At 48.3% G+C, this 288,358-nt stretch overlaps 3 protein-coding genes across 10 annotated transcripts; all 3 read right to left on the bottom strand.

Annotated features, from left to right (window-relative positions):
• Positions 1-116,305: 116,305 nt before the first annotated feature.
• GP1BB (glycoprotein Ib platelet subunit beta) lies at positions 116,306-118,619 on the bottom strand. 3 transcript variants are annotated; one of them, XM_048514691.1, is made up of 2 exons: positions 118,548-118,619; positions 116,306-117,350 (listed from the first exon to the last, which is right to left on the bottom strand). In XM_048514691.1, the coding sequence occupies exons 1-2, from the start codon at positions 118,585-118,587 to the stop codon at positions 116,752-116,754; spliced, it is 639 nt and encodes a 212-aa protein (XP_048370648.1). In that variant the 5' UTR covers positions 118,588-118,619; the 3' UTR covers positions 116,306-116,751. The 3 variants fall into 3 exon arrangements, with proteins under 3 accessions (XP_048370648.1, XP_048370649.1, XP_048370650.1); XM_048514692.1 differs by having other exon boundaries at positions 116,306-117,345; positions 118,548-118,604; XM_048514693.1 differs by having other exon boundaries at positions 116,306-117,366; positions 118,548-118,561.
• Positions 118,620-128,784: 10,165 nt separating this feature from the next.
• On the bottom strand, positions 128,785-214,136 carry SEPTIN5 (septin 5). Of its 4 annotated transcripts, XM_048513743.1 has the most exons (13): positions 213,868-214,136; positions 213,714-213,724; positions 146,203-146,299; positions 143,423-143,509; positions 142,209-142,332; positions 141,198-141,332; positions 140,315-140,432; positions 139,308-139,409; positions 138,806-138,902; positions 136,094-136,229; positions 134,549-134,569; positions 131,290-131,392; positions 128,785-130,972 (listed from the first exon to the last, which is right to left on the bottom strand). In XM_048513743.1, the coding sequence occupies exons 1-13, from the start codon at positions 213,911-213,913 to the stop codon at positions 130,916-130,918; spliced, it is 1,134 nt and encodes a 377-aa protein (XP_048369700.1). In that variant the 5' UTR covers positions 213,914-214,136; the 3' UTR covers positions 128,785-130,915. The 4 variants fall into 4 exon arrangements, with proteins under 4 accessions (XP_048369700.1, XP_048369698.1, XP_048369701.1 ...); XM_048513741.1 differs by lacking the exons at positions 213,714-213,724; positions 213,868-214,136 and adding an exon at positions 155,959-156,224; XM_048513744.1 differs by lacking the exons at positions 213,714-213,724; positions 213,868-214,136 and adding an exon at positions 155,428-155,487.
• An 11,374-nt stretch (positions 214,137-225,510) lies between these two features.
• Positions 225,511-285,040, bottom strand: LOC125442803 (septin-2). Of its 3 annotated transcripts, none has more exons than XM_048514516.1 (13): positions 284,908-285,040; positions 277,502-277,553; positions 276,227-276,326; positions 272,122-272,208; positions 269,068-269,191; positions 261,115-261,249; positions 260,539-260,656; positions 257,407-257,508; positions 256,369-256,514; positions 254,937-255,020; positions 252,555-252,612; positions 246,704-246,794; positions 225,511-226,438 (listed from the first exon to the last, which is right to left on the bottom strand). In XM_048514516.1, exons 2-12 carry the CDS (start codon positions 277,526-277,528, stop codon positions 246,726-246,728), a joined length of 1,050 nt encoding a protein of 349 aa, XP_048370473.1. In that variant the 5' UTR covers positions 277,529-277,553; positions 284,908-285,040; the 3' UTR covers positions 225,511-226,438; positions 246,704-246,725. The 3 variants fall into 3 exon arrangements, with proteins under 3 accessions (XP_048370473.1, XP_048370472.1, XP_048370475.1); XM_048514515.1 differs by having other exon boundaries at positions 225,511-226,426; XM_048514518.1 differs by lacking the exon at positions 284,908-285,040 and adding an exon at positions 284,784-284,848 and having other exon boundaries at positions 225,511-226,426.
• Between the last annotated feature and the right edge of the window lie 3,318 nt (positions 285,041-288,358).

The raw sequence follows: 288,358 nt of genomic DNA, 5'->3' as shown, positions 1-288,358 counted from the left end.
AGGACATCTTCATGTCAGTAGTTTAAATACAGTTTTGTAGCACAGTAACTGTGAGGTCTGCAAGCTTTAATAAGTTAATCAGAGATCAAATTTGGTCCCCAGTTAAATCAGAGCTTTGCAAGAGTTGTACTGCACAGTTCACATAAATTCACCAGCATTTGAAACCTTCCTTTCCTTTCCTGCACCAAACAGAAATGAATGTGTATCTATATCTAGCAGGTATCTAGCTGTGTGAGTACGTTTGATTTCATTTTCTCAAAAGCTGCGTTTGCAAACTTCTCAAGACAGACACCCTGGACATTTATTTATTTTATTATTTATACAAATTTATACCCCGCCTCCTACTAGAATCTCTAGGCAGCTTACATAAGTTAAAAACAATTAAAAGCCACCGCCTCCTACTAGAATCTCTAGGCAGCTTACATGTTAAAAACCCACAATAAAAAAAAAGCCACAATAAAAACACCAATAATAAAATATATCAATTAAAACTACATTAAAATAGCCTTAAAATAACCCCTTTTTGCATCCACACTGTGTTCATCATGTTGGCATGTGCCCAGACAGCGTTGCAAGAACAGGCAAAATGCTAAACTTTGACAGGCAGGCAGGCAAAATGACTGAGGGTGAACTACTAGAGAAACATGTAGTTATTGCTCTCCATCCCCAAATACATCACAACAGGACAACAGGATCAAGGACATCAGCTTTTTTGAAACTCTCCCCTCCTTTGAGTAGTTGGGCAGATGGAAAGTGTGGGGGGCTAGCAAAGGAAACACTGGGAGAACACACCTATTTCCAGTCCAACCCAGTCTCTTGAGAGCCAGCGTGGTGAAGTGGTTAAGAGCAGGTGCCCTCTAATCTGGAGAACTGGGTTTGATTCCATGCTCGGCCACTGGTGAACCAGATTAGCTTGTGCACTCCAACACATGGCAGATGGGTGACCTTGGGGTAGTCACAGTTCTTCAGAGCTCTCTCAGCCCCCCCCCCCACCTCACAGGGTGTTTGTTGTGGGGGGGAGGGGGAGGGAAAGGAGATTGTAAGCCCCTTTTGAGTCTCCTTACAGGAGAGAAATGGGGATATACATCCAAAACTCTTCTTCTTCTCCTTTGAGTAGGTTGGGTAGATGGAAGGTGTGGGGAGTTAGCAACACTGGGAGAACACACCTATTTACAGTCTAGCCCAGTCTCTTGTTCAGATGTGGCACCATTGCCTAGATGGGAGGTAAACAGATGTTCTGCCACTCTGTGTTTGAACCAACACAACTAAAACTTATGACATTCCTTCAATTTACTGTCCTGAACTGATGGCATGAAGATGGTTCCAAACCCGTTCAGCTTGTTTCTCTTCTTCCTTGCCTGGTGAAAAGTCGAAGGCATCCTCACCAAAAACGGCTTCTGTGGCTCGTGCCCCATAAACATACAGCTCCCTGACCATGAAAGGCAATGCCATCCATTTTGACCCCATGTTTAGAAATAGTTTTGAGAAGAAAGCGCGAAGAAGAGAAGAGCAGTAAGAACATAATTTCTACAAGCTCTTTGGCTCTCATCCACGGCATTTTCACAGAGCTTAGATGGAAACATAAAAATGGATATAACATTTTCATCTCTCTCAAGTGCTTCTCTCTATGAGCCATGGAATGTTTGACTCCGAGAGTGAAGAAGGATCGAAATGCAAAATGATAATGATAATACTGAGAAACGGGAAACAAAGCAGAAGCTGCACTCCAAGCAAAGAGTTTAAGAAGAAACAATCCCCCACCCGCCCCTAAGGCCATGTTGAGCCAACAGTTGAAATATCAGTCCCCGTACATGGAACAGTTAAGAGTTACAAGACAGTGGCTGATTTACGAGCTAGGCCCATCAATTACCAGTGACAGCAAAACAAGTTGTTTCTAGGAATGGTGTTGATTCCTTGCATACACTGGTCAATTTTTGCCTTTAGCAAAACTGGGGAGAGCGTTCTAGGTGGGAATACAAAGAGCAGTAATACCAGCTGTTTTTCTACAAACAACTGATGCACTATAGGTGCCTTTTGCTTGAAAATCAAGGTTGGGGCGTCTTCTCAGGTGGCGCACCTGACATCAAACTGGTTTCTGGTTTCTGTCCTGGTAATGGGTTTTCTCTACTGTCAGTTTCCTGCTGCCTTTGTACATTGTAACCTGTAGTCATGTAGATTGCGCCCTTCCTATGGCCTTGGGAACTACTGTTCTGTAATGCTTTGCTTTGATATTTGTGGGGTATGAAGGGAAGGGGGGCATCTTGGTGGGCATAAAAAAGGTGCTTGAGAAGCCATTCTTTAGAACTGGCTTCTTCAGAGGCCATGCTGTCGTCTGTCAATAAAGGCTTTTAATCAAAATCATGGAGTCCAACATTGTTACATATCCGGGGCTTGACACGTCTCCCACAAGAAGCTTCTACCATGAATTTCAAATTCCACCAAGGAAACCTGGCACAGCAAAGGGGGCACAGCCACAACGTGGCGGCCACAAAATATCTGCAGCAGCAGCTTATATTCAGTCTCACCATGAAAATCCTTGTTATGGTGTCAGCAGCCTCCAAAACAACATGGGGGGGGGGGGGAATTGCATAGCTGAGTCCTGCAGGACTTGTCGAGTTTCCGCAGGGCCTGTAAAATGGACTTGTTCCGCCAGGCATTTGGCCAGCCGGGTTGAGAGTGATTCCAACATCCAGGCCTCCGGTGGGCTTGGGGTGGTGGTGTTGGGGGGGTCATCGCCATCTGAATTATTTGGTTTTAAACTCTAAAATTAATATTGTTATGGTTTTTAATAATGTTTTATTATATTTGATTATTATATTTTATGTTGTTTACTGCCCTGAGCCCTTCGGAGGAGGGCGGCCTATACATTTAAAGAACAAATAAATAGCTGATAAAATCTCCATTGGTCAATAGCCCCACCCAGCTCTGCCCACTTTCTAAAAAGACTTGGTCGGCACTAGGAGAAGTGATGGCGGGCATTGTGGTGCCCACGGGCATCATGGTACAGACCCCTGTGCTTTAGGAAAGCAGCCTAAAACTAAATGGGTTGAGGGGGCCTCCAGGTAGAGGCCTGTGCTTTGGTGTTGAACGGCTCTGTCTCCAGCTGGTAGGAAGAACAGGGAAGTCTATTTTCTTTCCCTGGCTGGCCAGACTGCCCCAAGGCAAGCGGCTCTCTGCAGGTCTCATCAGTCTCCTCCGAGTCTGCTGTCAGCAGTTCAGTAAGTCTCTCCCGGCGTTCAGCACTCTGACACCTTCCCTCATGCCCGGTTTTCTCACACCCACTCCACGGAGAGATGATTCTCGGCAAAATATTTAAACAGCTCCTTTTCAGAACACCAGGAAGTGAATATTCAGCACATTTGGGGTGCAGCCAAGACAGCTGGCTGGGGACAGGTACGTCTAGTACCCCTCTAATAAGGCTGTTCTTCAGGGTCCTAGGAGGGAGTGCTCATCACGTCTGTCTGCTTTAAGGCACGACGGGTTCCATATGTCAGCACTGCTGAGTAGCTCTGTTGACGTATTTCTGATAGAAACTCTTCCATCAGCCCAATACAGACTTCCTTTCTTTGCCTCTAGGGCCCAAGGGCCCCATGCTCTTCCTGGTTCTTCACCAGATTCTGAGGTCAAGCAACAAATAAAAAATCAAAAATGGTTATTGTGGGTTTTCTAGGCTCTGTGTGGCCATGATCTGGTAGTTTTTGCTGCTAATGTTTCGCCTGCATCTGTGACTGGCACCTTCAGAGGTTCTCTAGCTTAGAATGCTTAAACAAGATTTTGTGCATGCTCCATAAGCATTCAGGGAACCAGATGGCTGAAGTAACTGTCCTTTTGACAGGGGTGGAGCGAGGGGGAACTGTGCCCGGGGGATGCATGTGCCCGCCCCTGCCCCTCCCCATTTGCCTCTGCCCTGGAACTCCCCCTCCATGCCCTTACCACGCCCCTGTAGGGACGTTCACCAAGTGCGTCGCGCACTCCCCCATCTCCTTGGTGCTACGCCAATGCCTTTTGATGGAATTCTCATTAGTTGCCATTTGTTAGTATCTTGTCCAGGTAAGTCCATCCTCCTAGGAGGACTTAGAAGAAGACGAAGACGAAGACGAAGACGAAGACGAAGAAGAAGAAGAAGAAGAAGAAGAAGAAGAAGAAGAAGAAGAAGAAGAAGAAGAAGAAGAAGAAGAAGAAGAAGAAGAAGAAGAAGAAGAAGAAGAAGAAGACTTGAGGAGGAGGAGGAGGAGGAGGTTTGGATTTAAACACCGCTTTTCTCAGCTATACGGAGTCTCAAAGCGGCTTACAAACTCCTTCCCTTCCTCTCCCCACAACAGACACTTGGTGGGGTAAATGGGACTAAAAGAGTTTTGTATGAACTGTGACTAGCCCAAGGTCCCCCAGCAGGAATGTAGAAGTGGGAAAACAAATCTGGTTCACCAGAGAAGAGTCTGATACTCATATGGAGGAGTGGGATTTGGCATTTCCTTTCCCAGTCATCTACTCTTTACACCCAGCAAGCTAAGTACTCATTTTACCAACCTCAGAAGGCTGGAAAGCTGAGTCAACCTTGAGTCAGCTATCTGGAACCAACTCCTGTGAGGATTGAACACAGGTCATGAGCAGAGCTTCAACTGCGGCACTGCAGCTTACCACTCTGCCCCACGGGTCTCCTTTAATTGTGCAAAGTTTCTGCATATCTTCCAACCATAGTGTAGTGGTTAGAGCAGCGATTCTCAACCAGGGGTACCGCGACAATGCTACCGGCTTCCCTCACTTTTGTGGTGTCTCCTGCCGAGGATATGGAGCTGGCCCAGGGACAGGGCCTGCTGCAAGGTCAGCAGCCACTTCCCACCCACCCCCAGCCCCGAGCTTCCCTATACCCTGGGAGGGGAAGGTGGGGGGGGGTGGCAAGCAGGGGAACTGGGAGGGGAAGGTGGGGGGAGGATGGCAGGGGTACTGTGAGATATGAAGAGTGAAGTCAAGGGTCCCGTGACGTTGAAAAGGTTGGAAAACACTGGGTTAGAGTGTTAGACTAGGAAGTGGAAGAAACAGGTTCAAATCCCCCACAGCATCATGGGAGCTCATTGGATGACCTTAGCCTACTCAGTCTCTCACAGTTTAACCTACCTCACAGGACTGCCATCATGAGGATAAAATGGAAGAAGGAGAGTAATGTTGCAAGCTGCTTTGGGTCCCCATTGAGGACAGAAGAAGGATATAGGCCCCTTCCGCATGTGCAGAATAATGCACTTTCAATCCACTTTCACAATTGTTTGCAAGTGGATTTTGCTATTCCGCACAGTATAATCCAGCTGCAAAGTGGCTTGAAAGTGCATTATACTGCATATGCGGAAGGGGCCATAAATAAAAGAATAAAATCTTGGTGAGAGCTCTTGAAAAAAAGAGTCTCTCAACACCTGCCTGTTTGAATGTCAGAAGCAGAGCTGCTGCTGCTTTGATACTGCAGGCATTTGGAGGGGGGGGGGGGCTGTATACATTTTACCCTGTCTTTTCCTCTTTATTACACTATCACTGTTTACACTGTGTGTTCCAGATGTTTTCGTTCCCCTGAAAATTCAGGCAGCGTAACAGGGAGTCAACCTTGCTATAATTAAGACACCACACTGTTCCCATTAGAGTCACCAACAGCTGAAGCTGGGACTAAGGTTTCGTATTAGATTTTACGACTTCTCCCGTTTGTAAAGGGATCTGCTTTAAATGCTCCTCGGACTTGGCTGGCTGGAGTCGGTGTCACTGAAAACCTGCTGACAAGGATGGCGAAGGTGGCCATTCCCTTGGGAGCAGATCCACAGACGCCGCTGGCACATGAAGCTGGCATGAGAGCCTAGCCTGCCAGCACCCGGAGAGAATTAATGAATTAAAGGAGCAGCAGTGGAGTAGGAGGTTAAGAGCTCGTGTATCTAATCTGGAGGAACCGGGTTTGATTCCCCGCTCTGCCACTTATGCTGCGGAGGCTTATCTGGGGAATTCAGATTAGCCTGTACACTCCCACACACGCCAGCTGGGTGACCTTGGGCTAGTCACAGCTTCTCGGAGCTCTGTCAGCCCCACCTACCTCACAGGGTGTTTGTTGTGAGGGGGGAAGGGCAAGGAGATTGTAAGCCCCTTTGAGTCTCCTACAGGAGAGAAAGGGGGGATATAAATCCAAACTCTTCTTCTTCTCTTCTTCTTGTAAACAATACACTTCTGGGGGGTGGGGGGTGGGTAATCTTATAATCTACAATGTCTTACCAATGTTTTACCAGTTTGGAAAATTCCAGAAAGGCAAGAAAGGGGAGTAGGAGAAGCCAGTGCCAAGCTAGGCAATATGGCACCTGAAACATTAGGAATTATTTATTTATTTATTTATTTATTTATAATGAGATTTATAAGCCGCCTCACCCCCGAAGGGCTCGAGGCGGCTCACAGAATGGCTGCACATTCAATAACAATCAATAAAACCTATCAAGTACAAGAGTGCAGCTTAATTCATCTGGTTCATTAATTCATTATCAGGGTTTCCATCCCATGTCTTCCATTTAAGTTATCCAATGCCTCTAGTGAAGAAGTCACAGGGTTTGTTCTGTGGACATAGTCCACTGAAGTGGAGTACTTATGGGCATCAGACACTTGGTATCCTTTGCATCTATACCATTAGTGAATCTCTTTGAAAGTGATACCTTTATTATAGAGGCTTGATATCTTAGTATTGTCTTTTGGTCCCCTGTTGTGTATTATTTATTGTTTTGTTGTTGTTATCTATAATATGTATACTTTGCTATTGATTAAGAGTTGTTGGTCTGTTATATGAATGATTTAATTATTTTAATTAAAAATAGAATTTTTAATGTCGCACTAGAGCCAGACAGGTTCTTCTCCTTTCTGTACGTTTGATATAGTCCACCTTCCCCATAATGAGTTCAAAACCACGCTGGGAAAGGAAAAAGAAGGGCAGGATTATGGTGACTCTCCCCTGCCTCAGACAGGGTGTTCTCATGGCAGCTATAAAGATGCTGTCACCTCTAGTATGGTCCTTAGCTATTAGTTCAGTAGAGATATGCATTCAGTCTTCATATAAAGGCCTGTGAGCTTGTGTATCTGCAAGCAGAAGAGAAAGTGTATATGTGTGATAGATGTAGGTAGCTGCAGTTTTTAGACATGCTTCTTAAGTTTGGAACAAATCTCACTGTGAAGGTACAAAGGAAGCTTGTAGTTATGGTAGCCTTTTCCCTTTAATCCACAGGGTCTGGGTCAGAGATGTAAACCCGCTGCTTGAAAACTTCATATTTGAACAAATGAGACATTGCAAATCATGCAACACAGCCAGAACTTCGGTTATCACCCTCACATCATCCCAAGGGAATCATTTCATCATCCATAGGTCTGTAAGTCATACAAGCTGCACAACATATAGCTGAAATCTAGTTACAAATCAGACACAGAGTTCATATGCTAAACAATGCTAAACAATGCTAAACAATGCTAGTAGCCAGTATGGTATAGTGGTTAGAGCGTTGGTCTAGAACCTGGGTTCAAATCAGAACAGCTATGAAGTTGCTGGGTCACTCTCTCCTAATGTAAACTGTCTCTCCATTAGTCCATTTTACCATCACTGATTTTACTCCCTCTTCCTCAGCATCCCATTTTAATAACATCTTCTCCATTTTAGTAATCAGTTTATCGTCATTTATACATAGATTACTTTCAAATTCTGTCATCTCATCTGTGTAGCAATATCTGTGTATTTTTGTTGTTGGCTTTGAATATTTCAAGTAACTGATAATAATGAAACCAATTTTTAACTATATCTTTTAATTTAACCAGCGGTTTTGGCTAAATCCCAGCACGCTGCTGCATTTTGGTGACATAAATAATGGGCTCTTAGTGATGCTGTGCTATTGAGCAATTCCAATTTGAAGTCTGCACTCCAATTGCTCCTACTGCAGCTCTTAGTTGGGCTAAGTAGAGTCTGGGTTTCCCCAACCTGACTTTGGCTATGAGAATCATACATCAGGAACGGGGGAGCTTGTATTTCAAGTGCATGGATTCCTGATTTGGAACAGCACCACGGTATATAGGTAGAATGGGCTTCAGTCTTGCCCACATGCCATTTTCTTGACCTGTAATGGCCCCAAGAGCACTATTTACCCTTTAGGGGGGCTGCACATGTCATCCCATCAGTATAAAATGTACTGTGCAGTTGAGGCCTAATATTTAGCAGCAGCTCCTTGAAGTTTAAGCTGTCATAATGGCTCCCTAAACAACTGAACAATCTTAAACCTAAACCATCTGGGAAATGTGGATGCCATGTATCAGATTATTAGATGGTTTTATTGTATTATAATTTGTTTGTATTACTGTTTTATTGTATTTTAAATGGTGTACATCGCTCTGTGCCGGGATGGCAGGGGAGAGCAGTCTAAACATCCAATAAACTAAACCGAATCAAACTAAACTAAACTGAATATTCGGCCTCCACCCTCACATGAACTTTTCACATCCAAAATGTGGAGGCTGGAGAGCATATTCTCCCAGATCAGAGATGGGCTTTTTTGGTGAGATATTGTCAGAAGCAGCTAAGTCGTCCCTATTTTCCATCATTAGGAATGGCTTCGAAACTGACAGTAAGGTAATTATGAGAGCAATCAGCACAAGGGCGTTTGCGGGACTTAATTAGGGTTTGCAGAGGGCGTTGATATTCCGAGCATGAAAGCTGCTACATATGTATCATGAGGTTGTTATTACTGCTGGGCAATGATCAAAGGGGCAAAACAGTTAGTTTAAATAAGCAGCCTAGAGCTGTTTCTCTAAGAATCAGCTGAACCTTCTGGGTCTAGACGTTCAGGCGGAGAGTCCCCAGAGAAGAAAATAAGCCACCTTGAGTTACAAAATTTCAGACCCCTCTGAAAGGAGTGTTTCATGTGGCACCAACGGAAAGGAAGTTGCCCTCTTACCATTTTAAGCTGTGCATAAGGCCATGTATCCTGGTGATTCAGGAACAACAAAGGCCTTAGGTACTATAGAGCCAACATAAACCTGGATGTGTGTGTGTGTGTGTTAACTGCAATCAAGTTGCATCTGACCCATGGCGACCCTATGAATCAATGTCCTCCAAAACTTTCTTATGAGAGCCAACTCTGTGTATATGCTTTTATTATAATATGCTTCCAATAGCCATCAACCTCGCGATGAAAACAATACTTTATAAGCGAATAGACACAAATGTATTATGACAAAACCAAGAATGTGAAGTCCGTAATTGTTTGATTGATGAGCCCCCTGGTTTTTGTCCTTCTCTACCACATCACTTCTGATCTGAATGGAGCAACTCCAAGTCGGGTCAAGCACCCATCACCCAACTAGAGTTAACCATATCATGTGTTTTGGCTCATAGTAAACCTGGTTTGAGAAAGAGCATTCCAAGGATGGGCAACAGGGGTCTGCAACCCACGGCTCTGGAGCTGCATGCGGCTTTTTCAGCCTTATACTGCGGCTCCACATGGCCTGGAGGTCGGAGGGTAGCATGGGCGTGTCCCTCCAGCCCTCCAGAGCAGCGCTGGAAGGAAAGGTGAGTGGAGGGGCCAAACTGGAGGTGGCTCCGTGTGGAGCTGCCTCTTCGGCTCAGTAGATCTTCGGGGCCATGGAAAACGGGTCCAAATGGCTCTTTGGGTGGTAAAGGTTGCTTACCCCTGGTCTAGAAAGTGGATGATTAGAGGCAGATGTGTAGGTACCAGTTAGGAAGCAAAGAAGAAGCAGAGTTTGGATTTATGCCCCATTTTTCTCTATCTTTAAAGAATCTCAAAGTGGCTTACAAACTCCTTCCCTTCCTCTCCCCATCTTGTGAGGCAGGTGGGGCTGAGAGAGTTCCGAGAGAACTGGGACTAGCCCAAGGTCACCCAGCAGGCTTCATGTGGAAGAGTGGGGGGAAACATCCTTTGAATGGCTTTGACATTTTAGGACAGAAAGCACTTTTTAAAAATCTAGAAATCAAAAAGAATCGATCCTTGCTGAGACATTTTGCTCCATTCTGGGGAACGAGGAACCCCGGCAGAAGAATCCCCGCCGCAGCCGTTCTGTTTCACTGCTTTTATACCCAAAGCTTGTTTCGTTTAGCGAGCAGCCATCAGGAAGCTAAGGCAGGAAGCCGCCACTTGGCCCGATGAGCCTGGCCCCTTCAGGGTTATCTGCAACCCGCCTCCTTGCTTTGTCCTTGGGCCCCACAAATCTTTCTCCCCTCCTCATAAAAGTGTCGTTCTGTCTCTTCAGCCCATTCAAACTATTTGTTTAAGCAGCCTATCTTGGCAAGAATTCTCTCTTAAGCATTTTGACTTAAGCTGGCCTTGTCAAGGCCTCCAGCTTTATCTCCCAGGGGGCTCCTAGTTGTTCCACAAAAAAGGGGCCGAGAGTTGGACGCACGAGGAACAGGATGATGAATGGTCAGATAAGAAACGCTTTGAGAGAATGCTTGAAGGAGGAAGAAAACTGCCACATTCTCTCCCCGCCCCCTTCCTTCATTTTGGATTTCCTAGTTTCAAATCCAGTTTTTCAAATATTTATTGTAATTTTTTCTCTCTGCAGTCACTGGCTTTTCCCAGGCTACAGCAAAGGCATCCTTTGGGCCTTTGTTTTCTGCACCCAAGTTTTCTGCCCAAGTTTTCTGCACCAAAGGCACTTTGTTGACAAACATGGGAAAATACCATTTCCCCAGAGAAATAGACTTCTGCCTGTTCTTTAGGCATGAGGAATCATGCCAGCCTGCTCAGCTAAATACAGAACATTTCTTCAGGTCGAGGAGCTTTCCTAGAGTAAAGGCTATTGCCCTGCTTGCAGAGGCTGCTGCAGCAAGAGAATTCAGGCTCTGAGCCCAGATGGGGAAAAGTGGGCACGCATAGACCTTTAAGATGATGTATATTTAAAGACTTGAGATTCTAAAATGGTCCACAAAAAGCATGGTTTGGCATTCGCATGAAATTCAGATGTTTGAAATGGGTTCTTTTAATTTCTCACTGCATCTTTTTCTCTGGCACAAAAAGCACAGAAGCCCTGTCTGGTCAGCATAGTGGCAGAGGCTTATCTGGTGAACCAGATGCGTTTCCGCACTCCTACATTTCTGCTGGGTGACCTTGGGCTAGTCACAGTTCTCTCAGAACTCTCTCAGCCCCACCTACCTCACAAGGTGCCTGTTGTGGGGAGAGGAAGGGAACGGAGTTTGTAAGTCACACTGAGTCTCCTTACAGAAAAGTGGGATATAAATCCAAACTCCTACTCCTCCTTCTAATAGTCCTGAGTCTCCTTACAGAAAAGTTGGATATAAATCCAAACTCCTCCTCCTCCTTCTTCTAATAGTCCTAATATTCTTCTAATAGTCCTAATATTCTTAATAGTCCTAATATTATGAGTCTCCTTACAGAAAAGTGGGATATAAATCCAAACTCATCCTCCTCCTTCTAATAGTCCTATTATGAGTCCTAATAGTCCTGAGTCTCCTTACAGAAAAGTGGGATATAAATCCAAACTCCTCCTCCTCCTTCTAATAGTCCTGAGTCTCCTTACAGAAAAGTGGGATATAAATCCAAACTCCTCCTCCTCCTTCTAATAGTCCTGAGTCTCCTTACAGAAAAGTGGGATATAAATCCAAACTCCTCCTCCTCCTTCTTCTAATAGTCCTGAGTCTCCTTACAGAAAAGTGTGATATAAATCCAAACTCCTACTCCTCCTTCTAATAGTCCTGAGCCTCCTTACAGAAAAGTGGGATATAAATCCAAACTCCTCCTCCTCCTCCTTCTAATAGTCCTAATATTCTTCTAATAGTCCTAATATTCTTAATAGTCCTATTATGAGTCTCCTTACAGAAAAGTGGGATATAAATCCAAACTCCTCCTCCTTCTTCTAATAGTCCTGAGTCTCCTTACAGAAAAGTGGGATATAAATCCAAACTCCTCCTCCTCCTTCTTCTAATAGTCCTAATATTCTTCTAATAGTCCTAATATTATGAGTCTCCTTACAGAAAAGTGGGATATAAATCCAAACTCCTCCTCCTCCTCCTTCTAATAGTCCTATTATGAGTCCTAATAATACTGAGTCTCCTTACAGAAAAGTGGGATATAAATCCAAACTCCTCCTCCTTCTTCCAATAGTCCTGAGTCTCCTTACAGAAAAGTGGGATATAAATCCAAACTCCTCCTCCTTCTTCCAATAGTCCTGAGTCTCCTTACAGAAAAGTGGGATATAAATCCAAACTCCTCCTCCTCCTTCTAATAGTCCTGAGTCTCCTTACAGAAAAGTGGGATATAAATCCAAACTCCTCCTCCTCCTTCTTCTAATAGTCCTGAGTCTCCTTACAGAAAAGTGTGATATAAATCCAAACTCCTACTCCTCCTTCTAATAGTCCTGAGCCTCCTTACAGAAAAGTGGGATATAAATCCAAACTCCTCCTCCTCCTCCTTCTAATAGTCCTAATATTCTTCTAATAGTCCTAATATTCTTAATAGTCCTATTATGAGTCTCCTTACAGAAAAGTGGGATATAAATCCAAACTCCTCCTCCTTCTTCTAATAGTCCTGAGTCTCCTTACAGAAAAGTGGGATATAAATCCAAACTCCTCCTCCTCCTTCTTCTAATAGTCCTAATATTCTTCTAATAGTCCTAATATTATGAGTCTCCTTACAGAAAAGTGGGATATAAATCCAAACTCCTCCTCCTCCTCCTTCTAATAGTCCTATTATGAGTCCTAATAATACTGAGTCTCCTTACAGAAAAGTGGGATATAAATCCAAACTCCTCCTCCTTCTTCCAATAGTCCTGAGTCTCCTTACAGAAAAGTGGGATATAAATCCAAACTCCTCCTCCTTCTTCCAATAGTCCTGAGTCTCCTTACAGAAAAGTGGGATATAAATCCAAACTCCTCCTCCTCCTTCTTCTAATAGTCCTAATATTCTTCTAATAGTCCTAATATTCTTAATAGTCCTAATATTATGAGTCTCCTTACAGAAAAGTGGGATATAAATCCAAACTACTCCTCCTCCTCCTTCTTCTAATAGTCCTAATATTATGAGAGGCAGAAAACTGGTGAAACTCCAGGGCTGCTAGCTCCTGCCAGCAGATGTTGCGTTCGGAAAAGATATGTGCGCTCATTTATTCCTTAGCAACACAAATCTCCTTGTATTTTCCCATCTTTGGAGCTTATGCGCCAGATCAACGGGCAGTGACATTCTGCCAGCATGGATGATTAAGGAATTCGCATCTTTAAAAATTGCTGGATCTCATTTCTCCCTTGAAATACTGCCATCTAGAAAAGTTATAAAAGATAATCCAATGAGGCATGGAGACTTCAGTCACTGATCCCTTGTTATGTACCCCAGAAGCTGGGCTAGAGATATTTTGCTGTCATGGTTTTCGAACAAGTCTGTGGAAGGTGTTTTTCAAGCCAACATTGCAAGATATCTGTTTGTGAGAAGGTTGATTTCTTTTAGGTCTGCTTTAATATGTTGGGTGGCCAAACTGATTTACGCCTGGATTCAAAGATTGATTAAGCCTTCAAGTAGATGAGCAGTCAACTAGCATTGTAAATCATTCATGGGATATTACATCCTCTTCATTTTGAAATAAAACCTTTACAATCAGATACAAGTTCTTCTTAATGTTTGGGTTACCAAGCTAGAGTTTTAGGAGCTGAATGTTAAGGGCAATTTTCGCAAAAGATTTTTTTTTTTTTAATCTGGTCTTCCACAATAAGAAACGAGAATATTCCATAATGGAATTTCGTTTGTATAAAATCCAGGACATTGGCTTTCCATTGCCTGCTTTCTTGTCATGCTTTCTATCATTTATAATTTAGTACATTTGTATGCTACAGCTTCTCAAACCTGCTCATGTTAGCCTAGCACTCTAAAGACAAGTAAAAATAGCAAATCAGCAAAAAAAAAAGGTGCAAATCTAATAAGCAGTAAAATTCATCCATCTTGTCCAGAAAGAAATCCCTTACTGGCCAACAGGCAAGTAGATTTAAAAAAACATTCAGGCCCCTTCTGCACACGCAAAATAATGCGTTTTCAAACCACTTTCAAAACTGTTTGCAAGTGGATTTTGCCATTCCGCACAGCTTCAAAGAGCACTGAAAGCAGTTTGAAAGTGCATTATTCTGCATGTGCGGAATGAGCCTCAGATTATGTTTCAGTTTTCATTGCCCAGTGCTTGGCACCTACCTACATGTAATAGTGTGCCACAAAAGCAATATCAGAATGAAGCAAGAACAAAGTAGCACACTCGGGCTGAAACGCTATCAATCACCATATAACAAATATATAAAGTGTATATGTCTTTTTAACTCATTATCAAAAGTGTAATAGCATTCACATACATCTTATCCATTTGAATTACAACCTGTAAAATCTATCCACATATACACATTACAAAGGATATAGATACCATATAAGGACATAGGTGTGTTGCAAACATATCCTACAATAAATACATCATGCCAGTAAAATGCAAATCCAATTGCTGTGGAGTGGGAAAAAAAACCTGTGGGGTCACCTCTGATGTAATACACAATATCTTATTATAATATTCATAGGTTTTGTGTCCATTTCACAATGCGTCAATTTCTGGCCCCATAAAGTTCAACGTGCCTGATGGAAAAAATAGTAGAGGGGCTCTATATCAAAGTCCAAACCTATAAATGACCATAGATATGTTGCATGCCACAGTTTATGCATATATCGCCCACATCGCAATGGAAATTGAACAGACCAATGTCCTCTTCGAACAATAGTTTTTCCAAGCAGGGATTGATAAGAAGAAGAGTTTGGATTTATATCCCCCCTTTCTCTCCTCAAAGGGGACTCAAAGGGGCTGACAATCTCCTTGCCCTTCCCCCCTCACAACAAACACCCTGTGAGGTGGGTGGGGCTGAGAGAGCTACGTAGAGTTGTGACTAGCCTAGGGTCACCCAGCTGGCGTGTGTGGGAGTGCACAGGCTAATCTAGTTCCCCAGATAAGCCTCCACAACTCAAGCGGCAGAGCTGGGAATCAAACCCGGTTCCTCCAGATCAGAATGCACCTGCTCTTAGCCACTGCTCTTAGCCACTACGCCACTGCTGCTCGAGCCTCCTGCCGCCACCCTCTCTGCCTGCCTCCCAGGGCACCTGCTCCCCCATCACCCCTGAGATCCAGCCCTGTATACACCAGGACTTTTTTCTAACTTGAACACAGAAAGGGAAGGTAGAAAGGAAAGTGGCAGAGAAAGAAAGGCAAGAGGAAGAAAAGACGACAGTGGAAGGAAGGAAGGAAGGAAGGAAGGAAGGAAGGAAGGAAGGAAGGAAGGAAGGAAGGAAGGAAGGAAGGAAGGAAGGAAGGAAGGAAGGAAGGAAGGAAGGAAGAGGAAAGAAAGGAAGGAAGGAAGGAAGGAAGGAAGGAAGGAAGGAAGGAAGGAAGGAAGGAAGGAAGGAAGGAAAACGTCAAAGAGAGTATGTACCTGTATTTTCAAAGGCTTTCACGGCCGGAATCACTTCGGAATCACTAGGGTGCTGTGTGGTTTCCGGGCTGTATGGCCGTGTTCTAGCAGCATTCTCTCCTGACGTTTCACCTGCATCTGTGGCTGGCATCTTCAGAGGATCTGCCTTATGTGATTGATGATCCTCTGAAGATGCCAGCCACAGATGCAGGCGAAACGTCAGGAGAGAATGCTGCTAGAACACGGCCATACAGCCCGGAAACCACACAGCACCCAAGAGTATGTACCTTTTTATTTTTATCTTCTCTTTCCTGGTATGTTTATTTTTAACAAACAGCAGGCTCCCCATTATGCCCCATAGACCCAAAACTTGCACAGTTCCACTGCCACCCACCCCCGTCCCCCACCCCCAGTGCTCAACATATGTCCAATTGCATGTGAGATTTAATTCTGCTGCTTGGCTGTCAGTGGGAAAAAAAATATACAGGCACAGTACATAACATATAAAAGCTGCCATCAGACTGCTAGTCTATCCAGCATGGCCCTGCTCTCTCCTGCGGCTCCCCAGAGTCTTGGGCAGGGACCTTTCCCCACAGCTGCTACCTGAGATGTTTTTCACTGGAGATGCTACAGAGAGAACCCGGGACCTCCTGCATGCAAAGCATGTGCTCTGCCATTGAACTGTGGCCCCAGCACAAATATCCAGCGCAAGACTTCTTGGCCCGACTCTTTGCAAGCTTAGGAAAATATGCCGTGTGCCCCGCTCAGCTGGCAGATGGAATCCAGTAACCCCAGCAGGATCCAACTTAACGGAAATATACATCCCCACCGATCTCTCTGAATCAACAAGAGTTCTATTTGCAGTAGTGTGCAATAATATTGACTCGAGATTTGCATGGAAAGGTAATTCCTATTTTGAACCACAAGATAATTCCCCAATAGGGTTTTTTCCTTCTTCTTTTTTTTTGTCCTCCTAATGATGCAAAAGCACATTGGCTTTAAGGGTAACATAAATAAAGTCCTTTTGTCCTGTCTTTTTGATCAGATAAACTGCAACTCCTGACAGAGAGGATTAAGTCAGGTTGACTTTATTTCTTATGATGGAGCATGGAGCAAAGGCCCTTGGGCCAAAACAGTTCAAAACATGAGGGAGTTAACAAATGTGAAATTAAATACTTGTCCAGGTGAACATGTTGGATGCTGCAAGGTGACTATTAGCTCGAAACCGTGGGAGTGGGGCACGGGAGCAGCCTAGTTCAAAAGAATAAACCTATCAGTGGTAAAAACAAAATGGCAACATGTTGAAAGAGCCCAGTCAACTAAAGGCAGCAGTAAAATGTGGTAAAATACAAGAACGTCCTAATCACGTAGGAAAATGTAGTTAAGGCAGCATCTCCTGAACCCCTTTGAGATGGACTGGTCCTTAAATTATGATCAAAAACCAAAGTACAGGGCCAGCTTTATGGATGTACAAAGGTCCGCAATTTTGCAAAAGTACGTACTCTACTATTGAGACATATCTCTTTTAAGTGTATCTTAGGCTCATTCCGCACATGCAGAATAAGGCATTTTCAAACTGCTTTCAGTGCTCTTTGAAGTTGTGCGGAATGGCAAAATCCACTTGCAAACAGTTGTGAAAGTGGTTTGAAAATGCATTATTTTGCGTGTGTGGAAGGGGCCTTAGTCTGGCCCCCTGAGATCTTTTAACTGGAAATGCCAGGGACTGGATCTGAGAGGGCTCTTCTGTGCATGTTTTGACACCAAACTGTACCCAAAGCTACTGCAAATTCCCACAGAACGTCTCAAGAGCTACAACCGAGTTATAACCAAAGTGACAGGAAATTCCCACTAAAGGTCTCAAGAACTACAAGCAAGCTGTAACTGAAGCTACAGCAAAATCCCACTGAGGGTTTCAAGACCCACAACCAAGCTATAACCAAAGCTACATCAAATTCACACCGAGGGACTCAAGACTAATAACAGAGCTATAATCAAAGGTAGACCAAATTCCCACAGAGACTCTCAAGAACTACAACCAAACTGTTCCCAAAGAGCTATACAAAATTCACACCAGGGGTCTCAAGAGCTACAACTTATCCATAACCAAGACTCTACCAAATTCCTACTGAGGGTCTAAAGTACTACAACCAAATTATTGTTGGAAGTGAAGGACTTTACACTGTTACGCTGTTTCCTGCCTCAACCTACAGAGGGGGTTTTACTAGAGAGCTAGCAGCTAGATAGGGACCTAGGGATTTGACACCTTTACTCTATCATGCTGGTTCTATCCCTTTGATGTTAGACTGATACTCTCAGGGAGTTCCTTCCTTCCGGCTTCTTCCTCAACCCCTTCTCCATTCTTATTCCTACCATGCCTAGAGAGAGGATGGATGCCCGCGCATCCATCCCCATCCAGCTAGATTAGGATAGCATAGTGACTCTATCTATCTGCCTTTCTATCCAGAATGGAGTTCACTAATAAATACTCTTTTTATTAGATTAGAAACTACAACTGACTCCGACTTTCTTTTGCGTAAGCTTGCCGCCCATTGGGATCCATCACACGCACGCACGCACACGAGGTAAGGCTTCTGCTGTGTTCTAGCCACCCGTGCCGCTCCACTAACTACGAATAGAGATAATCTCCAACTACCAGGAGCACTTATCCCAACAATTATAACCAGAGCTACACCAAGTTTCCACCAAGGATCTTAAGACCTACAAACAAGCTATAACTGAAACTACACTAAATTCCTACTGAGGGTCTCAAGACCTACAACCAAGCTATAACCAAAGCTACACAAAATTCCTACAGAGGGTCTCAAGAACTACAACCAAACTGTTCCCAAAGCTACACTAAATTTCTGATGAAGGTCTCAAGAACTTCAAGCAAGCTTTGTCAAGCTACAGCAAATTCCCTCTGAGGGTCTCAAAACATGCAACAGAGCTAAAGTCAAAGGTACACCAAATTCCCACTGAGGGTATCAGAGAGAGGGAGGACCCCAAACCACTGCTTGTCTGCTAACGTGTCAGCACTTCCAAGCATCATTTCTCTGACCTTCTGCAGGTGTCACTCACTCTCTCCAGAACCCTGACCCACAGTTGGAGTGCCCAAAGCTTAAACCATGGTTTACTTTCCTTCTTATCGGAAACGTTAGACCACAAAAGAGGTAAGCGTTAATAACAATAACATAGTACCAGTGCTCCAGTCAGATAGCAGAGCAAGATAGGGGCCCTTATCTTATCAGCTTGTTTAAACTGGCTCACTGGGTGGCTGCTATAATTTGCTGATAGCGATATAAACACCGTTATTGTCCGAAAACTGTTTGCTGCTTTTCACCAGCCTCTTGACTTAATAAGGTTGGCTTTACTTTCATCTGTCAAGTGGATTTTCCAACCTGTGGGCCCTTTCGAAAGTTTTGCTGTTTCTTTGTCTCCCCTCTTGTTTTTACTCTGCTGTTCACAATTATGTTTGATTAGCAATGACAGGCCCTTACCCATAACTTCTATTTTCCTGTGAGAAGAGTTACTTTGTTTTAACGGCTCGTGGTTTGGAATCTAAGCCTCCTAAAACAGACCTGATAACTGGGCCAGTGGGCTAAGCAGATACGGGTTTTAGATATCATTTTGATGTAGTGGGTGGAGTAAAGTAACAAGGATTTGCCACTAGTCAGATAGGACTATGTGATTCATTGAAGGGGAGCAGCAAAGACAATTGAGAATGAGGATATTATCCATATGTTAAAGACAGTTGAGAGTGAGGACATCAATCACATAAGAATCCCACATAGTGAAAACTACTATACTGTTCACGGCTTGCAACCTAACAGTGCCATCCTAAGTAGAGTCACAACTTTAAAGTTTATTGACTTCAATGTACTTAGAAGAGTATAAGTTTGCTTGGGATGGCACTGCAAGCCTCCGAAAACAGATCTTAAAATTCGGCCAAAATAGAAAATGGAGTCAATTTTTCAGAACATTTTCAGTAGCATTGAACAGTCCCCCTTTTTGTGACTTATTATTATTATTGTTGTTGTTGTTGTTATTGTTGTTGTTGTTGTTGTTGTTAATTCAATTTAATAGACCGCCCTATCCCCGAAGGGCTCAGGGCGGTTCACAAAACAATCAAACATTTAAATACATCAAATCGTTTCAGTTAAAACAATAAATAAATTAAACATTAAAACACTAGCGGCAGAAGCTTAGCAGACAGAAAGATAATTCGTCTAACCAGAAATTGGCTTGATGTGTTCTTAGTGATATCATCACATAGGTCAGGGGTCTGCATCATCATGATGTTATAACATCATCACATCATCATGATGTTATAACAATATCATGATGTTATAACATCATAATGACGTTATAACATCATCACGGGCCGAGGAGACTGGTGGAGCCGGCTTGGTCAGGGCCAATTGCAAGGAACGGTAGAAGTGACAGCAGATATGTAGTTGCCGCTACTGAGCCATCTGTTATAAAAGGTGTCCCTTTTGCACCGCCTTTTTCGCGCATCTGTAGCACTTCATGGATTTCATAAGCAACACACTACAATTGGTTATACAAAGTGTAAAGGTAAAAAAGCAATATATACAGTGTTATCTTAATTTTAAATGTCAAAAAGTATTTGTAGCTCCAACTATTTTCTTTTCCGTGGAAAACAGGTCCAAATGGCTCTTTGGGTGTTAAAGGTTGCTGAACCCTGACATAGGCAAATCTTATTGGTTATGTAGCTTTAAGAGTTCAACCCATTCACCATGTGATCACTGATTGGTTTGGATTTCCTGTTAGACTGATCCAGAAAGCAGTGCCCTCCTTCTTAATTAGCTTTTGCTGCAGTGTCTCACACTGGCCATATATGACTGGCTACAAAGCACTGCGATGTCATCCCATTCACCAGATAATAGGTTGATTTCATCCATGTGATCACATGGTCTCAGGGAGAAGATGAGGGAGTAATTTAAAGCAAACAAAATGGCGATGAAAATAGAGGCGGGAGAAACAAAGAGTGTGCCAAGGAATTCCTTTCTGAAGAGTGAACATTGGAGCAACTTAACTTCTCGCATGAAAATTAAGACCAACTTGGTGAAGTCCTTCTTGAGACAATGCAAGGTTACATGCTCATCCTGTGTAGGACTGAGAACAAGCATACCGCACTGCAACCAGCAGGCTCTGTAAACCAGTCATTCAACGGTTACTGGCTACCAGTGTGAGGGGTAGTAATGCTTAAACAAACCTGTTTTATACCCTGGTATCCCCTAATTTCAAGGGGATTACCGTTATTCAGCAGTTGACAACTATTGCGCCCTGTTTTACAGCCACACCAGCTGTGTGGTAATGTAACAGAGCTGCCAGATAAAGCCACCCAAAGGGCCCAATTCGCTGTTCAAATTGGTGCAAGTCATTGAACACACAGACCTAAAAAGAGCTTGTCTGGCAGTGAGGAGAAGAATAACTTGCAATTGTTACCTCAGTGTTAAATGCCCAAGAAAAATGCAATGCCAGGGCTTATCTTCTCCTTTGTTTCCTATTTGATGTCCACAGTCCATGTCTGCCTCTTAAGACTGCCACGGAGATTCTCATATCATGTCATCATGGCTTCAAAGACACCTCTCTCAAAACAAAACAAAAAGGGAAAACAACACATGCGCCAAATTGGCAGTGCAAACTGACTTTATTCGTGTACCTTCCGGATGGAAATTGCAGGCGGACGAGCTGCCAGCCGAAGAAACCTCTGTGGGAATCTTCTGCAAACGGCAGGCAGTACGGAGAATCTCGAAGTGGAAGAAAATGGTGTTTGGGCGCTGCGGAGAAAATGAAAGTAAGAGCTCTAACGAGTGGGGAGGGGGGCAGGTAAAAGAACTGTTTTGGGGTGAAACACCTTGTTTTCCCGTGCTGTGCGGGAGAAAAAAGTGAAAAAGTCTCCAAGACATTTTATATGTGTTGTGCGGAATGGGCAACTCACTTTTAACAGATGGGGCTTCAGACGTGAGAAGCTCCTGCCTGCTTTTTTGCTTGTTTGTTTTAAACATTTCCAGTGCTCTCGTTATTTAATCCTTCTGTCCAACTTCTGTCTACATGCAAAGATGCTTGTAATCGCTTAATTATGGGAACCACAAAGCATCAACTGAGTGACACCGAAAATTACTTTTTTGCATCCAGTCATTTATACCTTTGGGGTGCTGTGTGGTTTCCGGGCTGTATGGCCATGTTCTAGCAGCATTCTCTCCTGACGTTTCGCCTGCATCTGTGGGGCATCTTCAGAGGATCTTCAGAGGATGCCAGCCACAGATGCAGGTGAAACGTCAGGAGAGAATGCTGCTAGAACACGGCCATACAGCCCGGAAACCACACAGCACCCCAGTGATTCCGGCCGTGAAAGCCTTCGACAATACATTTATACCTTTGCCTATGCAGTATTAAATGCCGCTGGAGTGGTATAACAAAACACATTTTCTTCAGATTCATGCATATCAGGATTGATAGGAAAGTTACTCAACATCCACTTGCTCAGCTGAAGTTGTGAGTAATGGAAAGAACCCAGAACCCACCCTGCGGAAGCAATGCCAGGGTATTTTCTGAAACTTTAGTTTCTAAAAAATAAACCTTTGGATGTATAAAAACACCTCCTGTGGCAGAGCACACAATTAACCCAATAGTTTTTAGGAGGAATGAACCATTGTGGCGTTTTCTCTCTTCCATGCTGGGCAGAGAGCTGATAGAGGGGAATCTTTAGTTTGCTCCGACATATTTGGAGCAAACTACATTGGGTGCAATTATACGACCCTATCTTAAGAGGAAAGAAGTCTTGGGGTGTGTTTTGGAGAGAAGCAGTGAGGGAGAGGAAATATTTAACTCTTTCCCTGGCCACAGCTTGTTCGCCAGAACTCTTCTAGTAGTTTTTCTTCCCATGGGGTTCAAAATATGTTTTTCTTGAGGGAAAGGGCAGACAGAGTCTCATGTAGAAGAGAAGCAACCGGTGGATTGCTTCAAATAGAAAAGCAACATGGTGGAATGGCTGAAAAAGCATCCTACATCTGCCTCCCTAGTTCCTTTTTTTTTTAAGGACGTCTCTTTGATGCCTTACATGCAACTTGAGAGCATAGTCTAGTGATCCACTGAGATCCAAACTACTCAATGCCAGCTTGGATGCCAAACCAGACCAAAACCTTTGAGTGGACCAAAGAGACCAGTATAAAACCCTACAGTCTAAAAGGTAGACAGATTGCTATTTACCTCGATAGGAGAAAGAAGAGCAAAGTATGAAGATCCTTCATATTAAGTGATGAGTCCACATGATATATTGCCCCCTCTCCCCCAACAATAAGAGGAAGGCAATTGCATTAAAAGACTCTGAAGATAAAACTATGGTTAACAGACATGAGAAATAAACTATATTCCCAAGCACAGAAAGGTGCCTTCTTTTCCTACTGCCCCCCCTCCCAGTAGCACTGTGCGTTTGCACCAACCATCTTGCAAAATGCATCTAATGGAGCTGGTTCTTGCCTGAAGCCATTTTGGATTATAGAGGACTATTTGGGATGATATTGCTGTGAACCTGCCCCATGACCTGGCTTCTCCATCCTCGTAATGCCTGTTTAGCCAGCACATTTGTTAAGAAAACAGATAGTTATGAAGCACCAGAACCGGCTCACTAAATGTTCTTCTGAACTTCTCACACATTATGGAAGGAGTATGAAGCAACGACAAGGTGTCCGTTGTGATTCATGACAATGCCCACTCCTATTAATACAATAATTACCAGTCTACCCGTTCACATGGAATACACACAGGGATGAAAGCCATGAAACTGAATGAGGTCACCCAGGGATGGCTTATAGCAAGAGACACAAGCAGAACCTTGAAGAGCCTGGAGAGATGGGAAAAACAGGTGGAGCTCATTCCCCTGGAAACCACTGAATGAACCATTCAACAGGTCTGAAAGGAGCCAGCTGAGTACGGACTCATGAAGGCATGGAGGGAATCACAGAGAAATGAACGATCTAATCAGCTCTCCCAGGATGCCTTTTGGGTGAACCCTTCCTGGGTGGTTTGTTTGTACATCCTTGGCAGATACGTCTGAGTCATGAGATAGCAATTTGGCCACATCAAAAAGCCACATTCCAAACACAGAAGGAGTACCCAAACCAGAACAGAGGGCACGCCTTGCACTATTGCTCCCTGGGGTTTCACCACCTGGAAGATGGGAACATACCCGTAGGCAAGTACTAACACTGGTCTTATAACTATGTGAAGATGCTGAACTTTTCACAAAGGATCCTTCAAGGCAGCAGAAACCAAGCAGAATTATTTTATTTCTATTTCTATTTATATATTGGATTTTAAACCGCCCACCCCCGAAGGGCACTTAGCAAAATTAGCAAAATAATTAACATTGGGCTGAGATTTATGCATGCCATTAGAAGAAGAAGACGAAGAAGAAGAAGAAGAAGAAGAAGAAGAAGAAGAAGAGGAGGAGGAGGAGGAGGAGCAGGAGGAGGAGGAGCAGGAGGAGGAGGAGCAGGAGGAGGAGGAGGAGGAGTTTGGATTTATATCCCCCCTTTCTCTCCTGTAGGAGACTCAAAGGGGCTTACAATCTCCTTGCTCTTCCCCCCTCACAACAAACACCCTGTGAGGTAGGTGCATTAGGAATGTGCGTGTGCATTTCTCTTCTCAGTTTCCCTACCCCCCCACAACCTACAGCTGTTTCACCCAGAGGTCTGTTCACACAGCCATACTTGTCTTTATCAGGTCTTAATAATTTCCCCCAGTTCAACTTGCAACATGGAGTTCTGCAGGAACTATTTATTTGTTTACTTATTCCCCATCTTTCTTCCCAACGGGGACCCAAAGCATCTTAGTATATCCCCCCTTTATCCATTTTATCCTCACAGCAACCCCATGAGACAGGTCAGGCCAAGAATGTGTGACTGCTCCAAGGTCAGCCAGCAAGCTTCCATGGAAGAGTGGGGATTGGAACTTGGCTTTTCTTGATTTTAATCCAATACCCTAATCCTGTGGTGGCGAACCTTTGGCATTCCAGATGTTATGGACTACAATTCCCATCAGCCCCTTCCAACATGGCCAATTGGCCATGCTGGAAAGGGCTGATGGGAATTGTAGTCCATAACATCTGGAGTGCCAAAGGTTCGTCACCACTGCAATACCCTAACCACTACACTATGCTGGATTTGTACCTAGGGACTTCCGCAGACCAACTTTGGAAATGAGTCTTAAGAAAGCAAAAAATGAAGTTCACCAACACTTTTTGGACTTGGAGTTGCAGAATGCCTGCTTCTGAGTCTATATGGACCATTAATGTCATGTGTGGGACTTGATAGTGCCCGATATTTAACTTCTATTAGCTTTTCCGAATCTCGATGGGCATGGATTCAGGTGAATGCATATGACTTGATTCCTGGTTTGAAAGGCAAACTACCCTACCCAGTTTGGATATAATGACAGAAATGTTTTGTCTGCGAGCAGAAATGTTTTATTTGTGGGCCGCGCACCATCACTTCCTGATCCACCAATTCCAGATCCTGCCATCAATGCAGGGACAATTTCCCCTCCACCAGCCTACTGACTGACAGGAGGGGCTGAGGAGCTGCTGGTGGGAGATTTAGTGGGAGACTTGGCAACCCTACGGGATGGACCTGTAAACAGAGTAATGTGAAGTTGGCCCTCTAAAGTGACATGGGCCCGAAACCTGACAGCAAAAAGTCCGCCCACGGCTTTCTCTTTCCTCTTGTCCCTTCTCCCTCCAAATAGACAGAACAGAGGAAATGCAAGGCAGTCCAAAGAGTACAAAAATAAGGGCAGACAGGCACAGATGGTGATTCAAACAGAAATCGTGCTTATGAGGATAGCGAGACCACTGTATTAAACTGATGGCTCGGTGATGAATGAGCTACAGGTGGAACCGTCTGGTGAAAAGACTCAGGATGGTACAAATAACCCTCCATAATTTTTTAGTTGCAGCATAATGTATTCAACAGTGGGCCAAAGATAAAGCTTGCGGACCATTTATTTTAAGGCTTAAAATATCACATTCCTTATTAACAACCAACTTCCCAAAAACCAGTCCCGGCAATTATAAGGGTCAAGTCAAGAACGATCTTGCATTTGGAGGGGAATTAATTTTAACCACCATCTCCAGCCTCTATAAAAAGCATTCTGCCAGCAAAGGCAACTTTACGATCAGATCCAGGACAACTGGGGCAAAACTCGGATATAATTTCATAGTCCTCAGTAAAAGAGGCACTCGAGACAAGAGGATCTAAGAGAAAGATTCTGTTTTCCCTTGCATTTGTAGACGACCAAGAACTCTAGAGGCGTGCAAAAGATTTATCGGTAGTTTTAGGAGAAACAAAACGGGATATGGAACCACAAAGTCTTATTAAGGTAATAGTATGAGGAACTTTCCAGTAGCTGAGACTGTTTAAAATTATGAATCTAAACTTGAGAGCAGCAGTGGCATAGTGGTTTAGAGCAGGTGCACTCTAATCTGGAGAACCAGGTTTGATTCCCTGCTCTGCCACTTGAGCTATGGAGGCTTATCTGGGGAACTAGATTAGCCTGTGCACTCAAACACATGCCAGCTGGGTGACCTTGGGCTAGTCACAGCTCTACGGAGCTCTCTCAGCCCCACCCACCTCACAGGGTGTTTCTTGTGGGGGGGGAAGGGAAAGGAGGTTGTAAGCCCCTTTGAGTCTCTCTCCTACAGGAGAGAAAGGGGGGTATGAATCCAAACTCCTCCTCTTCTTCTTCTAAAAGATAGCAATCTCCTAATTCTATAACTGATTCAGATAGAATTAACTGATTTTGGAATTATAAGGAAGACAATAGAACCTCTACCTTTTCAGCTACATGCCTGAAAATAATATCATGCTCTAGAAAAGAGGTTTTCAGCCTTCCATATCTTGCATCCCATCAATCACCCATCAAAGCACTTGGATCCCACCATGATAAAAATACGTGTGCGCGTGTCTATGTGCCATCAAGTCACTTCTGACTTATGGTAACAGTATGAATTAATGACCTCCAAAATATCCTGTTATTAACAGCCCTGTTCAAGTCTTGCTAACTGATGATAGAAACATAAAGCCCACTTTTCCTAGAAGAGCATTTATGTGTTTACAGACATTCCGTTATTACGTTTATCCGATACTATAAATTTCAGGACATAGAAAGGTTACTATCAGCGTGCCAGAAGGTCACAGATGGATAATCCATAACAAATCCTTGACTGAGGGATTGAGAGAGAGTGAAAGATAGTAATTGCTATGAAAAACCTTGCTGTCGCACAGTGGTATGCATCCCACTGGTTGAAAACCACTGCACTATTATCCTCCCTGCCTGCAAGCAGAACTGGATGAGGTTCTCTCCCATGCAAAAATCCTTGGCCTGTAGAAAACTAGTTAAGATGAAACAAACTTTCTCACCACACCCTACTGGGGGTTTCAAGGCAAGAGATGGACAGAGGTAGTTTGCCATTGCCTGCCTCTGCGTAGTAACCCTGTACTTCCTTGATAATCTCCCATCCAAGTACTTGCTAGGGCTACCCTGCTTTGCTTCCATGAGATCAAACTAGCACAGGCCATCCAGATGATATCAGAACCACAGTGGATGGGGTAAAGGATGTAACACCACCATGCTAATTTCCCAGACTGAAATGGTCTTGGGGAGCTTCTGTTTGCCTCATTTAAGAAGCTTACATGAAGCACGTTGGCATAACAGCATTGACCCCTCCAAATAACTTCCTGCAAAGCACTAACACCATGAACTCTTGAGCCCATAATTACTTCTTGGGTGGTTTTATTCCCAGAGGTGTGTCTTATCATTTTCTGGCATCCTTGGACACCCAAGATTCTAATGCTTGGAGTAAGAGATACTGCTCTGATTATAAAACCCCAAGGAAATTAAAATATCAGTTAATTGAAGTCAAGAGAGCTTAATTTTGAAGCTGAATCATGTGAGAGGCTTCGTATCCAAAATTTAGTCTAGTGCCTGATTAATGAACTTATAAGAGAAACAAAAAATAATGGTCCTGTTTGATCTTCTGCTTGCTTGTAGGACATCAAAGAGGGGAACGCCATAAGAAGTCCCCTGCTGGATCAGACCAAAAGTTCATGTAGTTTAGAATTCTGTCCTCCATAATGGACTTTACGCTGTTTCCTTTACTGTATCATGCTGGCTCTATCCCTTTGATGTTAGACTGATACTCTTAGGGTTTCCTTCCTTCTGGTCTCTCACTCTCTCTCGCACTCTCCATCTTGCTCTCAGCTATTCACAACACCATGTGAGTAGGGAGCATGGGTGCTCCGTGCAACCATCTCCATCCAGCTAGTTTAGAATAGAATAGTGAATCTATCTATCTACCTTTCTTTCCAGAATGGAGTTCACTAATACATACTCTTTTTATTAGAATAGAAACTACAAACGACTCCGACTTTTCTTTGTGCCAAAGCTTACACGCAAGGCTCACACAAGTGTTCAGGTAACTGCACCGCTGTGCTTAGCCTCCGCGCACTCTGCTCGTAGTGCAACAGAAAAACCTCTACGAGGAGTTTTTCCAACAGTTGACACATCCAGATGCCTCCAGGAAGCCTATAAACTGGCATACATTTTCCACCTTCTGCTCCTTCTCTCAATCTACTTCAGAGAGATGATACCTCCATACTTGAAGGTTTTATCTGCTGTCACATCCAATAGCTGATAAAAGTCAACGAATTCCTCAAATTCCTTTTGAAAGCACCCTAAGCAGTAGCCTTCATTGTGGCCAAAAAATTCATATATTAATTATGTAATAGTTGAAAGCAATTGATTTTCTCTGCCCTAAATCCAAAACTGTTGCAATTAATTTTACTGAGCATCCAAAGTTCTAGTAATATTAAGGGGGAAGTACAAAACTATTTCTATTTGCTCCACACTGTACATAATTTTATAAATTGTTACCATGTCCTTCCGTCATACCTTGATCATCTTTTTTTTCATACTAAAAAACCCAAAATACTTTCACCCTCCCTAGTGCAAAATGGAATTTCCCCCCACCCCTTGGGGAATTTCAATGGAGAAGATTTGCTTTGAATTTTAGGGGGTGGAGAAATTGTGCCTTTAAAAGGGCTGAGGACGTTTTCTGTATGTATTTAATTTTAGTTACTTCAGCCTGTTGTGTCTTGCTTAAGACTTTTGAGAATGTCACATTATTCTATAAACTGGATGTGTTCAGAGTTGGAAAAATCCTGGACGCTTAGCAAAAAAAATGCAGCGCTAATGCTTAGCAATGTAAAATGTGTTTCAGCTCCATGAATGTTTGGAACCGAAATGTTTTATGCTGGTTCCTAAAACAAAATTTAAACTTATTCTGTGGTGACTCAAAAGCTGAAACTTTAACATTCCAATTCAAACCCAGAATCCCACCAAGTGCCATTGATTGCTCCCAATGCAACTCTCACATTTGCTAGAATCTGCAAATACAGAGTCAGATGTGGCTGAAAGGAAAGCCACGAACTGGACTTTGAACCAGAGCTCACAAAGAAAGGTATCTGTTGGTCTGACACTTGAAAGAGGACCATGTGACTTGCTTAAGCATTTCCCTGGTTTTTTCTCATTGAAAGAGCTTCCTTGCAGAAGCTCCCTTCATCAGGTACGAGTCAGAATGGCAGTCTCTGAGTCCTTCTATCCCAGTCATTTTGCAAAGAAGGAACTCAAAATGCAGAGGTAGAGGTATGACGTGCATCTGGCAGAGGAAGCTTTTGACTCTTGAAAGCGTATACTCTGAAAATCTCGTTGGCCTCTAAAATGTTATTGACTTGGATCTTGCTGAAAGACTGTAGACTTCGTTGGGTTGCTTTTTTCATGCTTTTCTGCTGGTGGTTCTAATTGTGTGTGTGTGTGTGTGCGTCCGCGCGTGCGTGCGTGCGTGCGTTTTTAATTATGTTATCTCGTACTGATTTAACTGTTACCCTGTCCAACTGCAGAGCGTGATGGGTCATGCCATAGAATCACTTCTCCAATTGAAACCGACATTTCTATGGGCCTTTCCCCACTTACCGTTTGCTGCGCGCTACTGTCCCCAAATAGCGCGTGGTCCAGTGGTGCTCCCCACGAGTCCGGGCGGCGACAACGCAGCCGCCCCGACTCTGCGCTCTCACGTCCCTTCAGCGCGCGTCATTTCTGACCCTGAAGAAACGGCACCTTCTGACTGCCCCGCGCTCTGGGGAACACAACCCCGCGGTGGAAATCGCTCGCGCTGGGAGCAGCGCGCCGCAAATCGTAAGTGGGGAAAGGCCCTATGTTTGATATTCCTGGTAGAGGATAAGGCTGAACATGGCTTCTGCATTTAGCAATGGCTGGCATTAGCACATATGAAATGATGAAATTCAATGTGTCCTTTTGACCGCGCACACAGTGCAGGAGCAGGGGAAAAAGAGATTAATATCTGTACTTGTAATCAGATCTGGAAGCATTCACCATTCCATTGGCATGACGACTGATATTAATAAGATGCAGGGGTAAATATTTCAATTTTAATCAGAGCTATTTTTATGCCGGTCACAGTTCAGAGAAAACCAAAGGGAGTTTTCCCTGCGGTTGAAACGAGCTGTTAATTTCTTTAAATGTCCTAAAGGGGATTCCCTCTATTGAGATGCAACGGTACTCATGTAATTAGTTAATTATTTTCAGCCTGATATTTTTAATGTTGTGTTAAAATACTTGCTTGGAGCATTTACATCCTACACTCCTTGTGCGATGAATTCCCTGTGACTATCAGGCCAAAGTTTAAAAAGAGTTCAAAATCAGTACTTACCAAGTTCTTTGCAAGCCTTTTTTTAAAGCCCCACCATACGGCACAGTCAAGTATGGCAGAAGTGGTGACAGATAAACATTAGCACAGTGCTTTTATGCTTTTTATCAGCTTCACGTTACTAGCAAGATGAATGTTGGTAGTGCTCACTGTATTGTAAAAACAACATGCGCAACCTCTGACTCTTCTGTGCTCAACCAGGGATGACCCAGGCCAGAAATAAGCCTAGGAAATTCATGGAGATGTGGGGGAGAGTAGGGCTTCGAACCTCAGAATGGTATAGGAGCAACAGTGGCGTAGTGCTTAAGAGCAGGTGGATTCTAATCTGGAGAATCGGGTTTGATTCAACACTCCTCCACCTGAGATGTGTTTCCATACTCCTACATTCCTGCTGGGTGATCTTGGGCTAGTCACAGTTCTTTGGAACTTTCTCAGCCCACCTACCTCATAAGGTGTCTGTTGTGGGGAGAGGAAGGCAAAGGAGCTTGTAAGCCATCTTGAGTCTCCTTACAGGAGAGAAAAGTGGGGTATAAATCCAAACTACTACTACTTTTCCTCCTCCTCCTCCTCCTCCTCCTCCTCCTCCTCCTCCTCCTCCTCCTCCTCCTCCTCTTCTTCTTCTTCTTCTTCAATTAATCTAATCCAGTGAATTCTGTCTGACCTGATTCTGCTGGGTGTTCACAGGCAGGAGGTGAGTAATCAAAGCCATCAGGTAAATATGGCCAACCCAAGCCATTCTCAGGTGCAAAGACCTCACCATGGCAAGTGGTTATGAGCACATTGTAATAAATTTTAGCCAGGGAATAAAAATTGTTATTTTGAAGGCCTGGATAATCCATATTCTTTATTTGAGGGGTGTACCCCAATAAAGGGAGGGAAAGCAGCATGGTATAGCAGGGTCGGTACCCTGTTTCCCCGAATATAAGACATCCCCTAAAAATAAGACATAGTAGAGGTTTTGCTGATGTGCGAAATATAAGGCATCCCCTGAAAGTAAGACATAGCAAAGTTTTTGTTTGGAAGCATGCCCGACAAACAGAACACATAAAAATAAGACATCCCCTGAAAATAAGACATAGTACATCTTTGGGAGCAAAAATTAATATAAGACACTGTCTTATATTAATTTTTGTTCCCAAAGATGTACTATGTCTTATTTTCAGGGGATGTCTTATATTCGGGGAAACACGGTACTTGGAAGAAAGACCCTCCAAGAAATACTTTGTAGAGGAAGGCAAACAACTTCTGCTTCTCACTAGCCACAAAAGCCTCTTGTTGGAGTCGCCATAAATCGGCTTCAACTTGATGGCACTTTATGAACAATTGCCACAGTAATGCTCAGAAGCTTTTTGAGTTAATAGCTGTAGCTTTTTATGGATGCAATGTCCTTTTGCTACATTTCTGAGCAGCTCTCCTTTTCATTTTGCATCTTCAAGGCTGGTTTCCATCTCTGTCCTTTCTGTTCTGTCCTCCCCCAACAGCCCACATCAATTGAACTCTGTTCGTAACCCCTTCAACCCTTCCCGCCCTCTGCACTCACAACATGCCTCTCAGTTTTCATGGACCATCTTTGAAATTAGTATAAATGAGTCTGGAATCCAAGAAGCTGGTTTTTCTATTGACATCTATATGTTTTACAATTGGTAGATGTGGCCCTGGAACATCTGGTGCTACCTAATCCTACCTCTTGTGAAGCCTCTGGCTTGTTTTAAAAGATGTCCAAAGTCTCTACTGCTGGGATCTGACATACAGCAATCAGGCATACCTGGCGGGGGGGGGGTGTTCAGCTGGAGGCTGGGTGCAGGGGGAGCACCCTTTTATATAGGTATGCTACTGGCTTCGTGTGTTCCAATCCATAGACACAGGAGAGGCTGTTCTAAAATTCCAAAAAAAGTAAACATAGGCCCCTTCTACACATGCAGAATAATGCACTTTCAATCCACTTTCACAATTGTTTGCAAATGGATTTTGCTATTCCGCCCAGTAAAATCCAGCTGCAAAGTGCATTGAAAGCGGACTGAAAATGCATTATTCTGCATGTGTGGAAGGGGCCATACAAGGCAAATTAACTCTGTAGCATGTGCAAATTCAGTCTTGCATCTAAACCATTAGCTCCTGGAATACACTATCCTTCAACTGGTTGGGACCAAACCCCCCCCCCCCTTATAATAGGCTGATTCTGCACAGGCAACACAGGTTCATGTAACCCGTTTTAGTTGCCTGTGCCGCCATTTGAACGGTGGGTACAGGGGCCAGCTGGGATCACTGAGATCCCAGCGGCAGGAGGTGGCACAGGTCGCTGTGTTTCCGTGCGAACCAGGCAGCCGAGAATCCTCCTACCCAAGAATCCACCTAAGAATCCATACCCCCCCCCAAAAAAAATCCCCCCGCTCTTACTGACACAATGGTTGCATATTAGAGAATCCACGCTAATGGTGGCTGCCTGGGGAATCCACTATAATGGTGGACGGAAAGGGGTGGAAATTGAACACTTCCTGCTTGCCGTAGTTCGCACAGGCAAGCAGGAAGTGTTTGGCCGCTTCCGCACGGCCCATATACGACGGCCTGGGGGCGGTAAAAACGCCGCCCCCAGGCCGCCGTTCGCACAGGCGCCGCTGCTGCAATGCAGCAGCGGTGACCTGAATGCTCTTCCCTCCCCCCAGGGCGGCGTCAGGCCGCCCTAAACAACAACCCTTTAAAGGGTTGTTGTTGGGGAGGAAGCGTCTTCCCGGCGGCGCGGTGCGAACCGCGCCGCCGGGAAGACGCTGTCTCCCTTCTCCGCCCCACTCACGGTGTCCTCGTCGTCGCCTGCTGGGCGTCGCAGCCCCGCCCACACTGTCCTCTGACCTCCAGGGGTCGGAGGGCAGCGTGGGCGGGGCTGCGACGCCCAGCAGGCGACGACGAGGACACCGTGAGTGGGGCGGCGAAGGGGGAAGAGGCGGCTCCGTGCGGAGCCGCCTGCCGTCTGCCGGCCTCCGCTTTGCCCGTTCGCATGCTTGCATGTGAACGGGCTTGCGCCCCCACGCCGCCCGCACTCTTGGCAGTGTGGGGGCGGAAGGAGGCCGTGCGGAAACGGCCTTTGAAACTCGGGTTAAAGAAAAAAAGTTGCTACTTCAGTGACTTTCATTTAAACCTGAGTTCAGGCAAATAGAATGGATCAGAAGTGTTTGGGGGCAAGTTCTGTGGGAACTCCCCCCTCCAAATGCTTTAAAAATGACCTGAACTTGTTCTATTTTGCCTGTGCAGAATCACCCATAGTGGCTTAAGCTTTGAGGTGATCCTCCCTAGGGAACACAGACAGCTGCCAGGGAGTTGTGCGGATTCCTTTACCTATCTACAGCTATATGCACATAAGCATAGATATAATGCATATGTCCTGGGAGCAAAACCCCTGGCAACTACTGCAACTACTGCTGCTATCTCTATGCACTGGGTAAATTGATAGTGCCAAGAATTATCATCAACTACCATGTTTTCCCGAATATAAGATATTAATTTTTGCTCCCAAAGATGCGCTATGTCTTATTTTCAGGGGATGTCTTATTTTTCTGTGTTCTGTTCGTCGAGCATGCTTCCAAACAAAAACTTTGCTACGTCTTACTTTCGAAGGATGCCTTATATTTCGCACTTCAGCAAAACCTCTATTCTGTCTTATTTTTAGGGGATGTCTTATCTTCGGGGAAACAGGGTACTATTAGATTGCTCTGGGAGAATAAATATGCTATATCCAGTATTTAAATATATGAATAGAATAGTCTGTCAGGAATGTTTCTCATAAGTCAGTTGCACCATCTGAGGCTTGCAAGAAAGTGCAGGGTTAGCAGTAAATATATTGAATCCAGTGCAGATAAAATCTTCCCACCAGTACCCCATTCCTACTTCTGCCACACAATAGATAATATCCACAATTCATACTTAAACCACTATGGGAATTCTTACCAGGCATTTCAGTTCATTTCCAGTTTTCCTATCAGGCTCAAGATCTTCTCAGAGTTCACAGAGTGGATCCATGATTGGCTGTTGCAGGGAGAATAAACAAGAATATTCTGGCACCCCAAAAACTATCAGGTGTTTATTCTAGCACAACCTTTTGTGAACCACTTATTAGCCTTTGTGGTGCGACAAGATTCAGACTTTATAGGTTTTGGGAATTATGTTCTTTGGAGCCTTCTCCTACATCAGAACAAAATGCTACAATTTACATATGAGTGCCAAGGGGACTTGCAGCCATATGGTGGCTGTGAATTCTCCTTGGAAATTTTAGAAGCTCATTGGGGGTCTGTTTTGGATCAAGACCATGGCATGTGGAGAGAAGGGGCTGCCTTTCCTCCCAAACCATTTTCCTAATCTGAAACAGCCCCAGGAGGAATTATTTGCATAATCAGATGGCTGTACATGCATTCAATGCGTGTACATGGAGACCTCAATGGGGCAAACATTAGCCCCCAGGATGTTTTGAGTTGGGAAAATGACAAGGGAGATGGCAGGAGCCAGCATGATGTAATGGTTAAGAGCGGGTGGGTTCTAATCTGGAGAATCGGATTTGATTCAACACTCCTCCACCTGAGTGTCAGAGGCCTAAATGGTGTACCAGATGTGTTTCCGCACTCCTACATTCCTACAGGGTGAGTCAAAGTTCTTCGGAACTCTCTCTGCCCCACCTACCTCACAAGGTGTCTATTGTGGGGGGAGGAGGGGAAAGGAGCTTGTAAGCCACCTTGAGTCTCCTTACAGGAGAGAAAGGTGGGGTATAAATCCAAACTCTTCATCTTCATCATCTTCTTCCCCCATACCACAGTCTCAACTAGACTTGGAGATTATCTTAGAACACTCTCAATTCACCCCCTCCCACTGCCCCCAGAAGCAAAGTTCACCAAGACTGGATGCTATTACCAGGAGGGCCTCCTGGAGCCACCTTGAAAGTCTGGTGCCTCTATCTTCAAAAATGTGCAGCCTGCTTACACACTCAGAAATTCCCCATTGGCTACAATGGAGGCAAGGCACTGCAGAGCAGAGAATTTTGGGCAATTTCCTGGGGTTCCTGTCAGGGGTTCACTTTTAAAGCTAGTGTCACCAACATTTCAGAGTATCATCCGGATACTGTTGTGATGAGACCACCCAAGGTTGGTGAAGTTTGGTTCAGGGGGGGCAAAGTTATGGTCCCTCAAAGGGGTAGCCCCCATCTCCTGAGCTCCCATTGGAAACAATGGGGATGGGGCACCTCCTTTGGTGGTCCATAACTTTGCCCCCCCTGAACCAAATTTTACCAAACTTGGGTGGTAGCATCTGGATAGTCTGCAGATCATACCCTGAATTTTTGGTGCCACTAGCTCTAAAAATACAAAAAAAATCAGACGGACCTGAATTTTCAGATATACCCGAATATTCAATTATATCCGAATATATTATTTGTCTTATTTGGGCATACATATAATTTTATGCCCAAATAAATATGAATCCGAATTTTACCAAATTTCTAGGGTATTGTCCTAGCCTAGTCTCAACCAGAATAAGACCTCTGTGGTGCTTTTAAAATGAGTTATTTCAAGGAACTTCAAATTCCATTAGGGAATATGTGTAGTTTGGCCCTGGGATTCCATAAAGCCTGAACATGGCAACTTATCTCATCATAAGAGTGGGAACAACCAGTATGCTTTCAATTGCAATAAGACATTTTTTTAAAAAAAACTGTTAATTGGGTCAAAGCAGATGTGAACAAAGAATGGCCTGTTGCTCAGGCCCCTTCCCCACATGCAAAACAATGCACTTTCAATCCACTTTCAATGTACTTTGCAGCTGGATTTTTCTGTGCGAAATAGCAAAACACACTTGCTAACAGTTGTGAAAGTAGATTGAAAGTGCATTATTCCGCATGTGCAGAAGAGGCCTCAGAGGTGGCAGGAAAGTCCCAGATTAAAGGTCCCAAGTTAAAGGCCCTCCAGTCACAGGACCCCAAAGCAATGAGCAAGACCTTTCTTTGCCTGAGACGCTAGGTAGCTGACAATACTTCACTAGACAGACTGATGCGTAACTCTGGTTTCGGTTCAGATTGTATAAATTTTCACCTTTTACTAATGATTTGTAAGCATAAATCAGGTTCAGGGTGGGGCTGGGGCTGTTTTGCATGCAGAAAATCCCAGGCTGAGTCTCTGGAGTTTTTGGGAAAGGCCTTGAGATGCATTGCAGGTCAGAGGAGATAATACCGAGTCAGATGTATTAACAGTTTGGTATAAGCAGCTTCATGGGAATAATCTAAACCCAGCAGAAGGTTTCAGGAGAATGGCAGGACGGGGTGAACAGCAATACGGGGTTTGTCTTTAGCTTCTCTTTGCGAATTCTTGCACATGGCTTATGGATCCAACAAATGGCATCCCAATAGGATTCAGCTTACTTCTTTTAATCCAGCATTACAAAAAAGAAAACAATACCCCTCAACCCCTCGATCCCTGGAGAGGGGGATTCCCCTGTTTTTATAAGAGGGGAATTGGCCCAGCATTTTCCTCTGCTAAATGCATTCAAATCTGGTAACAGGTGGGACCCCCTTCTCTATTTCACTTTGTCTGAAAACTGACTGATCCTTGACATGTAATATTTTTGGTTGGGGTGGGCAGTATCTCGCAAGACTCTGATCTTCGTTTGTTTGATGTATCTGCTTGTCTGCGGTCCAAATACCACAATTAGTCTACGCAATAGTCAAGCCAGACATCACTGATGCTGCAGAAGCATTCCCTGAAGAGCCTTGCACGATTTCAGCTTTCTCCTTTTTTTTCCTGGTAGCTCTTTACATGCCACATTCAGATGAACTGCAGCACCCACTATTCAGAAGGGTGTACCTTATACTTCCATACTCTTCCATACTATCAATGTACACAAATTCATCCTTCACCGGAAGGTAATAGTATGTAATATGGGAAGCCAATTTAAAGATCTCAGAGCCCTCTTCTTATGTCTGGTGTGGTCCACACATTGTACTATTGATGGAAAATCAAGGAGGCAAAGTTAAAGCCCTGGCCCTAGTAGAGGCCAGCCAGATGTGTTTTGGGCCAGGGACCTCCAATAGGTTCTCCTGTTCTGTTCTTGAGCAAGGCAATTCAAAAGGAAGTGGCTTTCATGGTCAAAGTGGATTGTTTGGTGCCCTTCCAATCTTCCAACTTCCCCCAGATATTCCCTTCCTCCATTCCCTTCCTCTTGCAGTCTTTTTGAAATCGCCCATGAAATATTTCCCACTCCTTTCATAACAAAGGATTCGCTAATCAAAATGACCTTTTTTCCCATGCGATAAAATCTTCCAACTGCTTAGCCTTTTGGTACATCTGGCTCAGCTGCCCGATAATCCTTTGAGATTATGGCTTAGACTGCTCAAAGCAAAGAGTAATCAAGATTCCATAATGAATTAAACTGATACAGATGCCCAGTAGTAGAACTACATCACATATGCAATTCCCCAATTCTGTTGCCTTTAAAATGTACGCAGTGCAGCCTCAGGGGTTGCAATTTACTGGCAGAGCCCAGGCATAGAGGAGGAGGAGGCGGCACTGGGGGGCAGGCGAAAGGCAGGAGGAGGAGGAGGAGGAGGAGGAGGAGGAGGAGGAGGAGGAGGAGGAGGAGGAGAAGGAGAAGGAGAAGGAGAAGGAGAAGGAGAAGGAGAAGAAGAAGAAGAAGAAGAAGAAGAAGAAGAAGAAGAAGAAGAAGAAGAAGAAGAAGAAGAAGAAGAAGAAGAAGAAGAAGAAGAAGAAGAAGACGACGACGACGACGACGACGACGACGACGACGACAATGAGGAGTTTGGATTTATACCCCACCATTCTTTCCTGTAAGGAGACTCAAGGTGGCTTACAAGCTCCTTTCCCTTCCTCTCCCCACAACAGACACCCCTTATGAGGTAGGTGGGGCTGAGACAGTTCCGAAGAACTGTGACTGGTCACCCAGAAAAAGTGTAGGAGTGCAGAAACACATCTGTTTCACCAGATAAGCCTCTGCCACTCAGGTGGAAGAGTCGGGAATCAAACCCGGTTCTCCAGATTAGAATCCACCTGTTCTTAACCACTATACCACGCTGACTACTTAATCCTTCTTTACCCTGCATTCCTGCTGAAAACTGTCACTCTGGCCGTTTCCGCACGGGCATTTAATGGCGGCCTGGAGACGGCAAAAACACCGTCTCCAGGCCGCCATTCGCACAGGGGGCGCAGGTGCATCGCAGCCGCGCCGCCCTCGCGCCGCCCGACCGCAGCGAAGCCAGCGTTTCCCCAGAGCGCTCGGAAGCGCTCTTGTTGGGGAAAAGCCGCCTCGAAGCCACTGCCGAGCGAACGGCAGCAGCTTCGAGACGCCTCCCCCACCCGGCACTTACCTTGTCCCCGGGCCTCCGGCGTGTCGTCGAGGCCTGGGGACACGCCCCCCTGCCCTGCGCCACTGGAGCAGGTGCGCAGGGCCAGGGGGCGTGTCCCCAGGCCTCGGCGCCGCGCCGCCGCCTGCCCGGCTCTTTCCAGGACTGTCCGCACGGGTCAGCGTCGTCGGAAACGCCGCCCCGGCTGCTTCCGCATTCGTGCGGAAACGGCCTCTGTGTTTATGTGTGTGTGTTTGGCCCTATAGCAAAATTTACAGGTGTGCTTCTGAGTTATGGTGATCCTGTGAATTAATGACCTCTAAAAAGTCCTATCACTAACACTCTTCCTCTGGTCTTGCAAACTGAGGCATTCAAACAACCAAACACGAACCTTATAGGAAATGCAACAATATTTACTAGAATAAGTGAAAGAACACAATATTTGCTAGACTAAGCTGAAATATCAATACGCATAAAGCATCAGCTCTATAGCACAACACATAGCAATTCCATACACACGCAGGAAAACAGCATGGTATGCTACATCCCGTATTGCATACAAAAGATAGTTGTTGGAATTGTAGTGTCCAACTTAAGAAAAGGGGCCAAATGCTACTACCAGCATTTCGTGGGATGCTGAACCCACTTTGCCAACTCGCCCTGCCACAGCACAAGTTAGCTCGAAGGAGACATAAGAACACAGAACAGGATAAAAATCTCCAGAAACAATCCAGGCAACTTACAAAGAAAACAGGATTGACTCTATAAAGGAAACTACAACCCTCAGTTTCCAAGGCCTGAACAATAGGACGTTTGGGAGAACAGCGATTCATAGGGTCACCATGAGTTGGAAGCAACTTGAGATCACTTCACACAGACCCCTTCAGCACAGGCAGAATAATGCACTTTCAATCCACTTGCAATGCCCCTTGCAGCTGGATTTTACTGTGCGGAATAGCAAAATTCACTTTCAAACAATTGTGAAAGTGGATTAAATGTACATTATTCTGCATGTGTAGAAGGGGTATATGACCTGCACAACTACACTTCTGTACACCCACAACATTTGTAATACATTCAAGAAAGCTTTTAAATCTGAACTTTAAGGACACGGTGTACAGCTAACACGTTCCGACACGTCCCCCAGGGCTGCTCAGTTGCATTCACTGGAACAGAAAATGGTTGGGTGGGGGGGAGAAGAATTCTTCCTAATTTCATAGCCTGAGCAAGCATTTGGGGCTGCTCGCTGGTTCAGCTTATTCAATTTTTTTGTCAATGTTTAATAAAGACTTAATACCTTAATTAAGGCATGGAGGACTTAATTATGGACTTAGCCAATATTTAATACTTTAATGGAAATAGAATGCTTAAAAGAATTATTTAAGTCAAAATGTATACACATGTATACACAGACAGTCAATTACAAAAGAATTTGGACGTATCAAATTCTAAACCAAACATACCATGAGCAGTAGCGATGGAATGGGTTTTCCTACATTTCTTCTCCCCCTTTCTGTGGAATATGGTGTCATGCTTAAACACCTAACGGGCCACTTTCGCGTATTCTTCTTTGCAAACAGAATCCTGTAACTGAATTTGGAAACCTGAGACGCTTGGTTTAAAAAAAACAAAATCTTCCCTTTGTGCCTTTGAAATTGGTTTGTTCAAAGCTTACGTGCAATCTCAGAAACTTGAATGAAACATGAAGCTGTCTTATACCGAATCAGAACATTGGTGAGTATCGTCTGCTCGGACTGAGAGGGTCTCCAGCAGAGGTATTTTGGATCAGAAGGACCCAGGATAGAAAAGCTTCTACAGTCTAAAAACCCAGTCCCCTCATCCAATTCACTGTCACCTTATCGGCTTTGGAAACCCAAACCTTAACCCTGTCAGTCAGATCAGAAAGCCGGAGTCTCGTCCCTTGATCAGCTGCGGCTTAAAAACAAAACAAAAAAGGCTCTTGCTAAACCACACTGTCATTAACAAATGAGGCTACAGGATTGATTAATTCTACAGGTTTCTTCCATTAGAAGCCACTACATCATTGGTGCCTAAGAGCCTTCCTCTCGTTCCCCTCAGAGCTGACCTCCTTCCCCACCGGTCGGCCATTTCCCTTGGCTGTGGAAGTTATTATAGGCTAGTTATTTGAAAGACCTGGAAACCGGGGCAGCCTCTGCTTCCTTTCATCTTGAGCTCTGCTGCTCCTCATTCCTTGGCAGTTTGGAAAGATGGTGGAAGTAATTAATGGCCAAGGAAGGGAGGAGGCAGTTCTCCCAAGAGTCGAAAATTCCTCTTGATAATGACCACATGTCCGAGGTTCGGCTGCTAGTTCACCTGACAACTAATAAGGCCTAATGGTGATTCGTCACCACAACAGACAAACTTCCTGAATTTTTTTAGGGTCCCTCTTTCTCCCTCCTCTTACACCAGGCTGAAAATCACAGTGGCGTTACCTGTTCATTTTGAGACTTATCTTGGGACTTCTGAAGAGATCCTTTTGCGTTTTTTCGTACTGTTCTACCTCACTGTAGTGAGCAGTATAGCCAAATATAGATGAAAAGTACCAGAGATAGGCTGCTCTATGAACCAAAACTCAAATTACAATTTCAAACTTCCAGGTGGGTCCAGAGCTCCCAAAATTACAACCTGATCTCCAGGGGACTTGAGTTTTGGGGAAGTTCTGGCAGGGTTATGCAGCTATTGTATACCCCAACTGAAGAACAGGATACTCCTATCTAACACCAAGTCCATAACTTAAGAAAGGACTATGGTTGCCAAGCAATTAATGGGAACTTTGGAGGTGGGGACATGGAGGCATGGCATTGTATGTGCCATGACATCACTTCCAAGCAAAGCCTGGAAGTAACATTGGACAGCTCTGGGAATCACCAGAAACTCTATGGTAAAACCGTTTTAATGCATGTAAGACCAATATGTTTTTCTTATTGCATTATATGTAATTTTATGTACTTTTAAATTTTATACTAACTGCTGTTTTTAAAGGGGATTTAGTAATTTATTTGTACTGAAATTTAATTGTTTAGTTTTTTTTGTGTTTAGTTGTATTATGATTTAATTTTGTTGTACACTGCCCAGAGCCCTTCAGGGGTAGGGCAGTATATAAAACTAAACAATAAATGAATGAATGAATGAATGAATGAATGAATGAATGAATGAATGAATGAATGAATGAATGAATGAATGAATGAATGAATGAATGAATGAATGAATGAATGAATGAATGAATGAATTTTGGTTTTTGGGGTATTTTTAGTAAGATGCTTTGAGATGTCATCAGAGCTAAAGACAGGAGAAAAATATACTAAATAAATAAGGAATTAAAAGGGTAAATATTAAAGGTGCAGCACAAGTCCAAGAGGCAATAGCCATCCCCTCCCACACTGCTTATGCACAGGCGCAAAGTGATGATCTGTTAGGCATCAACACTGTACCACAGTAAGCAGTTGCATGGGTGCCTTGACCAGAAAACTGGCCTTGGGTTTTATTCATGCGCACAAGCACATGGGTAATATCTAGCAGAGCTAAAAGATGGACATGAACCAAAAGAGTAAAACTGCAGCAAATTGCACAATAAATGGAAGACAACCAAGGAAATCTGCTCATCTCCATTGAAAAAAAATAACCACAACCTTCCCCCGGCCATAATGCAGCTCTGTTTTTCTTTCCAAAGGGTGGGGGTGGGGGACTCTATCTTGAGGGAAACGAGGACAAGCTTGATTGACAGTTAGTGGCCATGCAGAAGTTAAACCAGATGAGCTGTGTCAGCTGGTGGAAGGGAAATGCTTGGTAGCTCTTCGGAAGGCCTCTGTCCTCTCCCTCCAGACTTGTCACTGACTGAATTGTTATCTGTAAAGAGGGCAGAATGTAATCAGAAACACATTTTTAAGTGAAGGACTGACCTTTGAGGAATTGGGAAGAATCCGTTGAAGATGACCAGCTGTGCAAATGCCCGGCTCTCCCCGTCTAGCCATCAGGAGCGGTGCTCATTTGGATGGCCTCGTTCCGAACTTTCGGCAAATTTTGTCATTGGAGCATCTTTGCAGGCAATTCACGAATGCTGCATTCGTCTCCGAGCTCCACTCATGGCTGCACACCGATATGCATGATAGCGAATAAATACATTCAGCATTATTTGCATTGGCATCCACATGGAGTTCTTCGGGGCTCTTTCCTCTGTTGGCCTCCATTTTCCCTGAATATTTTGCTCGCTGCGCCACCAGACGGCTTTTCGAGGGTTTTTTTTCTTTTTTAAGTTGCTAGCATTATAGCACTATCACCCACCACAATGGAAACTGTATTCTCCCTGGAGGTGAAAATAATCAAACTGAGACTATTTCACATTGGCCACATCATGAGAAAACAAGATCCAAGATTGAAAAGACAAGACCAAGGAAAAGCTGAAGGCAGTAGGAAAAATCCAACATGAGATGTGTAGACTCAATAAAAGGAGGTCGTGGTCATTTGTTTGTAAGGCCGGAATAGGGCTATTAATGTTAGGAATTTTTGGAGGTCACTGATTCACAGGGTTGCCATAAGTCAGAAGCAACTTGACAGCACATAATAGACACCCATAGGCCCCTTCCGCACATGCAGAATAATGCACTTTCAATCCATTTTGCAGCTGTATTTTACTGTGCGGAATAGCAAAATGCACTTGCAAACAATTGTGAAAGTAGACTGAAAGTGTATTATTCTGCATGTGTGGAAGGGGCCTTTTGTATGCCATGGATTATCAGTGACATCCCACAAATGGCCCCAATTCAGACTAAGGCTGAATGAGGGGGAAAGGCTTCAGCTTTCTACCAAGCTTTTCTTTTTTTGCTTCTCAAACCCCACCCCTTCGACTGCTACTAATCATCAAAGAAGAAAAAAGAGAAAACATTGCTATCTGTCTCCCCCTTATTCCCCCGTTTTTCCAAGGATAACAGGAGCCAGGATAGGGACAGTTTTGATTCAGGGAAGGACTGATCTCCCTCCAGAGGCATAGCAAGGGGAGAAAGCGCCTGGTGTATTGGTGCGTCATCTGCCCCCATCCTGCCCCAGAATGCCCCCGTCCCAGAACGCCCCTGCCACGTCCCAGAACACCCCTGGAACGCCCCTGGAATGCCCTCACCACACCCCCACAGGGGCATGCACCTGGTGCATCGTCCCCCTGTCCCCTTGTTGATACGCCTTTGTCTCCCATTCTCCTATACAGTCAGCTAAATTTGGTCTCTGCGCCCTGGAAATGTACTTTTGAGAGATGCTGATGGAGCCACAATCCCCTTCATTTCCAGACTATTGTTCTGAGAAGAACCCTTAGATCTGATTAAAATTTACACAGATCTCTAGGAGGAGGACATTTGAGGCAAAACCACCCACACCCACCTGCTCAGATAACAAAAAACAGCAGTAAACTCAGTGCTTTAACTCTTTTCTATTGGAACCAGTCCAAATCCCATCTATTCCCCACATGCTGATCAGCATAACCCTGCTTAAAATCCTGTGTGTATATACATAAACGTATGTGTGAAAAAAACCCCACCAAATTATGCCTGCGAGCATCCCATAAAAGAAATTCCTAGTAACAATAAATCAGATGCAGAAACAATCGTTGCCAACTCTAGGAATATATATTATTAGGTGCTCAGTTGTGAAATGTTTCTTTGGCTTATCATGTCTATACAAGAGTCGAAGCTGGATTTTAACCTGGTAAAGTTCAGATTCCGATTTCTTACGGAGGTGTCAGCACAGTATTTACAAAGCCCACTCCCACCCCATAGTTACAGCTCCACAGTTGGACTAACTGGAACAGCCCTAACTGGAGCCACTTCTCAAAGCTCTCTGCTACCAATACGTCTTGTCGCAGGCTTGACAGACAAACAGGACCTGTGGCTTCCTGCATTCTCGTGAGGGTAATTAGGTTCATTAGCAGGCGATTAATTCCTTTACTTACCTGCCAAGTTTGGTTGTTCCTGAGGGCTCGGTTTTTAAGACAAATCCCCCAAAGGGGCGGGGGGGGGGGGGATGCTCTCAAGAACATGGAAAAATAAAGATTGATGTGCAACATGACAGGAACTTAGCGACCACATTTAATACGTGAGGAAAATAATACCTATAAATGCCATGAAAGGCCATCCAATAGGAAAGGGACATGCATTAACCCCTCTGTTGAGGAACTGATGGTTGTATTTAAGCACTGAGGCCCAGGGTAGTTTAACAAATTCCATTTGGAAGATTTCTCCCCATTTTACTGACTTTTATCCAGTTTTTATTTAACTCTTCCCCCAGCCACCGGGGCATCAGATAAAATTGTCAATCTCCAGGTGGGTTCTGAAGATCTCCTAGAGCCATTGTGGCGAACTTTCGGCACTCCAGATGTTATAGACTACAATTCCCATCAGCCCCTGCCAGCATGGCTAATTGGCCATGCTGGCAGGGGCTGATGGGAATTGTAGTCCATAACATCTGGAATGCCAAAGGTTCGCCACCACTATCCTAGAGCAATCAGTTCCCTTGGAAAAGCTGCTTAGAAGGGCAGACTCTATGGTCAACAATGGTGGATTCTGGACAGGGCAAATATAATGGGAGTAGGGTGGAATACAAACTGTTTGGAGGGGGGCACTTCACACAGGTCCTGTCCATAAAACGCGTTTGCCTCGTTTTGTTTCCTTCAACCCAGGATTTTCAAAAATCCTTCAACCTAGGATTTTTTTTTTTTTGGTCTCATTTTGTTTCCTTCAGCCCAGGATTTTCAAAACGAAACCAGTGATTCTTTTGCAAAATCCCAGTTTGGAGCCACTCCCGTGGGAACGGTCAGGAAGGAGACGTTTTATTTCCCTCCCTTCCATCCATTCACGTTAAGTTCCATGTCGTCCACCGTCAGGGAGGATCCGCCCGCCTGCCATTCTGTGCAGGTCAGCCAGCAGGTTGTTGTCGTGGGCTCAGAATCAGCCAGCCAGGAGTCCTCTGATGAAGAGCACTGGCAAGGGGACCCCACTGGGCTGGAACCCCAGTCAACTCAAGCACAACCAGAAGCCTCACAGGGTGCAGACAGAGCTGGCCCAAGTCAAGAGTCGGAAGCCAGAGTGTTTGCAGAACCACCCCCAGCTACTGAGGGCCAGTCTAGCAGTCCACCCAGCTCTCCTGAGTCTGTAAGGCAGCTGAGGATTCACACCCGGCAGGAACTGCACTCTAAAAGGTGAACTGGGAAAAGGAAAGTGAGTTCCTTTATAATGACTGCAAACCGTTATACATTTGCTATGAGAATCCTCCAATGTTGAATGAAGGAGGCAAGGATGCCAACCTCTAGGTGGGGCCTGGAGATCTCCGGGAACTAGAAGAAGAAGAAGAAAGAGAGAAGAGAAGAAGGAAAGAAAGAAAGAGAAAGAAGAAGAAGCTAGCAAGGAGGAGGAGGAGGGAGGAGGGAGGGAGGTGAGAGGAGGGAGGGAGGAGGGAGGGAGGGAGGGAGGAGGAGAGAGGGAGGGAGGAGGGAGGAGTTTGGATTTATATCCCCCCTTTTCTCTCCTGCAGGAGACTCAAAGGGGCTGACACGACGAGAGGCATCTCCCTTGCCCTTCCCCCCCTCACAACAAACACCTACTATGAGGGAGTGGAGTTGGGCTGAGAGAGCTCAGAAGAGCTGTGACTAGCCCAAGGTCACCCAGCTGGCATGTGTGGGAGTGCATAGGCTAATCTGAATTCCCCAGATAAGCCTCCACAGCTCAGGCGGCAGAGCTGGGAATCAAACCCGGTTCCTCCAGATTAGATAATCTTAACCTCCTACAGACCTACACCACTGCTGCTCCTTCTACAGCTCTACAGACTACAGAGATCCCTTGGAGAATATGAATGCTTTGGAGGGTGGACTTTATGACCTTGTATCCCACTGAAGTCCTTGTCCTACCAAAGCTCCATCCCCAAAGCTCCAGGAGTTTTTCAAACTAGATCAGGCAACCTTACCCCTCCAATCCCACCAGCGGCCAGGGGGCACCTGACAACCCTAGGAGGAGATGGAGCTTGCAAATTGATCCTTGTTGTCAGCATTCGGCTATTTCAAGTATTTATGTCTTCATCTGTGAAATTCTGGCGAGTCTGTGAAATTCTGGCAAGTCTACAGGACTGCAAAATTGTCCTGTGGCACGCTGGGATAGTTTTAAGGCCGAGCTGAGTTAAATCAGCTCACAGTGTAAGCTGATGCACTCCACAACGCAGGGGTGAGAGAAAGTTTGCAAAAAGGCATAATCTGCACGTGCAGAGTCAAGGCGATTCATTTTATTTTTCATAAACATGCACTCTACATTCCTGGCAACAACCTATATAACCCTGGAATCCAATTAACTCATAGTACACGAAGTTAAAATTCCAAACCTTCCCCACCCTTCTTTGAGAAGTGCAAAATCACAGGCTATTTAATCTGATCGTGTTGGTAATTTACTCGCTGTTTGTACAGCACTTTGAATGTGCAGTGCTACACGGCTTAAGCCCTCTGTGGTTTTAACAACAAATCCCTCTTTGGGCAAAGAGAATAATTAATCACCATAATCTCATTCTGAAAGGGCTCCACCTCCCCAAACCCCCAAGTACAGAAGGCATCAGAGGAGGCACTTAATAATGCAGGAAGGCCTGAGTTGAAGCATTTCAGCTCTGAACTTCCCCAGAGGGGTCAAGGCAGTTGGGTTTTCTGTGTTCACTACCTTGTTGGAATCAACTTGAGCAGGGGTGTACAACTCTAGCCCTCCAGATGTCCCTGGACTACGATTCCCATCTGGAGGGCCAAAGTTGCACACCCCTGATCTAGAGGGATCTATTCATAGACACCTTTGGGCTCCCTTCTGTTTGTTTGATTGCAGTTTCTGCAGGCCTGCATTCCATGGGGGTGTCAAACAGAGGGGAGGGAGGTGGAAGGTGAAGAGCCTTGTCGTTTTTAGTGATGCGTGTGTAACCTCAGCTTGTGGGTTCTGTGGGGCAGAACTTGGAATGAGTTTGCAACAACAAATTTTAAAAACAAAATGGTTTACTTTCTTAACATATAACATATAACATCAACATTTAACATCACACTTCAAGGTCCTGTTCAGGTTGCATTTTCAAGTCCTTATATTTACAGTCTACTGATACTGCCAAGTCCAATTCTTCTTTGCAAGTGGGTTGGCTCCTGAAGACTCCAAGGGCTTGGTGAACAGGATTCAACATGATGAAGGTTTCCAGGAGAACTCTCACCCATTACAACATAAAAAACCCTTAACAAGGTGTTAAGGGCTTATACAACCAAGGTCCGAGTCTGGTAGCCTTGTCTCCTCCAACTGCATGAGCTCTGCAGCCTTCTCCTGCTTTGGGTCTCCACCCCTTTCTGGGTCAACCCATTCTGAGCATGGGGGTTACACGTGCTCCCTCAAAGTTCAGTTCAAAGGACCAATTTGCCATATTTGCCAACATCTCACCGATGAAAGCAGAACGGTTGGGGTTATAAAATTATGTGTGCTGTGGATAGAAAGAATTACCCCTCCCTGTTTCTGTAGCTGTAGAACTCCACAGGAAAGGGGTATACAACTAAGTTGACGGGGTGTAGCTTCACCACAGGCAAAAGTACTTATATAATGAGCAGTTAATGAGTGGAACTCACTGCCACAGGGCTGGATGCTGATTTAGATGGTTTCAAAAGGGGATTAGACAAATTCAAGGAGGCCATCAATGGTGACGAGTATATGTGCTAAATGCCACCAAGTCGCTTCTGAATTATGGTCCTTCTGCTAGTGACCTCCAAAATAGCCTCCATTAACAGCCTCGCTCTGGTGTTGCAAACTGAAGGCCGTGGCTTCCTTTGTTGAGTTAATCAGTAAGAAATCTGATTAATTTCTGTGCTGTAAAAAAAACTGTGTGCAGAAGGCAGGTCTACCCAGTACTTCTCAATGGGAGGTAAAGCGGTCTTCCAAGTGGCTAAGGTTCTCTTATGCATGTCTGCGCAGCTACGAGGATAGCTCCTCAAAAAAAAATTTAAAATAGGAAAACTATATATTGCCGGAATCAGCAGGACAAGCTGAGCACTTTTCAAACACCCAGGAGCCTGCAGAGCAGATGTCCTGGGGCAACCTTCAGCAAATGGCGGCCAGGGGAATCCCTTCAGCAGCACACAAAATGTTAGGCGCAAGCAGAAAGTGAAGCTGACCAGAGAGTGAAACAGGTGGGGAAACGGACTCTTTTCTCCTCTGATGCCTTTGGTGTCTGGAACCAAACCAGCAGCTGCCTCCTTCCATCTCATTTTGGGTGTGGGGAGTGAAAAGAAGCAGTCGCCTCTTTTTAAAACGTCCCACAGAAGTCTTATTTGTGCTAGGTGGAACGGACCAGAACTGTACTTTCTACTCTGATCTGGATGGTGCACACGAGCCTGATCTCATCAGATTTTGGAAGCTAAGCTGGGTTGGCCATACACAGCATTTGGATGCGAGGCCTCCAAGGAAGTCCAGTAGAGCAGGCAATGGCAATCCTCTCTCAGCACATCTCTTGCCCTGAAAAAATCACATGTCAGCTCTGATTTGATTGCCCTTTCCACCAGCATTCCATCAATGTAATGTAGAGGTTAAGAGCAGGTGGATTCTAATCTGGAGAACCGGGTTTGATTCCCCACTCCTCCACCTGAGCGGCAGAGGCTTATCTGGTGAACCAGATGTGTTTCCGCACTCCTACATTCCTGCTGCATGACCTTGGGCTAGTCACAGTTCTCTCGGAACTCTCTCAGCCTCACCTACCTCACAAGGTGTTTGTTGCGGGGAGAGGAAGGGAAAGGAGCTTGTAAGCCTCCTTGAGTCTCCTTACAGAGAAAGGCGGGGTATAAATCCAAACTCTTCTTCTTCTTGTCCAGTGAGTCTTGAGCCCTGATGACTAAATTGATTGTACTGACTCATGATTGTACTGACTCACTATGTGTAATCCACCTTGGGTCCCATGAGTAAGGTGGGCTATAAAGTAAATTAATTTTTAACATAAAAATGGATGCTCATCACAGTCCTGAGGCTAGAACCAGATTGTAAAAACATAAGAGCCAACCCGTTAGTCAAATGTCTGGGTGTGGCGGCTGACATTCACAACAGTTGTCTTCCTGTGTTGATTGTACTGACTCACTGTGTTGATTGCACTGACTCACTATGTGTAATCCGCCTTGGGTCCCATGAGCAAGGTGGGCTATAAAGTAAATTAATTTTTAAAATAAAAATTGATGCTCATCACAGTCCTGAGGCTAGAACTAGATTGTAAAATCATAAGAGCCAACCCCTTAGTCAAATGTCTGGGTGTGGTGGCTGACATTCACAATAGTTGTCTTTCTTTATGGACAAATCTGTTCAGCTGATAACACTGGACTGCCTCACAAATCAAATGTCATTTTCCTCCAATGTTCTTTTCTGGTTCTAAACTTTATGCAAGATTCTGCATATGTGCTAAGAAACCTGTGTTGCAGAATACACATACAAGATCTCTGATAATGACTTCTTACTTTCACTGATACATTCATGAATTGCTGAAAACTACATGGTTGGCCCTCATCTGACCAAACTAGGGTTGCCAACTGTAGGGCTGGGATATTCCTGAAGATCTGGGTGTGAAGCTTGGGAGGGTCGGGTTTGCAGAGGAACCTCTGCAGGCTATAATGCCATAGGACCCACCATGCAACGCAAGCATTTTATCCAGAGTAACAGATCTCTGTAGTCATAGAATCATAGAATAGAATCATGGACTCATAGAGTTGGAAGAGACCACAAGGGCCATCAAGTCCAACCCCCTGCCATGCAGGAACACACAATCAAAGCGCTCCCGACATATGCTGATCCAGCCTTTGTTTAAAAACCTCCAAAGAAGGAGACTCCACCATTCTGAAGAACAATTATAACACAGGGGTGGGCACTCCTAATCCCATCTGTCTTTTGTCTGACAACTGGTTGGGCTGCTTGGGTTGGACTGGGTTAAATCCATATTTCTCAGAATATTACCCCCCCCCAAAAAAAATAGTCCCCCACACACAACTAGCTGTTTTTCATGGATGTGTGCATTTGGAGGTGGGGGGGTGGATTTCCAGGAGGTTCTGTGCTCAAGGTGTTACAGGATAGATGGAGGGTGAAGCAAACCAATTACAATTCCCAGAAGGCAACAGGAGTGTATGCTTAATCATTGGTATACATCAGGGGTCTTCAAACTATGGCCCCCCAGATGTTCATGAACTACAATTCCCATCAGCCCTGCCACTTGGCTATGCTGGCAGGGGCTGATGGGAATTGTAGTCCACGAACATCTGGAGGGCCATAGTTTGAAGATCCCTGGTATACGTGCACCCCAATTTTGAACCTGGAGAGAACTTGTCGAGAACAAGCAAACTTTCCCCCAAAATCGCTCCTGAGAAAGCACCAACCCCAGAGTGAGTTAAGCAGGGCTCAGCCCCAGTTCCTTAAAAGCAGGGTTTCACATCTTTGATCTAGCCTAAAGGCCCCCAGAGAAGGAACCACCCTTGGCTGTCTGGCTAAAGAATTAATGTTCGCACCACCATGCTAATTCTAGAAAAGAAAACTATATAATGTTCACAGTCTCCTTTCCTGAAGAAGCTCTAATAGGGCGCATAAGTGCAGAGAGCAGAGCTGTGAGCTTTTTGAAAACAAAAGTATTGTATTAGAAACAAACTTATAAGTCTACCTGTTTCCCCCTCAAATCCTGTAAAGGAAAAAAAAAGTAAACTGTGATTTAAAGTCAAGAAATGTGAGAGATTTAGAACAATAGCCCTAGTACTTAGTGGAATAGTTTTCTGACATCCAGATGGGCTTAAATAATCCTCCATCCCTATGTATCATTAAGGTACGGGACAAGCAAAGAAAATAAAGATGGAACTCTCTAGTCTGACAGGTTAAATCCTACTGAGACATTAAACAAATACGTTAGAAGCAAAACGTTGTAACAATAGCTGCTGGGATCGATGCACATACTGACCTTTGCTTCGCACCGAAAGCCCTTTGCACAGGTAACATCAGCTACTCAAGAATATTTCTCACCACAGTGGTGAATTCATCTGGACTACAGGTGTAGCCTTATAGGCTCTTCCATGAGAACATAAATTCCCTACACAGACTAGCTGGTTAGCGAGAATGTTTGGCTACAATCTTTCTTTGCAATAGGCTGATTTTCTTTGGTCATGGAAAACTCTTCCATAGAAGAACATTGGAGTTAAGGGCCAACTATGTGTTGTGGTATCCATGGGTCCAACCCGCGGACACTGTCAACCTCTTAATGTGATTTTCAAATGTTACAAAGGCTCTGTAAAGTGTGTATTTGTGTGTACAGCTCTTTTGGCCCATGAAAAGGCACTGAGGGAAGAAGGGCTCCTCACCCTGCTATACTGTGGACCTGATCAGAATGGGACTCACTCTGCGTTTTTAAATCCCTTTAAAATGGTGGCCGTGTCCACAAACCAGGCAAGTAAGGAAGCCTAATAACAGAACATATCTTAGTTGGATCATGATTTCTGAGTGTGGATTACACACCGTAGAGTTACAATGCACTCTGATCTTGCTTACTGGGATATTTGGACCAGGTATAACAGCAATCTGAAAAATCATTCTTGTTGGCCCAATAATTCCAATGATGAAGCGGGGTTATTTAGTTAATAAACTGGTGCTACTTTGTGGGGTGTATTTTGAAGCTTGGTCAGAAATGCTACATTTTGTATTTTGAATCATTTTATAAGGCATGTCTTTTAACCATTTGTACCAATGAGGAAGGCCCGTTTTACTGTTTGTAATGTATTAAAGTTTTGTTAATTTATTGTCTGTAACCCACTAGTAATCATTCTGTTATTAGGCTTGTGTCAACCTTCCCAGTTAACCAGTTTTTTTCTGGGCTGAAGATTTTTTTTCCTTTCCCTTTCTGTTTTGGTTTTCATGAGTCAGACATGCGGACATCACTGTATCTAGCTTGGACCTCAGTCACATTTTTATCCCACTACCTCTAACACAGCTCAGGCTGGCCATACATAGCTTTTCTCTCTTCCATTTTATCCCCACAACATCCCTGCAAGGCCTGTTAGGCTGAGACTATTTTATATATTTAGTTAATTAGTTTTGTATGCCGCCCTTCCCAGGTGGCTTCCTACAGTCTAATAAATACATAAAACAACAATCGTCATCTGGACATGGCCCACCCACCCTAGTAGAGGGACGGGGAAGGGTGCCATGCAAGGGAAGGGGAGGGAGGGAGAGAGAGATGGCATGCAAGGGAGGGAAGGGGAGGGGAACATTTAAAACTCCAACTACAATGCAGATGCCCTCACTAATTGATTATGGTTATTCACATGGTAAATGTGAGTTACTTCATGGTTACTCACATGGTAAATGGGTGGATCCTACCCAACACATGTAAATCAAGCTTGCTAATTGCACCCTTTACACTTGTTAACAGGCAGAGCCGTAGCGAGGGGGAATTGCACCCAGAGCACGTGTGTGCCCTTTGCCCCTGCCACACCCCCACCCGCCCACCACAGAACGCCCCGGAACGCCCCTGCACTGCCCCTTCAACGACGCCCCCATTCCCAACCCTCTGGGCGCCATGCCACTGTTGACAGGCAAATGGTTCTTTGTCCCACCCTGGACATTCCACAGGTGTATATACTCCACTTGCTTTACTACCACCAGATCCTCTGAAGATGCCAGTCACAGATGCAGGCAAAACGTCAGGTGAAAATGCTACTAGAACACAGCCATACAGCCTGGAAACCCCACAACACCCCAGTGATTCTGCCCATGAAAGCTTTCGACAATACATTTAAAACTCCATTAAAAACCCCATCTATACCCAATAGCAACAGTATAACAATAAGTGTATATATTTTACGATGACCAGACGTCCCGCTTTTGGCGGGACAGTCCCGCCTTAAGACAATTTGTCCCGCATCCCGTGGGTTTTTTGAAGTGTCCCAGTTTTTGGAAGGCTGCCGCACTGCCTGCTGAAGCGCGCCCTAGGGCGGGAAACGGGAGCGCCCCAGAAGGCAGTGTGCTCCTGCGGCCGCATGCGCAGGAGGCTGTCGCACTGCCTTCTGGGGTGCAAGGCAGTGCGGCAGCCTCCCGCGCATGCAGCCGCAGGAGCACTGCCTTCTGGGGCACACCCATTTCCTGCCCGCCTACCCGCCTGTCCCGGTTTACAAAGGTGACCATCTGGTCACCTAAATATATTTATATATTTCTAAATTTTTGTATTGTTTTTAAACTATTATATTATTTTTATTTTTTTTCAAGCCACCTCGAGCCCTTTGGGGGATTGACATGATAAAAATGGGAGAATGAATGAATGAATGAAATAAGACAGAGATGGAGAGGGAAACGTGGGAGGGGGAGATCTGGAAGAGTTGTTACTGCCTCAACCATATGCTCAGTGAAACAGCTCTGTCTAACGGGGCCGGCAGAATATATATTCAAATCATAATTTGGATATTTCAATTGCAGTCATTCCTTGCCATGCCAAAGATGTGTCGGAAGCCTATCTACTTAGAGGAGGTGGTTTTCATTTCCATCAGTGAATTAGAGGACATCAAATACCAAACCTATGGAGACATCCAAACCACTCAACCACACCACCAAGTATGGGAAAAGATTCGTGCCTCATGGATCACGGAAATTCAGGGGAACCGAAGCCAGCCGTGAAAATGATGCTGTGGGTGGAGTAAAGCAAGCCCCAATCCAGAATGTAACACAATCTTCTTTGATGTCCATCTCAGTTAAAGCAGCACCCCCCTCCCCATATTAAAACATGTGCTGTTCATTCGATAGGCCTTGGAATTCTCCCGAAGACTTGGAAAGTTTACATTTCAATCAGCTCATCTTTTTTTTTTCCATTCACCCAGCTCTGTAGCTTTTCACTTCCTTTGCTTGCTCCCGCTCAGCTGAGATGCCAGTCTAAAAATTGTTCCTCACCAATATACACACCTCAGCAATGTGGGTTGTTTCAGAGCACCTACAGAACACTGGAAGCAGAAGGCCTTGCCCACTAAAGTCTGTATTTTGTTCTTCCCCTTAAAATAAAATGGCTGCAAATTCGTGTATCTTTATACAGATGTATTGCTGCTCATGATTGCTTGACTGTTCAGTTACAGGTCTTTGGTAGGGGGGCTGAATGACTCATATTTAACTCTGGACCAACATCTATTGTTGAAGGTTTTCACAGCCAGAATGACTAGAATTTTGAGGGTTTTCCGGGTTCTATGGCCGTTTTCCAGTAGTATTTTCTCCTGACGTTAGGAGAAAATACTGTTGGAACATGGCCATACAACCCGGAAAACCCACAACATCCTAATGCCCGGGATGCCTTCTGAGAAACAGAGCAGTTGCCATCCTTTAGGTGGGGCTGGAGATTTTCCCAGAATTGCAATTAATTTCCAGATGACCATTCAGGTTCCCTGGAGAAAATGGCTGTTTCGTAGTGCGCAGTAGAGAGGACTCCATTACATTATACCTTGTTGAGATTGCTCCCTAGCTCAGACCACACTCACTCTAGGCTCCACACCCATGGTACTTACCAAGCAGGAGAGGGCAACTTTCGGAACAAAGTTACATTTGAACAAGACCCTTCCCCCACCACCCCACCACCCCAATGTAACCTCTATCCAAATACCAGAAACCTCTGCAGACTTTGATCTGTGGGCCAAACAGAAGGTTTACAGAAGGATTACGAGGCTCACCAAACTGACTTCTGAATGAAGCCTCCAGATGTCTTGCTTAGACAAAGATGAGCTCAGTCCAGTGGTGGGATCCAAAAATGTTAGTAACAGGTTCCCATGGTGGTGGGATTCAAACTGTGGCGTAGCACCAATGGGGCTGGGCAGGGCGTGACGGGGGCGTGGCCGGGCATTCCAGGGTCGGGGCATTCCTGGGCGGGGCTGTGGCAAGGATGCAGCCACTGCGCCGGTCCTTGGGTGGGAAACGAATGCACGCAGGCGCAGGCTGCCACACATGCCGGTGCACCTCCTGCTAGACTGCTTCAAGTTCTGCGCGCTACTGCCGAGAGGAGGGGCATAACTAAGGCAAAAATCACGTGGCAAAATCACTAATTAGTAACCCCCTCTCGGCACACACAAATAATTAGTAACCTACTCTCAGGAAACTGTGAGAACCTGCTGGATCCCACCTCTGGCTCAGTCTGAGCGTATTTCCTTGTCAGGGAACAATCTAAGGATAGGGCACAAGCCCAAACTACACCTTTCAGGAGAGAAACAAAACATGACCCCAGTCAACAGATTTCCGGAAGAAAAATAATCATTTAGGTGCAACACCTAAGGTGTGTTGTTTTCCTGTTTGCCCTGTCTCCAAGGTAGACATGTGGGTGTGACCAGAGGTGTGAGCCCTTGGGTGTAAGCCAAAGGGCAAGATCCAAAAGGTTCATGCCCTTTACAGCCAAACTACACATTACACCAGACACAGGTTCATGAACCTTTTCAAACGCTTAAACAGCTGTGCCGGGGTTGTTTTGACATTTTAAAAGGCACAGGAGATGGCACAAGATTGCTTGTTACTATTGTACCTTATCAGGCCCTTGTGGCAGTATTTAAACAGCTAATTATTCCTATAAAATGACATTGGTGGCCACAGGTTGAACCCGTGACCACTGTAATTTGTAGTTTGGCTCTTAACCTATGGTTTATGCCTCTGAACAAGGTGGAGCAATTAAGACAAATTCAAGGTATAGTTGGTTACTTGGTTTCTTTTATTTAAATTATATGTTTTACCCTGTTGTGCTTATGAATGCTGTAAGCTCTTTTGGGTTCCTTTGGGGAGAACAACGGTTAATAAATAAGACATTATTAACAAAAATTATATAAGTGAATAAGAAATTTCCTTTCAGTTCTAGGTTCATTTCCTAATACTTCCAGTCATTCCAGTTTCTGGCCCTGGATGATTCTAAGAAAAATTTCACCTACAGCTACACTGAATCCTACGCAACCAAATGCATTAAAGCTTTCATTCAAGATATCACAAAAGTAGGGTGTGAACAGCTGGTGTGAAAAAAATAGAGCAATTCTTCCAGATCTGATTTGACAAGAACAATTTTGATTTTGAAATGGATTTTCCTCCCTTTTTTCAGAATTAAAAAAAAAGCCCAATTTACAATACTTCAAATTTGAGGGTCATACTAGACATGACAGTGAACATGTTTGCATTTGGCAACTCTATTAAATGCTAGGTGACTTTTGGATAATCAAACTCTGTCAGCCTAACCTAGTTCACAGGGTTGTTGGGAAAGTAAAATGAGGAAGGGAAAACCATTTGTGCCACCCTGAGCTCCTGAGAAGAATGGTGGGATAATAAAACATGAATTAAATAGAAGTGCACACTTACTTTTTATTGTTGTTGGAGATTTTGCCCAATGCGGACTAGATATGGATTTTTCCCCATGTCATCTTGTTAAGCTATATAAATCTCAAAATATTATCCTTCCTATGGGCCTTTCCCCACTTACGGTTTGCGGCGCGCTACTCTCAGCGCGAGCTATTTCCGCCGCGGGGTCGTGTTCCCCACTGCCCCACGCTCTGCGCGGGGCAGTCAGAAGGTGCCGTTTCTTCAGCGCCAGAAATGACGCACACTGAGGGGATGTGAGAGCACAGAGTCAAGGCGGCTGCGTTGTCACTGCCCGGACTCATGGGGAGCGCCGCTGGACCACGCGCTATTTGGGGAGAGTAACACGCAGCAAACGGTAAGTGGGGAAAGGGCCTATGATAACAGCAGCTGGAATTACCTTCATGAGATATTGAAAGTCAGATAATATTCTGCCAACGGCAGAACTGATCACGAAATGTGAAGAAACTCTTTTGGTAATGAAGCTGACAATCTTAAAAAGAGTGAAGGACATATCCCAATTGAATATCATTTGACAAACTTCTTTTCCGTGAGTCGTTCAGTTGATTTAATCCAGTGGAATGCAAAGAGTTCCATGGAATGTTGTCTCAGATCTGTCTGGTGATTTATTATATTTCTGTTAATTTACTACATAATTTTAAACAAGTTAAAGTTTTAAAAAGAAGTGGATCCTTAGTAAACATCACATGCCCAACCGTACAAGAGCTCAGTTCCGCCTGCACATTTTTTCCCCGCTGCACAAAATATGTCCAGTTGCAGATTAAACTTTGGTTGTAGCTGCTAGCAAATGGGAGCGTTCCTGACTGAGCCAAGTCAATGCGTGTGCAGCTTGCTTTTTTCTTTCTCTACACTGTCGCTCAGGGGGCCTCCTAAATCATGAAGGCAGTTACATTTTTCCCCTCCTCAGCGCTTGTGACTGGTAGTGTGAATTTATGTTTGGTTTTCCCCTTTCCCTTCCTCTGATAATTGGCAGGGCAGCCTGTCCTAGCACATTTCCATGTGAAATTACAAAGGGATTTCTGCGCTACCAAATAGTATTTCTAGAAAAGCTGAAAAAATTGTGTCTTCCATATCCTTTTGCCTAAAATAACTGAGCGGGACGGGCGTGGGGACGCTGTTTCTTACATCTTAAGATACTCCTTCAGTATACCAAGAACTAAGCTCTGGCTGATGAAGATTTTCACAACAGGATTACATCTGGATTCCTGTACCTACTACTGCAAACAAGTTGTCTTCCCACTGTAAACATTGTTGTTAACGTTTTGGCTAATGATTATTTGGGCCATATTTTGTCATTCTTGCAGACCTCTTTGGTGTGGTAAATAATGTGGTTCACAGTGTATTGTGTTTCTGGTTTGTATTTCACACTGCAATCCCTCATTTTTTTTTCTGGGATCCCTATTGGTCAGAATAGCTGGGTAGAAATACCTAAATAAATAAATGGCACTAAAAGGAAAAAAAAACCTGTAAACATTTATCAAATCAAACCCAAGGGGGTATGAAAATAGTCTCCCCAACCATGCCACAAAAATTAAAAGACCTCAGCAGAGGGGGATAGATCCTTAAGTGTTGTCAATGGGAAAAATCTCATCGCTTCGAGAAATCTTGCTCTAATGTGATGTGTGTACAAGACACACACACACACACACACACAGAGAGAGAGAGAGAGAGAGAGAGAGAGAGAGGTTTCTCTACCCATGCAAGACTTTTGCTTTCTCTGTAACAGATACTATATCACACAATATTTCTTCAGTAGGCATGGGGAGGACAGGGGGGGTGGGGGGAGGATAGGAATAACGCAAGGGCTTGGTAGCTGAAAGATGATGTATTAGGGCCTTTCCATAACACCTGTTCTAGAGCTCAAATGAGCAGGGGGGGGGTGGGAAGGGAGCGCCAACCTCACGCCAAGGAGATCTCAGGCGTTCAAAATCCTCCATTCCTTTTACCTCCCAGTGGTTTTCCCCCCCTGCTTTTCTTTTCTGCGCTGCACTCTGAGCGCAATTACATGCTAAATATCTGTCTGTCAATAGACTGGATCCCCTCAATTTGTATGACACGCTTTAACGCAGGCCCAGCCAAGCCTAATGGAATGGCAGCTATGCCCCTAAACCATAGACCGGGGGCTCCGGGGAGACTTCTCACCGGACTGCTTTGGAAGGGGAAAAAACAAGGGAGGGAGGGATGTTCTGATGAGATAAGGAAGAAAAATAAATATATCGCCAGTGGGGGGCACTCTAGGTAGCCAGAGAGAAAGGGGGACACTGGAAGGGCATGCTCATTTTGTTAAGAGGTTCTGTCCTCTCACCGAGACATTAATAAAAAGACACAGCACGTTTCTGAAGTAAGACCTAGTTCAAATGAGAGCACGTGCCCATAGGGTTGCCAACGTCCAGGTGCAGCCTGGCGATCTCCCAGAATTATAATTCATCTCCAGAGAACAAACACCGGTTCCCCTGGACAAAATGGCTGCTTTGGAGGGTAGGTATGCAGCTGAGGTCCCTCCCCTTCTCAAACCAGAGGTGGGATCCAGCAGGTTCTCACAGGTTCCCGAGAGTAGGTTACTAATTATTTGTGTGTGCCGAGAGGGGGCTACTAATTGGTGATTTTGCCACGTGATTTTTGCCTTAGTTACGCCCCTCCTCTCAGCAGTAGCGCGCAGAACTCGAAGCAGTCTAGCAGGAGGTGCACCGGAATGCCTGCGTGCATTCGTTTCCCGCCCAAGGACTGGCACAGCGGCTGCGTCCTTGCCCAGCAATGCCCCATCCCCGGAATGCCCGGCCACGCCCCCGTCATGCCCCGCCCATCCCCATTGGCGCTACGCCACAGTTTGAATCCCACCACTATGGGAACCTGTTACTAAAATTGTTGGATCCCACCACTGTCTAAAACCCCATCCTTTCACATCAATGCCTCCTGTATTCTCGTGAAGCCCGGGAAAGTTTTGATCAGTTTGTTGTTTAATAGATAGTGCCTGATTTCAGATGCCAAAGGCAAGGGTTTGCTCCCTATGTGGTGGGCAGAAGTTTGTGGTTTTATTCAGCTTCCTTCAAGAAACAGCTGCTTCGGTGGCTGTGAGGGAAGATGTGTTGTGAGACAGACTGGGAAGGAGGAGAGTGTCCCTCTTGACTCTCTGTTAATACCCTGGATGGTGGTATACCTCTGTGCCAAGATGGTAATTGGAGGCATCGTCCTCTGGTGGTTCCAGTCCTATCTGGCTGATGGGTCCCAGAAGTAGAGCTTGCGGACCCTTGCTTGAGTCTGCAGAGAATGTCTCTTCATTGAGAAGGGCAGACCCCTGAGGAAAGAGCTCCAAGGGGTCAAAAGGGGGTTCTCTAGGGAAGAGAAACGATACCTCTGGGGCCAAAATCCTCACACTGAGGGCTTGAGAATGGGGTGAAATGTAGGGCGAGGATCTGTTAGGCAGGTCCCAAAGCGTGGAGAAAGGAAGGGGGGAAAGGTAATACACTGGCAGGCACCATGGCATTTCTAGGTGCCATGCTGGGATCTCCAACTTAGGGACTAACATTGTAGTTACTGCATAGTGGTGTGCTCTCTCAGGATGATGGGAATGTTGCAGTTTCCCAGTAATGCTTACCCCTGGTACCAACCCTTAGCCTTAATTCTGACTATTTCCATAACTTTCATGCCAGTTTATAAGACTGGGTAGCGTAGCTTCATAGGCAATGCAGGAAGAGTTGGCGGGGGTGGGAGTTGGGATAGCTACTACATGGAAAGATCTAAACTTCCCCGTCAAATACCAATATTCTAAGTTATGTCTCTCAATCCATTTTATCTTCAGGTTGGAAACAGATGGGATCCTTTTCAAACATCAAAATCTAACATTGCCGGTGAAGAAATCGTTTTTTAAAAAAAGAAAGACAGGGCTGCTTAATAAGCGGAAAGGACTCCATTTATTTTTAAAGGCGTTGTGGGAGGAAAAACCAGAGGAAGGGGAGGGTGGAAGAGTAAGATATCCCAACTGCTCATTGTCATAAAGAGAACAAAACCCAAGCAGGACGGAGCATTAAAAGTAATGATTTTTCAGCCAACAGTCAGACAGCCGTCTAATCCCACGTGAATAAAGACCTCAAAATGAATAGCACCCGTCACTAGGATCCCTCATCGAGATCCCAGCTGGACAAGACCTCAGACAAGCTGGTAAACATATTCAGGCAAATTCTTGTGTTTCAACTTTGTGTGTGTGTGTGTTTTACAGGAGGCATTGATTTCTTCTCCACTCCAGCCCAAGTTGACTGATAGTTGACTCCCTTGAAATCTAAGATCCCGTAAAAAATGTATGAAAATAGCTTCGCAGGGTTTTTCTTTTCTTTTTTAAGTATCCATCAGTAACCAGTCATTGGTCTCATATGCCCTAGCTCTCCTTATTCTTCAGGGTCTCTGGTCCTGGGAAATCATTCTCCCATGATTTGCTATGGGGGAATTCCATGTTAAAATGTTGTTAGTATCCATTGTAAGCCCAGTTATTCCTCAGGATTCTGATCCACCTGTAGAGGTTAAATTCATCTATTAACTCCTATGAAGGGAGTTAATATAGCTTAAACACTACATTAAGGGCACCACATAGTGAACAGTCTGCCAGCTCATGGTTCCACCCCAAATCTCCAGGTATTTTCTAACCCACAGTTGGCAACCCTAGTACACATCCTGACTGACCATAACTCTACCAGATTACCTGCAGATCACAACAATGCAGTCTGTCTCAGTTTTGCAGGTATGCCAGCTTTAGAGTGATACATGAAGTCCTTGCATCCTTAAAAGTCTGAGTAATCACACTATGCTACCACATGGACCCAATATTAATGGCAGAGACAATAGTGCAGTCCTATGCAAAGTTAATCCAGTCTAAACCCATTGATTTCAATAGATTTAAGCCATTTACACACTTGTGGTCTCTCACATTGAACCTACATTCCCTTCAGGTTTGATTCTTTGTAACTCACATGTTTCCTGCTCTTTGGCAGTCACCCTGCCTTCCGATCAGAGAATCCCAAAAGTTTCCAAAAGCTCTGACAGTGAGACTTTTCCTCTTCCTTTGCAGGGAAAGTGAAGGAGATCTGCATGTGTTTAGCTTTCTTTAGGTTTTCTTGCTCCTCCCACTTCCCCTGCACTCATCACTGCGTCCCTCCCACTCTTCAGGCTACCATTTCAGAAGGGCTTTCTTTTTTAACACTGAAGGAAGCAATACAGCCAGTGAAATTGACAAGTTATTGACATGGTCTAGCAAAGTAACACTGACTAGACCAAACACAACGAAGGGAAAAAAGCACATTGCATGGAAACAGTTAAAAAATGGGGGGTAGGCAAAATGGTGGCTAGGGACACATTGCAGGGGGAGTATTCCTCAGTAAACAAGGAAAACACCACTGCAAAGCAAGCAGCTGCGGGGTAAGTAGTGCATGCATCCACAGCCTTAGACTGCAATAACACTGCACTGGATTGCACTATAAATCAGCAGAAGCAGATGTTTCCATTTAAAAAAAACTTCTACATAGAATAACCAGACACAGCAGGCTTCTTTCCAAAAGTAATTTTAAAACAACATGCTCCCTTCAAAAATATCAGCTAATGAAATCCTCAACAAAGTATTACTTAGTCTTTCACAGAGCAATCAAACAGAGTTACACCCTTTTAAGTCAGTGGAAGTCTATGGAATTAGAAACATGCAATTCAGATAGATAGACGGACGGACGGACGGACGGACGGACGGACTTTTTGATTTGAAATCTTCAGGACAACTTTTAAAAGTCACAAACCAGAGAAGTCTATTTTTAAAAGTTCAAGACCAGGATGGACTTCATGACTAAGAATAGGAGATAGCAAGACAGGAGAAAATTATCTTCTTGCACTTTCTGTTCACATACTGTCCAGTCCACTGGTTAATATTTGCCTCTCAAGCCCTTTACTCTGTGCCCCTGCATTCAGAGATGAGGTGGGTAGCAATTAGAGACAGGGCATTTTCTGTGGTGGCACCTCCTCTTCAGAGTGTCCTCACCTTTGAGGCTTGTCTGGTACCTATTTTACTGTCTCTTAGGTGCTAAGAGAACACATACTTTCAAAAACACAGGCTAGCATAATGTAGTGGTTAAGAGCAGATGGACTCTAATCTGGGGGACCAGGTTTGATTCCCCAGTCCTCCACATGAGTGGCAGATTCTCACCTGGTAAACTGGTTTTTCCCCCACTCTTTTACCAGACGCATCCTGACAAAGGCACCAAATAATGCTGCCAGTGATCTTGCTTATCATAGTATCTCCAAAACTGCATGAGATGGGTCCATTCTGCATCTTGAATTAGGGACAAGCAAATGTTCCCCATTTTAGTTCTTTTCACATTTTTTATGATCTTATCCACTGTTTTGTTTCCTAGATTTTTGCTGTTTACTTTGGAGGTCGGGTTGGGTTTACATAATGTGCAGTTTATCAGCTTAAGCACAGTTTATGCACAGTATATCAGATAGATTGCTCACCAGGCCTATCCACCCGTTCTCTTCTGTCATTCTTTTCTACCAGCAGGTAAAGACTCCTTTTTGTTTTGCCTAGCATTCCCTCAATGATTCCAATTATTTTCCTACCCTGTGTTTAATTGCTGTCTTCTATGCTTTCACATATGTTCACAAGTTTTGTTTAACTGATTTTATTGTGTGTTTTCATAATGCTTCATTTTTAATTTCTCACCACCATGGCGGCCCAATTGGGCAGAAAGGCAAGATATAAACAATGGTAAGTAATTAAACAGATAGATAGATATACAATACATGTATTTTTATATATAATGTATGTACAGTATGTTAATTTACTGACATGCAAATAACATTGAAAAATGCATGCTGCTGTGTATAATCAGTGCGAGGGAATAAAATGGTGCAACAATAAAGAATCGCATGTTCAATTCACACAAGGGAAAAGAAAATCCAATTTTTTTGTTTAAACAACAGGCATAAGAAATTCCAAGTCATACCCTAGATACTCCCAACAGGTTTAAGAATTAAGAACATAAGAACGTAAGAAGAACATAAGAATTCATTATCTAAAAGGCTAAGTGGAATAAGGAAGGATCTTCCATTTCAAATAGCTTGACTAACCCAAGGAAGCAATGAAGATGGAAGCAATGAAGTCTCAATAACCAGCATTGGAAAACACCTTGATATCACTTCTGGTTTTGGAATGCTCTTGGAATTTCTCTAATCTCAATGGGAATCACACAACACTTATTTTCTCCCCCATTTTGCTCCATTGTGGGCTACCGGGCAGCCCAAATTTCAAATATTGTAAGGAAGCATATACTCCCTAAGGCCCACCTCATCCATTGGCACATATCCTCCATTTTGTAAACCTCTTCTCCATCACGGATGCAATAAAATAGGAGGGCTTGTGTCTGGTGTTCTACTTCTTTCCTCTCTGTTGGTCGTTTAACCAACCAGCAACCCTCCATTTATTTGTTCTTACTTTCCTGTAAGCTGAACCAAGGAGGGGAAAGAAGGACTGGGCAAGGGGGGGTGGAATGAGAAATGATAACAATCCAATGAAAACAAAAACCCCATGACATTATTTCAAATAAATGTTGCCAGTGTGAAACATTTCCACTAAAGGGAGGTAAAACTTGGAAGGCTCCCATCTTTTGGCTTGGTTGAATGAGCGTGAATCGTGGCACATTCCAGATCTTCAGCACTGCAGCTACAGGCTGTGCATAATTTACATCATATTGCCGCCCTCAGAAGCATATTTGCAGACCCAGACTTTTGCCCACTGCATTGTACAGACAGTGAAAAGGGTTGGCGTCTCTCGCCCTCAATGCCAGGCTCCTCGCCTTCCCCCACTCTCTTGCCATTTAGACCATGTGTTTTTCTGTCTACCTTTCATCGCAAAAGATGGCGACACAGGAATATTTTGAAGTATGCTGATACATGATGAAGCTATTCTGAATGGGCACTTTTTCATTTTCTTGGCATAATAAACCACACATATGGCTACATGCTAAACGGTAAAAAAGCTTCCAAATTTCTCATCATCTAAGGCCCTTTCCCCACTTACCTTAAGCCCTGCGCTACTCTCCTCAAGTAGCACAGGGTCCCCCAGCACTCCCCACTACAGGGGCGGCAAGCGCCTTAACCGCTAGCAGCTGCCGCTCAGCCCCCCCTCAGCATGCGAGAATCCCTGAATTGCTCCTCAAAGCGAGAGCATTTTGATGACCCCATAGGCGGCTGCGTTAAGAAAGATATAGGTCATTTATTAGGGGCCGAAGACTGCCAGCGCCAGAGATGGCCTTAAGCTGAGTAAGCAGCAAGGGCAGCAAAAGGTAAGTGGAAGCCGCCCTAAATTGCTCCCATTGTTTTGGGCTTCTGGATTAGTGATCTTGTTTGCAAAATACAAATGACCTATTAGGCATCTTCCCATGTTTAATTCTTTTATATCCCAGAATAAAACACTACCCATATATGGTTGTTACAGCTTTTCAGTTGCTTCCCGTCTTTTTCGTCCTCTGCACTGATAATGAAAACATTTACGCTGATAAGCAATTTACACTGAGGGAGCAAGCTCCAGAGACCAGGACCAGGAGTAATGGGTTCAAGGGAAAGGAAAAACATCAGGAAAAACTTCCTGACAGTAAGGGCTGCTTGACACTTTGGAATGTGGTGGAGTCTCCTTCTTTGGAGGTTTTTCAAGAGGGGCTGGATCCATCTCTCAGGAGTGCTTTGATTGTGTGTTCCTGCATGGCAGGGGGTTGGACTTGATAGCCCTGGCGGTCTCTTCCAACTCTATGATTCTGTGTTAAAACTTGGCGAAAACAAAATCACTGTATGTACAGATGCATTGCGTTTTACTTAGGTGCAGGAGTGCATGTGCACCAGTAAAATATTGCACAAACACTGCAAAAAGGAAACCCTGGATGCTTCCACACCAGGATGATTTTCCCTGGGAGTCTGGTTGCTGATATCACCCTGCAACTGCAGTTCTGGACAGCCCAGGATAATCCACTTTCTCCCCATTTTTAGATGGTGCTTTCCCTTTTACACCTGATGGGCCCTGAAGCCTCCCTGGCTATGCAATCACAAGAGCCTAAGAATTCACCACCCAACCTGTATTAATTTTTTTAGGAGCATTGATAAGGCAAATAGAATAGAAATAATGCAATGGCTTTTTGTAAAAAAAAAAACACCCTCCATGTATTTGTAAACACCTCTGACATTTATTATTATTTTAACAGGGGTTATCTCTTTTTCTCCTTGTAAGGCTGCTGAATCTGGAAGGTGGGGCTTAACAGGGGTTAACAGAGTTCATCAGCTTTAGTTCAGTCTCTGGAACCAGCGGCGCGCACCTAACGGCGCGCGCAAATTTTAATTTAATTTTTTTGTTTTTTAAATTAATAAGGACATATTTGACAGATAGTACGTGCAGATAGCTCCAGGGGGGCAGTGACTAAAAGCTTAATATTTAAATATTGGGGGGGGGGTGGGGGGGGGGGGGGGTGGGGGGGGGGGGGGGTGGGGGGGGGGGGGGGTGGGGGGGGGGGGGGGTGGGGGGGGGGGGGGGTGGGGGGGGGGGGGGGTGGGGGGGGGGGGGGGTGGGGGGGGGGGGGGGTGGGGGGGGGGGGGGGTGGGGGGGGGGGGGGGTGGGGGGGGGGGGGGGTGGGGGGGGGGGGGGGTGGGGGGGGGGGGGGGTGGGGGGGGGGGGGGGTGGGGGGGGGGGGGGGTGGGGGGGGGGGGGGGTGGGGGGGGGGGGGGGTGGGGGGGGGGGGGGGTGGGGGGGGGGGGGGGTGGGGGGGGGGGGGGGTGGGGGGGGGGGGGGGTGGGGGGGGGGGGGGGTGGGGGGGGGGGGGGGTGGGGGGGGGGGGGGGTGGGGGGGGGGGGGGGTGGGGGGGGGGGGGGGTGGGGGGGGGGGGGGGTGGGGGGGGGGGGGGGTGGGGGGGGGGGGGGGTGGGGGGGGGGGGGGGTGGGGGGGGGGGGGGGTGGGGGGGGGGGGGGGTGGGGGGGGGGGGGGGTGGGGGGGGGGGGGGGTGGGGGGGGGGGGGGGTGGGGGGGGGGGGGGGTGGGGGGGGGGGGGGGTGGGGGGGGGGGGGGGTGGGGGGGGGGGGGGGTGGGGGGGGGGGGGGGTGGGGGGGGGGGGGGGTGGGGGGGGGGGGGGGTGGGGGGGGGGGGGGGTGGGGGGGGGGGGGGGTGGGGGGGGGGGGGGGTGGGGGGGGGGGGGGGTGGGGGGGGGGGGGGGTGGGGGGGGGGGGGGGTGGGGGGGGGGGGGGGTGGGGGGGGGGGGGGGTGGGGGGGGGGGGGGGTGGGGGGGGGGGGGGGTGGGGGGGGGGGGGGGTGGGGGGGGGGGGGGGTGGGGGGGGGGGGGGGTGGGGGGGGGGGGGGGTGGGGGGGGGGGGGGGTGGGGGGGGGGGGGGGTGGGGGGGGGGGGGGGTGGGGGGGGGGGGGGGTGGGGGGGGGGGGGGGTGGGGGGGGGGGGGGGTGGGGGGGGGGGGGGGTGGGGGGGGGGGGGGGTGGGGGGGGGGGGGGGTGGGGGGGGGGGGGGGTGGGGGGGGGGGGGGGTGGGGGGGGGGGGGGGTGGGGGGGGGGGGGGGTGGGGGGGGGGGGGGGTGGGGGGGGGGGGGGGTGGGGGGGGGGGGGGGTGGGGGGGGGGGGGGGTGGGGGGGGGGGGGGGTGGGGGGGGGGGGGGGTGGGGGGGGGGGGGGGTGGGGGGGGGGGGGGGTGGGGGGGGGGGGGGGTGGGGGGGGGGGGGGGTGGGGGGGGGGGGGGGTGGGGGGGGGGGGGGGTGGGGGGGGGGGGGGGTGGGGGGGGGGGGGGGTGGGGGGGGGGGGGGGTGGGGGGGGGGGGGGGTGGGGGGGGGGGGGGGTGGGGGGGGGGGGGGGTGGGGGGGGGGGGGGGTGGGGGGGGGGGGGGGTGGGGGGGGGGGGGGGTGGGGGGGGGGGGGGGTGGGGGGGGGGGGGGGTGGGGGGGGGGGGGGGTGGGGGGGGGGGGGGGTGGGGGGGGGGGGGGGTGGGGGGGGGGGGGGGTGGGGGGGGGGGGGGGTGGGGGGGGGGGGGGGTGGGGGGGGGGGGGGGTGGGGGGGGGGGGGGGTGGGGGGGGGGGGGGGTGGGGGGGGGGGGGGGTGGGGGGGGGGGGGGGTGGGGGGGGGGGGGGGTGGGGGGGGGGGGGGGTGGGGGGGGGGGGGGGTGGGGGGGGGGGGGGGTGGGGGGGGGGGGGGGTGGGGGGGGGGGGGGGTGGGGGGGGGGGGGGGTGGGGGGGGGGGGGGGTGGGGGGGGGGGGGGGTGGGGGGGGGGGGGGGTGGGGGGGGGGGGGGGTGGGGGGGGGGGGGGGTGGGGGGGGGGGGGGGTGGGGGGGGGGGGGGGTGGGGGGGGGGGGGGGTGGGGGGGGGGGGGGGTGGGGGGGGGGGGGGGTGGGGGGGGGGGGGGGTGGGGGGGGGGGGGGGTGGGGGGGGGGGGGGGTGGGGGGGGGGGGGGGTGGGGGGGGGGGGGGGTGGGGGGGGGGGGGGGTGGGGGGGGGGGGGGGTGGGGGGGGGGGGGGGTGGGGGGGGGGGGGGGTGGGGGGGGGGGGGGGTGGGGGGGGGGGGGGGTGGGGGGGGGGGGGGGTGGGGGGGGGGGGGGGTGGGGGGGGGGGGGGGTGGGGGGGGGGGGGGGTGGGGGGGGGGGGGGGTGGGGGGGGGGGGGGGTGGGGGGGGGGGGGGGTGGGGGGGGGGGGGGGTGGGGGGGGGGGGGGGTGGGGGGGGGGGGGGGTGGGGGGGGGGGGGGGTGGGGGGGGGGGGGGGTGGGGGGGGGGGGGGGTGGGGGGGGGGGGGGGTGGGGGGGGGGGGGGGTGGGGGGGGGGGGGGGTGGGGGGGGGGGGGGGTGGGGGGGGGGGGGGGTGGGGGGGGGGGGGGGTGGGGGGGGGGGGGGGTGGGGGGGGGGGGGGGTGGGGGGGGGGGGGGGTGGGGGGGGGGGGGGGTGGGGGGGGGGGGGGGTGGGGGGGGGGGGGGGTGGGGGGGGGGGGGGGTGGGGGGGGGGGGGGGTGGGGGGGGGGGGGGGTGGGGGGGGGGGGGGGTGGGGGGGGGGGGGGGTGGGGGGGGGGGGGGGTGGGGGGGGGGGGGGGTGGGGGGGGGGGGGGGTGGGGGGGGGGGGGGGTGGGGGGGGGGGGGGGTGGGGGGGGGGGGGGGTGGGGGGGGGGGGGGGTGGGGGGGGGGGGGGGTGGGGGGGGGGGGGGGTGGGGGGGGGGGGGGGTGGGGGGGGGGGGGGGTGGGGGGGGGGGGGGGTGGGGGGGGGGGGGGGTGGGGGGGGGGGGGGGTGGGGGGGGGGGGGGGTGGGGGGGGGGGGGGGTGGGGGGGGGGGGGGGTGGGGGGGGGGGGGGGTGGGGGGGGGGGGGGGTGGGGGGGGGGGGGGGTGGGGGGGGGGGGGGGTGGGGGGGGGGGGGGGTGGGGGGGGGGGGGGGTGGGGGGGGGGGGGGGTGGGGGGGGGGGGGGGTGGGGGGGGGGGGGGGTGGGGGGGGGGGGGGGTGGGGGGGGGGGGGGGTGGGGGGGGGGGGGGGTGGGGGGGGGGGGGGGTGGGGGGGGGGGGGGGTGGGGGGGGGGGGGGGTGGGGGGGGGGGGGGGTGGGGGGGGGGGGGGGTGGGGGGGGGGGGGGGTGGGGGGGGGGGGGGGTGGGGGGGGGGGGGGGTGGGGGGGGGGGGGGGTGGGGGGGGGGGGGGGTGGGGGGGGGGGGGGGTGGGGGGGGGGGGGGGTGGGGGGGGGGGGGGGTGGGGGGGGGGGGGGGTGGGGGGGGGGGGGGGTGGGGGGGGGGGGGGGTGGGGGGGGGGGGGGGTGGGGGGGGGGGGGGGTGGGGGGGGGGGGGGGTGGGGGGGGGGGGGGGTGGGGGGGGGGGGGGGTGGGGGGGGGGGGGGGTGGGGGGGGGGGGGGGTGGGGGGGGGGGGGGGTGGGGGGGGGGGGGGGTGGGGGGGGGGGGGGGTGGGGGGGGGGGGGGGTGGGGGGGGGGGGGGGTGGGGGGGGGGGGGGGTGGGGGGGGGGGGGGGTGGGGGGGGGGGGGGGTGGGGGGGGGGGGGGGTGGGGGGGGGGGGGGGTGGGGGGGGGGGGGGGTGGGGGGGGGGGGGGGTGGGGGGGGGGGGGGGTGGGGGGGGGGGGGGGTGGGGGGGGGGGGGGGTGGGGGGGGGGGGGGGTGGGGGGGGGGGGGGGTGGGGGGGGGGGGGGGTGGGGGGGGGGGGGGGTGGGGGGGGGGGGGGGTGGGGGGGGGGGGGGGTGGGGGGGGGGGGGGGTGGGGGGGGGGGGGGGTGGGGGGGGGGGGGGGTGGGGGGGGGGGGGGGTGGGGGGGGGGGGGGGTGGGGGGGGGGGGGGGTGGGGGGGGGGGGGGGTGGGGGGGGGGGGGGGTGGGGGGGGGGGGGGGTGGGGGGGGGGGGGGGTGGGGGGGGGGGGGGGTGGGGGGGGGGGGGGGTGGGGGGGGGGGGGGGTGGGGGGGGGGGGGGGTGGGGGGGGGGGGGGGTGGGGGGGGGGGGGGGTGGGGGGGGGGGGGGGTGGGGGGGGGGGGGGGTGGGGGGGGGGGGGGGTGGGGGGGGGGGGGGGTGGGGGGGGGGGGGGGTGGGGGGGGGGGGGGGTGGGGGGGGGGGGGGGTGGGGGGGGGGGGGGGTGGGGGGGGGGGGGGGTGGGGGGGGGGGGGGGTGGGGGGGGGGGGGGGTGGGGGGGGGGGGGGGTGGGGGGGGGGGGGGGTGGGGGGGGGGGGGGGTGGGGGGGGGGGGGGGTGGGGGGGGGGGGGGGTGGGGGGGGGGGGGGGTGGGGGGGGGGGGGGGTGGGGGGGGGGGGGGGTGGGGGGGGGGGGGGGTGGGGGGGGGGGGGGGTGGGGGGGGGGGGGGGTGGGGGGGGGGGGGGGTGGGGGGGGGGGGGGGTGGGGGGGGGGGGGGGTGGGGGGGGGGGGGGGTGGGGGGGGGGGGGGGTGGGGGGGGGGGGGGGTGGGGGGGGGGGGGGGTGGGGGGGGGGGGGGGTGGGGGGGGGGGGGGGTGGGGGGGGGGGGGGGTGGGGGGGGGGGGGGGTGGGGGGGGGGGGGGGTGGGGGGGGGGGGGGGTGGGGGGGGGGGGGGGTGGGGGGGGGGGGGGGTGGGGGGGGGGGGGGGTGGGGGGGGGGGGGGGTGGGGGGGGGGGGGGGTGGGGGGGGGGGGGGGTGGGGGGGGGGGGGGGTGGGGGGGGGGGGGGGTGGGGGGGGGGGGGGGTGGGGGGGGGGGGGGGTGGGGGGGGGGGGGGGTGGGGGGGGGGGGGGGTGGGGGGGGGGGGGGGTGGGGGGGGGGGGGGGTGGGGGGGGGGGGGGGTGGGGGGGGGGGGGGGTGGGGGGGGGGGGGGGTGGGGGGGGGGGGGGGTGGGGGGGGGGGGGGGTGGGGGGGGGGGGGGGTGGGGGGGGGGGGGGGTGGGGGGGGGGGGGGGTGGGGGGGGGGGGGGGTGGGGGGGGGGGGGGGTGGGGGGGGGGGGGGGTGGGGGGGGGGGGGGGTGGGGGGGGGGGGGGGTGGGGGGGGGGGGGGGTGGGGGGGGGGGGGGGTGGGGGGGGGGGGGGGTGGGGGGGGGGGGGGGTGGGGGGGGGGGGGGGTGGGGGGGGGGGGGGGTGGGGGGGGGGGGGGGTGGGGGGGGGGGGGGGTGGGGGGGGGGGGGGGTGGGGGGGGGGGGGGGTGGGGGGGGGGGGGGGTGGGGGGGGGGGGGGGTGGGGGGGGGGGGGGGTGGGGGGGGGGGGGGGTGGGGGGGGGGGGGGGTGGGGGGGGGGGGGGGTGGGGGGGGGGGGGGGTGGGGGGGGGGGGGGGTGGGGGGGGGGGGGGGTGGGGGGGGGGGGGGGTGGGGGGGGGGGGGGGTGGGGGGGGGGGGGGGTGGGGGGGGGGGGGGGTGGGGGGGGGGGGGGGTGGGGGGGGGGGGGGGTGGGGGGGGGGGGGGGTGGGGGGGGGGGGGGGTGGGGGGGGGGGGGGGTGGGGGGGGGGGGGGGTGGGGGGGGGGGGGGGTGGGGGGGGGGGGGGGTGGGGGGGGGGGGGGGTGGGGGGGGGGGGGGGTGGGGGGGGGGGGGGGTGGGGGGGGGGGGGGGTGGGGGGGGGGGGGGGTGGGGGGGGGGGGGGGTGGGGGGGGGGGGGGGTGGGGGGGGGGGGGGGTGGGGGGGGGGGGGGGTGGGGGGGGGGGGGGGTGGGGGGGGGGGGGGGTGGGGGGGGGGGGGGGTGGGGGGGGGGGGGGGTGGGGGGGGGGGGGGGTGGGGGGGGGGGGGGGTGGGGGGGGGGGGGGGTGGGGGGGGGGGGGGGTGGGGGGGGGGGGGGGTGGGGGGGGGGGGGGGTGGGGGGGGGGGGGGGTGGGGGGGGGGGGGGGTGGGGGGGGGGGGGGGTGGGGGGGGGGGGGGGTGGGGGGGGGGGGGGGTGGGGGGGGGGGGGGGTGGGGGGGGGGGGGGGTGGGGGGGGGGGGGGGTGGGGGGGGGGGGGGGTGGGGGGGGGGGGGGGTGGGGGGGGGGGGGGGTGGGGGGGGGGGGGGGTGGGGGGGGGGGGGGGTGGGGGGGGGGGGGGGTGGGGGGGGGGGGGGGTGGGGGGGGGGGGGGGTGGGGGGGGGGGGGGGTGGGGGGGGGGGGGGGTGGGGGGGGGGGGGGGTGGGGGGGGGGGGGGGTGGGGGGGGGGGGGGGTGGGGGGGGGGGGGGGTGGGGGGGGGGGGGGGTGGGGGGGGGGGGGGGTGGGGGGGGGGGGGGGTGGGGGGGGGGGGGGGTGGGGGGGGGGGGGGGTGGGGGGGGGGGGGGGTGGGGGGGGGGGGGGGTGGGGGGGGGGGGGGGTGGGGGGGGGGGGGGGTGGGGGGGGGGGGGGGTGGGGGGGGGGGGGGGTGGGGGGGGGGGGGGGTGGGGGGGGGGGGGGGTGGGGGGGGGGGGGGGTGGGGGGGGGGGGGGGTGGGGGGGGGGGGGGGTGGGGGGGGGGGGGGGTGGGGGGGGGGGGGGGTGGGGGGGGGGGGGGGTGGGGGGGGGGGGGGGTGGGGGGGGGGGGGGGTGGGGGGGGGGGGGGGTGGGGGGGGGGGGGGGTGGGGGGGGGGGGGGGTGGGGGGGGGGGGGGGTGGGGGGGGGGGGGGGTGGGGGGGGGGGGGGGTGGGGGGGGGGGGGGGTGGGGGGGGGGGGGGGTGGGGGGGGGGGGGGGTGGGGGGGGGGGGGGGTGGGGGGGGGGGGGGGTGGGGGGGGGGGGGGGTGGGGGGGGGGGGGGGTGGGGGGGGGGGGGGGTGGGGGGGGGGGGGGGTGGGGGGGGGGGGGGGTGGGGGGGGGGGGGGGTGGGGGGGGGGGGGGGTGGGGGGGGGGGGGGGTGGGGGGGGGGGGGGGTGGGGGGGGGGGGGGGTGGGGGGGGGGGGGGGTGGGGGGGGGGGGGGGTGGGGGGGGGGGGGGGTGGGGGGGGGGGGGGGTGGGGGGGGGGGGGGGTGGGGGGGGGGGGGGGTGGGGGGGGGGGGGGGTGGGGGGGGGGGGGGGTGGGGGGGGGGGGGGGTGGGGGGGGGGGGGGGTGGGGGGGGGGGGGGGTGGGGGGGGGGGGGGGTGGGGGGGGGGGGGGGTGGGGGGGGGGGGGGGTGGGGGGGGGGGGGGGTGGGGGGGGGGGGGGGTGGGGGGGGGGGGGGGTGGGGGGGGGGGGGGGTGGGGGGGGGGGGGGGTGGGGGGGGGGGGGGGTGGGGGGGGGGGGGGGTGGGGGGGGGGGGGGGTGGGGGGGGGGGGGGGTGGGGGGGGGGGGGGGTGGGGGGGGGGGGGGGTGGGGGGGGGGGGGGGTGGGGGGGGGGGGGGGTGGGGGGGGGGGGGGGTGGGGGGGGGGGGGGGTGGGGGGGGGGGGGGGTGGGGGGGGGGGGGGGTGGGGGGGGGGGGGGGTGGGGGGGGGGGGGGGTGGGGGGGGGGGGGGGTGGGGGGGGGGGGGGGTGGGGGGGGGGGGGGGTGGGGGGGGGGGGGGGTGGGGGGGGGGGGGGGTGGGGGGGGGGGGGGGTGGGGGGGGGGGGGGGTGGGGGGGGGGGGGGGTGGGGGGGGGGGGGGGTGGGGGGGGGGGGGGGTGGGGGGGGGGGGGGGTGGGGGGGGGGGGGGGTGGGGGGGGGGGGGGGTGGGGGGGGGGGGGGGTGGGGGGGGGGGGGGGTGGGGGGGGGGGGGGGTGGGGGGGGGGGGGGGTGGGGGGGGGGGGGGGTGGGGGGGGGGGGGGGTGGGGGGGGGGGGGGGTGGGGGGGGGGGGGGGTGGGGGGGGGGGGGGGTGGGGGGGGGGGGGGGTGGGGGGGGGGGGGGGTGGGGGGGGGGGGGGGTGGGGGGGGGGGGGGGTGGGGGGGGGGGGGGGTGGGGGGGGGGGGGGGTGGGGGGGGGGGGGGGTGGGGGGGGGGGGGGGTGGGGGGGGGGGGGGGTGGGGGGGGGGGGGGGTGGGGGGGGGGGGGGGTGGGGGGGGGGGGGGGTGGGGGGGGGGGGGGGTGGGGGGGGGGGGGGGTGGGGGGGGGGGGGGGTGGGGGGGGGGGGGGGTGGGGGGGGGGGGGGGTGGGGGGGGGGGGGGGTGGGGGGGGGGGGGGGTGGGGGGGGGGGGGGGTGGGGGGGGGGGGGGGTGGGGGGGGGGGGGGGTGGGGGGGGGGGGGGGTGGGGGGGGGGGGGGGTGGGGGGGGGGGGGGGTGGGGGGGGGGGGGGGTGGGGGGGGGGGGGGGTGGGGGGGGGGGGGGGTGGGGGGGGGGGGGGGTGGGGGGGGGGGGGGGTGGGGGGGGGGGGGGGTGGGGGGGGGGGGGGGTGGGGGGGGGGGGGGGTGGGGGGGGGGGGGGGTGGGGGGGGGGGGGGGTGGGGGGGGGGGGGGGTGGGGGGGGGGGGGGGTGGGGGGGGGGGGGGGTGGGGGGGGGGGGGGGTGGGGGGGGGGGGGGGTGGGGGGGGGGGGGGGTGGGGGGGGGGGGGGGTGGGGGGGGGGGGGGGTGGGGGGGGGGGGGGGTGGGGGGGGGGGGGGGTGGGGGGGGGGGGGGGTGGGGGGGGGGGGGGGTGGGGGGGGGGGGGGGTGGGGGGGGGGGGGGGTGGGGGGGGGGGGGGGTGGGGGGGGGGGGGGGTGGGGGGGGGGGGGGGTGGGGGGGGGGGGGGGTGGGGGGGGGGGGGGGTGGGGGGGGGGGGGGGTGGGGGGGGGGGGGGGTGGGGGGGGGGGGGGGTGGGGGGGGGGGGGGGTGGGGGGGGGGGGGGGTGGGGGGGGGGGGGGGTGGGGGGGGGGGGGGGTGGGGGGGGGGGGGGGTGGGGGGGGGGGGGGGTGGGGGGGGGGGGGGGTGGGGGGGGGGGGGGGTGGGGGGGGGGGGGGGTGGGGGGGGGGGGGGGTGGGGGGGGGGGGGGGTGGGGGGGGGGGGGGGTGGGGGGGGGGGGGGGTGGGGGGGGGGGGGGGTGGGGGGGGGGGGGGGTGGGGGGGGGGGGGGGTGGGGGGGGGGGGGGGTGGGGGGGGGGGGGGGTGGGGGGGGGGGGGGGTGGGGGGGGGGGGGGGTGGGGGGGGGGGGGGGTGGGGGGGGGGGGGGGTGGGGGGGGGGGGGGGTGGGGGGGGGGGGGGGTGGGGGGGGGGGGGGGTGGGGGGGGGGGGGGGTGGGGGGGGGGGGGGGTGGGGGGGGGGGGGGGTGGGGGGGGGGGGGGGTGGGGGGGGGGGGGGGTGGGGGGGGGGGGGGGTGGGGGGGGGGGGGGGTGGGGGGGGGGGGGGGTGGGGGGGGGGGGGGGTGGGGGGGGGGGGGGGTGGGGGGGGGGGGGGGTGGGGGGGGGGGGGGGTGGGGGGGGGGGGGGGTGGGGGGGGGGGGGGGTGGGGGGGGGGGGGGGTGGGGGGGGGGGGGGGTGGGGGGGGGGGGGGGTGGGGGGGGGGGGGGGTGGGGGGGGGGGGGGGTGGGGGGGGGGGGGGGTGGGGGGGGGGGGGGGTGGGGGGGGGGGGGGGTGGGGGGGGGGGGGGGTGGGGGGGGGGGGGGGTGGGGGGGGGGGGGGGTGGGGGGGGGGGGGGGTGGGGGGGGGGGGGGGTGGGGGGGGGGGGGGGTGGGGGGGGGGGGGGGTGGGGGGGGGGGGGGGTGGGGGGGGGGGGGGGTGGGGGGGGGGGGGGGTGGGGGGGGGGGGGGGTGGGGGGGGGGGGGGGTGGGGGGGGGGGGGGGTGGGGGGGGGGGGGGGTGGGGGGGGGGGGGGGTGGGGGGGGGGGGGGGTGGGGGGGGGGGGGGGTGGGGGGGGGGGGGGGTGGGGGGGGGGGGGGGTGGGGGGGGGGGGGGGTGGGGGGGGGGGGGGGTGGGGGGGGGGGGGGGTGGGGGGGGGGGGGGGTGGGGGGGGGGGGGGGTGGGGGGGGGGGGGGGTGGGGGGGGGGGGGGGTGGGGGGGGGGGGGGGTGGGGGGGGGGGGGGGTGGGGGGGGGGGGGGGTGGGGGGGGGGGGGGGTGGGGGGGGGGGGGGGTGGGGGGGGGGGGGGGTGGGGGGGGGGGGGGGTGGGGGGGGGGGGGGGTGGGGGGGGGGGGGGGTGGGGGGGGGGGGGGGTGGGGGGGGGGGGGGGTGGGGGGGGGGGGGGGTGGGGGGGGGGGGGGGTGGGGGGGGGGGGGGGTGGGGGGGGGGGGGGGTGGGGGGGGGGGGGGGTGGGGGGGGGGGGGGGTGGGGGGGGGGGGGGGTGGGGGGGGGGGGGGGTGGGGGGGGGGGGGGGTGGGGGGGGGGGGGGGTGGGGGGGGGGGGGGGTGGGGGGGGGGGGGGGTGGGGGGGGGGGGGGGTGGGGGGGGGGGGGGGTGGGGGGGGGGGGGGGTGGGGGGGGGGGGGGGTGGGGGGGGGGGGGGGTGGGGGGGGGGGGGGGTGGGGGGGGGGGGGGGTGGGGGGGGGGGGGGGTGGGGGGGGGGGGGGGTGGGGGGGGGGGGGGGTGGGGGGGGGGGGGGGTGGGGGGGGGGGGGGGTGGGGGGGGGGGGGGGTGGGGGGGGGGGGGGGTGGGGGGGGGGGGGGGTGGGGGGGGGGGGGGGTGGGGGGGGGGGGGGGTGGGGGGGGGGGGGGGTGGGGGGGGGGGGGGGTGGGGGGGGGGGGGGGTGGGGGGGGGGGGGGGTGGGGGGGGGGGGGGGTGGGGGGGGGGGGGGGTGGGGGGGGGGGGGGGTGGGGGGGGGGGGGGGTGGGGGGGGGGGGGGGTGGGGGGGGGGGGGGGTGGGGGGGGGGGGGGGTGGGGGGGGGGGGGGGTGGGGGGGGGGGGGGGTGGGGGGGGGGGGGGGTGGGGGGGGGGGGGGGTGGGGGGGGGGGGGGGTGGGGGGGGGGGGGGGTGGGGGGGGGGGGGGGTGGGGGGGGGGGGGGGTGGGGGGGGGGGGGGGTGGGGGGGGGGGGGGGTGGGGGGGGGGGGGGGTGGGGGGGGGGGGGGGTGGGGGGGGGGGGGGGTGGGGGGGGGGGGGGGTGGGGGGGGGGGGGGGTGGGGGGGGGGGGGGGTGGGGGGGGGGGGGGGTGGGGGGGGGGGGGGGTGGGGGGGGGGGGGGGTGGGGGGGGGGGGGGGTGGGGGGGGGGGGGGGTGGGGGGGGGGGGGGGTGGGGGGGGGGGGGGGTGGGGGGGGGGGGGGGTGGGGGGGGGGGGGGGTGGGGGGGGGGGGGGGTGGGGGGGGGGGGGGGTGGGGGGGGGGGGGGGTGGGGGGGGGGGGGGGTGGGGGGGGGGGGGGGTGGGGGGGGGGGGGGGTGGGGGGGGGGGGGGGTGGGGGGGGGGGGGGGTGGGGGGGGGGGGGGGTGGGGGGGGGGGGGGGTGGGGGGGGGGGGGGGTGGGGGGGGGGGGGGGTGGGGGGGGGGGGGGGTGGGGGGGGGGGGGGGTGGGGGGGGGGGGGGGTGGGGGGGGGGGGGGGTGGGGGGGGGGGGGGGTGGGGGGGGGGGGGGGTGGGGGGGGGGGGGGGTGGGGGGGGGGGGGGGTGGGGGGGGGGGGGGGTGGGGGGGGGGGGGGGTGGGGGGGGGGGGGGGTGGGGGGGGGGGGGGGTGGGGGGGGGGGGGGGTGGGGGGGGGGGGGGGTGGGGGGGGGGGGGGGTGGGGGGGGGGGGGGGTGGGGGGGGGGGGGGGTGGGGGGGGGGGGGGGTGGGGGGGGGGGGGGGTGGGGGGGGGGGGGGGTGGGGGGGGGGGGGGGTGGGGGGGGGGGGGGGTGGGGGGGGGGGGGGGTGGGGGGGGGGGGGGGTGGGGGGGGGGGGGGGTGGGGGGGGGGGGGGGTGGGGGGGGGGGGGGGTGGGGGGGGGGGGGGGTGGGGGGGGGGGGGGGTGGGGGGGGGGGGGGGTGGGGGGGGGGGGGGGTGGGGGGGGGGGGGGGTGGGGGGGGGGGGGGGTGGGGGGGGGGGGGGGTGGGGGGGGGGGGGGGTGGGGGGGGGGGGGGGTGGGGGGGGGGGGGGGTGGGGGGGGGGGGGGGTGGGGGGGGGGGGGGGTGGGGGGGGGGGGGGGTGGGGGGGGGGGGGGGTGGGGGGGGGGGGGGGTGGGGGGGGGGGGGGGTGGGGGGGGGGGGGGGTGGGGGGGGGGGGGGGTGGGGGGGGGGGGGGGTGGGGGGGGGGGGGGGTGGGGGGGGGGGGGGGTGGGGGGGGGGGGGGGTGGGGGGGGGGGGGGGTGGGGGGGGGGGGGGGTGGGGGGGGGGGGGGGTGGGGGGGGGGGGGGGTGGGGGGGGGGGGGGGTGGGGGGGGGGGGGGGTGGGGGGGGGGGGGGGTGGGGGGGGGGGGGGGTGGGGGGGGGGGGGGGTGGGGGGGGGGGGGGGTGGGGGGGGGGGGGGGTGGGGGGGGGGGGGGGTGGGGGGGGGGGGGGGTGGGGGGGGGGGGGGGTGGGGGGGGGGGGGGGTGGGGGGGGGGGGGGGTGGGGGGGGGGGGGGGTGGGGGGGGGGGGGGGTGGGGGGGGGGGGGGGTGGGGGGGGGGGGGGGTGGGGGGGGGGGGGGGTGGGGGGGGGGGGGGGTGGGGGGGGGGGGGGGTGGGGGGGGGGGGGGGTGGGGGGGGGGGGGGGTGGGGGGGGGGGGGGGTGGGGGGGGGGGGGGGTGGGGGGGGGGGGGGGTGGGGGGGGGGGGGGGTGGGGGGGGGGGGGGGTGGGGGGGGGGGGGGGTGGGGGGGGGGGGGGGTGGGGGGGGGGGGGGGTGGGGGGGGGGGGGGGTGGGGGGGGGGGGGGGTGGGGGGGGGGGGGGGTGGGGGGGGGGGGGGGTGGGGGGGGGGGGGGGTGGGGGGGGGGGGGGGTGGGGGGGGGGGGGGGTGGGGGGGGGGGGGGGTGGGGGGGGGGGGGGGTGGGGGGGGGGGGGGGTGGGGGGGGGGGGGGGTGGGGGGGGGGGGGGGTGGGGGGGGGGGGGGGTGGGGGGGGGGGGGGGTGGGGGGGGGGGGGGGTGGGGGGGGGGGGGGGTGGGGGGGGGGGGGGGTGGGGGGGGGGGGGGGTGGGGGGGGGGGGGGGTGGGGGGGGGGGGGGGTGGGGGGGGGGGGGGGTGGGGGGGGGGGGGGGTGGGGGGGGGGGGGGGTGGGGGGGGGGGGGGGTGGGGGGGGGGGGGGGTGGGGGGGGGGGGGGGTGGGGGGGGGGGGGGGTGGGGGGGGGGGGGGGTGGGGGGGGGGGGGGGTGGGGGGGGGGGGGGGTGGGGGGGGGGGGGGGTGGGGGGGGGGGGGGGTGGGGGGGGGGGGGGGTGGGGGGGGGGGGGGGTGGGGGGGGGGGGGGGTGGGGGGGGGGGGGGGTGGGGGGGGGGGGGGGTGGGGGGGGGGGGGGGTGGGGGGGGGGGGGGGTGGGGGGGGGGGGGGGTGGGGGGGGGGGGGGGTGGGGGGGGGGGGGGGTGGGGGGGGGGGGGGGTGGGGGGGGGGGGGGGTGGGGGGGGGGGGGGGTGGGGGGGGGGGGGGGTGGGGGGGGGGGGGGGTGGGGGGGGGGGGGGGTGGGGGGGGGGGGGGGTGGGGGGGGGGGGGGGTGGGGGGGGGGGGGGGTGGGGGGGGGGGGGGGTGGGGGGGGGGGGGGGTGGGGGGGGGGGGGGGTGGGGGGGGGGGGGGGTGGGGGGGGGGGGGGGTGGGGGGGGGGGGGGGTGGGGGGGGGGGGGGGTGGGGGGGGGGGGGGGTGGGGGGGGGGGGGGGTGGGGGGGGGGGGGGGTGGGGGGGGGGGGGGGTGGGGGGGGGGGGGGGTGGGGGGGGGGGGGGGTGGGGGGGGGGGGGGGTGGGGGGGGGGGGGGGTGGGGGGGGGGGGGGGTGGGGGGGGGGGGGGGTGGGGGGGGGGGGGGGTGGGGGGGGGGGGGGGTGGGGGGGGGGGGGGGTGGGGGGGGGGGGGGGTGGGGGGGGGGGGGGGTGGGGGGGGGGGGGGGTGGGGGGGGGGGGGGGTGGGGGGGGGGGGGGGTGGGGGGGGGGGGGGGTGGGGGGGGGGGGGGGTGGGGGGGGGGGGGGGTGGGGGGGGGGGGGGGTGGGGGGGGGGGGGGGTGGGGGGGGGGGGGGGTGGGGGGGGGGGGGGGTGGGGGGGGGGGGGGGTGGGGGGGGGGGGGGGTGGGGGGGGGGGGGGGTGGGGGGGGGGGGGGGTGGGGGGGGGGGGGGGTGGGGGGGGGGGGGGGTGGGGGGGGGGGGGGGTGGGGGGGGGGGGGGGTGGGGGGGGGGGGGGGTGGGGGGGGGGGGGGGTGGGGGGGGGGGGGGGTGGGGGGGGGGGGGGGTGGGGGGGGGGGGGGGTGGGGGGGGGGGGGGGTGGGGGGGGGGGGGGGTGGGGGGGGGGGGGGGTGGGGGGGGGGGGGGGTGGGGGGGGGGGGGGGTGGGGGGGGGGGGGGGTGGGGGGGGGGGGGGGTGGGGGGGGGGGGGGGTGGGGGGGGGGGGGGGTGGGGGGGGGGGGGGGTGGGGGGGGGGGGGGGTGGGGGGGGGGGGGGGTGGGGGGGGGGGGGGGTGGGGGGGGGGGGGGGTGGGGGGGGGGGGGGGTGGGGGGGGGGGGGGGTGGGGGGGGGGGGGGGTGGGGGGGGGGGGGGGTGGGGGGGGGGGGGGGTGGGGGGGGGGGGGGGTGGGGGGGGGGGGGGGTGGGGGGGGGGGGGGGTGGGGGGGGGGGGGGGTGGGGGGGGGGGGGGGTGGGGGGGGGGGGGGGTGGGGGGGGGGGGGGGTGGGGGGGGGGGGGGGTGGGGGGGGGGGGGGGTGGGGGGGGGGGGGGGTGGGGGGGGGGGGGGGTGGGGGGGGGGGGGGGTGGGGGGGGGGGGGGGTGGGGGGGGGGGGGGGTGGGGGGGGGGGGGGGTGGGGGGGGGGGGGGGTGGGGGGGGGGGGGGGTGGGGGGGGGGGGGGGTGGGGGGGGGGGGGGGTGGGGGGGGGGGGGGGTGGGGGGGGGGGGGGGTGGGGGGGGGGGGGGGTGGGGGGGGGGGGGGTTGGGGGGGGGGGGAGGTTGGGGGGGGGGGGGGTGGGGGGGGGGTGGGGGGTGGGTGGGTGGGGAGGGTGGGGGTGGGGGGGGGGGGGGGGGGGTGTGGGGGGTGGTGGGGGGGGGGGGGAGGGGGGGGGGGGGGGGGGGGGGGGGGGGGTGGGGGGGGGGGGGGGGGGGGGGGGGGGGGGGGGGGGGGGGGGGGGGGTGGGGGGGGGGGGGGGGGGGGGGGGGGGGGGTGGGGGGGGGGGGGGGGGGGGGGGGGGGGGGGGGGGGGGGGGGGGGGGTGGGGGGGGGGGGAGTCCATAAACATTTGGAGAGCCACAGGTTGCAGACCCCTGGGCTAGGCAATTAGATGAGCTAAAGGGGAAGCACGCACACACCAGTAAAGTCGTGCAAAAATGCGCATGTGTGACATGGACTTACACACCAGATGGAAAGTCTTTTTTTGAAAAAAATTCTTCACAATTGCTGGATGATTCACTGTTCATTCGCTCACTGTTTGCTCAGACTATCGGGTGCCTAGCAGCATCCAGTGAGAACAGGTCTGTAGGGGAGAGAGGAAAGTCAGACTCCCATCAGACCATGTGAGAATGCACTTGCAGAAAACATTGCTGACTACATTGTACTGTATGGCTGGAATATGTGAACAGTACCAGTTTGAACTGTTCACACCCAGTCAAACTGAGTGATGAAAAAAAAGCAGTTCCCTGTTCATGGTTGGCAGCCAGATCATGAATTGAACCGGTGCATCTTCCAGCCTTCCCAGTTGACCATTAGGTCTAAATGGTACCTCCATGTTTAGTCTACCTCTGCCAATTTCTGATGGACAATGATTGGGTAGGGAATTGAGCTTCATCCTGTGCTTATGAACTTCTCAGAGGCATCTGGTTGGCCACTGAGGAAAAAATGAGGACCCTGAATGAGATGCATTTTTTAAAAAAATTTCTATATAAGATGGGCAAGTTGCCATTTAACAAAACCAGTTCAGATTCAGCCTAGTTCCTTTGGACTTCCCTAGGCATTTTGCCACTCAGTTCAGCAGCGAGACGCAGCAGACTCATTCAGGAATGGAAATCAATACCTGGTTCGTGTCATTGATACAGACCCACACAGAATGGGCTGTTTACATTCCCTTCCAGAGTTTCACATAAGCAAGAATGCTGCTGAATCTGTCCCTTATGATAGCTTATCTCTAAGCCACCAGTGTTTTCCCATTCATTAATCATACGGCACATCATAGCAAAAGGCTGCTTTCTTAAAAGGGTTCTTTTCTTCTTCCTTCCTTCATCTCCACCAGCCGAGATTTGGGGGAAAGGAGCCTTCATATCCAATCACAAGTACAAGCTTGTAAAAAAGCCCAGGGCATTAGTGGTGTTTGTGTAAAACTGGCCAGACAAAAAGAACTTTCCCCCCCATCCTGGAAACATAAATGAGCTGCTCTATTTATTGTATATAAATAACAAACACACACCCTGCCGTAAAGCTCAGGGTGACTTACAATAGAACCAGAAATAAGAGCAAGGTTGCACACAATAGCCTTCAAAAGAAATGCAAGCAACTTCATTTGATTTCAACTAGAAAAACAAGTATAGTTATCAGCCAAACCATTGTAGGATGTTAACGCATAAATTGTCAGGCATATACAGTAGCAGCCACATGCAGCATGCTCTATGCACAACATGGGGTGTATGAGCATGTACTTAAAACAAGATATCCCCCCCTATTTTTTTTCTCATGGAGAGGGCACCTGGCTAGTCCCCCACCCCACTTCCTCATCACCTTGAACAGACATGTCAGTTTGAGGTGAAGAGGTTTCTTAGTTTTGCTCCTTCATCACGCAGCAATTTTGCTCTGCCTAACATTCCATGGGCCTTTCCCCACTTCTCCTGCTGCAGCCGGTTAAGCTGCTTGTACAGCCTGCTCCTGGCCCAGCATGGCATCCCTGGCGTCGTCTGGGCGTCCCCCGACCCCACGCTCTGCGCGAGGGTCATCAAAACGCGCCGTTTTTTGCCGAAGCGCCAAGGGATGCTGTGGCAGGCTGGCTGGCGCCTAAAGAGCGAGCAGCGTCGAAGAGCGGTAACTACTTCCTGTTGCCCCTGACATCAGTGGGGAGTGCAGTGGGACCCCGTGCTACTTGCGGAGAGTAGCGCGGGGCTTAAGGTAAGTGGGGAAAGGGCCCCAGTCACCCTGACATCCAGCTTAACTTGGAAGACTTCTAAAATAAATTGTGGAACTGGAACACGTGCATTTTGCACTTCTTAAAGTTCATTTGAATCTTTTCATTCAGTTCTCTTTTTAGAGTAAAAGCTGCTTCAAGTGCTGGGTTTTTTTTAATATAGAGAAAGGGAGGAAGACCCTAAATAAATAAATGATATGCATACACAAAAATGAATGCCCAGAACCACTCAGATTTCAAGTTATTGCAGTCTCTGGAATATGGCACCGTATGGAGGAGGTGGGGGCTCTTTTGCTACTGAACAGATCTTGGTCTGCTCAGTGTCTGAATGGAGCACTAGGAACCTTAAGTATGTTGTCTTGAATTCCAAAAAGTAAATATTTTTGACCTGTCATAGGACATTTATGCTCTGACCTGGATGGTCCAGGCTAGCCCAATCTCACCAGGTCTTGGAAGCTAAGCAAGGTCAGCCCTGGTTAGTACATAGATGGGAGACCACCAGGAATTCCAGGCAATGCCTCTGATACCCAGAGGCAGGCAATGGCGCAACGCCTCTCAACATCTCTTGCCATCAAAACTCTATGGCAGTGGTGGCAAACCTTTTCAAGACCGAGTGCCCAAACTGCAACCCAAAACCCACTTATTTATCGCAAAGGGCCAACACAGCAATTTAACCTGAATACTGAGGTTTTAGTTTAGAAAAAACGGTTGACTCCAAGGCGCACATTACTCGGGAGTAAGCTTGGTGGTAGTCGGTGGCTTTGCTTTGAAGCAACCGTGCAATGCTTCGAATGGGTGAACCACAACCCTAGGAGGGTTTAGAAGCAAGCCCTATTGCCAGCAACTGAGCTTATTCCCATGTAAAGGATTGTGCTTTAGTTCTTCCCATGAAAATCAGTGGGGTTTAACAGCACTTAACAGGGTTGCCTATCGCCTCCCCACATTATGAACCCTGTGTGCGCATGCCCACAGAGAGGGCTATGAGTGCCACCTCTGGCACCCGTGCCATAGGTTCGCCACCACTGCTCTATGGGCTGTCATAAGTCGTCTGTGACTTGATGGACTTTACAGACACACAGGGGACAATTGTGCTTGTCTAGTTTATCTTTCACCAAAAGAATCACCACCATATTGGTTTGTCAATCAAAGGAGAACAGGCTGTGGAATCATAACTGACTAATAGCTCAATCCAGAGATGTCGGGTGGGCAGCGACAGCACCATTTGAGCTCCACTTTGACCACTCCCAAGGGCTTTCCTGTAGAGCAGGAAGCCCAAAATGATAAACAACCAAAATCCTACCTGACACTCTCCCATAGGGGTTTTGTAATATAACTCCGCCGGCAACACCACCAGCATACAGGGGCTGAGAATGCTTTGGAGGCCAACTAAGGTTGCTCCCGCTCCACCGGGATGCACCTAGGAGGCCAACAACCCAGGTGTACTGGTGGGAAGCTGGGCACCGCGGCTGGGCATCCCAGGCCCCCACTGTGGCCAGGTGCCAGCAGTTTGCCTCTCTGCCGGGATGTATGATTTTAGGCTTTTTTATTTATTTATTTATTTATTTATTTATTTATTTATTTATATTTTAGATTTATAGGCCGCCTCTTCCCCGAAGGGCTCGAGGCGGCTCAACAACATGGCTGTTATTAACAGCAACTCAACAACATAACGTAAACATTAAAACTCCGGCAGCAATTACATATAATTAAAACAATCCAAGCCATTCAACCCGTATAAAACAGTTCAAACAGGCGCCCGTTCCTAAGGCTAAAAACAAGGGAAAAGAGGAAAGAAGAAAGGGAGGGAACAGGTGGGCCCAGATGGAGTCACAGCAGGCCCAACCGAGATGACAAAGATGGAAATTCGGCAGAGTTTCAGTGGGGGGCAGTAGAACAGCGGCCATAGTAAGCCAACCTGAGCCCTTTGGGGGTGGGGTATAAATATAAAAATAAATAAAATAAATAAATGCCCCAGAGAGGGTAAATCTGCCAGTATAAGCCTGCACTTGGACAGGTTTATGGAGGAGAAGTCGATCTCTGGCTACCAATCTTGATCCTTCTTGATCTGAGGTTGCAAATGCCTTAGCAGACCAGGTGCTCGTGAGCAGCAGCAGCAGCAGAAGGCCATTGCTTTCACATCCTGCATGTGAGCTCCCAAAGACACCTGGTGGGCCACTGTGAGTAGCAGAGTGCTGGACTAGATGGACTCTGGTCTGATCCAGCAGGTTCTTTTGTATGTTCTTATGTTCTTATGCACTACCTCCAGTGGGGAATTCACTTCTCCCCCCCGCCCCCAGATTGCACTGCCAATCCTTCAACAGCAAAGCAGAGCCTTAATCAAAGGGTAGTATTTTCATGGTGAGGCGACACTCTAACAGCCATCTAGTTGTGACAAGAGAAGAAGAAGAAGAAGAGTTTGGATTTATATCCCCCCTTTCTCTCCTGCAGGAGACTCAAAGGGGCTTACAATCTCCTTCCCCCCTCACAACAAACACCCTGTGAGGTGGGTGGGGCTGAGAGAGCTCCGAGAAGCTGTGACTAGCCCAAGGTCACCCAGCTGGCGTGTGTGGGGGTGTTCAGGTTAATCTGAATTCCCCAGATAAGCCTCCACAGCTCAGGCGGCAGAGCTGGGAATCAAACCCGGTTCCTCCAGATTAGATACACGAGCTCTTAACCTCCTACGCCACTGCTGCTCCTTCTTGCACAGTTTCTTGCACAGTTTTATTTTCTCTTGGTTAAGCTTAAGGTGCCGAGTGGTCAGCTGCAGTGCTGCACTCCGAGCTCTGCCCACATCCTGACTTACAAAGCTGCTGCCTCGGACTTCCCCTGCTCAGTGTGATCACAGTCGGGGGTGGGGGAGAGAAATTAGAGAAGAGGAAAGGTCAAGCCAAAAACTGGGAAGTATTTTAGGAAAATAGTGCCTGCTGCCTCCTCTCTGTTCACCTCCTTCACCTTTGAGATGATTCGAGATCATTTCGGGTGATATCAGAGAGCCCCTTCCAATCTCACCTCAATTGACAAACTCATTATGAGAGAGATATAAATTAGCAGGGAAGTCACAACAGAAGGGGGGGGGTTCTTTCGGATCTTGTGCATATTCCTCCATCTCAGTCTTTCCTGCTCCCCTCTCTTTCCCCTTCAGCTTGGTCAATATATTCAGCCATCCACCCAGTGGTGGGATCCAAAAATTTTAGTAACAGGTTCCCATGGTGGTGGGATTCAAACTGTGGCGTAACGCCAATGGGGCTGGGCGGGGCACGATGGGGCATGGCCAGGCATTCCGGGGCGGGGCATTCCTGGGCGGGGCTGTGGCAAGGATGCAGCCGCTGCGCCGGTCCTTGGGCAGGAAACGAATGCACGCAGGCACAGGCTGCCACGCACGCTGGTGCACCTCCTGCTAGACTGCTTCAAGTTCTGCACGCTACTGCTGAGAGGAGGGGCGTCACTAAGGCAAAAATCACATGGCAAAATCACCCATTAGTAACCCCCTCTTGGCACACACAAATAATTGGTAACCTACTCTCGGGAACCTGTGAGAACCTGCTGGATCCCACCTCTGCCCCTCCCCCCATAAAGAAGAGGCAAACTAGAGCATAAGATGCTCATTTTGTGGATTTTGAAAGAGCCATTTGACCAAGGAACATCTGGACATTGCTCCTTCTAAATACACCCCGTTCAAAAAGTGTGCCCTGCTTGTTTTTACACATACTTTGCTCTGAAAAAATGTCCACAAAGTCACACCTCCCCGGGCGTTATTCTTCCTCCCCAAGCACTGGTTTTCTCCCCACAGCGGATGATCTTAGAGCCGCTCATCTGACTTGAAATAGAAAACAGATGAATGCATAAATCATACCCAGCCATCCCCATGCATCTTCTGGGCTTTTCATGACTTGCTGGCTGTGAACTTTCCACAACAATAATAAAGTAAAATTAACAACTCGGCATGCTTCAGTCAGACAGACCTGACAGTTGAAGGTCATGCTTCAAAATTAGCAGGGGAAGCAAACAGATTTCCCTTTTTAACCATGAAGCAGGTTGGATCCTGCATTTCCCGGAAACTTATGAAGCTACTTTAGGTAGAATTGGAACACTGGTCTATCAGCATTGTCTAGTCAGAATGGCACCACTTCTGGGGACTTCAGGCAAAGAGTGGTCCTTCTCCAGCACCTGCTGTTGGAGACCCTGGAAGTGGATACAATGGGAATCAAACCTGGGACCTTCTGTTTGTGAAATATATGCTCTCCCCTTGAGCCCCAGCCTCTCTTAGCTGCTCTGTCATGATTTTCCAGGTGGCAATCGTGTACTGTAAAATGAAAAATTGCTAATATTGCTAAGCCCCAAAGGGCTGTATCCTCCTTCAGAGAGCCAGTGTGGTGTAGTGGTTAAGAGCAGGTGCATTCTAATCTGGAGAACTGGGTTTGATTCCCGGTCTGCCACTTGAGCTGTGGAGGCTTGTCTGGTAAACCAACACATACCAGCTGGGTGACCTTGGGCTAGTCACAGTTCTTTGGAGTTCTCTCAGCCCCACCTACCTCACAGGGTGTTTGTTGTGGGGAAAGGAGATTGTAAGCCCCTTTGAGTCTCCTTACAGTAGAGAGAGGGTGGATAGAAATCCAACTCTTCTTCTTCTTCTTCTTCTTCTTCTTCTTCTTCTTCTTCTTCTTCTTCTTCTTCTTCTTCTTCTTCTTCTTCTTCTTCTTCCTTAAAATGCCAATCTTCCCCAGCTCATCAGCCAACCCTAAAGAGAGATGGACGACGGAGTTCTAAAAAGCACAAGTCACAATATTGCCTCCTGCGGATAGTTTTCTGCCTCAGGGGCTAATATCTCTGTTTATAGACTGTGGCCCACCTCCTTAGCTCCTGATGGGAAAACAAAGCAGCAGAACATAAATTATATCAAGAGCCTCCTTTTCTGGAGCTAGAAATTTGGGGCGCTGGGAGCTGCGGCAAGCGAAAAGAGACAGGGCGGCTTCCTAAATACCTCCTTACTAACTGCAAGGACCAACAGAAAGAAGAGGAGAGTTTGTATCTGTTTTCTGAGAGTGCGAAACCAAGGCCAGCTCACAGCACTCAAGAGACCTGAAGTTACATTGAAGGCCACCCATCTGGAAACCAGCTGATCGTTATGAACTGCTCTTCACAGGCCTGTCTTGCTTCCCTCCCGTGGTACCCTGTCAGGGTAAGAATGAGAGTTTGTGAAAAGCGAACAGCAAGCCTCGTACAGCCCATAACTTCATGGGTCAACAAACATGGCTATAAATTAGCAGAAAGAAAGGACCCCGAGGGGATCGTCTCCGAGCTGGCCTGCAGTACCGCATAAGTCAGCAATTTTTAAACATCATAATCTAACGTTTCAGAATCAATTGTGTCTGGAAACGTGAGCCCTTGGAGGCAGGGGCAGAGAAGCCAAACTGAAGGGCTGGAATGATAGGATCGAAGTCACAAACAAGTAAAATTTACGGTCAACAAGACTACAAGGTTTTACACCACATTATTATTATTTCCAACCCGGCTGGCCTCCCTTTCTCCTTCCCCACGCTTTCTCGTCTTTTTCTTTTGTCTTGTTCTTTGGCCTTGTGTTGAGTTTATCTCTGTTTAATTGATTCCTCCCTTGGTGGATTTATTATGCAGAAATTCAGGTGCCGTGATATGGCACTCATATTGCTGATTTCCTGTCTCAAAATGTCTTATTTGGTTTGTGCGGAAAGGGCCTTGGTCTGAGGCAGCTTGACTGACTATTATTATGGATGCTTTGAGAGACTGTGACTCAGCGGCAAAGCATCCGCTTTGTGTGCACAAGGCCCCACATTAGGGTTGCCAACTCCGGGTTGGGAAATCCATAGAGCCATGGTGGCGAACCTTTGGCACTCCAGATGTTATAGACTACAATTCCCATCAGCCCCTGCCAGCATGGCCAATTGGCGAACAGCAAGCCTTGGCCATGCTGGCAGGGGCTGATGGGAATTATAGTCTATAACATCTGGAGTGCCAAAGGTTCGCCACCACTGCCCTAGAGGTTTGGGAGTGGAATCTGGGAAAGTCTGATGCCATTGAGTCCATTCTCCAAAGCAGCCATTTTCTCCAGAGGAACTGGTCTCTGTAACTTGGAGACCAGTTGTAACTCCAGGAAGTCTCCAGGTCCCACCTGGAGGTTGGCAGCCCTACCCCCCTAAGAACCCTTAGCCCTACCCCCCTAAGAACCCTTAGCATCTCATCTTAACTATGCTAGTTGGGCCACTGGTCTGGCTCAGTATAAACCAGGGGTCTGCAACCTGTGGCTCTCCAGATGTTCATGGACTGCAATTCCCATCAGCCCTTGCCAGCATGGCCAATTGGCCATGCTGGCAGGGGCTGATGGGAATTGCAGTCCATGAACATCTGGAGAGCCACAGGTTGCAGACCCCTGGTATAAACCAACTGCTTCATATGTTTTAAGTCTCACTTCTGCACAGCTTTCCTAGCTGAGCCCTTGGACTTCTGCCTTTGCAAGAACGGCAATGACCTTGGCACAGAAGATAAATGAGTTTCAACTGGGGGAGTTCATCATGTTTAATGCAGAGAGAGAGGTTATTTGATAGCGAGAAGATACAGCTCATCCCCATTTGTTTCCGCTATTCATAAGAAAAACAATCATCACCCTCTCTAAACAAAGACAGGCTCCTAAGCTTTTCGTTTCCACCGCATGCTCGGGCCAAGGGAATGGGGAATATTTGACTGGCATCTCCTCTGCAAAGAGAAGCATCTAAGTAAAATGCATGCTTAGCAGGACCATGCAACTGTGGGAATGCCGCAGTATTTTAAAATCTGAACGAGTTGGCAGCTGCTCATCTTTACAAGATAAATGGGACCATCGCAGCGTTCATCTGGGTGAAAGCAAGGATGAGATGTCCTCTTAGGAGCAGATGTGGGGACGAGGAGACTCAAACCTGATCAGCATGTGACAAGACCAGTTCATCGGGACTCCTGTGTGTCTAGTCAATTTCCTGGTGTTCAGGGGCCCCATTTGGATTAGGACCATGGCCAAGGGAGAAAAGAGACAGGCTTAAAACTGGGCCATTTGCTGATCTAAAAGAGTTCCAGGGAGCAGGCATTGGCCCTGCTGGGAAAATTTACACGTAACCATCAGTATGTTTCTCCATTAGGTCAAGGAGTGGCTTCCTGGGATTATTTTTGGTTGAGAAAATGGTATGGGGCAGGCTTGCCATTTGCACACCCATGGTGGGTAAATCCAAATTAAGGGGCTGGAGGAAAAAAAAGTAATTTCCTCCATAGTGACTCTGTAGGAATTTCCCCATGTCTCGACACTCTTTATCACAGAGTTTAGGGGAAACTCTTTAAGCATCACCTGGGCCCCCTTCCGCACACGCAGAATAATGCACTTTTAATGCACTTTCAATCCACTTTGCATCTGGATTTGACTGTGTGGAATAGCAAAATCCCCTTGCAAACAATTGTGAAAGCCTTCCAATCCAAAAAGCAGAATTAGTTTCAGTTATGCGATTTAGGAGGAAAACTAAATAAGGTATAACAGTTACAGAATAAAAAACAAAGCCAAAGGATGCTTAAACGCAGTCACAGTTTTGTTCTGAATTGCTAAGCCGTCTCCACCAGCTTGTGTAACTACCCTACCACATCTCAAAGTACCTTGAATGCTTCCTTCCTGTTTCACTGCCTTGTCAATTGTCATCCCTTCAACACAGCATGGACTGATGTTATTGACACACCAGCCCTGTTGAAAGGACATGTCCATCTGGAAAGGTCCCCATTGTTGGCGAATTGCTTTTAGTGCTAACAACTGTTCTTCCGATAATTTGCAATGGCTAAAGCAGATATGGTGGCAGCGACTCTTTGATTCTACAAGGAGGGTGTTCCATTAGTTGCCTTAATTTCCCGCATCTGTTGACTTCTTAAATAAGTGGGACTCCTCCTTGAGATTAATGATGTTGAATCAAGCCCAAATCTTCATTTTACTGTGTTGTTGAAGGCTTTCACGGCCAGAATCACTAGGGCCGTTTCCACACGGCCTCCTTCCGCCCCCACGCCGCCAAAGAGATGCGGTAGTAGAAGCGGAAGCCGTTAGCATCTGAAAAAGCATCTGCGAGCGAGTAGCAGGCGGAAACCCGGCAGGCGGCAGGCGGCTCCGCCATGGAGACGCCTCTCTCCAGCAACCCCACTCACGGTGTCCTCCGCAAAATTAAGCCTGCGAGGCGTCACAGCCGCCCAGCTGCCCTCCGACCCCTGGAGGTCGGAGGACAGTGTCGAGAGGGCTTCTGACGCGAAGCGTGGCTGGTGAAGGCGGCGGCGAAAACAGCGTCTTCAGCGGCCTTGATTCGCACCAGCGCCCGCGAAGGCGCTCCTCAAGCAACAACCCTTTAAAGGGTTGTTGTTTAGAAGCGGCAAGCGCCCACAGAGGAAGAAGAGAGTCAGGTAAGCGCTGCTGCGTTGCAGCAGCGGCGTATAATGTGGCTTGGCAGCCTGGGAGCGCCTTTTTTGGCGCCCAGGCCGTCATAAATGGCCGATCTTGACGGCCCTGGGATACCTGTGGGTTTTCCTGGTTGTATGGTGTATGTTGTATGGCTGTGTTCCAGTAGTATTTTGGTTGTATGGTTGTATGGCCATGTTCCAATAGTATTTTGGTTGTATGGCTGTGTTCCAGTAGCATTTTGGTTGTATGGCTGTATGGCTGTGTTCCAGTAGTATTTTGGTTGTATGGTTGTATGGCCGTGTTCTAGTAGTATTTTGGTTGTATGGTTGTATGGCTATGTTCCAATAGTATTTTGGTTGTATGGTTGTATGGCCGTGTTCTAGTAGTATTTTGGTTGTATGGCTGTATGGCTGTGTTCCAGTAGTATTTTGGTTGTATGGTTGTATGGCCATGTTCCAGTAGTATTTTGGTTGTATGGTTGTATGGCCGTGTTCTAGTAGTATTTTGGTTGTATGGTTGTATGGCCGTGTTCCAGTAGTATTTTCTCCTGACATTTCACCTGCATCTGTGGCTGGCATCTTCAGAGGATCCTCTGGCATCATCAGGAGAACATACTACTGAAACATGGCCATACAACCCAGAAAACCCACAATATCCTTTTCATCTTACTCTTGTTATTGCACACAAGTCCCTGAAAATGTTTTGCAAATGTTTCCAAAATGTTTTCGAAATCCTCTGTTTGTCCATAGTTACCCCTCTCAAAAATGCTTCCTGGCCGCGATTGTTGTTTTTTGGGGAGGTTACTTCTTAGATTTCTAGCTATGGAGCTTCAAAGCCTTGTGCTGCAATTCTCTAGGGGTCATGTCTACATAGCTATGTAGACACAACCCCCCAATATACAAAAAAAACCCTGACAAAAATACAGTGCGAGATGACTCGCGTGAGCTCAGAAAATGGCACCGAGGGACTGTGGAGAGGCGTGGGAAACATTTTAAAGAAATCAGACAGCAAGTGAAAATATTTTCAAAAAAGAATCGCCAGGGAACAGCATGCAAATAAAACATTTTCAGGCAGGAAATAAAACGTTTTGGCTAAAAACCATTTGGAACTCCATGGAGGAAACATGTCATTTCCTGTGCACAGTGGATGCAAAGTAATACATGCATTGAGACTAGTCGTGCATTAAGACCAGTCTCTGCCCCAAAGAGCTTACTATCGTAAATCTGACATAAAAGGAGAAGGAGGTGTAACCCCCATGCTCAGAATGGGTTGACCCAGAAAGGGGTGGAGACCCAAAGCAGGAGAAGGCTGCAGAGCTCATGTAGTTGGAGGAGACAAGGCTACCAGACTCGGACCTTGGTTGTATAAGCCCTTAACACCTTGTTAAGGGTTTCTTTTTATGTTTGTAATGGGTGAGAGTTCTCCTGGAAACCTTCATCATGTTGAATCCTGTTCATCAAGCCCTTGGAGTCTTCAGGAGCCAACCCACTTGCAAAGAAGAATTGGACTTGGCAGTATTAGTGGACTGTAAATATAAGGACTTGAAAATGCAACCTGAACAGGACCTTGAAATGTGATGTTAAATGTTGATGTTATATGTTATTTGTTAAGAAAGTAAACCATTTTGTTTTTAAAAATTATTGTTGCAAACTCATTCCAAGTTCTGCCCCACAGAACCCACAAGCTGAGGTTACAGAGGCAGGGATGAACAAGGGAAGGATGTGAATTCATTTAGCTACACATGTGCACGAATGAAGCACACATAGAGCTGTCTTACACTAAATTAGACCAATGGCCCGAGAAGCTCTGTATTGCCTGCTTTGACTGGCAGGAGCATTCCAGAATCTCCAGGATCTTTTACATCACCTTCTACCAGATGGTTTTAACTGGAGATGCCGGGGATTGAGTCTGGTACTTTCGGTGGGCCAAGCAGATGTTCTAACCACTGAAGCACAGCACCCACCCACATTTGTTTCACTATCTTGGCAAGCCCATGGGCAATTTTCTGTCCTCCTTGCTGCCACTAATATAAAGGATTTGTCAAGCCACTCTAATCTGAGGATGAAGAAAGTAAAAGCTGACAGATGAAGGACACAGATGGAAGATGGACAGCAGTTTAAGGATAAAGGTGGGGAAACGTATTAGTTGGATGTCCTGTCTTCCTTCCCCAGCTAAATCTTGCCCAGCTCTTTCTGCCTTTTGGGGGCCGTCCTTGTTTAGATTACTTTGAAATGCAACCTCCCCTGTGTCTACCCCTCTTTGTTTTCAAAAGGGCTGCACAGGATGGAAGAGCCATCCTGAAACCGCCCAGCCGAACACACAAGCTGCCTCCATCGGCCTACCTTGGGCTTAATTAGCTGTGTGTCTAATTAGCAACAGGCTCCCCTTTGGTTAGCCTGAAACTGTAGCTGCCGCACATCGGCTGGAGGCCATCAAGAGACTTGTCAGGACTCCGAATATATTCCAGCTGCTTTCTGCTGCCCACTCCTTCCCCTCGCTCCTCTGGGAAGCCCTGGAGACAGCCACATTGCCGTAAGACTTTGCGGGTCCTTTCACAGTTGCCTCCAGCAAACTTCCTCTTAGCATGAGAGGCGATCTTCTGTTCTCATGTGCAGTTCCTAGTGTGGATTGGGTTGAGTGCCCATTGATTAAGGATGTTCTTTGATCCCCTGCCCTTGACCCAATAAATTAGCATGCCACAAAAATTTCACTGTGGATGCTTAGCTTGAGGAGACACATGGGGGATGAGAGAGAATGCCATGATCACCAGCATAGCTCCCATGGGTGCCATGGAGTCTCTTCTATGTCTATCTTGGTACCCACTTGCTGCTTCCTCAAAACAGAGCCACTCTATTGCCCTTTCTGCTCAAATCCCCTACACATTTCTAAAACGTTTCCAATCCCACACTTTACAGTTGCCCCCTCAAAACAATCCTTGGCCACCGTTTTGTGATTTTCCTCTTTTTAATTTTTTTTTTACTTCTGCGTTGATTCACTGCCATGTTTCCAGTTCCTGATAGATCGTGGGAAATGACCAGGATCATCTGAAGTATAAAGGATGCTGGAGTCTGCAACACTTCCATTCTCAAGGAGCACCAGTGACCACCAACCAATCTTCAAGGAGCACCAGTGACCACCAACCAATCCTCTCCCCTCAATTCTCTAAACAAGCTCTCATTCTATGTATTGTTGAAGGCTTTCACGGCCGGAATCACTGGGGTGCTGTGTGGTTTCCTGGCTGTATGGCCGTGTTCTAGCAGCATTCTCTCCTGACGTTTCGCCTGCATCTGTGGCTGGCATCTTCAGAGGATCTGATAGTAGGAAAGCAAAGCAAGTGGAGTATATATACCTGTGAGTAAAGGTCAATAGGTGAAGGCATCTGAATAGACCTTTATTGACCTTTACTCACAGGTATATATACTCCACTTGCTACTCCTACTATCGAATCCTCTGAAAAAATACCAACCACAGATCTGGCAAACACATCAGGCATCTGCATGCTGACTCCATACAGCCAGGAAACCACACAGCACCCAAGCTCTCATTCATTTGATGAAAATACCACAAACTAAAAAACCTTTTCGAAATTGTTTGGGAGAATGAGTGTTCCACAACTCTGGCCCCATATGGGCCACAATCCTGTCACAGAGGGACAGAAAACATACGGGGAGTAACAAGAAGTCTACAAGACCACTTCAACACCCACCCACCCCAAACACCATACAACTTAAACACTGTTAAAGATCTCTAAGTCATCCTCTCCTGCCTTCAGACTGCGAGGCTGTGTATGGTGGGGGCAGAGCAAAGGGGACTGAAGGAAATCAAGCTTTCCTCTTCCCCAGTTCTCAGGTACTCTAGCAGAGGGGTTGTCAAGGCAGAGGACAAGACCAAGCTGTCAAGAAACTGCCATTCTCAGTTTCACTGGGAAACCAAATCCTTCCATGCTCTAATGAGGGAAGACACCAGCTGTGGTTCAGCAGTGGGGGGTCCCTCCAGTTGTTTATTCCCCTGCCAACCCCCCAAAGACAACAACACATAAACGTTCCAGCCTTCAGCAGCAGGTCCCTCAAGAGAAAGGAGTTTGTTTAGTTCTGTCCCGGAGCCTGATCCTGTCGGTGCTGAGATGACAGATAGGCGGGGCCCTTTGAAGGACAGGAGGATGTTCTTCCCAGGGCTGCTGCTTCCTTCCTGGATAGCTTTACCCTCATCTTTCCACATCCCCCTCTTCAGTCAAGCTCTTCCAGTAAAGTTCACAGAGGACACCTGGAGTCCTCAGGCATGATAGGAAGGGCGGGTATACGTGCTCCCCAAAACTGCTCTGTCCAAAGGCTGAAAATGGCCTCCTTTTGTAAAACCACTGAAAGGGTATGGCAAGAAGCAACACACTTATACATCACTCATCTCTAGTGCAACGTCATCTTGCAGGGATCGTGGCTCAGTGGTAGAGAACATGCCTTGCATGCAGGCGGTCCCAGGTTCAATCCCTGGAACTGCCAGTTGAAGGACTCCAGGAAGTAGGTGCTGAGAAAGAAGAAGAAGAGGAAGAAGAGGAGGAGGAGGAGTTTGGATTTATATCCCCCCTTTCTCTCCTGTAGGAGACTCAAAGGGGCTGACAATCTCCTTGCCCTTCCCCCCTCACAACAAACACCCTGTGAGGTAGGTGGGGCTGAGAGAGCTCCGAGAAGCTGTGACTAGCCCAAGGTCACCCAGCTGGCGTGTGTGGGAGTGTACAGGCTAATCTGAATTCCCCAGATAAGCCTCCACAGCTCAGGCGGCAGAGCGGAGAATCAAACCCGGTTCCTCCAGATTAGATACATGAGCTCTTAACCTCCTATGCCACTGCTGCTCCTTTGCTTAAGGTTCTGACAAGCTACTACCAGAGAGACAACACTGAACTAGGCCGGGGTCCCAACATGAAGCTTGTGGTTGCTATGGCACCCACCAACACCTTTCCTGCCACAGCCCAAGTGATTTTAGAAAGTGGGTGGGGCCAGCTGGGACTTTATCCCAGCAAAGGCTTTTGATTGGTGATTGAAGATTTGATTGGCAGCAGCTGCCACCACAACACAAGGAGAGAAAGGTGGGGTATAAATCCAAACTTTTCTCCCCTTCTTCTTCTCTTCCTTCATTGGATGCTGAAGCAAGATGTCCTTTCCCTTGGCGTATAGTACGATAAGTTACTAATTTCTGCAGAATCAGACAATAATGACACATGTTCCTGGGAAGGGGAAGTTTAGAAGATGCAAACAACTATATAATATATCTCCTTTCTCTTTTAACACCGTGGCACATCCACACGGTTCTTCCTATTTCTGCTCTCTACTTTGGTATTGCCTTGGCTAAATCTCCACTTTTACTCCTCAATCACAGCAAAGTCAAAGACATGCCGCTGCAGTTGTTCATTTGTGCCTAACCTTTGTTCCCAACTCTTCTGCTCTTTCCTACTGCCAACCTTTTAAACTGGAACCTGAAAAATACCAGAAAAAAATGGTGCACAACCCTAACAGGAACCCTTTTCTTGATAAGTCGTGTGAAGCTAGCCAATGTTATGATAAGAACAGGTGTGGTGTTGCATGCAAACTGTGTTGGTCACAATTATATACCACTGTGCTGGTCCAACTTTTCTTTTTTTATATAAAAAAAAGAGCACAACATTTTCCTGATCAGAAGTACCCTGCACCCCAAGATATCTGAAACCCCTGTAAGAAAAAGGGACAATATGCCATTTTCCTATATCATGGCTTCTAGAAAGTGGAGACAAGTGGTCAGAGAAATAGTGTATGGGAAGAGTTAAACCCCCTTTGCCAATACCATGGCTCTAGTCCATGAAGGTTTTGCAAGAATTTTGTGGGGCCAAATTAACAGTGCCAAAAACTCTTAGGAGGTGGAGGCCAGAATCCCTCAGGAAGCAGCAAAGAGTAAATACCTCCCCCCCACACACACACACACAGCCATAGATTGCACTGCCATGTTTATTTATTTATTATTTTATTTATTATTTAAATTTATAGACCGCCCAATCCCCAAGGGGCTCTGGGCAGTACACAACACTATCTATATACAATATATAACAAGGGTCACAATAGTGACCATATACACTAAAATCCATTGAAACCATTAAAACCATTTAAACAGCGGTCAAAAACAATAACAATAGTAATGGCGTCCCGTAACCCAATTCCTTTAAAACCACCCCAAAAAGAAGGGAGCGGCCGGACTCCTCCCTGAAAATAACAATAAATATGCAAAAATAAATTATAAAAGATAGGGAGCAAAAGGGCCAAGGAGCAAAGCAAGGAAGGGGAGGGGGACTTAATCGCAGGACTCTAGTTTTACATGCACTTGTTCTCCACTTCCAGTTACAGGGTCTTTGCCATCCATACACTTACGTACTCAGCTATGGAAAGGTATGCGGGCCCAAACACCCCACCCAAGTACCCAGGACACCCTGAGCCATGATTTGAGATGTTTTTCCCTTGACATTCCAGGGTGCTCAGCAAATTAGACCAATAAAAAAGCCCTCTCTGTTTGCGCAACTGTAATGAAATCACCATAACCTTTGGCATTTATAAATGACGCAGGCCAAGTCAGAGTGCCCTTTGACCTACCCAGATGACCTTGAGTCGGTCTGCGATTCCACAGAAGGTAAAGATATTTTGCCGAGTGCAGCAGATGAAGGTAGAGAGGTTTTAGTGACAGGTCGGCTGATTCCTCTGGGCTACTGCAGGAGATTTCAAGGGCTGTTGTCTTTGATCTGCTACGCCTCTATTTAGGAATGTCTTCCCAAACTATTTAGATCTCCCGTAGCTAGTAGGATGCCCCCCCGCTCCAAAAATCTGAATTTAAGATAATCATAACTTTCAAAAAAAGAGGGGGGGGGGGCTATCAACTTTTAAAAGAAAAAAAATAAAGTTGGGAATTGAGAAGAAGTTGAAGATAGATGGTTGAAGTTGAAGATAACACTACAGGGAGCTGCCATGTTTTTAAGCCTGAACAAGTCTTCAGGTGGCCCAGGGGAAAATGGCGGTCATGGGAGCTGAGGCAAGGAAAGTATATGAAAAATTAGTGTGTAGCTTCTCCGTTGCTACTGCCTCTGTGTTCATAGCTACAATGAAAAATGCATTGCAGGGAATCACCGCTCTGTGGAAGCTATCAGATTGCATGCTAGGAAGAAACAGCAAAGATGGAAGTCATTCCACTTGAAAATATAACTGCTCTCATTAGCGGATCAAAAGTCTCTCAGATGCCAAATGGAAAACTCCAGCCCCCTCAGTAAGAATATTCTGCACTGGTTCTTCTCACGGGTCTAGCGGCAGAGACATGTTCCCAGCCAGGCCGTTCATCCCACCTGCCAGCAGAGAGGACAAGAAAGCTGCATTGTTTGGGTCAATGAAAAAGGGACTAAACAGTTGCTGATGGTATGCACAAAGTATATTCCATACAAAAATGGATCGGCTGCACAACATTGTAATTACCATTTCAGACTGGATACCACTGTCACATCGCCAGAGTTGGGTCATATTTTACAGCAACCGCCCTCCTCTCATTTTCTACACTGAGCCGCATCTTGCTGATTTGACTCACTCAAGTGGTCCCATTAAGGCCAATTACATCTCGCATTGGGAGGTCTTCAATATCTGGACCGGCGCGTAGGCAGTGATGAGTTTAGGAGAGAAGGCACTTGAGAAGTAGGAAAGGAGGTGATGGCAGCCATTTTCCGGATGCCAGGAGAGAGGGGGGCAGGACAGATACCACAAAAGCTGATGGGAAACCCAAATAAATTAAGCACAACAGGTTCTGGTGTGTTTTCCGGGCTGTGTGGCCGTGGTCTGGTGGATCTTGTTCCTAACGTTTCGCCTGCATCTGTGGCTGGCATCTTCAGAGGTGTATCACAGAGTTACACAGTTCTGCTTTTTGAAACAGAAAAAAAACTGGAATTTGATGTTGGATAAAGAATTCTGCCTTAGGAAATGGATAATTTCCATCCACAACTGTTTTGCTAATCACTTTGGACTTGTTGGCAGTGACTGGTCTTTTTTTCCATTGAAAAGGGCCACAGGCACCTGGAACAATCCTAGGTCAGAGCTACCGGTCTATTTCTGAACACAATTCAAAGCACCCTAATTGAACCCTAAATCAGGAGGTTCCTCAACCTTGTTGAACCTGTGGAGATTTTTGGAATGTTGAGAACAAGTAAGGTGCACCAAAACAAAATGGCTGCCACAGCCAAGCGTCTTCCTGTAATCGAGGTTGCCATATTCAAATGAGTGCTCCCTGCAAAGTGAACATGTAATGAATCCCGGGCAATAGTCCCTCTAATCTTTCCCCATCACTGAGCAGAACTGGGCTGTCTGGGAGAGCTACCCCTGCCGGACAGCCCCTCACACACATCCAAGATCGGCAGCTCAATGAGCGGCGACATTTTTATCGGTGCAGCACCAATATAGTGGCTGCACAGCTGCAGACTTGCACTGCTTACAGGGAACATTGCTCCTGCATTATTCTAGAGCACATCTATTCTATTATTCTAGAGAGCCAGTGTGATGTAGTGGTTAAAAGCAGATGGATTCTAATCTAGGGAACTGGTTTGATTCCCCACTCCTCCACCTGAGTGGCAGAGGCTTATCTGGTGAACCGGATGTGTTTCCGCACTCCTGCATTCCTGCTGGGTGACCTTTGGCTAGTTGCAGTTCTTCAAAATTCTCTCAGCCTCACCTACCTCACAAGGTGTCTGTTCTGGGGAGAAGAAGGGAAAGGAGCTTGTACGCCACCTTGCGTCTCCTTACAGGAGAGAAAGGTGAGGTATAAATCCCATTTTCAAGTTGAATGCCACAGATGTTAATTCAAACAGCAACATTTCTATCATTTCATTAGGATGGGCTGGGAGATGGGAATAATCAAGCAAGCAAGCAAGCCTGTATTGGCATAGTAAACAATAAAATAAATACAGCAAGATAAAACTGCTAAAAACATGGATGGGAATAGAAACTGGCCATACTTGAACTGTCAGATAGAACCTGTACATTTGTAAATTCTGGTTACATCCCTACACAGTGTTCAGTGTCTGAACCCTGCAGTATTCATGTGTGTAAACAGTCCAATGGTACCAGATGGAGCTCCCGCTCATTAACTAGAGGGCTCTATCCAACATTCTTTTTAAGGCAATGGTGCCCCCTGCTGGCCTGAATCAGCATAGATTTTTTAAAATGTAAGGCTCACCTTTGGAAGTCCTGAGCAACATTTCTCTGAAAAAGTTTTCCTGTTGACAGCAAGCCCACACAACTCAGAAGAACTGCTTTGCTAGATCAAGCCCAGCTCAATAGTTTGGTCTTCTGAATTGTGCATTGGCCAGCAAGGTACATGGAACATACGAAGCTACTTTCTACCAAGTCACACCATTGCTCAATTAAGATCAGTCTTAATTGTCTACGCTGATTAAGTCTACGCTGATAGCAACTCCAGGGCCCCAGATAGAAGTTTTTCACCTCACCTACTACCTCATTCTTTTAACTGGTCATGCTGGGGATTGAACCTGGCACCTTCTGCATGCCAAGCAGATGTTCTTATCACTGAGCCACTCCCCGGTAGTGCTTACCATCTCTTGCCATTTCCAGCAGTTGGTGGAGAGATGATATGGAACGTCCTACTCAGCTGCTGAGTGGTGACCTGAGGGGGGAGAAGACACACACTCCCTCAAAAGTGGGCATTGCAGTGCTATAAAGACAGGAGGCAGCTGGATCAGCATTGTGGAGACCTGTAGTTCCCAGTGGTTAGCAGTGCCCTAAAGGGCTAGTGGAAGCCACTAACAACTCCTACTGGTCTCCACTGACCAAGGTCATGTACCTACAAAAGTGGAGGAAGCATCACAGGAGAAAGACTCCACGAGCAAGCACAGTGAAGTGGTTACGGGCAGTGGACTCTACTCTGGGAAACCAGTTTGATTACCCACTCCTCCACACGGAGCCTGTTGGGTGACCTTGGGCCAGTCACAGTTCTCTCAGAACTCTCTCAGCCCCACCTCCTTTGCAAGGTGCCTGTTGTCTCGGGGCGGGGGGGGGAGGGAAGGCAATTGCTAGCTGCTTTGAGACTTCTTATGATAGAGAAAAAGCAGATTACAAAAACCAACTTTTCTTCTTCAAAGAGAAGTAACTGGGAAGTAACTCAAATCTGTGTTATAAGGATGGATGAAAGATACCTGCTACTTTGACAGCAAGAGCTTTGGCGTTCAGAAGAGTGCCATTTGCAGGTTTCCCAGCCATTCTATCTGGCTGGAGACAAGCATGTCTTGGTTTTCTTCTTTGGAGATTCAGCCAACACCTCTGCTGAAAGGCAAGTTGTTTTTAGAGCAATGGGATTGTCGTTTGTGTGGGCCTACCTCTGAAGGAGTGATGACAGTCATGGATATACAGAGGCTCGGTTACACTCAGGAAAGGCTAGAGATACCCTCCACTACCGTCCGACAACGGACAATCACCTTCCTTCTGATCTCCAGCAGAATACAGCCAGGAATGTTCACATGTTATTAGTGTGGGGTGCAAAGGCCATTAAAATATGCAGCTGGGTCTACTTTGTTAAGTGATATGATGCTGTTCAAACATTCTGCCTCCAAAAACTAGTGCTATATCATACAAGACGCTTTCAGTAACGTACAAGAGAATCCCTTCTGAAGATGCACTAGAAGAGACAGCCCTCCCTCTGGCCCCATCCTGGCTACCTACAAATCTGCACCCTTGAACAGCCCCCGCTGGGCAATATGCAATATATATCCCCCTTTAGGATTGACTAGGCTTCAAAAGGATAAGAGTAATTTAAAGCTGGCTTACCCAGGGGCGTTCCTAGGCAAACTGGAGCCCGGGGACAAAACCTGAGTTTGGCGCCCCCTGGCCCCGGCGAATGGGCAGCCACCCTCCCCCACCATGAACAAACAATGATTTTTTGCACCAGCTCACAAAACACATCCCATTTCCAGCAAAACATACATGGCTCTCTCCCCACCAACCCTTTTCCTAATTTCCTACTCACAACAACCCTATGAGGTAGGTTGTTAGCCTGAGAAACAACTCCAAGCCAGTGCAAGTGGGTATTAAGCAAGTAAATCTCTCACAAATCACCCCCAGCAAAACAGTTACCAAACAAATCTCAGCATCATCTCTCACAAAACACCTCCAGTGGAATCTACCCCCAAACACCATCACTTTCAATGGTGCTTAAACTAGGGAGCTCAGATTCTTCTTTTAAATTCACCTGAAAGGGAGAATCTGGGGTCCCCGGTTAAAACAAAATTGAAAGTGATGCTGTTTGGGGGTGGATTCTCCCCCACCCTGAAACAGCATCACTTTTGAGGGTTGGAGATTCAGATGAAACAAATAGCAGATTCAGCCACCCCTGCCCTTCCAAGTTATAAATGAAGCAAATAAATGTACTGTCAAAGGCTTTCACGGCCGGATTCAACTGGTTGTTGTGGGTTTTCCGGGCTGCATCTGTGGCTGGCATCTTCTGTGATACTCCTCTGAAGATGCCAGCCACAGATGCAGGCGAAACGTTAGGAACAAGATCTACCAGACCATGGCCACACAGCCCGGAAAACCCACCAGAACCAGAAGTGAATAAACTTCAGCTCTAAACCTTCAGGAATTCCCCAACCCACAAACAAAACGTTAAGTATTTGGTGAGAAGAAACTTCATCGAAAGCCACATGGAGAAAAGAGCTTTCTCCTTTATCTACCTTAATGGCTGCACCTCACCTTCCCAAGTGGGAAATCAAACAGCCAGGTAAAAGCATCATAAACTCTCTTTAAGGGATTTGTCTGGTACCTCATGAACAAACCCTTTTTCCTGGAAATAGTCACTAAATTGTACCCATCGGTTTAAGGGAATTCTAAAGTGTCTCTGTAAATAAACAGAAATACAACACCATTCTTCTGACCCTTCAAGTGTAGGACAGTGCAGGAGGGCTACACATATGACCCTTTATTAAAGGATGCTTTATGGGTCATCCTTCCTTTCCCCCCTTACCGATCGTTGCCGACACAGGTGCACTAAAAAAAAGGACCTTCAATTAGTTCCTGGCCTCTGGCTACAAATTGTCAATAACAAGACCTGGAAAATAAACATCAATGGATCTCCCTTTCCCATTCAGATTTAGTGAAGTGGTAAGAGGCTTCTTCTCTGCTGAGCTTAAGGGTCTTGCGCTTCCTGGGCTTCCACAAGGAAATTTGCGAGGCCTGGGGTACTAATATTGCTGACCAGGTCATAGGGGAACATGTCCTCAGAGTCTGGGTTGGAACCAAGAGGTCATTCCAAGGCCATTCTCCTGGGATTTTCCTACAGCAGGGCCCAGCGACATAATTTATAGCGCAGAGAGAAGACTCAGGAAACTGGCCCAAATTAGAGCCACAAATAGAATGTTAAGCTACAAGGGTTAAGCAAACAGAATTTTTTTTTATTACAAGGCTATGGCCTACCGCAGATGTCAGGAGGTATAAATTTCACCTTAGCTGTACCGTATAACTTTGTGGGTTTTAGCTTAAGAACGATGGAAAGTAGACCCTGGCTAAATGAAATGTGTTCCTTCATATCTGAACATGGCAGGAATGTGGGTTTGTACCAAGCGATTCGGACTCCACATTAAGCCCAAGGGGGTCAACTTCCAGATGAAAATGGTTGCTTGGAAATAATGATTTACTAATGGTAGAAATAACAGAAGATAAAAGGGTGAATAGAAGTTTGGGACCAATGTATAAAATTATGATTAGAGCTGCACATGCCGTGATTGCATTGGGTTGGAAAGATAATAAGAAATGGACAATCTCAAAATGGTTGAAATACATATGGGAACAGATACAGTTAGAAATTTTTGAGATGATGTCAAAAATTTGCTATGGCAAGAAAAATTAAGAGACATTATGAAGATATGGACAACGTTTGAGAACTGGGCAGTGGTGGGATCCAAAAATTTTAGTAACAGGTTCCCATGGTGGTGGGATTCAAACTGTGGCGTAGCGCCAATGGGGCTGGGTGGGGCACAACGGGGGCGTGGCCTGGCATTCCGGGGGCGGGGCATTCCTGGGCGGGGCTGTGGAAAGGATGCAGCCGCTGCGCCGGTCCTTGGGTGGGAAACGAATGCACGCAGATGCAGACTGCCACGCACGCTGGTGCACCTCCTGCTAGACTGCTTCAAGTTCTGCATGCTACTGCTGAGAGGAGGGACGTAACTAAGGCAAAAATCATGTGGCAAAATCACCAATTAGTAACCCCCTCTCGGCACACACAAATAATTAGTAACCTACTCTCGGGAACCTGTGAGAACCTGCTGGATCCCACCTCTGGAACTGGATAAGAGAAGCCGGATTTAACGAAGACATTTGGGAGAGGAGAATACGGAGAGTGATCTTTCTGCTGCTTGCTTGAATAACGAAGAAAAAAGAAGGGGGGGAGAGAGGGGGAAAGGGGGGAAAATGTATAGTTTGAATAAATATACTGTATGGAACTAATACATATATATTCTATACAATAAAAAAAATTAATGGCTGCTTGGAAGAATGGACTCGGGCAGCCCAATGCAGATGGGGGGGGCGAATGGACTGTGGGAACGCAACGATGTGTTTGCCCCCTATGCCAGCACAAGAGGGGACATCTGCCAGTGTGGAAGGCTATGGCGCTGGCGGCTGAATTTCCCACAGCTCCATGGTGGTGAAACCCAAGAATGGACATCTCTGCGGAAGGTGGCATGGGGCATTTCCAGGGGTGGTGCTGACTGTAGTTGGCTTCCACCAGCATAAGCCTGTTTGGGCTATGGGGCAATTCAGGGGGCAGGAGTTTCAAATTACTCTCATGAAACTTCTGTGGAAGCAGAACAGCGCCGCATTTGTCCTGCTGTTCCAATTGCCGCAAGCCCCCCCCCCCCTCACCGGCATCTGGGACTGTACTGTAAAGCATTATGACCTTCTGAGGTCCCACTTTTTCCCAAACCCCACCTTCCGAAGACTCCGCCCTCCAAATCTCAAGTGGTTTCCCAACCCAGAGCTGGCAGCCCTAGCTAGGACAACTAAGCAAAAGCTGCCAGAGAATGATTGCACGCCCTGGAAAGAATTGTGGCAGTTGATATTCTTTAGCCTTGATACATGAACGGAAGCCACACAATCACCTTCTGCCTCAGATGTACTGAATTTCTGAAGAATGGCCAGCAATTTGATAATGGTGCCCAGCCCATGATACAACCAGTTAAGAGCCAATTGGTATAACTGTTAAAACATCATAAACACAAAGAACTGATTGAGAGTTTTCGCCCTCCCTTGCAGGGTGTGGGGCACTGCCTGTCCTGCTGGCAGAATGGCTCAAGCACTTGCTGAGTTCCCCTATCCTTGTTTGTGATCAATGCAATTTCCCAGCTGAAAAAGCTCCATTATTGTGGCCTCCGGAGGAAGTATTTTGGATGCCTTTTTCATCCAAACCATAGAATCCACCATTCCCACTGGCAGTAGCATCACTATATCAATATATTAGTGCATCAGTATATTAATGTTACATTCCTTTGAAATATAAGCTTTGTATCTTTCCAAGCAGGCTTTAGGTAAGGATAAGGTGAGGTTGGATGAAGGTGTGGTTGGATGAAGGGGGAAGAAAGGTGCCACAGGACACTGATCCACGCAGGCGCAATACAACTTCCTCATATTAATTGCCCACACAAATTTTGTAGATGTGGAAGTGTCCACAGGTAGATGCGGAAGTATCCACATCGTGGCAACAGTACAAATCCAGGGCAGGAGAACGCCATTTGCAAGGAAATGCATTACTCCTGCACCGATACAGAAAAAAAATTGAAAAGGCAGGGACAAGAGCAGAGGTGGGATCCAGCAGGTTCTCACAGGTTCCCGAGAGTAGGTTACTAATTATTTGTGTGTGCCAAGAGGGGGTTACTAATTGGTGATTCTGCCACGTGATTTTTGCTTTAGTTACACCCCTCCTTTCAGCAGTAGCGCGCAGAACTTGAAGCAGTCTAGCAGGAGGTGCACCGGCGTGCATGGCAGCCTGCGCCTGCGTGCATTCGTTTCCCGCCCAAGGACCGGCACAGTGGCTGCATCCTTGCCATAGCCCCACCCGTGTCGCGCCCCGCCCAGCCCCATTGGCGCTACACCACAGTTTGAATCCCACCACCATGGGAACCTGTCACTAAAAATTTTGGATCCCACCACTGGACAAGAGGATGCAATAGAGGATGCAATAGACGAAGGGAAGATGGATTTACTGCTAGCAAAGGGCAGAATAAGATTTGAGTATATAATTGGCCTGCGGAGTCTTTCTCTAATGTTGAGATTTCTGACTTCACATCCCAGGGTAAGGTTCTGAGGCTCTAACAACATGTGAAGTGGAATTCCAGCCTTGGTGGAGCTTCTGGGGGGTTTAGTGTAGTGTAGTGGTTAAGAGCAGGTGGACTATGATCTGAAAGCTGGGTTTGATTCCCCCCCCCACCTCCACATGAAGCCTGCTGAGTGACCTTGGGCTAGTCTGCCCCACCAACTTCACAAGGTGTCTATTGTGAGAGAGGAAGGGGGAAAGTTTGTAAGCCCCTCTGAGTCTCCTTACAGGAGAGAAAGGGAGTATAAATCCAAACTCTTCTTCTTTTTTAACCCCAAGCAACCTTGGCCATGCTATATTTGAGAACAGAGAAATGCATAGGAAGCGACAACATGACCAAGCTTAGTTTTTCACCTCAAAATCACACCCCACATACTGGGAGGGTTTTTTAGCTGCAGAGGAAAATAAATGAAATCCTGCTGTTTGTTTTCTGTAGACATTTATACCCCGCTTTTATCCTTGGGTTGTCAAATTCCAGTTGGTGTCTGGAGATCTCCTGCTATTATAACTGATCTCCAGGCAACAGAAATCAGAAGAAAATGGCTGCTTTTGACGTTTAACTCAATGAAATCATATCCCATTGAAGTCCCTCCCCTTCCCCTTTGTCAGGCTCCACCCCCAAATCCTCTATTTTATCCCCAGTGAGGACCCGATGCCACTGACAACAGTCTTCTCCCCTTCTTCATTTTATGTTCACAACATTAACCTTGTGAGGAAAGTTAGGCTAAGAAAGAATGACCGGCCCAGTCTCCCACAGCAAATTTCTATGGCCCAGAGAGTAAGGATTCGAACACGGGTTCTCCCGGATCCTAGACTGACCCTCTAATTTCTCTACCACACTGGTTTTTTCACTGGCACCTCTTCGTGAACTTCCTTTCCTATTGACTGCAGCTTTTGCCAGTCAGTGTTTGCCTTAGAAGCTAAAATGGGAGAGCTTAAGAACAAGAGGACTAAAATAATGGAGGGGAAAAGGAAGGCAGGGAAGAGGGGGAAAGACGGTGTTGTCTGAGGTGCCTTTTGTGTTTCCTGCAGGGCCCAGAGACCCTGAAAATGTGCCCGTGGTTTGCTTGGTTAGTTCCAAAAGGACACAAGGCCCAACTGACGCTGATGGATAGCTGATTTACAAGATAGGGGGGGGGGGGCAATCGCCAATGGATTGTAATTACAAGGGGTCTTCCACAAGGCCCACCGAGTCAATTGTTTGGCTAAGGAAAGACTCTTTATCTGTGCCTTCCCCTCACAGATAAGAAGAGAATGCCCAATAGCCATTGGTAAACAGGAGAGCTCTTCCTCGAACCTCTCGGGACGGCAGGCGGTTGCTGCCTTGACCCAGCCCTGGAGATTCCTGTGCGGAGAAAACACAATAGGGTGGATGCATCGTCCACTCCTCCGACCATCACCTTTCTAAAGGGGCTGAATAGCCAATGGAGAGATAAAGATCGCCCAGGCAAGGGCCACCGGCCCTACGGACAATGCCTGGACTCAGGCCACAAAGCCATCCGTCATGCAGGGACAAAGCAGTTGTCAGCACAGACGGCTGCATCCTCCAGGCATATCAGCCATCAGCTGCGTTGGATGACAAGCCGGTCAGGGCCTCAGAGGCCCGCCAAAGCTTCGAGGAAGGTTTCGTGGCGGGTTTTCAACTCAGTCCAGCTAGAGAGATGCAGGTGCAACCGAGGTGTTCTTGACACAAATGCCACTGTTGGGCCACCTCATAATATTGCTCCCTGAAAAGCCAGTTTTAGAGGGCCGCCATGTTGCTTTGCAGTAGAACGGGACACTCTCAAAAGCTTATGCCATCAAAATCGTGTTGTTCTCTGGTTTGCCAACCTCCAGGGGGAGACTAGAGATCTCCCAGAAGTACAACTGATCTCCAGACTACAGGAATCCATTTCCCCTGGAGAAAATGGCGGCTTTGGAGGCTGGACTGTACAGTATCTTACCCTACTGCCGTGGTGGCGAACCTTTGGCACTCCAGATGTTATGGACTACAATTCCCATCAACCCCTGCCAGCATGGCCAATTGGCCATGCTGGCAGGGGCTGATGGGAAATGTAGTCCATAACATCTGGAGTGCCAAAGGTTCGCCACCACTGCCGTACTGAGACCCTGCCCTTCCCAATCTCCATCCTCCACAGGTTTTGCTCCCAAAATCCCCAGCTATTTCCCAATCTGAAGTTGGCAACTTTACTCTAAGGCAGTGGTGGGATCCAAAAATTTTAGTAACAGGTTCCCACGGTGGTGGTATTCAAACAGTGGCGTAGCACCAATGGGGCTGGGCGGGGCATTCCGGGGGCATGGCTGGGCATTCCGGGGGTGGGGCATTAATAATTTCTCTGTTACTGTAAAAAACTCTTACTGTAAAAAAAAGGTTCCTAATTTCCAGCTGGTATCTTTCTGTCCATAATTTAAACTCATTATAGCAAGTCCTATCGTCTATTGCCAACAGAAACAACTACTTCTCCACTAATTGACTGCATGTCAAATACTTAATACTTTCAAATACTTAATTTTGTTTCTAGAAATCAAAAGAAGGATACTTTCCTTAAACAAGGAACTTTACCATATTTCTAAAACATGTTTTTAAAACAGCCCAACAGGGAGAATCATCCCGTTTTCTACCTTCGCTAACCAGCCACATAGGAAACAACAGGACTTTATGATTTTTGGACCTAATGGAATTTCTAACGGAAAAGCAGACCCAATTAGCAACCCCCTCTCGGCACACACAAATAATTAGTAACCCACTCTCGGGAACTGGTGAGAACCTGCTGGATCCCACCTCTGCCCTAAGGTGCTACTGAGCTCAAATTTGACTGTACAGCCAGTGAACATCTTTCAGTTCAGGTGAGGAGACGTGTCCTTCTCAGAGTCACTAGACGGAGAAGCTGACACACGACTAAAGCTGGATCGGGGCCTGTTTATGCGGACATGTTTATGTGAACTACTCCCTTCACAGTTGTGACTGCTCCCAGAACATGTAATTTATTTTATTCCAGAATGAGGTTGTGGGCCCATCCCCAAGTTATGGATTCCAGCCTTCCCCCCCCCCCCCCCCCGCTTCTTTCCACTGGCTACAGACTGGGAGACTTTTCTTTTCTGTGTCACATTTCGTGACTTTTGCTTATTTTTCTGCAATCGGGAGAGATGTCATGAAGCAGGAGCTGGGCCCTTTCACCCATTAATCAAAAGCAGTGAGGAGCCCGCTGTTGGGAGACACAAAACCTCTGTGTGTTTTTCTCCCATATTTCTGAGGCAAGGTCAGCAGGAGGCCGGGGGCGGGGGGCAGCGGCCTGGCCCAAAGAACCCCCAGTTAGATTAACATTTTATTCCAAAGCCTATTCATCAAAGTCAAGGGTGGCACCAGGAGAGAAAAATGGCTGGACAACCAACCAAGACTCATTCCCTCATCTTCCCCCCGCACCCCTCAGTGCATTCACTCCAGTTTGCAAACTTTCAGTCACACTGCACAATTGGTTGTGTTGGTTGCGACCTTCAGAGATTGACAGCTCAAAATACAACACAAAACAGACGTGGTAGGCCAACAGAAGTGCAAAAAGTCAAAATCCAGAACAGTGTCTCTCCTTGTAGGTTACTTTTCTTCGAACAACCCTGTATTTCTGATTTACAATCAGTGGCAGGAAGTTTTTTGCCATATTAAGAGGAGCTTCGTTTTCCTTTGTCTGCCCCACTTCACGGAAAGGTACACACCAGATTCTGGAGTAGAGCCATACAATATTGTCAATGCTGTGACTCACGTGAGTAACAAGAAAACTGTTGTTTGAAGGTCAGAGATTGGGTTGCTCTATGTGGCTATATCCTGCTAAGGTCTATTTCCTCCCCAAACTCCACCCTTCGTAAGGCTCCACCCCCAAATCTCCAGGTATTTCCCAACCAGGAGTTGGCAACCATAGAGATCAAATCACCACCAATGGGCCAAACTGCTGAGTCGCACATCATCTTTTTAATGGCCACTGGAGTTGATTTTGAAATCCTTCTTCCAAATTTCTCCCTGGATTTTGGAGTTCTACATCACTTGTTCCCCTGTCCCGTATTGACATTTTAGCCATAATCCCCTATTGCTCTGTTTTTGGTTTCCAGATATTGTAGTCTGCATTGTGTCTTTCCTGCGACTCTTGGTTTCTCTGGTAATTAGCATTTCCTCCCCATCCAGGATTAAATGATGCACATTTGAGACCAAAACCTTGTTGGTCTCTATAGTGCTACTAGACTCTAATCTAGTCAAAAATATTGTTGCACTAACATCTGTTATCATATGAAGCACCCCTCGGCAGCCACAATAGATGAATGACAAGACAGGGGAAGTTCCCAGGTGCCTATTGGACCTGTATATATCTGATATCAGAGTTTCTAGGGGCAGAGTTGAGTCCTTAAACATGATACCTTAAAGACCTTCCACAAAAAACTGTCAAAATTTCCCCAAAGACAAAAAACAAGAATAGCAATTTACCCTTTAAGGGGAATCGATAAACCAGAAACCAGGACGGTCCCTGCCCAAAAGAGGCAGTCGAAACATGTAAACTGGTCCCATTCACACACTACTACAAAACATTGTTGGCTCATGATGGGCAGAAATACAGTTAGCTTCCTAGGCTGACAGGCTCCCTCCATCTCTCCTTCCTGTCATGTACAAGGCACAGTTGAAAGCTCGATAATAGCTAAAGACAATAGATGAGTTCTAGGAAAGTTTGAATTGTGCTGTCTGCCTTTTGGGGGGAAAGGAACTTTGATCATTAGAATATGAAGACTGTCACTTTGGAGGCCTGTCAGAATTTTGTTAGAGGCTGTCTTTGTTAGAGGTCCTTAACCATCTCAGGACTCAGAAGCAAGAAGGAGGGTTACGTCGTCCCTTGAGGGCCTTTGATTTCTCCTTTGCGGAGAAGTAGGAACAGGTTTTTTTTAAAAAAAAATCAGAATATAGGTTGCTCTTTCCAAACAGGTCAGGCTCAGAGCGGCTTACATCATACAATCACAGATTAAAACATATTACACAATTAAAACCATACAAAAATCATCATTGGCAACATAAAATAGGGAGGGTCTTGGCACACATCGCAAACGTTGGAGCGTTGAATATTTATTTATTTATACTTTGGGCTTCTAGACCGCCCCATCCCCGAGGTCGCTCATTGGTCGCTCATTGGAAGTCAGAAAAGTCAAACATCCATGAAAGTTCTTTGATTTAGTAATTAGGGTTACCAACCTCCAGATGAGGCCTGGAAATCTCTTGGAATCATAACTGATCTCCAGAGAGCAGTTCCTTGAGAGAAAATAGCTTCTTTGGATGTGAACACTATAGCATTATACAGAGGTGGGATCCAGCAGGTTCTCACAGGTTCCCGAGAGTAGGTTACTAATTGGTGATTTTGCCACGTGATTTTTGCCTTAGTTACGCCCCTCCTCTCAGCAGTAGCGCGCAGAACTTGGAGCAGTCTAGCAGGAGGTGCACCGGCGTGCGTGGCAGCCTGTGCCTGCATGCATTCGTTTCCCGCCCAAGGACCGGCGCAGTGGCTGCGTCCTTGCCACAGCCCCGCCCAGGAATGCCCCGCCCCCAGAATGCCCGGCCACAGCCCCGTCGTGCCCCGCCCTGCCCCATTGGCGCTACGCCACAGTTTGAATCCCACCACCATGGGAAACTGTTACTAAAATTTTTGGATCCCACCACTGGCATTATACCACATGAAGATCCCCCACCTTTCCCAAACTCCACTCCCAAATCTCCAAGAATTTTTCAGGCTAGAGCTGGTAACCCCAATTTGTATTGCAGATACAGCTGTGGTGTGCAAGGAAATAGTGGCACCCATGGGTGAAGGATACAGGAATGGTATACAGACCTTCAGTTATGGACGGCATGGGTGGGAATCGGTTCACTCTGCCAAAATATAACTTTCTCTGCCATTGAACTATTGGGAACCCCCCCCCCCCCCCCACCGACAAAAAAGCCTATTATAAAATAACCATCCAGTGCAAAGGGAAGTACATTTATCCCCTAGCCGCGGCATGCAAAGGTTTTGTAATTCATCCCCCTCGTCTACAGGAATCCAGACGGCTGATAATCAAATATAAAAATTGTCATGTGAAAAGGTACAAAACAAGCCAAGGTAAGTGGCTTCATTTCGCCAGCCGGGCTTTCCACAAAAGGATCATGGCGCTGCATATAAGGAGGCCATTGTCCTGGAAATAAAATCTCCATTTCACCTTTCTTCTCTGGCCATGATCAATAGGAGGAAATTAAAGTCTCCTTGTGGGGGGAAAAATTAGTCTGCTAACATGGTGATGAAAGATCAGGTAGACCAGGAGAGAAGAGAAAGCTCGGATTAGGTTGGAGTGTCATCTCTTGGACGCAGAGAGGAAGTGCAGGCAAGGAGCCTACGCAGATTCATGACAGAAGTCTGAAAACCAGCAAACTGATGACCAAACCAGACAAGATTATTTTTGATGGGTTGAGCCTGAGCTCTGTGCACATAACCCCCCCCCCCAGGCCATCATGATTCAGGTAAATGGCGAGTGGAGAGGTGGATGGCCCTTTCCCCATGCCATGGGGCCTTTCCCCATTTACCTTAAGCCCCGTGCTACTCTCCTCAAGTAGCGCGCGGTCCCCCGACACTCCCCACGACAGGGGCGGCGACAGCGCAGCCGCCCCAACGCTGCCGCTGTCGCGCCCCCTCAGCATGCAGCATCCCTGGCGCTCTTGTAAAGGGCGCCTTTTGATGACCCCACGCTCTGTGGGGATGCCCGGGCGCACGCCAGGGATGCCGCGCGCTGAGAGCAGTGTGCGGCATAGGGGGGATCCTAGAGAGTGGGGAAAGGCCCATGGTCAAGATACAAATCAGGGACCTGATTTGTTCCCAGCTGCATTGTATCACACCAACAGTATGCAAGGCAGGTCCGAAAAACTCAGTTCCCAGCTGTGAAAAATCATCTCATCTCATTCGGCCCAGAGACATTGCCTGGCAAATGTACCTTCATCAGCCTCCCCTATTATATGGGAGAGGAACCCCTGATTGAATCGCCTGATAAGTTTTTGTCAACATTTAGCTTGAAGACAATGCTGAGAAGCTTGGTATCTGTGCAATAGCTGCTTGTTAGAGTTGCAGCTGCCGTTTGGGAAAAATCTGGAGAATATCTGGAGATTTGGGGGTGGAGCTTGAGGAGGTGGGAGCTTGTGGGAAAAGGGGTATGGGGAAGAAGAAGAAGAAGAAGAAGAAGAAGAAGAAGAAGAAGAAGAAGAAGAAGAAGAAGAAGAAGAAGAAGAAGAAGAAGAAGAAGAAGAAGAAGAAGAAGAAGAAGAAGAAGAAGAAGAAGAAGAAGCAGCAGCAGCAGCAGCAGCAGCAGGAGTTTGGATTTATATCCCACCTTTCTCACCTGCAAGGAGACTCAAGGTGGCTTACAAGCTCCTTTCCCCTCCTCCCCCCACAATAGACACCTTGTGAGGTAGGTGGGGCAGAGAGAGTTCCGAAGAACTTTGACTAGCCCAAGGTCACCCAGCAGGAATGTAGGAGTGCAGAAACACATCTGCCTTCATAGCTCAAGTGGCAGAGCGGGGGAATCAAACCCGGTTCTCCAGATTAGAATCCACCTGCTCTTAACCACTACACCACACTGGCTGTCACTGGGGTACGATACCATACAGTCCACCCTCCAAAGCATCCATTTTCTCTAAGGAAAGTGTTCTCTATAGTTTGGAGATGAGGCGTATCTCTGGGAGTTGCCCGGGTCCCACCTGCAATCTGGTATCCCTTGTACAAAAGTTGGAATATTCACTAGATGGGAGTCTGCACTTTGCCCAAGCTGATGGAACAAGCAAATGAAAAATGCTGGGAATTTTAGAAATCACTGAATCTCCTTTTTGAGACTCCCTCCTTCTTAGGTCATGGTAAAACGAAGGATAAATCACACCTACCTGAATAAGGACTTTTCACATCAGCGCCCCTTCCTGCCCACCCCACAGGCAAATGACCATGACAGACGTGAGGCTGTGTTCGCACTGTAGCCTAGAGATGAGTGGAGAAGTGCAGGCTGTAGATTTATGGACCGGCTGCCTCCTGGGGCTTACAAATCATTCTAGGCCCTGGTGTGATTCATTATCGTGTCGTTGGAGCTGTTTGTACTCGGTGGGAGGTGAAAAGGGTGCCCGGAGGACTTTTAACCTTGAATGTGCCAAGCTGTAACGGTGCCAGTGGAAAGAGAGAATTTTTTTCTGGGTGGAAGGTTGCCAGGACAGTAGGTTCTCATAAGCTCCCGCTGTCCTGATCTATCAAGGGCAGCTTCAGTTGCTACCCGTGTTAAATTATCAGCTGCATTTTGTTCCCTTTTTTCTCATTTCAGGAATTAGGAGGGAGTGGATTTCTTCAGTTCTCTGTCTTTCTCAGAGATGAAGGAATCTACTCCTTTCTCATTCCTGAAATGCAAAGTGTTGGAAAGTGAAGGACTTTACACTGTTACGCTGTTTCCTGCCTCAACCTACAGAGGGGGCTTTACTAGAGAGCTAGTGGCTAGATAGGGACCTAGGGATTTGATACCTTTACTCTATCATGCTGGCTCTATCCCTTTGATGTTAGACTGATACCCTCAGGGACTTCCTTCCTTCCAGCTTCTTCCTCGACCCCTTCTCCTACCATGCCTAGAGAGAGGATGGATGCTCCACGCATCCATCTCCATCCAGCTAGATTAGAATAGCATAGTGACTCTATCTACCTACCTTTCTATCCAGAATGGAGTTCACTAATAAATACTCTTTTTATTAGACTAGAAACTACAACTGACTCCGACTTTCTTTTGTGTAAGCTTGCCGCACATTGGGATCCATCACGCACGCACGCACGCGAGGTAAGGCTTCTGCTGTGTTCTAGCCACCTGTGCCGCTCTGCTAACTACGAATAGGGATAATCTCCAACTACCAGGAGCACTTATCCCAACACAAAGAAGGGGGATCAAACTACAGCTAAAATTTAATGGCCAAACCGAGGCTATCACACTTTGGTCACATTTTGAGAAGACAAGACTCACTGGAAAAGACAATAATGCCCATAAAAGTTGACGGCAGCAGGAAAAGACACCGCATGGCGTGGATTGACTCAATCAAAAAAGGCAAGGCCCTCAGTTTGCAAGACCAAGGCCATTAACAATGGGATGTCTTGGAGGTCATTAATTCATAAGCCGTACAGAAGTTGGAAGCGACCTGATGGCACTTGTGATGGAAAGAGAGTCTATGTATACTTTTAAACTACTGTTTATTAAGGTTATTTTTATGCCATCTTTCCATACAAAACTTATTCACAAAAAATAATATCCCAGATACAGGGCCAACTCCTGGAGTAAAGGGAACACAGCTTATGGTGTACCTTCAACAGGCAAGGTCAGTCATTCATTAGCCACAATTTTTCCTTTTTGTGAAGAAAGGCTAATTGATCCTTTGAGTCAGCCGCAGAACCAAATGCCAACTGTCCTGTGAAACTGCTAGTTTTTGCCATTCTGCAACTCTTCTCAGGAAAATCTGTCCATTTAAAAAACAGATCTGCCAAATCCTGTGTAGAACAGCAACATCCTACATAAAGCTAGGGAGATAGCTGCCAAAATAAATGATTTCTTTGGGCTGAGAGGTTTGATGGTAAAGCAGCTATGCTACAGAATGTTGAGTTCCTAGGCTCAATCAATGGTGATGGGAAATTGGCCATTGACTGACATCCTCATACAACTCAGTGTTTGCTCTCCAGGCAACTTTTGCCAGCCTTCGGAACCTCCTCAGGTAACAGATGATAGAGAAAAGCAAAATGGCTTGCACAAGGATGAAGATGAAAAGGCAGATCTGGGTGATGAATGCCATGCTGCAGTACCAAGACTGGCACGTGGCGATGATCTCATCTTCTGATAAATAACTGATGATCCTGCCTTGTAGGTGGGGTGGGGAGGAGCACATCACATTCCGGTAGAGGGTGCGGTTCTGTTGCCATTGGAGCCAAGTGCGCAAATAGAGAATGTCACAGTCACATTCCCAGGGATTTCCCCACAGGTAGACCATCTGGAGGTCCTTCAGGTTGTCAAAGACCCCGTTGGGGATGGAGGTGAGATAGTTGTTGGTGAGGTACAGCTGGACGGTTGAAGAACTGAAAGAGGTGGGAATGGTCTCTTCTGTGAGATCCTTCGAGCTGCAGTCAATGATGTTAGCAGCGCAACGGCAGGGTGGAGGGCAGGTGGGGGCCACGAGAGGCAGAAACCCAAGGAAGAACCAGAGGAACGTCATCTTCTGCACTGAAACACACAAAGCCTTAGACAGAGCCAGTAATGCTTGGAAAGACGCAAGAGGGTGTAGAAGCGACAGAGAACTGCTCTTGAAAATTAACTGGACCGTGTCCCCTTGGGAGCAAAGGCAGGGTATAAATGAAGTCAAAAATAAACATATACTATCACTGATTCATTTGTTTCTCGTTCTATAGGACCAATGTAAGAGCAGTTGGATTTATTACAAAAGAAAGCATCAGCCTAGCGGAGACCTTAATTGTATTTTGTCATATGGACATCCTACCCTAGGCTGAATCTGATTGGCGCGCTGGTCTTATCTCCTCTTAAAAGGTCCGCTGGTGAAAGATCTTGCCTGAGAGACCCCAGAGAGCTACTGCTCATCAAGGAGGCAGTCCTGACCTTGAGAGACCAATGGCCTAATTGAGTATAAGCCAGCATAAGTTGTTCATTTTGCAAAGTGTACATTTTTAGGGACGTTTGCACAACCACCCCAAATACACACTGACTGTTGTTTGCAATTGTTGCGTGATTCTTAATTTCTAACTCCATGTTCCAGCCAGCTAAAGCTAGAAACTTTCAGTTCTCATTCTATGCCCTTGCTGACTCTGTTCTACATACTGACACATGCACAAAATCCCCCCTTTTTTCCCACTGGAGTTATGCTATGTTCTCCCAAGTTCTACTGATCTCTAATTTCAAGAGATACATCCAACTCCCAGGGTTGCCCCATCAACTAGCAGCCTTGGACTATTACCTCCCTATTATCCTACTACAACCTCTTCAACAAAGGAACAGATGAGCAGCAGCCATAACGCTGCATTAATAACTACTGCGCTGTGACCGCTGCGTCCCTTGCAACGTCCCACCATTTTGGAAGGCAGCTTAGTCTTGGATCAAACAGAAATACAATGCATGAGCCTTGGTGTTTCCAGTTAAAGTCCCTGGCATGTCCAATTAGCTGGGCTGGAGAAGATTTCGGAGAGACAACATGGCCATTCAGATCAGACAGAACATGGCTAGATGGACCAATGGTCTGACCCAACAGGAAGCCATTTCCTCCATGATCCTGGAGTGCCCTTTTTGGATTTCACAGTATAGTCCTTTGGAGTTGCTGCCAGAACATGGATTTGAATGGAACTTCCTAACAATGCCACCCATCCAGTGCCACCCATCTATCCCAACAAAGAAAAAGGACCCCAGACTTACCGCTGTCAATTCGTTTCTCTCTGAAACAAGAAGCAAACATTGCAGGCAGGCAATGCGAGAAGCAGCTCTCCAACAGCTGAGCAATCCTGATAATGTCCCAGCATGGGCCGGAAAGATAAGGGGACGCCTCTTCCTACTGAATCATCCTTTGGCGGCTACACAGTGTTGTCATGCTAGCTGGGTTTTATTTATTCATATTTTAAACCCAACCTTGGGAGTGGGCACATCATTCTCTTTTCCTTCATTTTATCCTCACAAGAACTCTGTAAGGTGAGGCTGAGAGAGCAAACCTGGTTCCCCGTGAGGATTCACAGACCTAGAGAATGGGACCAGGTTCAGGTGGGGTTTCCTTTGCAGACGTGGGAGATTCCCTCCAGGTTTTCAGAAAAATGTGGGGAGAACACCCCCCCCCCTGGATTGCGGGGTTAACTCTCTTCAAACAGAAGAACTCTGCCTGTGCAATTTTGGTCTTCCAGTTTGTAGTCTGACATCCTAGGACTTAGCAACGTGGGCAACCAGGTTACCAAGTGCTTCTTACCTACTGGCTGCAGTTAACTTTCCAATGGAGGACAGGGCTGCATGCAATGCACAACTAAACGTTGTGGCACGGTTTGTTGGCAGCAGTCTCCAAAGTTTGCTGATCACACCTCTCACTTTAGCACCTTTTCTGGGTCAAAGAAAGCACCTGTAAGGGTCCACATTGTACAAGCCCACGCTATAAAACCATGCACTGCAGTGCACCGTCTATTGCTCTGCAGAGATGCATTGATGCACCGCCTTCACCAGAGCTGCCATGAGCAACATATAGCAAAGGGATACAATGAGCACCCTCCTCTCAAAGTGGGGCCATTGTGAAGCCAGACTGGCCACTGTGTTATGGCCTTAACAGGGGAAGGGGATTTGGGATAGGATTCTCCACCAGCTGCTAAAAAGTGTAACAGCACACATATAGTTTTTAAAAGTAGCAAGGGGGAATGAACTCACATTGGCAGATCAGGAGAGGGGCCAAGAGGAGATCTTTTAGACTTTATGATACGGGGAAGGAATTCTGGCAATGAATATTCCACAGAGAAGCAAGAGTCCAAATTGAATTTAAATGTTTTATATAAATTTGTTTAAAAATACACACACTCAGTAAGACACAAAGGCACATACATTCAAGTTTCCTAGGATATAAACAGGTTTGAAAGATAGATTGGATGATAGAAATGGAGGGGGGTTTTTCAGGGTAATACGTTACCTAAATTCAGCTTGAAGAAGATCTTGTAGGAAGGCAAAGGATTTCAAATGACCAGCATCTGAATCCAGGCGAAGGACGATATCGTGTCTCAACCCAACCAGTCCAAGAGAGGCACAGGCCAGAATTGAGCACATGTGTTGGGGTGAACTGAACTTTTATACCCTTTTGCCCAGGAAGGGGCTGGAATAAAGTGAGTTTTAAGTTTTATTTTCTAAATCCCTCTGGAATTTCCCATGCTGGACTTTGGGGGTGCTGAGGTCATTGAAGTCATCTCATCTACTGCTAAACCCGTGACAATGGGGCCATTTGCTCTTAATAGCTTTATGCAAAGTAACTCTTACAGTCTCTGCCTTCAGCATTCAGATTCTGAATGAGGCTGATTGATTCAGGATGGGATAAGTGGTTTTAGGAGAGTCATCACAAAGGGAAGGAAATGCAGAGAAGTAACTTATTTGTTGTTGACCTGAGTTCCCAGAAGAGATAGGGAAATGACAGTATCTGATAGCAAGTTGGCTTTAACAGTTTCTATAGCAAGGTGTGGTAATCAAGCATTCTAGTGACTCAAATGAGGCCTCCAAGTTATGCTGGAGTAACTCATTATCTTAGCTTTTGTTAAAGTAGTTTTGACCTTTTGACATACTGCTACCTACACCCATAGGAGTGCTTTTGGCAACTGGCTTTTGCCAATATGATTTTAAAGCAGAAATATATATAAATAATATTCTGGGGGTCCTTTGGGTCGTTACAACTGGTACTGGATCGCAGTCGCACGCTCATTATCCCCTGCACCATTCCCATGTGGGAAATGAGCTTCCACGGTATTGCACAGACGATTCCTGTCTTCCTCTGATAAACTGGCAACCACAAGCACATGCTGCCCTTAATAAAAAGGAAGGTTTTACCACATCTCGTGCAAGAAGGAAGCGTGCTAGGGAAGAGATTCGCAGAGCCATGCGTCTCTAGGTTTGGCAGGGATCCTGGGCAAAATGATCTTCTGGGGACTCCTTCACACATGCACACACCTCAGATATGTGTTGGGAGAACCACACCTGGTGCGTGTGTTTCCCTTGAAAAGTAGCAGAGCGGCACAGAGGCTGAACACAGGGAAGCTTACCTGGGCACACACGCGTGGCTGAGCTTGCTAGAGAGAACTTCAGACACAAAAGAAAGTCAGAGTCATGTGTAGTTTCTAATCTAATGAAAAGAGTATTTATTAGTAAACTCCATTCTGGATAGAAAGGTGGAGAGTTAGGTTCACTATCTAGTCTAATCTAGCTGGACGGAGGCGGATGCGTAGGAGACACATCCTCTCCCTAGGCATGGTGAAGGTAAGATGGAGAGGGTCGAGAAGAAGGCGGAAGCAAGGGAGGAAGTCGCTAAGAGTACACCTACATCAAAGGGATAGAGTCAGCATGATAGAGTAAAGGTGACAAATTCCTAAGTCCCTATCTAGCCACTAACTTGCTAGTAAAAAACCCCTCTGTAGGATGAGGCAGGAAACAGCGTAAAGTCCCTTTCTTCCAGCAATATGCACACACATACTTGCCTTTTCTTGCTGGAGAATGAAGTGGAGTATCGCTGTAGAGTTCCCTCAAGATAAGTCAGGATTGAGGATTCTTCAGGGTGGTTGAGAGACCAATTGGCCATGCCAGCAGGGGCTGATGGGAATTGTAGTCCATGAACCTCAGGAGAGGCAGAGTTGGACACCCCCGCCCTAGAGAAAATGGGTGGTTTGAAGGGCGGACTCCATGACATTGTGCTCCAGTGAGGTTCCTGTCATCCTCAGGCTCCACCCCCAAATTTCCAGGAGTTTCCCAACCTGGATCTAGAAACCCAATCCCCATCCCTAGACTACCCAAATCTTGTCATATCTCAGAAGCTAATCAGGGTTGGCCCGGTTAGTCCTTTCATGAGAGACTGTGCAGCAGTAGCAACCATCGGTGTCATTTGGCACTACAGTGAGGTCATGACTCCATAGTAGAACATCTCATTTGCATGCATGTCACAATCTGCACTTATCCCATTTCTGTATAACAATCTAACTGATGCTCTTAAGATACCTATGCTTTTGAACAACATGGATCCCACAGTGTGTGAGAATGTAGCAAAATTTCTGCTAACAATAATAGACGTAAGTCTAGATGAATACCAACCAATGTCTATGTATTATGACCACATATAGCCAGCAGTAATTTTGCTAGCTTCTGTCAGTATCCGATGTCGTTTAAGTGAGTTAACTTAGCTGAAGGAATGTCCTATAGTCACAGAAGGACCATGTATATATTTTAGTATTTAGTATTTTAGTACCAGTGTCTATAATTGTGAGCAATAATGGGCAAATTTTGTATGCTGATTTTGTATGTTTATTTTATGCCAATAAAGGCTTGTGACTGGCATGCAGATGGTCCCGGGTTCAATTCCTGGCTTCCCCACTCAGAATGACCAGAAAGCACATGATGCGGAAGACCTCTGCCTGAGACACTGGGCAGCCAATGTCAGTGAGAGGAGGCAACACCGACCTGCAACCAGAAGGGTATTTTGGCAATCCCACCAGGTAAAAAGACTGAACAAGGAGACCCTGCAATTTTATTTTATTTTTGTACTTCTTTGTAACCTGGAAGGTAGGCCTCTGTAATGTGGAGCCTGTGGCTGCTCTGGAACAGAATACAACAACATGCTTCTATTAAAGTGGTACACTATTAATAGCATCTTATAACACCATTTCTATACGCAGACTAGCTCTATATTTTCCACCAGAGATGCTGCTGATAACAATTTGTGACTTTTGAAACATTGCCTCACTTCATAAGGAGACTTCTAAGATAGATACTTGATAGTTGTCAGGCCCCTGATAGTCCTGCCATGTGTTGCTGTCCTCATCCTCATTGTTTCTCTCGTCGGGAGACTGGGTACCGATCTAGCTTTATGTATAATCAAACATTCTTGCTTCCCACTAGTTCTTCCCACATTTATCACCACCCAGGACCTCTGAGTGAGAAGCTGCATTCCACGCTAGAGACAAGTGGACTCCTCTGCTCTGGGAACTGAGTTCCGTAATTATGTAAGCAACCAATGATGTTCAATGTATTGTCGAAGGCTTTCACAGCCGGAATCACTGGGGTGCTGTGTGGTTTCCAGGCTGTATGGCCGTGTTCTAGCACTTTAGTATGGTAAGCCATGTCTTTCTCCATTTTACTGTAGGTGAAGTTGTCAATTTTATCCCAGTCTCGGGCACTCATCTTTTGGCTGGTGTTAATATGGAGGAATAATAGCTCCTTGTCTAAGTTTGCAAGTTCTTTGCGGGTCGTGCGGATTCTCTCACGTAAAAGCATATGTTCTAGGCGGTTATAGATACGGTGAGCCTGTGGAGTTTTGAAAGTCCTTTTGGCTGCAAGATCCTCTGAAAATCCTCTGAAGATGCCAGCCACAGATGCAGGCGAAACATCAGGAGAGAATGCTGCTAGAACACGGCCATACAGCCCGGAAACCACACAGCACCCCAACCAATGATGTTATTCTGTCTATTCTAAATGCTTATACCTGGCTTGGGAAGAGGGGGGCTACTTAACATATACCAATGCATAAGCCTGCAATGCCTTTCAGATCTGTCTATGGATCCCTATCAGTGGTGGGATTCAGCCGGTTCGCACCGGTACCTAATTTTTTGTTGAGTTTGGCAAACCGGTTGTTAAAAGCAGCTTCCAGAGTTCCGGAGCAGCTGGGTGCCTGGCTGCTCTGAGGCACTAAAAGCCCCGCCGCTCCCTCTCCCAGGGGAGGGGGAGCAAGGGGGCTTTCAGAGCAGCGGCAGCAAGGTCCCATTGCCCCACCCCCACAAGAAGTTCCTCCAGAGCAAGTAAGTGGGCAATGGGGGGCACACAGTGGAGGGGGGAGGGCAAACTAGTTGTTAAATTATTAGAATCCCACCGCTGATCCCTATGTGTTAACACCCCTGCTATAGAGCTCCAGTAAAGACTATCATTGCTAACTCTGAATTCTTCCATTGAGCCTATGGACACGGGACATGACAACTTGAGACTGCAAAGCACCAAACCCGGAGGGAGAGAAGTTCTACCACGGATATCAGTTTAATAGAATGATAAACAACAAGGATACATCTTTTAGTTGTTTTGTTTTTAATTTACTTCATCGATCAGTTCAGGTAGTAAACGTTATTCATAATAATAATAATAATAATTTTAATAAAATGGATATGTTTAAAAGATTCTGTCCTCTTCCACCACAATGACAAAATGTTCAACAGAAAATTTACAAAAAAAAGAGAGGGAGAGAGAGAGAGCGCAGTACAGAACAGCACGAGCAAGGTGTGGCGAGTGTCACAGAAGCACTAGCAAGCCGCAGGTACGACATGGCTGCAAAGACCGAGACGAGGAAGGCTGAGAAAGGCAGGTGCCGGCACACAGCACGGAGAACAAAACTCCAACATACGCACACACACGTATCACCCCCAGGAGAAAACAAATGCATGCGGAGCAATTAGCGAGAACGAGCACAAAGCAAGTACCGTTATGTGGCCGTCCACAGATCACAGGCGCAGTTGGCAGGTGGGCACCAAAGACCGTCTCAAGCCGTCTCCTCTCTCGTCAGGCCCAGTGAACCTGGGACCATTCCTGCCCCACATCCTGGTCGTGGAAGCTCTGGGTTTGGCTCCCCAGAGAGATTCCCCAACCGCAACAAACATGGGCCTTGGAGCATGTGTGTGCGTGACAGTGTAGAAGAGAACAGGAGTGTAAGGGGAAAGGAAAGGGGTGAGCCAATTTGCGTTCTTTTACCGTGGTGGCAAACCTTTGGCACTCCAGATGTTATGGACTACAATTCGCATCAGCCCCTGTCAGCATGGCCAATTGGCCATGCTGGCAGGGGCTGATGGGAATTGTAGTCCATAACATCTGGAGTGCCAAAGGTTCGCCACCACTGCTTTAGGATCCTCAAAAGGCAGGGCTGGCCAAGCCAGGCACTGAAGCCTACAAAACCTGACCTTTCCCCACAGAAAGCCCAAAGGAGGTGGCAGAAAGCGAACATGACGAGATCTTCTGTACTTCAAGGGCTGATGTGATTTTCCTCCATCAGATGGCGTCGGCCACAGGCATCCACAAAGCCCACTGTCTCTGATGCATTTCAGCGTTATCGGGAAGTAAAGCAGCATCCTTAAGGCAGTCTGCCAGTCCCCATCCCCGCAATCCAGCACTATTCTTGCAGGCGGTTGCCCAAAGATCCTCGCTAACAGCCCTGCAAGTTAAACCTGCTACTTCATGTGAAGGCCAAGAACAACTTCACTTTGGCCAGAGAGTTTCTTTTCTTTCTTTCTTTTTTCTCACAGTGATTCAGCTATACATCCCACCCAGAACGCTCCATGTTCATTTGGCTTGCAGACCTCTGTGATTCCCCCTCTCTTCCATTATCCCTTCAACAGAACAGCAATTACATCAGTAGTAAAGGTTTTTCTTTTTTGCTTTCCCCTAGCCTACAGATCCCACGTATTCTCAAAGCAGAACTCAGCCAGTGTGGGTTTGAGTTAGCTACTCCTCATTCTACATGCATCAAAGACCAGAAAGCGGCTCTGCTTTCTGCTGGTGTCTTGACTTTCTATAAAAATGCTGGGGTGAAGTCCAAGAAGAACCCCACGGCTATTTGGCTCAGCTGTGAACCCAGATCACCACTGAAATCATTGAATTAAAAAGTTGGAAGGGACCTAAAGATCATCCAGTCCACCGCTGCTCCATGCAGGACAACCAAAACATCCCTGATAAATAACCATTCAAGCTCTGCTTAAACACCTTCAAGGAGGGAGAACTTATCAAAAAGGTGCTGTTAATACAATGCTTGTATTCTTGTCCATTCTGATCTAAAAGGTTTGTGATGATTTGTGAATTTACAGGGAAAGATCGCCAGAATATCTTTTTCAGCCATTTCGCTACTCTTTTTTGTTTTTTTGTGGCGACCCCAATAGGATTTTCAAGGTAAGTGACATCCGAAGGTGGTTTGTCCTTACCTGTCTCTCTGGCTCATTCCCCACATGCAGAATAATGCACTTTCAAACTGCTTTCAGTGCTCTTTGAAGCTGTGCAGAATGGCAAAATCCACTTGCAAACAGTTGTGAAAGTGGTTTGAAAACGCATTATTTTGTGTGTGCGGAAGGGGCCTCTGTTATACACCTGAACTTCCTTGGAGGTCCCTCATCCAAATGCTTGGCAGGGTCAAGGCTGAGAGTGTGTGACTGGCCCAAGGTCACCCAGCTAGTTCACATGACATGAATAGGGATTCGAGTCTGGCTTTCTCAGATCCTAGTTCGATCCTTTAACCACTACACTCCTCCTCCTTTACGCAGCTGATGTTTTACCAGCATTTAAAAAACAAGTGTTGTCTCACAGACAACAGGGATCCCAAACAATCAAGGATCGGATAGCCCAGTCACTGCCAGGATAAGACACTCTGGCTAATGGACATGTTGGCCCTTGGGTTTGAGCCTCAGGATTTCTAATCCCCTTCTTAACTTCTTGACTCAGGCAAACCATCATTTACTATCACAACAAGAGCTGTAGCTCCAAGGGGGCGGGGGGCGCGCGATGCACCGGGGGGCGCCCCTGTGGGGGTGTGGTGAGGGTGTGGTGTGGTGTGGCGATCTGGGGTGGGACGGGGGCGTTCCAGGGCGGGACGGGGACGGAGGACGCACTGGGCGCTTTCCCCCCCTTGCTACGCCTCTGATCACAACTGAACTAACAAATCGGACTTTAAATTGCCCTCCGAACCAGGGCTGCAAATCCGCTTCAAGCTGTGGTTTCCAATTTTGGTGTACAGGCTAAGCACAGACTACAGTGCACCTATCTGACCACAGCAGTTCAATTCAGGGATCACCGTTTCATTCAGCTATGGTTAGTATGCCTGCATGAAGGTGGGCAGTAGCGTTAGCTGCGGTTAGTTAGGACATGGCAAAGCTAAGGTCTGAAGCCATGACTTGAAGCTGGTTCATTAACCACAGTCAATGGCTGAATCCTCACTTGGTTCTTGAACACAATGCAGGCTGGGTGACCCATCTGGGGTCTCTGCAGGGCAGGCAGAGGAACTAGCATTGCTTGAGATAAATTAGACGTTGAACGATGGCCTCCAACCAGTGGTGGGATCCAAAAAGTTTAAGTAACAGGTTCCCATGGTGGTGGGATTCAAACAGTGGCGTAGCGCCAATGGGGCTGGGCAGGGCATGACGGGGGCGTGGCCGGGCATTCTGGGGGCGGGGTATTGGTTGGTGGGGCTGTGGCAAGGATGCAGCCGCTGCACCGATCCTTGGGCGGGAAATGAATGCACGCAGGCGCAGGCTGCCACGCACGGCGGTGCACCTCCTGCTAGACTGCTTCAAGACCTGCACGCTACTGCTGAGAGGAGCGGCGTAACTAAGGCAAAAATCATGTGGCAAAATCACCAATTAGTAACCCCCTCTCGGCACACACAAATAATTAGTAACCTGTTCTCGGGAACCTGTGAGAACCTGCTGGATCCCACCTCTGCCTCCAACCTATAATTAAAAGTCTGTCAGATGACCAAGAGACAGCAGAGACAGCCCAACGTGGGACTGTGTTTTCAGTTCCCTCAGCCACCCCCAAGCACTGCAGTGAGGTTACAGAGGTTCCCTAGTCTCCCTTAAGAGTGTACTGTGTTATCAAGGATGGCCATATAATTGGCAACATTCTTCATTGGCTGCAAGGTTTAAAAAGCGCATAATCGGGGGGGGGGGGGGGGGGGGCACTGCCGCAAAAGGAACAATCCTTATCTCTATTCAGCAGTTCTCTCTGCTTTGTAGACAAAAGAGTCCGGAAGATGATAGACAGGAGGAAGGCCCAAAAGCTAGGGTGGAGGCTGGTGGAACTGTGAATGCCACGTAGCTATTGGTGAAGAGCAAAAAATAATTTTGCAAGGCCCAAGCAATGGTGTCGTCAAAATGGCAACGCATCGAGAACAGCCAGCCATGCATCCCAGGGGAAGCCAATCCATTTCCAGTCAGCTACCCTGCCCAGGTTAACTGCATGTTACATGTGGATGTTTTCCTGTGCACAGAAGCACATACACATCTTTTTTAAAAAAAAACAGTGTGGGGGGGAGTGGAATCTTGGAGCAAAGAGGTGTCAGAATGAGGGTTTGCTTAACCCTAATTTCTCCACTTCTTTGTTCTAAAACACCCAGCTCCACTCCACGCTCCGTGTTTTTGCAAATGCCCATTGAGACCCCTGCACAGCGGAGGAAGGGGAAGGTGGGTGGGAGATTTGGAATGTGGAAATGGAGGCAGGAAAAGCATTGTGCTCCTTTCCCCCCATTCCTTCTTGACTTTTCCCATCCACAAAGCTGCTTTCCTCTTTATGAAACACACACAAAAAGGGAGCAAGGAGTCTGTTGCAGACTGAGGGGCGTGACATGAGTGCTTTGGCTAAGATTCTCAAAGTGTGGGGCAGGCTCTCCAAATGAAGAGGCAGTCAGGATTCCTTTTAACTGCTGTTGATTCAACAGGTGCAGCTTTGCTTGTTCCGGCTGGAAGTCCTGCACTTGCCAAAATTTCAGTTTAAGTACATAAAAGGTCAGGAAGTTGTTTAAAAGACCACTAAATATGAAATTGCTAAACATAAAATTGCTAAAACACAAAATTACAAATTAAAATAATCTACACTTGAAAAAGGCCCATATGCACACAATATCATAATTACAATTATCAATGTTTTTGATATTTAGCAGTTTTATATTTACTGGCCCCTTAAACAATTTCCTGACCTTTTAGATTTGTAGGGTTCTAGATTTGTAGGGTTACGTTTGTTTGTTAAAATTTCTACACAACCCGTAAAGGAGAAAAAGAGAGAAGAGTTTGGATTCATATCCCACCTTTCTCTCCTGTAAGAAGACTCAAGGTGGCTTACAAGCTCCTTTCCCTTCCTCCCCACAACAGACACCTTGTGAGGTAGGTGCGGGTTGAGAGAGTTCCGAAGAACTGTCACTAGTCCAAGGTCACCCAGCAGGAATGTCACACCAGATAAGCCCCGCCACTCAGGTGGAGGAGTGGGGAATCAAACCCAGTTCTCCAGATTAGAATCCACCTGCTCTTAACCACTGCACCATGCTGGAGCAGGCATGGAATTTGTAATGCAGGATGCGGTTAGGCCGTCAGATGCTGTCTGGTTCTCCTCAATCCTTTCAGGCTGCATCCCAACAGAAGTACCGGATAAGCCTGGACAAAAGAACTTGGAACCCTGAGATCCTTTGCTTCAAGTCAAGAAAAGGAAACAACGTATTACAAGCCCTGGAGCAAAGCTGGCTTGAAACTATGTGGGCACAATCTATAAAATCCAGTCTATCCAAGGAAGCGACTGCTATGCCCTGTAGACTCCTCCCTCTCTGATGGCCATTAATCATTTTCCACTTGTCTCTCATTCCCTATATCTCACTTAACAACCCTACAGCATTTCTTCTAGAAATGCCCAAGTTCTGTTTTAAAACACCCTTAGAATAAGGCCATATATGGAGCTGTCGATATAAAACAGGAACATGCGCACAAGTTGCAACTGAACTGCACACAGCAATTTGAGTTTTCTGTGTGTAAAATGTTATGCAAGATAGAAACGGTCCCTGGCAACAGGAGGACAGGGGGCATGCCCAGAAAGAATTGCCCCTTACAAATATTTTCAAAATCTCTTCCCTGCCAGTTTTCAACAGCTTTTGCTTGTATAGCAATACTTCCAATATCTACAATTGCACACTTCAGTTGCGGTCCCTGGGTGTTTTCTGCAGGTGTATTTTGCTTCCCACCTCACTGCTATGTTGTGGACTGTGTGATCGTCTGCATGAAGAAATGTGATTCTCGCATGTTGTTTTGCCCAGAGTCGAACTGCATCATGGATTTTGTAGTTGGTAAAGCTAACACATGTGCACACAACCTTAAACTACAAAATCCATGACACAGCCTGACTCAGAGCCAAGAGCAACAAAAAAACCCACACCAAACATTCCCACAATAAATGTTTGCACCAGTGGGCTTGACTGAAGCAATGCAATTTTCTTCAACCCACTTACAAAGTGCAACCTGAGGCTAGCAGAACTACTCAACTTGCTGCTGTGGGTACTCCGGGTGGAATTCAGTGACAGCCCTAAAGAAGATCCAAAACTGTTCCTTTGAAAAGTGCACCAGGGATATTCACTCAGCAGCAAATCCATTCATAATTTCCCCCGGGAATCCAATCTATGCTGTGTTTGGCAAGAGAGTGAACACAGACCAGCACGATGGAATGGCACAAATTCTGAGCTATTCCTTCCTTACTAATAGTAACACGCCATTCTGTGGTAGCCAATTCCACCTAGAACAGGGACAGCAGGAGTTGTTTCGTGGTAACAGCTGCCTGCTTCCTGCCCCCAAGTGCAAAAGAGCCTTGAGTTTCTTAGTAGGAAAAAAAACCCAGTTTGGAATGTTTCTGAGAATCTTTGGAAACCTCCTTCCAAATCCAACCAGCATTTACTTGAGGATCTACACACCTTTCTGCTTGTCCACTCCAAAGAGGTAGGAAAACTACAGAGTCTCCCAGGTGACAGGTGACACCGGAACTGTCTTGTGAACACTGGGTTCCAAGCCATCGTTGGCCTTGCATCCACTTAGAGAGGTGGTGGATAAATGGGGAGCTGGGGTGGGGGGAAGGGCAGGAGGAGGAGGAATACAGCACCTTGGTTAAGAGTAAACAAGTACGTGAATTTACAGAGTCCTCAACTTCATTAGCCATAGAAACCGTGACTTTAAAATACCAAGGAGTTCCCTAAACAAGACTTAGAGTACATCTGGGGAGAGAGTGAGAAATGGATGGGTTTTTTTTCTTTTTTAGAAAAGGAGAGAGAAATAGAATAGCCGGGTGCCTTTGAGGTTGTATCCTGAATGTGGGATGGGGCTTTCGGTGGCCTGACCTCTTTTCCCGTCCACCTCTCGGGCAACCCGCTGGCAGAGGGTGCTGCTATTGAATGAGAGAGGTTGCCGCTCCTGCGCACAAGTCCTTGCGCACAGGGGAAAGTCCTTCCTAGGGCGTCCACGATTTCCGCTGACCTGCTGGGGGTGGCGAGCCGGATTCCCTTTGCCCTCCCAGCCTGCTTCCTCTCATTGGTCTTGCATCTGTTGCTGCATTTTCTGCAGCATCTCCTGCATTCTTCGCAACTGCAACGAGACAAGAGGCAGCAGTGAGGCTGGCAAATATTAATAGCAGCAGTATTTATGAATGGCTCAGAAGGGACAGAGGTCCCTTCCACACATGCAGAATTATGCACTTTCAATCCACTTTCACAATTGTTTGAAAATGGATTTTGCTATTCCGCACAGTAAAATCCAGGTGCAAAGTACATTGAAAGTGAATTGAAAGTGCATTATTCTGCATGTGCGGAAGGGACCAGAACCACGCTGAACAGTTCCTGGGTTGACAAAGGGAGCTTTAACTCTCAAAACCTCCTGCCCCAAAAACCTTGCCGGTCCCTTACCTCTTCGTCCTTCATTTTGATCAACTTCTCTGTTTCAGCGTCTGGTGTAGGTAGAGGCAGAATCGGAATGGGGCTCTCTATCCTGTTGTCCTGAGTCAGCTTGCTAAAAGAATGACAAAAAGAAAGGGGGCAACTTTAGACCAAGCCGAACCACATCAGGGATCACGTTCAGTATGGAGGAGCGCAGACACGTGCGCACGCAAGGCAGCCAGACAGTCAAGAAAGCTGCCCCTGACCATTCTTACAGGAACCCTGGAACTTACATTTGAAGGCACCACAAGTCTGAGGCCTCTTCCGCACGTGCAGAATAATGCACTTTCAATCCACTTTCATAATTGTTTGCAAGTGGATTTTGCTATTCCACGCAGTAAAATCCAGCTGCAAAGTGCATTGAAAGTGCATTATTCTGCATGTGCAGAAGGAGCCTTAGTGATTCTTAGGATTTGTTTAAGGTTCTTCTGAGGTTCTGCTCTTGAGTCTGCCTAGCATTCTCCCCTTTCCCTTGAAAGCTTGTGCTGTATTGAGAAACACGCAATTTTGATCTCAAATATCTTAGTGACAGAAATAACTTCTCAGGTTGAGTGTCCATTTAGCATCAGTGGGTAAAACACTAGATTTCATCGGCAGAGTCTCACAAACCTAATGCAAGGCTTGCGATACAGAAGCACCCTTTCTGGGGGCTCCTTTCTGGTGCATGTTAGTTAAAGAATATTAGTGGAAATGGGCATGTTGAAGGCGTACTTTCAGGAACAGTCCAAGATCAGACAGTATACCAGTGTGAAAGCATCTTCCCTGTACACATTTTGATATTTTTATTTTAATTATTGCATTTAATTTCCTTTTATTATTAGGGCCATATGCTTTGTCAATGCAATTTATCTCTACAGCAAGGCAAATTCATATGCGAGGATTATAAATCTGCATTTAGGCATACCTTGAATAAGTGAATAAAAACACATATTTTTCACCTATACTTACAGACTCTTTTTAGATTAATTTTTTAAAGTAGAAATGGAACTAAAATCAAGAAATTGATCTGTGTATTGTCAACAGGTTGAAAAAAAAAGATTCCGCTGAGGATAAGCCTGAAAATGTTAGTTGCAGTTTTTTCATGAATAGCATTTGTTTTGCAAGCAGACAGTTTAGCAGACAGACACGAGCAGAGCCCGGCAGTCTCCCAAATCCGGTCCCGTAGGCAGTTGTCTAGGTGTGATGAGTCATCCAGCAGCTGTCCAGCTGTATAGGTGTGATGAATTACCTTCTCCTATTTGAGCCTGCCCATTTATTAAGATCAAGACCTGCTCCAGGTGCTACATTTGCTGCGGAGGTTGATGGAAACTGGGGGCAGGGCCTTTTCTGTGTTGGCACCCCTCTTATGGAATTCCCTCTTCTGCCTTCTAAGTGCCAACTGTTGCATTTTCACAGATCTGGGGCAAGTCTCTGTTCTCTGGATGCAAATTGTTTCCTTCTAACCTGCTTTGGAGACCTTGCAAAGACAAAAGCCTCAGTATAAATGTTGAAAACAACTAAAGACGAAACCCAGGGACTTTGGCCTTGGCAAGAAGAAGAGAAAGAGTTTGGATTTATATCCCCCCTTTCTCTCCTGTAAGGTGACTCAAAGGGGCTTACAATCTCCTTTCCCTTCCCCCCTCCCCACCACAACAAACACACTGTGAGGTGGGTGGGGCTGAGGGAGCTCTGAAGAACTGTGACTAGCCCATGGTCACCCAGCTGGCATGTGTCGGAGTGCACAAGCTAATCTGGTTCCCCAGATTAGCCTCCACAGCTCAAGTGGCAGAGCAGGGAATCAAACGCAGTTCTCCAGATTAGAGTGCACCTGCTCTTAACCACTTGTTGTTCTTGAAAGTGTAAAAATTGCTGTTCTGGGGCAGTATCCTCTTGAGAATTAGCACCGCTCACCACTAGGTGTCAGTCTAACAATTCATTACATTTCTTTCTTTTAAATTCCTCTTTCGACTTTGGGTATGTTAATTTTTTTTAGGGTTAAAGTCTTGTGGTTTAGTTTCAAAACACAAAACAGCATGCAACAGAAACCACTAGAAGATGCCATTTAAATCCAAATGCCATAAGCACCATGAACATGGACGGACCAAGCAAAGATGTTTTTTAAAAGATGTGATCCATTTGACGCTGAAGATAACTGACTGATATTAACATGCTGGTCATTCTTCCTCTTAGCTATCTCATACATTACTTATCATACCCTTCCTTCAAGAAGTTCAGGGTAGAGCACACAGTTCTCCTTTCTTCACTTTATCCACACAACAAACTTGTGAAGTAGGCTAGGCTGAGAGAGAATAACTGACCCCTCATAACAGAGTGGAAATGAACACCCATGTCTCTCAGATCCTAGTCCTGCACTCTGATCATCAAACGACACTATCACAACTACCGGTATGCTGATTTCCTGACTGCCTCTATCTTGCCTAAAAAGACAGGCAAACTGGAAACCCTAAAACCCGCTGTGGACAGCAGATAGTTGGAATTTTATTCTGCAGCTTGAACATTCTCATAAGCTCTTGACAGTTTCGAAAAAATTTAAGAGCGCCAAAAAGAAAAATGTTCAGACAAAACTTAAATCTAAAAGAAATCATATGTGCCAAAAATTTTAACTTGTTAAGAAATAAAATAAGAAGAAGTAAAACCCAAAAGCTTTCTGCAGGGCTGAGGCAAATGTTTGCTAGCAGGCTTTTTCAATTGAAAAAGGCTGGGAGAGGTGTGGAATGCCCTTTTCACATATTTTCACCTGCCTCACAGTCTGAGGTATCTTTCATTGCCGTTTAACAAGAGATGTTAGAATTTGACCATGGAGGATTATGCACACAATACTCATACAGCTAGACTTGTGTCTGGAGTATCTACAGACCACCTGCACCTATATGAATGTTCCTAGTCTCAAGTTTCTTGCTCCAGAAGCCCCACCTTCCAGTTTTAAATATATTATGAGCTTCTCAGGGCCTTCTCCGGAGTGGCACCACAGTCACAGAATATCCTTCCCAGATAGGCTTTGTTTGCTACCTTCCTTGATATCTTTTAGGCCCCCCAGTGAAGATCACTTTGTATCTTTTATTTCCTTGTCTTTTTCAACTATCGATTTGTTGGTTCCTGTTGCTGCCGTTCCATTGTGATTTCGTTAGTAATTTAATTTTGTTATTTTATTTTCTGTTAGTCACCTTGGAAGATTTTAAATGGAAAGTTGGGATACAAATATTTTAAAATAAGTAAACAAATACTCTACCATTGATCTACTTCTCCAGGGCTAGAAAAAGAAGATATAAAAAAGGTTTCAGAAGAAGCTTGCGAAAGCACAATAGAAACAGAACAAAGATCGTCTTCAGATGAAATCGTAACTCTGAGGGAGAAAGCTAGGGTGGTTCCTGTGTATATGTTCATCATTCATTCACTGTAGAGCACCGTACATCTAACACCATAGTCATAATTTCTGCATCACTCAGTGCCAAAGAAAACACAGTACTTTTCAGTGAAGACAGATCAACGGACACATTTCATGCTATTAACTGAGCACAGTGAAAGGCTGAGTAATTAGACTCTGCTTTCGATATGCAAGTATGTTGTTAGATTTCTAGATCACACACACTCAGCACATAAATTACCAGCAGATACACTTGAGAAAGAACTCCAATGGACAAAACTCCAGAGCCCCTAGAGGATGGGGCGGTATAAAAGTTTAATAAATAAAAATAAATAAATAAAACATGTTTGAGCACAGGTGTCAAACTCGCGGCCCTCCAGATGTTACGGACTACAGTTTCCATCATCCCTGTGCCAGCATCAGGCTGGCAGGGGATGATGGGAACTGTAGTCTGTAACATCTGGAGGGCCGCGAGTTTGACACCTGTGTGTTTGAGGGTGTGCCAGATGATATAAAAATTCTATCCAGGTCTCAGCTAGGCAAGGCTCAGCACATGATTTTTGCAGTCACGGGATGAACGGGCACGTGTGAGCCAGTCCTCAGGGACATGGACAAGTTGAAAGTTCCTTCATTCTTCCTGTTAACCCCACATTTTGTACTGCTTTCTATTCTGTCAGTATGACTTTTTCTAGGAAACACACAAACTGTTCCAGTGACTGAGAACAGCAACACAAATCATTCATAAAACATGCGTCAGGAAAACTCAGTTTCACCTTCTGTATCCATTCTTGTTCTTTTATCGCTGACAACTAGACCCCAATTAAAAGTAGGCCAGATCTCCATTAAAGGGTTTTGCAAAACTGCTCATCCCGCTTTTCAGAAGTAACTTCCAGCATAATATTCACATACTAGTGGTAAAGCCCATTGTGGGGGGAAATACAATGGGCTCTACAAAAGGGGGGTGATACAGCATCACCCACTGCAAAACAGAAGGCAAGGAGAGTGGGAGGGATTCTCGGAGGCTGCCTCTGTTTCCCCCCCACCCGGGTCCAGTCTCCTCGGATGCTTGCCTCAGTCACAGTCACCACCAAGTCACACAGCTGCCATTTCTTGCTCCTTCTTCAGGTTCCATTGTCTATGGCAGCAGCCCTGGCTCAGCCAGCGGCTGCCTCTCGCCAGCCCGTTGTTTTGGTCTTTGCTCCTGTCCTTCCCAGGCCTCCATTTCCCAGGGCAGCAGTGGCTTCCTTGCCGAAATTGAGCAAGCTGTTTTGAGCGCGATGACGAACCCTCAACCAGTGGGCACGCGCAGGACAGTTCTGTGCGCCCACTGACTGAGGGTTCGTCTTGGCTACATGAGCAAATTGTATAAGGTAAGATGGGTTTGTGAGATGCTCAGGTATCGAGACTCACCTGGTCATCTGCTGTATGCACTGCGCTCTGTAGTTCTCATAGTGAACGTCGCAAGTTACATCCTTCAAATCGTGCATGTGCGTCCGGATCAACATGTTCCGCAGCTTCACGAAGTCACAGTGTGCTTGGTTTTCCACTGCGAGAAACAGCAAACAGACCGCACATGCAACGAATGTCATGGGATTATAACCGGGTGTTCCTAGCAGTCTACCAACTATACAACAATGTTGCGGATGGAGAACCACCCTTCACGTACCCACAGAGACATCATCACACTATTGAACGTGCTGGCTCAGCTGACGTGGTATTTGTGAACATCTGCCTCATTCAGAACCAACCAGCATGCAACTCCCTCCTTTCTGGTTTTCCACTATCACACCTCAGCCCCTTTACTTCTAAATGGCATTTTTTCTCTTTTTTGCCATTCAGTCATGGCCAACTTATGGTGACCCAGTAAGTCTTTCAAGGCAAGAGGTGTTCGGAGCTGGTTTGGCATTGCCTGCCTCAGCACAGAAACCCTAGACTTCTTTGGTGGTCTCCCATCCAAGTATTAACCAGGGCTGACCCTTCTTTTTATCCTTTTTTTTAAAATGCTGCTAACAATCTTGCTTGTGTGTCTGTTAGAATACAAGCTGCCTGGAGGAGGGACTTGTACTCTGTAAAGTCCCAGGCACGCAGATGGCCTACCTACCCAGTGGTGGGATCCAAAAATTTTAGTAACAGGTTCCCATGGTGGTGGGATTCAAACTGTGCCGTAGCGCCAATGGGGCTGGGCGGGGCATGATGGGGGCATGGCCGGGCATTCCGGGGTCGGGACATTCCTGGGCAGGGCTGTGGCAAGGACAAAGCCACTGCGCCAGTCCTTGGGCAGGAAACGAATGCACGCAGGTGCAGGCTGCCACGCACGCCAGTGCACCTCCTGCTAGACTGCTTCAAGTTCTGCGCGCTACTGCTGAGAGGAGGGGCGTCACTAAGGCAAAAATCACGTGGCAAAATCACCCATTAGTAACCCCCTCTCGGCACACACAAATAATTAGTAACCTACTCTCAGGAACCTGTGAGAACCTGCTGGATCCCACCTCTGTACCTACCATATAAATTATAAATCCAAATGTACATATGGCCTTGCTGACCTGTGCCAAAAACAAGAGACAACTGGCGCAGTGGGAGAATTAATTTTGATGAACCTCTGAAACAGATAATGTGCTTTGCGCACACCTGTAATATATAAACCAAACAATTCCCTCAGTGACAGAGTTTGAGGCATAGTCAGGGATGGATAGAAACACCTCAGCTCAGCAGTTTAGGTGATAGTAGAACTTGGCTCAAACTCTATTGCTGTGAGAACTGTTCATTCTAAGGATCATTCTGCACATGCAGAATAATGCACTTTCAAACTGCTTTCAGTGCTCTTTGAAGCTGTGCAGAATAGCAAAATCCACTTGCAAACAGTTGTGAAAGTGGTTTGAAAATGCATTATTTTGCGTGTGCGGAAGGGGCCTAAGATATTTTATAGATACCGCCCCCCTCACGCCTCTGGATGAAGCATATGTAAACACATAGAGGTCTCAGAGTCCCCCTACTTTCAGCAGATAATTACGATAAAGTTGTTCCTTGCTCAAAACATATGAATATCAAGTAATCAGGAAAAGATGATAATAAATATAATTACAACATATGGCTTAAAAATGTATATATTCCTAAAGTTTTTTTCTCAAATAATAAAAATAGGTAATAGATTTGGAACCATTTATGGATTAGTATGTATACATTACGTAAAATACGGAATTAAGCAAAATTTAAATATTTCATTTAAGACATAAATACCCTTCCTAGCAGGAAGTCAATTTTAAATTAGTCTAAATAAATTTTTCTTACTGATTTTATCTTTTCTTTTTCTTTTCTTTCTTCCTATAAAATGTAACTTCTATCTTTTTCTCTCTCTACCTCCTTTTTACTTTCTCTACTGCGTTTGCGTCTATTTGTTTTATATAGAAATGTAAATGATAAATATTGTAATCTTTTAGATTGACATGGATCTGTACTATGTCTTACTTTCTTCTAATAAAATGTTAAAAAATGGAGGTCTCAGAGTCAAATTACCAATGGTCTCGTTTCTTTGCTCTGTGCTTGGTGCAGCCCACCTTTTCTTGCCACTACCTTTCAGAACTGCCCCAAAGGTCCATCTGACCCAGCAACAGCCTGCTAGATGCCTACAGAAGCTGACTTGCAAGGCATGAAGATGCCACTTCTCCATTAGGGATAACAGCAGTCAATGATATGCTCAGTGGTGGGATCCAAAAATTTTAGTAACAGGTTCCCATGGTAGTGGGATTCAAACTGTGGTGTAGTGCCAATGGGGATGGGCGGGGCAAAACGGGGCCGGGCATTCCGGGGGCGGGGCATTCCTGGGCGGGGCTGTGGCAAGGATGCAGCCGCTGTGCCGGTCCTTGGGCGGGAAACGAATGCACGCAGGCGCAGGTGGCCACGCACGCCAGTGCACCTCCTGCTAGACTGCTTCAAGTTCTGTGCGCTACTGCTGAGAGGAGGGGCATCACTAAGGCAAAAATCATGTGGCAAAATCACCAATTAGTAACCCCCTCTCAGCACACACAAATAATTAGTAACCTACTCTCGGGAACCTGTGAGAACCTGCTGGATCCCACCTCTGGATATGCTCCTCCATGGCTGTAGCCAATTTTCAAAACATACCTTCCACAATGCCCCAGGGATAGAGCCGCCCTCGTACTCTCTGGCCTTTGGCTTCCACCACCGTATTACTGCCAATGACTGCAAAAGGAGCACTTTCCTAGAATGAGAGGAACTGGGAATCAAACCATCTTGAAACATGTTACAGCCAAGGTCAGGGATGGACAGAAATAACCCAGCAATGATCACAGAAGGAAACAGACAGATTTCCTGTCTATGGCACAGGTGTGGGAAAGAAAGGAGGAGGAGGAGCAGGAGGAGCAGGAGGAAGAAGAGTTTGGATTTAAATCCCGCTTTTCTCAAAGTAGCTTACAAACTCCTTCCCTCTCCCGACAATAGACACCTTGTAAAGTAGGGGAGACTATTATTAAGGTAATATTTTATAGGAAGATTTACTGCCAACCCCCAATCCCACCATGTTACCACTAACTATTACCACTAACTGTTTCCCTTCTGCTTCTAGGAATGCAACAGGCTAAATGGTTATGCCAATCTTCACTCCCACCTTTAGCTCCCGGTCTTGTTGCTTGAACTCATCATCTTCATCCGAGTCACACTCTGGAAACTGGTAAACTTTGATTCCAAACTTGTCAATCTCTTCCCGGATCTGCACACAGATGGTGAAGGAAGACAGAAAGAATGGAAACAGCATGTTAGACCACAAAAACCAGTTGATGGTCCAAAAACACAACACTTTCAAGGGGGTGGCCAATAGAACCACCCAAAAAACTACTTGGATATTATTTATTCCAGTAATGGCCAGAGACTTAGCTGGGCAAAAGTAAACTCTTGTAGATATTGGGCAGCATTATGTCAACCTCCCCCCCCCACCCCCGTCAACATTTTCTTCCCCATGCATAATTTTATAGACTTCAATCATATCCCCCCTCAGCCATCTCCTCTCCAAACTAAAGAGTCCCAAACGCTGCAGCCTCTCCTCCTCCAGTCCCTCAATCATCCTCGTTGCCCTTCTCTGCACTTTTTCTATCTCTTCGATATCCTTTTTGAGATGTGGAGACCATAACTGAACACAGTACTCCAAGTGCGGTCGAACCACGGCTTTATATAAGGGCATGACAATCTTTGCAGTTTTATTATCAACTCCTTTCCTAATTATCCCCAGCATAGAGTTTGCCTTTTTCACAGCTGCCATGCACTGAGTTGACATTCCCATGGAACTATCCACTAAGACGCCCAAATTGTCAGTGTTGATTTTGTCATGTATGTCTGTTAATATTTATATAAGAGCACCAGTCACTTATTAAAACTGCGCATGCACTTGAATCCTCCATTGTAATTTGTGGCCAGTGGGCAAAGTGGCTTGTAGTGTTTTATTCCGTATATCAAGCCACAGGTCAAACCCATGGCAGCTGCAATGTGCAGTTCAGCTCTCTGAATGTTGTGTTGCGCATGTTAAGGATTCCATGGCAGATCCCAGAACTTCGAAGCCTAAAAACCCCACATGCGGCTCCTCCTTCCAAGACTACCAAGTCGAAAAGCAACACTGCTCACCCGCTCTTTTAGTTTCTTGATCTCCGAAGGGATGAGGCAGTCGGCTTTGGCAATAAGGGGCACGATATTGACTTTCTCGTGAAGAGCCTTCATGAACTCCACATCCACCGGCCTCAGCCTGCGACAAAGAGAAGCGAGATAAGAGAGGAATTGGCCGGGCAGGAGGGAACGTAGACAACAAAGAGAGCAAACAAAGGGAGCTTCCACATTTACACCCATGGGTACAGCCAGAGCCAGATTTCGGTCCTGTCACTGCACTGCACTTGCAGGTACACTCTAATCTGGAGAACCGGGTTTGATTCCCTGCTCTGCCACTTGAGCTGTGGAGGTTTATCTGGTGAGAAAGGGGGGATAGAAATCCAAACTCTTATTCTAGGAGGAAAAGCAGCCTTGGGAAGCACTTGCAGGAGGAGCAGTGGCGTAGTGGTTAAGAGCAAGTGTGCTCTAATCTGGAGGAACTGGGTTTGATTCCCCGCTCTGCAGCCTGAGCTGTGGAGGCTTATCTGGGGAATTCAGATTAGCTTGTGCACTCCCACACATGCCAGCTGGGTGACCTTGAGCTAGTCACAGTTCTTCTGAGCTCTCTCAGCCCCACCCGCCTCATAGGGTGTTTGTTGTGAGGGGGGAAGGGAAAGGAGTTTGTAAGCCCCTTTGAGTCTCCTGAAGGAGAGATAGGGGGATATAAATCCAACCTTTCTTCTGCTTCTTCCTCTTCTTCTTCTAAGTTCAACAGAAAAGCTGCTCAGCTTTTCCCCTTGTGTTCCTGGCTGCATGCTAGAGCATGCAGAAAGAACCTGCCACTACATGCCCCAATTCAGATACCCTCTTTAGTCATAAAGAACCCATAGGGGCCCAATCCTGCGCACGGAATGGAATGCCTCACCCGTGGCCAAACGGAGAGATGAAGTACAAGCAGCAGTGGACTCGGTTGTCCTGGATGTTCTTCCGATTGAGGCCGCTCTCGTCTCGGAAGTACTGTTCGAACTGCTGGTCGATGTAATCGGTGATCGGCTTCCAACTGGGTTCAAAGAAGTACACAGAAAGGGTGGAGATTTTATTCCCAAGGGGGTTGGTTTTTAAAAATTATTAAACAGGCGTCGTTTCCCCACTTACCTGCTGCTGTGCGCTACTCTCCCCAAGTAGCGCAGGGTCCCCCGGCACTCCCCACTAAAGGGGCGGCGACAACGCTACAACCACCCGGCAGCTGCGGCTGTCGGTGCATTGCCCCTGGCGCGTAGCATCATCCCTGAATTGCTTGCTCTCCTCAAAATGGCGCCTTTTGATGACCAAATGCGCAGAATGCGAGGTCGTGAAAACTCTGGGAGAGCGTGGCAGAAATGACGCGCACTGGGAGTAGCGCGCAGCAAAGGGTGGTCGAGGAGTAATTAGGGGAAACGACCAGGGTTCACAGAAGTCGGGGCTATCCTTGACTACTAGTCATAAGAGCTAGATGCAGCATTTGGATTCAGAATTTCTGACAAGAGTTCACATGAACACATGAAGTTGCCTTATCCTGGGTTGGTCTACTAAGGATGGTAATGTCTATTCTTACTGGCGGAAGCTCTCCAGAGTCTCCGATTGAGATCTTTCACCAAACCAAAAGGGAAAAGATGCATGGTGATTGTTTTAATGTCATGGAAAGCCCTTATGCATTTCCCTGTATAAGCTTCATTCAGGGGGATCAGACTATAACTTCCTGGATTCAAGGACAGGGGGAAGACAATTCAACTATTTTCAGATTAAATGTATGTGGCAGTTGGATAAACAAAGAGGCTGACTTCCCAGAGGGAAACTGGATGAGGTATGGCCGCTCTGCTTCTGTCCTATCCTTTTAACTCAATCTCCCCTCTTCTTACCATCTGACAACTGCAGAAACAGTGGGGAGCGCACTTACCACTCCTTATTGTTAACAGCATCTCCGAAACCTGGAGTGTCCACTATTGTTAGCTTCAGCTTCACCCCCTTTTCTTCAATGTCCACTGTGTGTTTCACAATCTCTACTGTCTGACTGATTCTTTCTTGATATACAAACATTAAATAAAAAGAAGGTAATGCAGGTTAGTATCAGGAATGTCTTTTTTCCCTTCCACATCCCAAAATATGGCCACGTCGCACCCACACTTTTCTCCCTCTTGAGACATAATCCTAGAAGTTCAGAAATCTCCTGTTGAAATGCCTCAGTTTTAGACTTAAGGGGCCATTCCCCCCTCCCCCAAATCCTCTGCTAAGATCTGCTTGGCACAAGGTAAGGTGAGTGACAACTAGGGAACAGGGTCTTCTTGGTGATGGCCACATTGACTCTGGAATTTTCTCCCCGCATTGGCCAAGCTTGCTAAGTTTTAGGTTTCAGGTAGAATATTTTTATTTATTGAAGAATTCTGTTGAGGGGTTGTTTTTTTCAGTGCTACTTATGTTTAGTCATTTGCAGGGATGAAATATTTAGTCATTTGCAGGGAAGAATCAACACCCACCTACTGCTTCAATCTTGCAAATGCTGCTTCTTGCAGTGTTTAATTTATTTTCTCCAGCTGAGCCCCAGATATAGAAATGGGTCTAGCTAGAAGGAAAAACAGTCTTGGAAAGAACTTGGAGGGCAGAATCAATGGGTGAAAGAGAGGATGGTTTAAAACATGTACGTTCCATATCTAAAGAGTTGAGGAGACTTTCACCATCCACCCATCCACCACTGCAACCCCTGTCAAAAGGGTTTCCCATTTACACTATTACCATGTAAAATGCATCCCTGTGTATCTTATCTAGTCTGGCCTGTAGTTCCTCGTGGAAAGAGTCAGATACATCTCTAGCAAATAATGCTAAAAATATTTTGGTCAGGCTTCTATCTCTCAATAAAGAGAAAAGAAAGAAGAACGCATGTCAGCAACAGTAATAGGAAACCAGGAAGTGCAACATTACAGAGGCACTTCCTGTTGCAAGGGTTAAGAGCTGCCATGACAGTTTTGGTACCACAGTAGCTATTTTCCCCATAAAAGTACTGCTGATCCATCCGAACTAGCAGCAGTGAGAATAGGGAAGCCAGCTTTTAAAGACAATCCGTTCAGTTCTCGTCACAAAAAGCTCAGCTTATTCCTCGCGCTGGATACAACATACCCTCTGCATTGAGAAGCTTCCGGTCTTTGTAGAGGTCTGTCAGGAACAAGCTGTTCACCAGTGTAGATTTGCCCAGACCCGACTCGCCTGAAAAAAATGAATCCAAGTACTGAATTAGAAGAACATCTTGGACACAGTTTCTGAGACTGAATTCCAAGACAATATTTTGTTATCTTTTGAGAACAGGGTGCAGAAGTTGCATTATCTTTCACTAGCAGAAAATGTTCTTGTTTATGATACTCTGTCCTTGGTCAGATGTAGTATCTCAGCTCCATCCAGTCTAGTTTTATCTGTCCCCATTTTTGATGCTCAACAAAATGCCATTATGTTGGCAGAGGAGAACTCATGGGAACAGTGTCCCTCATCAGGCCTTCATCTGAATTAAGGGCCCTCCAAGTCCACATTCAGTCAATCACCAAACCACTGATAGTTAAGATGAGTCAATGCAGACAACTTTCAACAGATGGCACCAAAAATGGAATTTCAAACTAGGGATTGCAGCTAGTTTGTTAACCATAATCTGCGGTTTGCTGTGACATCTGAATTCACAAACCACAGGTTGTGAAGTGTAAGTGCTGTTCCTTGCACCTAGCCACAGAGCAGGAAGCTCAGGGAAGGTGTTCTCTCTTCTGGGAGACCAAAGAGAGAGAATGAGCAGACCACTCAGCATTTACACATCAACTTGGTTTCATTAATTGCGAATAGTAAATGAACCAAGTTTTCTCCACACAGTGCAGCCTAAACAAGCCACAAGACTGTTCACGGTTGGAATGTCTGAGTAACAGTTTCCCAAGCCTCAGCTCAACAGCCAGTGGGCCATCAACTGGGAAGGACTATTGCCTTCATGACCTGCATGTCAGCTTCATGGACAGTGCAGGAAAAGATATTAGCTGCACGGTCTGATCCAGTAGGGGGATTCTTATGTCTTTGAGGAAAAACTAGTGGCTATCTAGACAGGCAGCCCCATATCAGGACTTCAGTTTTAAAATACAGAAAGAAAATACTTTTTCTATGCATGCACAAAGTTCTTTTTCCCTTGCCACTGAGGAAGTACATCCAATAAAAGCATGATTTCCATCTTAGGGAAGCCAGCTCCATATCTTGTACAGATGAAATTAAGATCTAAATCCGTGGTGGCGAACCTATGGCACTCCAGATGTTCATGGACTACAATTCCCATCATTCCCTGCCTGCATGGCCAATTGGCCATGCTGGCAGGGGCTGATGGGAATTGTAGTCAAAGAACATCTGGAGTGCCATAGGTTTGCCACCATTGACCTAAATCTAGGACTGCAAATGGGTTGGTCATAGGCAGCCAAAACTTGTGGAGAATTCCAGCTGACAATACATTTCAGGGAAGTCTGACGACAAAGGCTAGGGTTGGAAGAGATTTGTGTGGGAATGTTCCATGTGCCATCCATATCAGAATTGAAAACAAAACAAAAAATATGGACAGAAAGACTTCAAATTATCTTTATCCAGATGGCTCCATGGTCTCTACAGCACTTTGCAACTACCATGTCAAGGGAAACAGAAATCGTAGCAGCTTCAAGTCCTGAAGAGCCAGATGGTGGGGAAACATAAACCCTGACTGGATCATACAACTGCCATCTTTCACAGGGGGGCAGAATGGTGTTCGCAGATGGATAGTCTCACACCCCGTTTATCTTCTTCAGTGAGAGATTTAAAGGGTCGAACTAAATCAGTTTTGCATTCAAATATTTTTGCTTGGTAAATAGCAGATTCAGCTTGGTACCATCGGCAGGCAGAGAAATCATTTGCTTTACTGAAGAGCAGAGATAGGAAACACAAAGAGAGAACCGGTATTTTCCTTCCATAAGGCAAACGTCAGTTTTGTAGGGCCAGTTCAGAATGGGGGGAAAGGGGGAAAGCCTGTTGTGTTAGAATTTACAATTTAGGAACATTCCCGTATATTACTGGTCATTTGCAGACTTGCCGTAAGATCACGTGGAGAAAAATCTAGAACAAGGCCTAGCAAGATCTAGAACAAGGCCTAGCGAGATCTAGAACAAGGCCTAGCGAGATCCAGAACAACACCTAGCGACTCTGTACAAGATGCTTTGGTTGCTCCTGACTCTTAGGTTGTGTTAAGCCATTTCTTGTTTCTGGTAACTGTGCAGTATTCCTGATCTGATATTTACAGAGAAAATACACCTGGATGATCCAAATGTAGACCAGGCCACAGAACACTTGGGAGCTCCCAGTGAAGGGAAACAGGGAACAAGAGATATGACCCTGCAGAGCATTACATCGGTTGCAATAATCTGGAATGTCATCTTGCTCATGACTGAGTATTGCTGGGACAAATCTACAGGGCAGCACAAACTGTGAATCTTCCACACATGGACTGGAACATAATGCTTCCATGTGCTATCTGTGTCCAAGATGTGCTAAAGTGATGGCTTTGTCAACAGAGATGACTTCTGTCCACTTCTTTTGTCCACATCTATGGCTGGCACCTTCTCTCCAGAGCACAACCACACAGCCCAATCCACAACAGCCAATAGGATTGTGACTGTAGAACCAACCAGAAATCCAGAAACAGAAGCAAAGCCTAAATATTACACAGGAAATGGTGCAAAATTACACAGTATGATCCTATTTACAGGAAGCTTACATAGTACTATAGACTACAGTCCTTAATAATTCATCCACATAACTTTTTAAATCGTTTTGTACAGTGCAACCCTAGTTACTTAACAACAGGGCAGGTAGTAAAGCCCAAGAGGGGTTCCAATTAAGTGTCTGAAAATCCTCACCTGCCACCATGAGAGTGAAATCAAAGCCCTTCTTCACGGATTTCCGGTGCACCTGGTTGGGCAGCGTTGCAAACCCCACATACTGCTTTTCATGGTCCTGCAAGAAGAAGACAAGTAGCAGTTGGACACAAAGAGAACAAAGGATAATCGTGTATACAAGCAAATGCAGCACAACTTAGAAGTTCAAGGAATTGATAGAAGCTCCCTGCTGGGTGCTTAGGGACATTTTGGCCCTAGACAAATATAAGTTCGGGAGAAAGTGTAATTTAAGAAGAGAGTGAGAAATTGTATTGTTGAAGGCTTTCATGGCCAAAATCACTGGGGTGTTGTGGGTTTCCAGGTTGTACGGCCGTGTTCCAGTAGCATTTTCACCTGCATCTGTGGCTGGCATCTTCAGAGGATCCAGCTAACTTGATCCTCTGAAGACGCCAGCCCAAGATGAAGGCAAAACATCTGGAGAAAATGCTACTGGAACATGCCCATACAGCCCGGAAAGCCCATAACACCCCAAAGTGAGAGATTCCTGAGCTGATAACTGATTGGTATCTCCCTGGGATGAATATTATATTGTCTGACAGACAGATGAGCTGAAAAGGCATTCATGATAGATGCTGGCTATACTGCCAACGTGGGGGGGGGGGAGGGGAGAGAGAGAGAGAGTGAGAGAGAGAGAGAGTGAGAGTGAGAGAGAGAGAAAGAGAGAGAGATTTATTGGTCCCAATTATCTCTCTCCATAGCATTTTGATGGGGACTCATGGCTGATTAATGAGAAATGAAGTATTTCTTTAATCAGCTATTTCAAGAGAGGCCCACATTTAATGACATCCAAGAGTGAAACATGTTAATAAGAGGGAAACTGTCTGCCATGGCTGTTCTCTAAGAATAGGGATGGCAGCTGGCATTTCTAACTCAGAGACATTTGCTGTGTCTAATAGCAAACTGGCTAGCCCTCCAGTCCATGACAGAAGGCAGGCATGGAGAAAAATACAATTGTGTGGATCCACTTAAAATGAGGAAGGGGAGCAAGGCCCAAATGGTCTTCAAAATGGATAGGATAATGAGAGTAGCTGAGTGACAATTGGGTTGGCAACCAGCTGACGGCTGGCAACCAGCAGAAGAAGGAAGAGATGGAAGGAAATGACATCATGCTGTTCGTGCAATGTCACTTCTGGCAAATACCTTTCTATAAGGATTGGCCACATTCATAACAGTCACACTGGTGTGATGGCCGTTGACATGTCACTTCTGGGTATTTGGAGGAAGGGGTCCTACCATCAGAACAACATCCCTTTTTAAACATTGATCTCCCGGCTCCTGAAGCAATAGACCTTGTCTCCTGAATGTCAGGCTTGGCCTATGAATTGTTGGAAGAAAAGGGACTTTACGCTGTTTCCTGCCTCATCCTGCAGAGGGGTTTTTTACTAGCGAGCTAGTGGCTAGATAGGGACTTAGGAATTTGTCACCTTTACTCTATCATGCTGAGTCTATCCCTTTGATGTAGACTGATACTCTTAGGGACTTCCTCCCTTGCTTCCGCCTTCTTCTCGGACCTCTCCATTACTCTTACCTTCACCATGCCTAGGGAGAGGATGTGTCTCCTACACATCCGCCTCCATCCAGCTAGATTAGATTAGATAGTGAACCGATCTCTCCACCTTTCTATCCAGAATGGAGTTCACTAATAAATACTCTTTTTACTAGATTAGAAACTACAAATGACTCTGACTTTCTTTTGTGTCTGAAGTTCTCTCTAGCAAGCTCAACCACGTGTTTGTGCTCAGGTAAGCTTCTCTGTGTTTAGCCTCTGTGCCACTCTGCTACTTTTCAAGGGATACACACGCACCAGGTGTGGATCTTCCAACATGAATGAGGTGAGTAGTGAGGGGCTGGGTATTAATCCCAACATGGGTAAGATGGCCAATTATCTATTACAAGTTTCAGATCCCAAACAACGCTGGGTTCTGACTAGAGCCAGATGCAATGTCTTCTCCCCTGCCCTTTTACAAGGTCGGATTGAGAAGCTCCCCCTATCGGACAGAGTATGCCAGTGGTGGCGAACCTTTGGCACTCCAGATGTAATGAACTACAATTCCCATCAGCCCCTGCCAGCATGGCCAATTGGCCATACTGGCAGGGTCTGGTGGGAATTGTAGTCCATAACATCTGGAGTGCCAAAGGTTCGCCACCACGGGAGTATGCCCACATTATCCTACCGCGGTGGAAACATTGGAGCATATTGTATGTTACTGTCCAAAATATAATTCACAGAGGGAAGCTCTATTATCTTCAATTATGGATAAAGCCTCTCCCAAAGTTTGCATGGTAAAACTATTTAATAGTAATGATCCTCTGATTTTAGGAAAAACAGCTCACTACTTCTTGCAGGTCATGTCGCTAAGAGTGAATTAACAGCATACGTTATACCTTTTCTTGTTGTTATTTTATGTAGCACAAATATGCCTAATAAAGGTCTTTGTATCGTATGGAGTAGTGAGGGGGCAGAGTGCTAAGGGTGGCAGAACAGATCGTACCACTTCCAAATTGTGGGTGTGAGATTACATTTGTCAAAGCGCTCTCATATTCATAGATCCATGCAAGGGGGCAAAGGAATGCAACATGCCAGGTAAGAACCATACACAGTTTACAACCTAAAAATTAAGCCCTGTTGCGCATGTCCTCCCCTGCTGAAGCAAGGTGGGTAAACCTGAAGAGTTGCTAAACTGACACCTGAATGCTTTTCTTCATCAATTGGCCATGCCAGCAGGGGCTGATGGGAATTGTAGTCCACAAACATCTGGAGAGCCACAGGTTGCAGCCTAGCCAGTACCAAGCTAAAGGTTTCCCCCAGACCTTGTTGGTTTGATTGTGCATTTTTTTACTGTTCTTCTTCTACCTCCTCTGAAGTGATCTGTATTTTATTTTATTGATGTTTGCTGGAGTTTATGATTTAGTCTTACTTTATTTGTGGTTGGGTGAAAACAAGTTTTTTTTTTAAACTGAGGTTTGGATTTTTTTAAATGTGGTCTATTGATTCAGTTCCGATTGTTTATTGTTTGTGGGGAAGGGGGGCGGTTAACCTTGTACGGAAGCCACCTTCTGAACACCACTGACATGATAGGTTCTATATATCTTGAATAAAATAAATACTCTCGGTTTTTCCACTATCCTTGGCCCCTTCCGCACACGCAAAATAATGCGTTTTCAAACGACTTTCACAACTGTTTGCAAGTGGATTTTGCTATTCCGCACAGCTTCAAAGAGCACTGAAAGCAGTTTGAAAGTGCATTATTCTGCATGTGCGGAATGAGCCCTTGAGAGTGCCAAACGTTAATAATGAAAGAGACCAATGCCCAAAGTTCTGTTTACCCTCAAACACTTTAGATATGCTGGACAGAATGATACCAAGCTACAAGAAAAGGACAAGTAAAGTTTTCAGATCTACACTGACGGGTCAAAGACAGATTGCAGCCAAGGCTGGAGCGCTCCTCAGAGTCCCCACAACCTTCACAAGGCGGAGAAGGCTAAACGTGCTAACTCAAAGGCACCATTCCCCACAGTGTTTACACTGGCTCCAAAACGAGGCCGGCCACTTCCTGTTGCCCTCAGGGGGACAAGAGATTCATGGGCCGGCTCATGCCAGTGGAATTCTGGCTCCACACTGCAAAACACCCTGTGAATGTGCCATTCATAGTTCATGATAACTCAAGAGGTCCCGTTGGCGGTTCTCCGCTCTTACTACACAGAGGCGTCTTTCTCCCAGGCGAACCCTGTCATCGCATTAAGAACCGTTTCAAAAAGGGGGAAAAACCGCTTGGAAGGTCTTACAAGCTTGAACTCATCCAGGGGTCTTCATCCATCACTTTTCCCCTCCTCGATTCCGAAGTGGCAGAGGGGGTGCAGACACGGGGGCTGCCCCTGAGATACTATGCCTCGCTTTCTCAGTCGGCACCGCGAGGAAATGGCATTTCATCGCCATGGGCATGCACAAAGAGCGTTGCCTTGAAAAGCTGCCTTTTGCTTATACACACCGACAGCCAGGGTGCCTTGCTTTGCAGATGATTCAGCCAAGGGACTCTGGTCGGCCACCTACACCAAGTCAATATTTTCAGTCATTTGGAGATACCCATCCTTCTGGTCCTCTGACAAATGTGCCAACAGCAGTTCCTAATAACACATAAATTGTGGCAGCCATCCACTTGAACGGCAGCTCTTGCCTAGTGACAAACCCTGCCCTCCTGCTCCCCATGTTTCCATTGACAAGGCCCTCATGGGAATCCAGCTGAGAATCCGCTCCTGAAGGAAACACCTTTTTTCATTCCAGGATGTTGGACAAGATTTTCAAGAGTGGTATCTCTTGAATTGCTGTAGTCAGGGGATCTAACAATATATCCAGAACAGTTTTATAAAATTATAGACTAGTCCATCTAGTCAGGGGATTTGATAGTATTTAAATGTTGAAAAAATTATTACTGTTTTAACTTCCTCAAGGAGCATTTATGAATCGAACATTTGTTGTCATTTATGTATTTGGTTCCTACGAGCGGGCTTGGGAACCAATTTTTTGGCTGCAAAGTGGGATTACGGTAATAACTGTAAACCTGGAAGCATAGATAGGTACCAGGCAAAATTTGACTGTTTTCCTGCAAAAGAATGTGTTCCCTGGCACATGAATTTGTGTTCTTTCTGATATCTCAAAAATGTTTTCTGTAATAACTCCCTATAATGTTAAAATCCACGGTCAGTTGACCTTTTTCGGATACAGAACGTCTTGCTACAAGGTCAGCAATCTCCATGGTGCACAAGGGCAATATCACCAGTGCTACTGAGACAGTACCTTTAAATGTTGTAAATGCTAGAGATTATGCACATGTAAATACTCTGTTGGAACACTGATCTCTCTTGTTCTTACAGAAACATGTATAAAAACCAGGGCTCATTCCAGGTTTCAGGGCTCTTGGCAAGATGCTATCCAACCCCGCCCCCCCCTCCCCGTCCCACCTCCACACAGTCATGACCCCAAGAGAGAGAAAGAGAAAGATAGCAGCTGAACTATGGTTCTTGCACACTCAAGCCCAGTTCTTGCAAAGGCTCCTTCCACACAATATGAGACACTCCTACAGCCAGAGCTAATAAAAATATGCATTGAGTTTTTAAAGACAGATGGATCAGATGACAATCCTAAATACAATAAGAGGTAGTCAATTCTTGTCACAGACTTGATTGTGCACTTTGCATCCATGGCTACAGAACTGAATTTGTGTTACTGTCATCGAATTAATCTCCCCACCAGAACTAGTACCCTACAAAGCCAGTGTGGCATAGTGGTTAAGAGTGGCAGCTCTAATTTGGAGTCTAATCAGGTTCGATTCCCCCCACCTCCACATGAAGCCTGCTGGGGAACCTGGGGCCAGTCGCAGTTCTCTCAGAACTCTCTCAACCCATGCAGAGGCAGGCAATGGCAAACCACCTCTTGACTTGAAAACCCTATGGGGTCGTCATAAATCAGCTGTGTGACTTGGTGGTGTGCCCACGCCCACACACACTACACATTCTTAGAAACAGATCTATAGGAATACTGTACACTTGTGTTCCAGCAGAATATTCATAATTTGATATTTGAGTATTTTCCTCCTCACTGCTTTCAGGTACAAAAGCTAGCCAGAAAAATCGTTCCCTTTACATCTTTAAGGTTCTACTACACCAGGGGTTGGCAACCTTTACCACCCAAAGAGTCATTTGGACCCGTTTTCCACGGCCCCGAAGATCTACCAAGCCGGAGAGGCGGCTCCGCACAGAGCGGCCTCTGGTTCGGCCCCTCCACTCACCTTTCCTTCCAGCGCTGCTCTGTAGGGCCTGCCTGGTGCCACCGCCGCTCGCACTGCGGGAGGCAGCGGCGCCGGGCAGGGAAACCCCTCTGCTTGCCTGCTCCGTGGGGCAGAGGGGGATGGCAGCTGCAGCAGAGGTGGGATCCAGCAGGTTCTCACAGGTCCCCGAGAGTAGGTTACTAATTATTTGTGTGTGCCAAGAGGGGGTTACTAATTGGGGATTTTGCCACATGATTTTTGCCTAGTTACGCCCCTCCTCCTCCTCAGCAGTAGCGCGCAGAACTTGAAGCAGTCTAGCAGGAGGTGCACCGGCGTGTGTGGCAGCCTGCGCCTGCGTGCATTCGTTTCCCGCATAAGGACCAGCACAGCAGCTGCATCCTTGCCACAGCCCCGCCCAGGAATGCCCCACCCCAGGAATGCCCGGCCACGCCCCTGGAATGCCCCGCCCAGCCCCATTGGCGCTATGCCACAGTTTGAATCCCACCACCAAGGGAACCTGTTACTAAAATTTTTGGATCCCAACACTGGGCTGCAGCCTGCCCAGTGCCGCCGCCTCTCGTGCTGCAGGAGGCAGCGGCGCTGGGCAGGGAACCCCCTCTGCCCGCCTGCTCCACGGGGCAGAGGGGGGATGGCGGCTGCGGCCTGCCCAGTGCAGCCGCTTCTCACGCTACGGGAGGCAGCAGCACCGGGCAGGGAGGGGGGATGGTGGCTGCTCTGAGGGACATGCCCACACTACCCTCCGACCTCCAGGCCACTCGGAGCCGCAGTATAGGGCTGAAAGAGTTGCATGCGGCTCCAGAGCCGCGGGTTGCAGACCCCTGTACCACCCTGTCATGTTTTGCTGCTACAGAATAACATGGCGACCCCTTGGTAACCATCTTTCTCAGTAGAAACCTTTCTTGCCTTTCCATGTTTTGTCTCACATGAATCTTTCTCCTCCCCCACAATCTACCCCACAACATACACATACACATCATAGCAGACTCATGATCCTACGATGCACAAACGTGGTCAAGGTCTTTTTACATGTCAAGAAGTGAAGAACAGTTTATATTTATACACAGCTTTTCTCAACCATAAGCAGCTGACAAATTCCTTCCCTTCCTCATCTCATAACAAATACCTTGCGATGTAGGCAGGGATGAGAGAATTCGGAGAGAACTGTGAGTAGCCCAAGGTCACCCAGCGGGCTTCATGTGTAGGAGTGGGGAAACAAGCCTGGTTCACCACAGTAGAGTCCACTGCTCATGTGGAGGATGGGGCAATCAAGCCTGACTCTCCAGATTAGAGTCCACCTCATTTGAAGAGTCTGGGGGGAAGGAAGCTCTGTAGGGATGTGATGTCACAGAATCTGCCCTCCAAAGTTGTCATTTCCTCCAGGGGAATTGATCTCTGTAGCCCAGCACTCAGTTGTGATTCTGGGCAGTAGGCAACCCTAGCCAAGAACGAGATACTCCCTCAGTGCCTCACCTGCAACTCAAGTGTTAACAGTGCCGTGATCTTCCTTGCAGGTTTGTTGTAGGGATTAAGACAGCATCAAAGGCAGTGGTGAGATCCAAAAATTTTAGTAACAGGTTCCCATGGTGGTGGGATTCAAACTGTGGCGTAGCGCCAATGGGGCTGGGCGGGGCACGACAGGGGCGTGGCCGGGCATTTCGGGGACGGGGCATTCCTGGGTGGGGCTGTGGCAAGGACGCAGCCGCTGTGCCGGTCCTTGGGTGGGAAACGAATGCACGCAGGCGCAGGCTGCCACGCACGCCGGTGCACCTCCTGCTAGACTGCTTCAAGTTCTTTGCGCTACTGCTGAGAGGAGGGGCGTAACTAAGGCAAAAACCACGTGGCAAAATCCCCAATTAGTAACCCCCTCTCGGCACACACAAATAATTAGTAACCTACTCTCGGGAACCTGTGGGAACCTGCTGGATCCCACCTCTGATCAAAGGGAAATGATTTGAACGTTCAAAGGCTAATTGAGAGTATTTTACTGCATTATTAAACTGGCTGTGTATTTCAGAAACTTCTCATTCCCATTTCCCCTCCTTGAAGGAGGGGGAGGAGTTTGGATTTACACCACACTTTTCTCAGTCATAAGGAGTGACTTACAAATCCCTCCCTTTCCTCTCCTCACAGCAGACATCTTGTGAGGTAGGTGGGACTAAGAGAGTTCTGAGAGAACTGTGACTGGTCCAAGGCCACCCAGCTGGCTTCATGTGGAGGAACAGGGACTCAAACCAAATTCTCCAGATTAGAGTTTGCCACTCACGTGGAGGAGTGGGGAATCAAACCCGGTCCTCCAGATTAGAGTCCACTGCTCTTAACCGCTACACCACACTGGCTCTCCAAATAAACCACTTCACTTCTAGCTCCCCGTTGCTAGAGACATCTCTATGCTTATGGAAGGACCATAATGGCAAAGAACAGGTACCTTCCCAAAATCTCAACTTCATCACACCAACTCACTAGGAGGCCTGAGGCAAGCCAAATACGCTCAAGTCTTACCACTCATCTGTAACGTGGTAGAAGAATACGCCTTTTTCAGATAACCTATCTCATGGGGTGCTGTGTGGTTTCCGGGCTGTATGGCCGTGTTCTAGCAGCATTCTCTCCTGACGTTTCACCTGCATCTGTGGCTGGCATCCTCTGAAGATGCCAGCCACAGATGCAGGTGAAACGTCAGGAGAGAATGCTGCTAGAACATGGCCATACAGCCCGGAAACCACACAGCACCCCAGTGATTCCGGCCGTGAAAGCCTTTGACAATAACCTATCTCATGTTTGCTGAACACTGAAAACAGGGTATATATAAATGTCAAGTATTAATATTAATGGCTTAGAAAGGTTAGACTGCAGGGTTCATCTCTTGCTGTGATACTGCCAATCAGTGCTTGCATTAATGAGGATTACAGTACCTCTGCCCCTACCCACAGCAACTCATTTGGCTCTTCCTTTCCTCCAAAACCTTCACAAAACAGGTGACGACAGAACAAAACGCCCTCGCTCAACGCACAATGCAAAACGCCCTCGCTCAACGCACAATACAAATCCCAGCCGCCTGCCATCTGTCTTAACCATCCGCCGGCTCTGGACCCGGCTCTAACACAATCGCTGGCTTGCTCTTGCCTACCAGCCCCAACAGCATCTTAAAGCAAGGCTGGCCTGCGTCGTGCAGGAACACCATTGCCGATTTCACACTCAGGCCCTGGCACAAGGCAAAAAAAAAAAAAAGGAGAGAGATCAAATTCATCTCACTTCCTTGTTTTGCACTCTTCTCTCGGAGGAGGGAATGGCTATATTTAAATCATATGGAACAGCAGGGATAAATCCACCCACGAGAGCAGGGAAGGAGACGGCAACCGTTATCAGCGGCTCACAGCCGCAGCCCCCCAAGAAACACACTCACCATTCGCACATGTTCTGCATTCTGCCACAGGACGTAGACAGACATGAAACAGGTCACCGACCGGGACTCTCTCCCTCCCACCCAGACCAGCAGGAAACAAAGGGGGGGGGGGCTTGCAGAATCCCCCAGCGTGGCAGACCCTGTCAAAAATCTGACCCACAGCAGACCCACAGAGAGCACGTTCACAGAATGAGTCTTTACCCCACTCCACCCCACCCCACGTCCCTGGGAACCCACACAAAACTGAGCAGCAGGAAAACCACTGGAAGGAACCGAGACACTGAAAGACACCAGGATTTCATCGCTGGCCTTTTTAAAAACCATCCCCGCCTCTCTGGTCCCGCAGCTGTGGCTTCCCCCAGCCCATCGCTCCTTCCCCTTACCGGCTTCCTCCTGGTGCTCTGCCCACTAGGACTCTCTTCCCGGGCTAAATGCTTCTCCCGGGGCACCATTCGCAGGCGCACACACCCACACGTACCCCCCCCCCTCCCCTCCGCCTGCTCTCTGGCTTGGCGATCGCTATAAATATACCTTCAGCTTCACCGAGTGGCTTCTCTGCAGCTGAGTCCTGGGAGAAAGCAGCCGCTCGACTAACCGTTCCTGGATGATGATTGAATCCATAATGACCAACAGCAGGCGAGACCAGCGGTCAGCGGCCGCCAAAAAAAGAGAAAGCCCAGCCCATGCCTTCCTTTCTCAGCCTCCAGTAAATCTGTCAGGCGGCCACCCCCGCCCACACCGGAGGGGGAGAGAGACCGGGCCCTTCGGCCAGGCAAAGAGCGCCTACAACAGCCAGCTGGTGAGAATTTCCTGTGCTTCTCTTGCAGCCTCCCTCGCGGAGGGTGGAGCAGACAGAAAATAACGATTACAAAGACAACTGCAGCTGAAGGGATGTTTCACACGTAGAATCATAGAGCTGGAAGAGACCACAATGGCCATCCAGTCCAACCCCCTGCCATGCAGGAACACACAGTCAAAGCACTCCTGACAGATGGCCATCCAGCCTCTCTTCAAAAGCCTCCAAAGAAGGAGACTCCAACACTCTCCGAGGCAGCGTATTCCACTGTCAAACAGCCCTGACAGTCAGGACGTTCTTCCTAATGTTTAGGTGGAATCTCTTTTCCTGCACCTTGAATCCATTACTCCGTGTCCTAGTCTCTGAGGCAGCAGAAAACAAGCTTGCTCCCTCTTTGACATGGCATCCCTTCAAATATTTAAACATGGCTATCATGTCCCCTCTTAACCTTCGCTTCTCCAGACTAAACATCCCCAGCTCCCTAAGCCTCTCTCCGTAGGGCATGGATTCCAGATCTTTTACCATTTTGGCTGTCCTCCTCTGAACACATTCTAGCTTGTCAATATCCTTCTTAAATTGCGGTGCCCAGAATCGAACACAGTACTCATGACATGACACCCCTTTGCTTACACGTCTGCTTGGGATACAGGTTAGATTTGTACTGACCTGGGTTTAAATCCTGGGTACTCCAGGCCACAATCTTATTTGCGTCTATTACATTTTTAAAAATCATAGATTTCCTCTAAGAAGCTCGGGCTGGGTTCTGTATTCATCTCTCCTCCATTTTATTTCTCATAACGCATCCCTGTGAAATGAACTGACGGACCCAAACTGCCTCGTCAATTTGATGAGGATGTGAATTTAGGTCTCCTTACAGCTAGCATCCTGAATGTGCGGCCACACAACCTATGGCTCATTCTGCACATGCAGAATAATGAACTTTCAAACTGCTTTCAGTGCTCTTTGAAACTGTGCGGAATAGCAAAATCCACTTGCAAACAGTTGTGAAAGTGGTTTGAAAATGCATTATTTTGCGTGTGCGGAAGGGGCCTAAGTTAAGGCTCTCAGCCTCAAGAACAAACCATAACATGAAAAAGCACAACGAACTTGACGAATAATTCTCTTTTTGTAGGGTCTTTAACCCCTTCATCAGCAGCTTTCTTGTGAATCTTAATGCTGCCCTCATTATTTCTGGAAAATTTATTAGCTGTTCACTGCATGCAAAACTCCTGTCTGGCTAAGCTGTGATTGGACAACTCTCTAGCAGCGCTATTCATGAGTGACCAGAGATGTTGTTCTCCGGCCCTTCGAATTGGGTGCAATACTTTTCTGAGTGTGATACTGTTTGATACGGATCGACTCAAAACTTAGCACATCATGTCATTGTTTATCCCACGTCTCTAGCCATTGAGAAGAGTGTACGCATATTTGTTTGCGGCTGCATATGAGATTATTGTTTCTGCAACACCCATGGTGTGAGGGTGTGCAATTTGTGTATTAAAATTTGCAAGTCTTTATTCCCTGTTGGATTTGTTGTACTTTTTTGTTTTATGGTTTGTGCATGACGCTTGAACCTGCATATTGTTACATGATTTTCTCAACCCAAAGCAACCTCACAAGGCTGTTGTGAGGGGGAAAAGTGATAGTCTATGGTATATTCATCCAGGGGTCCTCGGAGAAAGAGCAGGATGCAAATTTAATTGTATTTTTTTTTAAATCCCTGTGAAGGAAAAAGCATATACACATCAAAAATGTATTATAAGTATCTTCCTAATAGGTTTCTCATTCCCATCTGGGAATCTAGCATAAACTACCCCAAGTTTGAAAGGGGCAAAAAACAGGATAGGAATGCAGTAAAGAAAATAATTTTGCTGAGAAAACCTGTACTGCAAATTTTGGGCCTGTTCCACACAGCAAATGTACAACAGGTCGTGAAAAAGGAACCCATTTCTCTGTTTTCGCCCTTGCATGCATCCGTGCAGGCAGCGATTGGAGCCCACAGAAACAATTCAGGTTGCTGTTGCACCTTCGTTCCCACACATGCGTAGCTACGCAGGCTAACAATTCTGTGAAAGCACCCAGTGAGGGTATCCCCAATGCCATGTGTAGTTTAGGTTCCCTCACAGCTCTCTTCACAAGTTCCATTTGTAATTATTGCAGACGATATCTTCATTTGACAAGTTCCATCTGCCGGCATACAATATAAACTAATAGTGCCTGAATGAAGGCCCACAACAGAAGTTAGCAAATGCAATACTGATATTCACTCATTTAGCTGAAACTGATGAGCTTGTTGCCAAATTTAAATTCCAACAATCAAATGGTGAATTTGAAAGTAAAAAAAAAATTCAACACAGAAACCAACGTTTTGTGATGACGTTATTAACGAAAAGGTATTATTCCATCCTCTCAACTAAAAGATTTCATAGTAGCTTATGGTCCTCAATTCATACCAAAAACATTACAACTATCTTAACCAGTATTAATAAAAATGACAAGAAGCAGCAAGCCATCAATAAATAAAGCACCAAAACTACCATTCAGGGTTAAAATGTTTCTGTGAAAATGTCCTCAGCAGTCACAGTGATGAAAAGATGGCAAAACTGCAGAAGGCATTACAATACTAATGGTGCTAAAATGCTGAAGTGCTAAATTTGAAACCCTGCCGAATTTCGAAATACTGCAAAACGTTGTTGCAATTCTAGCTACACGGCTAGTAGCTTTTGCTATCAGTGGTAAGCCATGTGGACTGTCATCCATATTTGTAAAACATGTATCAAAACATCCCAAGGTGGGACTAGAGTCTTAAACTCACCTCCTTAACATTCTAGATCAGTAATCCCAATTTCAAAAATCTACATATTTATACAAGAAAATTACTGGATCAGCTCAAAATCAAAGAAGGCTTCAAAGCAGGATAAAAAGGAAATCAACCTTGATATCAAGCTCTGGAATTAGAGAATTGCCAGAATACTTTATATTGAAAAGTAGCAGTAGTCTTTATTGTTTGAGCCATTGGCTATAACATCCAAACAAGAATAAATTATATTGAAAAGTAGAAAGTATCTACAGTTCCAAGAGAAACGGGAATAAAGAACCGTTATGCTACTTAGAACGTCCGAAGGGATGTATACTTGCAAAGCAGGCCAAGACTGGAGTTGCCAAGAATACTTGGTCTTTCGTTTTAGCCTGTGAAAAACTTCCATTAGGTTATAAATCAAAAGGGACCAGACAGCTGTTTAATACTTCCATAAAGCTTCTGTCAGGTAAATCTACTTTGGACAGACTCCTGGGCCTCTGTGGTTTCATTCAGCTGATCAGCAACCTGGAAAAATCTCAGCCTTGAAGTTGAGACAGCCTGTATCGTCAATTCTCATCCAAACGAGAACATCACCTTCATAACAGCTTCAGCTACCCAAATCAAACACATCCCTCCCAACCCCACCATGCTGAAGTCTAGAAAGGCAGCAGAGAGAAAACCACAAACTTCAGGAATTTAAGAAGAGCTGGGAGATGTGCCAAGAGCTAGAAACTTCCTTTTGCATGACAGCTGTTGCATCACATAAAAATCACCCTCTCTTGGTGCACAGCCTAGTAGTATAAGTTACTCCTTAACTTGGTTTGCTCCTTAAGGAGTTTGTTTTACTCCTTAAGTTCGTTTGGAATCATTGGAAGCTACAAATTTCAGAATTCCATGATAATAGTGCCAACCTTTGGGGATGATCTAAGCTCCAGCATCTTCTGAATAAAGTCAACAGACAGGTCAGTTAACTAGGTTATGCACAGATTTTCCCCCTTATCTTCTGCTGCAGCGTCTGGCAGAGATAGGTTTATCACTTGCGGTTTAACAGACAGCCACTGAACCAAAAGTAATAGCCTTTGATAGAGCCTTTTAACAGAAGATTCTGAAGATGCCAAAGTATTCTTACAGTCTGTTTTACATTATTCAAAAGGGAATTACTTTAAGGCCCCTTCCGCACATGCAGAATAATGCACTTTCAATCCACTTTCAATGCACTTTGCAGCTGGATTTTACTGTGCGGAATAGCAAAATCTACTTGCAAACCATTGTGGAAGTGGATTGAAAGTGCATTATTCTGCATGTGCGGAAGGGGCCTAAGAGCTTTATTTTCCTATATCAGCCTACTAATATCCCAAAATTTCCTTCAGCTGTCCATATATTTCCAGCTGTTCCTGTTCATCTTTTTCAGACATTTGTCCCTGATAAATTACTGTCACTATTTTATGCCAATTTTTGCCTTTGAAGCCTTAGGAGGTGGGTAAGGTCCTGGCAGGGATTCTAAAGATTTCAAGCGTGTCCTCCTATTTCCAGTTGTCAAACATTGGAGATACAGTGTCCAGTTCTTTGTTCCCTCACTAGCAAAGGTAGGGAAGATGGCTATACAGGACAGGGCATTCTCAGTTGAGGGACACAGCTCGGCTCCTTCCCTCCTTGCCTTCAACCGCCCAGCTAATATAATCCTCTTCCAAATGGACACATGGAATTAATTATGTTTAGTTTTTATTTATTTTATTTTATTTATTTATGGGATTTTTATACCGCCCAACCCCCGGAGGGCTCTGGGCGGTGCACAACACAGATTCCACATACAATATATACAGACAAAAACCCCATTAGATTACATTTTAAATTTAAATTTAAGAATTTAAAACACAGCAGTGAATTCAGTAAAAATGTTAGTTAAAATGTTAGTTAAAATAGTTTGTTAAAATTTTCTTCTTATATTAGATCTTTTGTCCTCTTCTACTGGGCCTTACTTTCCAACAAGCAACAAATCTGAGCAATACAGTTGGATGTGAGAGGTGTTATAACAAGGCTGTATCATATCAGCTCTTGTACATTTTAATCAGGGAAAAATAGAAATCTATGAAAGCTTAGCAGCTTAACTGCTTCCCTCAACAAGGTAAAGATTTCAAGACATGTTTGCCGTTGGATTGAATGGCTATGTATCGTGCGAAAAATGAGGACTTCATCCTCTTAACTGAGAAGCAAGACATGATGCTGTCCACATCACTCAAGCAAACACCTGAAGACCGTGACAGTATACAACACAACAGGCAGTGGTACTGTCAGGATCAGACTTTGAAAAGTCAACTCAAGGTGTCAGTCAGACGACTTAGCTATGGGCCCCAAATGCAGGCTCTCCCTAAAGATGGGTAAGTTCTATCCAGCTTACTTCCATCTTTATTCCTGAACTTCCTTCCCCACCCAACCATCATACAATCTGAAAACTATAGTTCCCCACAACCATTACATTCAGAGCCTAGAATTACCTAACTGCACTTCTGTGAACAGGGAAAATAATAAAACAGCACAGGATGTGTTGTCACTGAGCTCAGTAAGCTATACCATTCAATTACCTCCCTAACCGGAACATGCGGCCAGATCCTGAAATGACCCTGGGATACAAAGAAAGCCGCCATGTGCTGTAGACCGCTTGGTACCGAACTGATTTCATCTTGTCCATCAGATACCCTTGGTAAAGAAAGAAAAGACCTTCGCCCAGCAAGCCAGCAGCTGCATCAAAAGGAACCAAAACAATTCAGATTCTGTGCCCAACATTTTGTTGGGAAAATCTCTCACTTCAATGGATTTCAATCTAACTTGTGGTGGTAGTGGTAGGCGTTTATCAGATTCCCCGTCGCCCCACCCGCCCTGCCAAAATTCTATCTTGACATACTTAAATGGTTTAAAATTAGATCCTATGTTGTTCAAGAGCCATTCCTTGCCTGTCTCTCAACCCCTTGATGCCACTTGATGTAGTAGAAGGAAGAAATTATGGTAATGACAATCACAACAGTAGCCATGATTTTGGGACAGAGAAAGAATAAGCAGAGGGACTGAGATATGAGGGGCACAAAGGGGTTGGGAGTAGGGGAGAAACAGCAGCAGGACGTTCGATATGAGCTCTTTTCATACACTGAAAAGGTCAACACAGAATAAGGAGAAAGGATAGAAAGGCAAGTAGTACATACTGAGACCCCTTCCGCACATGCAGAATAATGCACTTTCAGTCCACTTTCACAATGGTTTGCAAGTGGATTTTGCTATTCCGCACAGCTGCAAAGTTGGATTGAAAATGGATTGAAAGTGCATTATTCTGCATGTGCAGGAGGGACCTGAGTGACTGGGCCTCTACTTTGTATAACGTCTGACAGTGTAAAAAGCCAATGAACTTGTGGAGACTGGATGAAGAGAAAACAACAGGCATGCCCTCACTCTGACTCACATGCAAACTTCTATTGTACACACTTTCAAATACTGGAGAAGAGTAAGAGCTATTTAGGCAGCAGGGTCTGCAAGGGATAGCCCCCTTGTTATTAGGGAGGTTTAGGCCTCAATCCCTTAGGCTTACACACAGTGGTGGGATACAAAAATGTTAGTAACGGGTTCCCATGATGGTGGGATTCAAACTGTGGCGTAGTGCCAATGGGGCTGGGTGGGGCACGACGGGGCTGTGGCCGGGCATTCTGGGGCAGGGCATTTCTGGGCGGGGCTGTGGCAAGGCAGGAAACGAATGCACTCAGGTGCAGGCTGCCACGCACGCCAGTGCACCCCCTGCTAGACTGCTTCAAGTTCTGCGCGCTACTGCTGAGATAAGGGTATAACTAAGACAAAAATCATGTGGCAAAATCACCCATTAGTATCCCCCTCTCAGCACACACAGATAATTAGTAACCTACTCTCAGGAACCTGTGAGAACCTGCTGGATCCCACCTCTGCTTACACACTTTGCTAACCTTGGTATAGAAAGGAGTTGTTGTAGTTAAGATATACGACATCAGAATCTTTAAATGGATCAGCTTCTGGCAGAGAAAGGCGAATGGAAGGTTTCAAAAACCAGCTGAGTATTACTCAAAAAGTTACATATCTTGTAATATGTACGTGCCTTCAATATAAATACGCAACCAACTTATGGGGTCTCCGGCAGGCAAGGGAGATGTGGATGGGGGTTGTCATTGCCTTCCCTTGCAGAGCATTCCTTGGTGGCCCAACTTAGCCTCTGAGATTGTGCCATACCATGCTGCCTTCCCTCCTGACAGATACACAGTATGCAAATTATATATATTAGATTGCATTCTGAGTGAAATTGCATCATCAACCAACAAGGAAATTGTGCAAGATGGAAGAAATGAGAGTTAGACACTTCTCAGTAATAAATGACAGACTTTGCAGGCTGATAGGTCTTGGTTTCTCCAAAATGGAGTTTTAGATCTTTAGATCTTTGACATGGTAGAAGGGAGACCCCACCTACAAGCACCGCTGACAAAGGAGTTATTTTGTTCAACCTGCATTGTAGATATTAATAGGGTCTGTTTTAGCAGAATGCTGTTCTTCCACTAGAGGGATACACAAGATTACAGTACAAACAGCTCCCAGTTTCCATGGGATGTAAATTGGCCGTTTGCAAAATTAGCATGCCTGGAATTAATGACTTCCTGGAAGAGGAAAGGGCCAGGATTCCCACTTCTTGCGTGTTTGTTTATTAAGTTGTGAGTTTGTGGGCAGGGATGAGTTTTTAAAATCTGTATTGTGATATGAGTGCTTTGTAAATAACATGAAGACTGTCATACATCACAGGGATACACTGACCCTTCTTTGCATAGATCTCTGGCTAACTCGAAGTATACAGTTCCTCTAGAATTGGCTTCCTTAAATTATAAATAGAAGAAGAACAGTTTGGATATATACCCCCTTTCTCCCCTGTAAGGAGACTCAAAGGGGCTTATAATCTCCTTTCCCTCCCCCCCCCCAACAAACACCCTGTGAGGTGAGTGGAGCTGAGAGAGCTGCGAAGAACTGTGACTAGCCCAAGGTCACCCAGCTGGCATGTGTTGGAGTGCACAAGCTAATCTAGTTCACCAGATAAGCCTCCACAGCTCATGTGGCAGAGCGGGGAATCAAACCCGGTTCTCCAGATTACAGTGCACCTGCTCTTAACCACTACACCACACCGTCTTAACCACTACACTACTCTTCTTTTTAACAGGTAATAAATACAGGATAAATCTATGGCTGCATTCAGTGAGAGAAGGGAATTCTTGGGAATATATCTGCCAGCTGGTTTGGGGTCTTGGTTGAGCTTCTGTTTCCTTTCCCATTGCAGGTCTATAAGAGCAAGACTCAAAACACTCTTGGTCAAGTCCAGATCAGAAAATTCCTGGATATTTGGGGGTCAAGCTTGAGGTATGGTGGAGTTTGCAGAGACGAGAATCCCCAGCCGGGTATGATACCATAATGGCCACACTCCAGAGCAACCATTTCCTCCAGGTTAACTGATCTCTATGCCCTGGAGATCAACTGTAATACCAGATCTCCAGGTCCCACCTGGAGGTTGGCAATCTTACACACAGGATGTGCTTTAAGACCCACCCACCCCGGCCCCCACTGCAGTACTTCTAATTATAGGGACTCTCCTCAGATTCGATTCACACATCTCAAAACCTTTCCAATTTCAAATTCCCCCTTTATTTCTGCCTTAGAGACTAGTTTTTTTATGTATGTATGTATGTATGTATGTATGTATGTATGTATGTATGTATGTATGTATGTATGTATGTATTAGTTAGTTAGTTAGTTAGTTAGTTAGTTAGTTAGTTAGTTAGTTGATTGATTGATTGATTGATTGATTGATTGATTGATTGATTGATTGATTGATTGATTGGATTTCTATACCGCCCTATCCCCAAGGGGCTCTGGGCGGTGTACAACATAGAATCCCAATAGTCAAACAAGGAGCACAGATTTACTACATATAAATAAATTACAAATTACACTGGCTCGGTCAACTTTAAATACAGGCTGTTTCCGGCGATGCGGCCATTACGCTTCAGGTGCGCAGCATTACATGGCGATGCTGACGCGACTCCGGGACCGTTCGCATGAATGGTCCCGGTAGGGGCGGGGAAGATGGCGCAGTGCTGCGCCGTCGTCTTACCTTCCCTCCGACCTTCTGGCGCGTCAGCTCTGGAGTCGCAGGGCGGGGGTGGTGGTGTCCCCAGGCCTGGACGACGCGCTGGAAGGTCGGAGGGAAGGTAAGGCGTTCGGGAAAGGGGGGGGATGGCGCCTTCCAACTGCTGCCGTTCGCTGCCGTTGAAATACCTCGCCCAGGGACTGAGGTTCGGAAACAGCGGCTTCACGCTGCTCTGGGGTTGCGAGGCCGCAGCCGCCGCATCGCATCCCTGGGGAGGGGTATTCCACCCGTGCGGAAACAGCCACAGTTTCTAAAAACCTTTTAAAACAGCGATGAAAACAATAGAAGGCACCCGATAAAACCCATTTTAAATCCTCCCCAGGAGAGAGGGGCAGCGAGTCCCATTTAAACAGGAGGGACCCAGATGTAACAAGAACTGCAGCAGGTAGACTAAAGGCAATTCAGTCCCCCCAGTTGGAGAGTAGCAAAAAGGGCTTTTAAAAAAAAATGCTTTCCAAGCACCATCCAAGATTTGGCCGGCCTCCCACTGAAGCTGCCCTTGACCTCGACAGGAACTAAATCTGGTGCGGTGACAAGTATTATGTCCCCATGCCAGTAATATCAAAGCAGCAGAGGGACACAAAAGACACATCCACCAGGACAGGACACGCAACACAATGGTGATCTTTTTCATAGCTGCTTTCATGCCCACCACAGCACAGGAATAAGAAACCATCTCTTTGTCCGCTCTTGGCACAGTGAAATCAAAGGGACCCGGAGGTGCTTTGTCTTCATTTGACAGGTTGAGTGTGGACATTATTAAAAGGCTGTCGTTTTATGAATGAATGGCCAATGATTACCCAATGAGCAAAAATCAGCTGAACTGTACAAGATCTTATTTTGGGTCTTAGTCTGCATCCAAAGGTTTTACATTTTTACTATGCCCTCATCTCTAAAGGTCGTCATGGAGAATTCTTTATTTCAAGGACTAAAAGGAAAAGACAGATTAAAATTTTATCAGAGTACAAACATCTCGTAAACACACACAGGCTGGTAACAGACTTAATTGTGGCCTCAAAGGACTTGAGGGTTGGATGTTGACTAACACATTTCGTTTTAAAAACTCAAAACAAGGATTTTATTTACCCAAAAAGGCAATAGAGAAGATGAGAGGCAAACTCATCTGGATGGGGAACTCCATCGCTGGGTACTACCACAACAAGTTGTGGATCTTATATAACAGTATTTGCAGACAGTCTCAAAAATGTGAAGGAATACACATGAGAAGTGTTCCCTCCCACGCATGCAGAATAACGCACTTTCGATCCACTTTCACCATGGTTTTCAAGTGGATTTTACTATTCTACACAGCTGCAAAGTGCATTGAAAGTGAATTGAAAGTGCAATGTTCTGCATATTCGGAAAGGGCCTCCAGACTATACAGGAGTGGCAAAGTTCCGTTCATCAAGTAGAAGATGCAGTTGGCACAGCAAGCTAGAAAAATGCACCCTGGCCACAGCACCCACTTGAGACTCTACCAACAATGCCAGGCTTTGGAGTACCCAATCAGAGGTGGGATCCAGCAGGTTCTCACCAGTTCCCGAGAGTGGGTTACTAATTATTTGTGTGTGTCGAGAGGGGGTTACTAATTGGGTCTGCTTTTCCGTTAGAAATTCCATTAGGTCCAAAAATCACAAAGTCCTGTTGTTTCCTATGTGGCTGGTTAGCAAAGGTAGAAAACGGGATAATTCTCCCTGTTGGGCTGTTTTAAAAACATGTTTTAGAAATATGGTAAAGTTCCTTGTTTAAGGAAAGTATCCTTCTTTTGATTTCTAGAAACAAAATTTAAGCTATTTGAAAAAAGTATTGGCAATTTGACAGGCAGTCAATTAGAGGAGAAGTAGTTGTTTCTGTTGGCAGTAGACGATAGGACTTGCTATAATGAGTTTAAATTATGGACAGAAAGATACCAGCTGGAAATTAGGAACTTTTTTTTACAGTAAGAGTTTTTTACAGCAACAGAGAAATTATTAATGCCCCGCCCCCAGAATGCCCGCCCACACCCCTGTCGTGCCCCGCCCAGCCCCATTGGCGCTACGCCACTGTTTGAATCCCACCACCATGGGAACCTGTTACTAACATTTTTGGATCCCACCACTGCCCAAGCTGCAAACCAATTTCTTCGGCTTGAATACTACCTGGGGTTACTGATAAACTCCTTGATTTAAGATTCCTCCTTCCACCACCTTCATCATTCATTGGCCTATATTCTCCTCACTTCTAATTACAAGCACCAATTTAGAGCCAGATTCTACTGCCTCAGTGGGACGGAAGCAAAAGGGGAGTGATAGTAGAGCATCACCACCATGATAACATTACCTAATGTCATGTGTCCTCTGCTGCAATACCACCAGAAAGCACACTGTCAAAAAATACAATAAGGAATCATGCTTCTACCTTACAAGGTAGACTGGAAGGACGATGACTGGGAATATACGAAACCATTCAGAAAGCCAGGGAAATGCAGGAAAGACACATTCCTGCTGATTACTTTTTGCAGAAGGTTGCCCACCGGGTTGACGGCTATAATTTCTGTCTCCAAACAGGACTGAAAAAGAATTACAGTAGTCCAGAGGATCCATCTCATCCGAGAAAACTAACCCCTTAAGAGCCAGCATGGTGTAGTGGTTAAGAGCAGGTGGATTCTAATCTGGAAAACCAGGTTTGATTCCCCCACTCCTCCACCTGAGTGGCAGAGGCTTATCTGGTGAACCAGATGTGTTCCGGCACTCCTACATTCCTGCTGGGTGACCTTGGGCTAGTCACAGTTCTCTCAGAACTCTCAGCCCCACCTACCTCACAAGCTGTCTGTTGTGGGGAGAGGAAAGGAAAGGAGCTTGTAAACCACCTGGAGTCTCCTTGCAGGAGAGAAAGGTGGGGTATAAATCCAAACTCTTCTTCTTTAAATGTCATTTGTTAGTGGTGAATTCTTACATAATGCACTTAAAGAGTTGGACCAAGGGTTGCTCTTTCCCTTCAAAGACCAGTCTTGGCAAACTTCTCCAAGGCAGCTAGAATCCGCAAAGTAAGGTAAAGAATCAGAGAACAGGTAAAGAATCAGAGAACAGCATACCCTCCAATAAAGGCACTGTCCCTCCTTCTAGCACTGTGTGCTTATGTTTTTTTTTACTGTTTTAAGCGTATTTTTAATTGTTTAAATGTTCACTCTCTTGTGGCCGCTGATAGGGTGGAAAGGCAGTACAAAAATGTTTTAAAGGAATAAAATTTGGCCACCGTGTGTTATGCCTACTCCCTGCGGTATGTTGCTAAGTTCCAGGGCTCCCCTACAGAAAGCCCTTCTGAACGTCCGGTGGAAGTTTGATGCCAGTCTTCTTTCTACAACCGAATCAGTGCCAACATAGTAATCCATCTTGTTCAGCTATGCTCCACTCTGCTGCTCGCAATGCGGCCAAAAAGAATTTTCAGATATTACAGCCACAGAAGTCCACGCTGAAGGCGGCATCCTCCATCCACCGCACTGTGCAGGGTCATTTTTGCCAACACAGTGTGTGCTATTGCACAATGGCGTAAAGAAAAACAGAACTTTTTAAAAACACTGGCAGGAAGCAGCCAAGGAGGAACTGGGGCTTGAGGACAGCGGCAAGCTGGCTGTTCTGTTGCTGTCTAGGAGAGGAAACGCACCAGAGCTCAAAAGCACTACATGTAGAAAACCCCAAGTTTTGCTCCTGGAATAAAAAAAAATCCAGCTAGGAAAATATGCATATTTTTACTCATCTTGTGCATTGTGTCTCAGTTGCACAGGATTTTTCCAGATCAAAAATTATCTGCTCCTTACGTTTTATGCATTATTCAAAATAAAGTAATTTTCCTCAGGCTGGACATTGAAGTAGTCATTTCTTGAAATGGACAGCAAATAACAGAGATGCGAGATTCAGGGGTAAAGGACATAGAATCATGGAGCTGGAAGGGTCCATACAGGCCCTTGCTCAATGCAGGATCAGCCTCCTAGAGTAGTGGTGGCGAACCTATGGCACGGGTGCCAGAGGTGGCACTCGGAGCCCTCTCTGTGGGCACGCAAGCTGTCGCCCCAGTTTGGGCACTCGGCAGTGGCATAGCACTAAGGGGATAAAGGGTGCGCGACGCACTGGGTGCGTGCCCCTGCGGGGGTGTGGCGAGGGTGTTCCAGGGGCGGGGCAGGGGTGTTTCTGGACATTCCAGGGGCATTCCAGGGCAGGGTGGGGCATGGCAGGGGCACAGGGCGCACACATGCCCCAGGTGCACGCGTTTCCCCTCGCTCCGCCCCCGGCACTCAGTCTCAAAAAGGTTCACCATCACTGTGCTACAGCATAGGTGTCAAACTCGCGGCCCCCCAGATGTTATGGACTACAGTTCCCATCATCCCCTGCCAGCATGATGCATGATGCTGGCAGGGGATGATGGGAACTGTAGTCCATAACATCTGGAGGGCCGCAAGTTTGACACCTGTGTCCTAGAGCATCCCAGACAAGTGTTTGTCTAGCTGCTGCTTACAGATTACCAGTGAAGGGGAGCTCAGCACGTCCCAAGGCAGTTGATTCCACTGTTGCACAACTCTTACAGCAAAAAATGTTTTCCTAAAATCCAGTCAGAACCTTTCCTCCCATAATTTATACCTATTATTGCGAGTCTTATCCTCTGCTGCCAACAGAAACAGCTCCCTGCCCTCTTCCAAGTGACATCCCTTCAAATACTTCAAGGAAGCAATCATGATCCCCCTTCAATCTCCTCGTCTCCATGCTAAACATTCCCAAGTTCCTCAGCCTTTCTTCATAGGGGACACGATTTGCCTGCGGAAGGCTCGATCTCTGGGTGCTACAATGAAAAAGAACTGGGATAATAAAGAAGTAAATAATTAAAAATTATACAGCTACATCCTGGGATGATCAGCAGAAACCCAGTTTCTATCCTGATCAAAGCTGTAGCAAGCTTGGAACAGGAGGTCAAATGATTTTGGAGACTGCTAATGTGTGTTGGAGAGCCAGCATGGTGTAATGGTTAAGGTGTTGGACTAGGACCTGGGAAAACCAGGTTCAAATCCCCACACTCTCTCAGTCCTAGCCCTGGCTAGTTTATGGATGCGACGTCACCAAGCAATACCAGGCTAAATCAGGCAGACAGTGGTAAACCACCTCCGAACATCACTTACCTTGAAAACCCTATGGGCGTCAGCATAAATCAGCTGCAGCTTGACACCATTTTTTAAGAAGTGTGCTGAGTGACCCTAAATGTGCATCTCTAAACCTTTTCACACCACTGACCCCCAAAGCAGCGGTCAAAGAACTTCCCTATTTCAGTCTCATCTCCACGTACGTGGTCAGGGAAGGCAATCTTTCTTGCTCAAGAAGAGGATTTCATCATGTAGTCAAATTTGAATTGCTCTGCCTGGTTCACTTTGGGTTCAAATAAGTACCATACTCTTTCCTCAGCTGTTTCTGTTTCCTCTTTCACAAGAATGGATATCAACTAAAGAGGAAATCTTCAACTTTCACTTTCGGGGGGAGAGAGAGAGAGAGAGAGAGAGAGAGAGAGAGAGAATGAATGAATGAATGAATGAATGAATGAATGAATGAATGAATGAATGAATGAATGAATGAATGAATGAATGAATGAATGAATGAATGAATGAATGAATGAATGAATATACATCCCTTTGGGAACACTAAATTGTTAATGAGAGAGACGGCTTGATCAACTTTAGTAGGTCAGACTCCCAGATTCATTTCTAGTATCCAGAGCCTGTTTCAGCAACAATTAACATGTGAAAGCTCTTAGCTATCTGCTGGTTGTCATAATCAAATGTATTTTACCTACTACTTGCTTTTTTACGAGTTGACCTTTTAGTAAACAGTCACCGACTGTATATAAGTACAATGATAATTATATTAGTGTCGCAAATATTCCTTCTTTTAAATACCATAGACTGTGTAATATTTCGTATAGTGCTTCTAGTACTCTTATTATAGATTATAGATTATGTAACATTTTGAATAGTGCTTCTAGTACTCTTTTGTCTATATATATACTATGGTAACGGTACCTTGAAACTGATGTACCCTGATCTTGTACTACTGGTCGCTGACTGTAAATAAAATGACTTATGGCTATCTGCTGGGCTTGAGTCATGCCCAACCAGGACCACAGACTTACCAGAACTTCAAGCGTCTCAGAGTCATTGCATAAATCATCACTTTCCCCACATCAGGTATTTGCAATAAAATGCGCCCAATACAGCCATAAGCTGAAAGAAAACTCCCCATTAACATACAATCCTGAAACACACACACACAATTTAAATGCTTATTTTCACACTCCATTCCCATGACTGCATATACATTATGCTCAGTTTGTGGGGAATGAAGCATTTTCTGCTGTTAGTTTCCAGTAAATCACAGCTGTCAATCACAGCTTCATCCCTCTCTTTCCCCCCAGGAGTTCACAGTATTGAGCATGATTCTCTACCTCCCCACCCACCCACCCACCCCCCCGCATTTTATCCTCACAATAACATTGTAGGTTGGGTTCAGCTGAGAAAATCAGAGATTCTAGCCCAGGGGTCTGCAATGTGTGGCTCTCCAGATGTTCATGGACTATAATTCCCATCAGCCCCTGCTGATGGGAATTATAGTCCATGAACATCTGGAGAGCCACAGGTTGTAGACCCTAGCCCAAAGTTACCCAGTCAGCTTCTTGGCAGAGTGAGTGGGGATGCAAACCTCGCCCGCCATATTCCAGCACCCTGCTGTACAGTGGTCTCTATTATATTTGTCCAAATGGCAGCGGCATATAAACATGCATCTAGCAATAGCCAGGATTACGCAAGGGGACAAAGAGCAGGTACCTTTTTGAGACAACTCAACATTAGGAACCTGGTTAGGGCAAAAAACTCAGTGGAGATGCTATCCAGCAGCAGTAACTAGACATGCTGACAAATGATTTACAACTCATTTAAGTCTTAAGGTGATTCACTTACTACTTTCAATTGCTCTTCCAACTGCTTTGTAAGGCAGGTTGATGTTATTATCCCTATGTTAGAGCTGTAGAGCTAAAGGCTACAGCAGCTGAATTTCAAAACAGTTCACAGCTCATTTTCTTAACCACTGGCTGGAAACTGTGGCAGTCTGTATTATCTGACTCAAAGCAAAACGTCCGTTCAAAAAGATTTCCAGCATTTTTATTGTGCCTCCATTCTCCAATATATTGCTTGTAACATTACACCCACTCGCACTCCCTTCCCTCTCCAAACCCTGTCCTCTCCAGGCTCCATCTTTAAGTCTCCAGGAATTTCCAACCCAGAGTTGGCAACTCTATGTGTTAAACCAGTGATCCTCAACCTGTGGGTCACGACCCCTTTGGGGGTTGAACAACCCTTTCACAGGGGCCGCCTAAGACTTTCTGCATCAGAGTTCTCCATCTGTAAAATGGATACCGGTAAATGTTAAGGTTGGGGGTCACCACAACATGAGGAACTGTATTAAAGGGTCGCAGCATTAGGAAGGTTGAGAGCCACTGTGTTAAACAAAGATAGGATAGAGACTGACTCAGCTGGCAGTCTATTACTCATTCAGCTGTCTGCTGAGGTCAGCAAGGAAGCAGACGGGGGCAGCATGATTTGGTAGGATACAGCCCCATGCAGCCTAATGCAGCAGCTTCCACTGGTTATATTAAATTCAGGCATCCTACAAATTGGGGATTGTTTCTTGCCCACAGATGGGGCTCTAAACCATAGTATAATCCTGAGCAGCCTCAACACATTGTTGACTATTATGCTACAGCAACAGTCCAGCTATGAATCACTGTTGTGGTGTAATAATGCAAGGTCTGCCACGTGTGGAACACTTTGGCTCAGAATACCAGTTTGTGGGCACCACCACCGCTACCACCACCTCGCCCGCACACACACACATGAACATTTGATACTGGGTTCAAATTCGCATTAATTGGGGCTAGATCGAGGACTTCCTAAACCAGGAAGCGTTCAATGTCAGCTCAATATACCACGGAAAAATGTCTGAGTCTGTGGATCCCAAGGTCATCCGCATCACAGATTAATTGTGGTTAGTTGGAGATGTCTGAATGCAGCCACCAAACCCCCTTGAAATGCAGGCTTGCCTTTTAAAATGCTTCAGCAGAAAAGAAATCACAGAGGCACCAAGCTGTGGCAGCAAAGCGCAGGGAACTGTCATCTTGCAAGCCTGAGATCAGTAAAATCCAAAGATTTATTACAGCAGACAGCAAATGGCACAGCTAGAAAGGATGCAGCAGTTCAGAAAGACCAATGCAAAGTCTTGTCCAGTGTAGGAAATGCAGCAGGAAATCCCCCCCCCCCCTCTATTTTTCTAGGCTGTTTCACTTTGGAAGCTATCCTCAGGAAGATTCAGAGAACTACCAAAGGAAAAGTACCACTAGTAGGCTGACGTGGACAATTAATTAGAGAAGATCTCTGTGCACCTCCATGATAGACAATAAATATCAAATGACAGAACCAGGCTAAGAAGATGGGATGAAAAGGGACCAATTGCCACAGGCCACATCCGAGCATGAATGCGTTTCAAGGAGCTTCTCCAAAAAGCCCGAAAGGCAGTAGAAAATGTTGCAAGAATTCTCCAGTTGAATTTTATCTCACACCTGGCTGCCCCCCTTCAAGCATCCCTGCCAGATGCAGTCACGAAATAAAGCAACGCAAACCTTCCCTCTCACTCCGCAAACCCAACATCAAGTCCCAGATGCAGATCGTATTATTCTGCTCCAGACAGATTCTTCTGTTGCAAGCCTGTCAAATTTTGCCTGGCTGAGTAACAGAGAGGCCAATGTGATGGTCGGTGGGTATTGAGTTCAAGCCATCTTGGCAAGAGCTACAAATCCCCCTTTTGACTATGTTCTTTGGCACAGGGCTGGTTGTTCCCGCCCCGTGCTGTCAATGAACGTATTCAACGCCAGTCCACACCCTTGCCTTATGGAACTTCTGAAGGGACATTTGATCCTTATTAAATATATTGCTCCATTCCCGTTAACTTAAAAGCAACCCCCTTTAGAACAGAGATGCATCCTAATGCAGACTTATCCCGTAGTTGACAGCAGGAATAGAAACGCTGTTTGCATAGCAAATAGACCATAGTTTTGATTCAGGGATAAAGCAGAAGAAGAGTTTGGATTTATATCACCCCGCCCCCTTCCTCTCCTGTAAGAAGGCTCAAGGTGCCTTACAAACTTCTTTCCCTTCCTCTCCCCATAACAGTCACCTTGTGAGGTAGGTGGGGCTGAGAGAGTTTTGAGGGAACTAGCCCAAGAACACCCAGTGATTAGCCCAAGATCACCCAGCAGGAATGTAGGAGTGCGGAAACACATCTGGTTCACCAGATAAGCCTCTGCCACTCAGGTGGAGGAGTAGAAAATCAAACCCGGTTCTCCAGATTAGAATCCACCTCCTCTTAACCACTACACCACGCTGGCTCTGTAGACTGTAGGAAGACTTCCTGGGCTCCTAGATGGAACACTCTCACTAAGGTATGCTCTGGGGTCCTTCTCAGGAGAGGCCTGGACCACAATTTTATCATTTCATGTCATGCCTGCTTTAATTTTTTACCTTTAGCTCAACTGGTAAGAAGATACTCATGTACCCCCTTTATTCATTCTGCTTGTCCTTGCCAATTGGATGCTGCTGAAACATGTACGATTGTCCTGTTTATTTTATAAGGGCCTTTGTGTGTTACACATCATCCAATTTATCCAATTTTCCAGACAGCCCTTCCCCTGTCAGATCACTCCAATAACACCACTCTTAAGGTACCTAAATTATATGCTTTATCCTGTTTAGCACGAAAGCATTTGGTTAAATATTTTTATTAACCATGTGTGTCTCATGGAAGTTAGATTAACGAGGCTATAAGTTTTTTACCGTACGTATATATTTTTAGGTTGCTTGCTATGTTGACCACAGTTTTGTCAGCTGATCTACGACTGTAATAATAATAGACTGGTTGAATTTTTAAAAACCTTATTTATAACATTATTGCTTGACTTTATGGTTTCATACAAATGGCAGCTCCTTGTTTTTATGAGGGAAAGGAAAGGATTACACTGTTGGGTGGGGGCTAAAATGGCCAACCCCAACAAACTTGATTGTTGAGGAGGGGCAGGTTTCTCTCCCAGCAAAGAGGAGCCAGCAAGAATCATATAACACTGATGAGAAAAGCTCTATCCCTTGAACTCCACTGCTCCATTTCATGGTGAATCTTGAGCATGAGATACACAGAACCCAGAAATGGGGTGTGTCTCTGTGTGTATACACAAATAATACACACACGCCAAGAAACGAAGCTGCCGCTCTGCAAGAGCGAATTATTAAATTCCTATTTACTGATGCCTGCGTTCTGCACACGCACAGGATTGCTCCAGATAGCTCCAGGAATTCCCACACCCAAACATACCATCCCATGTGCTGGTTGGCTTGCCGCGGATCAGGATCAGAGAGCAAGTGAATCAGTCAATCAAGCTGGAAGATCTTTAGATACATAAAATAAATTACAAGGTGCATCAAAAAGAAAAAGGAGGGAGGCAGAGTGATAACAATTTGGGATGTCACATTCTTGGGTTTATTTCCATCGCATCGTCATTTAATGACATGGTGCCAAAAGATCCATTTCCTCGTGCATCTTTTAAGGGCACATTTTAATTACTGAATTACTGTTTGATTTTTTAAAACCCGTGTCCTTTCTTCAGGGAGCTCAAAGCAGCATACGCATTCCCGCTCTTTATCCACCCTGCAAGGTAGATTATGCAAAGAGCGATGATTAGCCCAAAGCTACCCAGTGAACTTCATGGCACACTTAATTCGAACCCAGAACTTCCCATTCCTTATCCTAAAAGCACACTGCTTTTCCAGCATCCTTAGGTTCCAGTTCTCAAGCTCATAAAGTACTTCTTGTTACTATTTTCAGGGTTTGTCACACAATCACAATAGACCTTTATTGGCATAAGGTATACAAGCGTGAATATAGACCGTTATTAAATTTAAAAGAGTTGTACATTCCGTCCATGAGTAATTTTACATTCTAAAATCACTTTTAAAGTTGGAGCCAAATCATTTAGAAACAGATTAAACAACGTGGGGGCCAAGATACATCCTTGTTTTACACCGGTTGTCTTAGGAGTGAGTACTCCCTCTTGTGCACACCTCACCTGGCAATAAGTTTTATGGTGTAATAGTCTTATCAAGGAGAGTAGTCTATTTTCTACCCCCAGAATTTCGAGTTTTCGCCAGAGCTTGTTTCTTTCAACTGAATCGAACGCCCCCTGTAAATCAAGAAAGGCGATATACAATTTGGTACGGCCTTTCCTGATGTATTTGTGGAAAACTGAATCAAGGAGTAAACAATGATGCAATGTAGTATACCCTTTCCTAAAACCAATTTGTTCCACTCCTAATATTTTATTCTGCTCAATCCACTTTTGTAGGCGATTGAGCAGGAGCTTTGCATACAACTTTCCTGCTACTGATAACAGGCTAATTGGCCTATAATTAGCTGATACATTAGGATCGCTTTTCTTATAAATTGGAACAATGACAGCATTGGTCCAAATCCCCGGCATTTTGCCCGTGTTATTGATTTCAGTGAAAAGTTTAGCTAATATAGGTGACCACCAGGGTTTGTCCATAAAAAGAAGACATTTCTTCAAGAGAGAAAGGGAACTTTTTTGCTTTCAAAAGCAAAAAAAAGTGTCACAGTTTTTGTAATAAACCTTCAAAAGGGTGAGTACAAATTCAACCTGGGAGGATTTAAAAGTATTTAAGGGGTTTAAAAGGGTTGGTTGTTTTATTAACAGTCCCTCTATCCCGCTTGTTGGCATCAATCCTCAGCGACGCTGGGGATTTGGCTGCAGCTATCACAAACTTCTCTGTGGCATTTCCTGCATTCCTTAAATTAATGGGAAAACTATCAGGAAATTGTACATCCACTAAAGCTAAAGTCAAGCAATTACAGCTCCAGAGGACCATCAGCAGCTATCATAGAATGAAAGGGTCTAGTTCAGCATTTCTCACGATATATGCCTGGACTGTATTATTAATAGCCACCATTTACGTACAAGGGATTTGCGTTCTCATTTTGGCTCCCCCTCCCCTCAGAACAGCCCTGTTATTGTGACAGGACATATCCTAATTTTGTACAGGCTCGCTTTAAATGAACACTGGCTAAATCAAAAGCCAGTGGCACTTCGTGCTCATAGGCCCCTTCCGCACACACAGAATAATGCACTTTCAATCCACTTTTACAACTGTTTGCAAGTGGATTTTGCTATTCTGCACAGCTTCAAAGTGCATGCGGGGAAGGGGCCTTACAGTAGCCCTTTCCAGACATTACAGCCAATCATACCGGAAACCCACTGACAGAATACATGCTAACTCCAATGCTCCTGATACATGCAGTTGCCTGTGAACAGGGTAACATGACTTTTCCAGGTGTATACAACTGCAGTTCATGGGCTCTCAGCAGTGGTGAGATTCAAATAATTTAACAACTGGTTGTTTACAAGCACCCTTTTAACAACCAGTTCTGCCGAAGTGGTGCGAACCTGCTGAATCCTACCACTGGCTCTCAGTATGCATGGTTATAAAATCTGGAAAAGGTGACTGTCTCATGAAAACTGGACTGCTACCTGTGCTTTCATGTCACTTACACCAAAACTCAAGGAAATGAAAACATTTTTGCCTGGCAACGAAAAAGATGCAAACTGAGTACCAGGTGAGCTTGTGTGGAGAGGGATTCCACAGTCCAGGCACCACTGTAGAAAAGATGCTCCACAAGTTGTTTCTGAATGTGGGGGCGGGGAGGAAAAACACTGAGCAAGACTTCTGAAGATGACTTAAACCAGGGGAAGGTTTCTAGCAGAACAAGTGACCCTTCCATCCAGAGGTGGGATCCAGCAGGTTCTCAGTAGGTTACTAATTATTTGTGTGTGCCGAAAGGGGGTTACTAATTGGTGATTTTGCCACGTGATTTTTGCCTTAGTTACGCCCCTCCTCTCAGCAGTAGCGCGCAGAACTTGAAGCAGTCTAGCAGGAGGTGCACCGGCATGTGTGGCAGCCTGCACGCATTTGTTTCCCGCCCAAGGACCGGCGCAGCAGCTGCAACCTTGCCACAGCCCCGCCCAGGAATGCCCCGCCCCAGAATGCCCAGCCATGCCCCCGTCGTGCCCCACCCAGCCCCATTGGTGCTACGCCACAGTTTGAATCCCACCACCATGGGAACCTGTTACTAAAATTTTTGGATCCCACCACTGCTTCCATCACATTCACTCCCAGATCATGAAAGGGTTCATCGGTGATAACCAGGAGTCTATGGGACAGGGCACGGCTCAGCAGTAGAACATCTGCTTGGTATGCACGAGGTGCCAAGTTCGGCCTGCTGCATCCCCAGTTCAAAGCATCAGGAAGTAGTAAGTTGAAACTTCCTCAGACTGAGAAAGCTACTGCCAGTCTGAGAAGACAAAACTGAACTTGATGAACTAATGGTCTGATTTTATATAAGTTGCTTCATCTGTCCATGAAGGTGTTAGAAAACTGGCAAGAAGTGGTCCCCATAGGGCAGGGGTCGGCAACCTGTGGATCTCCAGATGTTCATGGACTACAATTCCCATCAACCCCTGCCACTGTGGCCAATTGGTCATGCTGGCAGGAGCTGATGGGAATTGTAGTCCATGAACATCTGGAGAGCCGCAGGTTGCAGATCCCTGCCATAGGGTGAGCCGGTGACAAGAGTTGCCAACTCCAGCCTGGGGAAATCCTGGAGATTTGGAAGGTGGTGCCCGTGGAGGGGGTGATTTAGGGACGGGTTTTTACCAGGAATCTATGGTATACTTTCCAAAATTGCCATTTGCTGTAGGGAAACTCATCTCTTAGTCTGCAAATCAGTTGTCATTCCAGCAAAACACCAGGCCTCACCTGGCAATTGGCAACGGAACCAACCTTGCTGCCATGTTTGATACCAACAGAAGCTTCCAGCCAGAAGAAGAAGAGTTTGGATTTATATCCCCACTTTCTCTCCTGTAAGGAGACTCAAAGGGAGCTTACAATCTCCTTTTCCTTCCCGCCCTCCCACAACAAACACCCTGTGAGGTAGGTAGGGCTGAGAGAGCTCCAAAGAACTGTGACTAGACTAAGGTTACCCAGCTGGCGTGTGCTGGGAGTGCACAAGCTAATCTGGTTCATCAGATAAGCACGGGGAATCAAGCCCAGTTCTCCAGCTTAGAGTGCACCTGCTCTTACACCACTACACCACCCTGGCTCTCAAGGGTAACCTTCCAAGACTACCCTTGCAATACATTTCCAAAGACTCGCAATACTGAGGGTGTGTATTTGAGCAGGTCAGGTCAGGGAGTGTGACATTTTCTGCCACAGACCCATTACCGGCACAAAGGCCCTTCCCTCATACAGGACTTCAGACGGTGCCTTCCACCACTTGTTTATGAAGAAAACAATCCTGCTATTGAGCGACATCTTCCCTCCACAGAGCAGCCTCAGGAGAACCCAGCGTAACAGTGAGACGCTGGGGAGCATCAGCAATTCCAAGCAGGCGTCACAATAAAAACCCTGGTACTGGCTGGAACCTGCAAGCAGCTGCCCAAAGGGCCGGGGCCTGCAGCCCCAAACAGAGAAGCTTTTCACAAGGCGCCAACGCATAAAATAATACCGTCACACAGCATCCTGATGGCTGCGGCAACTTATTCACCCACCCGCCAAACCAAGCAAAGAAAGGGGAAAAAAACCCACACACAGTGAAAAGAGACAGCCAGGAAAGTGGGACTCTGGGATGCTTTCCTACTGGGCTTTGTTTATTGAAACGGTTTTTATATGTGAAGTCAAAGCTTGGGATCTTTCCCAGGGCTGGGAGTGCATCATGGAAGGGCGGAGGTTTCACCAACGCTGCACAGAGACCTTTTTTTCCCCCAAAGAAGACAAAAAGATATCTGATCTCCTCCTGCAAAGCAAGAGTTTTGCACAGACGCACACGCAAAGGATTCAAAATCTAGGAACAGTGGAGCACATGTTTGATTGCACTTAATTGTAAAAGCTGGTTTACAGGTCCGTACCGTCCACCAAACCTCAACTGGAAGCTGAAATGGTGTTTGAAACCCTTCAGTTTTATTAACAAGTATCCCTGCCAGAGGGTCATGTCTACCTTGCCCTGTCAAGCACTACTGAAGATCTTATTCTGCCACTTATATTCAAGTCCAGGAGTACTATAGACTAACAAGATTTCCAGGGCTTAAGGAATTTGGATTTTCTACAGCAGAGGTCTGCAACCTGTGGCTCTCCAGATGTTCATGGACTACAATTGGCCAGGCTGGCAGGGGCTGATGGGATTTGTAGTCTATGAACATCTGGAGAGCCACAGGTTGCAGACCTCCGCTCTAAAGTTTATACCCTGGAAATCTTATGGGTCATTAAGATATACTGCACCCCAACACAGCCACTCATCTGAAACTGCCACTTGCAAGATGCCTTCTGTTACTTTCCAATAACCTTTGAAGATTTAGAACCCAAGATTATATTTGCGCTTTTCTGGTGAAAAGTTACTCTAGAAAAATATAATTGTCCAACCATGGCTCAAAAGGTTTGCTTGCTTCTACAGATCTTAATTAAGGTGGTGAACATAAGATTCCTCAGTGGGTGCCTATCCAGATATTGTCTAGACTTGGGTCTATTTAACTTAAGAAAAAAAGAAAAAAAATGTTTTGGCTGCATCACATAGCTTTGCGTCTACGTTCTACAGCAGCTGCAGTGAATTTGAATGGCCAGCTGTGCACTGCACAGTGCCTTCACAAACACACATTTATATCTGTGGGCAATAGACAATGGCCAAGCCACCCAGAGATTTAATTTCAACTGGGCCTGGAGAAGGAGATGAATGAACACTCTAATCACAGAATCTTAGGCCCCTTCCGCACGCGCAAAATTATGCGTTTTCAAACCACTTTCACAACTGTTCGCAAGTGGATTTTGCTATTCCGCACAGCTTCAAAGAGCACTGAAAGCAGTTTGAAAGTGCATTATTCTGCATGTGCGGAATGAGCCATAGAGTTGGAAGAGATTCCCAGGGCCATGAAGTCCAGCCCCCTAAGGAAAAAAATGTTTCAATTAAGGGAAAAAATGTAAAGCTGGAACCCATACATCTGAAACCAGAGTTGTCTACATTCTGAACTCAGAATATAAAATAGGACAGGTTATGCACAAAGGGAAAGTCAGTTGCCACAGCAGAAAAAAGCCACTTTGTGCTGTGCTGGTTTTTAAAAACTCCACAGAAAAAGTTATGCACAAATCAATAAAACACACACCAATATGGACAATGGGGTTTTCCACTTTCCTATAGATTTTCCATTGCTGCTCAAGCTGATGATTTGGGCAACAGGACTTCCACATGGTTGAATTTCCTGCATTTCCTTTCCCCAGTTCTCAATGCCTTGCCCCGATCCCCCATTCGTTGCCCCCAAAACCCAAATGGGTTTTCTTCCTGTAAACTGAGAACTGCATGATCACTATAGCATGGGAGTCCCGTTGGCACTATGGTGCTGGCTGATGACTTTCCTGGTGTCCTTTCCCCAGTTCTCAACGCCTTACCCCAATCCCCCATTCGTTGCCCCCACAACCCCAATGGGTTTTCTTCCTGTAAACTGAGAACTGCATGATCACTATGGCATGGGAGTCCCGTTGGCACTATGGTGCTGGCTGATGACTTTCCTGGTGTCCTTTCCCCAGTTCTCAATGCCTTGCCCCAATCCCCCATTCATTGCCCCCCAAACCCCAATGGGTTTTCTTCCTGTAAACTGAGAACTGCATGATCACTATGGTGTAGTCAACCCCGCAGGGTCGTCGCTAAGGAATAGGCGAGACGCGGAGGAGGTTTCATCTGGCGGAGAGCGTCAGCAACAGGAAGCGCGGGATTTCGTGATCCTGACAACTCTCTCTGTGCTGGTCTCTGGCACCTTTTATTAGGGTTTCCTTGTGGGCGTGTAAAGGAGGTGGGTAGGGAGATGAGCGGGAGACCGGGAGACCTGGAGATCATCATGTGATGCATGATCTCACCTGGCTACGTGCGGAGAGGAGCGTAAGCGTCTGAGCCTAATCCTCACCTGGGGGCAAGACCATTGTCCCTGCGCCCGGTGACTGAGCCAGACAGTTCATGACCCGTGACTCATAGGGGGATGAGGAGTGGGGGTGCGGTGCAACCAGCAAGGCCGTAGGTCCATTGGCGTCCCAACGTTCTACCACGGTGCTGCTGGGTCAGCAGTGCATCACTACATCTCCTCCTTTTTTACATTTTAGAAAAGGGGGACCGAAATGCTAAGGGGCGATTTAAAGGGACGCTTGTCTCCTCCGCCATCTGGTCAAGCTGACCAAGCTGCTTGTGTAACATTAGAACTTGGCTGCGGGGTAAGGGAAATTCGAGGGGCTTCTTACATGTTATGAACTTATTATTAGGACACACATTTGGAACGAAACAAGATCCGATAACGAGGCACACAATTAAACCAATGCAGAGCTGCACAATAACACTCCAACCATCACTCCCGGCAGCCAGCTCCAGAGGGCTGACCACCAATGGGGCAAAACATCATTTTCAGATTAGATACAACTTCTTGCAGCTCACGTGACTTTCATTATGAATCAATTGGGGAATCATCAGAAAGATTAAAAACAACACATATTATGTACATTCTCCCACAACCTTGGTGATGTAATAACAATAGAGGTAATCAATAGCGGCACGATTGTCTAGGGTCGGCTTGACGGAAGTTCCACCTGCTGCTCGGAGGCCAGAATGGAGTCCCAGGAGCAATGGAGGTAGAATTGATGAGCCACTTCGGCAAGGGCACAGGCCAGCCGGCCAATAGTCTTGGTGTTACAGGAAACAAGTCCGGGGGCTCCCACAAGGGAAGGTGCGAGGGAGACAGGCTCCGCCTTTGGAGAGGGCGCACTGCCAAGCCGACAGGAGGGATCGAAGGCAGAGGCTGCAAGAGGCCATGGCGGCCCGGCGGCGTCCGAACTCCTGGGGTGGAGCCTGGGAGTAGCAGAGAGTCCCAGCAGACAGACAGTGCGGAAATGCAGCAATAACAAATAACATAACTTCAAAAACTAGGGCATGTAATAAATTTAAAAACAATAAAAACATGGCTAAAGCGCATACATAGGCTGGATGATGTGCGGAAGGAAGGCAACCCGGTTGAAGTTGCATAATTGTCCAATGCATGGCTCTTGCTGTTTGACTACCAAAGCTACAGAGCTGATGACGTTAGGAGTCCATGGATTTCCTCAAGAGCGTAGGGGGAGCTACTGGATAGTCTTTAGCATTGCAGGTTCAGTGATTCCTCACTTGTTGAGCACAGGTTGTGAGAGAAGGCGTGTTCCAACAATTATTCAAGCGGCTGAAAACAGCGGAGAGTTCCAAGGGTTAATCTATCAGGAATGTTCCTGGCTACAATTCCAAGTTTCAGCCAGGGGGCGGCAGAGGAGGGAGAAAGGAATGGCGGCTGTAGATGAGGAGCAGCGACACACAGCGTCAACCTTTGAGCCATAGCTGGCCTGAATGGCAGCCTGGGTTTGCGATCTCCTCGTTGGAAGAATGGGTGTACTGGTTCCAGAGAGGTCCCTCCCATCTTGGCCCAGGCTGGGGTGTGATCGGGCTCTCTCAACAGGGCGGGCGGGGTCGGATCCTCCAGGGGAGGCCCCGCTCCATCTCCGGGATGGGAGCTGGCCTGGCATGGCCGAGCTACGGACTCCTGTATAGAAGAGAAAAAACAAGCGACGCTTTTCCCCCAGGGGTTTTAGTGCTGGCTGGAGCTTAATTCGTTCTTATAGATGACAATGGAAAAGCCCGGAGCCCTGAGTGGGAGGCGAGGGCAATTTTTTGATAGAGAATAATAGAGAAGAGTACTTTGGATATGGTCTGCTGGATGAGACCTTGCCAGTTAGGTCAATAGGGGGGAGCTACTCCCATTTTTTTCGTTTGTTTTGGCCAAGCTTTTCGTTAGGTGCAGTTGGCCCATCTCGGCCAAATCTTGATCACTTTGCAACATTCAAGCGTTAAAGAGATACAAGGCAGGGGATTGCCCGGGTTGGCTTAGGAGAAGGGAGAGGTCATATCCAGGTCGGATGTTTGTTTGTAAAACAATCCCAATCTCACCGTCTAAGGTGTGGGTTTTTTGCAAAAGCAATCCTAAACAATTCACAATTATAGTCATATCGTGAATAGCATCTATAGGAAAGATGTAGAGAAGATGCAAAGAAAACAGTTCCTGGAGCTTGAGGTTTGATCACAGGAGCAAATTGAGAGGGGTTTGCAAAAAACCCTTTATCAGATCCTAGATCTAGAGTGTGGGGATGCGTCAGCCCATTAGAAAGAAGGGAGGGTGTGCAGAAAGCGAAGGCAGGGGGGGAAGGGTTTGGAAGTCAGCTCTACCTTCCCCTCCCGTAAGGGGACTTTGGCCGGTTTGAGCTCGCTTTCCTACCTTCACAGCTGGAGGCTGTGTAAGATAGGGTGTGGCTGGAGAGATCCCCCCTTGGCACTGTGACTAGCCAGGGAGCGCTCAGCAGAGAATGTGGGAGCATGAAAATGATTTCGGCTTCATATGTAAACTTGGCATATGCCCATGCCAATGTGGCAGTGTAGGCTCAAAGATGGACCCGAGAAGGAAAAGGAGTTCTCAAGGAGAGGTTTGAAGAAAAGTTTTGAAGGTTTAAGCTAAGATGGAGGCTGACTTGAAGCAGGTCCCATCGGTATCCCTGGGGAACACGCACCGAGCCGTGTCCACGCTTTAAGGCGGATACTGTAATGAAGAAGCCTTTCAAGGCATTGGCACACATAATCAGAAGGAGAAAAATTTTAATTGAAGCACAAGAGCATAGCTTAGAAGCAATGGAAAAATCCCCCCTATGAGGGGAAGACTTTAGGGTCTCTTGAAAGGGGGCAAGACATACAAGAGCATACATAGGCATACAGAGCACATATAAAGTAACAAGGAGGATTACAACTCTGATTTGAGATCTTGCTCTCTACTCTGCGAGGTACTTGACGATTTTGCTGCCACTGGGGAGCTTTGAGCTTAGGGCTTTGCACAGGTACTGCCAGGAGGCTATGAGATCTGGTTTGAACCTTACAGCTGGAGAGGGCCAAGGGGGGGCTTCTTCTTCACGAAGGACTTTTGGCTTAAAGGGCCATTGTGTAGACATCTTTCCCCTTTCCATGCCTCATTGTCCTGTAGATTGGCTATGGGGCATTCTGAGGAGGAGTTCAAAACAGCAGTCCCTCTTCCGTCCACAAAGCATTTCTTTCTGTTGCAATTCAGTGACTGTGGACTCCTTGCAGAGATTTTTGAAATCGCAGCGCCATTCTGGGGCACTTGGCCGAGGAGGGCATGGTGACTTTGGGAAGTAGAAGGGGCTAGCAGAGCAGGAAGTATAGACGTAGAGGGCTGAGCTTGTGCTAACGGGGTTTAGATTAGCTGAACTTAGACTCAAGTGAGAGCATAGAAGCAGGGTGTTCAGGTGAACTTGGCAGTTTCTGGGCTTGTGGATGTTTGTCCATGCACTTCTGATGTGGATAGCTCCCTGGTGCATGGGGTCGATGACCCTTCGGGATGATGAACAACCCCTGTTCAGCGGGCGAGCTTTTGGCAAGACCAGCCTAATGGTCTCTGTGGGGATGGGATCACTATACTCGAGCTGGAGCAGCGAAGATCTCATCTGGGGGGGAGCTCCGGGGGAAGGGTTTGAGGTGCGAATCTTGGTTCCGGGCTGGGAGATGCCAGGGCGCTGAGCCTCCCAAGCCCGGGCATTGGGAGCCGCCTCGCCCTAGGCACTCCTCCTGAGGGGTCTTCGCCCTCTGAGGGGAGAGACCCTCCTCCGTCCCAGGAGTTGTAGAGCCCCCGCCGGGCAGCCTGGGCCAATTCCTCCGAGAGAAATGTCCTGGCTTGCCGCAATAGAGAGCTTACTTTCGTCACCGGGGCTGCCTCATGGCAGCGGAGAGGGCGGCGACTAGAAGGCTGTAGCTTGATGGGCGAAAGACCCGATATCCTGGCAAGCTTTGAGCATGTCCCTGGCCAGCTTCGGGAGTTCCCTTCCTAGGCCTATGATCGCTTATGCGGCACTCAGCGGAGAGCGTTCTCCTTGGCAAGCGGCGCATACAGGAGTTCGCCCTGGGCCTCCTCGTTGTCAACCTGCCTCTTGAGTGGCCTCCTGGAGCCTGTTCACAAACTTCCGGCATAGAGCTCTTGGGGTTTTTGCCGGATGGTGGAGAAACTCTGGGTTAGCTACACAGCGGCATTGGGGACTTTGATAAATGCCTTATAAGAAGAGCACTCAGAGGCGACCGTAAGGGTGGCTCCTCAGGCAGGAACAATCTGATGATACGTTGGGGTTGGCTGAAAAGCATCGAAACCGTAAAGTTGAGCCCGGCTGTGTAGAAGCGCTACTTGAGGAGGCGGTTGCTCCTCTGCTAAGAGCATTGTGCTAGGCCCGGAACTTCGCTCTCCCAGATCACAAATTGTGTCGGGCTCAGGAGCATGCGGAAGGTATGGTCTTCCAGTGCGTCCGAAACCATTAAGTGACTCCTGGCGACTGCCTCGAAGGCATGCTTCTCACATATGTGGCTGGTGACTCCCACGTCCCGCTTACCGCTTCACGGAGCTTCGGTGAGGATATTATAGCTCAAGGGCGGTACTTCGACAACCCGCCGAACTATGCGCCATCCTCCCCTCGGTATCTGTGAAGTGGACGGGAAGGGCACAATGCAAGGATATGGGCATGCGTCTTCCGGGCCAGGGTTTCTGCTTTCTGCTTCTGCAGAGATCGCGGGCTAAAACAATACGGCTCTATGACAGTTTTCGAAACCCGCGCCATTACGATGGCGCTGACCAGTCTGCAGCGGCTTCGGAAAATGAAGGCGGAGCAAGGGGAGGGGGCGGCCGAGCCGCGGGAGAGTTTGGAATGGGCGAAGGAGCAAGGGGCAGAAGGGAGGACAGGCGTCCAATTCTGAGTGGATACAGAGAAAAAATTCCGGGGTTGGGAAACTGAAGGTGAAAGATCCCGAAAAGGAGGGCTGCCTATTTCAGCAAGGGGAGCCACCATAGGGTCTGCAGGCTGATGGCAACATAACATTGTCTCCACGTCAGTAGCAGCGACATCGAAGCGCTACGCAGGCTCTGTCTGCGAAGAGTGCGCCCGATGTTTTCCCAGTCCTTAAGATTCAATGTCCCCCACCTCTGGGTACCATGGACACTGAGCTTCAATCTCCTCAACCAATTTGCGCGGCTCCGCTTCTCTTTACGGAGGACCCTGCCGCATTTACGTTAACGCTTTCCAGTTCGTCAAGCGTTGCTTGTCATAAGCCCTGCTTTCTTTGCAAGCTCCCATACTCACCGGGTGTTCCGTCCGGACGAGAGAGAGTGTCCCTAGGATCCAGCGTGTCTCTGGATGCGCGCCCGATCCAGAGGACGAGGCGACATCGAAACGGTGGTCCCTGGATCGCGCCCGATCCAGCCGGACTTCGGTATCGCAGCCCTTCCCAGGCGACGGTGAGCAGGGTTGGAGGTTCGAGAGATTCCAGGGTTTCGGCACCAGCTTGTAGTCAACCCCCCGCAGGGTCGCCGCTACGTAGGAATAGGCGAGAGCCCAGCCGGAGGAGGTTTCATCTGGCTGAGAGCCGTCAGCAACAGGAAGCCCAGCGGGATTTCCGCGGATCCCCTGACAACTCTCTCTGTGCTGGTCTCTGGCACCTTTTATTAGGGTTTCCTTGTGGGCGTGTAAAGGAGGTGGGTAGGGAGATGAGCGGGAGACCGGGAGACCTGGAGATCATCATGTGATGCATGATCTCACCTGGCTACGTGCGGAGAGGAGCGTAAGCGTCTGAGCCTAATCCTCACCTGGGGGCAAGACCATTGTCCCTGCGCCCGGTGACTGAGTCAGACAGTTCATGACCCGTGACTCATAGGGGGATGAGGAGTGGGGGTGCGGTGCGACCAGCAAGGCCGTAGGTCCATTGGCGTCCCAACGTTCTACCACGGTGCTGCTGGGTCAGCAGTGCATCACTACACTATGGCATGGGAGTCCTGTTCGCACTATGGTGCTAGCTGATGACTTTCCTGGTGTCCTTTCCCCAGTTCTCAATGCCTTGCCCCAATCCCCCATTCGTTGCCCCCAAAACCCCAATGGGTTTTCTTCCTGTAAACGGAGAACTGAATGATCACTATAGCATGGGAGTCCCGTTGGCACTATGGTGCTGGCTGATGACTTTCCTGGTGTCCACCAAGTGTCTTTAGAAAGTGAGTATGGCCAGATGGGGGGGGGTTGGCTGTGCTGGTTTTTAAAAAATGATTGTGGTAGCAGCTGTCACCGCACCACAAGGATACTCACCATGTCCGTAGTTAAGCTATGTGTATGCTAGAAATGTTTTTAAATAATATGTTCATTTTAAAGGCTCCCTGTTAAACAAAGATTCTGCCTGAAATATTACATATTTACTACTAGAGTTAAGTATCATCTCATTCCCTGTGGCAGTCATTTGTTGGTTGCAATGACCACCCTGCGTTAGGGCCCTCAGCAGGGTACAATGCTGTACAATCCACCCTCCATAGTACCCATTTTTTTCCCAGGGAAATGAAGAAGGGGGAGGAGGAAGAGGAGGAGGAGGAGGAGTCTGGATTTAGACCCCACTTTTCTCAGCCATAAGGAGTCTCAAAGTGGCTTACAAACTCCTTCCCTTCCTCTTACAAGTTACCATTATGTTGGATAATAAATTGGGATATGGGTGCATAACATTAAGAGAGCCATCTTACATTCAGGGCCATGTTCCTTTCTTGTAAACACAGTATTTATTTCCATTAATTTATTATCCTATTTTTCTGTTTACTCAGGAAGTCTCCCAAGTATGCAGAGATTCCTACTTTACTTGTGGGTGGCCTTGTTGGGAGACTTTTGCTATCTACCCTGAGGACAGCCGTTCACTCTTAGACACCGGGATGTCTAATTCTGTCAGTTCAAATTATTTTTACACACACATCGAGTTTCTCTATTTGCTGGGCAAAACATACTAATAATGCATCATAACTGGCCCCAAGCCCTTGTGAGGGGATGGGGAGAAACCTGGGTCGCATTTTTCAACTTCAGATAGCTGCTGCAGGTGCTGCTGAGGGGAATGACCACCCTGCATCTCAAGAGTTGTGATGAAGAAATATTACATGAGAACAGTCTTGAGAAGAATTTTCTTCTGATTTTCATCTCCGATCCACCCAGTTCCTTGCCTCAAGGAAGCTAAAGTTACTGCGTCTGATAGAGCAGTCAGTCTGCTTGAGAGGGCCCAACATAGAGCTTGCCACTGGCCAGTACCCAGGAAATTGAGCACACGCAGCTCATACAAAACTCAAAATGGCCACCTCCCAACTGCTTCCTTGTCCCCCCCACCCCCCGATCTCCCAGAATTACAACTGATCTCCATACTACCAAGATCATTTTTCTTGGAGAAAATGGCAGCTTTGAAGGGTGGATCCCATGGCATTATACCCTGCCAAGTTGCCAATTTTCCCCAAACCCGTCTCCCCACAGACTTCACTTGGCAAATCTGTCAGGTTTCCGCAACCTGGAGTTGGCCATCTTAGCCCTTAATATTTTAACTTTATTAATCACGAATGCTTTTAGCAATGAAAGCTCTTCACAGACATCAAACAGAGGTTTTCTGGTACCCTAAAGACAAACAAAACTTGATATTAGCACAACCTTTTGTGAGCTAGAGCTGTGAATATTCTCAAATTGGATTGGATCTTGGAAGCTAAATAGGGTTGGCTATATTAATTTTGGGTTATGGGCCCAGGACTTAATTGCACTGATCAATTAAAGGAAATTTTTGCCCCAGGCTCAGATAGTCAAGGAACAGACAAAGGTGTGAAAATGGCCACCTTCTGTGGAGAGAATTATGGAGTTTGCATGGAAATGCTAACAAATGCAAATTTCTCAACATGAAGATTGTGCATGAAAGCAATACCAGCAGGAAAATTTATGGAGCTTTCAGTCAACTCCAAAACCAGTCCAGCTAGATGAAAACTGGAACAAACAGAATTCAAAAGCCAGAGGTATTATTATTTCAACTTTATCAGATCAATTACTGAGACAGACACTTTTAAAGCAACAGCTGAGCTTTGGGAAGAGTTAGAAAAACGTTTAGAAAGGAAATCTTGAACAGTGATTTTTTGTATTATCAATTGCTTGCTAAACATTTGCCAGAAGGAGGTGATTTAAATCAGCATATAAATGAAATACTGAAGATAATTGATCTGCTGGGAAGGTTTTGGAAGATGATGACTTAATTCTATATTTTTTAAGTTAATTGCCAAAGAGCTATGAGAATTTGATAACCATAATGAAGAGTAAAGGAACTTTAACTTTGGCACAAGTTATCAATGAGCTGCGCGATGAAAACACACATAGAAAATCTGTTCAAAGTGCAAGTGATTTACAAGTGTTAGATATACCCAACAAGAAGTCTTTAGCATGCCATCCATGTAATAAAATTGGTCATTTTGCAAGTCAATTCTCAAACTGCCCTGAAGGTCTGCAGAGTCCTCTGATTCAACGTAAGACAGCTTCACATACGTTCAATTCTTTAGATTCAATTTGAAGAAGTATATCTTTGCCTCTGAAGAAGGAGGTTGTAGTCCACACACTGGCGTAATGCCCATTGGGCAAGGTGGGCAGCTGCCCAGGGCATCACCTTGTGGGGGGCATCAAAATGCTGGGTTCGTTTTTGGGTATTTTAAGTGGTTTTCCATTTTTGGCCTGCAGGAGGCGCAGTTTTTAGGCTAGCAGCACCAAAATTTCAGCGTATCATCAGGAGACTGTCCTTATGCTACCCCCCAAGTTTGGTGAGGTTTGGTTCAGGGAGTCCAAAGTTATGGACTCCTAAAAGGGGTGCCCCTATCCCCCATTGTTTCCAATGGGAGCTAATAGGAGATGGGGGCTACAGTTTTAAGGGTCCATAACTTTGGCCCACCCTGAACCAAACTGCACCAAACCTGGGAATCATTAGGAAGTCTCCTGATGAGAACTCCTTGAAGGTTTTGACACTGTGCCTTCAAAAAATGTGCCCCCCCCCCCCAGCCTGCAACCCCCCATTGACAGCAATACAGAAAACTCAATGCAGAACAAAGATTCTTGGGCAAATTCTTCGGATGTTCTTGCAGGGAGGGCATTTCTTGGAGCTGATGTATCATCACCAAAATTTCAGGGGTATCATCTGGATACTGTCATGATGGCACCCCAAGCTAGTTTGGTGCAGTTTGGTTCAGGGCGTCCAAAGTTATGGACCCTCAAAGGGTAGCCCCATTTCCTTAGCAAAGAATGTGGGATGGGTACCCCTTTGAGGGTCCATAACTTTGGATTCCCTAGACCAAACTGCTTTAAATTTAGGGGTACCATAAGGAACAGTATCCAGATGATACCCTGAAATTTTGGTGCCGATACATCAATAAAAGCCCCCCCTGCAGGAACATCCCAGAAATTTGCCCAAGAATCTTTGTTCTGCATTGAGTTTTCTGTATTGCTGTCCATGGGGAAAATTGCAGGCTGAGAGAACATTTCTGAAGGCACAGTCTCAAAACTTTCAGGGTCTCATCAGGTGACTGCCCTGATGATACCCCCCCTCCGGTTTGGTGCAGTTTGGTTCAGGGGGGCCAAAGTTATGGACCCTCAAAACTGTAGCCCCCATCTCCTATTAGCTCCCATTGGAAACAATGGGGGATGGGGCACCCCCTTTGGGAGTCCTTAACTTTGGACTCCTTGAACCAAACCTCACCAAACTTGGGGAGTAGCATAAGGACAGTCTTCTGGTGATATGCTGAAATTTTGGTGCTGATATGTCTAAAAACTTCACCCCCTGTAGGCACCAATATCCTGGTGCAAAAACAAATTTGGTCGTGGTGGAGTGGCCGCCCATGTTGGGGGGGGGGGGGCATCCAACTCAGGTTTTGCCCAGGGCTACAGTTTGCCCAGGGCTGCCTCGTTACGCCCCTGAGTCCACAACAGTTTATGCTGAGCTAATATTGTGTCAGTCTTTCAAGTGCTTTTAGACACCTATTGATTTTCTGCTATAACAGACTGACATGGCTACTCCCTCTGGGATTTTTTCATACACATTGTGGCAGTAATCCTTACAACAACCCTGGCAGGTAGGCCAGATTTGTTATCCCCATATTGCAGATGAAGGAGGGTGAGAGAGAGCAGATTGTTTGAGACTATCTGAGTTTGTGGCGGAGATGAGTTCTGAACCAGCAACTTCCCAGTTCACAATTCATTCTTTTAATCATGTTTTACCAGCTCTGTGATGAACATTACCAAATTGAACATATTAAAATTAAAATGTACTTGATTAAAAACATGAAAGAATGGTAGGCTTCTAAAATTTGGATGAGTCTTACTGTACCACAACAATAACATTCCTAGCTACAAATCTTCTGGAGGGATTCATAATTAGGGCTTTTTTTTCAGCACCCAGCCCCAAAAATATAATAATAACCAGCCTGCAAATACAAAGACAAACTAATTACAGGACCTTCCCAAATCAAGATTTGCCGGTAGGGCTTTTCTTCTCCTTTGCTTTACATTCTCTTTGGGATTACTGTCATGTCATTCCAGTTCTACCAGAACAATTCTTCTCCTTCCTTAGTTGTCACACTCTTCAAAACTCCTGCAAGATTTCAGTTCACCTCCACACCCCATGGTCCATCCCAAAACTCAAATGTTCTCCACCCTTCTGCCAGTTTTGAAGAACCGTTCATGAATTCTCAACGCCAACATTAAAAATAAACTTTGCTTATGTCTCTGAAATACATATAGGTCTCTTGTCCTCAGAAATGCCTCAGGCAGTTCACAGTTTTAATTAAAAACAATTAAAATGAGCTTGGCATGATCTTGGACCTCAAATCTTGAGAAAATAGAACAACTAAAATTAAAATATTCTTCAAAAAACCATAACAGAAGAAGAGGTTGCAGCTTGGGAAATTCCTGGATATTTTTTTTTTTGGGGGGGGGGGGTGTTGCTGCCTAGTGTTTCCAACTTCGCTTGCCAACCTCCAGGTGGCACCTGGATATCTTCCACTATTACAATTGATCTCCAGACAACCTAGATCAGTTCTCCTGGAGAAAATGGCTGCTTTGGAGCATGGACTCTATGGCATTATATGCTGCTGAGAGTCCTCCCCAAGCCACATGCCCCCCCCCCCATAAATCTCCAGTTATTTCCCCATTTAGAGCTGGCAACCCTATTTCCACGTCTGGCCTTGGAAATTCCTGGGTATCTGGGAGTGGAGCATGAGGAGGCAGTATTTGGGAAAGAGAAGACCTTCAACAAGGTATAATACCATAGAGCAGTGGTGGCGAACCTATGGCACTCCAGATGTTCATGAACTACAATTCCCATCAGCCCTTGCCAGCATGGCATGGCCAATTCTGATGGGAATTGTAGTCCATAAACATCTGGAGTGCCATAGGTTCGCCACCATGGCCATAGAGCCTGACCTTCAAAGCAGCCATTTTCTCCACAGAAATTGATCTCTATAGCTTGGAGTTCACTTGTAATTCTGGGAGATCTCCAGGCCCTACCTGGAGGTTGGCAGTCAGTTATGCCTGGGAGGATGGCATTTAGAGAGGAAAGGAAGCTCATTAGGGATGTGATGCCACAATGCCCACCCCCAAAGCTGCCATTTCTTCCAGGAAACTGACCCCTAAGTTTTGGAGATGGGTGGCAATTCTGGGAGAAACCCCAGATCGCCCTTGGAGCCGGCAACCGTAAACGGAAGAACGAACGAGCAAGAAGAAACAGCTCCAGCAGTCAACTCACCAGGTCCGTGTGGGACAGCAGTGCGGACTGGGTCCAGAGGGAGAGAGCATAATGTGTAGGTAGCACTGAGACTAGGCCTATCTTGCTCAAGGTCTTGAACCCACACTGACCACCCAAAGGATCTGGGGAGAGGTAGTACAGTATAAAAGACTACAATATCCACGGTTCTGAAATGGCATTTGGCTGAGTTTAACTCACCTGTCATTCATCTGGGTTTCATAGTGGATTTCACAAGACCATTTCCCCCACCCCCACGCTTTTACTCTCTTAGATGCTGATTCTGTGCACCCTTCCTATTGCCTGAAGCTAGCAACTCACCAGGGAGAGGAACACACACAAACACACACTCCTCTCAAATCTCGCTTCTCACATCCTCTCGCCTTCATTCGCAGACCGGTTTGCACCAGCTACAGAACTCTGAATGAGACTAACAAGGTCCTAGCACGATTTCTTGACATCTAACTGGTAGTAATCCCAGAAGGGTTAGTCTGCTGTGGCAAAATAAACAGTGTCAGCCCAGCGCCACAAAAATAAATAAGAATCTTGTGGCACCCTAAAAATGAACAAAATTTAGTCCAGAATAAGTGTTTGTGGACTAGTGTACAGTTTTGAAAGGAGTTCTAATTTTGTAAGCCACCCTGAGACTTTCATAAGTCCCAGAAATAAAATAAATAATACTCTGAATCCTACCCTAGTCTGTTCTGTGGGGTTTACTCCTAGCAAAGTGTTCTTAGGATGGTACAACAACATGTTTGTGATGGCGGAAGCTTTTGTGGTCTTGTATCCATCTTCTCTCTTGTGAAAGAAACGGCAGCTTAGTCTTGTACCTCCACTGGGAAAACTGCACAGGCAAGAGAAATAATAACTCCCGTGCCATGACGCTACTCCAAGGGGGATCCCTCTGCTTCTATTAATACTTTTATATGAGGGCATCAGATGTGAAAACACATGCAAATGAATTATCCAAGCTATATTTTATGAACATGTTTACATCACACAGCCAAAGGTCAAAGAAAACATAGCATGTTCTAGTTTTAATACACGGCACCAATGACTTCATGGTACAATCAGTAAAAGATGAAATTATCCTCAACGCTTTAAAACAACACAGCTATAGTCAGATGATGCCCTGACTTGGATGCCCCTGGCTAGCCCAACTTTATCTAAGCAGAATTGGCCTCGGTTAACACTTGGATGGGAGACCATCAAGGAAATCCAGGGTTGCTAGGCAGAGCCAAGGAATGGCAAACCACCTGCATTTGTCTCATGCCTTGAAAACCCTATGGGGTTGCTCTAAATTGCCTATGGCTGGCTGGCTCTTCGCACACAGAGATTATGGCCTCAAAATATTAGCAAATGAATTAGATGGGAGCAGACTCTAGTCCACAAGAACGGATCATTCAGTAAATGAGAGCCAGCGTGGTACAGTTATTAAGAGCAGGTGAATTCTAATTTGGAGAACCGGGTTGGTTCTGCACTCCTCCACCTGAGTGGCAGAGGTTTATTTGGTGAAACAGATGTGTTTCTGCACTCCTACATTCCTGCTGGGTGACCTTGGGCCACTCACAGTTCTCTCATAACTCTCTCAGCCCCACCTACCTCACAAAATGTCTGATGTGGGGAGAGGGAGGGAAAGGAGCTTGAAAGTCAATTTAAGTCTCCTTACAGGAGAGAAAGGTGGGGTATAAATCCAAACTCCTCTTCTTCTTCTTCTAAATCCATTCAGTGTTTCTGACACTGCAAGACTCCTCCTGGTTTTGGTAAAGTTGACAGCAGTTTTGGGGTTTGGCAAGTTGCGTCCCGCTTTCACTCCCTGCTCTGTGTGAATTGCATCCAGGCATCCTCGACAGTCAAGAAAGTTTTCAAAATAATTTCTCAAGGAGGAATGTATGACAGTAAACAGACTTTTTTTACCCTGGGCTTCAAAGCTAAACATAGTGTGGATGTTTGGAAGAGGGGGAAAAGCTGAAACCACAAAAACCCACACCAGTGACCACATGGGAAATAGATTGCATACTAAGGAACTCCCTGTCAACATTAGTTAATATAGACTTCAGTGGATTTTTGTCATACATTTTGCTCTGCTTTCCAAAAGTCTCACCCATCAGAGAAACTGAAGCAGAAGCCTCGGCAGATTCTGATATCTGATAGGGTTGCCAACCTCCAGGTAGGACCTGGAGATCTTCTGGAATTACAATGGATTTCCAGACAATAGATGTCAGAACATGTGTTTAGATGAGCAAAATCTAAATGACAGCTGGACCCTCCTTCTAGCAGGTGCCGTGTGCAGATTAGGACTGAGTGCACAGCTTGAACCGTGTGCAAAACCTGATAAGGTGAGGGCACCTGATTGGTACCACTTTTCTATATAGTTAGCACAGACAGCAGAGTGAGGTGTGCCTGCAAACACCTGTGGTCTGGCGAAGCACTTTGTCAGTAGACAGCAATAAATAGAACTGCACTGGTGACTGTGTGTCTGTCAGTTCTTGTCTACATTGCGTCCTGCAAGGTGGTCTACTCCAAGTAAATCCGCTGCTTCAACAATAGAGACTGGAGAAAATGGCTGCGTTGGAAGGTAGATTCTATGGCATTATAGCCCACTGAGGTCACCCTCCTCCCCAAACCCCACGCTCCCTAAGCTCCACCCCCATAAATTCCCCACCCCAAAGTTGGGTATATATATAAAACATACTGAACGACGCGCTCACATAAAATTCAAGTCCTGCAGCCACAATGGAACATTGGCAGATGTGCATCCGAGATCCCAGTTTTCAGCGGATTCAAAAGCCACTCAAAAGCATGGCTGAGCATGGAGTTGAAACACAGACTGCTTCACTTCCAGTTAGACTAAGCCAGTGGTGGCGAACCTTTGGCACTCCAGATGTTATGGACTACAATTCCCATCAGCCCCTGCCATCATGGCCAATTGGCCATGCTGGAAGGGGCTGATGGGAATTGTAGTCCATAACATCTAGAGCGCCAAAGGTTTGCCACCATGGGACTAAGCACTACTTCCCCCTGCCTCTCTAGAAAAGCTTCCCCCAGCATATAAGCCAGAACCGTTGTGGTGTGGGGGTTACAGTGTGAGAATGGGATATGGGAGAACCGAATTCACTGCGCCAGCCACGTTGCTGGGTGACCTTGGGTCAGTCCCATTCCCTCAGCCAAACCACCTTACAGGGTTGTTGTGAGGATAAAATGAAGGAGAGAAAAATGGGCACTGTCAATGAAAAAGGAAGGGGGGATTAAAGGTGTGCTAAACATAAAAAATTAATCTATCCCCCAAAGAGGCCCATTAAGCTAGTCCCTTCGTTCCTATGTATTTTATTTAAGTGTTATCTTCCCCTTCTAATGAACTCAAGACATAGCCTGCCCTCCCCACATTTTCTCATGCAACAACCTTGTGAGGTAGGTTAGGTGGGAAGATAATCACTGGCCCCAGGTCACCTACTGGGTTTTGTGGCTCTGTGGGGTCTTGAATCCAGGGCCCCTTCCGCACATGCAGAATAATGCACTTTCAATGCACTTTGAAGCTGGATTTTATTGTGCGGAATAGCAAAATTTACTGGCAAACAACTGTGAAAATGGATTAAAAGTGAATTATTCTGCGTATGCGGAAGGGGCCCAGGTCTCCCAAATTCAACCTCCTAACTATAACCACTACACACACTGGCTTGATGCACCAAGGATTTAAGTGGGGTGCAACGAAGTTCACAAGAGGCTGGGAAAGGCAAGCCATAGGGAGGGGGGGAAAGGCAATTTGCACTTTGTAGCCTGCCAAAGAGCTGGGCTTTCATAAGGTAAGGAAACGCACACTCAAACGGTCCGCTCCATCTCCCATCAGGTCATTTTCTCCATTTGTAGCGTGAATAATTCAAGAGACAAGAGACCAGGCAGGGCCCTGTGGAGCCATTCTGGAGGCTTTGATAAACAGACAGCCACTGGGATGTGTATTTACTGACCTAATTTTTTTTTTTTTACCACGGCCTCAAAGTACAGAAAAGGCAGATACTGGCTGGGTCTGTTTGGCACCGGAAAGCCCTTCTCCCTCGAACGGAACCTCTCCCAGCACAAAAGTTGCAGGGATAGTTTGCACAAGTGGATAACAGGCAACACCCAACTGTTGTCTGATCTGGAATAATACAAACACAGACTGGCCCAACAATACCAAAAGAGAGAATAGCAGGGTGCAACTTTTAAATAACAGGGTGGTGGTGAAGGGTACTTCTGGACTAGTCACATCACCAACACCCAGATGTTGTGTTGGAACAGCCTTGTTTATCCGAAGATAAACACGGATCTCCCTTCATTTTACTGTAGCATTTGACTGTAGCTGTGTTGAGATGTCGCAAGGGAAAGCATCTTTGCTATTCCTTCCGTTTAACAGACCTTCCGGGAACTTCAAACTACGGCCAATGTTTCAAAGGCGTCAAGGTGGCTGCTGTCCTCTGGACAGATCCCATGCCAGAGACCTAACATCTGTCAACACCAGATGTTGAGGGAATCATCAATCTCGCTGATTCAGCGGTTGTCTCATTCCCGTAAAACCCCCAGCAGTACGTGTAAGGCTTCCCGCCCAAATCCTGCTACCCCTTTTCTCAATCACTTTCCCAGCTTAGAGGCGCTATGTCAGAATCCCAAAAACTGAAACACTCATGTAAAAGAACAGTGGTTTATTGAGTATTGAGGATCTTCTCTGGTCAAGCCAGAACTCAGGTTTGCCCGCGCAAAACCCAGTAATTAAAACAGCTCGCACCCCCCATCCTGGGAAAGCGCGCCCAAAAGGAACTGTAAAAGAGATAACAGTAATGATGGCCAGGCACTGACCCTGGGCAGCAGCTGGTACAGTATAACATCATGCAAAAGACAGAAGTCAGTTAGAAATGCCATTAACCCATTCCATCACCCCCCCCCCCCAGCATACAGAAAGCAGAAATAGCAAAATCCCGTATAGACAGGCCTCCTGACAATAACAATTACTCCTGATATAACAAGTTCCGGTTACCAAAGAAATCCATCCTCAAGTTCCCACAAGAGATACTGAAGCAGGACAGAAAGAGAGGAGATCACTCTTTAGGTACCTATCATGCACATACACCCTTATTATGATGTCATTCTGGCAGCATAGGAGTTCCTGCAGCAGAACAATTTCTTGTGCCACTGGGGGGAACATGAACCGCTCTGCATGCTGACAGAAGGAACATAAGAAGAGCCCTGCTGGATCAGAGCAGCAGTTAATCTAGCTCAGCATTACATGCCCAACAAAAACGGTTCAGAAGCCATGGGCTTCCACGACGTCACCTCCTACCATTGGTGTTCAAAAGAAGAAGAGTTTTTGGGTTTATATCCAACCTTTCCTGTAAGGAGCCTCTAGGTGGCTTACAAGCTCCTTTCCCTTCCTCTCCACACAACAGACACCTTGTGAGGTAGGTGGGGCTGAGAGAGTTCCAAGGAACTGTGACTAGCCCAAGGTGGAGTCTCCTTCTTTGGAGGTTTTTAAACAGAGGCTGGATGACGAGAGTGCTTTGATTGTGTGTTCCTGAATGGCAGGGGGTTGGACTTGATAGTCTTTGTGGTCTCTTCCAAATCTATGAGTCTTTGATTCTATAAGCAACGCTGTATTAATGTCAAAATGGGAGTGGCCCACTCACTGTGGGTGTGGTTCCTGAAATTTTCCCAGGGCTATTGCTAGCTGGGTAATTTTGCCGATTGCTTCCTTCCTCTGCCACACAATGCCTTCTAGTGTGGGATGTTTGGTTAGTACTTGAGCAAACCACATGGGGTCAAGGCCAAACCGGTGCATGTACAATCATGCTTCAGAGTAAGGACTAGGGCAGATTATTTCGGGATTCGTTCTTTCTGTACATCTAATTCACAAGGGCCCTGAATTGCAAGAGAGTGGGTTTCACAAAGAGAGGACATTCAGTCTCCGTTTTAGACCACATGTGATTAGTCCTTTCATCTTTTCCTATATTTCCACCCAGTGCATCACACATTGATGAACTACTGCGATAAGCAATTCAGCAAACCTTTTACTAGATGTGTGGGCCAAAAGGCCCTTTGTAGGAGTGGGAAGAGCTTCATGTGGCAGATGTAATATATGCAAAAACAACCCTAAGATAACTGCAGTTTGTTCTTTTGTTGCTCCCCGGTTATCTTGATTGCATCTGTAATATTGTCTATTTTCGTTGCACGCTTCCCTTTTTCTGCATTCGCCTATGAAAAAAAATATTAACAGCTGCTGGAAGCCATTGTGGAGTCTGACAGCAAGACAAATGATTCAGCTCTTTCCTGGGAGTGAATTATTACGAGGAAATGTTCCTCATTCAGAATATGGGCCAGGATCTACACACAGTCATACATTTGCCTACCAAGTGAGGTCGTGAATTAGAGATGTGTGAAACTACTCCGTGGTTTCCCCATCGTTGCCCTTTTCCAACCCCAGAGCGTCTCAAAGATCTTTCTACACATTCAGTTTCTTCCTCCACAATAAATCTTGAAAGAAAAGCAGCACACATCGACACGCGTTCCAAACAGAAGGCTGGCACACGAATATGGATGTTTTACATCAATAAATGCATGCTAAATATCATTAGAAGCTCATGCCACAATTCAGGTTTTCAGGGCTATTTGTGAATTCTCCATAGGAGAACAGTAATGAAACTGACAAGCTCTGTTCAACCACACAACCAGCAGGGAGTCAGTCACTCCTTCACAGGAGAAGAGAAATCCACAGTGAGCTTGAAACTCAGTGGACGAAGAGGAGAGGAAACTGTCTGTTTCATTGCTGCTGTTTTAATCACTGAGGCTGTGCAAGATGCTAAGGCAGGACTCCTCAACATGGTACCCACGGTACTGATACCGTGCCTACCAATTATGTTTAGCAGGTGGACAGGATTTGGTGGGGCCTTTGTCCAGAAAGGCTTTTGACTGGCTGGGCAGATTTTTTAAAAAAACTGCTTTGGCAGCAGTTGCCACAAGAGCACAAGGATATTATTCACTGTGTTAAGCAGCAGCAACCATTTGGGTCTGGCTCCTGCAGCAGCTATGCTCTGCCACAGAACAAAGCATGCTTGACCTTCTTTGTTGCAGAATGCTCTACCTGGGTCCTAGTGCCTACCTAGCTCTGCCCCCCCCCCCCCCCCCATCCCTTTGAAAGCCTGAAAGTAAAAACACATTTTGGCATAAATGCTCTTGTGTCAAAGGCCGTTTCCCCACTCGCCTTTTGTTGCGCGCTACTCGCTCCAAATAATGTGGGGTCCAGCGGCACTCCCCACTACCGGAGCGGCGACAACGCAGCTGCCCCGATTCTGCCGCCCTCGCAACCCCTCAGCGCATGTCATTTCTACCCCGATTCAGAATGGCGCTTTTTGCAAAACCCCGCACAGAGCGCGGGCAGTGAGGAGCATGACTGCGCGCTCAGAAACACCTGCAGTTAACGAAGCCCGGTAAGCCTCGCTTTTCTTTTCAAAGTGGGGAAACGGCCAAAGTACCAAGTTCGATAACGCACAGAATAATGGTTTTGACAAAGGCGATGTGTAAAAATGAATGATCATTCTCATATTTGTATGATGCAATTCTGCAGGGTCTGCAAGGCAGAGTTGTTCCGCTGAGCTTTTGGTGAGGGCCCGAAAACTGAAATCAAAACTGTAATTGTTTTATTTTTTTATTGCACTTGTTGCCGGCCCTAAACCCTTAATCCCTATTTGCTTTAAATGGCATCTGTTGCCGGTCTTATTTTAACTCTGATTTGAAATTAAGCTTTTAGTTGATTTTAATGTAAATGTATTTTAACTGGATTAGATTAGATTTTAACTATTATAACTGTTTTAATTGTTTTAATTGCTTATTTAATCAAATTTTATAAGTTATTTATTATTGTAAGCTGCTCTAAGCCCTTGTGGGGGTATATTCTCAGAAATGCCAAAAATTGCTCTTTAGCCACTAATGTTCCAGCAAATAGACTATTCTAATGCCTATGAAATGGAAGTTCTTCCAAAGTCATCTCCTCTAAAAGACACCCAAACACTCCTTAAAACATTCCCCTCCCAGTGATGTGGACTCTACTTGTCCATGAGTAGATCTCACAAAGATGAGATATTGTCTAAATTAGGGGTTCTTCATTCTTTCTAGACTCAGGGCATACCAAGCACAAGATCCACAGAAAAGCAAAAGGGGGATAGGAAGTCATGTGACATCAGAGTCACGTGGCAGGAAGAGGTGGCACCCGATTTATTCAAGGCTAGAATTGTGGGCAAGAAACCCCAAGAGGACTGGGGACAGAAAGCACTAGTTGAACAACAGGGGTACTCTAGCGAAGACCAAACCAAAGAGGATCTGTGTCCACCAAGAGACCCTGCCTTGCCATATTTGTTTCTCTCAGTGCACCTACAAAGGAGGCATACAGTCCTTGTTCCCAATATACATGTCCTAGCAGCAGGTCCAAAAAGGGAGCATGAAAGAGCTGTTCTCTAGGGTTCAAGAGACAATTTCACATCCCTGTTTGACTATGAAGCTCATGGGACCTGTCACTTTCCCGAAGCCCCCCCGAGCTCTCTGGGTTATTGTGAGGATAAAACAGGGGGGAACCTTGTATGTCACTCTGAATTGCTCAGAGGACATGCAGAATAAAGACAGATAGATTGGAGTGTAACCTGCTTTGGACATGTATTGCATATGAAAAAGAAGAATATAAATATTTGGTAGGTTCCTACTTGCTAGGAGGAAAGGAACATGGTATAGCTCGATCTCGCCAGATCTTGGAAGCTAAGTAGGGTCGCTACTTGGATGGGACACCATTAAGGAAGACTCTGTAGAGGGAGCCAATGGCAAACCGCTTCTATTTCTCATTTGCCTTGAAAGCCACGTCACGACACTTTTATGTACGCACCTACTTACTCAAGCCAGGTTATGAAAAGTCGTGTGCGTGTGCACAGATATTCATATTTGCACTAATATTACAAGTCAGACAAGTCCATGACTTAAGATTTATTCAGCCCACAAGACCAATTTTTGGGATAAGACACATAACAGACAGCTTCACAGATGGCTCCCACAAGGAAGGCCTTGGATTCTATGGTTTGCAGTCGCAGAGAGCAGGTGGGTCTCGAATGAAACACACATATGAGTTCTCCAAATATAGAGGCAGCCCCCGGCCTAATCACAAAGCAGAGGGGGGGGGGGGGGAATAGGCCACACACCAGCCAAACCAATTAGGAAAACTGGATTCCCAGATTGTGCCACATGCTCTTGATACCTACTCAACAATATAAGGTTTATGCAACGAACTCTGGAGAAGCAGGCAAAGCCTCCTGACCTCCTGGCGCTGTGGCAAGATTTAAATATATTTTTGAACTTCTCTGTTCCATTTTGTCATAAATTCAGCAGATAAGTCCATGTTGTTCCATTTTGACATGCATTCAGCAAAGTGAAGCAAGCCGTCCTTAACGCACAAAGTTCACACCCCATTTATCACAACAAAAAAAGTATTTTGGGAACTTAAGGTAGAGCACAGCCAGTCACCTCATTTATCAAAGCATTTCTTTCCAAAGTACAGAGGGGCATGGCCAAAACATACATATTAAATCAGTAGGCTCAAATTGGCATTTCTGTCAGGCAGCATTCAAGCAGCCATGTCAACAGCAAATGCATTTTGAGTTGGTGTTTATTTTCATTTTAGACATTTAAGCTCCACATGTTTCCACAGCAGGGACCCAATGCAGCTGACAACAGCATTATTCCCCCTCCTCTGTTTTACCCTTACAACCACCACTCCGTGAGGTAGGCTAGGCAGAGACTGAAAGCAACTGGCCCAGGCTTACCTGGTGAGGTTCCGTGGTAGGATGGGAATTCAAACTGGGGTCTCCAGATCCTAGTCTGACTCTCTAAAGCACAGTTGTCAAACTCACGGCCCTCCAGATGTTATGGACTGGCAGGGGATGATGGGAACTGTAGTCCATGACATCTGGAGGGCCACGAGTTTGACACCGGTGCTCTAAAGACTGTGCAATGCTGTCTGTTCACAGGGACTGATCTGTGTCCATAAAACCAGAAGCGCTGGGCCTTGCCCTAAATTTCCTCACTTCTGCACAACTGAAATTCAATAATTATAGTACATACATAAATTTACCCTTCACAGCACTCCAAACACTTTACATATATTATAGTGCTATAATCCTGCAAGAATCTTGTTCATATTGCTCCATATTGCACACGAGGGAAAGTGGATGAGAAAGTCAGAATGGTGTAGTGGTCAGACTAGGATGTGGAAGACTCTGGTTCAAATCCTCCCTTTACTACGAAGCTCGCTGTGCGACCCTGAGCTATCACCTCTCTCAGCCTAACCTACCTCACAGGGTAATTGTGAGGGTAAAGTGAGGAAGGGAAACATCCTAGGCCCTCCAGATGAAAACTGGGATAAAAATATATATGGGGGGGGAGATGTTTACCTGAAGCCACTTCATGATCTCACAACAGAGACAGAATTGAGGGACTCAAAGCCACCAACACAAGACCAAACAACAAACTATAAGATACCTGAACGAGGATAGGAAGGATTGCTGCAATATGATGGAACATGCTTCATGCCTTCAGTTTGCCATGTTTTAAAGATGCTTAAGATGCTGCAGCTATATCCCACTGGTTTGTGATTTGGAGACATCCTGAAGCCCCATCAGAGTGAGGACAAGAAGTTGTATTTCCTGCCCTCACATCACCATCTTGTTGCGGGGAAGGGAGGAGTAAGAAAACAAAATGGCTGGCAAGAAGTATTAGAGAAAACCATCCTGCACCATGCTAAGTGAGGTGAAAGATTCGCCTTCCCTGATTATGCCTTCCCCCATCCCAGTATTGCAAACTCTTCCCAGCTTCACATTTCATGAAGAAGTAGAAGAAGAAACTGTCTTACAGGGTTCCTAACATATATAAGAAAGTATATAATATGAATTGAACGCGAAGGTACATTTGTTGAGGTTTACTCTCATTTCGGCAGCTTAGATTCTATTTGTTCTTCAGCAGTTCAGATTTGCTCTTCCTCTACTAGCAAGGTGGTTTCCAAGAAATGCTGCCTTTGTGAGGCTGTCCTTTGCAATCCCAGGCTTTGAATTCCACATAAACATGCATGCACATACAGCACATTCTTAAACACAGCTAAGATTTCTTTCTTGAATGGCGGGTTGTAAGGCTCGGCGTTGCCTAGCTACAGTCCAGGATGCAAAAGCAGAGTTTCCCTCTTCACCAACATCACTAAGCATATTCTTAGAGAAACGATTTCATGATTCTTTGCAAGGTACCAGCCCCACTCCATTGTAGGCCTGGGCTACTATGGGCTGGCTCTCACATTACCACTAGGCAAGCAGAATTGGGCACTGACATTTCTCCTGAAGGACACCAGAATGATGCAGAGGAGATAAAACTGTTCAGGTTAAAAAGATCACGTCTTCTGGCTGGTATTCATACATGGCGACTACACTCAACCGACCATAAGTCTGACCCAGCATGGCAGTCGTATACTCTCAGGAGCTAACTAGCAGCTGGCATAGGGAGCAGCAGTGGCGTAGGAGGTTAAGAGCTCATGTATCTAATCTGGAGGAACCGGGTTTGAGCTGTGGAGGCTTATCTGGGGAATTCAGATTAGCCTGTGCACCCCCACACACGCCAGCTGGGTGACCTTGGGCTAGTCACAGTTCTTCTGAGCTCTCTCAGCCCCACCCACCTCACAGGGTGTTTGTTGTGAAGGGAGAAGGGCAAGGAGATTGTAAGCCCCTTTGAGTCTCCTTGCAGAAGAGAAAAGGGGGATATAAATCCAAACTCTTCTTCTTCTGGTATAACACAGTAGCAAAGAGAACAAGGCTGAGGGACTCTGGAACGTTCAGTCTGGAGAAGAGGAGGTTGAGGAGGGACACGACTGTTCTCTTTAAGTATCTGAACGGCTGTCGCTTGCAGCAGGATAAACATGTAATTGGAAGATAGTAAATGGCCCAAGATAAATTAATCTGCTTAGACTGGAGTAACTATCCTTAAGTTTGCACTGATAACCATTCTCCCTGCTGATTGGTTCTCTGCCCTGATCATTCTCCCTCACCCCGTGAGTTTTCAAAAGTACTTTTTTTGTGCCATGGAGAGAAACACATCTTATTGTGACATGCCTCTAAAGATGCCAGCCACAGATGCAGGTGAAATGTTAGGATCTAGAATCACCAGACTACAGCCACACAGTCTGAAAAACCCACAACAGCCAATTGATTTCAGCTATGAAAGCCTTCAACAATATATATGTTAGACTTTGGAATGCTATGGAGGAAGGTCTGGAGCAAAGAAAAAAGTGAGAAGGGAAAGGGTTAAATAACTCCACACTGTACCACCCATTCTCCAGTTTAAACTCCCCCCTCCTCCAGAAAATCATTTTTAAAAAGGCCATGAGGGTTTAGCTGTAAACATGTGCTGTAAAAATAGATAGTTCCCTTTGGTCATTAACGTCACTGAGAAGTTTATAACCAGGGCATGATAGATGTTTCTATTGCAGTACCAGAGACACATCATCTCTGAGCATGGGGAACCACTTTGAAGACCTGTCAGGTCAGCAGAAAGGCAAGGGAGGGTCACTGCTTTAATTAATACCTATGCTTCTTGCTTTTACAGCTTAGCAGCCCCAATCCATCCTATTCTCTGGGCATTTCTCACATCCTTTGTTTTTAATTCAGTGTTGAAAATTACATCCAATGCTTACATATCACTATGCTTTTTACAAAGCCCTTCCCTTCCATCTGACATCCACCAACATTGCAAGTTAATTCTGCCATGCCAAGTCACCAAGTGACTCCATTTTTCTTCTCCTCGTATTTCTTTCTTTTTGCTTTTACTGTCTTGTGATTTGTGTACACATATTTATAGATCTAAGCCAGGTCTGTCCAAAAACGTTTACTATCACATCGAAACTCCTGTTGTCACTAACACTAGTAGGCAGAACACTATCCCTGTTGCAAGGAGTTCCACAGCCTCAATGGATATAGACAGTGTGACCGATGTTCACCTAGAAACGAGATGCTGCATACCAATATCAACAAGGACAGCGAAAGAGAGAGTTCTATGGGAAAGCATTTTAAAACTGAATCAAGAATCCAGATCCCATTACATTCTTGGCTGTCTATAATTTACTTATAAGTTAAACGAACAACACAGCTGAATAATCTCCTAATTCTGTAATAACAAATAAGACAAGACACAAAAATGGTTTCTGTTACCCCAGTTTTCTGGACATTTTTCTAATACCCTGAAATCAGTTGTGTTCAAATTCTTCTTTAGTAAGTGTTCTTTACTAGCTATAAATTAAACATTACTTATAGTTCGGAAATAAAACTTGTTAAAGATGTATAGATGGTTAATTTCATAGTTTATTTCATAGTTCAAAACAGGTATCTCAGTCCCCCCCTCCCCAGTAGCCAAGTATTGAACTAAAATATTTGAAGAGAAGGATCAATAAAACATAATTAATGTAGCTAAAATCAAGTTAACCACAACTTTTAAACTAATCAGCTTTGCTGGTATTATATTGGTATCATGTTGGTACTGGTAGTATTGATCTGTTGAGGAATTAATTGCATCAATGAAATAACATGGCTTTTGTAGCCATGGAAACTATTTCACACACACACAAAAAACCTGAGCGGAAGAAAGTTTGCTATTACAGCCTTTTTCCACCCTGCATCACGGCTCTGAAACGACTGTTCAAGAAACACATTATTTTTACTACCGAATTAAGAATAAATTTAGCGTCCTCATTATTTCTTCTTGCTTGTCCAAAAGCTAGCCCCATAAGACAAAGCCCCATAAGACACTGCAAAAACACTATATGCAAAATACTAGACAGCTGATATAATTCTAAGTTTGAAAAGATGCAAACACAGCAGTCTGGATACGTAGGAAGAGATGTACCAGTTGTGCATGAGTACACAATGGCTGTCAGAATACAAGTTTAAAAGGGTTGGGTGCAAACAAGCACGACGAGAAGTAAAATAGCCACACATGGCATTCCGCAAAGGGGTTGCAGAAGTTCATGCAACCGTTTAAGAAGCTTTCGTAGCAATTCACATCGACCTGGATTGCCCAGCTAGCCTGATCTTGTCAGATCTCAGCAGCTAAGCAGGGTAGCTCAGCAGGGAGCCCACCAAGGAATACCAGGGTTGCTACATAAGTGCACGCAGTGGCAAACCACCTCTGACTGTCTCTTCCCCTGAAAACCCTCTGAGGTCATTATATGTTGGCTGCAACTTGACAGCCAAAAAATTGTGGCTCAAAGACTTCTGTTTGCACACGTGGAAGAACATCTCTGGATTGACTTTTAGTTTTCTCGTGTAACGGTGTTACTCATGAGACAAAACAGGGGAAATGCACAGGGAATTCGCATTCTGCTCACAGCACTGTTCAGTCCGAGCCAGCATGCCTGCCTAATTGTTCCTCCTTCTTACAGTTGAACTCTGTGCATATAGATCAGGGGTAGGGAACCTTTAACACTCAAAGAGCCATTTGGACCCGTTTTCCACGAGAAAAGAAAACACTTGGAGCCGCAAATAATTTTTGACATTTAAAATAAAGATAACACTGTATATATTGGGTTTTTTTACCTTTTACTCCACTCATTCTGAGAAGCGCATGGATGCGCCCACCCTGCTGCCTGCAGGGCGGGCAAGGATGGGGCCAGTGGCTTGGCCTTGCCGGCTGCCGGGAAAGCGCCCGCCCCGCTCGAACGGGGTGGGCGAGAGGGGAAGCCTGCGGCACTGCCCAGCCGGCCACGGGCAATTGGTGCGCCCGCCCTGCTGCCTGCAGGACGGGCAAGGATGAAGCCGGAGGCTCGGCTCGTGGAGCCGCAGTGCAAGGGCAGAAGAGCCGCATGCAGCTCTCGAGCTGCAGGTTCCCTACCCCGATATAGATGATTCCATAGTACCAACAGCTGGAAACAAGAAGAGACATACGGGAATCCTAAGCATCATTCCTACTTTGCACTGTATCTTTTTCCGCTGCGTAGGCACTCTTCCGCTGCCAAGTGAATTCCCCTTGTGCTAGGTACTTCCACTCAGGTCAGGTCAGTGTCATTTAAGAATTCAAAAAGTGATTGGTGCAAGAAGAACGTGGTCCGTAGCGGGGGTCCATCTCCACAAAAGAAGAAAACTGTGCCCAAGAAAAGACAGCTTAGCCTCCAAGCCTAGCTGAACTTTTGGGTTTAACTTTCTTTTTGTGATGGTAAAGTAAGTTAACTTATATATTCAAAATGATTAAAAACCCTTCTAATTGAACTTTCTCATCTGTTGAGGATACTGGTTAGATGTTGCACAGAAAATCTACACCACCTATTCACAAATGTAAACATAGTTCACAACAGGTAGTGGTGGGTTTTCCGGGCTGTGTGGCCGTGGTCTGGTGGTTCTTGTTCCTAACGTTTCGCCTGCATCTGTGGCTGGCATCTTCAGAGGTGTATCACAGAGGGAAGTCTGTTACACACTGTGTCAGTGATGCACCTCTGCGATACACCTCTGAAGATGCCAGCCACAGATGCAGGCGAAACGTTAGGAACAAGAACCACCAGACCACGGCCACACAGCCCGGAAAACCCACCACAACCAGTTGAATCTGGCCGTTGACAATACATAGCTCACAACAGTTCTTGGTGACTGATTGTTGACTCCCATTTTACAGCTGGGGAACTGAAGCAAAGCACTAGCGTTGTTTGTTTGAAACCTGAACCCATGCTTCCATAGCCAGAGTCTTAACATTCCTCATAGTGCAAGACACAGAGGGTTCCCAACCAGTCTCCCAGTCAGACAGAGGTCTGCATAGTGTCAGGGATGTGAGCAATATCAGCCATTGTCTGATCACTATCAAGGCTGATGCCTGTCAAAACTCTTACAACCCAAGGTAATTTTTATTCAGAGTTAAACCTCAGAGTATGCTTTACTCTTACATCCGAACAGACCTACTTTTACAATGGTAAATTAGTCAGCAGCAGAGGCCACTTGGTGTTTCTGCATGAGTCACTGATCTGGAGGTACACCAGTGTGGTATAATGGTTAAGAACAGTGGACTCTAATATGGAGAAAGTTTGATTCTCCATTCCTCCACATGAGCAACAGACTCTAATCTGGTGAACTGCATGTGTTTCCACGTTCTTACACACAAACGAAGTCTTCTGGGTGACCTTGGGCTAGTCACAGTTCTTTGGAATTCTCAAGGAAGGAGTTTGTAAGTCTGAGTCTTATGGTAGAGAAAAGCAAGGTACAAATCCAAACTCTTTTGCATGGCTCACACAGAGATGCAACATACAGCCTCTCCAGAGGGTAGATTACTGTGCTGAATCTCTACGCTGGGTGTGATCTGAATGCTCCAATCTGACTTGAAGTCATGATATAGAAAAAAAAAGATCCACCCCCCACCCCCCCAAGTGGAGGCTGGTTGAGGGGATGGGCAGGTTTTTGTGTGTTGGCCAGGCGGACCAATCAGTTGTGCAGGATTTCACCTATGCTCGGCAATGCAATTCAACACACCTTGTCATGGGGAAATTGGGCCCTTCAGTTTCCTTTTGTAATAGCTCCCTCAGCACTCCTGCTGCTGTAATTTTGGGCATCTACGTCTCTGCCAACTCAACGTAATGCTTCATGCACCTGACATAATATGCTGGACAGGCACCAAAGTGTGACAAGCCTCTTTCATCATTTTGTCCATGCAGAGATGCAGCTGACAGCCTCCCGTGGGGACGGGTCCTTTGGGGTCTTTAACCGGGTTATTTCTCAAGGCAGTCTTCTCGCTGCTGCCCTAGGTCTTCACAACACTTTCCCCCCTGCCTCAAGTGTGCTGATCTCATCTTCAGCGGATGATCACAAGACAGACACACATCCTTTCCCACAAGGCAGACACTGCCTATCAGCTGCTGCCGAAGCACACACAAAGCTGACTTATTCTCAAGTCAGACCCTTGGTCCATCAGGCTTGGTGTTGTCTGCTCCAACTGGCGGCATCTCTCCGAGCTCCCAGGCCAGAAAAAAAGGTCTTTCCCAGTATCTACCACCAACTGGAGATGCCAGGAACTGAGCTGGGGGACCCCAGGCTCAGAGTCACTGCCCCTGCCCCCTCGAGCATCCAACTCAGCCAATAAACAGTCCATGTGATTTTTTACAGAGGTGTCAAACTCGTGGCCCTCCAAATGTTCATGAACTACAATTCCCATCAGCCCTTGCCAGTATAGCCAATGCTCATGTTGAGAGGGACTGATGGGAATTGTAGTTCATGAACATCTGGAGGGCCTCAAGTTTGACACCACATAGCAAGTCAAACCTACATCTGGCCCAAGATCATTGACAGAGACTGATGATTATTCCCCAGACCCTTTAACTGCAAACACCGCAAACTGAAACGAGAAGATGCAGCATGTAAAAGAAGAAGAGTTTGATTTATATCCTCCCTTTCTCTCCTGTAAGGAGACTCAAAAGGGCTTACAAACTCCTTTCCCTTCCTCCCTCACAACAAATGCACTGTGAGGTAGGTGGGCTTGAGGGAGCTCTGAAGAACTGTGACTAGCCCAAGGTCACCCATCTGGCATGTGTTGGAGTGCACAAGCTAATCTAGCTCACCAGATAAGCCTCTGCCACTGAGGTGTAGGGAATCAAACCCGGTTCTCCAGATTAGAGTGCACCTGCTCTTAACCACTACACCACGCTGGCTCTCTACACCACATTCCATTCCTCTGGACCCGCATCCCTGAGGCTTCCAAAACTTTTGAAGGGACTATCCCACGTTGCCCGCAAGACCTGTGACACATCTCTCCAGGCCAATATATCACTTGGCTCGACTTGTCAGGATCTAGAAAGCTAAGAAGCGAGCTGCAACCCTAGAACATGGAGATGCATTTATCTTGCATAGTTTTAGTGTTCTCAATAGCTTCAGGTTCTATTCCCGAACAGCACAAAGGTAGACATCAAACATATTAGAAATGGAAGGCTTAGAATGAATGAGGCAGTTGCAAACGACAGAAAAGGCTCATGAAAATACAGTCTATTCAAGCCACTGGCGAATGGGAAAGAAAGGCGAGGTTGGCAAATTCATATATTCAAAATGATCTTATACTCATCATTGCACATGCTCATATGGACTGGCTAATCCAGTAAATCTAAACCACCTATACACAAATATACAATTGCCACAGTTCTTTGAGGCCAATCACTACAATTCCCAAGTTACAGATGGGGAACAGAGACCTCATAACACTCCCCAGGGTACAAATTGCTGAACTTATTGTTTACCTAAAAGATAGGAGGAACCCATTCCAGACTAGTCAGTAATAACTCAGCCAGCATTGTTGAAGGCTTTCGCAGCTGGAATCAAGCGTTGTGGGTTTTCCGGGTTGCGTGACTGTGGCCTGGTAGTTTTTGCAGCTAACATAGGCTGGCATCTTCATGGTAAGCTGCGCTTCTCTCCCTGCCACGGAGAGAAAAATTTCTTATGCCTCTGAAGATGCCAGATCATGGCCACACAACCTGGAAAACCTACAACAGCCAACTCAGCGAGCGTCCACAGGCTCCCTACTCCGACTCTGGCCTTGTATCTTCCATCGGCCTGATTCGCATCACCGGGAATTCAAACAGTCCCATTTACTGCCTACGCAGAAGCTGAGAGTTCTGTGCAAAAGGAAAATCCTTATCGTCACAGACACGCACATCCCATGTCTCTGACAAACAATCCCAAGTTTCATTTATTTCCGTGGCTTTTCTGTATTCTCTGTCCACTGATCCCCTCCTACGGCCGGCTCATCCCTTTAACCCCGGCTGCTGTCTTTCCTATCAGGGATGATTCACGCCAACTGAGCATTCAAGCGCAGCCCTCGTACCCTCCCTGCGCAGATGCTGACCGTTCTTAGGAGACAGAATGAAAAACGCTTCCCATCATTAAACCAGATCCCTCTGCCCGCTGGAGAACACCACACGCCGAAAACCCATCTGCTATGGCTGCTGACACTCTCCGAGCTGAATTCGCTTTCTTGGATGGACACAAACAGTCCAGGGCAGAAAATCCCTACCGGTGGCACCTAATTACATCACCCCTTTCCAACCTGAAGGCAAACAGACCTATCTCCAGAGAGTAAGTGCACACGCAACCCAGACAGATGTCTCTCCCTGCGAAAGAGGGATGCCGGAGAGGAGAGGGGCAGATCATAAACAAGGAAGCGAAGGGGGTGAGCCGGAACGTGCTTCTAATACCAAAGCAGCTGCTGCTGCTGCTGCTGCCGAGTTGGCCCTGCCAAGGCCTCGGAGCATCCCCAGAATGACAGGGGAGGATCCCCGTCACCAGGGCCCCATGGACCAGAAAGACAGAGGGCAGGCCAGCACGTGATCCGTCCATCCAGAGGTTTTTAGCCAGGAAAGCGGTTCTGCCCTGCCCAAATCGCCCGCAGGAGCTATCCAGACCAAATGCACGCCACCCTCCCTCAGCAGCCCCCATCCTGCAAGCGTCGGTGCGAGGAAGCGAGGGCACCCTGGATTTCAGCAGCCCCAGCCGGCTTCCCCTCCCGCCCTCCCCACTGCCTTCCAATTGGGGTGGCAAGACAGAGCTAAAAAGAACAAGAGATCCGCTTTACCTGTTTTTCTTCTGCAAGGGAGCCATTCGGGAGCAGACAGCGATGCCCAGGAGGAGATCCAGGAGAAGGGAAGGGGATAAAGAGAGAGAGAGATGAGAAGAGAGCAATGCAGCCCCAGCCCCGCACCTCGCCCGCCAGCGCATCCTCGCCTTACCTGGGTTGGGCAGCTTGCTTTTGTACCGCATGCCCGTGGTGCTCATGGTGCAAACCTCGCCCGGCTGCCCTCGCCCGGCCCCAGAAGCGGCTTCCTCGCGAGGCGACCCTCCTCGCTTCCCCGCCACAGCCGTCCCCCTCCCGGCCGGCTGCGGCTGCACCTTCGTCGCCTGCAAAAGGGCTCCCCTCGCCAGGCGCGCCTCAGGCGGAGCGACTCCTGCTGCTGCTGCAATCGCCAGCCCGGCCGGAGAGGGAGAGGGGGAGGGAGGGGAAAAGAGACCGGGGAGAAAGGGGGCGGGACGCCACCAAGCCCGGCCCACCGCTCGCAGCCAATCAGAGCCATGCCCTGGCCCAGCAGCGGCCCTTCCCGCGCGCAGCTTTGCGCACCCGCGCGCCTCCCCTCCCCTGGAAGCGCGCTCTTCTACCCCCCCTCTCCACCGCCGCTGGGTGCTTCAGCCACCAGTTCCAACCAGGGCGGGCGAGGGAGAGGAGCCCCCGACCTTGGAAGAAATGCAGTTGTGCATGTGTTTGCCAATGCAACTGGACATGAATTGCACTCAGACGCATGCAAATGTGGCCGACTCCCCTGCGAGGGGAGCACAGACCCCCACCGCACTGTCACGCCACACGGGGCGGAGGGGAGAAACGCCTCTCCCAGGGACATGCCTCTGAAGATGCCAGCCATAGATGCAGGTGACATGTTAGCAGCAATGTTGCTGGGCATTCTGAAATGCCACACAGCCTGGGAAACCCCCAACGGCCGAATGCTCCATCCTTGGTCCTGTAGGCGCAGCCCATCAGTCGGCAGCAGACCGTTCCCAGCTTGGAGAGGTACCCTCTCTCTGCAGAAATTAGTTGACATTGCAATAGCTTATGGGTAGGGTTGCTGACCTCAGGTGAGAAAAAAATTATGTGTTGTTAAAAAAGAGGGGTTGATACAAATATAACTAGCAATGCCAGAACCCAAAACCAAGGTTACACAAAGATGTATTCGCTGTATACAATAAATCAAGTCTAAGAAGCACGTCTTGTTTCTTTTTTCAGATGTAAACACAGTTCATAAATCGGGCCCACACACTGACTCTGCACCTACGTAGTTCATAATCACTACCTTCAAGTCCAAATGTTCCTCCTGTCCAAAATATCACAAAAAATCCAAGTCCTTACTTGGCAACATTTGAAAATGGTTAGATTTGATTTATCGTATACAGGTAATACGTTTTTGTGTAACTGTGGTTTTGGTAGTTTTTCTCAGCGGGTATTGCTAATTTTTAGCTGATCTCCAGGCTACATCAATTGCTTTTTTAATTTAGTTAAAACATTTACTCCACTTCCCCTGGAGATATTTCCTGCTTTGGAAGGTGGAGTATAGGGAGTTATACCCTACCAAGGGAGCGCGGAGGAACGTGCTATTTTACTTTTGGAAAATTGAGTCTGGATACAGCCCAACATATAAATCACATACAACACACACTCAACCAGATTCAAGGCCACACCATAACAGACTGTGGATTTTTGAATGAAGAATATTGGCCTTTTGAACAGCGTTCCTTAATCGTGGGGGGGTTCTGATTATTTGTAAGGTGACTTTGTGGAAGAACATATGCTGTTCTGCTCTCCACCAGGATGGTGTAGTGGTTAAGAGTAGGCGGACGTTCTGGAGAACCGCATTTGATTCCCCATGTGAGTCACAGACTCTTCTCTGGTGAGCTGGATTTGTTTCCCTGTTCCTGTATATTAAGCCTGTTGGGTGACCTTGGGCTAGTCACAGTTCTTCAGAACTCTCTCAGCCCCACCTATTTCACAAAGTGTCTGTTGGGAGGAGAAAGGAAAGGAGTTTGTAGGCCACCTTGAGTCCCTTTACTTGGCAGAAAGGCGAGGTAAAACTCCAAACTTTTCTTCTTGTATTATTAAATATTCATCGACATGTTTTTTGCCTGTGAATCAACCTAGAATATATGTATAAGTGCAAGATCTGGGGGCTGTCAAAAATCCTCATTCCTGGACTCCAAATGCTGGCTGCAATCACTGCCTCGGCCTTGCTGTCACCTCAGCCGCATAAAAGATTTTCCCCACAAAACCACATGAAACACAAGGCAGGAAAGTCAGGAGCCGGCCCATCACAGCACACGTTATTTGACCAAATCTACTTTAAATAAGTTCAAATCCTCCAGCTGACTCAATCAGTAGTGGGGAGAGGAAAGGGGAAAAACACACAAATCAGTAATGTGTTCCATATTTGCACAGTTTTGAAAGGCTAGACGACCACAAAACCATTAAGAGACTCTGCCACACAATAAAAGGCACTGGCAGTCTAGCAATCAGATTCGTAAATTGTTTTGACAGTCTGCCACCGAAAATGTAAGTCTAGTATAGACTAGATACCAGTGCTTGTTCAAAAGACATTATATAACAGCTAAGCAGGCTAATTACAATCTGCATTGTATCTTAGCACGCTGAGTCCCTTCTTTGCAACACCCCTCCCAACTTCTGATTGGGATATAAGGATTGCGGTCGCCATTCCAACTTGTATCTAACAAAAAAAGAAGAGTTTGGATTTATACTCCACCTTTTTCTCCTGTAAGGAGACTCAAAGCAGCTTACAAACTCCTTTCCCTTCCTCTCCCCACAACATTACACTTTGTGAGGCAGGTGGGGCTGAGAGAGTTCTGAGAGAACTGTGACTAGCCCAAGGCCACCCAGCAGGCTTCATGTGTAGGAGCGGGGAAACAAATCCAGTTCGCCAGATACGAGTCCATCGCTCATGTGGAGGAGTGGAGAATCAAACATGGTTCTCCAGATTAGAGTCCACCTGCACCATGCTGGGAGAGAGAAAAGCATGTTTTTCTACAAAGTCACCTTACAAACCACCAGAAACCTCCCCCACCCCCCTGCAATTAATGAACATTGTTCAAGAGACCAATATTCTTCATTCAAAAATCCAGTTTGTTATGGTGTGGCCTTGAATCTGGTTGAGTGTGTGTTTGAGTTATGTGTTGGGTTGTATCCAGACTCAATTTTCCAAAAGCAAAATAGCACGTTCCTCCTCGCCCCCTCGGTAAGGTATAACTCCCTACAGTCCACCGCTGTTAACTACTACACCACACTGGCTCTCATCAAAAGAGTTCTGATTGTTGAAAGCTTATACCCCCAAATTTATTTATTTATTTATTTCAATTTTTAAATCGCCCTCCCCCAAAGGGCTCAGGGCAGTGTACATCAATATCAAATATAAATACAAATATAAAACAATCTACTAACAATATTAAATTCACAGAATTTAAACAGTTTCAAATTTGCAAATCTGGTTGATCTGTAAGCTCGAATAAATCGGCACAGAGCATCAGGAAATCCTCACGTTTTATTGGCACATGGCAAGAGGACATTGAGGTGTGAGCTCTTTACCAATTTCCTCGCCTCCATCTGAAGTGATAGTCTGTCCTATCACCTCAGAATTTTACCTCCGCATTCTGCTGCGTTCCAAGCAGATTATGAGGCTTCAGCGGCAGTTCTTCACCCAGTTTAACAATGAAGCAACACTATGCACCTTGAAAACATACTTTGATGCTACCTTGCTGACAAAACACCTCAGAAGATGGAAGAAGGGTCTTCCTGTAACCCCAAAATTTAGTCTAAGCCTCTGTTAATGAAGTGGGATATGGAGAGGAGACGGAAAGGCCCCTTCTGCACATGCAGAATAATGCACTTTCAATGCACTTTCCTACTGAAGCCTTTTCCACACTCGTGACAGTTGTATGGTTTCTCCCCTGTGTGAATTCTTTGATGTGAAGTAAGGTTTCCACTCTTACTAAAGGCTTTTCCACACTCCAGGCATTCGTATGGTTTCTCCCATGTGAATTCTTTGATGTGAAGTAAGACTTATGCTGAGACTAAAGCCTTTTCCACATTCCAAGCATTGATATGGTTTCTTCCCTATTTGTATTATTTGATGGGAAATGACTCACTCCTACTGAAGCCTTTTCCACATTCGAGGCATTTGTATGGTTTCTCCCATGACAGTTCTCTCATGTGAAGTAAGATTTGTGCTGTACCGGAAGACTTTTCCACATGACAGGCATTTGTATGGTTTCTCCCCTGTGTGAATTCTTTGATGTGAAGTAAGATTTCCATTCTGGTAGAACCCTTTTCCACAACGTTCAATCCACTTTCAATGCACTTTGAAGCTGGATTTTACTGTGTGGAATAGCACAATCCACTTTCAAACAATTGTGAAAGTGGATTGAATGTGCATTATTCTGCATGTGCGGAAGGGGCCAAAGAGAAGAAAGGAGAAGGTGCAGCAGGGGTCCCTAACACGGTGCCTGAGAGTACAATGGTGCTTGCCAACTCTCTTGGCGCCCACTAAGTGTTTTATGAAACAGACCAGGGCAAGGTGGGGCTTTTGCCCAGCAAGACTTCTGAATGGCCACTGGAGATTTGATTGGCTGTGCAGTTTTTGAAAAAAAAAAAACAATGCTCTGGCTGCAGTGCTATCAGAGCACAAGGATCTTTATCATGTGACTGAAGGTAAACTGCAGCAGCCATTTTTCTGGTTGTCTGTCTCATGCAATAGTCAATTTGTGGCAGCCATGTTGTGGCTGTGCCCACTGCCCTGTGTTAGCAGCCCAAAAGTGTCCGCAGGCTCAAAAAGGGTGGGGAACCCTGAGGTAGAGGGTTCCACTGTCTCTCCAGATTTGTGAAGAAGTGTAAAGGATTCAATGGTGTTGATGGTGAAGTAACCTTGAGTGCATTCCACAGCCCGGGCGATGGGCCAGATGCATCGGCGGAGACTTTATCTTTGCGCGGGAGATGAAGACTCCGTTCCCATGGGAAGCAGGAAGGGGATGGGATAGTGAATGGTGTTAGTAACCTGTGCTTCTGGCCATGGAAGTGCCATTCCTACCACTGCGCGGTAATTCTGCCAGGCTTTTCTGAAGATGTCTTAATAAATGGACTTTTACTCCCAAAAGCCTTTTATTTCTGCTTCTATGGAATTCCTTACATTGTGGCAGGAATCCTAATTCATCCCCTTATATTCCCTGTGCAGTGGACCCTTTGGGTTCTGGCGATGGAGAGGTTGAATGTTACTCGCGGAAGGCGCGGGTAGCTCCCAAAGAGGGCTCTTCGACCTCTTCCCTCTTCTGGATCTGGAGGAACCCGGCGCAGGAGAACGGGCCTCGCTTGGTGGCTCTCTTTCCCTTCCGTCTCCTCAGATCAGCACGAAGTCTTCCTTTACTCCGTTGGAACGAGGGACGTGACGATCACCATGGGGACTTCCATGAGTCAGTTTGGGGCTTCGTCTATGGATCGAAATACCATGTGGATCGGATCGATTCTACCACGCTGCAGGTGTGGATTACACAAACCTCAGATGCAACCTGTCATGGAGGAGGACGGAGAAGCTTGACCACCTTTCAGCGCGGCAAACTCCAGGAATCCATTGAACGCTTTCCCTGGACTCAGTATTTTGGTGATACTCCCAAGGAACCACCGTGGCACAGCACTGGGGCCCGGCCAAAGGACTACTGGGACTAAACCTTGGAATTGGGAGGTATCCGTGACCGGGCTTCCCAATCGGACCCCCCCCTAATCCCGCCAGCCATGACGCGCACTCTGAGGTGCCTCGGGAGCCACCGTGATGGCTACGCTCACAGGCGAGCTAATGGGTGATTGTCTCCGGCGTCTCGGCTTCCAGACGCATCGGCGAGTCCGGCGAAAGCCTGCATTCCCAGCCGACTCAGTTCCCTCTCCCATCGAGAGAGGACTGGGATGAGGAGATGGGGTATGCGACTACGCAGATGCCCAAGCGCATGGAACCGCGGAACGCCAGCTATGGGAGGAGGAACGGGCACAGCTGGTTACGCAAGAGCCGAAAACCCGCAGAGGGACCCGGGGGAACAGCAACGCAAAGAAGTCCAGGCTCTTCGAAGCTGGACCGTACAAAGAGCGCTACTTCCAATCGACAATATGCCCAGAATCTGCTCAGGTCCATGATAAAGTCCTGGAACATTCCAGACTGGATTTACAACGGCAACGCTGAAGCTGCCTGTATTCTGGCGCGACGCAAAGTGAGCTCACTGGAAGCCCTTATGCCAACCGGGACCTAACTGGCTAGAATTGGAACGAGAAAAGCTGCTGCTTGTACGCGCACTGTGGATGCATTGACTCGCATGGCGAGAGGGATCTGGCTGCATTGGAGAGGGAACTAAGGAGGCAGCAGACCAGGAAGCCCCAAGTTGGAGTCTATGCTGTTACTGGATCATGCCGGTGCCAGGGGGCCATCAGCATCTGGGTCCCAAGCACACCAAACGCGTAATGTCAGCCGCACTGCCAGCCTGATTCACCGCATATTACAACAGCTGCCTGCCCAACCTGCTCAACCCGCTGCAACCACCTCCTAGCAGGCTGTTTAAGAGTCAGCCGAACGGGGCTACTATCGGCCCCCCGATACCAGCCCGCTTTGATGGGACCCGCTTCCAAACTTCCTACTTCATCTTGGTAAACTCAATGCCCACTTTGAAGAACTATGATGACTTTATACCGGTCTGAGCCGGTGAAAAATAATGGACATCGGCTCAGTCCCTGGATAGGGGCAGCAGCCCGACTGGTTCGTGACTCTTCGATTGGATTTGCAGGATGAGGACTCTCGACAGATGCCCGCCGTGATTCCTCCAGTTTTGCGAAGCTGGCTGCTTTCAAGATCCAGGCGCCGAGAATGAAGCTTATCCGCGCACCATCAGTAAAAACCATCCAGCAAGGCAAACCGCCTGGCTTGCAGAATTTGTCTGGTTAATTTCAGCGCATGGCGGTTGCACCGACTTTCCCTCCTGAGTGGCCTGGAACGCGATGAAATGCGGTAATACTTCTCGGATGCTGTGGACGGCAAGCTACGCGGAACGCATGTTTTTAATTCGGGTTCCCTCGTACTATTGCAGATTGGATCCAGTTAGGGTCCCAAGTGGCGTCTCGTTTGGAATAATGGCCGTCAAGGAGGTCACTTCCACCAAAACCACTACTGTGTCCACCAAGTCAAGCCCAGCCGCCCCTACCGAAACCACCTCTGAACGCCATCGCCGACTGGGATTGTGTCTTTACTGCGGAGGGCCAGGTCATCTAGCCAACTGTCCCAAGAAACAAAAACCAACCGCTTCCAGCTCCGCTGCACTGGCCTGCCAAACCACCACGCAGGTCAGGGCCGCCTCCCACAGGCTCGTCTAAAGCGGTTACCGAAGGCGACCCAGAGGAGGGGGAAGCAGCTGTTTGCCTTTCTTCAGCCCCCATGGACATGGGCCCTCACCTCCTGACGCCGGTGAGTGAAGGCAGCGCCCCATTACTGTTCAAGCATTTCTGGCCAACCCTCAAACACACTCGCTGTGACAGCCTCGGCCCTCAGGGATTCCGGCTGCTCCCACTGCTTAATGCGGCCCCAGGTGGCAGAGGAGCTAGGTCTGGACCGAATTCCTTTGGTTAAGCCCATACCATTCACCCAAATGGACGGTAGCCCCTCGGGAACGGCGGGACCGCCTAGTTTTATTTTCCGGCCAAACACTCCATAGTTTTGGGCATGCCTTGGTTATTGTTACATGAACCAAAGTTCATTTGGAAAGAACGGATCCTAGAATTCACTGACCCTCCCTGCGGTGAACACATGAATTGGGGAGAAAACCCAACGTCTCCTGACACACACCCCTCCCTGGCTTCCTCAGTGATTGCTCCCATTCTATTGGCATCCCACCTGCATATCATGATCTAGCCAGAGTTTTTCAGGAGCAGGAATGCGATCAGTTGCCACCCCACAGAGACACTGACTGTAAAATTGTCATACAACCAGGGGCACAACTACCCAAAGGTAGAATCTACCGCATGAGTCCCAATGAGGAGAAGGAACTTCGTGCCTTCTTGGACAAGAACCTTGTCATGGGTTCATAATGTGAGGGCTACCAAACACACACACGCCAGTTCCGCTTTTGTTTGTCAAAAGAAAGATGGGTCTTCACTGCTTTGCACAGATTATCGAGGTCTCAATCGCGGTCTCCTTGTCCAATAAATATCCTTTGCCTTTTGATCAAGGACCTTTTAGATGCACTTTCGCAAAGGACGCATTTTACTAAATTGGACTTGAGAGAAGCTTACTACAGAGTCAGAATTGCTGAAGGCTATGAACACCTGACTGCGTTTAACACAAAGTTTGGACAGTTTGAATATTTAATAATGCCATTCGGTTAAGTGGGGCCCCCGGAGCTTTTATGGCCCTTATCAACTAAGTTCTCCATGATTTACTGTACAAGGGAGTTGTTGTATACTTAGATGATGTTTTAATTTACTCACAAACCATAGAAGAGCATGAAATATTGGTTCGAGAGGTATTGGAAACGCTTGTTTGACAACTCTCTCTTGCCAAACTCTCTCCAAATGCTGTTTTCATCAGACCTCCATTGACTATTTGGGTTAATGGATCTCAGCCCGAGGGCTTAAAATGGATCCTGCTAAAATTCGACGAAGTCCTCCAATGGCCTGCCCCCACCAATAAACATAAAGAACTCCAATTCGTTTCTTGGTTTTGCTAATTTCTATCGCGGACTTTATACCCCAATTCGCTGAACTGACTCTCCTCTCACAGACCTCTTACGCACTAAGGGTAAAGAGCCACTGCCCGCCAAGCCCGGGGCCCCACTTTCCTGGTCTGAGGCATGTCAAACAGCCTTTCAACTATTAAAATCTCCGTTTACCACCTAACCTATCCTAAAGCACCCTGACCCAGATCTCCGCTTTGTGGTTCACGTGGATGCCTCTGGACAAAGCAGCACTTGGGGCAGCCCTGTTGCAGAAAAATAAAGATGGTAGGCTGGTTCCGTGGTGCTTATTTGTCTAAAAATTCTCTGGTGCCGAACTCAACTGGACTGTGGAGACAAAGAGACTGGCGGCCATCAAAGTAGCACTTCCACTTGGCGCCACTGGCTGGAGGGGGCTAAGCACCCTTTTCAAGTTTGGTCGGATCATAAAACCAGGCAGCTCTTTCCACCCCCCTCAAGATGTCCGCAAAAACAACCGTTGGGCCGATTTCTTTTCTCGCTTCTCTTTACAGTCCATTTTTCCCTGGGAAAACCAACAAATGGCTGGCCAGCTGGGCCTCAAGGCCAATTGGGAGGAGGGTGGAGCTGCCTTTACGGTGACATTCCCACGACTGTTCTTTCCCCTCCCAGTTGGGTTGGCTGTCACCCGATCTCAAGCGTCCACTTCTCCTCCACCCCATTCCCAGTCTCTGCCTCTCCTTTCCTGGGAACTGGAGGAGGCGGGCTGCACAAGCCTCCAGCGGCCGAAGGAGACTCCCAATTCGTTTGGAGAATGGAGTTTGGCGGGGGGGAATGTTGCACGCACTCCCTCCGCCAAGCAGGTTCTTGAAGCTTGCCACGATGCCCGCTCGGCTGGACATTTTGGCTTTTTGAAAACTCTGCATCTAGCCCGCCGGCAGTTCTGGTGGTAGCGCAATGCTATAAAGACATTGAGGCATACATTAAAGGCTGCTCGGTTTGTGCAGAAGCCAAAACCATCCCGGAAAGCCCTATGGACTATTGAAACCTCTCGGTAGCCTCCGCCCCTTGGGAAGTCATCTCCATGGATTTTATTACAGATTTGCCCGAAAGTCATGGCAACACGGTTTTATGGGTGGTGGTAGACTTATTCTCTAAGCAAGCCCATTTTATTCCATGTACTTCCATCCCCTCCGGCCTCCTAAGTTGGCTTACGGCTGTTTATTCCAACATGTTTACCGCCTCCATTCCGCCCGTTAAAGGTGGTCTCCGACCGCCGCCCCCAATTCATCTCTAAAGTTCTGGAAGCGTTTTTTGGGATTGTTCCACGTTCAAAGTGACGGCGAGACTGAGAGAACGAACAGAACCCTAGAGCAGAATTTACTTTGTTACACCAACTACCACCAAGACAATTGGTGCGGAAGCTTATTCCTGCTTTAAGTGAGTACTCTACAACAATGCGGTTCATAGTAGTACAAAGAAAACCCCTTTGAAATTGTGTCTGGTCAGCTCCTTCCCACCAAGCAGCCACAACTACCCGCAGCAGCTTTGGACCCCCCAGAATTTCAACAATGGATTTCATCCCTAGCCGAGGGATGGAAGTCGGTCCAGACCATGCCACAACAAGCAAGGACTCCTAAAACTGTAAGCGGACAAACACCGCTCAGATTTTCCTCTGCGTGTGGGCTCCTGGGTGTATTTATCTACAAAAAAATCTCAGACGTGCATAGATATTCCAAACTTGGCAAGAGATTTGTGGGACCTTTCAGATTACTAAAGTGATTAATGATGTCACTGCCCGCTTAGATTTGCCTAACTCTCTTAGTAACATCCATCCTGTCTTCCATTCCAGCTTGCTCAAGGAGGCTCAGCTTCGATGCCTGGCACGCACTACTGGAGAGGCCCCCCCACCGACTATTATTGATGGCCACAAGCACTACTGAAATTGGCGCTTATCCTGGACTCTCGCTTTGTCGCAAGCGTTTGCGATATTTAGTCTCTTGGGTGGGATATTCCTCTGGGTATAATCAATGGGTTTATTCCGAAAATATTGAAGCCCCCACCCTTATTTCTGCTTTCCACCGCGCCTTTCCGCATAAACCTGGGGGGAAGGGGTCTTCTTTAGGGGAGGCAGAGTGTAAAGGATTCAATGGTGTTGATGGTGAAGTAACCTTGAGTGCATTCCACAGCCCGGGCGATGGGCCAGATGCATCGGCGGAGACTTTATCTTTGCGCGGGAGATGAAGACTCCGTTCCCATGGGAAGCAGGAAGGGGGGATGGGGTGAATGGTGTTATAACCTGTGCTTCTGGCGGGAAGTGCCATTCCTGCCACTGCGTGTACTTGAGCTTTCTAAGATGTCTTAATAAATGGACTTTTACTCCCAAAAGCCTTTTATTTCTGCTTCTATGGAATTCCTTACAAGAAGAAAGTCTGCTGAGAGAAAAATAAGTTCTGTTGATCACTAAAGCTAAGCAATGGGCACAATCACTATTCCCAGATTCGTGCAAGTACAGTTGGGTTAGAATTTGCTGGTTTTCTAGAGCTGACAACAAAGTCCATGCATCTGTCCTGAGGTGAAATGAAGGCCTCCTGGTTTTCATTATCTGCTTTGCTGGACAGGCTGTTTTCAGGTCCTGTAGACTGCATGTTAAAATTGAACTCACCTTCTTGATCTTTAAGCTTTCTGGACTACATGCCTGATTTTCTGGCCCACCCATGTTTTATTCCAGGACCAGACCATATTTTAGCCTGTACACATCAGACATCTCAACAAGTACTGAAAATTCTTCATCCTTGTCCCTTCTCCAGAGATAGCAATCCCACTACTTTGAGACCATGTTTTGGGATGAAAGTCCAGCACTATAGGACCTGAGGAATTGTGTCATAATTTGGTCCTTGATGTATTCGGACACAAAGATTTCAAAAAGTTGTGGTAAAGTTTTCTGGAGGTGTTCCTCACAGGCTCAGAGCCCAGGTAAGCAACTGCTCAGAGACACCAGATGGGACACCCAGATTCCTCTAGAACGGCAAACACACACACTTTCCAGAACAGAATCTCTCCTTTCTGCTTACTCATTTCATCAGCAATAATGAATGACAGGATAAACCCACTTAGGCAACTTTCTCTTGTTTATTCCATTTATTACAAAATGCTACGGGAAGTTAGTGTTGTGGTACATATAAAATGTTTTGAGTCAACTGAAGGAACCAGAATGGCTTAAACAGAAACTGTTGTTGTTTAGTACCTGCAAACCCAAGACGGGTTTTCTAGGAAATCCCTATGAACAATTTTGGCATACCAGGCATTTTCATTGATTTAAGGCATTGTGGGTAAGGGTTGTTCAATCCTTTGCCGCTATGATTCTTGTACCTGTAGTGTTCTGTTCCTTCTCCTCCACGACCCCCTTTTTAAAGAAAGCACCTGAGAGAATTCTACCATACACAATCTAAAGAAAACACGGCCCAGAGAGAAGGACTTTTGGGGAACATACGACTGTGAGAAAAGAATCCTACGAAGTCGCAACAAGCTACAAAATCATTCTATTAACTAAGCAAAAATGTAACTTGGTCAGGGCACAAAGCTCGTATATACATTTACAGGAAACAGCTTGCCGGTCTTTAAGAAACGAAGTTACAAGAGCACTCAGAATTATCCTAATAGGAAAGCCATGGTTCATCAACCTACTCTTCAAAGCTTATGTACACATAGTATTGAGCCTAATAGCTTTTTGAATGAAAGCAAAAAGAGAGACAGAAAAAGTTAAAAGGGAAATAAATCTGACATTATATGCAAGCGGACATCATTACAAAGTGGGTGAAACAAAGATATGAGAACCAACATGATTAAGGACGGAGATATATATGTATATGTGAGAGGGAGAGGCTGCTGTCCAATTGGATCTTCCAAGACTTTTGGCTGCATCTTGCAATATCCCGCACTGCATCCAAGCATTATTCCATTGGTATTTTCTACTATCATCATTCGGTTTGAACTAAAGCATGGATTTTCCAGAGGATCGTAGAACTGCTGTGGAAGAAGAAAGGCAACAGTTTAGAATGCAGACAGAGCTTTCCAAGTCTGTGGAACTCCTTCCCTTAAGAAGGTTTATTTATTCGTTCATTTATACTCCATCTTTGTCCTCGGTGGAATGGATTTGCCACTCTCCTCTTAGGTATCAAGCCCAGGAACTTTTATTGCTGAGAAGTTCTGGAGTATTTCGTTTTATGGGCAGGCTGGTTAATTTAGCTAGTTTTTAAAGTACCAAGTACCAAGCATAGGCTGAATGATGCAGGGAATGAGGTAAGACGGGCAAGTGAAGCTGCCTTTCCCAGGAACACACGGCAAAATTCAAATTCAGCATGAGATTGTCCATTCAAGAGCAGAGCAGCCTCCTCCTGCAGATGCATTCTACAGACCACAGGACTATGTCTGGCTCCAGACTCAAAGAGTTTTCCCGCATTCAAGCTCCTTCTCACTGGCTCTGTGCCAGATGACTACAAGGCTGAATTTAGCTCCTGTACGTTTGATGCTTTACAACATTTAATGAGAACAGAGGAAGCAGGACTCCAATCTAGTTCTAATTCTGATCTCATCCCACTCCTTACTCCTGACAGACTCGCGTGTGCTGCGTGCCCTCCTCCTCTGGAAAACAAGAGCTGGAGGACTGCTCCTTTAACATGGGTGAAATCCTCCTGGGTATACAGAATTAGCAGCACCAGGCTGCAGAAGAGGGCAATGGCCCAATCCAGACTGGGCAGGCAGGAACAGCCCCGCCCCACCCTCTCCAAAGGGTTTCCCTGCAGCACAGGAAGCCTGAAAAAAAAAAACCCAAACCACTGGTAAAAATCCCCCATAGGACATAACAGAGATACGCCATGATAATGGAGATATGCCATGTGATGCATCTGCAAGGCCAGCTGCTCTGGCATGCAGGGGTTGGATGAGCAGTGGAAGCTAAGATCAGCTCCACCCCCTGGCCTGCCCACAAAATGCCCCCAGCTACACTGGTGTAGTTTTGTGTGCTGGCAGACCTAGGGAAGGCCAGCAGCTTCTGGATCAGGGACCTCAGAACAGTGCAGTGCCCACCCAGGTAAGTTACTCCTCTGCCAGCGCATTTGCCTCTTGTGCCAGCAGGGTGGGCACGCATACTGGGGCCAACCCATCCCCGGATTGGGCTCTAGGAGGGGATTCAGACAAACTCATGCATAACAGATCAGCCACTGTGAGCCAGGACAGTGAAAACATAACCTCTCTATGTAGAAGCAGCATACTTCTGAGTACCAGCTAGTGCAGGGGTAGGGAACCTTTAACACTCAAAGAGCCATTTGGACCCATTTTCCATGGGAAAAGAAAACACTTGGAGCCGCAAATAATTTTTGACATTTAAAATAAAGTTTACACTCTCTCTCTATATATATATAGGGGGGGGGGGGTTTACCTTTTACTCCGTTCATTCTGAGAAGTGCATGGATGTGCCCGCCCTGCTGCCTGCAGGGTGGGCAAGGATGAAGCCGGTGGCTTGGCCTTGCCGGCCGCCGGGAAAGTGCCCGCCCCGCTCCAACGGGGCAGGCAAGAGGGGAAGCCCACGGTGCGGCCCAGCCGACTGTGAGCAGTTGGTGCGCCCGCCCCTGCTGCCTGCAGGGCGGGCAAGGATGGGGCCAGCGGCTCGGCTCGTGGAGCCACAGTGCAAGGGCAGAAGAGCCGCATGCGGCTCTCGAGCCGCAGGTTCCCTACCCCTGAGCTAGTGGAAGGGAGCCAAGGGGAATGCTATCATCTTCTTATCCTGTTAGTGGGCTTCCTGGGGGCTTCTGCTTTGGTTGAAAGGATACTGGAGCAGACGGATCATTGGTCTGATCCAGCTGGGCTCTTCTCAAGTTTCTTTCAGTGACATGAGAGCCAATCTAAATCTGGGTAAGATTTGTCTGCAACCTGCGGCTCTCCAGATGTTCATGGATTACAAATCCCATCAGCCCCTGCCAGCATGGCCAATTGGAGAGTCGCAGGTTGCAGACCGCTGATTTAGATGAAGGTGGAGTGAAAATTATGAGGAGGAACATCAACAGTTTGAGATATGCTGACTATACCACATTACTGGCAGAAAATAACTAAGACTTGAAACAACTACTCATGAAAGTTAAAGCAAAAAGTGCCAAAACAAGACAAGGGCTGAACATCAGGACAACAAAAGTAATACCTACTGGGGAATTACTCAACTTTATGGCGGACATCAAGGAAACTGGGATTGTTCAAGACTTCCTATTCCTTGGTTCCATCGTCAACCAAAAGGGAGACTGCAACCAGGAAATCAGAAGGCAATTCAGTCTAGAAAGGGCAGTCATGAAGGAGCTAGAAAAGATTCTGAAGTACAAGGATGTGTCACTGGCAGCCAAGGTCAAGTTAATTTATGTCACAGTGTTCCCTGTTACTATGTATAAGTATGAAAGCTGACTGGAAGTAGATTCCTTTGAAATGTGGTGTTGAAGGAGAGTTTCACGGACATTGTGGACTGCCAAAAAGACAAATAAGTGGGTCCTCAGTCAAATCAAGCCTGAACTATTTTGAGAAGACAAGAGACACTTGGAAAGGCCAATAATGGCAGGAAAAGAGGAAGACCCACTATAACAGTGGTGGCGAATCTATGGCATGCGTGCCAGAGGTGGCACTCAGAGCCCTCTCTGTGGGCACGTGTGCACAGAGTTTGTCGTGGGCGGGGGGAGAAAATCATCCCCCACACACATCTAGGCTGGCCTGGGCTGCTGGGCGTGACGTGTGCGTACTGCGGCGAACAGGTAGAACTCGGCTGGGAGGGCTGGTGCCTATGGTTACTCCTTTACCTGGGAGTAAGCTTGGTTGCTGGCAATGGGGCTTGCTTCTGAGTAAACCCTCCTAGGGTCGCGATTCACCCATTCAAAGCGTTGCACGGTTGCTTCAAAGCAAAGTCACCAACTACCACCAATCTTACTCCCGGTAACGCATGCCTTGGAGCCAACCATTTTTTCTAAACGGAAACCTCAGTATTCAGGTTAAATTGCCGTGTTGGCACTTTGCGATAAATAAGTGGCTGTTGGGTTGCAGTTTGGGCACCCGGTCTCGAAAAGGTTCGCCATCACTGCACTATGAGAAAGACTGACTCTATAAAGGAAGTCAACACTCTCAGTTTGAAAGACCTGAGCAAGGCTGTTAATAATAGGGCATCTGAGGACGCTGATTCATAGGGCTGCCATAGGTCGAAAGCGACTTGACGGCTCTTAACATACACACAAACACACACACACCACCAACCGGAGAGATATGCTAAGCCCTGGAGCTCTAACCACAGAGCTTATGTATTCCACAGTTTCGTGCCTAGCACAGAATTCTGCATTAGATGAAAATATCTAGCAATCCAAGGAGATCAACATTCCTTTCTTAACAGCGAATTTTTTTTTTGTTTTAGCTGAGTCCCCATTGCCCTGCCTGAAATACCTCTGAACCGCCAGCCTGCTGGACCACCTGCCAACCGCTTAGATACAAGTGACGTAAGTCACATTAGTAATTGCAGGTCTAACTGCAGTTTGCATGCAAATGCATGTAATTGAGCACCAATACTTTTTAATTTAAAAGGAAACTCATTCAGGGAAGGGGAAGGAGAGATGGATTTGTTCTAGGGCAGACGCCCTTCTAATGCAAGGTCCAGAACTTGCATCTGAGTGGGAAAAGAAGTATAGGGATTGGAGAAGAAGAGAGCCATGGAAGGAAATACTCTCTCCCCTTTCTCCAGCCGCCACTCTGAATTCCTAACCCCTAATCTGTTTTTCTTGAAAATAAACACACAAAATGTCACCGTGTAGTTAGTCCCTTGCTCCTGTCCTGCCAGAACATTCAACTCTTCTAAATGAATTTAAACAAATGAGCTATTTAATTTGTTCTGGGGTAGTGTGTGTTTTAGCAGGCAGACATTCTGTCCAGCAGCAAGCATGGTGAGAAAAACACCAGACGTGCTTGCTTAGACACTGCAGTCTTGCAGAAAAAGAGGGCAATAGCAAAAGGAGGGGAACAAATGGATTTCTGGAAGGCCAGCAGGGAAAGAGATGTGAGAGAACAAGTCCTGGGAGTCCTAGAGCTCAGGCTCTCCGTCTTCATTCCCTGGCGCATGGCCTGGATACCAAAAACTTCCTGGTTTTGCAACAAGCCAGTCTTACAGCCAACCACCCTGTGTGGAAACCATCACACAGAGTTTTCCCACATTCCTCCCCAGAAACACCAGTGCTGGAATACTGGGACCTGAATGGAGGACCAGCCGCATGGGTTGGGAGGGGGGCTGAAATGAGCAGAAGGGGGGAAGTGAAGCTGTGTTTGCAGGAGGTGTTCAGCCCCCTCGTCCTCCAGCCCCACGACCCGCACTGCTGTTCCTCTGCACAGGTCCCAAAACCCTAAGAACGAATGAGCAGGGGTCAGAAGGGACCGCAACCACGGAGAGGGGCATGAGAAAACAATGAAATTCTGTGCTCAGATGGTTGGACACATGATTGTTATTTCATCTGAATCATAAACTACAGTTTGCCTTCAACACAAAATTCCAAACCAGGATAAACAGGAAGTCCTCACCCTAGAGAGTGGGTCTCTAGGGCGCGGATACTGAAGATCATGTCGGGTGGGCTCTGGGACTTCAAGGGTTTGTTCTAAAAGAAAAAAATACTGGTTCGCCCTGAAATCTGGCCCTAACCTGTGTGGCCCAGGCTAGACTGACCTTGTCAAATCTCAGAAGCAGAGCTCTGTCCAGCAGCAGACCATCAGGGAAGTCCAGGGTTGCTATTCAGAAGCAGGAAGTGGCAAACCACCTCCGAACGACTCTTGCCTTGAAAATCCTGCAGAGATGCCATAAGTCACCTGTGACTGGACAGCAGTTTCTGCCACCTTTCATCTAAAGGCAGCCCAAGTCACCCACCTTGGCTGCCCAAAGAACGTGCTGACAGCGGTTGTAGCGGTTAAGAGCAGGAGCACTCTAATCTGGAGAACTGGGTTTGATTCTCCACTCTGCCACTTGAGCTGTGGAGGCTTATCTGGAGAACCAGATTAGCTCATGCACTCCAACACATGCCAGCTGGGGGACCTTGGGCTAGTCACAGTTCTTCTGAGCTCTCTCAGCCCCACCCACCTCATAGGGTGTTTGTTGTGAGGGGGGGGGAGGAAATTGTGAGCCCCTTTGAGTCTCCTTACAGGAGAGAAAGGGGGAATATAAATCCAAACTCTTTTTCTTCTTCTTAACCCTTGGGCCTTTATTAAGGACAAATGCTTTGCAGTGAAATGGAGGGGAAATCCCACATTCAGCAAGCAGGAAACCAAAATGTTATCATGCCAACCAGTTGTGGCATGTGAACTGAAGCTGAACTCCAGTAAGCAGTGGTGTACATTACATTGAGCTTCAACAGTATTTAAGATCTTGACCTGTAAAAGCTGAAAGAACGAATGGGTCTCTAGGGTGCTGATACTAAAGAAAATCATTGCATTCAGCTAAGGAAGGCCATTAGAGAGAATGCAACACACCACTGATGTCTTTTTTGTTGTTGTAATGATGCAGATTGGTGCTACTTATGTAGTACTGAAAGCGTAATTATTCTGCAGTATGTATACCACATTCTAAAAATTATTCTTTGTGTTTTTGCAGGACATGTGCAACAGGATACCCCTCGGACTCAGTGAATACAAGCAGCTCCTGATATTTATTCAACTGTGTAGACTCCATACTTTCCATAACCCTTTGAGACGGCTTAAGACACAATAAACTAAAAGCAACGGAAGTACTAAAATACAGTCAGCAAACCGGCAAACAAACCAGCAGAGCAGCAGCAAACCAAAGTCAGCCAAAACACAAAAGTTGCCAAATGCCGGCAACAGAAGGATGTAACCGTGCCGTGCACTTCAGCCAAGCATTCAAAGAATATTTAAAATTCCAGGTAAGTTCATGTGGGAAGAAGTGGTCCTTGGAGACTGTCGGATCCAAATAGTTCAAGGTTGCTACTTATAAATTTTGCAGTCAGCCTCCCTTCAGGTGTTACTACTGTGTTGTTGCTTAACAACCGAGCTGGTATGGCCAGATCCCATCCCACCAAGCTAATCTGAAATAGATCCACAGTTTAACACTAGTGTATCCCGATTGCACCTAAAATATCCACACGCCATTCTAACGCACCCCACCCACTGGACAAGAAACTTCAGTTGTGTGAAGACACTGAGATTTCTCAATCCCTTTTCAAGCTCCTCACAATAACGTTCAAGGTTCTGCTGGGAAGGGAGGGGAAGCCGTGAAAACCAGGACAAACATAGCCGCAAATCATCCTTATATTTCTGGCTATAGGATGGTGGAGTGACAGCCTTAAGCTTTTAACTTTTCAGTTGTACACTGAGAACAGCCCAAGGGCTATATGGGGTCAAGTCCCTGGGCTGTAGCCATTTAGTCACATGGGGGGGCAGAAAATTGCCCCCACGCTCCTCCTCCTTCCCCTGGTCCATACTATGACTTCAAGACCTGGTGCAAAAATCAAGACCTGTTTTGGTTGTGGTGGGGGAGGGCGGCTGCCCACACCAGGGACAGGGGGATTCAGATTTTGCACCGGACTACATCTTCCCTAGATATGCCTCTGCTAAGTGTCTTTGATATCCCCTTTCCCAGTAAGAGAATTTATTTCTTATCTGGCCTGTCCAGTGAAACCATGTTGCAGGAAAACCAAGAACTGGAACCACGAAAATGGGCCTGCTCAAGTCATCCAAAGGTTGCTGAGGTATGACTTTTTAAGCTGCCAGGTTTACGATTCTGTCTGTATGTTGATCTATTTTATTAATATGTATATTATTGATGTTAGCCGCTCTGAGTCTGTCACGACAGGGGAGTGGCCACAGAAGTCCAAGAAATAAACCAATAACATTTATCACCATCCAGTTTTTGACCAAGATTCACTAAGTAATTGTTTTATAACATGGGAGGCTTTGCATGGAATTCCAGCAGTAAGTAGTTTTATGCCTCCTATGTTGATACAGCTGGGCTTGAATTAAGATTCAGTGCTCCAGGTAATAGCACAGGAAGATACTGAAGGATTGGGATGCTCGCCTCTGGGGAAATAATACAGAAGACCAAGGCTCATGTCATTAGGTAAACAAAAGTCAGGAACAGCCATTCTGAAGATCCCAATTGGAAACTCAGCAAAGCCCTCACCAAACAGCTTCTCAGCAGCACTGTTAAAGGGTGTTTCCTCAAGGGTCCAGGGGGGAGTTTCTTTAGGACAGAAAAGAGTAAGTACCTCAGCAAAGGAATCAGAAGTTCAGAATGCCCACGAGGACCATCTCTCGAGGTACGCTGAGCAAAGAGTGCCTAGATCAGCAAAAACCTTATAATTCCTCACTCCTCCACATGGAGCCTGTTGGGTGACCTTGGGCTAGTTACAGTTCTGTCAGAACTCTCTCAGCCCAAACAGAGGCAGAGAACCTCAAACGTCTCTTGCCTTGAAAACCTTACATAGTCGCCATAAGTCAGCTGTGACTTGACGGCAGAAACAAACACATGCCAACACACAGATTCGGAAGAAGCCCCAACTTAGAGGGACAGCACCAGCTTTGCATCCAGGGGGTCTCAGGTTTAGAGCCAGTGTGGTGTAGTGGTTAAGAGCAGGTGCACTCTAATCTGGAGAACCGGGTTTGGTTACCCGCTCTGCCATCTGAGCTGTGGAGGCTTTTCTGGTGAACCAGATTAACTTGTGCACTATAACACATGCCAGCTGGGGGATCTTGGGCTAGTCACAGTTCTTCTGAGCTCTCTCAGCCCCACCCACTTCACCGGGTGTTTGTTGTGGGAGTAGGAGAAGGGAAAGGCAATTGTAAGCCCCTTTGAGTCTTCTTACAGGAGAGAAAGGTGGGATGTAAATCCAAATTACTCCTCCTCTTCCCCCTTCCTCCTCCTCCTTTATTGGGGGTGGGGGGTTGCACTTATACATTTTGATGGAGAGTTTGTTGAACTCAAAGAACACTCATTCCCAGAAGTTCAACAACCAGCAAGAAAAAACAGCAACTTGTACTTGCTCCAGAGCAAAGGGTTACTCTACCGTGACTTAGTTTATCAAACTGCCTTCCAGGTTTATATGATATGATGTAACCCGCATCTCAGAGATTTCCTATTTGGAAGCAACCTTTAACTGAACACAAATACGGTAACATTAATTTTTTTTTAATGGCAAAAGACACCTATAGCTGTGGTACCGCCTTGCCTCGTTTTTATCAGGCAAATCATACACCTTGACAAAATTCATGAACAAATAAGGAAACAACCATGAACTATGAGCAGAAGCTAAAGAAAATCATTCAAAAAAATAAATCATCAACCAGGATTGTGGAAGATCACTCCAAGAAAGGGCAGCTGGCTGGAGCTACATACCAGAGTCCGGAAGATTTAAGAGCATTTAGGTTGGCCGAGTAAGGACAAAAGCAAAGCCCGGATCAAAAGTTACAGGTTATTAGCTCAGCTCAGAAAGAACCAAGCGAATTGGGGTTTTGCTCGCTCTTTCCTCAAGGATTAGAGGCTTAAGGCAAAGCAAACCCCAAATCCTGTTTTAGCACAAATATTAAATATTTATTGTATTTTCAAATTACAAAGCACTTTTTCTTTTTCTTTTTTACTAGCAATACCAGGTTTTAAGAACATTTAGATCTAGGCTGCTCACATTCCATGCAAGCACTCTGCGCTGGTTTGCTAGTTTAGGGAATTTATATGTCACCTCTCCAGAGTCACCTCTCCAGAGTCTCAAAAATGAAAGCAATACTATAAATCCATTAAAAAGTAATATACATTATTAACAGGGAAAAATGGATAGAGAAACAGCATAAAACAACTATGGTGCAGCCTTTTTTTAAAAAAAACTATTAACATAGGTTGCAAGCTAGAAGCAGACCATAAAATATATTTTTTAAATTATTTTGGCCCAGTGTCGAGACAACACTGTTGAGGTGAGCCTCAAGGGGGAAGACTTTGCAAAGACGAGGTGTCACCAGTGAAAAGACCCCATCAGATGTAACCAAGTGTCTTACCACTGTACTTCCTTCTAAGAGAGACTGCAATCTAGTGACTACAATGCTTGGTTAGCACATGGGACATCCAAGAAGAACAGTGGGCAGTTTTTGCCAAATAACGATGTCAGCCAAGTCCACCTGACAGGTTTGTTTTGAGGATACAAGTGAAAGCCTCGCATACAGAACTGTGAGCCCCACAGAAGAAAGATGTCAAGGCAACTAAATGTGGTTTAATGGATCTATTCTTTTTAAACGACCCACTGCTGGCTTTACTGTGACTCGTTTTCCACTGCTTCAGGGACTAAGGCTCATTCCGCACATGCAGAATAATGCACTTTCAAACTGCTTTCAATGCTCTTTGAAGTTGTGCGGAATGGCAAAATCCACTTGCAAACAGTTGTGAAAGTGGTTTGAAAATGCATTATTTTGCATGTGTGGAAGGGGCCATAGATTGGTCCTGTTAGTATGATTAATGCTGTTTATGATGTTTCATTCATTTTTCAGGAGTGGCATTTGTATGGCTTGGGATCCATAAGCTGCTCCGAGAGCACAGCAGACAAAAACGCCTTTATACAAATAAACTCAATAGGACCCCAGGAAGACAAGGATGCTTCCTAATCTGCAGTGTGAGGATGAGTGACATTCATGGGGGCCCAATGAACCCTCAGAAGCAAGGTGTGGGGAGGGAAGTGATGCAGGACTGTGGATTTTAGATCTTAGTGTTTTATAATGTAATACAGGAATCACTTTAATGTTTTAACTTTGTGTGTGAGCTGCCCTGAGCCCAGCTAAGGGCAGGCATAAATATAGTTAAATACAGTTATCCCTTCCACATCACAGGGGTTAGGGTTGCAGTGCCCCTGTGATCTGAAATCCAGATAAAATACTGGTTGTGGTGGGTTTTTCGGGCTGCGTGGCTGTGGTCTGGTAGATCTTGTTCCTAACGTTTTGCCCGTATCTGTGGCTGGCATCTTCAGTGCTGTATCACAGAGAGAAATCTGTTACACACTGTGAAACAGACTTTTCTCTGTGATACAGCTCTGAAGATGCCAGCCACAGATGCGGGCGAAACGTTAGGAACAAGATCCACCAGACCACGGCCACAAGACCCGAAAAACCCACCACAACCAGTTGAACCCGGCCGTGAAAGCCTTCGACAATACCAGATAAAATACGTTGGCCCTTCCTTTGTACTAGAGAATAAGTGTGAATTTTTTTTCTTTTCTTTTAACTTTTAAAAAAGAAATGGCATACCTTTATGGTATCAAAAGATAAAATATGTTGACATTATACAATACTATACGTATACTGTATGCATTTCTGAGTTTCTAAGCTTCTTTTGTGTTGTCTCCGTCTTCCGCAAAACTCCTCAAAAATCCCAATTTAATTTCTTATGCCGACACACGACATATCAAAACCGCAGTGGGGAAAGTTGTGATGCAGAAGGGGTAACTGTAAAAGGAACGAAGAAAAATACAGAAAAGGACTACCTCTTCTGACAAAACCGCAGCTCTTTGGATTGACAGAAATCGGGGCCTTGAAGGATCACCAGTTTCGCCTCGGTCTCTCCCATCATCGGGGAAGGAACCCACTTCACGCTGCCAAGTGAACCGTGACGAGGCAAATCGCAACACGTTCCTTCCAAGGCGCTGACGTGACCGAGGGAAGACAATGCCGCTGAGAAGTTGATCCAGCCTTAAGTCAGAACAACCAGGTGGAGACGCCGAAGACCCAAAATTCTGCCTAAGCTTCACATTCCAGCCCTCGGAAGCTGCAGGCACAAATGCGTTCTTCCCCAGATGACTTTTCTCATCACATCAGTTTGGCAACCGACCATGATTAAGTCTGGTCGCTATGGCGATGCGGCACATATTTGCCTTTTAAAATCCCATGTAGCCATTATTGCGGGGAGCAGGGCTTGCTTTTGAATCCTTTGTAATATTCCTGCTAGAAGCATGACTAACAGTTTTAAAAGCAAGATAAACCGCAGGATGGGGGGGGGAGTGGCTCGAGACATTTTTTTTAAATAAAAAAGAATCTTCGTTCTTTATCATTATTATTCAAAATGTTTTAATATCATTTCAGACCACAAAGCAGGTCTGAAAACAAATGCAATTAATAACTAGGAGTTAAGACCCAAATCAAGAAAGAATCAACATTCCCAAAAGCTCAACATCCGACAAGCGTCTTGGGCAAGAAAAAACAGCAATTAAACGCAGCATAACAGCTGCAAAACAGATTGTCCCAATTTATTTATGCTTGCTTGGAGAATTTTTGGCCCAACTTTCCACCACGGAGGCACTCAAAAAAGCTAAACACATGATATAGCCACTGTGCAGCTTGTTTTTAAATGCTGGTGGGCATTAAACAAAAAGAATCTCCCTGAGCCGCAGGACTATAACATGCGGTATACCGGAAGGACTATACCACATGGTTTTACCAAACATGTGGCTCAGCTGTTGGTCTTTGGGCTTTCAGAATGTCGCTGCAGCCCTCCCAAGATGTGAGACTGACAGCCCCATCCAAAGGGGGGGGGCAAGGCAAATCCACGGTGGGAGTGGCGTGCTGGGGCACTTACCCCGGCAGAGGGGTGAAACCGCCAACGTGCGGTGGCTGCTGCCCTCCCCAATGGTGGGACACGGTTCAGGACACTGCAGCAGCATCCCTACCCCACTACCGTGGGGGCATTCCAGGGGCACGGTTAGGGGAGGCAACTTTAGTCGGCTTCTTCCTGGCCATTCGCCATATTGCACCAGCGGCGTTTCATTCAGGCGTAAGCCAGTGAAAACGGTGGTGCAAGTCTGAGGAGCCCCATAGAGGCTGCTCAGCAGCAGGAAGGTGTCTTCTCTTTGCAAGCCTCCCCACACTGCCAGGAAACTTCTAATGGGGAGGGGCAGCTGGGCACTGCGGGGGCTGGAAGCCCAGTTCATGGATGGGACTGCCCACATTAATTGGCAGTTTGGTTCCATCCCTCACTTTTGGCTATTTCAGGGTGTGTTGAGCCATCCGCCTCTTCAGCTACATTCTGCAGTGCTAGGAAATGTAGCTAAACTGCTTTGATTAAAATTCCCAACGCGAATGCTACATAGATTTGTCAGTACAGATACTGACAAGCTGGAACAGGTCCAGAGGAGGGCAACCAAAATGGTATAAAGTCTGGAACCCATGCCCTACGAGGACAGACTTAGGGAGAGGGGGATGTTCAGTTTGGTGAAGAGAAAGTTAAGCATGTGGGCCATGTTCAGATATTTGAAGGGATGTCATGTTGGGGAGGGAGCAAGCTGGTTTTCTGCTGCTCCAGAGACCAGGACCAGGAGTCATGGGTTCAAGGTGAAAGAAAAGAGATTCCACCTAAACATCAGGAAAAACTTCCTGACAGAAAGGGCTGGTCGACATTGGAAAGCACTACCTCAGAGTGTGGTGGAGTTTCCTTTGTTGGAGATTTTTAAAGAGAGGCTGGATGGCCATCTGTCAGCTTTGATTGTGTGTTCCTGCATTGCAAGGGGTTGGACCTGATGGCCCTTGGGGTCTCTCCCAACTCTATGATTCTATGGTATGCACTGATACTATTGGGATGGAGAGCACCCCCCCCCCCCAGTTTCAGGATATGGGGCTCAGGGCAGCAGGTGGCTCCACTTTCCTCTCCACCTCCATGCTTCTGTGCTGTGCTACTGTACCAGGCAGAGCTTCTGCTGCTGAGGAAAGGCCCCATTTTTCAAACATCAGCAAAAGAAGAATAACAAATAACCGGCCTGCTGGAGACAAGAGCCCAGCCTCTAGCCCGAAGCTGCCTTTGTCTAGCATAGCACAGGATGAAGCTGTCTGATGATTAGCTTCTCCGTCTCATGTCCACAGGCACAACCTTTTCTTGACTGCAGACACCCATAAAACAATACGCACGTTTTCTGAACTGGAAAATGAGACCAGTTTATTATTATTAGTCTCTCAGATTCAAGATTTTGTTTCCCCCCTTCAGAAATGTGCAAAGAATCTTCCCCATAGCAAAATAAATAAATAAACTCCTTCTGTTTGTCCTCTCTCTCTCTCTCTCTCTCTCTCTCTCTCTCTCTCTCTCTCTCTCTCTCTCTCAGCTTTGCCTGTTTGAATTGCCTTCTTCTCCTTTTAAGACTGTTCAAGATAAAGCATCACCCCGGGAGCGCTATTCAAATGCAGGGTAAAAGAAACAGACAGCCTTCTGACCCCACCCGGGGCAATGCAGCAGATTCTTTGGCGTGCCGCAGCCTCTCTCGGCCTGGTGCATCGAAGATCTTGTTCACCTGAGAATGTCAAGGGTCGAACCTTGCACTTGGAAATGTTACGTGATCCGCCACGGAGCTGGGGGGCTTGCTGTCCTGCTGGTCAACACGTCTAGCCTGGAATGTGTTGCGCGCTTCGTAAAACTGTCCCCAGTCAACCTGGCAAGAGGCGTTCTCAAGGCACACACATAGGGCAGCAGTTGTGCAACCCTGTTATCAAACATTCCACGAGCCATCTGCCCAACGTACCCCTTCGCCAGCCAGACATCCTCCCTAACCAACAAACAAATGTTCTAAATATCTGAACACCGCGGCCCTGCTGCTCTCCCATCTTTCCACGTGCCAGTTTTTTTAATCTCGTGAAATGCTAGGCCGTAAGCCTCCTTGTAGTATCCGAGAACCTCTGAGGGTTCGCTATCTCTTGTTTATAAAGCTGAGGGTAGAATATATCAAAATTATGAGAGGAATGTTGCAATGTTCTAACAACCCAGGAAAAACACCGTATATTTTGTCCAGTACGTTAAACAGGCATCCAAAACAAATTTTATCTGGTCTGAGCAACTGTTTCAGCAGAGGCTGTTCAATATTTTTCATGCTGGAACAAACCAGAGGAGGCAGCTCTCAGCGAATACCGTCTCCACCATCCACAAAAAGGTTTAGGACTCTCCCACAACTAAGACAAATCAATCCTTAAGATTTCCATTGCATAAAGAGCTCAGAGACCACAATTATCTTCAGTCATAAAGCCAACGCGCTTGGGATACAGTTTGCAACATGTTAAAGATGATTTGATTTCGTAAGCCTGGAGCCCAGCCCAGCAAAGATCTCTGTACCTGACTGAAAAGCAAGAAGTTGCAGGACTGAACCCAAACTCCAGGTTGGCATTGTTAGGGGATCTGCCACGCCCCAGAAGGGGGCCCACCATTGACCAGAGATGCTTGGTCCGCCTTGTCCCATCAAGAACAGGAGGTTACTCCAGAGAAGGGGTCTGCAACCTGTGGCTCTCCAGATGTTTGCGGACTACAATTGGCCATGCTGGCAGGGGCTGATGGGAATTGTAGTCCATGAACATCTGGAGAGCCACAGGTTGCAGACCCCTGCTCCAGAGGTTCCAGCAGTGTTCCAGGGGGCAATCACCTGCTTTGTACCAAGAGAACTGCTTGGAGATAACGGGGCCCAAGAGCCAGGATGGTGTAGTGGTTAAGAGCAGGTGCAGTCTAATCTGGAGAACTGGGTTTGATTCCCCACTCTGCCACTTGAGCCGTGGAGGCTTATCTGGGGAACTAATTAGCTTGTGCACATGCCAGCTGGGTGATCTTGGGCTAATCACAGTTCTTCGGAGCTCTCTCAGCCCCACCGACCTCACAGGGTGTTTGTTGTGAGGGTGGGGAGAATGTGGAAAGGAAATTGTAAGTCCCTTTGAGTCTCCTTACAGGAGAGAAAGGGGGGATATAAATCCAAACTCCTCCTCTTCTTGTGTGCTCCTTGCCAGTGCTAGTTGGGCTTAAAGGAGTAGGAAAGGTTCATTCTCTGCTCCCTCAAGCAGGAAGATCTGTATGAATGTGTACAAAGCAGCAACATGCTTAGGGGGGGACCCCAGAACCGCCTAATTTGACTCTCTCCCTGAATGATCCCATCTCTAATCTAAATGCCAGAAGAAATTAAAAAGTGTTCCAAACAGAATAAGCCTAAACAGAAAGGTGCCTCAAATTGCCCTTGGGCTTAACCCAGAGGTTCTGTGCGCCTGGGCTTCGACATTGTTTCCATGTACTGCGTGCCTGAATGAAGCTGACTTGACTTAAAACTCAGGGATCCATGATTGAGCCTCCCAAGGAACGAGAAGAAAGAGAGTGACGGGGTGTCAGCGATTTGGCCTGCGTGGTGGGGGCGGGGAAGAGAGGCAAAGGATGATCTAGGCAGCTCGGAAGTGCGTATCTGAAGCAACGTTAACAGCAGCTGCCTGGGAAAACGATAGCTCGGAAAGCAGCAGAAATCTCCCTGTCTCAAAAACTGGGGGTTAAGGAGGATGGCAACAGACATAGAGCACTGAAAAAAGCTGAAACAATGACATCCTTCTTAGAAAGGTCATGGGGCCAACTTACCCTGAATCAGCCCATAGGTCTTTGAAGGTCAGTAGTATCTATTCAGACAGGCGGTGATTCCCAATGTGTCTTAGAAAGAGGTCTTTCGTATTATCTACCACGTGATCTTTTCTAACTGGAGATGCCAGGATTGAACCTGGGACCTTCCGTATAGAAAACAAAGGCTCTGCCACTGAGCCAGGCTTCTGTATCTTTTCAGTAAAACATGCTTTACTAATCAAACTGTGCCCACTACAAATAGGTGTGATGGTGCTGGAAGGCATCGCAACGAATGGATGTTGGTATCATACGGTTTTGGAGCTGCGACTCAAACCTTGGGTCCAGCGGGCAGGGCAAAGGTGTCCTGGAGGACTTCAAAGTGTTTGTAGGTAGGAAATGCTTGACATCAGGTGTGGCTGAGGCTGAGTGGCTGCGGCTCAGCAGAAGAGGCTCTGGTTTGCATGCAGAAGGTCCCTGGTCCCCCAGGATCTGCAGTTAAAAGGACCACACAGCAGGTGATATGAAACCCTTGTACCTGGGGCCCTGGAGAACGGCTCCTAGCTAGTCTGAGCAGATGATACTGCTTTTTGACGGACCAATAGTTTGATCTGGTATAAGGCAGCTTCACGCATGTTTAACTGGAGGGCAGCCGAGGGTGGGGTTGAAGGAGTAACGTTGGCCCGGAACAGTGACTGGTGGGAATGATTCCATGAAAACTGCAATGTGTAGCCAGAACAAATCAGGGTGGGTCCGTTTAGGAAAAGGGAATCTCCTCCAGACCTGATTCTCTGGCCAAGCAACTGCAAAGGAGTAGGGTGCTGACGGCCCGCAAGGGTGAGATTCATTCTCAAGCTATCAGTGGTGCGGCAGGCCCCAGCCATTGCCTGCTCGATGCAGACTGCCACCAGCCACACACCCTACGGCAGGAATGGGTGAACCTTGCTTGGGGGGAGGGAGTGACAAAATTCCAAGCTGACACTGCCCTCCTTGTAGAGTTCAGTGGGAGAAGCCCTTTGCTCGGTGGAAGTTGTTGCCTGGGGAATTCCAACCATGGGAGCTGTTGCTTCCCCTATTAATATAAAATGCCCATGCAGTATGTGTGCCCTTGATGGAATTTTAAAGGGTCGGGTGGCCAAATGCGGGAAACTGCAGTGCCAACTTTTGTTCCAGTGGGTGTGGGGTTGCCATGGCTCTAGTGCAAAGAGCGTCAATCACCCAATCAGCTTAGCCAGCAGGTGCCTGAAACCACCATTCTATCAAGGGGCACGTATTCTACAAAAGGAGAAGAACAAGGTCCCGTTCCCTGGGCAGCGGCTGAAACAACATTTCCACACTGCTGATACCAGGCAGACTTATCAAATGTGGAGCCATTTATGCTGCGATCAACTACAGTTCCCTGCCCATAATAATCTTTATATATCATACATAGTCTGGCCTCATGGAGTACCGCAAGGCTAAGATGGAAGCCAGTTTTGATTCAAGAGTTTGCTATCACGAGAGTGTGCCTGAGACATAACATCATTCTTCCCCTCCCTAATCAGGAATGCAGTGCTTAGACAAGGCCACTCCTAAGGGGATAGCCACTCACAGCCTAGCCTTGATAAGTCACACCTGGCTCTGGTCCTACAAGGACTTGCAAAGATCCGCACCCTAAACTCATCAGCAAACATCCTGTACCACCCTGCTCCCTCTTTCTGTCACTTAATCCTAGAAACCTCCTGTCCAACTATTAAGGGTCGTCGAGCTTCCCAAGTTTCTTTGTTTTAACCACATCAGCGCAGCCCAAAACTCATCAAGTCTTGGGCTCTCCCAGGTTTAATCTCATCAAATCAGTTCCAACAACACTGGTCGTGCCTAGGGATGGAACTTTGCACTGCTCCAAGGAATTGGCCCCTCTTGTCATTGGCAGAGGGTCAATTCCTCCTGTAACAAGAGCCCCCAAATTCATAGCACTTTGCACTTGGAATTCCTTCTTGCGTCCAATGCCATTCTCTGTGAGAAGTGCTGGCCATTTCTCTTGTTGCCCTCGGACCTCTTCACTTCTGGAATGGTAATTATCGCCCTCCCTATTCCCTAACCTATTCTTGCTGGCGCTAAACTCTTTATTTCTTGGGCCTCTTAAATCTGTGTATTTTTACTATATTTAATCCTTTAATAAAATTGTAATCTCTTTTGCTACAATCCTGATTTCAAGTGACTTTTCTGCGAAACAGATCTCGGTATACACAGATGGAGATCTCCTGCCCGCCTCTTACATAGTCGGCCGGCCTCAATTAATTTCCCCACTATTCCAAGAGGCAGACCTAACAAATTTGGGTAACGCTGCTGCCTATTACCTTGTTAGTTCTTAGTATGGTTTTAGTCCTATTAGCACCTTAACAGCATTTTAATTTTAAAGCTGAAAGAGCAGGATATAAATACCTTAAAGAAGTTAATACCGCACAGCACAACTAACACAGGTTAGGATAATCAGAAGAAAAATGTTTAGAAGGGGGAGACCGGCTTGGTATCAGTTACCAGCTGGGTGACCTTGGGCTAATCACAGCTTCTCGGAGCTCTCTCAGCCCCACCTACCTCATAGGGTGTTTGTTGTGAGGGCGGAAGGGCAAGGAGATTGTAAGCCCCCTTGAGTCTCCTGCAGGAGAGAAAGGGGGGATATAAATCCAAATTCTTCTTCTACCGTTTTGCTAAACTTAGGGCACAGTTGGGGTCTCCTGGAATCTGACCTGGGGAAAAAAGACTGAGTAGTGAGGATGAATTTTCAGGCACAGGGCACCAGTCATGTTTAGGAACATGTTCTGGGTGCTGCTGTCTAACTTTGCAGGGGGAGCCAAGCTTTATGACTGAAGAGAGCTGCTCAAAAGTCAGGATGCCTGAACTGGCATTTTAAGAAGCAATGCAGAGTCCCAAGTTGAAGCAGGGCTGAGAGGCAAATCCTCAACTCACCAATGATTCTGCACCTGCAGCGTGTACAAGTTCTTATTTCCCACCTCCGCATCTTAAGCTTGTGAGTATTCTTGAAGGCCAGAATTGTGAAGAGACATTTTAGTATAGGCTTTTAGTAGATGACACGTTCCCAAATATGGTTGTTTTTCACGCTGCAAAACTAAAGGGTTCCCTCTGGTGAAAACACTCACACGGACTTGTGAATTCCCTGTGATTCAAGCGTTAACAATGTCACACATTCCTTAGTCCTACCAGCGTCCATAAGAAACATTTGTAGACTTTAACTTTTGGGTATCATGACCGCATACTAAACTGGAAGTCAGAAACAAGCCGCTTCAAAACGAGGCATCTTGGGAGAAAAAAAGCTATTCTAGCAAGGCCTGGGTCCGACTGTCTTAACAGCTTTCTTAAAATGCCAGTGGCTATGGAGCTTAGATGTGTATTAATATCAATGAGGTCTTCAATAAGATTCCACCTGAGCACTTACTAATTCATGGCTGCAACTGCACTGCAAAGTGAAGGAATCCTGGCTTTCCAGTGCACCTGAAAATTCCCAGATGCTTGTGTGTGTCAAATTTTTTAAAAACTTCAGGACTTTAGAAGCAGGCTTTCCGCATTTTAAAGATAAGTGAATTTATTTATTTAGGAGGAGGAAGAGGAGTAGTAGTTTGGATTTATACCCCACCTTTCTCTCCTGTAAGAAGACTCAAGGTGGCTTACAAGCTCCTTTCCTTTCCTCTCCCCACAACAGACACTTTGTGAGGTAGGTGGGGCTGAGAGAATTCTGAGAGAACTGTGACTGGCCCAAGGTCACCCAGCAGGAATGTAGGAGTGCGGAACACACCCGGCTCACCAGATAAGTCTCTGCCCCTCAGGTTGAGGAGTGGGGAATCAAACCCAGTTCTCCAGATTAGAATCCACCTGCTCTTAACCACTCGCTGGTGCCGCTGAGTCACAAGCAGTTCACTGCAACCCCATTAATGGGGCATTCCAGGCAAGAGGTGAGCAGGGGTAGCAACCCAATCTTCCTTGGTGGCCTCCCATCCCAAAGAAGCTGACAATTAAAATCCAGTGCAACCAACTGTCAAGTAAAGGAACAGCTTACTAAAGGTTCATGAAGGTGTATCAACAGCTACCGGGACAGCCATTTCCAGTCTTCATATGACCTTCCACAGACTCCCTGTCCCAGTTCCACTGCCCTCACTTGTTTTAGGAATTTTATTTCTTCCATTCCTCTCCACCCCCATTCTACTGCACTGTCATGCAACTCGGAAAGAACAGGGCAGGCGCCACTAGGGTCGAATTACTCTTCCTCCTCTTAATGATGTTCAACTGTTCTTGCATCAAGTAATTTGAACTACATTTAACACACAGAATCGCCTTCCAGCATGATGCAAAGTGAGAATTTGATTCAAAGCAAACTAAATCTCTTAGACTAGACAGAAGATTTGTCCTCTTTTTCTTTTTTTTTAAAGCAACAGGAAAGGTAAAGGGTCAACCCCAGTCAACAAAATCTCCTTATTTTAGGGCTGGAATGTTGGCGGCTGTCACACAGTCACAAGGTATAATATAAACCATTTTATTCAGGCTTTACATTCCAGCAACCCAGCAAAGCAAATCTAGTGAATTAAACTTAAATATCCAGCAGCAAACAGTAGGTCACGCACTTCTGTGTTTTCGCAATTCCTATAGCTCAGGAAAAAACATGAACACGGATTTTCTAACTTGTCGAAAACAGCAAGCAGGAGGGCTCCAGAGACCTGTGGGCCATGTACTCATTTATCACTTTAGAAAGCTGTAATTACATCCGATTTTGCCATTTGGATGTTCCAGTCCAGCTTTGCACAGTTCCTGACTATCCACAGGAATCAGTTCTGTGAGCCATATCCCCAATTTTGGCAAGAAAGAGAAAGAGCAGGCGATTTTTACGTTAAGCCCCCCCCCCCCCCCAAAAAAAAAAAAAAAAAACACAAAGCCAAACCTACCACTGGAAGCCTGGTCTGCTCCTCATTCATCTCCGGGTTTCATCCTCATCTGGGCTTGCATGTGGGCAATCATTTCCTGCATGCGGCGCAACTGCACAGGAGAAAAATGTTACAATTGTGTCTTAAGCGGTCAGCGAAATGCAATACAGCCCAGATATAGGTGTCAAATTCGTGGCCCTCCAGATGTTATGGACTACAGTTCCCATCATCCCTTGCCAGCATGATGCTGGCAGGGGATGATGGGAACTGTAGTCCATAAAATCTGGAGGGGTGCGAGTTTGACACTGTGCAATGAACTCCCCTTTCTCTGCAAGGGTATTGATTAATATCCATGGGGAAAGTAGAGAAATGGTCCCTGACACTCCACGAGGGTGGCCAACCTTGAGCTGAGGAGCCTTCAGATCTCCCAGAATTACATCTGATCTCCAGAAGACACAGACTAGTTCTTCTGGAGAAAACGAATACTTTGGAAGGTGGACTCTATGGTATTATGCCCCACAGAGGTCCCACCTTCCACCAAACACCACCTTCCACCAGGGGCGTACGGTGTAAAGCAGTGCCTGAGGCCAGCTGCGCCCACCCCTCAGCTGCACCCGAGGGTCCCCCCAGTCACTTATTCCACCACCACACTACCTCAGGGGTGCCGGGAGGCCTAGTTTCATGCTTATGATGATGAAGATGAAGGAAGAAGAAGAAAAGAAGAAGAAGAAGAAAAGGAGGAGGAGGGGTTTGGATTTATATCCCACTTTTTTCTCCCGTAAGGAGACTCAAAGTGGCTTACAACTCCTTTCTCTTTCTCTCCCCACAACAGACACCTTGTGAAATAGGTGGGGCTGAGAGGGTTCCTAAGAACTGTGACTAGCTCAAGGTCATCCAGCAGGAGTGCGGAAACACATTTGGTTCACCAGATAAGCATCTTCCACTCAGGTGGAGTGGGGAATCAAACCCAGTTCTCCAGATTAGAATCCACCTGCTCTTAACCACTATCTTCATGTTTATACCCTGCCCTTCCTCTACAGTACTTAAGGCAGAATAACTGGTTCTCTTAAATCCCCGTAACAACCCTGTAAGGTAGGTTAATTTGAAAGTGACTGGTCCAAGGTCACCCAGCAAGCTTCAAGTCTTTGAGTGGAGATTTGAATGATCTTCTTCCCATCCACCCAGTCGTAATCTGACACAGTAAGTACTACAACTCAGTGGTGCTTTCCAGCATACTATTGCTAATGTTCTGTCTCTTAACACGAGAGATTCCTCCACCAAATACCCGCAGGCCATGGTTTGGACAGAGGAAGGGAAAGAACAGAATGCACTGTGACCACTTTTCAGCCAGTTGGCCATTCTGCCAACTAAAACGGAGAGACAGAAATAGACTCTGCTCTGCTAATAAAAATCCAGCAGGCTGCTGCAGAACAGAGGAACATGAGAATTCCAGGCCGTGGCGGACCATTGACAAGAACACGTTCCCATGACATTAAAGGCACTCATTGGTATTGGAAGGGCTTTAAAGCCAACTGCTAATCTCACTGAATGCATTAAAAAAAACCCAACCAGGGCAATAGAGGTGACAACACTGCAAACCGGTTGTGATTTTAAAAAAAATATCCAGCTAGAAACTCTGTTCCTCCCAAGAGTTCCTGGGCAGTAAATGCTATGTAAATGCCAACTTACACAAGCTCTGCTTGCTTTTTATTTGCAGGGAATGTTTTACACAAGGAAGAATTCAAACATGTTTTTGTGCCCATTCATGCACATAATCTAAACGGTGCAATCCATTCTACAAGCTCAGAAGTTACATACTTATTTTCCTGCTTATACATCCAAGGCCACAGTCTTGGGGCAGGGCAGGAGATAGTTCCTGGTTCCAAAACTCTGAAGACGGCAGAGTCTTCTCACAAAATAACATGGTGCTTTGAGACAGCATTCGCCAAAAATCACAGATCCCATCCGCAAATATCCATTTGTCTACACGCAGATAATTATTTCACCCAATGTAAAACTCAACTTCGACTTCCCCTTGCTCAGTTTGCTATTAGACATTAAATATTATCTGTTGCCTTTTCCAAATTCCAAAATACCTACTCATTTATGCAGCCTCGGGGGATTTAGGAGTATTCAAGCCTATGCCATAGACCGCCCTCTGGTGGCATCTCAATTTAATGACACTCTTCACAATGTGTGTGGAAGGGGGTCTTTGTTTGGATATATGTTAACTGCAGATTGTGTTTATTATTAAGGACAGCTCCTTTACATAATTGTTCTCTCAGTACACCAAAGGGAGTGATTTTCCAAACTGATAATCGCCTTGAAGATAACAAAGATTTTGTACAGAGAGCAGGTAATAAGGGATAAACCGTAAAGGGAAAGATTGCAACATTTGGGGTGCTGTGTGGTTTCCGGGCTGTATGGCCGTGTTCTAGCAGCATTCTCTCCTGCTAGAACACGGCCATACAGTCCAGAAACCACACAGCACCCCAGAGATTCCCACCGTGAAAGCCTTTGACAATACATTGCAACGTTTCTCTCTCTCTCTCTCTCTCTCTCTCTCTCTCTCTCTCAATCATTGTCTTTCTTGAGAGGGTGAAGGTTTTTTGTCTGACTTGGCATACCCATATTTTTCACCTTATCATTTTGTACGTGCTTTATGCTGTTTTAATGCTTTGATGTTCATGCCTTGGGCTCCCTATTCGGGTAAGCAGGCAGCATGCACATTTTTTAAAACAAACAACTCTGCATCCCATGGTACTATAGCACAGCGTTCACAAGCCAGGGCTTCTGATACTTCCTGTTTACTACTAGTAGCACCAACCACCAGTACTGGTGGCGGTGGAAAGTGCCGTCAAGTTTCAGCTGACTCAAGGCGACCACGTCACGGGGGTTTCGAGGCAAGAGACAAACAGAGGTGGCATGCCGTTGCCTGCCTCTTGTGTAGCGACCCAGACCTCCTTGGGGGTCTCTCATCCAAACTAGCCACAGGCAATTCTGCTTAGTTTCCAACATCAAGCTAGCCTGCGCCATCCAAGTCAATGACATTAGTAGTAGTAGTAGTAGTAGTAGTAGTAGTAGTAGTAGTAGTAGTAGTAGTAGTAGAAGAAGAAGAAGGGAGAAGAAGAAGAGGAGGAGGAAGAGGAGGAAGAGGAGGAGTTTGGATTTATATTCCCCCCTTTCTCTCCTGTAGGAGACTCAAAGGGGCTGACAATCTCCTTGCCCTTCCCCCTTCACAACAAACACCCTGTGAGGTGGGTGGGGCTGAGAGAGCTCCGAGAAGCTGTGACTAGCCCAAGGTCACCCAGCTGGCATGTGTGGGAGTGCACAGGCTAATCTGAATTCCCCAGATAAGCCTCCACAACTCAAGTGGCAGAGCGGGGAATCAAACCCGGTTCCTCCAGATCAGAGTGCACCTCCTCTTAGCCACTGCTCTTAGCCACTATGCCACTGCGGCTACTAAAAGCCTATTATAACCATGTACCATATAACACTGTAATAGTCCAAAGATTCTCAAATCATCTTGGTAATATCAGGCATGCCATTACTTTATGGGGATGCTGAGACCAAGCAAGCCTTGCCTGAAACCGCTTTCTGAGCTGTTCAAGACAAAGGCAAGTTCAGGCTTTAGCTATTTTGCTACATTAGTCATCTAATTCAGTGGAGGGGGGTTTTTTGGGTGGGGGGAGTCACACCATCTGGCTGCTTGTTTGTTAGAGACACAGGCAACAGATACTGATAATTTCTCTCCCCAATGACCCTCATGCTCTAAGAGATAATTCCACAACCGGAGGAACACTGTAAAGAGACAGTTCGCAAAAAACAGAATCCATCTGCCTTCAGAAAGGTTGAAATAAGCACAAATAGGACAAACAGCCCCAGGATCGGGGCTGGAGAAAACAGGCAAGAGATTAATGGTTCCAAATGGCCAAGGACAGCTTCCTTAGATAAAATACAGAAGGGTTATTTAGCAGAAGAGATGCCTTTGATAATGGGGGATCTGCCCCTCCCCCAGACCCCCGGTTCCCTCCAAGGTTATGTAAACTTTGCAGATCTGTAAATAGCATTTCCAGCAGCCACTGCTGCTCAGAATGTGAAAACAGAAGCGGAAATTGATGTTTGGATTCTCAGCAAAGACCAAGGAATGTAAGACCATTTCCTTCCCCCCCCCCCCCCGCACCCCCCCCCCCCACCACACACAGGGATTCAGAGATTTCGTGCCCCTTTATCAGCACAAGACTAAGCAAAGCCTCCTTATCTCTAGCAAGGCTACCATCCATCAGCGGAAAGTTGAGCTCCCCTTTCAACCTAACCCTTTGCAACTCTAAAATGGCAGCTCATTACAGCCAGCCAATCCCAGTGCTCAGGGAGTCCAAAAGCCTCGGTTGCCCAGCACTGCAAAATTAAGAGGCAACGGCAGTGGCATAGCACCAAGGGGGTGGGGTGGGGCAGGATTAGAATGCACCTGCTCTTAACCACTCCACCACACTGGCTCACATGAGCTGCCTCTGAAGATGCCAACCTTTGATGCAGGCAAAACACTAGGAGCAAAAACTACCAGGCCATAGCTACACATCCAGGAAAACCCACAACCTTGGCCTTGGAGGAAGTGCTTGGAGCATCCAATTCAGTTCATAAATGCAATTAGCCCACGCTGGATTAGGAGCTGGGAGAGGCAGTTTCAAACCCCCACTCCACTCTAGAAGCAAACTCAGCAGGATCCTGGGCCAGTAACTCACTTATAACCCAACACCAGCCTCATGGGGTTGTTAAATAAATCAATACTCCCACTCTGCAGGAGTGGTCAAGCAGGAATCATCATTATACAACAATGTCCATCTTTGCCATCTTACCAGAAGAATTTCACATCTGCTCCAGAAGGCTGGCAAAGCCAATAAGTCACTAGCCTCCAATGGGAGGCAATCCCACAGGGGTGAGGATATTGCAGAATAAGACTATGAACAGTTTGTAACTGAAGGAGGGGAAACATATTTCGGGCAGAGATTCATGCAGGAATGCAGGCCTCAAGTCATGAAGGTTTTTACAGGTAAGGAACAGCACTCTGAACTGAGCCCTGAAACAGAACAGGCACCAATGAAGATGTCGCAAAACTGGTGCAATAGTGTTTGTTATTCCTCACCCCCGCCCCGCCCCATTCTCACTGGGATGCTCAGGGTGGCACATACCGTAGCCCCTTTCTCCAATTCACCCCTGCAAGGTTGCAAGGAAAGGACAGGTCCAAGATGTTTGGGAGTTTTTTGCTCTGGACCAATTCAATGTATCCGTAATTTCTGCCTTTGTAAGAAAGGACTGAAGAAAAGCTGAGTTGACTGGAAGTGACCAGCAGAGGGAACTACAGGCTGGACTAACAAAAAAAATGGACAACATGAGGGGTTATACTGTCAGGACAACAAGAGAGCTGCTGAGAGTGAGAGGGAGAAGGTATCTTCCAGATGCCAGAAAACACTGTACTCTGTCCCAACTTAAAAGAAGATTCGAGAATTCATCTGGACCATCTTTGTTCTAGAATGCTCCGCTTAGGTCCTTGGGGGCAGAACTAGGTAGGCACCAGAACCCGAGCAGAGCATTCTAGAACAAAGACCAAGAAATGGCAGATTCATTCTCAAATCTCCTTTTATCTTAAATTGGGACAGAGTATAGATTGCTCACTGGGGCGACAAAGCAACAACATGGCTACCCCTCTGGAATGGAATTACAGCATTCAAGAGAATTTCTGTTCATTCTGGCTCCTGTTCCAGCTACTTAGGGACCTTGGCCACGCGTATTTTAATCAATCAGATCAACCAACACCCATATTAAAGGGAGGTACGTCAGCTCGCATCTGAATACGATCAAACTGTTGCCTCACCTCGGCCTCTTTCTGCTGAAGGATCCTGTCTTTATCCACCACTTCTTCTTCAACAGGCCTGCCAGATAGGGAAAAAAGGACACATTTTTAGGCACAGAAAGTACACGCTTGCAGGTTTCTGTAGCATCTTCTAGACCTAAGTAAATAAAAAGGATTGAGAAATAAGACAGATAATTTATTAATTGGGTTAAAATTCTGAAAGATTATATTGATCAACTGAGCAGCAGCCAGGGTTGGGTAGTGATTGAGAGCAGCAGACTCTTATCTGGAGTGCCAGGTTTGATGCCCCACTCCTCCATATGTGGAGATTTTCCCCTGCTAGCCATTGGTACTGATCCCCACTGCTTCAGTTTAACCTGTTTTCCACGTTACTGCTGCTTATATAACTTTGCCGCTTTATGTAACATTTTACTAAGCTGATAGATTTGATAACACTGCTGTCTTATTTAGTGTGATGGCATTTTATAGTCGGTTTTATGGACTACCAGAAACTGCCTGTTGAATTTCTTTTCAAGAACGAAGAGTACAAATGTAAGACACAGTGGCGAGGCCAAGCATCGTCTGAAAACAAAGAAAGCCTTTTCCCTTCAGATTTAATGTTATACCTGTACGCAAACTGATGATGATCTAAATCAGGGGTCTGCAACCTGCGGCTCTCCAGATGTTCACGGACTACAATTCCCATCCGCCCCTGCCAGCATGGCCAATTGGGCATGGCCAATTGGCCATGCTGGCAGGGGCTGATGGGAATTGTAGTCCGTGAACATCTGGAGAGCCGCAGGTTGCAGACCCCTGATCTAAACTGATCAAAGCACACAACTGATGTTTGATCGACTGACAGATTCAGAGAGTTCTCATGAAGAAAGACAAGACGGGAAAAGACACATCCTGCTGTTCCCTTCTGCAGTGCTTGGTGTGGCTTTCTCAAGCTGAGGCAGCCTGGCTCTTTTTCCTTGCCCTCTCACTGAACAGAAAAGAAACTCCTGGACTTCCGCACACAGATTCTAACCTACTTTCCAGCAGAGCCATTTCCGCCACTTGCCCCTATTCCACACCCCATGGCACCACTGCCATCATAAGACAAAGGAGCAGCCCAGACTCAGAGAGTCATTTCCTTAAGGAGAAGTATTTACTGAAGGATTCCAAAGCATGAAGTGAGAGAACGGGGCTTGCCATCAGGAAGGGTGTGACACGAACAGAACTCAAGAGTGAGTGGGTGGCCAAGGGCTCGAGGCTGACATAACAGGGAACCAAAAAAGAGAACATGCAAAGTGGCACTGAGACGCAACATTTCTCTTAGCCAAAAATATCAGCCTGGTTATGTAAAACTCAAGACAAAAAAGCGGAAGACTCACAGGGTTTGATTCCCCACTCCTCCACCTGAGTGGCAGAGGCTTATCTGGTGAACCAGATGTGTTTCCGCACTCCTACATTCCTGCTGGGTGACCTTGGGCTAGACACAGTTCTTTGGAACTGTCTCAGCCCCACCTACCTCACAAAGTGACTGCTGTGGGGAGAGGAAGGGAAAGGAGCTTGTAAGCCATCTTGAGTCTCCTTACAGGAGAGAAAGGTGGGATATAAATTCAAACTCTTCTTTCTCTTCAAGAAGGAAGAGGGTTAGGGAGAGTGCCAGCCAAGCAAGAGTCATTCTAAATCCACCAGCAGTATCAAACTTGAAGTAGAGCAGCTCCTGGATCCTCTGTGTTTCTGGCATGTCCATTTGAGGAGGCACAACTCTCTTTTTGGGGGGAGACGATAATGCTTTGGGGGCAAGAGGATAACGGAGTGTAGACCAATTATAAAAATTATGTACAGGGATATCAGAGACAAAGCAGGACTGTGTCCTGTGGTGAGGGATGAAGGTATATGCAGCAGTGGGGTGGAGTTAAAATTCTGTTTTAAAATTTGCAAACTGCTCTGAGGACTTGATTATTGGAAAAAGTGGGATACAAATGTAATAAATAAATAGACAAAAGACGTGAGACGTTTGCTAGAGGCACAAGAATTAAGGGGCAATTGTTTGGCTGGAACAGACCTTGACAGTGAAAGGAAGAGACTAGAGCACATAAATAAATGAACAGACAAATTAACTAAACAACAACAAAGATTCCACAAAACCCTTAGCTGGTATACACGGACACCACATGAACCTCATGGGATCCACAGTTCCTTCTTCTTATTAACATTAAGGAAGCAATTATAAAACAGCGCATTCAGTTTCACAACGCACGGTTTCCCTGTGTGATTTCAGACTAGGATAAAGGAAGGAAGGGTTTCAAGAATGAGACTAGCAGATGTGCGAGTTAGAGAGCTACTATATCGGCAGCTCTGGCAAGAGAAAGAGCAGGGCCACAAGGGAGGAAGTGCCAAGCATGGACTTACTTGCCAGTGCGCTTTAGCCTCTCGGACCGGAAGTTTTCGTAGTGCAAGTCTTGGGTTACTTCTTGTAGATCTTGCATATGGGTTCTGAAACGGATTAAAAGCAACACAGCACTTAGTATTTCCTGCCAAACAATGCTCAGTTGAGCACAGTGGGTTGAGTCCAACCAGTCAGATGAAGATGGCAGATGAAGATGACAGAAGGAGGCGCTGGAGATGGTGTTGGAGCCTGCATGGTCAAAAGTCATGAGATCGGGGGATGTATTCAGGAAAGGAATTAGGTGTGACTGGGTGAAAGAGCTGGCTAGATCAACTCGCTGCAAATAAGCAAAGGAACATAGAGATAAGAAATGAATACTCCGAGATGCTAGTCTGAGGCCCCTTCCGCACATGCAAAATAATGCACTTTCAATCCACTTTTGGAGCTGTGCGGAATAGCCAAATCCACTTGCAAATCCACTTGCAAACAATTGTGAAAGAGGATTGAAAGTGCATTATTCTGCAAGTGCAGAAGGGGTCTGACACTAACCACTACTCCATGCTGGCTATCAGCATATTCCTGGTTCTCTCTACAAACTGCCTCTTAGACCTCACACTACATAATAACCAGCATTCCTACTTTCAGCTACCTAGAGTACTCTTGTATTCACACAAATAGTTGCCTATCAGTGAAATGAAACATCAGCTCATATGGAGGAGGGGATGGGAAAAAATTATTTATGAAGTCCTGCAGGTCAGAAGTAAATATGCACGCAGCCCTGGAGTAAACTTAAAATTTTTGTTTCAGCAAAATATAGGACCTTCTCCCTTGTTGAATTCAAACAGCTATGAAGTCCAGGTGAATTCTGAGAAAGTATGTAAAAACCAAGAATCGCGTCACACACTGAGGTGGAAACTAAATGAATACAAAACCAATAAATCTCTGAAGTTATTACTATAATTCATAAAGTGTTGTATAACATACAAAAAAATTGACCATTAACATACAATTTTTTGTATGTTATACAACACTTTATGAATTATAGTAATAACTTCAGAGATTTATTGGTTTTGCATTCATTTAGTTTCTGCCTCAGTGTGTGACGCGATTCTTGGTTTTTACATATCCATACGTTACACACCTTGCTGTATTGTTCTTTGAATTCTGAGAAAGGCCTGAATTGCAAATTCAGAGTTCTTTGGGATTTGACCTTTTTCACACAGCACATTTTAAATGCAAACAAAACAGTTCTCTCCCCTTCGCTTCCTCCATAAGCAGCACCCCTCAACCTAGAAGCAAAGTACAAGGCAATTTTTTCATATGCATTTTTGGGTACATTAGATTTACTGAATGAAGGGTGTTTGTGGGGAACATACTCAGGAAAGCCCCTCCCAGCACAAACAGGTCATTAGAGCTATCTTTCAGGCAGTGACTAAACCAGGGACTGTGACTTACACTAGCATGGTACGTAATTTCAGGAAGTCATTGTGCTCTGGATTCTCCACTTCCACCACTCCCCAGGGATACAGGCGACCTCTGATCTTTTTTCCCTTCACTTCAATAAGTTGGTTGGAACCAATGACAGCAAACGGAATGCTAGCCTAGATGAGTCAAAGAAAACAGAAACAGCACTTTATGGGATCATCTGTGAAGAATGCCAACAGGGTGGAGGCAGCTGAACACTTAAAGCACTTAATGTTCCAAGGTTCTGGCTCATTTTGGGGCATCACCAGATTCTGGGAGAACCTCAGCTTTCATTTAAGCTGAGGGGGGGAAATTGCAGAAACAAGCAGCATTTGCTAACTGGTCAGACTTCTGGAGGTTGACTATTGCGTGACCAAAGAACAGCAGCAGTGACATAGTGGTTAAGAGCGGGTGTACTCTAATCTGGAGGAACTGGGTTTGATTCCCCGCTCTGCTGCTTGAGCTACGGAGGCTTATCTGGGGGATTCAGATTAGTCTGTGCACTCCAACACACATCAGCTGGCTAGTCACAGTTCTTCTGAGCTCTTTCAGCCCCACCTACCACACAGGGTGTTTGTTGTTGGGGAGGGGGAGGGGAGAGGGAAAGGAGATTGTCAGCCCCTTTGAGTCTCCTTACAGGAGAGAAAGGGGGGATATAAATTCAACTCTTCTTCTTCCAATGACAGCAAGGATAGAATTCCCTCTCTGAGTTTTTCCCTGCCTCTTTTGGCTCTTGTGGTGAATGTTTTTATTTTCCCAAAAGAGGCAGGGAAAAACTCAGAGAGGGAATTCCACTAGTAAGATACTTCTAGCAAAATAAAAAGGCAGTTCTGGACTCCAGTCGATCGTTATTGTTTCAGAGGAAGGAAAGTTGTGACATTAAACTCCCGCCCATGTGATGAATGTGTTCAGAATATACCCAAAACAGAGTCCGCAGTCAACAGTAAAAATTAACAGATTTATTATAAATTTCATCTAACACCTGCTCTTACAGACTGATGTGGATGACTTAGCTAGTCCCAAACTCACCTTCAGTACCCGGGTCTGTTCCTTAAATTCTTCATCCTCGTCAGAGTCGGCATCAGGTAAGTGGTAAATCCTGATGCCGTGCTCAGAGATCTCATCTAAGACCTACAGGAAAGGGAACGTGAACAAGAAAAATGACAGATGGGGTTTTTTAAAAACTGCATAGGATCCTTATAAATATACAAAGCTGCCTTCTGTGGCGTCAGAACTTTGGTCCATTTAGCTCAGGGGTAGGGAACCTGCGGCTCTCCAGATGTTCAGGAACTACAATTCCCATCAGCCCCTACCAGCTTGGCCAATTGGCCATGCTGACAGAGGCTGATGGGAATTGTAGTTCCTGAACATCTGGAGAGCCGCAGGTTCCCTACCCCTGATTTAGCTCAATATTGCCTTCTCTGATGAGCAGCTCTGGAGGATCTCAGGCAGAGAAAGATTTTTCCGAACACCTTCTACCAGGCACCCCTTTACCTGGACTGAGCCTGGGACCTTCTGCATGCAAATCACTTGTTCTCCCTAAAGGACTCTGAACGTTTCCTATGGAAGGCGTACTTCATGCTTTCAACTAAAAGGCACGGCATCTTTAGGAATATGCAACGGGACAAGTATCTGTGAGACTGCCTCTTCCCATATGTTCCCCAAAGAGCACTGTGGTCATCAAATATTAATCAGCTGGTGGCCCTTGGCCCTAAAACAATCCAGTTGTCCTCAACAAGGACTAGGGCATAGGTGTCAAACTCAGGTCCTCCAGGTGTTCATGGTCTACGATTCCCATCAGCCCATGCCAGCAGGGCCAATTGGCCATTCTAGCAGGGGCTGCTGGGAATGGTAGTCCATGAACATCTGGAGGGCCTGCGTTTGACACATATGGACTAGGGGTCCTGGCCCCAACCTGGTGGAACAATCTGCCAAGTGAGATCAGGGCCTTGCAGGATTCAGCACCGTTTTGGAGGGCCTATAAGATGGAGTTGTTCCACCAGGCCCACAGCTGAGAACATCAACAGTTTCTCATCTTGCCGGCCACCCTTCCCTCTCCTTTTTCCCTCTCCTGACATAGAATCATAGAGTTGGAAGAGACCCCAAGGGCCATCAAGTTCCACCCCATGCAATGCAGGAACACACAATCACACACATACACACCCCCGACAGATGGCCATCCAGCCTCTCTTTAAAACCTCCAAAGGAGACTCCACCACACTCCGAGGAAGTGCATTCCACTGTCAAACAGCCCAGTCGAACAGAAGTTCTTCCTAATGTTTAGGGGGAATTTCTTTTCCTTCACCTTGAACCCATTACTCCTGGCCTTAGTCTCTGGAGCAGCAGAAAACAAGCTTGATCAAAATATTGGTTGGGGAGTATCGGGTTGATTGATTTACCCTCATTTTAAATGGGCGAAGGTATAGCGTAGGTATTTTATCAACTTTGATGGGTTTTTATAAGCCGCCCTGAGCCCATTTGCAGAAGGGCGGCCCAGAAGACTGATAATAAATAAACATTAAAAAAAATAAACTCTCCCCCTGGCAGGAAGCTGAACATGAACATAAGAACATAAGAACAAGCCAGCTGGATCAGACCAGAGTCATGGGTATGGGGTGGTGGACATTGCAGCATGTAGATATGGTACCTTTGACTGGTACATTGAACAAGAAAACCCACTCTCTCTGGGCAAAGATCCTAGCGATAAAAATTGCACCAGAAACAATGGCGGGAAAAGCAGCAAGGGGGCTGGAATAATACATCACAGTTCTTCGACTTCAGCTTTCCTGAGAGGAAAAAAGAAAGGCAACAAAAACAAACTGCGTATAATGCTCCCTACAATGAAGCTGTGTTTTTGGCCTCCTCAAGCTTTGGTTTTATTGGCCCCAGGAGTTTGTGAGTTCCTAGCGATTAGCCTTCCCGAGGGAAATCTGTAAAAAGTCAAATTCTCCACGCATGTGCTCATTCTTTTGAGCAAGCCTCCACCCATGGCTCTGCATGGCACCACTTGTGAAACGGGCTTCCAGTTCTTCCCACTCCAAAGGTTTGCCGGGAATTTATTTTTCATCTGCAGAGTCAAAACAGGAATTACTCCAAGCTGGGTTTCCTTGACAGAAACCCCACAACTAAGCTTTCTGCTTATTCAGAAACCCTCTGAAAACCCCCACCCCACCCTTCCACCTAACCCTTAGATTGACTGCCAAATGGCAGGAACATCTGAAAAAAAAAACAGCAAGACTTCAAAGCTGTACCAGAACAGCCAGATTGGGATGCTTGGCCTTGATTAGAGATTTTGTAGTAGAGATGTTTTGAGTTAGAAAAATATACAGTAGCTAAAATGCTTTCAAAGCTCTGGAACGACATTAAACATTCTGTCCCGTTAAGCCCTCCATATCAACCGCTGACCCAAGTGGATAAAAAGAGTCACAGCCAAGATGTTTATTTGTACTTTAGCTGCTCCTTATTAGGTAACAGTTCTGTTGCTGGTTGTGTACATTTGAATTTGAAATAAGCTGCGACGACTAGTTAATTTACAAGGTAGCACTGGCAGACTAGTGTAACAGAAGAACTAGATTCCAGTTCTATCGCACTTCAGTGACTGACAATATTTTCAGGGTATAACCTTTCAAATCGAAGCCCCCTTCATCAGATATGCTGGAAAAAAGAAAAGCACAACTCTTATTTGGGGGGTTGGTTCACACATGGACGTGCATCATTCCGTCATTCGAAATACTTGTCCGACAACATGTCCGTTGAAAAGTACTGTGCAAGAATCCACTGGAAAGTTAGATCAGCAGGTTTTGATCTCCCATTGTTCATTTGTGACCCCAAGTCACTTGTTGCTACAGCCGTCAAGAGACCAACGCATACGTGTGAACAAGAAGAGAATGTTACACTCCTTGATAACCTAAATATATTACGTTGGCCTACAGAGAAGCTCTGAGCAGACAGCCTGTCACACTACAGCTGTATGAAGGTCAGATACTCGGCTGGTAGTACATTGCCAAAAATAGCAATAGAGCTATATCGTCGGATACAGTAGCCCACGGACATAGCCTGGCCCTCTAATCCTTGATGAAGGGTGATCAACCCGCATCAGTTTAGGTTTCGTTGAACCAAGAAATGAGTGCTGTCATTTTTAAAAAAAAGATTTCTGCATACCCTTCTCTTCAGTCTCTCCCTCTCCTTCAGCGTCAAAGTGTCTGCCTTAGCAATCACAGGAACAATGTTGACTTTTCCATGGAGGGCTTTCATGAATTCCACATCCAAAGGCTTCAACCTAATCAAATAATCAAAACTTAATTGATTCCTTTGCATCCGGCCTACATTCAATTAGGAACTGAATTGAGAACCACACCCTTTTACTAATCCAAATGGGGCAGTGTTTGGTTACCGATCTGCACGACATAAAGTGCCAACTATTTGTTGTGTGGGGAAGAAGGAAGCGGCATGAACGGCAATTTAGCTCCCCCATCCACACAAACACATCAGGCTGTCATCTGTTTGATATTGCACCCCTACAAAGTTCAATATTAAATCCTTTCTGACAAGGAGAAAAACATTTTTGATTAAAAATTAAATTTTAAAACAGCCATTAATCTTAAAAGATGGTTTTAATTGAGTTGGCTAATCAGCAATGTGGGAAGTAGCTACTTTTTAATCCCTTTTTCAGGCACCAAATGCGTTTTTTGCAGGGTGAAACTATCTACCCAGAAAACAAAAATCGCCTATTCGTACCCATGTCCAAAGGGGGATATGAAGTAAAAGCAGCAGTGGACTCTGTTGTCTACAATATGGCGCCTGTTGAGACCGCTCTCGTCATGAAGATATCTTTCAAACTGATTGTCAATGTAGTGGATTATCGTCTTGAAACTGTAGTATAAGAAGGAAGAGCAGAAAAGGAAATTGGTGAGGAGTCGGGTATTCATGTCAGGCATTAGTGAATAGTTAAGTTTCCCCTTGTTGTGCTGGTCAAGGAAGGAAGCACATCTCAGTTACTAAAGAAACATTGTCCCTCTGTTCCTCCTCCAAACCCACCTCCTTTGGTTTAACCCTTTACTCCTACATCCCCAAGTGAAATGAAGTTATGAACATGTCCATCTCAGGGAAAAGACTGTGGCTCAGCGGTAGATCATCCGATCCGCGCAAAGAAAATCCCAGGTTGAATCCCCGGCATCTCCCATTTAAAATATCAGGTTATGAGGATGTAAAAGTCCTTTGGCCTGAGAATCTGCTGCTGCGAGCCAAGTCAGAGGTGTAGCAGGGGGAAATGACGCCCAAAGCAACACCTGCTCTGGCGCTGGCGCCGCCACCCCCCCCTTACCCAAGTTGACGGGCCCCAGGGCCAGCTGCTGCCTGCCTCCATCAGAGTTGAGGCTGTGCCTGCCTCGCTCCGGGGGGGTGGGGGTGGCAGGCCCACAGCTTGCCAAGTTGCCAGTGCCAGATCCCAGCAACTTGGCAAGCTGCAGGCCACTGGCCTGGATGCCCCTGGAGCGAGACCCCCCCATGTCCTTCTGGTAGATATGCCCCTGAGCCATGTAGACAATTCAGATGTTGAGAAACCAATGACCTGACTAGGTGTTCAACTCCATACATGTCTCTCACCACGCTTTAGTTTTCTCATTGCTCCCCTGGCCTCAATTTAGATACTAAGTTTTTGAGCTGCAGGTTTGTCTTCTTTCTTTGTGTTACTCTGGAAAGGGTGACTTAAGCTAATAGTACTAGAGCGAACAAATAGCAGATTTTATGAAGATCTACCTGCACAATTGCCCAGACCTGGATGGCTGAGGTTGGTCAGATCTCAGAAGCTAAGCAGGGCCGGCCCTGGTTGGTATTTGAATGGGAGACCACTAAAAAATACCAAGGTCATGATACAGAGGCAGACAATGGCAAACCACTTTTGTCCATCTCTTGTTTCAAAAACTCTACAGGGTCGCCCACCTACAGGGTCGCTCGGAGCCCTTCGGGGATCGGGCGGTACATAAATTTAATAAATAAATAAATAAATAAATAAATAGATCATCCCCACCCAAGCAATTATTCCCATTCTAAACAAACAGCAGTTTCCAGTTCTGCTGATTTCAAGGCAGGTCAATAGTAGAGAGATGCTCAATAGTACTGCAAGAAGACAACAGGAATTTGGTTTGCTCAGCAGTGAATTTTTTTCCCCAAAGGAAGAAGAGCTCACATAAGGCACACTCAGGAGGTCATCTTTATACTGCACTCTGCTACATTCAGACATAGGTTTTGACAGTTATATAGAAATTCCAGCCACAGTTTTTTACATGAAACACATCCAAAGTGTTATCTGGCTCAGTTTTGGAGTGCATGGGATATTAAGGGGCAACAACCGGCATTTACTGGCAGAGCATGACGATACAGTCATGCTTCAGTTGCAGTTGCTCAAATCACAGCTGATGCTTCTCCAGCCCACACAAATCCATAGGCTCGGCATGTTAGGACCCCACCCCCACCCCCCCATATGCCACTGTTGATTACACAAAATGTCACGGCAGCCTGCTTTGTCACAACAAAATTGAAACTATTAATTGACAATCTGCTCTCGAATGAATCAGCTTTTAAGCATTTTGTCAAGCCACAGCAACGGGGAAGTTCGTCCCTTTTAGGACGCAATTCAGGAAGTTTTCTAGCCTTCGGCTGCCTTTTTTAGAACATGGAAGAAAAAAGGAAATACGACAGCAGGGAAATGTGATCACTGATCAGCTAGTTGGCACTTGGGTCTTTCCAGGGGGCATCTATGATGCAGGCGAAACGTTAGGAACAAGATCTACCAGACCACAGCCACACGGCCCAGAAAGTCCACAAGAATCAGTTGAGTCCGGCCATGAAAGCCTTCGACAATACAAGGAAGCGACTAGTTCAGCATCCTGTGTCAAGCAGTGGCCAACCTATGGCCTGGAGGACCAACACACAGGTGTAGAGGACAAAGCCTTCCTCAAAGCTGTTTACTAACACTGATATTCTGCCTCCGAATGTGAAGGTTCCCTTCAGTCACCATGACCAGCAACCACTGATTAACATGAAAAGAGCAGGTGCCAGAAACAGATCTTCTTTTGTCATGGCACCTGGCTTGCGGAATTCCTTCTTTGCACCTATTTACCTGTGTGAAGAAAGTGTATATATTCCTCTAAGTTTACTCAGAGATCTTCCATCTAGTATGGCAAACATCTGGTCTTGCTAGGTCATAAACAATGTGATCCCTTGGCCCTCATTAAAGTTGTAAATTGTGTTTGTGTTTAGATAACGGAAATTGGCCACATCCTAAACCAGATAGGTTTTAATTATCAAGAATGCTGGGGGGGTGGGATGTCATCTCCCTCTTCAAGGACTAGAGGAGAAAATGCTATAAAACCCTGACATGATGCTAAAGGAAATTCATTCATTTCAATTCATCCTACAGAGATCCATCCATTCATAAGGATTCATCTGCCTTGGGCTAAACAGCCTTATATCGTTTGGCTGTTGTGGGTTTTCCGGGCTGTGTGGCCGTGGTCTGGTAGATCTTGTTCCTTTCAATAAAATTTTAAAATCTCAGCTGTTTGAGAGTATCTGGATAAAGAACCGTGGTTTGGGTACATTAGTGGAAAAAGGGCACCAGGCTCAGGGTAGAACCCTTTTCCTTCTCAACCTGGTATCTATTTTTTTTAAAAAATGTAAGACCAGGTGAGGATAACATTTTGCTTTGTCAAATTTCTGCTAGCAGCATGTCTTGTTTTATAGTTTTTGTGTGCTTTGAGGCACACATGTTCGCTACAGGCCTTCAGTTCATCAGAGCTGTTTGTTGGAGGGCTTCTGCTGCCGAAACGTTAATAATCGCCAATCTCTGTCATTACATTTATTGTGTAGTTATCACATTTCTACCAGCAGATTGCGAGCTTCCCCCGCCTCGGATAAGAATTTCCACGCAGGCAAAAATAAACCCATTCAGTGCAAGTGCAGAGGAAACATCCCTGGTGACAAGACTTTTGAATCCTTGACTAAGCCTGAGTCATCTCCTTTCTGAAGCTCAGGAGCAATAAAATAGACATCTGGGGGGGGACGGGACTCTCACTAGGATGATTAATTTCACCGCATGCTCAATTTCTGGCTGGCTGGCTGGCTTTTCTCCACTCTGAATCAGAGTTCAGATATTTGGACACTGTTTTCACCTAAAACTTTCAGGACGGTAGCTGCAAACCCACAAAAGACCGAACTGTACCAAAGGAGAGCTTCTTCTCTCCTGTTTCAGCAAAGGATTATGAAATAGTTTGGAAACTAAGGAGGGAAAGAGGGTATTTAAGTACAACCAGAAGATCAAACCACAGCACAACAGGCATTCTGCTTAGCAGCATTTACACGGCATTGTTCACAGCACCTCTCTGATGTTATCCCTACGACGCCCTTACAAAGTAGACCAGTATTATTCATCCTGATTGTAGATGTATTGTACCCCTGACCTGGATTGCCCAGGCTAGCCCAATCTTGTCAGAGCTCAAAAGGTACGCAAGGTTGGCACTGATAAGTATTTGGATAGGAGACTACCAAGAAAGTCCATGGTCAGAACAGAGGATGACAGTGACAATCTGAACACCCCTTGCCTTGAAAACCATACAGGCGTGCCATAAACTGACGGCAGAAAACAAATCATAGATGAAGGCCTAAGACAGAGGTCATGACTATTTACTAAGTTGATGGTTGAGATGAGATTCAAATTGAGGATTTCCCAAGTCATACTTCAGTCAGCTCCTTTACGCAAGGCAAGGCAAGGCACCGAACCTTTACTGGCATAGTAATAATACAATGTTGTGTACATAGGGTTAATTCAACTGAATAAGAAAAGAAAAAAACTGCCATAAGAAAATAAAATGAATTTTATACATTAAAAAGAGGGGGGGAAGGGGGAGGAAGGTATTGTTCAGATTTTGCTCCTGGAGCTCTGGCTTATGTACAAGTCAAGAAATTTGGCAACTGCATCATTTACATTGCTGCTGGGACTGTCAAATAAAAAGATAATCTTTTGTAAAGTAGACACGTGCTCTTTTTTAATCAGCAGGGTTGATAAATATTTGGTTCTAGGTACGGCGTAAAGGGGACAGTAGAGCAGGATATGATCTGTGGAGTCTACACAATTCCCATTGCACGTACATAGCCTTTGATGATAGGGAGTTTTGGTGAATTTCCCTGCTAGTACAGTGGGCCAGCATCACTGCTCTTCATAACCTGGGCACAATTATTTGATGAAAGTATTTGCCCCCCCCCCCCCTATTTCCAATATAAGGAATGCCCAGGGCAAGAGGAGAGCAATCTTGCACCCACCATACTGCTCCAGCAGTACCATCTCCTTTGATTGTCCTGAATCGTCCAATCAAAGTAAGAATAGTAAAACAGACGGTAATATTCAAACAGAATATGAAAGGGAGGGGGGAGGCATTGTGCCTGAAGCTCCTGCAGCACTGTAATTTGCTTACGTGCAATTTTCAAGCAATCATTACTGTTCAACATTTTCCTATCAAAAATGTAATGCATTGTACCTTAGTCCAGATTCCGGGAAGCACCTGCTTTCCGCCGCAACACTATCGCTAGCTAAATTACATCATATCCTGTTCTGAACGTTAGAACAGCAAACAAGGTCATCAGCGTTTTGTTTTGTCTTAAAGAATCCCGGGGGGGCGGGGGGGGGGGGAATGAAACCGGAAGCAGCCAAAACATGGAGAGGGCATGGTTGGCAGCTCGGAAAGCTGAAACAGGGCACAATGGGACCAAAGAGAGGGGATATTCCTATTTCTGTACACAGATTGGCAAGACAGACTTAATACACTCAGATGGCTTCTCAACTTTAAAATGACTTCATTGAAGTAATAAGCTGCAAAGGGTTCATTGAAAAACAATGTACATAATGCTTTCTTTTGGTGATTACATTATCCTGGGGCCCAGCCACATGGGATGAGTACATATATATACTCATATGCAGGCCTGACTTTGAGAAGAGTTCAGAAATGCCAGCTGGTTCAGAATCCTACAGCCAGACTGTTGACTAAGAGTGGATGGCAGGGACCTTGTCACCCCAGTCAGCCCATCCACACTGACTCCTGTCTGTTTCTAGGTCAAGGTACTGGTGTTGACCTCCGAAGTCCTAGATGGCTTGGAACTAACTAACCTGAAGGACCAATTCCCCTACAAATCTACCCAACCACTACAATAATCTTCTAATGATTCAGGTGCCCCTGCCTTCAGAGATTAGGCAGGTAGAAACCCAGAAGATGACCTTCTTGGTCATGGCTCCAAAACTTTGGAACTCTTCCTTCACCTGTCCTCTTCTGCTGCTGTCTTCCACCAGTAGCCAAAGACTTATTTGTTTCATTTGGCATTTCCTCAGTCATCCCTCCCTCCTGCCCAATGTTTTTACTGTTATTTGACTAGGTCCTTACCGTCTGCTGTCACTGAAAGAAGCTCTTCAAGAAGAAGAAGAATGGATTTATACCCCACTTTTTTCAACCGAAAGGATTCTCAAAGTGGCTTACAAACTCTTTTCCCTTACTCTCCCTGCACTGACACCTGGTGAGGTAAGTGGGGCTGAGAGACCTCAGAAGAACTGTGACTGGCTCAAGGTCACCCAGCAGGCTTCATGTGGAGAAGTGAGAAATCAAACTTGGTTCTCCAGATTAAAGTCCGCCATTCATGTGGAGGAATGGTGAATCAAACCCGGTTCTCCAGACTGAAGTCCGCTGCTCTCAGCCACTAGACCATATTCATACACAGGCCTTTGATACCGTCTCATCATTTAACTGCAGGTTCTGGGGACTTAACGCGGCGTTTACTGCCCTGGCCCCTACCTGGTGGAACGCTCTTCCTCCAGCAGTTAGGGCCCTGTGGGACCTTGGGGAGTTCCGCAGGGCCTGTAAAACTGAACTGTTCCACCAGGCTTTTGGGGAGACCGGCTGCTGATTCCGCCCCTCTCATTGCCCTGTCCACTGGCTGTGTATCTGACCATCTGCCAGCCCCCTCCCAGAATTTGACCACTCCCAGGATTTGACCACTGGGGTGTAATGCCCGACGCCCCTTATTATTAATTATTAACTATTTATTGAAGGATGCCGCTGAAATAGTTTTAAGGTTTTGTATTTTTAACTGGGGTTATTCGATTTGTTTTATTATGTTTGTTGTTATTTTGTTGTACACCACCCTGAGCCCTTCGGGGATAGGACGGTCTATCAAATCAAAAAAACAACAACAACAACAACAACAACAACAACCTTTCGCATACCAAGCTGATTTCTCTACATTACAGCACAGGGGCGGGGAAGCTTAACGCATGAAGCCGCCAGATACTGACAGTCCCTCTAGCAGTTACTCTGACTTATAGTGTCCCCCTCCAGAATTCAAGGCAGAGAAAGGCCTTTCTCCCACTGCCTGCTATCAGAGACCCTTCAACTGGAAATGCTGGGGGGTGAACCTGGAACCTTCTGCTTGCAGAGCCAAACACACCTCTTAACCTTGGCCCATCCGAGGTCATGAAAACAAATTCCACAGTGCAAGTTATGCTTCTGGGTGGGTCCTGGGTCTGAAGAAAATGGAAACAATGGGCTTAGTAGGCCCCTTCTGCACATGCAGAATAATGCACTTTCAATCCACTTCCACAATCGTTTGCAAGTGGGTTTTGCTATTCCGCACAGTAAAATCTGGCTGCAAAGTGCATTGAAGAAAATGGAAACAATTGGCTTAGGGAACTTTTCCAAGGAACTTAGCTACTAGATAATGCAAGCATTAGAAACAGCTTTTCAAGCACCTGAGTGTTCACATATGCAATAGTTTAACATACACACTAATGGGGGGAAGTTCCAAATTAAGAGGAAAGATTTCAGTTTCTGTACAGCCCTTTGGGTTTTTTTAGATGGCACAACAGCAGCAATGCAAAGGAAGAGCACAGAACCACCTTGCTTGCTTTCTTCCTTTCCCCCCAGGAAAGAATGGGTGGGAATTCAAATACAGAGGACTTCAAGAAACATTTCCAAAAAAATAAACACCATGGAATACAATCAACAGGAAGCGCTTCTCGCAACATAATCGTCCAGCTTAAGGACTTTGAGATCCAACACAAGGAAGTTCAAGTTTACAAAATATGAAGAAAGCGCTCCGACACAGAACAATTGGAAAAGTACCTGGAGAATGTGCATTACTGGAAATTGGGACAACACTGAGCGGGCCAGAATAGTATGACATGCAGCTCCTCACTGAATTGTGCCTTTCCATCCAACGTCAATAAAAACCTGGTTGCTTTTGGTCAATGGTATCCATCCTGATGAATATCCATGCACAAAGAAAAACAGGATCTCCCGCTGCTCGATTACTGAAATTATTTACAACCATTTGGGGAGCCTGCAAGGAACTGCTGCTAGGAAAAACAAACAACTGGAAAGCTTTCCTCCCCAGCTGATTTTTCTGTCTCCAAAATACAATGGAGCACTGGGGGGCTTGACTAGGCCAAGTTCCCCATCCACTTATTGTGTACAATTCTGGGCACCACAACTCAAGGAGGATATTGGCAAGCATGCCTTATACAAAAACCAAAACCTATAATACACACCTACGCAGCTATTGTTACTGCTAGTTACATTCTGCTCTTCCCACCACCAAAACATGGTAAACAGGGATAACTTGTGACGATTCAGCATTGCAGCTAAAGAAACATACCAGTCTTGGCTATTAATAGCATCTCCATATCCCGGTGTATCTACTACCGTCAGGCGGAGTTTTACCCCTCTCTCTTCTATCTCGACAGTGGAAGCTTCAATTTGGACCGTTCGCTCGATCTTTTCTGCGAGGAAAAAAGTTAAAAGGTGAACACTTTCCAGTCAATGAAGCCAAAAGCATGACCAAACAGTGCATTTTTACTCAAATAGCGGGCAACCAAGATCATTCTAGGCTTGAAACACAAGACAGACAGAAAGAAACTGCTAAATTCAGGAAGTGAACTCACGTAGGGAGCAGAGATTTGACTGTTGTGCCGCAGGTCACTATTCTGCATCACAGGGATCTGCAGGATCTAAGAAAACCTGGATTTTTGTGGCTAAGTGTGGTGCCCCTCCCCCCCACCACATTGCCATCCTCTTGCCCCCTGCCATCATCTTACTCTTTTAGGGGCTCCCTAGGTCTCAGAAAAAGGGTCAGATGGTCCAGGGTTACCACACCCAAGGGCAACTTTATCCCTCCAGGAAGGCTTACACCTTTGCTCTACCTGTGGCCTCTACTAAACTTCTTCTATGGCCCACTTAAGTAGTCCTCTTATATTTCCCTCCATGTTTTCTCAGTTCTGCCGCCTGGGCTTCAATGGGACCTTTTCCTTACCCCAACACATTTTTTTCTGGGTCTGTCCCAGGCCCTGCAGGTCTCTTTTCAAGCAGCCCCAGTCAGGGGGATCATAGGCTACAATCCTGATCCCTGCCAAATGTCCATACCAAGCAGGTAGAAATTCTTGAATCTTCACTAAGGCTACTGATTCCCTGGCACCAGGTGATGACATCATCAGCTGCTGCCAAGAGGCCCGTAGTCTCGACTCCAGCACCTGATTGTGTCCTCATGGGTTCCATGAGTACTGTCAGAACAATGTGAGGTCAGAGGAGGGTGGGGATCCCCACGTGACCCTGGTCTTGGCGGCAGCGTCTGACTAGTTGGAGCTGCTTGAGACTTCAGTGTTGGCAGCTCTGGGTGCAGAGTAGCCAGCCAGGTTGTTGAGGGCAGGCTGCACTGGGCTTGGTTTGGCTGGCCTGGAAGGCAGCAAGGCCAGGCTAGGGGCTGAGACCGATCAAAAGTGAAAGTGCTCCAGGCAAACTAAGTCAGGGAGGGCAGCTGCCATATTCGGGCCAAAAGCCAGGTTGGGGTGCCAACCTGGACAACAATGAATTCCCTACCAGTTGCCTTACAGACACTCCCAAGTCAGCAAGTTCTTTTGAAAAAAGGTTGGGGACTCTCCATGGATGTTGAAACATGTTTTGATGGAGTGAATGGAAGAGATTATCATGCATGTACTTGCTGCCATTTTCCTTTGGATAATGCTCAGGCCAATCTCCAAAATGATGCTTCAAAATCCAATTAAGTTTAAACAAAACATGGGAGCCTTTTCTGGGGACAGATGGTGAAAGAAAAGCTCTCCCAAAAAAGACTTCTGGCACATGCATACAGGCTGCCTGCTTTGCAGCCACCGGCGGCAAACCTAGGGCTCCTCTTGGATCCACCCACCAAGTTATCCCAGAGGGGAGTCCTGCCCTGAAACTCAATTGCTTTTGTTGCTGTTCAACCATTATGGAATAGCTTCCCTGACACTGTTCATCAGGTCTCTTCCCTCCAGGGAAAACCTGGTTATTTAAGAGAGTTTACTGCTGAGAAGATTATTGGATTGATTAAACTTCATTATCTATATATTTATGTTGGTGGATTGCCGGGGCTCCAGTGAGGACAAATGTTTGCCGTGATGTTTACAGATGTTTACAGATGGCTAAGTCTCGGTTTTAGCATTTGCATTTCATGAATTATTTTTGTATCCTTTCTTGGTTTCTGTTCTTGCCGCTACCCACTCTCTCAGACAAGCACCCAGCACTGCAACTGCAGAAAGGCAAGCGCAAAGCAGTCTTTGGCATGCAAAAACAGATGCATGGGGTTTTTTTGCATCCTGGCCTGGTTTAATTTATCGCTCCCTCCGATATCACCTTCCAAATCAGTCTTCTACTTATAAGACATATAAATCACAATGCAGGATAATGACTGGTGCACTTAGCTACTTCAACCAATCAAAGATGGTGGTGGAAAGTGCATCCAGTCGCAGGTGATTTATGGAGACCCCCTTAGAGTTTTCAAGGCAAGAGACATTCAGAGGTGGTTTGCCATTGCCTGCCTCTGTGTAGGCTGACGAGAGTTTTCTGAAAGATCAGTGACTGGATCAAGGTCACCCAGCGGGCTTCATAAGGAAGAGTGAGGAACTGAATGCAGTTCTCCAGATCAGAGTCCACAGCTCTTAACTACTGCACCACGCTGGCTCTCTTAGGCAAAGGAAGGCACCAGAAATACCGATTGTGGTTTTCTGTCTAATGCAGTGATGGTGAACCTTTTTGAGACCGAGTGCCCAAATTGCAACCCAAACCCCACTTATTTATTGCAAAGTGCCAACCCGGCAATTTAACCTGAATGCTGAGGTTTTAGTTTAGAAAAAAACGGTTGACTCCCTCTTCCTTCACCCCACCCACTTGAGTAGGGGCCAGCCTGCTCTAGCCTCCAGCAAATCCCGCGCGCACCGCTCTGTGCCTCTCAAGCATCTCTGCCTCCTTTGCACCCTCCCGGGCATCAGCCCCCCCTGCCTTGTCCTCCCTGGTCACCGCGGGGTGCGCACGTTGTTCTCAGTGGCCCAAGCCAGCCTAGATGTGTGTGTGTGGGGGGATGATTTTCTGCCCCTCACATGACGAACTCTGTGTGCACGTGCCCACAGAAAGGGCTCCGAGTGCCACCTCTGGCACCCGTGCCATAGGTTCGCCATCATTGGTCTAATGCATCTCTCGATAAGAAGCTATTGATAAGGACAAACAGACATCTGAAACAAGCCCTTTCTATAACAAAATACAAAAGGTACAGGCTAGAATATTTATTTACTGAAAAGGTCCGTTATTGACAAAAATTTAGAAATAAACCTTTGGGAAAACAGAAGCAAGTACGACAAGAGAGGTCAAAAGTCACATGGTTCAGAACAGCACAATTTACCTGCAGCTCCAGGAATGTAACGTTCAGGATAGAGGTCAGTCAGGAACAAACTGTTGATTAACGTGGATTTTCCCAAGCCAGATTCACCTGTGCAGAAAATCACTCAATTAAAACACAAAATCTGCCCCTTTCTCATGTATGTTGCAGTTCATCACGCAGTAAAGATACTTTTTTCTGCCAACATCCACCTTAAGTTTAAAAGATGACAACATCAAAGGCCTTGCTAAAGCAAACTGAGAAAGAAAACAGGAAAAACAAGCCTGTGCATTGTGAACCACACAAATTCTAAATGTAAACTACTTATTTTTAGAAAGCAAAAGGGACAAAATTAAGCACGATTTTCTTCAAGTAAGCCTCCACACTCTTGTCAAGCCTCATGTTAACTGGACAAACACATTCATGCATCAAGCCACACGCTGAGATAAATCATGATAGCAAATGACATCAACTGAAGAAAAAGTACATTTACCCACTTAACCTTATTTCCCACATATTCTGCAAAGTAACGTAACATTGGTCCTCTTTGTTTTTTAAGGTGATACCCACAATGGAAGCTTCTATCATTCTAGGCTACAGGACTTTCTTTGAGCCTTTATATGTTGAATCAGACCACTGGTTGAGCTAGATCAGGGGTCTACAACCTGTAGCTCTCCAGATGTTCATGGACTACAATTCCCATCAGCCCCTGCCAGCATAGCCAATTGGCCATGCTGGCAGGGGCTGATGGGAATTGTAGTCCATGAACATCTGGAGAGCCACAGATTGCAGATCCCTGAGCTAGACCCAGGGGCCTTCAACATTTCTACTGAGCATACGGCATGCTGAACTGCAAGAACATGACAGGAAGTCATATGACATCAGAATCATGTGATGGGGCAGAGCTGTAACTCTGGTGTCCAGGTCAAGCCCATGGGCAGTAGATCAACAGGCAGTAGATCAACAGGACAAGGTTCAGCAAACCCTAGCCCAGGGGTAGGGAACCTGCGGCTCTCCAGATGTTCAGGAACTACAATTCCCATCAGCCTCTGTCAGCATGGCCAATTGGCCATGCTGGTAGGGGCTGATGGGAATTGTAGTTCCTGAACATCTGGAGAGCCGCAGGTTCCCTACCCCTGCCCTAGCCAAAAAAGTGTGCTGTAATGAAGAAAAAACCAAGAATCCAAACGGTGGAAAGATTCCCTCCAACCACTGTCTCTCATCAATCCTGTCGGCTCCTCTCATGAGTGCGTGAGAATGCAAAGACAAGAGGCATGGTTTTCTCTCTTAGGCTTCCACATAAGGAGCAAGTCCTCTGAAAAGGCAGCAAAAAATGGTAACTCTATGGTAGTACCTATTCATGGCGCAGGAGATGGGGCTTCATAAATTATCCAAAGGCCCCAACCCGCAGGTTGAAGACTACAGATGTAGACCACTAGTGCCTCCTCTGATGGGCAGTAACTCTTTCCCAGACCTGTTATCCAAGATTCTTTACCTGGACACGTTGGGGGATGATCCTGAAAAGCCTGGACTTCAATACCATAGGACCTTTTGCATGCAAAGCATAAAATCCATCACTGTACTATGGGCTCTTTTTGTACCTCAATTCATGTGTTAGGTCTTCTGGTCCAAACAATAGCCCAGTTTTTCAAAGAACTGAACCCCTTTTGCTTTGGTTAAAAGAAGACTTGGGGAAACCAAACAGACCTTTGAGGCTCTTTTATCATAATCCAAGCAACAGGAATGTCTGCGGGGAATGAAAAGTGGCAACCACCACTGAAGTTGAAAGCTGATGGGCCAGAGCGACATGTGTTTCACACAACACATTGTGCATGCAACACAACTCAATGACTGCCATGCCAGCACAACGTTCACCTGGCTGAAAAATCTCACAACTGGCCTCTCTGCTCAGAAGAATCCAGTTTCCTCTTCCATGTTGCAAGGTCTTTTCCTACATGATTAAACTTCTTCCGAAGTTTTTCCAGGGCGGATGAAACATCCCATAGCTGACTAGAGGGAAGTGAGCCGGAGAAGGTTTTAGCACTGGATATGGTACTGGTACAGCCTTCCAACAGTACCATATTGAACCTAGATGGCATCACAAACTACTAGGAAGCCACTAGCAACTTCCCTTGCTGCCCCCAAAATGTGTTGCTTGGTGCCCATTTAGGAACAGAACTCAAAAGTGGGGAGGAGGGACAGGAAGTTCTGGGTTGCTCCTTACCAACTGAGTCACAAAGCATGAACAGCACAGCCATATGTGCTCAGCTTACCCATAGACATACACCATGTTATGTCTCTGCCTGAAACTGTGGCTGTGCAGGAAGCAAACCCTCCACTTTCTTTGGAAACTGAAATCAAACAGCATCTCTTTCCCAAAGCAAAGAACTGGTCCTGCCATCCCGTGACAGCCATTCTGTGGATGGTTCTTGCTACCCTTTCTTAACATTTTAAATGTGCCTGCAGACTAAATAAAGTCAGGGATCCCTAGTCTAGATTACATCCAGAAAGTTAAATCTGGGGAGAACATAGAACTTCACCAGATCTCCTAGCTCCGATCTAGATCTAACCCTTCTTAGCCCAGTGCCAAGTTTTAGGTTACCAAGTGCACCTCACAGACACAAACTCAGAGCTGTACATTTGGCCAGAGTTGAGCAAACCAACCTCCACCCACGCATTTCAGCTTTTCCCAGGGGTTTTTTTTTCTGGCCAAACCCCTCCCCCCAACCAAAGCCAAATCCTAGAACAGTTGAAAAGCATTTTGGCATTTTGGGATTTCGGCTCTCTCTCTCCCCCACCACCTCTGAAACCAATCCTTAAATTCAGCTCTGCAGTTGGGAATTTTTTGGGTTCAGCTTTAAAAGATCTGAATTTGGGGGGGGGGAGGGGTCTAAATAGCTGGCATGGGGTTATGGCTTCTTTGAAAATATCCAAGTCTTTTAAAGCCGAACCCTAAAAATACAAAGAAATAACAGTGCACACCTCTAAAATTCCACTTCCCTTGTCTTTTCAAAACTAATAATACAGCACATTACATCTGCGTGGATGACCTCAGATCAGAGTTTGCAACCTTGGTTAGAAGCAAGTACCGGTAGGTTAATTCTGGTCTGTATTAACCAGGGCTAGTGTTAAACAAAAATCGATCCTATGTTGGTTAGCTCTAAAAAAGAAGCTAGGAGTCACTGGAGTGCTATCTAATTCTTACCAATAGTTAAGAGACGTTGAGTGCACTGGGTGCTTGTCAAATTTCAGTTCTGTTATTCCAAGTTACAGACCTCCTTCCTGTCCCCACTGTACCTCTTCCTCACAGTTTCAGGAATAGGGCTTTGTTCTTTTTATTTGCTGTACTGCTATAATGTGAATTTGTATAACTGCACGGAATTAAGAAAGAGAGAAAAGAACGGCAGGAAAGAATTCTGAAGTTGTCATTCTGAAGTTGTCATTCTGAAGTTGTCATCACTGTTCCATATGGGTCTTGTTCCACGTGAGCCCTAATATCATCGGGTTTTATCATCTCCTCTCTTTCTGGGAGAGATTTAGTTATGGTAAGCACTGACTTTTGTGGGATGCCTAGGTTAGGAAGTATTCGCTGTTTTTAATTGATATTTATGATAATTATGTTTTAATGATTTTATGTAATCTGTTTGTGTTGTTCCCCGCCCAGAGCCCTTTGGGGATGGGTGGTATATCAAGTTGAAAAAATAAATAAATAAATGAGTTGCACAAAGCCAGAAAAAAGCCTCTGCGAAAAGAGAAACTAGAAAAGCATGTAAAGGGAGCATCTGTACATGTTTAAAGGCAGCTTGAAATTTAAAAACATGTGGGAATACAAGGGAAAACAATCTCCAGTAAGGGTGAGGCAGGATGACAGCAGAGGGAAAAGATGCTGTTAAACATCAGTCCAGCCTACACTGCAGGACAGCTGGGCCTCTTTAATGAGATAACCGATTATTCACAGATAAACAGATGCAGGGATGAATGTCAAAAAGAGGATCTTTGGATTAAACCAGCTGTCAACATCAATTCGGGCAACAGATTTTCACCAAAATAAGCTGATACTGACAGATGCAGACTTAATTACCGATAATAGATAACAGCGCAACTATTTATAACAAGAAGAGACACCTACCAACCACCATTAGGGTGAACTCAAAGCCCTTCTTTACAGACTTCCTGTGGACCTGGTTGGGGAGGTTAGCAAAACCAACATATCCTGCAGAATCAGAGAACTGGGGGAGAAGGCAACAAGGGAAAAAAAAACGTGAATCAAAAAGGAAGTTTGCGGAGTGAAAGCACACAGCATGTGAAATAGTTCGTGGTATTAAAAGAGATCTCAAAGAAAAGGACAGCTTTGGATGTTCAAAAGCAGCAATGGTGAGAGTGAGTTGCACATCGTATTCCTTCACGCCCAGATTCTGTACAAAAGAGAGAGGTATGTCTTCTGCACCCAGTAAATGTCCATCTCTCCGTGGAAGTCATGTGCATCTTCCTGGCCCTCCTGAGGCTTGGCTTGCTCATATTCCTTTCCAGGCACCTCTAGCAAAGCTATATTGTTTACTTCACTCTAGGCAGCAGAAGATGACTGATGAAAGCCACAGCTGCCAAACTATCAGACCCCACCTTGCCAATAGCGTGGGCAGCACATTCTCTAGGATACATTTAACATACACTGAAAACCTCACATCAAACTCATAAGAAAAGAAACAGTCAACAAACTTTCAGCTGCGTGATTCCTTAAAAGAGAACGAAAGTATTGAAAACGTTGAAGCTGCCTCCGACATTTTAAATGGTCAGGCAGGAGATAAATATTTTAACACATTAACAAGTTAGTTCATTAGCTAAGTAACGTTCTTAGCAGGCGTTCCCAATATGGTATGCACAGCTCGGGCACTGAAAGGGGAGAAAGAAGGCAGCACCAAGAAAGACCGGCCCTGCACTTTGTTTTCTCACATCTGCATAAGTAATAGAAGTACGCTTCCTGTACAAGGAGGAATACAGTTCTGCATATTACTTTTCAGTTTTTGTGGAACAAATAGATAAGTTAGCCAGCTTCTGCAGTCAGCAGGGGGTACCATCAGGAATGGCTGGATGGGCTACGAAAAGGGCAGGGACCGTGGATCAGCCACAGAGCACAAGTCTGGTATATCAAAAGCTCTCAGGTTACATACACAATATTTCCCCAGGTAAAAGAATCTCTTGCAAACCTACCTTCTGTCTGAAAGCTATCTCCAGTCAGAATAGACAATATTGCCCTAAGCAATCTAGCTGGCTGTAAGATAGTTTTTTACACTCCTCGATATTTGCAAAATTTACACTGTGCCTTTCTGCCCAATCAAGGATAACCATTTGAGAAATTTCAATGTGCAGAACTGATCACTCCTTTCTAAGTTTTCCTTCCACTTACCTTCACTTTTTCACCAGATTGAGACATGTTTCTCCACTGCAAACTTCAGAACCTGGGGAGAAAAAGAAATAAATGCAGTAAGCTGCTTGTTATCTGAAACTGAAGAATGTATTAGAGCATAGGTGTCAAACTCGCGGCCCCTCCAGGTGTTATGGACTACAGTTCCCATCATCCCCTGCCAGCATGATGGGAACTGTAGTCCATAACATCTGGAGGGCCGCAAGTTTGACACCTATGTATTAGACGGTTACTCACAAAACCAGGAACTCATCTCAGTTTTGCTACTGTAGCCCAGGGAGGCCAAGTGCATCCCCAACCCCACTTCTTGCTCCATACATATAAGAAAGTTCACAAGTGATACAATTCCATAGCTTAATAAAAGTGGTTGTGGTTATTTGTTATGCAGTGGAATTATAAAGTAAAGGATGGTATTAAACTATCTGTTTTCTTTAAGGCAACATGGAGCACTTGCCCCTCTCTATTACTTACAGAGCACACACAAGCACACACTCAGGCTAGTCCAGGGGTAGGGAACCTGCGGCTTGAGAGCTGCATGCGGCTCTTCTGCCCTTGCACTGTGGCTCCACGAGCCACCGGCCCCATCCTTGCCTGCCCTGCGCACCAACTGCCCACGGTCAGCTGGGCCGTGGGCTTCCCCTCTCCTGCCTCGCCTCCCATTGGGAGCAGGGTTGGGTGGTGCTTTCTCTCGGGCGGTCGGCAAGGCCGAGTCGCCCACGGCTTCTCGACCTTTGCCTGCCCTGCGAGGCAGGCAGGGCGGGCGCATCCATCGCCGCTTCTCAGAAATGAGAAGCGGAGTAAAAGGTTAAAAAAACCCTCATGTAATAGCGAAAAGTGTGTTATCGCTATTTTAAAATGTCAAAAAATTCATTTTGCGGTTCCAGAGTGTTTTCTGCTTTTCCGTAGGAAAACGGACGGTCCAAAATGGCTCTTTTGAAAGTGTTAAAAGTGTTCTACTACCCTTGGGCTAGTCGGATTTCAGAAACTAACCAGAGTTAGCCCTGAGATATCTCAGAGCTAACCCTGGTTAGCTTCTGAAATCTGACTAGCCAGAGCAATCCAGATCTGAGCTTTATATATGGATGGCCCAGGATATTCAGATCTCAGAAACTAAGCAAGGTCAGCCCTGGTTGGAACTTGGATAGGAGACTGCCTGCCTTTTTTCTCTCTTTTCTAATGCATTTTTGGAATATTGTATTTTTATTATTGATTCAATAAAGAGTTAATCCAGAAGAAAAAAACTGAAAATAAGCCACCTCTGCGTATTTGTCGGCTGGTAAAAAGGAACTTCAAGAGGAACTGCAGATTTTCCATCACCCTTTCTTTTCTAAGCCATTACTTATAGGCTCTGTCAACTGTAGTATTGATCTGTCCATTTTCTCCTTCTACTTTTAGCTGTTTACATTTTACCATTTCCTGCCAACAGCAGTGACAGTCCGAAAGCAACAGGGAAGCACCTGCATCCAGAAGTCACAGGTGTCTGTCTTAAGGTCACTTCCCCCCTTTCAGGCTGAGGAACGCCATTGCCAAGAAGCCTCCGATGACATTCTTTGCCTCTTTTCTTTTACATCCATGCAGCTGGCCTGAATAAAGCAGCCTGGTTGTTCCCTGTGTTAAGGGAAAGGCAGGCACGAATGCAGCTTAGCTGCTTTATGCAAATTAAATTTGTTTGTGTATCTCTGCATTTCCATGTGTTTGTCCTTAGGGTGCCACTTGACCATATTAACAGTGTAGTCCCTGGGCGGGGGGCACTGAAAGGCTGTACAACTGGCCATGATCTCAGCACAGTGTCATTGTTACTACCTGGACACTACTGCAGCTGCTGCACCATTGCTTTTCTGCCAAAAAGCCCATGCCAGCACTGATGGGGGCACTCCTAGGGGGAAAGTTGATTTTAGTCAGCTTCCACAGAGAAGAGCCAGCCTAGGACGCCCCCTTTTGCTAGCATAGACTTCTGCCAGAAGTAGGTAGGTGTAGCCCATAGGTGTCAAACTCACGGCCCTCCAAATGTTATGGACTACAGTTCCCATCATCCCCTGCCAGCATCATGCTGGAGGGGGTTAATGGGATTTGTAGTCCATGAACATCTGGAGAGCCGCAGGTTGCAGACCCCAGCCCTTTCAGTGGGGACAATAAGTTTCCTCTTTATTTTTTCTTGGTGCCCCATCACCCAAATACTGTCCGCCCCCAATAGACTGGGCTGTAAGTCAGAAGCACCCAGTTGTTTTTTCTTGCATGGGGTTGGCTGCATATAATTTGACCTTTCAAGATTCACATTTCAGCTAAAAAAGCAGGCATGTTATTGTTTGGTGATCTCAAGGTATATCATACACAATAGAAATCCAAATGTTAAGAAATAAGCAGAATTAATCTGTGTACTTAACGGAGCAAAAAGCAGTTTATTTTTATTCCAAACAGAAATTTCAGAAGAGACAGCAGTTTTTAGAACAATGTCAAGTTTTTGAACTGGACTTCGGAGAGCCAACGAGCATAATTTTGCCATTACATAATATGGTAAACTATGGGTCATCAGAGATGGATTTCTGAACTACATGTACTGTACCGACACATTTCCGATCTCACGGGAGCACAGACTTTTGAAAGTTACACTCCAAGTGCACACAGAGATCAAGCTCAGACTCCACTCGGTCCAATGTTTAGACCCCCAGGAATGTCATAAAATCAAAATCCCATTATGAAAAGAGGGCCCCTCTAGAAAAAGCAGGAAGGAACCCGGGTCATTTCCTTTTGTTACTTCAGATGCAATAAAAGTAAACTCTTCTATGGGTAGTTGAGTACATCCCTCTCCCATTGCTGCAAAATGAAAACCGTTATGCAAAGTTTTTTAAGTTTGTTGGGGACAGAATAAGAGTCAACAGACCGCTTTTGCCCGTAACCCTAAAAACAATGAGTTTGATCCAAAGAATGCAAACTGAACAAAAACAGCCATTAGCAGTATTCTGAAACTGCTTGCACAATCAACATTATAATAAGAGAGACAGCGTGGTTAACAGCAGCTGCACTCTAATCTGGGGAACCGGGTTTGATTCCCTGCTCTGCCACTTGAGCTGTGGAGACTTATAAGATGAACTAGATTAGCCTGTGCACTCCAACACGTGCTAGCTGAGTGACCTTGGGCAAATCACAGTTCTTCAGAGCTCTGTCAGCCCCACCCACCTCACAGGGTGTTTGTTGGGGGGGGGGGGGGAAGAGATTGTAAACCCCTTTGAGTCTCCTTACATGAGAGAAAGGGGGAGATATAAATCCAAACTACTACTCCTCCGCTGCCCTCTCCTCCTTCCTAGATTCCATAACCGTTCATTTGCACAAGTTGAAGAGCATCTTCAGACTTAATTCCCCTTTCCTTGTGGCGTGCAGAAGTGCCCTTTCACATGTTGAAGAGCATGTGGAATCCAACATAGTGGCTGCATTAGGCGTTAACAAAAGGGGTTGGTTTTGATGGTACGAGCCAGGAAGTCTTTGGACTCATGCTCTCCCAACCCCAGGAAGAGATTGAGCGAACAGCGACTTGTCAAGATGTCTCAGATGACTGAAATTACAAACTATGGTTTGTGTGGGAGCCAGCATGGTGTAGCGGTTAGGAGCAGGTGGATTCTAATCTGGAGAACCGGGTTTGATTCCCCACTCCTCCACCTGAGTGGCAGAGGCTTATCTGGTGAACCAGATGTGTTTCGGCACTCCTACATTCCTACTGGGTGACCCTGGGCTAGTCACAGTTCTTCGGAACTCTCTCAGCCCCACCTACCTCACAAGGTGTATGCTGTGGGGAGAGGAAGGGAAAGGAGTTTGTAAGTCACCTTCAATCTCCTTACAGGAGAGAAAGGTGGGGTATAAATCCAAACTCCTCCTCCTCCTTCTATGACTTCCAAACCACAGCTTAGTTTATAGGCAATAAAAGGTTGCCACCACCAGAGGACTTTTTCGTTGCTAAACTAGCATTTGATATATTGCTTCAGTGTTATACTAATCTTTCTCTGAATTTTCAGGTTTCATTTTTTTTAAGTACAAATCTCTAGCACTTTCTTTGCCCAGCTATAAAGGGAAAGTCGTATCTTTGCTAGGAAAGTGACTAACATTTTAAAATAAAAGCTGGGAAGTCAGAGCACCTAGAAGGTAGACTATCGTAATGCTATAGTGATGCGTAAAATCTTCTTTCTGTAAACAGAACAGTCCACATCAGGCACTGGGGAAAGGTTGGATATAAATATTTTATAGAAATGCATTCTTCTGAGCAATTAAATATGCTAAAAGGAGGGGGGATCTGAACAGAAAAAACATTCCACCTGACATGGAAGTGTGCATCTAGGCTTTGGATGTTTCAGACTCCAAGAGTTGTGAAGCTGATCTCAGCCAACAAAACCAGATTTTCCACTGTGTGTGTGTTTGGGGTGGGGGGACATTTGACAATTTGAGACACTGCAGTTTGGTTTGGGGAAGGAAACACGCCCAAATACAGTTGCATACATCTTTTAAAAACAAATTGTCATTTGAAACTTCCTGCTTATTTATTGATTTATATTTTTAAAAAATTCTCACGAGCGCAATCACAGTAGTACCCCTGAAGAAATACAAGCCCCTTGGAGAGCTGCAACAACCATCTGGCAGACTTTGTAGCATCTATAATTCCAAAGTGATTTAAGACCTGCTCAGACATCTAAGCTACATTCTTCCAAATCCTGCTTGTCTGGGATTTGGAACGGCAAATTATGATTGCAGCCAGTTTGAACTAAGCAAACAGCCCCATGCAGTTTAAACGCCAAAACCAGAAGCGTTTGGCAGGTCCAAAAAAGAAACACAGTTGAACGCAAGCCACAAAGAGAGCTTCATCGAGTCTTTCTTTATAACTATTTTAAGACTCAGGCAAGCGTACACAAGAACTGGAGAACAGCCAATTCTGTGGCAGGGTGTTAAGGACCTTGAATTTTGCTGACAAGCTCTCCATCCTGTAGTTCAAGTCAGAAACTCTGGGTGCAGATGGAAGCAGGAAGTCTCAGATCCGTGTGGCATTCCTAAAATGCTTTCAGAATTGCAAAGCCAAGCAAAATCTGAGATTAATGGACGAAAGAAAAGAGAGGGGTACCATGCAGAAATATACAGCCAGTCAGCTGAATAACACGCATTAAAGAATTTGTGCACATTGCCTCGGTAGTATTTTCCCAGCCAGGGCAGAGACCTGAAAGTCATATGGAGACTTGAGATTGGAAACAGAACCCAAACATTACAGCACCAGGAAATGAATGGATTTTTCCCCCATCTCCCCACAATGGAAAATAAAAATGCAATGTGGATGCAGCTAGATGCAGAGCCCAACATGAATCCAAAACCCTGTCAGGGAGCTCGAGGGAAGGAAGGTCTAGGAGTAGGTTGTAATCAATTTTTAAAAAGGAAAAGAAATTAGGTGTTTATCATGATTCTTTTGCTTTCTTTTCTTTCGTTTCATTACAGATTCCTGTTACAAAAGACACTCCACCCTGCTCCACCAAGATGCTATGCTACAAGCAACTACATTCTCCCCGTATTTGCAAGAATCTTGGCCATTTCAGAAACCCCAATTTCTTCCCACACAATTAATGAGATGGAAAAAGAACAGGAAACACAAGTTCTGTTCAGCAGGCATACGCCCTCAAAGCTTGAGGTCTTCAGGTTTTCCCATAAACAAAGAGGATTTCTGATGCCTATTGCCTAATACAGACTCCAATTCCTCCCTCCCTTATTAAGGCCTGTCATCTCAGAAGGTGCCATTCAAACAATCATAGAATCATAGAGTTGGAAGAGACTAAAAGGGCCACCAAATCCACCCCCTGCTATCAATCAAAGCAGCCCTGACAGATGGCCATCCAACTTCTGTTTAAAACCTCCAAAGGAGACTCCAACAGCGTATTCCACTGTCAAACTGTCCTTACCACTAGGAAGTTCTTCCTAATGTTTAGGTGGAATCTCTTTTCCTGTGCCTTGAATCTATTACTCCTGGTCCAAGTTTCTGGAGCAGCAGAAAACAAGCTTGCTCCCTCTTCAACATGACATCCCTTCACCTATTTAAACATGGCTGTCATGTCACTCTTCAACCTTCTCTTCTCCAGACTAAACATACCTGGATCCTTAAGTCACTCTACATAGAGCATGGAATCCATGCTCTCTCCCCCTCCAGTTCAGCTGCTTGATGTAAGGCAGCCTAGCAATAGACAGAACTACCATCTCACTAGGCCCTTCCGCATATGCAGAATAATGCACTTTGAAACTGTGTGGAATAGCAAAATCCACTTGCAAACAATTGTGAAAGTGGACTGAAACTGCATTATTCTGCATGTGTGGAAGGAGCCTTCCTCTTCCAGTACCATGAGCATTTGCTTTTTCCAATCTAGCACTTTTCTCTGAATCTGTGAGTGAGCCCAAAGACTTTATCAGTTTCAGCTTCTCAGGATGCCAGTTCTTCCAGATTAAGCACCAGGAGAATCAGGCATATGGGACGGCCTGTTCTCATATGAATCTACCATTGCATATCTGTACCATAGTGAAAGCAGTTGCATGTGGATCTTTTCACCTTGAGGTAAATATGCAACAGCAGAGACCAAGTCCTAGAAACTTCACCTGTTGGATTTCTGTCTGGGAACTAGGGCTGCAACGTTTCCTTTCCTGAAAAAAATATCTCTGCCTTCAGGCAATAATCCTGTAGAATGTTTAACTAGACACAGTAACATCTTACCAATTTACATTTCCCTCATTTTCTGAGCAGAACAAACAGAGATTTTCAATCTAATTTAAACATTCTAAGAACTGAATTAAAGATGCCCAGTCTTCCATTTTAATTGAAACATGATCTGCAGGGGGTAGGAAAGGCATTCTTGATTCCTAGGAAATAATCCCAGACGGTTGCAGTAAAAATTCCACCCCAGCATAATTTTCTTGCATCTTTCTTGTCCAAGGGACACTTTTGGAAAGCCAGGAACAGACAGAAGTCCCCTCAAACCATCTTCCAAAGGGAGCTCCAGACCATAAAAGCTGATAACCAGAATAAAACTTGGCACATCTTCAAGATGCCACAAGATTCTGGTGCCCAGAGAGGATTCCCAAAGCTATGCAGCAGACAAGAATTCACTAGGGAAAGTCAGCCAAGGTTTCAAAACCTGTTGGATTTCCACCTGAAGACAGCATTGCCAAGAAAAAAAATAGTATTGGGGAGGCCTCCTGACGTCTGCTCTCACAAACCCACCAGACTGCCCAACTCATCAGGAAAAGGGAGCACCTGCACAGGCAGAAATTCCACAGGTCACGCTTCCCACCGCCGAGGCAATAACAGGACGAAAACGACTCTCTCCAGGTTGTCGTACGAGCTATTAATACCTACAGCCTTTCCCCTTTCTTTTTACCTGGTCTCCAGCCCCTCCTGTCAAGCCCCTTCCAACGCCTCAGTCCGCCACGGGCCTAGAAATCCGGAAACGTTTTCTGAAGCGCTCCGCCCGAGTCCCACAGAGCCACCGCGACCGCTCTAGCCACCGCGCCTCTATTCGTCGCCTTCAAAAAGCAGCCGCCAGCGTGGGGAAAAAGATCTCCATAGAGTGCGAATGCTAGAGCGGCCCTTCCAAGCCCTGCCTCAGATTCCAATGTGTGGGTCGTTCTTGACAGCTGAGGCGTCTTAAGGGAGCGTTTGTCTTCCTTTCCCATGGAAATTGCAATCCTAAGGAAAGATACCCCAGTCTAACCCCATTCATTTCAATGAGTTTAGACTGGAATAACTCTGCATGGAATTGCACTGTTAAAAAAGGCAAATATCATGAGACCCTTCTGAAACGATATTTACGCTTTGTTTGTTTGCCCAGAGCAACATATTCCCCACAAAGTGGAAAGCAAATTGACTGTTACTGCAGTGGTCTCCGTGCCCCTGGGAGCTACCCTTTTGAAATGAAATTTATGTGTGTTTTTTAGTGTGATTTGTTTAGTGTGATTTGTTTCCTCTGTTTGCTTGCCCTGAGCAACATATTTCCCACAAAATGCAGAGCAAGTTGGCTTGCAGTGGCCTTGCCCCTGGGAGTTACATTCCGAAATATTGATAACCATCATCATTGGTAATAGCCGTTGTAATTTATGTATTTATGCATTTATTAAAAGCATTTATAAATGATTTTTTAAATTACTAACTGGCACCTACGGGTGGGGCTGTAGTGCTTACTTGGCAATAAAGGAGCTCTTTGGCAAGCCACAGGTCCGAGGATCAATCCCTGGCAATCCCAGTTGTAGGATCAGATAATGTGTGATGTGAAAAAGCTCCAGAGAGTCACCGAAGGAGTAGACAACATGGACACAGATCACATGAAGGCAGCTTCATTGTGATCAAGTGGGCAGGGGGCAGGGGCGGGGGAGAAAGATGAAGAGAATCTCAACAATTTCAAAAACCAACTCTGCAAAACCTCCCCCTTCAGGACTTTCTAAACTCTTAGGAGGTTAAGCAAGTTGATCCCTCCTGCCTTACCTGCTCCAGTCAGCAGTTTTCCTGGAGCCTGCTTTGCCTTCATCAGATCTATTTAGATTTTTAATCTTTGGTGGGTTTTGATTTTGGTTGTCTGTCAAGTCACAGTGAATTTATAGCAACTCTGTAAGGTGTTCCAAGACAGGAGACGTATAGAGGTGGTTTGCCATTGTCTGCTTCTGTATCACGACTCCGGTATTTTTCAGTGGTCTCCCATTCAAATACTAACCAGGGCTAACTATTCTCAGCTTCCGAGATCTGATGAAATCAGGCTATCCAGGTCAAGGTAGTTCCATCAAAATCCTCTGTACATCTAGAGAATCCCGAGTAGGTAGAAACCCCTACCTTTTGGATGGGTAGTTCCATGGTGTAGTTTTCAATATCCATACCAGGACCAGTCCAGGTATAATCCTTTTTTGGTGCTACTCCCATGCCTTCCTCAGCCCACCAGTGACATGTTCAGTTCTTCACTGTTAGCCCTTTTCAGGTGTTATGTTCCTGGAGCCCCACCTCAAATACTGGGAGAATGTGAATGTACTGGCAGTTTGCACAACTGCCTTTATGTGTGAAAAGAGTTTTGTGTGTATTATGCAGCTTCAGTACACACAAACATATACCCTCAAATATTAAAGTCTTGTGCGAAAGTGGATTGAAAGTGCATTATTCTGCATGTGCGGAAGGGGCCATAGTTTTAATTCTCTCAAGTCTCAGCTCGAACTCGAACTGCTTTTCCCAGGTCTCTGAACTCCACCTATCAGCTTAAACTCTTAAAGGCACACATCACCACAGGAGCTACAGAAAAGGAATTTACATCTTTCATTTTGCTGAAGTCATTTTTACATCCTTTGTCTCCCAAGCAAAGTTGCCAGAAGTTCGTTTTAATCCTCTTCCTTGGGAAAGATTAACTGAACAAAGATTTTTGCCCCTCATGGCTGCGCAGATAACTGCTAACCTTTAAAAGTGGCGGCGCTGACCATTGTCCTATAGCCTCGATCCCCAGACTCTTCAAACAATAGCATTCAGATGAATGTGAAGGTCAAGTAATGTTTATTCTGCAAACAGACTGGCTACTTGTACTAATTTTAATGGTTTCCCTGCCAACTTGTTTACAAAAGTATACAATAGGCCAATTCTATTCTTTTGGAATAACATTACCTAAAGCAACCATCAGCTCCTTATATCAGTGGAAGAGAGAGCTGTAGTTGAGAAACTGTGCTGTATCATAGCTGGTTTCATTTCTGTTCCTTTCACCACTCAGCTCATAAAATCGTTCTCGGGTTCTACATAACTCATTTATTTATTTCTGCATTTACTTTATTTACTTGCTAAGGCTCAAGGTAGATCTTATGATATAAAAAATGTACTCAGACAGCATAAGGTGGCCAACAAAAGATAGGGTTGGGATTACAAAGTTAGAAAACGTGCAAGAAAAAGGTATCAGACATGACATATCATAAACAATGCAGAAAACTGAAGTTTCAAGGGAAAAGACAGTGCTGTAAAGAGCAGGGTAAGATATAAAATAAACACTGAGTCGACAACAATCCTGTTTCTTTTCCCTTTTGAACCATCCCATAATACTACAGGTCTCTGAAGCTGAGCAGGGTTAGTGGATGGATGGGAGATTGCCAAGGAAGGCTCTGCAGAGGAAAAAGTTGACAAACCACCTCTGCTTCTCACTTGCTTTGCAAGCCCCTTGCTGTGGTCACCCCATGAGTCAGCTGCAACTTGATGTCACATGCGTACATACATATATCGCTGTGGATCTGGCTGCAGGTACAATTAAGCACCAAAAAGTTACATTCAGTCAGGGGTCTGCAACATGCTGCTCTCCAGATGTTCTTGAACTACAAATCCCATCCCACGGATGATGGGAATTGTAGTCCATGAACATCTGGAGAGCCACAGGTTGCAGACCCCTAGATGGCAATTGGGTACGTAGTTGACTTTTCTAGTGTGGTGCTGTGATTAGAGAGTTGGAGAAAGATTAGAGAAATCGAATATATAAATAAAATGGTTCACAATCTCTGCTCACCCACAGGGCTGCCAGCTGCCTGGAGAAAAAATACCCCATCTCTTGAATAGAGGCTAAATGGGCTGTTATTTACCAGGTGATGTTATTTACCTCCATGCTATGAAAGGCTTCAAATGCCCAATTTTACATATTGACTTCTGAACTCGTGTCCAGGTTTGTTGGCAATCCATGGACCAAAAAAGGGTGAGCTTGTGCCAGTATATCTCAGACGGTGGTTGTGTGGCTAAAATAGCACCAGCAATCCTGTGCTACTCCAATAAAGGGTAGACTAAAAATGTAACAGGTGAAAATGTAAAGCGCTTAGCTTAATTTTGGTTGC

Source organism: Sphaerodactylus townsendi, linkage group LG13 (assembly GCF_021028975.2).
Source record: "Sphaerodactylus townsendi isolate TG3544 linkage group LG13, MPM_Stown_v2.3, whole genome shotgun sequence".
Lineage (NCBI taxonomy): Eukaryota > Metazoa > Chordata > Lepidosauria > Squamata > Sphaerodactylidae > Sphaerodactylus > Sphaerodactylus townsendi.
The sequence above is the reverse complement of the archived record's forward strand: the minus strand, read 5'-3'. Positions and strand labels throughout refer to the sequence as shown.

Excerpts from the sequence above, each read along its gene's own strand:
- GP1BB (XM_048514691.1), bottom strand. The coding sequence starts at position 118,587 with ATGTTTGCTTCTTGTTTCAGAGAGAAACGAATTGACAGCG. Across the intron at positions 117,351-118,547 it reads AGAGAAACGAATTGACAGCG|TGCAGAAGATGACGTTCCTC; the intron begins GTAAGTCTGGGG and ends TGTGTGTTTCAG.
- SEPTIN5 (XM_048513741.1), bottom strand. The coding sequence starts at position 156,048 with ATGGATTCAATCATCATCCAGGAACGGTTAGTCGAGCGGCTGCTTTCT. Across the intron at positions 138,903-139,307 it reads AACAAGACCGGGAGCTAAAG|GAAAGTGCTCCTTTTGCAGT; the intron begins GTGGGAGTGAAG and ends CTCTCATTCTAG. Across the intron at positions 130,973-131,289 it reads TCAAAATGAAGGACGAAGAG|TTGCGAAGAATGCAGGAGAT; the intron begins GTAAGGGACCGG and ends GTCTCGTTGCAG.
- LOC125442803 (XM_048514516.1), bottom strand. The coding sequence starts at position 277,528 with ATGTCTCAATCTGGTGAAAAAGTGAAG. Across the intron at positions 260,657-261,114 it reads ATATCCCCCTTTGGACATGG|GTTGAAGCCTTTGGATGTGG; the intron begins GTACGAATAGGC and ends TTATTTGATTAG. Across the intron at positions 257,509-260,538 it reads GGGAGAGACTGAAGAGAAGG|GTCTTAGATGAGATCTCTGA; the intron begins GTATGCAGAAAT and ends CCTTTCCTGTAG.